The sequence below is a fragment of the Antechinus flavipes genome, chromosome 2 (assembly GCF_016432865.1).
Source record: "Antechinus flavipes isolate AdamAnt ecotype Samford, QLD, Australia chromosome 2, AdamAnt_v2, whole genome shotgun sequence".
Lineage (NCBI taxonomy): Eukaryota > Metazoa > Chordata > Mammalia > Dasyuromorphia > Dasyuridae > Antechinus > Antechinus flavipes.
The window spans coordinates 49,083,052-49,335,919 of NC_067399.1; the positions used below are offsets into that span (position 1 = coordinate 49,083,052).

Below are 252,868 nucleotides of genomic sequence, written 5' to 3' on the forward strand. Positions count from 1 at the left end.
AAACAGCTAACTAGAGAAGCTTCTCGAAGTTTGTTTGTTTGTTTTAAATGGAGGATGGGGACAAAGCAAACCCAAGAGAGTATCAAGTATTGAGGATCTCCATGACAGTAGTACAATCTGATTGACAGGGCCTAGAATCTGACATCCAGGTGACACATGAAAAAAAACAACAACACAAAGAATACCCTAAACTTTGTGTTTTGTAGTGTACTTTTTTATTTTATTTATTTTTTAATGCACTTTGTTTTATGAATTATGTTGGGAGAGCAAAATCAGAGCAAAAGGGGAAAACCATGGGAGAGATTTAAAAAAAAAAAAAAAACAGAAAAAAGAAGTGAACATAGCATGTATTGATTTATATTCAGTCTCCTTAGTTCTTTTTCTGGCTGCAGATAGCATTTTCTGTCCAAAGTTTATTGGGATTGCTTTAGATCACTGAACCACTGAGAAGAGCCAAGTCTCATAGTTGATCATTGCACATTCTTGCTGTTGTGTGCAATGTATTCCTGATTCTGCTTGTTTCACTCAGCATCAGTTCATGAAAAGCTTTCCAGGACTTTCTAAAACAGCTTGTTCATCATTTTTTTTAATAGAACAATAAGATTCCATTACCTTCATGTCCAACTTGTTCAGTTCCCCAATTGATGGACATCCACTCCTTTTCCAGTTCTTTGCTATGTGGTGTACTATATATTTTATTTACAAAACATATGCATGGGTAATTTTTCAGCATTGACCCTTGCAAAACTTCTGTTCCAATTTTTCCCCTCCTTCCTCCCACTCCCTTCCCCTAGATGGCAGGTAGTCCCATACATGTTAAATATGTTAAATACAATATATGCATACACAGTCATACAGTTATTTTGCTGCACAAGAACAATTAGGCTTAGAAATAAGGTAAAATTAACCTGAGAAGGAAATCAAAAATGCAATCGGACAAAACCAGAGGGATTGGAAACACTATGTTGTGGTTCACTGCGTGGTGTACTTTTAACCTTGAGAGCCTGATAAATGCCGAGATTGTAAAATCTGGACAGGATTTGAGAGATCATATAATCCACCTCCTTTATTTAACAGATGAAGAGGCTGAAATCCAGAACAGTCATGCTGTGTCCAGATAGTCTGGAGCAGAACTGGTTCTTAACCTTTCATCTCCTGACTCTTATTCCAGTACTCAGTGCTATACCCACATTGGAACCTTTGTTAACCTCAGAAAAAAAAAAATGAATGATTCCAAAGATCAATGGTGTGAGTGGCACAGAAAGTGGTAGATAAAACAGTTTAAGAATCTCTGCACCAGTTTTCCTCTAGCTTCCCCTTCTCTGAACTGATTTGAAAGAATAGATTATATTCAACATGTAAAGGACTGCTTGCCATCTGGGGGAGGGGGTGGAGGGAGGGAGGGGAAAAATCGGAACAGAAGTGAATGCAAGGGATAATGCTGTAAAAAATTACCCTGGCATGGATTCTGTCAATAAAAAGTTATTTAAAAAAAAAAAAAGAAAGAAAGAAGAAAGAGCTTCTCGCCAGGTAGTGGTGTTGTATAGAATCCTATCCTGACCATAAGTTTCTTGTGCACCTCAAATCTCCATCTGAAGCAATGATCGTGCTATTCTAAACATTCCAAAGCAAACTGACATCATCCCTATATTCCTCTCAATCGCATTCTAAAATAGAGAAAGGGACGGGGGAGGGGGCAGGTTTTGCCAGTAACATTCAGCACTCCCAAGTGAGATGACTTTGCAGCACTTACCTAAAATATCTTGCACTTTGTGCCATGTATCAGGGGAGGCTCAGCTGCCTCCAAAGCTCTGTAGGCTGCAAAGATCAGAAGACTTTTAGAGGGAACATTTAAAAAAACACATTAAACATCCAGCTTTCTACATGCCAGACTAGAAGCTAGAAACAATGTTTATTTAAACCCTAAACGGAGTAGGTATTTCTCCTCTCTCCTTGGCAGAGCAATTGCCAGAGAAAAACCTTCTACATTTTGGCAATTGGTAGCAAGGTCATCCACCTATAAAATGTTAGGGCTTGCATGATTTCAGAGAAGTCTGGAGAGACATGAACTGATGCTGAGTGAAATGAACAGGAGCAGGAGATCATTAGATCATTATACACAGCAACAAGATAACGTAATGATGACCTCTGACAGGCATGGCTCTTTCCAACAATGAGATGATTCAGGCCAGTTCCAATGGTCTTGTGATGGAGAGAGCCATCTGCACCCAGAGAGAGGACTGTGGGGACTGTGTGTGTGTGGATCATAGCATACTATTTTCACTCTTGTTATTTGCTTGCATTTTATTTTTTTCTCATTTTTTTCCTTTTTGATCTGATATTATGCAGCATAATTGTGGAAATATGTATAGAAGAATTGCACATGCTTAACTTATATTGGATTACTTGCCATTTTGGGGGAGGGGTGGAGAGGAGAGAAAAAAATTTGGAACACAAGGTTTTGCAAGGATCAGTGCTGAAAATTATCTATGCATATATTTTGAAAATAAAAAGTTTTAATAAAATAATAAAATTCTAGTGTTCCCCAGAGAGAGGACTGTGGGGACTGAATGTGGATAATGACATATTTTCACACTTTTTGTTGCTTGCATTTTATTTTTTTCTCATTTTTTTCCTTTTTGACCTGATATTTCTTATACAGAATAATTGTGGAAATGTGTACAGAAGAATTGCACGTGGTTAACAAATATTGGATTACTTGACATCTAGGAGAAGATGGGGGGAAGGGAGGGAGAAAAGAATTTGGAACACAAGATTTGACAAGAGTGAATGTTGAAAACTATCAATGTATAAGTTTTGAACATAAGATTTATAAAGAATTTCACTGAAAAAATAAAGTTATAGTCCTCCATTTCTATATCATTAATTTTTTTCTCCAAAGTGCTGTTATACATATCTTTTTTTTTAATTTTGGTTTTTCCTTAACCCAATCATTTTTTAAAAATTTTGTTTATGTGTATTTTTTATTTTTCCAGTTACATATACATTTTTTACATTTGTTTTTAAAACTTGAGCTCCAGATTCTCTCCCTCTGTCTGCCCCAAGAAACATGTGAAATTATGTAAAATATTCCATAAAAATCACATTTAATCCAATTCTTAATCCAAAATTCTGCCTAATTTTGGAGTCATGGATAATTTTTGGAAGGCCAGAGAGTATGACTAATGAACAATCTGTCAGTATTTATTAAATGCTTATTATATGCCAGATTTTGTGCTGAGCACCCAAGGATACCAAAGACAAAAGGATACCAAAAAACAAACAAAAAAAACAGTTCCTACCCTCAACATACTGTGCTACAAGAAGAAACACAATATGTAAAAAGATAAATATTGAGTAACCTCAAGGTAATCTGAGAGGAAGAGAAACACTAGAATCTGAAGGCAACGTGGAAAACCTTGTAAAAATTAAAAAGTGAGATTTAAATCGGTATTGAAGGAAGCTGAGAAACTGAGATGAAGAGGCAGAACATTCTAAGTATGGGGGTGTGCAGAAATATGTCTATAGGAGATGGAATATTGTTTTAGAAACTGCAAATTCAGTGTTAAATTTTAGACTTTGTAGAGAGCAGAGGGGAAAGCAAAGAAGCATTAAGTTCTTAATATGTGCCAGGTAATGTGCTAAGCATTTTGCAAATATCCTATTTCATCTTCACAACTCTGGCCTTAAGAGGTAGCTATTATTATGACACTATTTTTGACAATTGAGGGAACTGAGGACTAGAGAGATTAAGCTAAATCAAATTTGAATTTGGATCTTCCCAACTTCAGCCTAGCATTTTGTCGCCATGTGAGAGTGATCATGGATAATGTCATAGGTATTGGGGCAAGGATCTTTCAAGTCAAAAAATGTGATCATAGGTAGTATTCATAAGTATTGGGGCAGGGATCTTTCAAGTAAAAAATCTACTAGTGCAAACTGGTACTTTTTCTGAAACTATCTTTTTTTTTTAATTTTATTTAATAATAACTTTGTATTGACAGAATCCATGCCAGGGTAATTTTTTACAACATTATCCCTTGCAATCACTTATGTTTCGTTTTTTCCCCTCCCTACCTCCTCCCCCCCCCAAGATGGCAAGCAGTCCTATATATGTTAAATATGTTGCAGTATATCCTAGATACAATACATATTTGCAGAACCGAACAGTTCTCCCACTGCACAGGGAGAATTGGATCTGAAACTATCTTTAAGAAAACTGTCAAGAGGTTAAGTGACTTGCCCAAGATCACAAAGCATGTGGCTTTGGTATGACCAGAATTCAGCTCTTCCTGGCTCAGTCACAGGTATTGAACCCAGTCAATAATATCCTAGGGAAAGTTGAGAGCAGTCCTACTCCATGAAAGACATGCAGCAGCACAAACACCCAATTCACCATTTGGACTGGGTACTGAAACAAAGGGAAGCTGCATGGTTTTTCCAATAATCCCAGAATCCACCGCCCAAGAATAGAAACCATCATGAAGCAATTGGTGTGGCTTAAGTCAAATAAAACTTTATTACACAGAACAATTGTATATACAGAGGGGAAAACACCAACAGATCAGTCTTTACAGTACATTCCTTTTGCACTGCCCTGTGGCTTTAAGGATCCTGCTGGGGGTCTGGCACCCTCCCCACCCTGGGCACTGCATAGATCTTGATGTTCATATGTGACTATTTATGTGCTGGAGTCCCAGGGGGCAGAGGGAGAGGAGGCAGGAGGGATATTTCGGATAAACAGGCAGGTGATGGCCCAAGGAAAGAGAGATGAAAGCATCCCTTAATTTAAAATGTAGACTCTTCAGGCAGACATTAATAGAAAGTGGTATCTCAGTTCAGCTTCTCTTGATAAATCCCAAAGTCTGGAATTGTCTCTAGAATGTTTCCCTGGGAAACTCTTTAAGAATTCCCTTCATATTAGGGCTGAACTATATATAGGGCTAAATATGCAGAGACAAGCATCTGACTAAATCTTCCTGGGGTACCCTGATCAAACTCTGCATTCTTGGCAAGAAACTAACAGAAGCTGTAACTTGAGGGAGGGATACCCATTTCTTTGTCAAAAAGATAGAGGCACCAGATCTGGAAGAGAGCATGACCTTAGAGCACACTGCAGCTCTTCTGGATAACTAGGTCGCCAGATTGAAAGGGAAGAGGTCAAGAGGTACAGCGGCCACAGCCAAGAGATTCGCCCATCCCATCCCTTCTCCAGCAGCCGCTTCCCTAGCCATCCATTCTTTCCCACTGCAGTCGCTGCTGCTCCCAGAAGGACTTGTCCTGCATCGCTGTAGAAGGAGCTAGCTGGTCCTGCTGCCTCTGCTGTACACGTGCAGCCCCCATGACTCAGATGGAATCTCTCAATGCATTCCTCCTGCTATATGGCACTGAAGAGTAAGGGCGAGGGGAGAGGGAGGTTGGATTTGGGTGGCAATAAGGGACAGACAGATGGGAGGAAGGTGAGAGACATCTAAGAGCCTGAATGGAAGGGAAGCAAAATTAGAGTTGTGATAAATAAGGCTCTATTTTTTTTGAGCCACAAATATGTAGATATGTAGGAGACAAAGCAACTATTCTAATTTTAACACTGTGGATGATTGAATGTCCCAGCTTCCCATGAGCTTCTCATTTTGCTGCCTGGCCATCCTTCCCTACTAGAAGCAGGACAGGCAATAGGAAATGGATCAGGGAGAGAGCCTTCTTAAAGTTCTGGAAGCCTCCCGAACAGGAGAGGGGTTTATGAAAGAGAAGGCCCAGAAAGGGTGGGTTAGAACCAATCATGAACACTCTTCCCTCTACCTGTAATCCCTCAAACATCTCAAGGTAACACCCTCAAAAAATAGCCCTGAAAAAGTCAAGACCTGCTAGACTCCTGGGACCAGGGACTGCACATTTAGCTTCACCTAGGAAGGAATCTCAACGGGTCCTCTTAGACCCAGGGTCTAAGCCAAAATAAGTAGAGGTCAACAGGCTTAATATGCTCCAGGACAGAAGGAAGAAAGTTTCACAGCCCAGGACTTTCATCTAGGGAACAAAACATTTCCTCCCCTCCTTGTCCTCCTGCTTGGCGTGAGGAAACTGAAGAAATAGCAATGGCTCAAATCTTTGCCAAGAGCCACCTAATCAACTGCTAGGGTCCTTATCCAGTAACCAGAAATTGTAGCTCTGATTTTTTCTGCTCTTATCCCTGATTTATCCTCTCCTCCTAATCTGGACTCAGTTTCTTCCTCTATTCTCCAACTAATCTCTGCAGACTTTCCTACCCACTGCAGAGTTCCACATCCTCTCAGGGACCTTCAGAAGAGTTCCAGAGCCAGCTCTACCATGGAAATGCCTGGGAACCCCAAGTGCTTCTAGGTGAGCCCTGACCCCCAAAGCACTCGTAGGGTTCCAGGAAACAATGTATATAAATATATAGATTGTGACTATATTATATAAATGTATCTATATATGTATATATGTACATGCACAACTCAGAGGCAATTCTTTCGCCCGAGAGGTGGTGCTAAGTGGGGAGTTGTGCTGAGGGGAAAGGCTTTGGGCAGGATTTCTTGTGACTGGACTCCATTTCAGTTTGACCCAAGAGATGGACTTGGGCTCTAAAAAGTACCACAGAAAGCTCGGATGACTGTAACAGGGCTTGAGAAGTCTGTCTCTCGTCATCATCATTATCACCCAGCCCAGGGGAGCGCTTGAGGAGCTCAGGTCTGTTAGTCCCCAGGATGGAGAGCCTGAGTAAGGTGGGCTCTGGTAAGGTCCATCATTTGTCCCAGGCAGTCCTGGTGTTGGGGATATAGAGGGACTGAGTCTGGCGGCCCCTCCGGGGGGTCGTATTAAGGACATCCACACTCTTCCGGCTAGAACTGACCACATCCATCACAAAGCTGGTACAGTCACTGCAGACGTCCTTCAGGATGCAGCCGTGAGCATAGATGTGAGGGAATTCTTCTTCCACACTCCGCCATTTCGTCCCCTGCAGGGACCTGTGGAGTAAAAGAGTGAAAAAAATCAGAGAGTGAAAGAGTAAAAATCAGAAAAGCTTGAGGGTTTTTTTTTTTGAAGGGGGCAGGGAATCAGCTTAGGAGAGTTAGAACAATCTGCAACAAGAGAGATTTCTGCTTTGTATGATCCATCAACCATGATAGACTTAACTCTTCCCAGCAATACTGTGATCTAAGACAATTCCAATAAAACAAAACCGAAAATGTCATCCACTTCCAGAAAGAGAACTATGGAGACTGAATGTGGATCAAAGCACATGATTTTCACCTTTTTTCTCTTCTTTTATTTTTTTTTTCTTGTGGTTTTCCCCTTTTGTTTTTATTTTCCTTTCCCAACAGGACTCATATGGAAATATTAAAAAATGACAGCACTTGTATAATCTTTTTCAGATTGCTTGCTTTTTTTTGGATAGGGAGATGATAAGGGAAGAAAGGGATATCAATAATCTTTTCATTTACCCTCCCCTGAGGATAATTCCTATATTTCTATGCTAAGGGGATCAAGAGAAAGAACTCACTGGAAGACATCTCTTCTCCTAGTCAGCATGGCTTTGGCAGTCACAGCCTTTTGAGGGCTCTCAAAGCCCAAAGTGTAAACGGGAATGTGTGCAAACTTCTTAGAAGGCATCTTTATCTGTAACACAAATAAAAGTGAGATTAAGATTGGGGGCATTTCTAGATCTTGAGCAAAATCAATGACATGAAGACAGGCTGCCATAGCATTCTTCTCAAGACTTTTTCAATGGCTCAGGCTCCCCAGTGTCTGAAGGCTAAAATAAAAACTCAATTTGGCATTTAAATTCCTTTTCCAAGAGAGGAATTTATGACCAAAGAAGAACTAGAGAACATTATGAAAGGCAAAATGGACAACTGTGATTACATTAAATTAAAAGGGTTTTGCACAAACAAAACCAACAAAATCAAGTTTAAAAGAGAAATTACAAAGCTGGGGAAAAAATTCTGTTTCTGATAAAGGTCTCATTTCTAAAATATATCCTTATAAATTTGATAAGGGTTCTTTATATAAGTCATTCCTCAATTGATAAATGGTCAAAGGATATGAACAGAAAATTTTCAAATGAAGTCATTAAAGCCATTTATAATTATGAAAAAATGCTCTAAATTATTATTTTGATTTAGAGAAATGCAAATTAAAACAACTCTGAGGTACCACCTCACATTTCTCCAATTGGCTAGGATGACAGGAAAAGACAATAATAAATATTGGAGGGGATGTGTGAAAACTGGGACACTAATGCATTGTTGGTGGAATTGTAAAGTAATCCAGCCATTCTGGAGAACAATTTGGAATTATGCCCAAAGGGCTATAAAACTGTGTATACTCTTTGACCTAGCAGAGACACTACTGGGTCTGTATCCCAAGGAAATATTAAATGAGAGGAAACGACCCATATGTGCAAAAAGGGTTATAGCAGCTCTTTTTATGGTGGCAAAGAATTGGAAAATAAGTAGATGTCCCATCAATTGGGGAATGGCTGAACTAGTCATGGTATATGAAAATAATAAAATATTACTATTCTATTAAAAAAAAGAACAAATTGATTTAGAAAGGCCTGGAAAGATTTACATGAACTGATGCTGAGTAAAACAAGTAGAAGCAGGAATACATCGTATACAAAAACAGCAAGAATATGCAATGATCAACTATGAAAGGCTTGGTTCTTGGACAGAAAATGCCATCTGCATCTAGAAAAAGAATTAAGGAGATTGAATGTATATCAATATTCACTTCTTTTTTATGCCTTTAAAAAAATCTCTCTCATGGTTTTTCCCTTTGCTTTGATTTTTCTTTCTCAATATGATTTATAAAGTAATGTGTGTTAAAAATAAATAAATTTACTAGGAAAAAAAAATCCAGCCTTGTTTGGTAATATTTTGTTGAGTCCATAAGTGATTTCATGTAATAAATGATAGACCCTTTGTCCTGTGATAAAAAATAAAAATGAAAATAAATCCTTTCTCCATTGGACTCTAATTTCCTTTCTAAAATGATTACAAATTGCTTTGTAATCTAGGGATTATACCTATCTGGATATAATATTACTTGTTAAAAATTATTGCAATACATTTTTTATATCTTATTCTTACTTGTCTATGTATATGACATCTTACTGCCAAAGAAACCTATAGGGTAATGTGGAGATTGACATCCCCACCATCAACCCACACATGGTATATTCTACTGCAAAATGCCCCGTTGAAGATACTTTAGTAAGACAGACCATAGCATATTGCTTTGTCTTCCCCACCAGCATTTCAGACTCTCAAAAGATTTTCTTGGCACTGATGACCAACAGTGCTTTTAAAAAATTTGATATCTCTTCCTTTGATTATTTAGGCTTTGTTTTGCTTCAAAGCACTTTCAGGGATAAGGTGACTTCAATGTCCCTTTCAGCTTTCAGATTCTAAGCCTTCTCTGGAGGGCAGAACCATCCAAATGAAGGAAACCTGCCCCCATTGCCCCAATATTTAACCCCTCAGATCAGGTGAACTGACTGTGCCCATTACAAACAGGAAATGCCCCAGACATCTGGGAGCTCTGCTCAGCTTTCAAGTACACCACTCTCACCTTTATGCTACAGGAGGTGCAGACAGCTCTGAAACAAAAAGAAGGGAAGGATATTTTTAAGAAATACAGTACCACGACAAAGAAGTCAAATAAAGCCCCTTCTTCCCAATTCTCTTGCATCATTTCATCACCTTTCATAAACTACCCACCTGTTTTTAGCCTAGTCTTTATTGTTACTACTTTTATTTTCACTATGCTTTCTACAGGTTTCTGCTCTCCTACTTGTTTTCACTCCAAATACCCTTCAGTCCTTGTTATAACCTTATTCTACTTTCTCTGATGCTTTCCCTTTAACCTTTGTACCTTCCCCTAATTACTAATGCTTTTCAGTCTGGAAGAAATCCAAGTCTTAAGCTCTTAGCTCAGCTGGAGATAATTTCCTAAATGGTAAAACCCCAGATTCAGCAGGACGTAAAGTCCAAGCCTGTCAGAAGTCAGAGTCTGAGCATGAATTTTATGCTGAAAGAGACCTCAGGTGTCATTAATTCCACGCCCCTCATTTCACAGAAAAGGCAATTCAAGGTTCTGGGAAGAAAAAATCCTTTGCCAATGATTTTCAGGGTAGTAAAGAGCAGAAGTGAGGCTTGAAGCCAGGGCTACTGACTCCAAATACAGAACTTTTCCCACCACATTTGGCTGCTCTCTCAGTCTTTATGTCTCTCTCCTTTTGTTGCTCTCTCTTCAGATAAGAAAATTAAATGACTTTCCTAAGATATTAATGAAGCAGGGATTTCATATCCCCAAACAAGGGCAGTCCTTTCCAAAACCAGGTCTTGGAGATGGTGGAATGATCGATCATTCAGTCTGAAATCAGCAAACCTCGTTTGAAACTCAATTTATTATCCTTATAATATTATTAATATTATCCTTACTGGTGAAATCATTCAGCCTTATGGGCTTCCAATCTTTTCATGTATAAAATTCAGAAGTTGGAATAGATGACAATGTTGGTTACAACATTTATATATCATGTAAAGGCTTGCACCACCACAAGGCTGCATTGTGAAGCAGCGAAATGATCTCTGGTCCATTTCTGACTCTAAATCTATGGTCTTGTGTCATTCCCTCACACAAAACCTTTCCTGCTTACCTTTTACAAAAGAGACAGGTAGCTGGCCAGGAGAATAGGGGGAACTTGGTTCTACAGCAGCAACAGATCTGCAAACAAAAAGAAAGCAAAGGTTTCAGCCTGAATCCCAACCTGCTTTGAAGCCTGCTCAGCAGTTATCAGAAACATGGAAGCTTTGAGCATCGGGACCACATCTTACCTTCCCTTTCTTCAGGCTGTTATAAAGCTCTTTATTTTGCAAGAACTTCTCCATCTCAGCCTTTACCAGCACCCGGCGCACATTGATCACTTCCTCCACTGTCAGAGCCAGGCTCTCCACTGGGTGGCTGAATTCCTATGGAAGGGAAGGGAAAGGCGGCTTAAATAGATCAGTGCCTTTGGCATGAAAGTACAAGCTTTCCATCTTTCCAGGAAGACTAAACCAGGTCTCTTCTCTGATGGATCTATTTTGGACAGTGATGCTAGATTTCTTTCCAAATACCATTTTATCATGTCTTCTGCTAAGAACTTAAAATGACTCCCTATTATTAGAGAACTTAAGTTTTTATTTGTTTATTTTCCTGCTTTTGATCGAGGAGCCAGCCCAAATATCTGGGAATCAAATGAATTTGTCAGTTGTAAAAAAGAAGAAGAAGGGGGTGGGGAGGGGAGGGTGGTGGGGGATGAGTTCAGGATGGGACTTAATTAGGTTCAGAGAAGATGAAGAAAGTTCTGAAAAGGCTCTGCTGTAGAGGAGGTGAGTGAGCGTAGTTGGTTTTAGAAGTTCCAGAGGAACATACAGAATAGGTGGGGTCCCCAAATAGCCATCCATCTATCTTGCCGCCTCATTCTTCCCTTTCTTCTCTTCAGGAGAACAAAGTGAAGAAACTCGTTCTCAGAAATCCCAGGAACACTCTCAAAGTGGGCTAAGAAACCTGAGGAAACTCAGGTAGGGGCCTAATGTTATATCCACCAAGAGGCAAGGTCTGGGGCTGTAGGATTCTGTCCCACCACAGAGTGTAGTACATAGCAAAATAAAGGTGTTTTGCTGAAGTAGAACAAAATGTGCTTTTGGAATGTGGAGTAAGATTTCACCCAAAATAGTAGATCCCACAGTGATCAGACACTTGGAATTTATTGATCCTTGATATATAGAGTCAATAGTTAAGCTCTCTGAGGTACCTGTTCTTATTAACTCTACCACACTCCTATGTGTACCCTTTATTCCAGCCTAGTTCATCTGCTCATTGTTCTTACTGCCCATCCTGTTTCCATCTCAGGTCCTATCTGCTTCATGAAATCTCCTTTAATAATACCAGCCTACACCAATTGACAATATTCCATTATTATTATTATTTGCTGAGGCAATTGGGGTTAAGTGACTTGCCCAGGGTCACACAGCAACTAGGAAGTGTTATGTGTCTGAGGACAGATCTGAACTCAGGGCCTCCTGACTTCAGGGCTGGTGCTCTATCCACTGCGCCACCTCGCTGCCCCAGCTTCCATTATTATTAATGAAAATTTACTGTCTACTATGTAGCTTACTTTCCATGGGTTTAATTGTCATTTCCATGCCATAGACCCAGCTGAGGGACAAAAAAAGTGTCTAGTATGCACTTTGATCCGGATACCCTGAATGCAGGCATCCCAAACGGAACATAGCCCAAATTGAATTCATGAGGTTCCCCCCAAACTCGCTCCTCTTTCAAATCTTCTTACTTCTGTCCAGGGCATTACAATCAATTCAGTCACCTAGGTGTAGGATCTGGGGATCATCGTCTCCGGGGACCATTTCTTCCTCATTCCACTTAGTTAATCAGTTACCAATGACGCAGGGGCTGGAGCTAGGACTCGGCCTTTTAAGGCTCGTTGGTTCTCCCCACTACAGATTACTTAGTTTATTGCTAGTCACGTATTTGACAAATAAACATGCGCCCGGATAGAAGATCCATGGGAAAGTGAATAGGAAGATCGTGGATTAGAACAAAATTCAGGTACCATAAAACCCATCCTAGCTCAGCACTGATATGCTATAACCTGATCTCACCAGCTCTATTCGGGTTTAACATGTTTAACAGCAATACCAAATCTTCCCAGAAGGTGACAGCAAAGGGCCTACCTATAGGATAAGGTGGACTGTGAGCCAAGTGCAGGATGAGGAATACCTTCTGGGTAACATGTTTTCCTGGACATTTATATTGCAGGACTATGAGATATACATTTACCCAGACCATCCCCCAATAGTACTCCACTACTGACATATTTGAAGATCTCGCTGATGGATTATACTCAGAGATAAAAGCAAATAACTTAGATGGTAATTATATTATTATAATTATATTATCAACTACAATAATCAATAAAAATAATTATTTATAATATATGGCCCAGTATATATGTCACTGAGGCAGAGAGGTTAAATGGTCAGAAATCCAGAATTTTGAGTTACCTAGCCGTCTCCAAGTAACAAATAAAGACTTTTGCCTTTGGTCCTGTAAGGGCCACTGGGCCATCAGAAGACAATCCATTACTCACCAGCCACAAGTGTTTAGAGTGACTGTCCAAAGCTGAACTGCCTTCTGGTCTTTCCTCTACAGAGCCAAGGGAGCTGTGGGCAGGGGAACTGGATTCCACAAGGGCCGGGTACTTTAGGGGAAATGAGCCTAGAAGAAAGGAATAGAGACTTGATAATCAGCACAAAAAGCAATGATCATCCCCATTTCTTGTCTGGTCTCAAATGATTAACAAGTCAGAACCCCTGCTACGTCAAGCTAGGAAAGGACTCTCCCAATCAATCAAATCAATCAATATTAAAGACCTTCTACTTGTCAGACACTGTGCAAAGCTCTGGGGGTATCAGTGTCATGAGGTCTTTCTTAAGCCCTCCCCTCAACTCCCACCTCAACTGAATTTGTCTTCTATAGTTGATTTTTAAAGTGCTTTTCAGTGCTGCTTTGTCCCAGGTGTCAGATCCTGGCTGTGGAGTAAGACCCATGGGGCTTTGAGAATAAACTAATAACAAGGGATACACCTTGACAGAATTCTGAGTTCTTACTATAGATGAGGTTCTTAACCTTTGCCTCTGTGAAACTGAGGAGTCCCTGGATGGAATATAGTTGTTTTTTTACCAATATTTAGTGAAAAACATCCCTCATTCTCTCCACATTCACAGATTCCCCTGAAATCTGTTCATGAGCCTTGCTCTAAAGGGAAGGAAATATTTCTCTAGTTTCTGAAGGTTTATAAAATGACTTCCTTAATATAGCTTTATGAGGTTGGTAGTAGCATTGCGATCCCCATTTAACAGATGAGAAAACTGAGGTCACAGATGTGAACTAACTTGCTCCTGACCACTCAGATTGGGATTCGATCCCATTCTCTAGGGGCCAAACCCCGGCTTCTTTTCACAACAATTAGCTGTCTTTGATTAAGGTTCAAGGGAGCCTGGGCAGGGACCCTTCCAGGGTTCTGGGGAGGAAGGGGATGAAGAGCTGGATGACACGGGAGGAGAGGGAGTGCTCACCGTGGTCTGTGCTGTCGGTCCGCCATGTATGCATGCTGCCCGAGCGGGGTCGAGATTCCAGCTCCTTCCCTCCCATGGGGCCAGTGTCCGGCTGGAGGCCCATGGCCATCTCGCTCTGGAGCTGGGCCAAGTCGTGTTCCGAGAAGGATCGGTCCCGCTTCAGGGGCAGCAGGGAGCTGCTCGTTCTCGCCATCTCTCCACTTGGAGACTCTTCCTCCTGGGAGGACACCGGGATTTACTGACCACCAGATGGACCGGCTAGCTGCCCTTCTACTTTTACAAGAAATCGCTTGGGCAGACAATGCCGTCCAGCTTGCTTAGTAATGTGGGACTTCTCAGGACAACGGTTTAAGATTTATTAAATCAAGAGTAGCTATCAAAACCTATTAGCTGGTTGGTCTCATTGCAGGCTTGAGCCTTGAAAACATATGGCAGCCTTAGGCTTGGGGCCATCTCGCTGCAAGGGTTGAGCTTAAAACCTCAAAGGGACAAAGGCCTTGCTTAGCAAACAGACCTTTCTTGCTACTTGAGGTTTTAGAAACTCCAAGGAAAAGCCTTGAGGGAAACTGAGTCAGAGTTAGCTTATTAGATTATAAATGCATTCAGAGCAAGGACTCAGTGAGTGCTGTTTGCATTTATATCTCTGGCCTACAGAACACAGGGCCTTGTACATAGCAGGTGACTTAATTTTTTTTAAAAACTGAATTTTAGAAATTGAGTCCTATAGTAAACAATCAGTTATAATTAATAATAAGAATAGCTAGCATTAACTAAGTATCTGGTATGTTCCAGATCCTATGCTAAGCTCTTTTAAAATACTATCTCCTTGCTTCCGATAAAAAACTATGGGAGTTAGGTGCTCTTATGTCCAATTTCAAGGCCTGTACTACACATTGCCACTTAACTACTTATAAACATATTCACCCCGTAAAAATAGTCAGAATTATTACTGTACCCATATTACAGATGAGGAAACCAAAGTTTAGGGAAGTCTAACCACAAGTGCCAGAATCATAATTATAATTGACCGCAAACCAAGTGATTTTTATCAAGGCCTAAAACAGAACAGGAAAAGATCCAGTCTGAATAAGTGGGGGGGGGAGTTGTTTTCTTAATAGAGGGACCCCCAAGATGTTGAAGAGTATCCTCCACAGGGTCCCTGCCTTTTCATTTTCTCTTTGCGCACAGAGCTAAATAAGAGGGGTGGGTTAGGTTCACAGGAGAAAGAGAGATAGGAGGGAATAGAGATTATTATATAATTCACCTCCATTGACTAGAGACTAGGTCACATAACCTATAACCAGAACTAGGATTCATGGTTCTGTCTCCATATTCAATTCTTTCTCCTTTACATCACACTCAATCTTTGACCAAAAACAAAGGTGATACAAATGCATTTATGTAGTGCATTAAGCACTGTAGGAGGTAGGTGCTGTTGTGCTCCATTGTACAGATGAGGAAACTGGAGGCAGAGGTCAAGTGAATTTGCTCAAGGTCACAGAGTTAATGCCCCCAAGCCAGATTTGAATTTAGGTCTTCCTGACTTTTTATCCACTGTGCAATCTAATGAGATTCCAGCATACAGTCAGCCCTGTTCTCTACCGCCACTGAAAGGCTCCCAACTCCACCCCAGAAAACGACTTCTCTTTCTCTGATCTCTCTCCAACAAAATACCGTTAGTTCTGACCTCAGAAATATTCATCTCTTCCATCTCCGCCAAGGTGGGAGCTTTAAGCAGAACCCGTGGCCGTGGTGGGCGCTGAGGGGTGCCCCCGGTGCCGGAGAGGGTCAGGTTTATACAGGAAGTAGACTTCACATCATTGGAACAGGCATTGAGGATGCAGGGCAGGGACCCAAAACCTTAAAGGGATAAAGTCAAGAAGTAGGCACAGGGAATAACTAATGCCCAGTACACTTACTGGACACGAGGAAGGTTAATCATAGAGGGCTTCAATGAACCTCTTCAACAAAGAAATTCAGAGTTGGTCTCCCAGCTTTGTACCCACTTGATCCCTGCCCCAGGGCAGAAGACCAAGGCTGGTGGATCTCCTGAGCCAGATAGTTCTGAGAAATAGGACTGATTGAGGATTTAAAATATCTAGCATATGGTGAGCCTTAAGAGCAAGACTGGCATATCAGATCAGCTCAGGAGGGATGAACAAGTATAAAATAGAACAATATTCCGGTATCCAACAATAGGACCAGATTAGTGAGTGGCAAGATGGGGGGGGGTATCCAATGCCCCTTTCTCACCTTCTGTCAAAGCAAAAAGAAGAGTTCAGATGCAGAAAACAGCCTTAGCTATCATAAGACTCCTGTTTAAGAGCCCAGGGGTCTTTTTATTCTGATCAATAAGCATTTATTATCAGATTATTATCTACCCTAAATTCTGAGGACAGAGAGACAAATATGAAGCAGTCTCAAGGAGCTCTCATTCTACTAGAGGAAAGGAAGAGACAAAATAGGGAGAGAAATAAATACAAAATATATAGAATTGTATTTGGGGGTGAGGGGAGGAATCAGAAAAGATCTGAGTAGGAAGTGACATCAAACTTGGGCTTTGAAGGATGCTAAGGATTCTATAATTAACATAAGGAGGCATGGAGGGCAGATACAAAACCATGGAGATGAGAAACTGAAAACATTCCCTAATTAAGATTCCACTGTAGCCTACTAGCCCTTTTTGGATGTGACTAGATATATTTATGCTATTATTCTAATATTTATGCATGTTTCTATTTAAGAACATGCTGTATCTCTTGGGTTCAACTCCTCCATTTATATTTCAAACCCTTTGAGGTCAAGGGCTATGTTTTGTTCCCCTCTGGTGACCATTTCTTCTCATTTATCCAGTACTTTACGTATTTTGATATAAATATCAATATATTGAAATGCTTTAGAGGACTTTATAAATTGGATGGGACCATTCCAGAGCACTTAACATCCATTATGTCGTTCGACAAGAGGTTAAGTAACTTGCTCAAGATCACATAGAGACCGAGAATTTGGCTTTAATTCCAATGGGCCATTGATTCCTTGTTTAGTGCTGGCTTTTAAAAATTATGTCCTATGGAGGCTGAAAAAAGTTGGAACTATTTGCACCTCTTCTTAGATCATCAATGCAGAGCTGCAAGGAGTATTAGAGGTTATCATAGACGTATAAAGGTATTATTAGACCTTTATTAGATCTTATTTTCAGATGAAGAAACAGATCTGCAGAAATGAAGAAATCTGCCCCCAAGGTCTCACAGATTAAAGACAGGATTTGAACCAGGCCAAAATCCAGAACACTTGCCCACTGCACTATGGTGCCAAATTTTAATTTATATTCTAGTTATTTGTGTAGATGGTATCACCTTCTACTGGACCATGAGAGGAAAGACAAGTGTTTAACAACTCTCTGAAATGTATAATACACTTTTAAAATACATTGCTAACTTTTCCCATCACTTTCTAAAGTCTAGACAATCAACAAAATAGTATACCAAGGTATGACTTGTATAGACAATTTTCAAAGTTGTATGTGTCTATATTGAAAATGAGCTCTTGTTCCAGCATACTCCTGATTTTGTTGAAATTTGCTCTCCCAAAGTTCAGCAGGGCTCTGCATCCTATAGTTGCTTAATAAACATTTGCTGAATTGAATTTAGAAGTGGAGGTATGGCTTATGTGTTACTTAAGATTTTAAGCGAGAAAGTCAGAAAGATTCAGACTAGTCATATGTCTACTAAACAGGAATATCATATATTACTAAAAATGATCTTCAGCTCATTTTACAGATAAGGAAATTGAGGCAAACAGGATCTTCTGAATCCAAATCAGTGCCTTCTTTTGTAGCTGTGCCATTGCTGATTTACTTTTAAAAAAAGTAAATTGTAGATTGTAGATGTTCCAATTGTGAAGTTTAAGGAGAAAAATTCAGAGGATTATGTTGTTACTAAAAACAAGAATATATTCTTTTTATCATATGTCTTACAATTTTACCATGTGCTCAGTCACTCTGCTCTCAAGCTCTCATTTTAGAGCTCAGCTAAATTCTTAAAACACATACATACACACACAGCTTCCACTTTCTCACTTCCCACTCACTTTTCATCTCTTTGCAATCTGGCTTCTATTTCCACTTCTCGATTTAAACTACTGTTTTGGGGGGATACCAATGACCTTGCTTTTGCCTTTTCTTAGTCCTTACCCTTCTTGAGTCCTCTGACTCCATTTGACCAATTGACCTTATTAATTAATTCATTCTAGAGATTAACACCATCAAGAAACCATCAGGTGGCATTTTGAACCATTATTAGAAAGAGCATTGAACTGAAGGATTTCCATCTTTAAGTCTTGGAAATTTATGTGTGTGTTTTTAAAAATTATATAATATATTCATCCACTTATTAAGGGCCTCTTACATGCCAAACACATAATAAGGATTCTATAAAGATAAAAAATGAGACAACCTCTGCCTTCTTCATTTGACTGAGGGAAATCACATGTATGCAGACAACTAAATAGATACTGAAACAAAGGAAGAGGGAACTAAGATGGCTGAGAAAAGCCAGAAGTTGACTGAGTTCTTCCTAGTTTCTCTCTGAAACAAAGTTAAATCAAGTTTCTAAAAGAATTCTGAGGTGACAGAATCTCCAAAAAGACAGAGCGAAACAATTTTCTAGCACAAGATAACATGGGTCTTCAGGAAAGGTCTGTCTCTCCTGGGTAAAAGGGAGTGCAGTCCAGCAGAGTGATGTCTAAGTAAGCCAGTGGGAGGTCACAGCATAAATCAGCAATCAAGATCTCACAGTTCTGGCTCAGCAGAAGCCTGGCCATAGAAAGTTACTATGGTTAAACACAAACATAGAACAGGACAACAATGTCAAAATACCTACATACAAAGCCTCCAACATGTCCGAAGCCCAAAAAGTCCTCTTGGAAGAGCTCAAAAGGGATTTGAAAAGTAGGAGAGGCAGAAGAAAAATTGGAAAAAGAGAGTTACGCAAGAGAATTATGAAAAAAAGCCAACAATTTGGAAAAGGAAGCACAAAAAAAAACAAAAAAACAAGAATTGAGGGGATGAGGGTAGAAAGGGGGAAATCTGCTGAAGAAAACAACTCCTTTAAAGTAGAATTGGCCAAATGGAAAAGGTACAAAAGCTCATTGAAGAAAATAAAATAAAAATCAGAATTGTCAAGTGGAAGCTAATAACTGAGACATGAAAAAAACATTCAAAAGAATAAAAAAACAGATATCAATTAAATACAGGATGAGTTGGGGAGAACTGATAATTGGGGGAATGAAGAAAGGCACTTTAGCTGAACCTTGTGGAGCTCAGAGGTGTAATAGCTTTGCCAAGAAAATTCCAAATGGGGTCATGAGTTGTCAGACTGAAAAGAAGCACCTATTATGTGCTTGGGGACACATAACTAGTGTCTGAGGCCAGATTCAAACTCAGGAAGACAAGTCTTTCCGATTCCAGGTCAGAAGGTATGTACACGGACACACGGACACACAAACACAGACAGACACAGACACACAGACACACAGACACACAGACACACAGACACACAGACACACACACACAGACACACACACACACACAGACACACACACACACACACACAGACACAGACACACACACACACAGACACACATACGGCACTGCTCTCAGGACATTATTCTTTCATGGCTCTCCTCCTCCCTGTCTGACCCACCTTTTTCAGTCCCTTTTGCTAAATCTTCCCCACCTGATGTATGTGGGTACACTCTGATCTCTCTTTTTTCTGTGATCTCTTGGTTACCCCCACAACTCCCATGAGTTTCATTAGCCTCTCTAGGCAAGTCATTCCCTAAAGCCTTATTTGCCTACTAAATATTCCCCCTGGACAGACTGCTGATATCGCAAACTACAATACCCAGAAAAGGATTCATTATCTTTCCCCTTCAATCTATTCCTCTTCTTAAAAGTATTTATTTCTGTTAATACTCTTCTAGTCAAACAGGCATCTAATGTAAAAATCAATTTAAACTCTTCTCTGTATGAGATATATATGAGTCTATAACAATAGCCTTTTTTCTTTACCCCAGCCTCTCCTCTCTGCTCCAGCCTCCACACAGCTGCCAGACTGCTCTTCCTACAGCAAAAGTTTGATCACGTCTCTGCTGCTCAAGAAGCCTCTGTTGCCTTTAGAATAAGATATAAAGCCCTTCGTAGTCTTTTGTTTTTAAACTGATTATGTTACTCCTCCTCAAATACTCCACGTTCTAGCCAAAGTGTCCTTATCACTCCCATCTCTGCCATCTCCCCACCCCCATGTCTTTGTATTAAGAATGAATTTTAAAAGGTTTAAGCCAATTAATTTAATTTAAATCTAATTAATTAATAAGTAATGAGTATGTGTGCAAAGCACAGTCTTGAGTTTTGGGAGAACACCCCAGTCTCAAGCTCACAGAGGGATACAGCATATACAGGAAGGTGCAGCTGCAGGGCTGGGAGAAAGGCTTGCTGCTCCTCAGGGTACAAAGGTAAGGCAGATGATGGGCCATTTTGCTGAGGCAATTGGGGTTAAGGGACTTGCCCAGGGTCACACAGCCAGGGAGTGTTAACTGAGGTCAGATTTGAACTCAGGTTCTCTTGACTTCAGGGCTGGTGCTCTATCCACTGCACTACCAAGCTGCCCCTCTGCTATCTCATGAAACCCTAAGCTCCAAAAGGCCTTTTCTCATTTCCCCAATTGTCAGTGCTCCTCAACCTGCCCTATATTTACTTGGCATCAGTTTTAATTTATTTATTTTCCCTCAGTCCACCATAAAAGACAGGAATTGTTTCATTTTTGTCTTTATAAAATCCCTATTACATACTTGGCGTATGAGGCCCTTAATCAATGGAGAATGAATTATATAATTTTAAAAATTCAAAGTTTCTATGACTTAAACAGAAACCTACTTCCCCACCCCAGTCTCATGTTCTTTCCTCTATGCTAGTGGTTCAGTACCACTTGATTTCTTGATGGTGATAATTTCTGCAGAGAGTAGAGGGACAAAGAATTGGGATTCGTGTGTGTGTGTGTGTGTGTGTGTGTGTGTGTTTGTGTGTGTGTGTGCAAGGGGGAAGGATATCACACCTTTAGCGTTCCAGTGTGGGCCCTGCACGGGGCGGAGCTTCCTCTCTTGTTTAATCTCCTCCAGGATCTTCTCGTGGAGGGTTCGTTGCTTCTGAGGCAGGGGCCGAAGTCTTCTCTCCGATACCTGCAGAGAGCAAACACTCAGGGGTCACGACCTAGAATTCTGAGAGGTTTTAAGCAGAATGTGCCGAGAGTATAGGAGAGAGAATTGGGAGATCGTGGCAGCCGCATTAGGGACTGGGTAAAGCACTTGTGACCCTGTAAAGTGCCCTATAAATGTTTGTAACTATATTGCAGTGCCCTTTGCTCCCCTATTATCTTTGCAATGTCAGGGGGAAGCTCCCAGAACATTGCATGGACCCCCCTCTGAAGAACAGATGGATGGATGAGTCTGCTTTCCAACTACCTAGTTTTTCCCCGGAGGCAATTGGGGTTAAGTGACTTGCCCAGGGTCACACAGCCAGGACGCGTTAAGTGTCCAAGGTCATATTTGAACTCGGGTCCTCCTGACTTCTGGGCTGGTGCTCTAGCTACTGCGCCCCCTAGCTGCCCCAAGTCTGAATTCTTAAACAGGAGAAACAGCAGTAGCAGTGGATCCATGGATCCATTTGAGCTTTCAGGGGAATAATAGAATGTCCTTAAGGACATGCTGTGGGTGAAGTAATTTTCCCGAGCTCCACCTTGGGTGTATCCAGGAAAAGAGCTAATAATAATGCCTATTTACATAGAACATTAAGGTTTTCCCCCAAACAATCCTGTATTGTGGGTATTGCAGGTATCAGCCCTATTTCCGCTTTGAGGCAAACAAGATTCAGTTGAGTCAGCCCAGTCACCTGGATAGGAAGTCTCATTAAATTCAAACCAAGGCCTCTCAATTAGGAATTCATTCCTCTTTCTACTTACACCACACTTAGGAGGATGATGACATGATGAAGATGACAATAATAGCTAGTATTTAAATAAGTTCCAAAAGCACTTCAGCAAATATCTCATTTCATCTTCAACAGCTTCAGCAAGTAGGTGTTATTATTATCCCCATTTTTGGAAACTGAGGCAGACAGAAGGGACTTGCTCAATGTCACACAGATGGGGTTTGAGGCCAGATTTGAGTTCTCATCTTCCCGACTCCAGACCCGGTCTTGTACCCACTGAACCACTGAGGAAGCTATACTCTCCACAGCCCCAGATGCCTGCAGATTCCCAAAATATTTTCAGCAGCGGCCAGTTGAGGCTGGTCCCCAATCTAGAGGGATAGCAATAGGTTCCACTATGGAAGAGGTCTCAGAATAACATTATTTCCCTTTCCCTCCAATCCAAGGCAGAGTAGAGGGTGACCAATTGGCTTATTTCATCCCAGAATAGAAAACAAAAGTAAAGCAGCTTCCCATATTAGCACTGGGGAGAAAAGCAAGCCTCAGGGTCTGTCACTACCCTTGGAAATAAATTCCAGGGTTTTTAGGTTGGACCAGACACAAGGTCCTCACCTAGTAGAACAGTAAAAGTTCCTATGGCCAGGTCAAAGTCCCACGGACAGGAAACACTGAAATGAAGAAATCTCAACACTGGACATAGCCAAATACAATAGGATCCTCAAGGCAAAATGGTTACCTGCTTTAGTGGGGGCCTGGAACGGATAAAATCCAGAATGAGTTCATGGGCATCTTTCTTCACCCTGGGTGGGATGTCGCCATCAACCTGGACAGAGAAAGTAGCAGAGCACATGGGAAATGAATGGTATTGAAGATTTCATGTCCTGGTATTAGGAATACTGGTGAAATGGGGGGCATTCTTGATCTATCCCCATTTTACAGATGGGGAAACAGGTGCCAAAGCAAAATGGGAATGACCACAACATTCCCATTTCAGAGAATTAACTTCTCTCACCTTACCTTCCTGAGAGTGACATGGCTCAGAAGAGCCCAAGAGGGACCCTTCTCTTTCCCTGGCCTAGCCACTAGCAGGCCCAGAGTCGCAGGGACTCACCATGACCTTTCGTAGTTTGTAGTTGCGTGCTCGGATATCCTGCATCAACATCTCAAAGGGGGTCAGCTGGTACTCGGTGGGCAGGGGGTTGAACTGCTTCTCTTGGACCTTCTTGAGTTTCACACCATGACGCAACTCCCGCATCAGCTGCACCCAGAGCCGGGCCTGGAACCCATAGAGAGAACAAAAGAGCGTTCCCGCTCAAGTGGCCACTGGTCATTCTAATCATACCATGGGATGGGGCATCGGTCCAACTCCTACCTAAGGAGAGCTGTGTCTGCGTGGCCCTCCAACTCTGGCCCGAGGTCCCCCAGTGAGGGGGAAGCCCCTGCTGAGTCTGAGAACGGCTCTTCTGCTCAGAACAGTCTTGGCTGTTGGGGAGATTGTCCTATCCTGGATAAATTTGCCTCCTCATACTTTTTAGCTTTACTCTCTGAGAGCAAGAGGAAAGGATCATCCCTCCTTCCAGCGGGCACTCTTTCCTATCCTCCCCCTAAGCCTTCTTTAGTTAAGATCCCTGGTCTCTTCAGCTCATTCTTATACCTAGGAACATGAGGCCTGGGACCACTCTGCTCATTTTCATTAACAACTCACATTTACTTGTGCTTTGAGGTTTGCAAAGTGTTTTCTTCACAGTATCCTTGTAAGGCAGTTAATACAAAGGAAATCATCTTCATCTCTCAAAATGAAAACCGAGGCTATGAAAAGACTTGCCCAAATTTACAGACAAGGATTTGAGGCAGGATTCTAGCATAGGTCTTCAGAGGGGAAGTCACTTCGCCATTTGATACTTTACTTGAAAGGAATTCCAGGTTTGAGATTTATAATTATTATAAAATTATAAAATAATAAAATAAAATGCTAGAAATTAGGAGAGAAAGCCAGGTGGCAGAAAGCTAAAATTGGAATTAGAACCCTATCACAGATCTTGTGGGATCTTGGAGTAACCCACTTACCCTCTCTCTGCTTTAACTTTCTCATTGATAAAATGAGAAAGTAATAGTACCTTCACACATACATATCAAGATCCTGCAAACCTTTAAGCACTACTAAATGTTAGCTGTAATTATCATTCCAAGTAAAGAAAGAACAATGTGACCATTGAACCAGAGTTTCCTGTGCTCTGAGCAAGGGTGTTGGAGAGAGAAAATAGCCCTTCCTTACCCAGTCTTTGTGCCGAAGGTTGTCAAGGTCAGCTTGTGGCTTCTCTGCCTGGGACTCAACCTCCCGAAGTTTGAGCAGCATCTGCAATCACATACAATCATAGAGCAAGGCCTTATAAAACTAGGGCCGGTAGGAAGGAAAAGGGAGACTAAAGGGCCTTATTCTTGTTCTAGACAGAGGAAAGAGACACGGAGGAAATTAAACAGGAATGCATTCAATTAGTGGCAGAGCATGGACTGCCTTTCCTTATTCTCAGTTGCAAGCCCTTATTAGATACATTTTCTGACCACTGGCTTTCCAACAGTTCCACGATATGCTGATAAAAGGGACAAGTGGCCATTTTACCCCAAGACCAGCAACATTGGGGTTGGGGAAGATACCTGAGGAAAAAGGAGATCATCACAGCCTCCCCCACTCCCCCTTTTTCTCCCTTGGACCTCCTCTATCTAAGAGAAAGGTGATCACTCATAGTGGGGAAAATAGTAATAGGGTTGACCCACATGGAAACTCAGAGGGTTATAAGAGCTTCTATTCAATGTTCTGCTTAGGAGCAGGGACACACACTGGCTAGTAGTATCAGGCCAGGAAAAGGTACTAAAAGTGGGGCATCAGTCTGGGTACTACACAGGACAAGGCTCACCATGGCAACCTGGAGTTTTAAGTTTCTCTAGATCCCATTATAATAAGCCTGATCCTTAGAGGTGAAGACCACTGGGATTTTAAAAATCCCACTGTTTATAATTAAAAAAAAAAAGTAAGTAATCAATCTATAGTTCTCTATTTGGGTATCATCTTTCAACAGACCCTCAAGAACTTAAGAGTTTCCTTTACTAATGAATAATTACCTAAGGGACCTAGGGTGTTATCTAACAAATAAGACCCGAGATGCCAAGAACACATTAACAGCAGATTCTGGGAATAGAAGAACCCAGACTGGTGGTGAGGGCATTGGGAAACACTAACAGTATTGTGGGGAGAATCTGAGGTGTGCTATTACCTTCCCAACTGAGAAGCTTTGTTGCAGCAGCATCAAGCTGGAAATGTGGAAATGTGGACTGAGTTAATCACTACCCAACTCCCTATTGCATAAATGTTAGAAGAGCCATTTCATGGGATCTTCCCTTACTCTTCCCCTAGCCTGTGAAAAGTGTTGTCTCTATCCCTTAGCTTTGCAGAACCTTTTAACCATCAAGTTCTTTACCCCTGATCCCCAGGAAGAAAACAAGTTGCTCTGTTTACCAAATCTCTTAGTCCTTGAGCCAATTCAAGAAGCTTTGATATCTGCTATCATCTTCCCAAGCAATAAGAGTATATTGGCTTCTTTAAATTTTAATTATTTTTAAACCTGTTATATCACCCTCATTTTCCAACATATCCCCCAAAAAGTCAATAAAAATTTAAGTACCTACAAAGCACTAGGCTAAATGCTAGGAATAAAAATATGAAAAGAAAAATAATATATGTCCCCCCCATCCTCATTCAGAGAGCTATTTCTAATAACAAAAACTAAAAAAGGGGAAAATTCAAGTAAGCAAAACTAATCAATCCATCAATCAAGTCTGTTATCCACACCCATAGTTCCCTATCGCTATAAAAATAGAGGAAGTATATTCTCCTATTTCTTTAATGGAGCGTGATCATTAGAATTAGGAATGTACAATTTTGATTTTTGCTAGTAGTGGTATAGTGTGGGCTTTTAATAATCATTTTTACATAGAATTTGGTTGGAACACTCTAGACCAAGAGCATATAAGATGATCAGTACCTCTGCCACTTCTTTCCATCTCTTTCTAGCTAGAGAATTAAACCTGTAAAGGGTGTCAGTCCTGGAGGTGACTCTCCCGTGTGGAGGAGACTCAGAGGTCTATGGGAAGCTTAGTAGAGATCAACTACTTCAGAGACACAAAGCTACTTGTGAGCTTTAGGTCATTTACTAAACCAGTTAAATTGAATGAGGGAATCTTAATTCAAAAGATGTTGGGATAGAGTTGGAAGTACTAATTCCCACATTTTATAGAGGGGGAAAAAAATAGATCCATAAGGATCATAAGGAAAAAGGAAAAAGAGGCTCCTTGAAGGTCACACAGATAATTAGTGGCAGAGCTAGTATCTGAACCATCACAGATCTCTTATAAAGCACCTATGAAGTACTATGTTCAGTGCTAGGAATAGAAAAATTAAATAAGATTAGGACCCTGCCCGAGGAATCTATAATATAATGGAGATAGGGTCAGTGTGCAGATGGCATATAAACCAGTACAATACATGGTATAATGTTATGTGTAACATGAAATTTGAGGATAAATGGCTTACTTTTACTTTGAGGAAAGAAAAGGATATCAGGAAAGATTTCATGGAGGGGTAGGCCTTAATTTGGATGGAGAGGCAAAGAATATATTTTGATAAATTCAAATGTGAAGGGAGTATGTTCCAGGCATAGAATGGGAAGATCTTAAAGTGTGAATGTTCCAAAATAGCAGTTGAGATTATTTGAACGGGCCAAAGGTCTAGAGCAGTGATACCAGAATCAAACAGAAAGGGCATTGTTAATCTGTATGTAATGATCCCTGTAGATCACATGTTTATGTCATCTATGTTCTATTAGATTTTTGTTATTTTATTGGATATTTCCTTATGATGTTATTTCAGCCTGGTTTGAGTGTCTTATGTAGTATTGGTGGCCTGTGGGCTAGTGTGCGACACCTTGGGCTAGAGCATAGCTTAGGTGAAAGGGAAGAGTGTGGAATTGATAGGGGTGAACTCTGAAAACTGTGTCTCCTTTAATCTGTAAAAATTGTGTTCTCTTTGATCTGTAAAAGGAGGGAGATTGGAGATTTTAGGGTCTCCCAAATTCCAGAGAGTCTAGGAGAAGGCATATTTTCCAGACAAAACTTTTCCTAAGGTAAGCAGCATCATTCAACTGGAGATCTCGGGCAAATCATCCCCCACTGATCTTTTGGGTAGCCCAGATCTTCAGGAATAATGAAATTCAATTGGAGATCTGGGGCCTGATATTGAGTGGCTTGAAACTCCAAGTATGTAGGCCTGAGGGCACTGGCTCACTTTTCAACTGGGAACCTTAACCTCAGACTGTTATAAAGAACAATTTTAAACTTATAAGATATTCTCTTCTCAGTGCTAACCTTTGTCTCCCTAACAGGACTTTGCCACTCAGAAGCCTGCCTTCCTAGCAAAGCTGACTTCTCAGCGCCAATAAACTTCTCTGTTGCCATTCAAACTTTTCGGGTTTGTGAATTCTTTTCACATTGGACCTACGCCTCTGACCAAAGAGGGGATTCTCACATCAATTCTCTACCACTAGAACAGCATCAGAATTATGACTTGAAAGGTAGGTTAGAGCCTCAAATGCCAATTTACTCTTAAGTATATATCACTGGGAATGGGAGTGGTAAAGGAGGAGAAGAGAGATTCTGATTATCCTCTAATCATAGGAAGGATCTGAAATGTATTTCTTCTGGAACCAAGTGCCAAGAAGCTGAGGAAATCTGGGAATTAGCCAGATGGGCGGCACATTACATAAAAGACAGTGGGCAGAATTATAAATTCCCTATCTCATCAGCCAAAGGGTATCCAATCTTGTAGATCACTCCTCAGAGGAGATAAGAGATTCTGGCCTGGACTCCCTTTAATTCATTACTTGGGACCTTCTGATTTAAAACTGGAAGACTTTAGTCTAGTCCATCCCAGTTTCATAGAGCAGGAAACAGACCCAGGAGGGGAATCAACTTGCCCAGAGGTCACAAAAGAAGTTACACTTCAACAATACTGTATGAGGATGTATTCTGATGGAATTGGATCTCTTTGACAATGAGAAGATCCAATTCAATTCCAATTAATCAATGATGGACAGAATCATCTATACCCAGAGAAAGAACATTGGGAAATGAATGAAGACTACTTGCATTTTTGTTTTTCTTCCCAGGTTATTTATCTTCTGAATCAGATTTTTCTTGTTCAACAAGAGAACTGTACAAATATGTACACATATATTATATTTAAGATGTACTTTAACATGTTTAACATGTAGGAGACTGCCTGCCAGCTAGAGGAAGAGGTAGAGGGAGGGAAGGGAAAAGTTGGAACAGAAGTGAGTGCAAGGGACAATGTTGAAAAGTCATCCGTGCATGTTCTGTTAATAAAAAGGTGTAATTAAAAAAAAAAAAAAAAGTCACACAGAGTCCTTAACAGCTGTATTGCTGTTTTTCACGTATGGACCTAATCCAAATCTGGTGAGGGTGGGTGAGATGGCTGGTAGGCTTTCCACAGCTTTTAGCTCTGACAGCTCTTAAATGGCCCACTGCTCCTTTCCCACTAACCTACAAAGCAAGTGAAATAGGATTCTGACTAGGAGGAAGGTTCCTGCAAACAGGTTGGTTGTTTTGACTTCCCAAAAGCTGATCACATGTAATGGGGTTGAATTTTGGATGCGAATTTTCATTTGTTTGTTTTGTTTTCCCTAATAAACCTCAGTGCTTTAACACAGCTCTTGCCACAGAGGGGACAGAAATCAAACATTAGTTTATCTTTATTTACTGATAAAGTGAGAGGTTCACAATAAAGACTCAATTCTCAATTAAAAAAAAAATTAATGATTAAGTCAGAATTCGAACTTGGATCTCTAGATTCCAAATCTATTGTTCTTTCCAATTCAATTCAATTCAATATATAGCTGTTAAGCACCTTATGTGTCAGGCACTATGCTAACCACTGGAAACACAAAAAGAGACAAAAGATAGCACCTGCCCTGACTGAGCTTAATCTAATGATTTCTGCTATGAAAATATCCAGATGTACTAGCCACAAAAGAACCAAGATAATGACAGAAACAGCAAAATCAAATTCCCGTTTCAAACACTTCAAATTCATGCTTAAAGCTCCTCTACCTCATTTGGCTCATCTGTGTAATGCGGGTTAATCATGAGACAAGGACATTTTCAATTTCATTAGCACTCCTCTTAAAAAAAGAAACAAAAAAACAAAGCAAAAACCACATATGGGAGAGTTTTGAAAGAAGCCTGTCTGTGTGCTTAGTACCTACTAGGCACTTTCATTCTTTCTTTGAATCTATACCTTTGCCTCCCAAACTAAACACAGACCACAGCCTCTATTCCCTCGCAGTAAGTGTCAGTTGAATGAATGAGAATATTCCACTCTTCTATCCAGCCTACCTCCTTGGCCTCCCGGATCTTGGTGAGAAAGGCCCTCAGCTCCAACGTCTCCACATAGAGGGCCCGGCACACGGCCTGATAGTGAGTTTGGACCTCTTTGTAGTCTGTCAGGCGGGCGGCACACAGCTTCATGACGTGGGAAATCGTGCGGACACGTGGAGGGCCCTCGCAGGGTTCTTCTTCTTCGTCTTGCCCACCGTAGCCCTCATCCGCAGCTCCACAGCCGTTGTCTTCAGAATCACTATTGGCCATGAGATCGATGAGCTGTTCTAACTGAGGACTGAGCTCCCGCTCTTCGTTCTCATCCAGTCCCCAATCCAGAGCCCGATATATGGCAAAACCCAGAGACTGGACGATCTGGAAGGAGAAGAAGGTATTTATAGTGGGAGATGTCATCATCAAAGTCGGTTAGCACCTACCCACCCTTCCAACAAGTACTTAGACACAGAGATACTATGGAGAATGCAAAAGTAAAGTACTGACCTTGCCCTCAAGGAGTTAAGTATTTAGGAAGACAGGATTAATTCGAGACATTTGGAGAACACTAGTGTGTTTGGTTGTCCTACTCAAAGACCAAAATGGCATCACTATGTTAGACTCAAGTTACAATGCATCCAACTGTGGCTGATCAGATCAATATAAGTTTGAAAGGTTAAACACAAATAGTCCCTATCAACATTTGGGTGGATTCTCTAACTTTGATAGGAATTCAGAGAAAGGGAGAAAAGGCGGCTATTTGGGAGAGATGGAATAGGATAAAATTATAGATTAAGAGGGAGGGGTAGATTTTATTTTAAAAGTTTTAGTGATATTCATTGTTTTTAAAAATCACAGTCATTTTTGGATATTTATTTTTCTCTTTCCAAATTCCCCAGTTAGAAAAAAAAATTAATCTAGTAAAAGGGTATTCTATATCCCAGACTAATAGTCTCACTCTAATCCAACAAAATCATGGAAACACATTTTCACCACTTCTTGGGGGAAGGAGAATCCTTTTAATTACAAAGTTCCAAATAATTTTATTTTTTTTAATTTACATTTTTATGGGGCACCTAGATAGAAAGACTTCTTATTGCAGATAGCACTTGATAAATCAAGTTTTTAAGAGCTTCAGAGAGTTTAAAAGATAGAGAAGAGAGGATATTTTTCAGAGCAGTTCAACTTGTACAAAGGGCTTGGGGGTAGGAATTAGAATGTTGTTACTAAGGTCAGCAAGTAGTTGAGAATGGTTGGATCACAGATCAAGTTAGGGGAGGCCAGACCACATGGGAGTCCATTGAGCAAATGAGGCAATCAGAAGTTAGGTAATTTGAACTCTTACAAAACTAATAACCTCAACCCAAGGTCTCCGATTTTGGATCCCAAGAGTTCAGCTAGACTCTAGTACCAAAAATATCCCGTCTCCTTTTCCTGGAGCAGTGAGAGTGACTCAGTGAGCACAAGCTTAGAGAGCAGATCATCTTAATGGTCCAATTAGAATGTCTTTAGCATGTTCACCATGTTAGACCTTCCTTTGGAAAATATCTACTATTTACATCTTATATCTTATTTGTTTGCTTGCTGTTTCCCTCTTTAGAATGTGAGGGCAAGAGGTTTTTGGTTTGGGTTTTTGTTGTTATTTTTGCCTTTCTTAGTATTTTTACAACTTAACATGGTATCTAGCATCACAGTAAGAGCTTGGGGACTAAATGACAAAATCATTTGATCAGGATGCTATGGAAATGAAAAATCCAGGGATAAAGATAGGGCAGGAAGGCCAGCTACGGGTCTGTCATAGGAAACAGCCACATTAAGACAGAAGAGAAAGGTCCTGTGCAGTAAAGTGACCCCATTCATATTCAATTTGTGCTGATACAGAATGCACCACTTGGCAAGCAAAGAAAAAAAAAAAAAAAAAAAGATGCACCAATCACATTTTCTTCTGCCTAGTCTTGGTCAGTGGGTTGGGACAGAGAGAAGAATCTTTGCTGACTGTTCTCTTTTCCCTCCCTGAGGACCAAGAGTCTTGGTTTCCTATATCTTCATTACAGAGTAAGCTGATGGGAAATATGAGCCTTGTGGGGAGAGAAGAGAACAGACTTTAAAAGCCTGTACTGTGCAGGAAATGAGCCAACAGACGGCTAAAGTATTCACTGCCCTTCAGAGGGTGCTTACACAAAGGATGCAGTTGAGGGGGGTCCAAAGACAGCAGGGAGAAGGGGAAGTTGGCCATCTGTGAAACAAGGTCCTGATCTCAGACACCAAAAAGGAGTCCTCCGTCTGGGTAAAGAGCTCCCCTATAGTAAGTAGGTACAACTAGGTGGCACCTCAGTTTTCTCATCTGTAAAATGAGCTGGAAAACTATCTTTGCCAAGAAAAGCCCATTTGGGGTCTTAGAGAGCAGGACTTTACTGAAAAAAGAAGACCCAACAACAACATAGCAAATAAGGACAGTGTCAACCTGTAAAGAATCAGCCTATTTATATCATTTCTTTTCTGATAAGGCAGGTTCAGGTCACATACACTAGATATGGAATGGAGGGTCAGATGACATAATCACCAAGCATGCCCAACAAATAAAAATAAATCCCATCCTCAGGGATCTAGCATGGGACTTTTTCTAGAGGGACTAAGGATCTCTATGGGGTTTGTGCATAGATTTCAAAAGGTCCATGAGCAAAGATGTGTGGGTGTGTGTGGTTATTTTTCTAATCCCTAGCTGAAATCTAGCATTTTCTTCAATTGTGAATTTTTAATGGAGGTAAAGAAGGAAATAAATATTTATTAAGAGTCTATTATGTGGGACAGTTAGACGCCACAGTGGATAAGAGCACTGGCCCTGAAGTCAGGAGACCCTGAGTTCAAATACAGCTTTAGACACTTGATACTTACTAGCTGTGTGACTCTGGCTAAGTCACTTAACCCCAATTGTCTCCCCTTTTTCTACTCCCCTCCAAAAGAATCATTATATGTTAGGCACTTTACTAAACACCTTACAAAAATTTTCTTGTTTTTTTTTCTTATTTTTTATTTTTTTAAATAACTTTTTATTGATAGAACCCATGCCAGGGTAATTTTTTACAGCATTATCCCTTGCATTCACTTCTGTTCCGATTTTTCCCCTTCCTCCCTGCATCCCCTCCCCTAGATGGCAAGCAGTCCTTTACATGTTGAATAGGTTACAGTATATCATGGATACAATATATGTGTGCAGAACTGAACAGTTTTCTTGTTACACAGGGAGAATTGAATTCAGAAGGTAGAAATAACCCGGGAAGAAAAACAAAAATGCAAGCAGTTTATATTCATTTCCCAGTGTTCTTTCTTTGGTGTAGCTGCTTCTGTCCATCTTTGATCTGAATTAACTCTCTTTATCGAAGAGATCCACTTCCATCAGAATATATCCTCAAACAGTATCGTTGTTGAGATATATAATGGTCTCCTGGTTCTGCTCGTCTCACTTAGCATCAGTTCATATAAGTCTCGCTAGTCCTATCTGTATTCATTCTGCTGGTCATTTCTTACAGAACAATAATATTCCATAACATTCATATACCACAATTTACTCAACCATTCTCCAATTGATGGGCATCCTTTCATTTTCCAGCTTCTAGCCACTACAAACAGGGCTGCCACAAACAAAAAATTCTCTTGTTTAAAAGAAATCTGAAGGATAAATTCAGGGACACTAATGCATTGGTGGTGGAATTATGGAAAACAATTTGGAACTATGCTCAAAGGGCTAGTAAACTGTGCATATGGTCCAGTAGTGTCTCTACTGGGTCTATATATTTCTCAAAGAGATCATAAAAAAGGGGAAAGGACCTACATGTACAAAAATGTTTGTAGCAGCCCATTTTGCATTGGCAAGTAACTGGAAATTGATTGGATGGCCATCAATTGTGAAATGGCTGAATAAGTTATGGTATATGAATGGAATGGGATATTATTGTTCTATAAGAAATGGTGAGCAGGATGATTTCAGAAAAGCCTGGGAAGACTTACAAGAACTGGTGCTAACTGAAGTGAGCAGAACCAAGAAAACACTATACACAGTAACAGCAAGATTGTGTGATGATCAACTGTGAAGGACTTGGCTCTTCTCAGCTATGCAATGATTCAAGGCAATTCCAATAAACTTGGGATGGAAAATGCCATCCACTGACAGAGAGAGAACTAAGGAGACTGAATGTGGATTGAAATATAGTATTTTCATCTTTTTGGTTTGTTTACTTTTTCTTTCTCACAGTTTTTCTCTTTTTGGCCTGATCTTTCTTAAAACATGACAAATCTGGGAATGTGTTTAATAGGATTTGCACATATTAAAAAAAAGAAAGAAAGAAATCTGAGAAGGGATCTATAAGTTTCTTCAAAATGTCAAAGGTTTAAAGCCATCAAAAGGGTTTAGTACCTCTGATCTAGAAGAATATTCCATAGGTAGATCAAGTTAATGAAAGATATCCTTATAGGATTGTGGTTTTCTAATGAATATATTTCAATGTCTATGAATGGTCCATGCAAGGATACTGTGAAGGATTTTGCTATTAGGGAATAGCTTACTGGAGATTTTCTTTAGGATGCTGGAGATTTATTTGTTATGGAAAAAAAATTGGAAAGTTGATCAGTCAAATTGACTAGAAGATTAAAAAAGTATCTGACTTATAAGAATCCAGGTTTTAATACAAAGTATTATCCAAAAATTTTTTTTATTTAAACAATAACTGATGGAAAAATTGATAATGATTTTGCAGAAAACAGATTTGGACCAGCATGTGTTAACAGACAAATAGCTGGATGGTTACAGTATTGGTCTTTGAATTAGGAAAACTGGAGTTTCAGTCCTAGCTCAAATGCTGACTACTAGTTGTCTGACTGGGCAAATGATTTCCCCTTTTTCAAGCTCAATTTTCTTTTTTCTTTTTTTTTCTTTTTTTATTTAATTTTATTTAATAATAACTTTGTATTGACAGAATCCATGCCAGGATAATTTTTACACCACATTATCCCTTGCAATCACTTATGTTTCGTTTTTTCCCCTCCCTCCTTCCTCCCCCCCCCCCAAAGATGGCAAGCAGTCCTATATATGTTAAATATGTTGCAGTATATCCTAGATACAATACATATTTGCAGAACCGAACAGTTCTCCCGCTGCACAGGGAGAATTGGATTCAGAAGGTAAAAATAACTCAGGAAGAAAATAAAAAATCAAATAGTTCACATTCATTTCCCAGTATTCCTTCTTTGGGTGTAGCTGTTTCTGTCCATCATTTATCCACAAGCTCAATTTTCTTGTTCATAAAATAGAAATAATAATAGCACCTACCTTACAGGGTTGTAGTGAAGATCCAATGAGATAATATACATAAAGAACTTTGAAACCATTAAAGCACTATTTTTTGTTGCATAGTCATATCTTACTCTCCTTGATTCCATTTGGGGTTTTCTTGGCAAAGATATTGGAGTAATTTGCCATTTCCTTATCCAAGTCATTTTATATATAAGGAAACTGAGGGAAATAGGGTTAAGTGTTGGAAACTAGATTTGAATTTAGGATTACCTGATCACAAGGCCTGAGTTTTATCCATTGTGTCATCTCACCACCCAAATGCTATATACATCTTAACTGTTATCAGTTTGATTCTTAAAGCCCTTCACAATCACCATCTAGCTGCTCTATTATACTTATTGTTATTAGCCTTTATAACACAATAAATTCCAAATGTACGAGAGAGCAAAATATAAGAATGGTACACCATTATATTATTGTTCTGTAAGAAATGCCAAGCAAGATGAATACAGAGAGGCTTGGAAAGACCTACATGAACTGATGCTGAGTGAAATGAGCAGGACCAGGAGATCATTATACACTTCAACAACAATACAATATTATATGAGGATGCACTCTGATGGAAGTGAAGATCTTTGACAAAGAGAAGGACAGAAGCAGCTACACCCAGAGAAGGAACACTGGGAAATGAGTGTAAACTGCTTGCATTTTTGTTTTTCTTCCCAGGTTATTCTGAACCCAATTCTTCCTGTGCAACAAAAGAACTGTTTGGTTCTGCACACATATATTGTATCTAGGATAGACTATAATATATTTAACATGTATAAGACTGCTTGCCCTCTAGGGGAGGGATGGAGGGAAGGAAGGGTAAAGTCGGAGCAAAAGTGAGTGCAAGGGATAATATAAAAAATTACCCAGGCATATGTTCTGTCAATTAAAAGTTATTTTAAAAAAAGAAAATATATTAAAAAACAAAACAAAAAAAGAATGCTACACCATTAAAAAGTTAGAGGAGAATAGAAGGTTATAGATCTCATTGTGGCTAGGGAAAGAAAGCAGGGAATACAGATTCATTGCTGGTAAAACAGTCCAACTTGTTTTGGAAAATAATTCATAATTATGCAAGAGAAATTACTAAATTTTTTAGAGCCAGTGACCCAAAGATCCCCATTTATTGAGTTTATGATCCAATGAACTTATCAGCAAAAGGAAAATACCTATCTGTATTATTCATAGCACAACTAGTAGTAGCAAAAAAAAAAAAAAAAAGTAGAAATAGCTTGTGTAGGGAATGACTGACAAATTGTGGTATATGGATGTAATGGAATATTATTACTGTGCCAAAAAGAAGGTTGCATATAAAGGATTCAGAAAAAGATAGTAAAAACTGTTATAAGTGATACCAAGTAAATAGAAAGACTGCTTCCCCTAACCACCACCTTAAAAAAACCAATATATACTGGTGCTATCACAATAGAAAGCAACTTTAAATAGCAACAAAACTAAGCTCAAAGTTACAATGTGAATGCTAACTTCCACAGCCCATGATTGGCTTTTCTTTTAACAAATGGAAACTTACTTAAGTAGAAGGTTACAAGGACTTTCAATGTCATTTTAACTATTCTGGATTGTTGGATACTGGGAGAGACTAACTGTGATATCCTATGATTTTGTATGAACAAAAATTGAAAAAAAAATTTTTTTAATTAAAAAACTTTTTTTTAAAGGAAATTGGAAACTGCAAAAGCAAGTAAGACCAACTTCGTTTTTTTTTCCCTGTAAGTTGTTGTTAAGTCATTTTTCAGTCATGTCTAACTCACTTGACCCCATTGGGGATTTTCTTGACAGAGGCACTGGAGTGGTTGGCCATTTCCTTTTCCAGTTCATTTTACAGATGGAGAAACTGAGGCCAATAGGATTAAGTGAGTTGCCCAGAGTCACACAGCTAGTAAGTGTCTGAGACTAGATTTGAATTCAGAAAGATGAGTCTTCCTGCCTCCAGGCAGGGAACTCTATGTACTTCACCACCTAGCTGTCCCCCTTCCTTAAGGATCAATGACATTACAGATGACATCTTGACTTCCTGTGAATTGGAATTAAGTTAGGCAGCGTTGCACAAAGTAGTCAGATTCACTTTCGGCCAGAGTCATCAAAGTTCAACAGTAAGACAACTAGTGATGGCCCAGGACACAGTGGATGATCTTGGCTCTGTTGATATTTGACTAATCTCTTAAGTATTTAACAGAACCTGCTTTAGTCGCCTTGATGGCCATTGGAGCAAATTATTCTCATCTTCTCTTTTCAGGGTTGGGGGAAGTCTTCATGTGTTTGGGGTAGACATCCCCTAACTCACCAATGAGTCTGAGGTCTGTCGGTTACCCTTAGCCTGGTTGAGGATGCTTAATAAAATGCTACTGAAAAATGAGTTAATCTCCCCGTCCTCTTCAGCACTAGACTTGTGCTCTATTTTGGTGTTAAAAGGGTTAACTAATTTCCAAACCTCGTCTTATCTGATGAAGGCTTGTGGATTAGTGATTTCCTACCTCCCCAACTTCCCTCTCTCCACAGGAAAAAAATCTGGGATCTATGCCAAATAGAGTTGTCCAGTTTCCAGAAGAATGTCAGCCAGCTCCCCACACCCACGCCACCCCCAAACCAAGCTCCCAACCAGAGAATTCTCATTCTCAGTTTTGATACTTAATCAAGATGTCTTCTGATGAGAGCCAAGAAACTTTTGTGGATCAGCACAAGGAGCCAAAATGAATGAGGGGAAAACCCCAAACAAGAAACTTCTATAGCTTAGGGGTCTATAAATACTTTTGATTCCAATTTACACCCTTAGTGTCAAACCCATTTTGGAAACCACTGTCCTAGACTGGATGGAAAAGGCACTCATCTCAAAAGTCCTGGATTAAAATCTACCTCTGAAGCTGGCTGCCTGTGTGACTTTGGGCTGGTCATTTAACATCTCTGGACTTCAGGTTTTTCAGCTATAAAAGGAGGGGGTTGAATTTAGGGGGACTCTGAGTTCCTTTTCAGCTAGATCTATAATCCCTTGAAATTAGATTCATGTTGCAGCAGAATTTATATTAATTCTAGGAATCCATTTCCTGAGGCTTTGGGAATATTGCCTACAGACAGTATTGTAAATTAAAGTCTATACAAGATTTCAGATGGGACTTCCTTACCCTTAATTAGATTTATGACATGCAATCAATAAGTATTTATTATGTGCCCACTATATGTCAGGCAACATGGCTTATTGGATGGAGAATTAGTTATACGTTCACGTCTTAGCTCTGACATTTTACAGTGACTACTGATTATTTACACCTCAGAGCCCTAGGAAATTTAAGATTCTAAACTACAAAGAACGCCTATAATATTTGTTCCTAGGAGAGGCTGAAACTGAAAAACTGAAAAGATCTCTGCAGTTCCAAAGTTCTGAACTGCAGTGGCTTAGGCAAATGCACATTTTGAACAAGTGTAGTCCTACTATGGAGAGTTACCAAGAGAAGGGAGTGATTAGACTGTCTAAAAAGGGAAAAATTGTCCCATTTAGAAATGGAGCAGGTCCAAATTTCTGTCTAATTTATAGTGGCCACTATACTTTCACACTGGTTAAATAGGGAGATTTAATCCCCTCCCCCCCCCAAAAAAGAAAAAAAAACAATAAATAAAGTATTGGTTTGGGGGCAGTAGTAGTTAGAGCACCATACTTGAAGTCAGGAGGACCTGAGTTCAAATTTGACTTAAAATACTTCCTAGCTGTGTGACCCTAGGCAAGTCACTTAACTACAATTGCCTCAGAAGAAAGTGAGAGAGAAGAAGGAGGAGAAGGAGAAGGAGAAGGAGAAGGAGGAGGAGAAGGAGGAGAAAGAAGGAACAGAGAAAGAGAGAAAGAAAGAATTGGTTTTCATTGGTGAGGAAGTTCCAATGATTGACAAAATCTTGATTTGGACTGTCTAACTCCTCCAAAAAGCATCAAACACACTGATAAACACCGAAGATATACCTGTCTTCCAGGATTGTTAGGAGGATAAAAAGAAATAATTATTGTAAAGCTCTTAGCACAGGGCCTGGCACATAGTAAATGCTATATAAATTTTTATTATTCTGGTTATTATTACAAAGACATTTGGGAAGTTTACTTGCTTATATTCCATTAAGGGAGACAACATATATACATACAAATATATAGAAAATAAACAAAAGGTAATTTGGGGTGGAGGGGAAAAAACTTATAAAGGTAGTGAGCATTTGTGCTGACCCTTGAAGAAAGTTGGGAATGCTAAGAAGCAGAATAAAGAGGGAGTTTATTGGCAGAAGGAAGAGCCCATTTGGTGGCAAAAAATTGGGGAGAAGGTGTATTGAAGGCTAGTTTTTTTGGACAATAAAGTGGGTATAAAGGAGGATAATATGGAAGTATCTTGGAATTGCCCCATCTCCTTCTACAATTTAAGGTCTTGTTGGATAATGTTCACCCCAATTCTACAAGATACAGATGACATCCAATTATTGTTTAGGAGAAGTCCTGCTAGGAGGTAGGAATTATCTTTATGAGCCACCAAGAACACTACAGTTCTCTGGTTTTGTATTTTTTGAGTGATGAAGTACATACCTGGGCCTCTGTGTTGACTGGTGGGGCCACCATGGTTGAAGAGACTGCAAGGAGAAAAAGAAATTAAGTTAAGTCTCTGCTAAGTAGCTCAAAGGTTTCTACTTTTAAATGCAGGTTTTAACCCTTCAAATACTCCTGCTTCTTTTATGGGATACTGAAACATCACTTACAACATCTTGAATAGGTAAAGGAAGAACTAATGTGCCTCCCTCATAGGAGTCTAGGACAATTTTACTGTAATCCTTGAAGTATCTGTGATTTTTGTCCATGAGGGTAGAGTCTCTATACTGATGCAGACTGCAACCCCTCCAACTCTACTTAGTAGATTACCTTTGAAAGTTGCTGTGACCAAAATCAATTCATTAGCCAATAGCTGATCTGGTTTGATCATGACAATGGGAGGCTCCAAGAGAGACAGTGATGTGCCAAAGGATACAAGGACAGTAGCTGAGCTGGGATTCAACAATTTAGGACCTCCAATGCTAAATCTAGTATGACTTCTCTCTGAATCTAGCCAGATTAGGCTTCAAATGAGAGACATACAGAGTACATCACGGGTCTATCCTCAAAGGCCTGCCCAAACTCATGCTTTGCTGGTATAGCTTGTAAGAATTCCAAATCACCTCCTTGTCTTGATAAAACATTAGAATGAGGCTTTATGGAGATTCAATCTGTTAAATAATTGATCCATTCATCAATCTAATTAGTAAGAATTTATTGGGCTCCTATTCTAGCCAGACATTGTGCTAAGTGATGTGTACATAAAGACAAAAATCAAAAGAAACTTATTATCAATGAGTTTATGTCCTACTAGGAGAGACAACTGTGCACATTCATAACTGCCAATGACCCAAGTCTTTTTAGCATAAAAAGAATGATTGGCCGACATATTTCCCATTTTGTAGTTTGTGTAGATATTTTAAAAATTTATCCTAGTCTGCTAGACACTGAATAAGAGAAGCCTTTTGATTGGCCACAACTTGAGGTACATTTAGAAGGTAGTAGTTGACCAGAACCTCTTCCCTCTCTTGGTTTGATTTCTTCCTGTCTGGCAGAATTCATGTAAGAGAAGAGAGACAAAATCAGTTGGAGAATGGCTGAATAAGTTATGGTATTATAATATTATGGAATATTATTGTTCTATAAGAAATGTTCAGGAAGATTATTTTAAAGAGGCCTGGAGAGACTTATATGAACTGATGCTAAGTGAAATAAGCAGAACCAGGAGATCATTATATATGGCAACAGCAGGACTATACGATGAACAATTCTGATGGACGCGGCTCTTAATGAAATGATTCAGGCTAATTCCAATGGTCTTGTGATACAGAGAGCCATCTACACCCAGAGAGGTTACTGTGGGAACTGACTGTAGATTCACATCATAGGATTTTCACTCTTTTTATTGTTGTTTGCTTGCTTCTTTTTTCTTTCTTATTTTTTTCCTTTTTGATCTATTTTTTCTTGTGCAGCATGATATTTGTGGAAATATGTATAAAAGAATTGCACATCAAGAGAACTGTACAGATCTGCACACATATATTGTATCTAAGATATACTTTAACATGCTTAACATGTATAAGACTGCCTGCCATCTAGGGGAGGGAATGGAGGGAGGGAAAGGAAAAGTCGAAATAGAAGTGAGTGCAAGGACAATGTTGAAAAATTACCCATGCATATGTTCTGCTAATAAAAAGCTATAATTAAAAAAAAAGAATTGCACATGTTTAACATATATTGGATTACTTGCCCTCTAGGGAAGAGGATGGAGGAAAGGGAGGGAAAAATTTAAAACACAAAATTTTGTAAGGGTAAATGTCGAAAATTATAGATACATATATTTTGAAAATAAAAATTTTAGTTAAAAAAAGAGAGAGAGAAGAGAGAGAGGCAAGATCTAAGGAAAAAGGGAGTTTTAAAATTCTCTCTAAATATCTTGTCTGACTGATGGCCCAAGTAATTAAGAATTTGGAATTCAACACATCAGTCAGTTGAGTAGTATTTATTAATATCTACCATTATGTCCCAGGCACTATAGTAAGAACTGGAGATACAAAAAAGGCCAAAAAACCCAAACAGAGAAGAGTTCCTGCTCTCAAGGAACTCATAATCTAATGAAGGAGATAGCATGCTAACGACTATGTACAAATAAGATAAATAGATAGACATTGAGAGAGGGGGGCAAGGTGATAAGAATAAGGACTAGAAAAGGTCTCTTGAAGAAGATAGGACTAGGACTCAAGACAAAAGAGATGTCCCATTTGGATGTGAACTTTGTAGGACCAATCCTATTTGAAAACTGAGCTAACCACTTTTTGCAGAGACCAAAGTAGTATAGAGAAGAATTTATCCCTCTGGTTGTTGGGGGAAATGTCTGTACTTCTGTCCTTGTAATATCTTCAAAACAAATATTCTTTTGTAAAAGTGAAGCAATGTTCATTGACTACTTGGAATTAAGGACATAAGCACTAAAAGGTAGTTGGAGGAACATGCCAGAATGGGGGCCTGAACTTGATAGCAATAGAAAAATTCTGGTCTCTCAAGGGACTCTTAGAACTTAGAGGGGGTGATGTAACCAGCCTTGTTCTTGGAAAGTAAGGCTAGAATACTTGCTATATAGAAAACACATGCAAGGTAACCTTGGAAGTAGAGGACCCCCCCAAAAAAAAATCAGGGGCTGGACATATAGCTATGGGAGCCATCTACAAAGAGATGATAATTAAATCATGGGAGCTGATTGAATGACCAAATGAGAGAAAGTAAAGAAGAGAAGAGAAGAGAGATCCAGGGCAGAATCTTGGGGGACATGATTGGAGGGCATGAGGTAAATGAAGCCTCAATGCACAGATCAATTCCTTTAATGGTATCACTGCAGAAGATCTAGTAACCATACATCCTCAACATCAAGACTGACTTCAAAGTCTGTTTACAAAGTGACCTCAAGAAGTTTGACTTTAGTTTCCCCATTTTACAGACAAAGAAATAGAAATACAAAGAACTGGGGGTCAGTCCCAAAGAGTCTATACTACTGTCAGGATCAGAATACATATTTTCGCACAGTAGGATTTCAAGCCTAGTACAGACTTTATACCTCAGCTAAGAAAACAATAGACTAGTTCTGGGTGACCAAATTTTCTTGGTGTTAAAACTAGCAAAAGTTGTATTTGTTCATTTCTGCTTTGTTCCTATAATATCTTAGTAGCTAATTTTCCTGAGATACAAAGTAAGACTTATGCCAGATTCATTATTGCCAAGTGAACCTGCTAATTTATAAAGGTTTATAAAATATTATGAATCAAAAGTGTTCTTAAGGATAAAAATCAACATTGTACTGATATACTGAGTATTAGAAGATGATGACCAAAAACCATCATATTATTTGACTTAAAACTCATGATTTGAAAGGCAAAACAACAACAACAACAAAAAAAAAAAAAAAACATGGTAAATTATAGACTTTTAGAAAAAAGTATTTAAAGGACAAAAAAATTATCAATTGGTAACTGGTGTTGGCAAAATCAATAATATCCCAAGAAAAGTTCCTGGTAGAGAAGAGGGAAGGAAAGGGAGCTTAAATGTTTGTTTTATTGAAAATGATTCCTAACAAAGTTCAGTAGTAAAATATAGGTGTGGCTTTCTTTATACAATAGATGCATTCCTGGAAAGGAATAGTGTGTATGAATAACATTTTGTTAAGTAAATATTTTAAATGTGTAAAAGGGTATTGCTATTTAAAGGTACCTTGAGGAGAATTATTTTTTAAAATTAAATAATTACTCTAAGTTATCTTTTCTGCTGTTAGGGGATTTTCACAGACCTAGTTTCCTTCTAGAAGTGGATGCTGGATTCAGGAGAGAAATAGCTGTCCCAGCAAGCCCTTGCCTACTGGAACATTAAAGTACATACACATCCAAGATAATCTATCTACTTCTGATGGTCACTTTTTCAGATAGGGAGAAGCTCCCAAGAGTAATTGAATGATGAAGGTTATTTCATTTAGATTTAAAATGAAAAAAAAAGTTATTAGCAATGAAAGACAGTCAAAGTTGAAGTTCTGGGAGTTAGGGAGGCTCAACTCTGGGCATTAGCTGGATAATTTTGGATAGGTCATTTTTAACTTCTCTGTATTTCTGGCTCATTAATTGTTAAAGAGCAAAAAAAAAAAAAAAAAAAAAAGAAATACCTACCCTGTTTACTTTAAAAGCTTAGCTAGTTAGTGGCAAAATCAGATCTAAAATCATCAGAGCTTTTGGCATTTTGTCCAGAGCTCTGGACTACCTTCAGACTTATGGATTGGATCAGAGTCTTCATTCATCTGAGCAGGGAACTCCTGATATAGGAACTCCCGGTGTATGTCCACTGATGTCAAATGACAACTCGGTGATTCATGTCTTGGCTAGTTGCCTGGGGCACCGAGAGGTTAAATAACTTGCCTTCGTCATACAGTTAGTATGTGGAAGAAAGAGCACCTCAACCTACTTCTTTCTGACTACAAGCGCAATCCCCTATCTACTACACCATGCTTCCTCTCACTGTAGCATACCTTTAATACCAGACTAATTACATAAGTGCTTCCCATACCGAAAGAACAGGGACTTTTAAAGACTCCCAAAGTACTCTGTCACTGATCTAATGTAATGTAAATACTGTATAATGCAGGTTATCTGTATTGGTATATTATCACCCTATAGACTTGTAAGTTTGCCGAGGGGAGGTATTTTGTGTTACCTAAACTTTGCAGTTCTCTTAATGGTCAACACAGAGCTCTGAGTCCTGTAGGCACCTAATCAATATTTATTACAATATGTAAATCATCTTTTATTTACTCATAAGCTCTCTCTGGAGGGAGATCAGAGTTTATGTAGTAGGAGGTTGAAAAAGACAGATGGCAAGAGACTTTATCATGGTCTATTAATGCAATGAGGAAGCAAGGAAAATTCATTTTCCTATCCACCGGCACTTTCCCATCAAGCTAACCTGCCCATTATTTTATTAGTAGAGGCCTTTTACTAAAGTAAGATATATTACAATTAAAAGAAAATGAAAGAGTAAAAAACCAAATATATGGGAATTTACCTCCCTAGAAATATATGTGAACAAGTATAGACCAGAATAACTGGAGGAACATTCATGAGCTAGTTAGATTAAGGTAGTAAAAATGACAATACTCCCTAAATTAATTTATGCAATTAGTACAGAACCAATCAAAATAGCATAAGGTTTCTTTATAGAACTGGATAAAAGCATAATGAAAGTAATATGGAGAAACAAATGGGCAGGAATATTAAGAGGCATAATAAAACAAGGCTTTAAAACACATTACAAAGGAATTATACTTGAAGGTATTTGGTATTAGGCCAAAAAAAGGGAGAAAATTAGATAAGAAAAATAGAATAGAAAAGGCAGACCACTAAGTATATTATAAACATTTCAATTTCTCCTTCATCCTTAAAAATCCTTTACTTGATATAATCATCCCTACTAGTGATTGTCCAGTCAGTCTTCTTCCCTGTGTCTAAATTTCTTAAGAAAGTCATCTACATTACATGTTCTTACTTCCTTTCCTTTTACTTAACTCTCTAGAGTTGGCTTTGGATATCATAATTCTATGGAAATTATCTTCAAAATTATCAATGATTTCTTAGTTGCTAAATCTTTTCTTGAGCCTCAGCTTTTTTGACATCTCTGAGAACTTTGACACTGCTAATCATCCTCGTCTCTTTGATTTTGTTTTCTCTCCAGATTTTGCTAATACCTCTCTCTCTTGGTTCTCTTCCTACTTATCTAATGGCTCCCTCTTAGTCTCCTTTGCAAACCTTCATCCAAGTCATGCCTGATAATTTTGGGTATCAAAGAAGGCTCTGTTCTGGATCCTTTTCTCTCTTTATATATTTATTCTATATTCTATACAATATTATATATTCTCTCTATATAGAAACATAGGTATTTTACATATTAAATATATATATTGCATAGAAGATTTATATATTATAACAAATATTGATATATATTGATTTCTTTATGTAAGTATACAGATGATTTCACTTTGTTTTTCTATTTTTCAAAATACGTGCAAAGATAGTTTTCCATATTCACTCTTGCAAAACCTTGTATTCTATATTTTTCTCCCTCCCTCCTCACTTCCATTTTCTAGATAGCAAGTAATCCAACATAAGCTAAACATGCAATTCTTCTAAATATATTTCCACATTTATCATGCTACATGAAAAAAAAACAATTCAAAAAGGAGGAAAAAAAATGAGAAAAAACAAGCAAGCAAACAACAACAAAGATGATTTTCTATGTTATGAGGCCTGGAAAGACTTATATGAACTGATGCTAAGTGAAATGAGCAGAACCAGGTGGATCTCAACATAGCATTTTCACTCTTTTTGTTGCAATTTGCTTGAATTTTATTTTCTTTCTCTCTCTCTCTCTCTTTTTAAACTTTTTGATCTGATTTTTCTTGTTCAGCAAGATAATTGTTAATCATATAAATATGTAAGCCTATTTTGCATTTAATGTATTTTTTTTACTGTGTTTAATATATATAAACATGCCATCTAGGAGAAGGGGTGGAGGAAGGGAGGAAATGAGAAGACAAGATTTTTCAAGGGTCAATATTGAAAAATTATCCTCGCATGTGTTGTGAAGATAAAAAACTTCAATTAAAAAAGCGTCAAGTCCATCACAGTTGATCATTGTATAATGTTGTTGTGACTGTGTACAATGTTCTTTTGGTTCTACTCATTTCACTTAGCCTCAGTTCATATAAATCTCTATGGGAATTTCTGAAATCAGTCTGCTGATCATTTCATATAAAACAATAATATTCCATTACCTTCATACACCATAACTTATTTAGCCATTCCTCCATGATGGATATCCACTGAGTTTCCTGTTCCTTACCACTGCAAAAAGGGCTGCCATAAACATTTTTGCACATACAGGTCCCTTTCCCTTCTTTAAGATTTCTTTGGAATATAAACCCAGTAGAGACACTACTGGGTCAAAGGTTATACATAGTTTGATAGCCCTTTGGGCATAGTTCCAAACTGCTCTCCAGAATGGTTGGCTCAGTTCACAACTCCACCAACAATGTATTAGTGGGACAATTTTCCCACATCCCTGCCAGCATTTATCATTATCTTTTCCTGTCATCTTTGCCAATCTGAGAGGTGTGAAGTGGTATCTCAGGGTGGTCTTAATTTGCATTTCTCTAATCAATAGGGATTTAGAGCATTTTTTCATATGACTAGAAATGGTTTTAATTTTTTCATCTGAGAACTGTCCATATTTTTGACTATTTATCAATTGGAGAATGACTTGTATTCTTACCAATTTGAGTCAATTCTCTAAATATTTTAGAAATAAGGCCTTTATCAAAAGCTTTGGGTGTAAAATTTTCCTCTAGTTTGTGATTCCCTTCTAATCTTGTCTGCATTGGTTTTGTTTGTACAAAATCTTTTTAAATTAATATAATCAAAACTATCCATTTTGCATTCCATAATGTTCTCTAGTTCTTCTTTGGCCATAAATTCTTTTCTTCTCCACAGATCTGATAGGTTGACTATCCTTTGTTGTCCTATTTTGCTTATAGTATCATCCTTTATATCTTAATCATGAATCCATTTTCATCTTATACTGGCATAGGGTATTAGGTGTTGGTCAATTCTAGTTTCTGCCATACTATTTTCCATATAATTTCACTTTCAAATTAGCTCCTATATACTCAATTATCCTTTCCATGAAGATGATTTTCCTGATCTCTAGTCTCCCATCTCCAACTGTCTTTTGGACATCTCAGCAAGTTCAAAATTATTCCATTTTATTCCCCCCCACCCCCCAAAATGCTTCCCTCTTCCAAACTTCACTCACCCGTGTTCACAACTTAGGGATATTTATAAATAGTCAAAAATGACTTATTCATGCAAACTTGTTCTTAAAACAATATTGCTGTTACTGTATATAATGTTCTCTTGGCACTGTTCATTTTGCTCTTTATTATTTTGCATAGTTCTTTCCCTGTTTTTCTAAGATAATTGAGCTCATCATTTCTTATATTACTACATTATTCCATCACATTCATATACTACACAATTTGTTCAGTCATTCCTCAATTAATGGGAATCCCTGAAATTTCTAGTTCTTTGCCACCACAAAGAACGGCTGTAAATATTTTAGAACATTTAGATTAATTTCCTTTCCTCCTACTTATCTTTTTTCCCCTATATGTTCATAGTTGTTTGCAACTTTCTCTACCCTATTCCTTTGAGAACAGTTATTGTTTTTACCTTTCATTGTATTCCCATTGTTTAACACAATGTTTAAGTGCTTAATTAATACTTGTTAACTGACTATTCAGTGTTTGAAAAACCTATAGAAAATTAAAAATGGGGGGAAATTATTTTACAAATGTACTTCGAATGAGCACAGTAATATAATGTTTGATAAACTCAAAGATCTCAACTTTTGGGGCAAGAACTCACTATGTGACTAAAATAGTTGGGAAAATTGGAAAGTAGTCTGATAGAAACTAGCCATATCATACTATATATACCAAAATAGGGTCAAAATGGATATATGTTTTAAACATAAAGGGTTGTCATATGCAAATTAGAAGAGCATGAAAGACATTACTTGTTCCATCTGTGAATAGGGGAAGAGTACATGACCAAATAAAAGATAGAAAAGTTCATACATAAGAAATCAAAATTGTTTTGCACAAACTAAACTAATGCAGCCAAAATTAGAAGAAAAGCAGGGAGAAGGGAGGAAAATATATATAAGAAGTTTATCTGATAAAGGTCTCATTTTATATGAGTGCATTTTTGTTTTTGTGTGTATATATATATATATAAAGAGAGATACTTTTATATATGTGTATGTGTGTGTGTTTATAGAATGGAGCCAAATTTATAAGAATAAGAGCCATTATCAAACTGATAAATGGTCAAAGGAAATAGTCACATGAAAATCAATAGTCATGTGAAAAATGCTCTAAGTTATTAATAATTAGAGAAATGCAAATTAAAACAACTTTGAAATATCACCTCATATTTATCAGATTGGGTAAGATGACAGAAAAAGAAAATAACAAATGCTGCAGGAGATGTAGAAAAATAGTATTATTGTACTATTGGCAGAGTTGTGACAAGTATTTTTGGTTTTGGTAAATAGTATTTTATTTTTTTAGAGTAAAAATAATTTTCAATATTATTTTTCTATAAGATCTTGAGTTTCAAACTTTTTATCCCTCTCTCCCTTCCATCCTTCCTTCCCAAGATGGCAACAATCTGATGTAAATTATATATGTGCAATCGTGTGAACATATTTCCACATTAGTCATGTTGTAAAAAAAAAAAAAAAAAAAGATACAGAACAAAAGGAAAAAGCCACAAAAACAAAGTGAAAATACTATGCTTCAATTTATAATTAGATTCCATTGTTCTTTCTCTGGATGTAGACAGCATTTTCCATCATGAGTCTTTTGAAATTGTCTTGGGAAATTGCTGAGAAGAGCTAAGTTTATCATATTTGATCAGTGTTCTTCCAGTTCTGCTCACTTCACTCAGGATCAGTTCAGTATATCTTTCCAGATTTGTTTGTAAGTTTTTTTTTTTTTTTTTTTAAACCTTCCTAGGTCATCATTTCTTTTACCACAATAGTATTCCATTACGTGAATATGCCATGATTTGTTCAACCATTCTCCAATTAATGGGTATTCCCTCAATTTCCAATTCTTTGCCAACACAAAAAGAGCCACTATAAATATTTTTGTACATGTAGGTCCTTTTCCCTTTTTTTATGATCTCTTTGAGATATAGTTGTAGTGGTAGTGTTGCAGAGTTTGATTGCCCTTTGGGCATAGTTCCAAATTGCTCTCCAGAATGGTTGAATCAGTTGTGATAAACATTCTTAAAAGCAATTTGGAACTATGCCGCCAATGCTATAAAGCTGTATATACCCTTTGACCCAGTAATATCACTAGTAGGTTTATACTGCAAAGAGATAAAAGGAAAAAGACCCATATGTACAAAATTATTTTGTTCTTTCATGGCAAAAAAATCAAAAACTGAAATATCCTCATCAATTGGGGAATGGCTGAGTAAGTTAAGGTATGTTGAATGCATTGAAATACTATTATGCTATTAGAACTGGTAAAAGGGATAGTTTCAAAAAACCTCAGAAAACTTGAATGAACTGATACAAAATGAAGTGAGCAGAACCAGAAGAGTTTACATAGTGACAAAAAAAAAATACAGAAATAAACTGTGACTCAGTAACTTTGATCAATATAAATATAATTTTACAAGACTCATGATGAAAAAAGGCTGTTTTACCTCCAGATGAAAGAAGTGATGGACTCAGAGTGCAAACTGAAATATATATGTTTCTCTTTTTTTCTTTTAACTTTTTTTTTTTTTTTTTTAGCTTTTTTGGGGGGAGGGATATGTTTTTCATGACTTCATAATGTAATGGGTATTGTATTTTTTGCCTTCACAATAGATGTAGGCAGGGAATAAAGGAGTCAGAGAATTTAAAACAAAAAACAAAACAAAATTGAATTTTTAGAGACCTGAATGTGCTTAGGGAAATTAGTTGGCAGTTTGATGAGAAATTACGTCAGATCCACATTTCATACCGTAGACCTAAGTGAATTTCAACTGGATGACAAATGAGTTGACAGACCAGCCCAAGCAACTAATAAGGTTTAGAAGTATATGAAAAGTACTGCCACATTAACTTTTAAATTAATTTATTTTAATGCATAATGTTATAAAGGAGGTATAACTGTATTGATGTTCAAAACTAAGTCTATAGTGAGGGATAAGGAGACCAGTAATTTCCTTGGTGTGGGGAATTCCTAAGTAAGGAAGTATCTTTTATCAATGTAGATCAGCTCCTTCTTTGAAGCAGAGTCTTCAGAGCTGCCTGGAACCTTGAGAATGTGAGTTTCCCTGAGAGATAAAATGTGTGTATTAAGAGACAAGGATTGAACCCAGGTCTTCCAGGATTTGAGGTCATCTCTCTATTGACTAAGCCAAAAAAAGAAAAAGAAGAAAACCCAAAGCACTTTCTGCTCTGTTCGCTAAGCAGGGGCTGGGATGTTTAAAACAATCCTATGTCATTGTAGTTAAAGATAAAAGCCTTTCACTTTCAAGAGAAAAATACTTGGAGGGACTTCTTTCAAGGCTGGGATTCCCAGAGCAGCTTAGAGACAAAGCATCTCCTCTGAATAACAAATAAAGTACTGAGTGTGGATAAAGGGAAAACTAACTCAGCCAGCAGAAATAGCTTCTGCCCAGGATATACAGTTGCCAAGATGGAAAGACAACACAGATCACTTCAAAAGACTGGACAGGAATGCCTAATTAGGCATTGTGGTAGAGAAGAAAAAGCCCTGGACCAGAACCAGACGATCTGGCCACAACCTTGGCCAAATCACCTATTTTCTCCAAGCCTCAGTTTTTTCACCTGTAAAATGGAGATATCTAGTCTGTCTTACAGAGTTGTTAAAATCAAATAGAGTAATGGATATGAAGATATTTCATAAAGGAGAGTATAACATACCAGAGTAAGGTATCATTAAGTAGTATAGTGGTACCTAGTATTCTCAAAGATTTTCAAAGGATTTAGAGTTAAAAGACTTTAGGATTAGTTTGACTTACTCAACTGCAAGGTTTTATGCTAGATATTTTCCCTTTCCCTCTAAAAAATAAAAAAGAAGAATACACTCTCTCCTCAAGCTGCTACTTTCTACTGAAAGAAGCCACATCAAATACAAATAAGTAAAAACAAAATTGTTGTTGTTTGTTCTTTGAAGAGGACTATGAAATCAGGGAGGTGTGTTATAACATGTAAATAAGGTGGTTTTAAGTGAGGGTGTACTATACAACATCACCAGCCTCACTTTTTCCTCTGGAGCCTTCTGGGTCCAGTGGCAAGATATAGATCAGGATGATGAGAGATGGCCCTGCATGCAAGGGGAAACTTTGACCTATTTAAGCTAAGGTCTTTAACAGGTCTCACTTTGACTGAGGTTAACCATCCTTTCAGTGATTTAGGCTAGGTAAGAACTGAGGCAAAGAATGGCCTCTTTTATGTAGTCCCCCGCCAAAAAAAATCTAGTCTGGTGAGAGCCAGAGTTATTTGGATTTAAGGCATCTTCTTAAAGAAAGAAATCTAGCTAATAAATCCCAATTGGAAGGTTTCAGAGATTAAAAAAAAAAAAGTATACACCTTTGAGCAGAGCACCCACGGGTAACGGTATGTATCTTTGCTTTCCCTCCCCTGCAAGACTTTACATTTGGCTGAAGCAATTAGTTAGAAAGACTTCTAATCCTATCTGTTACAAATTGAAATTAATCAGAATTGTAAGTTCCTTGAGGGTAAGGAAAGGTTTCTTTCTTTTTTGTTAATTTAATTTCTACAGTAGCTTTTTACTTTTCAAAATACATGCAAAAATAGTTTTCAATATTCACTCTCACAAAACCTTGCATTTCAAATTTTTCTCCCTCCTTCTCCCCCGCTTCCCTTCTCTCTCCCAAGTATTATGCTACACACAAAAAAATCATATCAAAAGGGGAAAAAATAAGAAAGAACAAGCACTACTCTATTTCTTAGTCAGTCAGATTTCATTTTTGTTTTGGGGTCTCAGGGCCTACCATTGGGATTGAAATCTAATAGGTGCTTAATAAATGCTAGCTGATTGATTGATGCTTAATCCCATCTATCTCACTCCAGAATTCTCAATTTCATCTTCTTGAGTTCTGTGAGTGTTTTTTAAGGTTCCTAAAATTGATTGAATAGTTACAGAGTCCTGCTTCAGCCTCACAGACTGTGTGTTGTGTTCTTGGGCAAGGCGATGTTCAATTATGGAGTAAGAGAGCATGAAATGATTGAGGCAATGGGGAAGTCTTCATGGAGAAGGTGGCATCTGCGCATGGTCAGCAGTGTGATGTAGCAGTCAGAAAGCAAGGTAGGATGGTGAGTGGGAAGAATTCTAGACTTCAAAGGAAAGGACCGGACTTCAAATCCAATTCTTCTGCTGACTGTATGTGTGAGCTTGGACAACCCCCCTTTACACGTTTGAACCTCAATTTTCTCAGCTGTAAGATGATGGGGTTGCATTGGATTGTCTATAACATCCCTTCCAGCTCCAAATCTATTACTTCACAAGTGGAAAAAGTTAATGAGAAATTGTAGTGTACAGGATCAGGAGAGGTGAAAGTGTTGCCCTACTTCACCCTTCTCAGACCATTAATAGAGCACTTTATCCAGTTCTTGGGAGATAAGTTAGAAAAGACATTGATAAGCTAGAGGGCATACGCTGGAGGAGAAAAAGGTATCTGAAATATGAAGGGTCTTGGTTCATATATTATGAAGATCAGATGTTGAAGGACCTGGGGATGTTTTAGTTGGGAGAAGAGAAGTTTGGGGTAGACTGTATCCAAAAATTTGAAAGGCCTTGTGTGAAAGAGGGATTAAACTTGTTTTCTTTGCCTAAAGGACAGAAGAATGAGTAGAAATCACAGAGAGGGAAATTTAAGACTTGATTTACAGTAAAGTCTCCTAACATTTAGCATTATCTAGAAATGGAATGGGCTTCCTCATGAGATCAAATGGTCCCTTCTTTGGAATTCTTTAAGTAAAGACTGTAAACATTTGTCAAGAAGTTCTAGAAGGATTCATATTCAAATCTAAGTGGTGCTAGATGATCACTGAAGTCTCTTCCATCTATGAACTTCAATATTGCCCAGGAAAGGGAAAAAACTTATCCAAGGTCACTCAAGTTATAAACTACAAAACAGATTCAAAGCCATTTCATTTGACCTCAAATGTCCTTAGTGGCTTTGTTCCTGCTAGTCTATAGCAAAGCTTTTAAAACTGTGGATTGTGCAGTGTTACTACTGGGCTTATATCCCAAAGAGATCTTAAAGGAGGGAAAGGGACCCACATGTGCAAGAATGTTTGTGGCAGCCCTTTTGTGGTGGTAAGAAAGTGGAAACTGAGTGGATGCCCATCAATTGGAGAATAGCTGAATAAGTGATGATATAGAAATGTTATGGAATATTATTGTTTTCGGAGAGGCCTTACTCTTGGAGTAAGTACTCTTCAGAGGGACTTACATGAACTGATGCTAAGTGAAGTGAGCAGAACCAGGAGATCACTGTACACAGCAACAACTAGATTATATGATGATCAATTCTGATGGACGTGGCTCTCTTCAACAATGAGATAATTCAAACCAGTTCCAATTATTCAGTATGAAGAAAGTCATCTACACATAGAAAAAGAACTATGGCAAATGAATGTGGACCACAACATAGCACTTCCACTCCTTCTGTTATTGTTTGCTTGCATTTTTGTTTTCCTTCTCAGGTTTTTTTCTTCTTTCTAGATCTGATTTTTTTTGTACAGCAAGATAACTGTATAAATATATATACAAATAAATGGATTTAACATATACTTTAACATATTTAACATATATTAGACTACCTGAAACCTAGGGGAGGGGATTGAGGGAAGCAGGGGAAAATTTGGAAGAGAAGCTTTTGCAAGGGTTAATGTTGAAAAATTACCCATGTATATGTTCTGTAAATAAAAAACTGCAAATAATAATAAAAAAGTGCAAAAAATAAATAAAATTGTGGATTGTGATCCCACATGGAGTCTCATAATTGAATACAGGGATCTCAAAATTATGAATTATAATCAGTGTTTCATTTGCATACCTATTTTATATACCTACATATCCAGAGTCATGTAAAAATTTCTTGGGCAAAAAGAGGTCACGAGTAAAAAAAAGTTTAAGAAGCCCTGCCTATGGGACATCCTTGACAGTGACCTCTCTATACTACACGGTTTGAAGAAACTCAGAGAAGTAAACAGGTGTGCAGTCTTATGTGCTATCTGTACTGTGAGAGAAATGCTTTCCATCTACCCTTGCCTAAAGGCACCATTCCACATCTTTAGCAGCAGTAGGTCACAGCTGCTTGGTGAGTCTCCTTGTGGGAGATTTTTCTCATAATCTCAGCCCATTGAGAGATGGCAAAAACTAAAGGGCAGGGCTCCTTCGCAGTGTGAACTCATCACAAGGACAATGAATGATTCTTCAGGATGGGTGACTTAGGGGGAATGATATGGGAGCAGAGAAGGAAGTGTAAGTCCTACAATGAGCTCAGCCTGTTTCCAGCAAAAGGGATGCATTCCTTCTCAATAATAGGAATGGCTATCATTTGTATTTGGCTCATACAGAAAAAATGTTTTATTCCTCCTAAGCCTTACACTATTTCTTTAATAGTATTTTACTTTTTCCAATTGCATGTAAAGACAATTTTCAACATTCATTTTTTAAAAAGATCTCGAGTTTCAAATTGTTCTGCCTTCCTCCCTCCCCAAGATGGCAAGCAATCTGATAAAGGTTATACATAACCACACACTATTTCTGTCTTCCTGAAATGAGTACAGTACACAGATAGACAAAGTCAGCAATAGTAAAAAATTCATGCAATTTGAAGACCACTCCAGGATCAAATAGGAAGTCCTCTGTTTGACATTGAAAGCTCTCCAGAACCTAGCTCCCTCCTGCCTTCCTAATCCCCCTCCACATGTGATCATCCATTTCTGCCTTTTTAGTGGCTGATCCTTTTGCCTGAAATGCTCGGTCTCCTCACTTCTTTTATTTGACTTTCCTAGTTTCCAGCAAACCTCAGTTCAAATCCAAGCTTGTACAAGATGTCTTTCTCAGTGCTCTCTACTACAAGGACTTTCTGTCTACAAAATTGTGTTCTACCCATTTAAACAATATTACCTATCTCTATACAGTTTTAGACATGTCTTCCTCATTCAAACTCTAGCTCCCTGAAATCAGGGATAATATTTCCCCCTTTCTTTGTATCCTTAATGCTTAGCATAGTATCTGGTAACTTAATACTTACTGACAGAGTGATTGAAAAGAAGTTGAGTCTACATTTGCACTTATATACTAGATATTTAATAAATATTTATTGAATATTTTTTAAAAGATAGAAAAGAACAGGAGTTACTTTTATTAGAAGAAGGGTCTCTAAATCCCCAAAGCAAGGAATCCAGAGTCAGAATCCCTGTGTATTTCAAAAATAACTTTCGCAGTAGCAATAGCATAAAGTGTATTTGTATCTGAATCACTAAGGCAAATGGCTTTTCCTTTCTGAAACTCAATTTCATCATTTGTAAAATAAGTAAGTTGAATTAGATAAGACCTTCTAGCTTTAAATCCTGTGGTATAATGGAACACAGTTACTCCATTCCTAAATTCTCTTCCCATACAAGATTCCAAACTCTCATTCCTTTAGGTACATTGTCCTTGGTCAGAATGTTAATGCCCCTAGCCACTATTAGGTATTAGCATGATCGATGGATTAGTTCCCCATTAGTTTACCATAAATTTTGTTTTGGATGTGTTGAGTTTAAGATATGGCAGTTATCTATAGCAACTGAGAGCAGAATTGTATGAATGGGGCACAGGACAAGTAAGATTTTCTAGGGGGAAAGATGAAAAAAAAAAAAAAGATCCAGTATCAAGAATACAAAAGTAGTCCCTGAGCAGTCAACAACTTGAGGAACTTGGTATTTGAGTGAGAGAACTCTCCTCTATCCCCCCCTTTTCTACCCCCATTCCTCCTACCTCTCACTCCCCACCCCTATTCCCTGCCCCCCCCAAAAAAAAGATGTGTCAGTAAAAATTAAAGGTAGACGGCACTTCAGATAAACTTTGCCTCTTTACTGGCCTGCCTATGATCAGCCCAGAATAGAATAATTTAGGAAAAGTTTCTACAAGTCTAAAATAGTATCAAGGATATTATATAGTTCTATGGAGACTGAATAAAAGCAAATTGGATTGACCTGAACAGAACAGACACTATGACCTTATCTGACAAGGATCATTCAAGCCAACTTTGTAGGGAAGTTCAAAAGCGTCTTTGAACTTATTTAAGTCTTACTACACCATAAAATTTTTAATGCTCTCACCCACATTTAACCTATTCCACCCTTTCCTCTTTAAGCCAATGTCACTAGATTTTAGAGAGCACAAGCATGTGTCTACAATCCATTTCAACCAGGGGGTAGCCTTGTGAATGCTTCCTGGAAGATAGGAATACTCAGGTTTGAATCCCACCCTCTAGAACTAATTAGTTACTTAACTATGGGCCAAGCCACTTAATCTCTCAACCCTTAGTCTTATCATCTGTTAAAAGGGGATAATAATATTTCCAGTACCTACCTCAAGGGGTGGTTGTGAATCCCAAATGAGATAATGAATATAAAGTACTTTACAAACCTGAAAGTTTGATGAATTCACTAATTGAATGTCTTTTCATTATTATTGTCGTTAAGCTTATTATCATTGTTCTATGGAAACAAAGACCACTAAAAAACACAAAGTGGACAAAAGCCAAAACAGACCTTGCCTATTAAAATATGTTAAACACACAGCCTAACTTCCTTTCTGTCCAGCCTGATTTTATCTAGATTTTAGGCACGAGTTAATTCACATGGCTAATAATTAATTCACATGGCTAATTAAAGTGATGGCATTCTCCATCACCATTCCTTCTTGTAGAAGGCCTCAACTTTGCCTGAAGGTTAAATCAGCTCTGAAGAGTCATAATGAGTTAATGATCAGAGACAGAAGCTCTAATGTTTTCATGCTTTCGATACCAAGTCAACTCTCTGTGCCTCATAACAGCATATTTGCTTTAATGGGGCATGTCCCAGGACAGGACCGACCAGTTCTGAGAGTTTGTAGGAAGTATTTCCACTTGTGGCTTATTGTGGGAGAGATGACTTCCACCACCCCAAATACTCCCTGGCATCCTCATCCTTCCCTGATAGTGAGTTGATTTTGATATCTGCTTGCTCATAGCCAGAGTAAGAGAATGAAGAGGAGTAGGTGGGAATTCATTAATTCATTCTGATAATGGATAAATCTCTCTAGCCCATGGGCAACTGTTCAAAAGCAATATATTTATGGTACATTTTCTCTAGAAAATAACAACTACAACTGGTTCTTGGGTTCTAGGAATACCATATTTCTTAAAAATGATCTCTGCATAGGCTAAAAACCCTGATGGCTTGAGAATGCTAGGGAAGGATAGAATTAGCTCCAGTGGAAGGATTCCCATTTCTCTACAATTCCAGGTTATGCAAAACCCATGGGAACCAGGTAGTCACCAGGGTCCCCTACATTAAGATTTAGGGAAAATAAACAGTCTCTATCAAAACATAACTAAATATACTTTAAATTCTCTGTGCCTCAATTTCCTCACATATAAAATGAAAGAGATGAATTAGATGACCTCTGAAATCCTTTCTGGGTCTAAATCTAAGATCCTGTAACACATTTGTCTAGTAGACAAAGTAAAGAACTTGGGGATGGTGCAGTAGAAAAATCCCCGAATCTGCAGTTAAAGAACTTAGATTTGAACCTTGTCTCTGCTTGAACGTGGGGCAAATTATTTTTCTTTTTCATTTTCTCTTCTGTAACATGAAGGGTTGGACTAGTTAACCTCAAAGGTCCCTAAATCTATGACCCTTATAAAACGATGCTGTCAGACTAGGTTGATAAGCTCAGGATTTGAGGTGATCACTATTTTAAAGACTCCTCATGCCAAACTTGGTATTCTGAGAAGAACAAGAAGCTCACAAATGTTTACTTGCAAAAAATGTGTTTGTTGAGTTGACTGATCACCAAGGGACACAGTCCCTGCTCAGAGGAGGGAATAAACCTGAATACTATCAGTTTTCATATGTACACACCCACAGAATATACAAACACACCTCTATTCACATGAGTAGCTAACCCACAACACCAACACTTACCCACATACTTATTATCCAGGGTCCACCCAACATGGACTCATAGATAGATAGATAGATAGAAACACAGGGAGAGGTGGGGAAAGGGAACGAGAGAGAAGGAGAGAGAGGGAGGGAGAGGGAAAGAAGGAAACAGAGGGAGAGGGAGAAGAATAGAGAGGGGGAGAGAAAGAAGGGAAGGGGGAAAAGGGAGGGAAGGGAGGGAAGGAGGGAAAGAAAGAGGAAAGGAGGGAGGGAGGGAGGAAGGAAGGAAAAGAAAGAAAAAATTCACATGGATAGACAAAGAATTGACTTAAATAGAAAAAATCAACATGGATAGAGAGATAGGTAGATACACATACTTCTACCCTCAACTCATCATATAATCCACTTGCCCTCAAGTCCTTAGGAAACAGTTTTCTGAATAGAAATATTCAATGTTGGATAACCTTCCTAATTTTTAGAAACACATATAGTAAAATACTTAATGACTAGCTTTCAAGCTATATTTCTTTTGTGGTACTTGCTATATTCTCTCCTCAAAACTTCCTCCCACTGATCCAGATGACAATTTTTGTTCAAATAGCATTTTTACAAGCAAAGCTTACTCAATTTCCCAATGATTTTCTTGGGTTTATTTAGGTCTGTTTAGTGAAAGTCAGAATTGTAAATCACTTAACTTCTCTGGAACTCAGTTTCTTCATTTTTAAAATAAAAGGTCTGAATGAGATGATTTCTAAGGTCTTAGCCTAATGTTCTAAAATTATGCTCATTTCACTTGATTTCCTGGGTCTAGTCAAATTTGGGGTCTTACATGCAAATTCAAAAGGGTTAAGAAAATCAGAAAATAAAACTGGGCACTGGCATTAATTCCCTGACTTGCCCCAAACCAACTTTGGACTTCATTCAAGGCTTTCACTGTTGCTTGGTGCAATCTACATCACAGCCTGTACCTCATAATTGGGTTGAGTTGATTTTTTTCTGTCTTTGGGATTGGTCATGGATCTTTCTGAGAATCTTCTACTGTCCTGTTTTGTGGCTCTCACCACTGAGCCACATAGTTAGGGGAATTATTAAATTAAATTAACTGACATTTCACTTAACAAACTAGGCATTTAAACCATGCCCCCAGTGAAGATTTCTCAGAGGGATGTGTCCCAATGATGTCTTCCCTATTAGACTCTGGTTTCTGGAGAGTAGAGACTGGTGTGTGTGTGTATGTGTATGTGTGTGTGTGTGTATGTGTGCAGTAATTAGCACATCTGGCACACAGTGGCAAAGTAGAGTGGTGGGCTTGGGAAAGAGTTGGGGAAGACTCTTCTTCCTGAGTTGAAATCTACTCTTAGAAACTTACTAGCTGAATGATCCTAGGCAAGTCACTTAACTCCATTGATCTCAATTTCCTCATTGGATAAAATGAGCTGAAGAAGGAAATGGCAACTAAATGGGGTCATGAAGAGTTGGACACAACTGAACAACACCTGGCACACAGTAGGTGCTTAATAAATGATTTTGATTGAATGAGGGCCAGTTTTTTGCTCTTTCATTATATTTGCTTTTTTCCCATCCCTTTCTGGCATGTCTATGTAGTGCTGATAGGATGCAACAATAGCAAATAGCTCACAGCTATTAAGGAGATCCATGTGAGAAGGCAGCTGGTATAGGAGGAGACAGAGCATCTCCCTAGGGCACTTCTGCTTTGGCAGGAAGTTAGGAAGCTGCCACAAGAGCACACCACCTGAAGGCAGGGACTCTGTCAGAAGCATATGCTCAGAACAAAAGTGTTCTAGTTGCCAAAGGGAATTTGCAGTGGGGGGAAAATATCTTTTTTGTGTAATGGAAGAAATGGTTTCCCAACATGTTATTTCCTCTCCTTAGAATGCCTGTGAATATCACAATCACCCCATACTTTCACCTGAAATAAAATGCCATAAAAAGCAAGCTAAGTAGACACAGTCTATCCTTTTCAGTATGGACTGCCAAACAACACAGTAAATATAGTGGGAGGCCACTAGTGTACAGCATGAGGGTCATGTTCATTCTCTAGGCCCCTCTGAAAAATCTACAGGACTTGGAAGGCAGGCTCTAAGAGGTCCCAGGAAGGGTCCTTGGGGCTCCAGCCTCTGTTCCGATTTCTGGATTAGGGATCTTGATGCTGAAGTGTTGGTAATGTAAGGAACTAGGTGAGATTGCTTATGTCACAATTTGGTGGTTCCATGACCCAAAACAGAATTACAAACCATCTCTTAGTGACCCTTAATAATTATAAAGGACAATTATTATTATATAGACACTGTGGATCTAGTAAAAAAAAAAAAAAGAATGAGTTACTAAACATATAGTTACTTATAGAAATGCAAAGATATATGGAATGTATATGAGCGTTACAGCAAAAGTTGGCAAATTAGAGATAGAAGACAGCAGGAGAGCCATTACCTGTTTTTATACATTCCCTTGAGCTACATTTTATCAAGTTGCCGGGGACACCAAAAGATTGACTTACCAATGGTCACCCAAACAATGTAGGTCATAGACAAGATTTGAACCCAAATTTTTTCTGATTTGTGGGTCTATTCTCTAATCTCTATGATATTCTCTTTGTGTTTACTATGATTTCATATACTCACAAAATGCAACATTTCTTCAAAATCCTATTGGCTTCCAGCCTTCCATAGTTACAATGGCCAGAAAAATTGACCCTGCCAAGACTAAGGTGTTGATGAACCTTTATCAAGTTAGCTAGGATGACCCACAGACAACAAGATCACATAGTCCATTGCCAGGGCAATGATGAGAAAGAAGAGGGCGTGTGGGGGAAGACAGGCAGCACTATGGCTTAAAGGAAGTTAATAAATCAAATTTTTTACATTGGATAGGCTTTAATTTTTATAACATTTAGGTTGTAAAATGTAGATGAATCACTTTGTATAAATGGATGGGGTGTGGAAAATCACTACTTTCCTATTAGGAAAAGCATATGAGGAAAAAATGGAATTAGAGAAATTAGGGGTTTTTTGCCTACTGGTAATTAAAGGGTATATAGGCAGAAGAAGTATAATAAGAGGAAAGGTTTAGAGTTGTGTGGCAAAACATTAGAAAAAGAAATTATAGTTAGATTAGTATGAACAAAATAGAAAAGAGAAAAGCAGAGAATGAAAAGAGATGAGAAATAGCCAGAAAACAGTATAATATATCTGACATGAGGATTGAATAGTCCAATGTCATCCGTCAGTATTCAAAGTTGGCCTACCTAAGAGGGTTTTCCAGTGCCCAGGGAACACAATCCAGAAACCTCATAATGAATAATGCAGGACCGAAATACTGCAAGTCTCAGTGATCTTTTTTTTTTTTTTTTCTCAGCAGAGAATGAGCCAAAACATTATCCATTGGGAGCTGAATTTTCTGGAAACCTTAAGATGGCCCAAGATAACATAAAAATTCAGTCCTGTGTTAATTGACCAGCTGGCATTTAAATAAAAAGCTAACTTTATCTCTGCATTATAGCTGGGAAGATTGCTAGATTTAACCCAATAATCAGCCAATTTAGAGATTACAGAATATTTTCAAAGGACACCTGTAAACTTTGATTGTCTCTGTGTTGATTTTGCTTAAAAAAAAAAAAACAACCCACCATCCCTTAACATAGGGTTATTGTACAGGAACTCCAAACATACTCAAGATGTTAGCATTGGTTCAATTTTCCCATCTTAACAGCAGATTTGATTGAAATTTTAAGGGAAAGTCTTAAATAAAGGATATTTTTTATTCTATTAATATTACCACTAGTAGGATGTGGGGTTATTTATCTCTTGAGTTTACTTTAACTACTTTTTTGTTAACAAAAATTACACTATACTTTTTAAACCCAGACTGGAAATTTCTTTCTAAGTAAAAAGTACATGCACATTTAACAACTTAAAAAAAAAAATCAAGATCCAGAGGGAAAAAAGATATCACTAAAGTAAAAAAATAAGAATTATAAGAAATGAATGTAATTGAATATTATTGCAACATAAGATATTATAAAAGGAATGATCATAGAGAAACCTAGGAAGATTGAGGAACTGATCTAGAGTAAAGTAAGCAGAACCAGAAGAATAATTTACTTAATAATAACAACAATATAAAGGCAGACAACTTTCAAAGTTTTAAAAACTCTGATGGCCAAATAACCAAGCATGATTCTCAAGCACAGATGATGATATTTGCTTCCTATTTGATACCTACTTCCATAAAGAAGATGGAGTTAAGATTCAGAATGAAACATACTTTTTTGATATGAACAATGTAGGAATTTGTTTTGCTTAATTATGCCTATTTGCTACAAGAGTTTTATTTTTTTAATAGTAAAGTTGGACAGAGAAAAAATGAATACCAGTTATTTGAAAACTAAAATAAAATTTTAAAAAAAGGATGAATCACTATGGGTGAAGTATGGAATATATTTAGGGATGAAGTTGATATAAAAACAAAAGATAAGATTTTTAAAATAAAAAAATAAATCATTGTTCTAAGGTTTCAGCCGATTCAAAGTTTTCAAAGCAAAAAAAGAAAAAGTTCAGAGTTTTAAAAAAAGGTTTTATGCTATTTATATACAAAATATATGAGTGATCAGATAGAAAGTGAATTTGTCTTCCTTGAGCTGGGAGGGGCTCATAGTCACTTCCCACAAAGTTCAAAGTTCAGATTCCCTTTTATTACATTTGGGTCTTGAATTCCAACCTATATTTCAAAATCCTTATATACATGAATCCAACCTTTGGTGCTTTGCTTTCAATGTTTTGAACTACCTGTTTTTTTTTTTTTTAAACAGATGCAAAGAGGGGACCAATAAATTTCTAAAGGAGAATAATGAGCTGAATTGAAATATTACCAGTTCTTATTGTAATATAGTAGTTTTTTTAAAGGATACTGATGACATATACTTAACTTACAGCACCAACAACTTAAACATATCTGAGGAACAATTTTTATTCTGTTTATATGTGGTCCATAATTAAATAGCTGAGGGAAAGGGAAAGAATCCATTTCTCCCCATGGTCAGATTTGTTTTGCATGGAAGTCATAACAGCTTCTGACAAAAGGCAGATATTACTATTTAGTCTCTTATCTGAATTTTCTGGCCACTATAGATCCTTAAAATTGTCTCATGCTATCTGCATAATATCAGATGTTACCTAGGTCACTTGTACCTACTAATAATATATTGGACTTTGTTTAAAATTTCATTAGAGAAGACCTATCATCATAACAGTAATAGGACTGTAAGATAATTGATCTATCTTTAGTATACACATATATACACATAGATCATCAGTGGTTTACCCTGAAATGAGCAGGACACACTCTTGTATGGACCATGAATAGAACAAAGATCTCTACACTCCCAAGCCACAAAGCCAAGCCATTGTGTATTGCTTTAGTTTGGCATTGCCCCTGTCCCACCTTCCTGGGAGTTTGTCTCTGTTGATTTCTGTAAACCCACAGGTTTCAGTGCTGGAGATATTCCAGCTATCCTCTCTGAAATGCACAGAACTACCTTTGTGTTCCCCAAACATGAGATCAACTTTTGGGGTCATATCAACATGTACTTTGTAGTAAGTAGCATTCAAGTTCTCAAGGGCTAAAACCAACTCATTTTGGAAAGAACAAAAGATTAAGATCACAATCCCCCAATCTTGAACAAACTTTAAAGGGGGAGGAAGAAAGAAAGAAAGAGGAGGGAGGGATGGAAGGAAGGAGGCAAGGAAGGAGGCAGGGAGGAAGGGAGAGGGAAGGGAAGGGAGAGAGAGAGGGAGAGAGAGAGAGAATTTACAATTACAGTTACTTAGAATGAAAGATGAAAGACACCAAAGTTGTGCAGTGACTCTAATAAAAATTATCATTATTATTATGTGTCATAAGATACACTGCCTTCTGGGAGTGCCAGGTCTCAGATACTATACTTCTCTGGTGTTGCAGCATGCATAGAATGTATTGTGATGGAGTTACCTTAGCTTCTCAGTCATCTGAGGACTGCAGACCTTAATAGGCCAAAGGGCTACCACAGGTGGAAGGGAAAAGATAAGAAGCGGGAGGCAGGACTGAGGTAACTCTGACACTGCTGCAAGTAGTCAATAATCAAGAAGCAAGAACTTTGATCAATTTCCCCTTTTTACTCTTACCACCTTAAAAATCCACAACAAAACACTTAAGCACAATCATCGGGCTCTGATGTTGGGTTTCTTAGGGAAAAAAGAAATGGAGCAGTTTCAAGAGCTTCTGCTGACCAACGGCGGGGGTGGAGGGGAGGATGTGTGTCAGAGTCAGGCAAAAGACTGCTAAGGGGCTAGAAAAGGTTATTCTCCTCCACGCTCTAGAAATCGGAACTGGATCCAGATTCACATCCTGCTCTGTTTCTCCTTCTCTTTGACCTCCTCCCTTCCTTAAGTCTGCAGTAAAGAAGCCCCGAGCCTGTGCCCAATCCGAACTGAGTCTGACGGGAGACACACCTGAAGCAGCAGCAGGAGCAGGAAGATGATGGAGTAAGGGAGAAGTGGATTCACAGGGCAGGGAGCGGGACTGCAGCTGCTATTCCTCTCCTTCCCGATCCCCCCTCCTCCCAAGCTCTAAGGAAATGCCCATCCTCACCAGCTGAACCTGGCTCCAGCTGTACGCTGACCGTCCCATCCTTGTGAAGGAGGATGTCGGCTGTGTCCCGGATCCTGCCTCCTCCGGGCTCTGCCCCAAGGAGCCCACGACAGCACTGGTAACACACGGCCCATGCCTGTTCCTCGTTAATCGGCTGTTCATAAGACTTCAGCACCTCCTCCAAGGACAGCTCCCAGGGGTCCAGACGGTCCGAGCCCCCTGCCCGCTCTGGTGGGGCTGAGGTGCCGCCGCCGCCGCCGCCACCACCGCCACCGCTGCTGCTGGCCCTGGCCATGGCTGCTCCATTATCGCCTTTTGCGAGCCAGGCTGGTTTCCATAACAGCCGCTCTGGGCAGTAGACGCAGCCCAGGAGGAGGCAGCGGAGGAGGCGGAGGCGGAGGTGGTTCCAGGGGTAGCTCCTCTTTGCTTTGTCATCCTTCAGCCTTGCCCCGCCCTAAAAAGAGCCAGTACAAACCAGCGCAGCCGACACAGCAGCCTATTGCTGGAGCTTCAGGTAGGGAGGGGGCGTGAATATATGGGGGTGGGGGGCGAGAAAAAGGAGAAAGGAAGAAGGGAAAAGAGGGAGAAAAGGAGAGAGGGAGGGAGAAAGAAAAGGAGAGGGGAAGAGAGAGAGAGGGAGGGAGAGGAAGAAGAAAAGGGAGGGGGAAAGGAAGAGAGAGGAAAAGGGAGGGGGAGAGGAAGAGAGAGGAAAAAGGAAGGGGGAGAGAGAGGGAGGGAGAGAGAGAAGGAAGAAGAGGAAAAGGGAGAGGGGGGAGAGAGAGATGGGGAAAGAAAGAGGAGAGAGAAAAGGAGAGAAGGGGAGAGAGAGAAAAGGAAAGAAGGGGAGAGAGAGAAAAGGAAAGAAGGGGAGAGAGAGAAAAGGAGAGAAGGGGAGAGAGAAAAGGAGAGAAGGGGAGAGAGAGAAAAGGAGAGAAGGGGAGAGGAAAAAAAAGGAGAGAAGGGAGAGAGGGAGAGAGAGGGAGAGAGAGAAAAGGAAAGAAAAGAAGAGAAGGGAGAGAGAGAAAAGGAAAAAGAAGAGACGGGAGAGAGGGGGAGAGAGAGAAAAGGAGAGACACATAGACTCTCACAATCACTCATAGAGCTGGCCAACACAGCAGCTACACATCCACCCATACATGGACTCACACATACACACAGAAGCTCAGACATATTCACTGGCAGACTTGCACGCCCACATTCATATTCAGGAGGGCACCCAAGCTTTCCGCAGATCTACACTGTACTAAAACCTTAGAGACTTTGTTAAAGAATCGAGGAATAGGGAAAGGAGAGTTTAGCAGGGATGGAACCCCTTTTACCTCCATCAGTATTCTCTGAGAGAGCACTAGAGCTGGAGTTACAGGATTTAGCTTGGAACCTACTCAATATCTCTGTGGCCTTAGGCAAGCATTTCATTTCTCTGACTTTGTTTCCACCGGCTGTAAAATTAGGGAACTGGGTAGATGATCTCTAAGGTCTTTTCCAGCTCTTAGTGGTTCACATGTAGTACTAGATACCTCTGTAGGGAAAGTTTGCCTAGAAAGGTGACTTCAAAGAAGTTTGCAAAAATATAATAAAAACTGCGAAAGAGTCACAGACTGTGCCAAATTCAGAGTTATTGATTAAGGATCTATTAAAATGATCTAGTAAGAATTTATTTTTTTAAAAGAGTAAATGAGCCTACATTAAACTTGTTCTATGACCCAAATGGAAAATTAAAATAAGTACAAAGTTTTGCAAGCTACAGAGTACTCCCTTAGCTACACTTCCTTCAGAAGATTATACCACTAGGGAGAGTGGAAGAGTTATATTCACTGTGCACAAATAGGAAAATACCTAAAACAGTAAAACCTTTCATTGACATTAGGGCTTTTCCACCAACTAAGGCCATAAATGCTACTTGGAAATATGAGCCATTAAATATTCTCAAAGCTGCATTTTTACTTCAACTCTTAAAAGAAAAGGTGCCAGTGAACTTGGGGATAGGGCTGCCAGAACTGGTTGTCTGGTATTTTATAATCTCATATAGATCATTACTCTTTGAACTAGAATTTTTTTTTAAATCCCTACCTAGCATTTGTATATGGCTTTAAAGTCTGCTGAGTACTTTACATACTTTCCTTTCTTTGAACCTTAAATCAAGACATGGGAGATAGGTACTACAGGCATTATTTCCATTTTGCAGATGAGAAAACTAAAGATCAGAAAATGTTTTGACTTTCCTAGGGTTATAGTTAAAGAGCATTAATCTGACAACTCTTCCTGACTATAATATTACATTGTGTTTTAGTCATTTTTTGATTCTGTCTGATTTATTTGGGGTTTTCTTGGCAAAGATACTGGACTGTTTTGCCATTTCCTTCTCCACTTCATTTTACAGATGAGGAAACAGGGTTAAGTGACTTGTCCAGGATGACACAATTAGTATCTGAAGCTGGATTTGAACTCAAGATGAATCTTCCTGATTTGAAGTCCAATACTTTATCCACTGTGCCACCAACCTGTCCATAAAATCACTTTGTCTTCCCTCACAAAGGGGTTAAGCACACATTGGAAGAGAACAATTTTTTATTTGTGCCTAACATGATCATTACCAATATACAGCTTTCTTTAAATTACCAATCTCTCTGTACTAGGCACCTGATAAAGTAAGAGTTTCATTACCACTTTCTGTGAAGGAAATCTGGAAAAAAGAGGTGGTATAATGATGCCCTTCTCATGAGGCTGAACTAGAAAATGGAGAAAATAAATGAGAACCACAGTTAAATCTCCTTTCACAAACAATAACCCACATGTTGCCAACAAGGATCATAGAATTCTATAAATTTGGGTTAATCACCTTTATTATTTAAATAAACATAAGCTCCTGGAGGAGGGGAATTATTCAATTTTGGCTTTGCAACTTCTGCACCTAGCACAATGACTAGTGCATAGATGGTTCTAATTAAGGATAATAGTTGTTGGTTGATTCATTTGGCTGAAGAAACTGTTTTCATAATATCATAGATTTAAAGCTGGGAGGTATATTAAAAAGCCACATAATTTAACCTTTTCTTCATTTGGTAAAAAAGGATTTCTTATTTAGGAAAGTTTAAGAATCTACTAATGATTACAAATCACTGAAAACAGAACGATATAAAGTGACTTCAACTGTCATTGAAAAGATTCCCCTAAAAAGAAGCTAAGTTTTTAATAATGGTCCAGGAGAATAGATATTTTTCTTTCTATGGTAGAGAAGTAGGGGACCACTAGGGCAAAATATTATATGTATTATCGGACACTATTACTGTATCAGATGCTTTTGCTTAATTATTTTTGTTTTTTCTTTCTGGAAGGGTGAGGAGTGGTGGACATTTCCAGAAATGACTTATGCAGCAAAAACAAAAAGCATCAACAAAACTTGATTTTTAAAAATACTTTCATCCAAAAACACTTGGATGTGAATTTGTCAAGCTTTTTTTTTTTTTTTGGTACCATCCAGAATAATGTTTATCATAGTTTAGGCTTGCAGATGGAGAGACTGCTGCCTTTTAGATACAGTTGCAATAATGACTTCCACTTACTGTACATCTTTCATTCAAGAATATCCCCTGACTAAATCTGCAAACAGCCAGACACATGACTCACTCCTCCCACCACGGATTACCTTAGACATGCAAACACTCCTTAGGTGGAGAGAGCAACTGTGTGGGAGACAATGCAACTGTTTAAGAATAGGAAATGAAAAAGGTGGCTGTAGCCACTGAATACTTCGGGGGAATTTGAGGAGGGAGAATGTAATTACCCTAATTGGAATCTAACTTGGTTTTAGCAAGGAATACCTCTCCTCTTTTCAAAAGAGCCTTGGGTTTCCTTATTGGCTAAATTAAGGATTTTAAGATCTCATTTGATATGTGTAATGGCACAAAATCTCTAGGAGCCTGCTGAGACTTTTGGTTTAAGACCTACTCAAAAGACCTGCTGATGAATCACACTGCCTGCTATCTCTGGATAGTCCTTAGAGATCATTTGTCCAAGGAAAAGATTCTTTTTCAGGCTTTGTATAACTCCTTTTAGCCAGAAATTTGGTAAACTCCAGGCATTATTAAGTACCCTTAGGATACAAGGGTTTAAATGTTGTTGTTGTTGTTGTTTTTTAAAAGGTGTTAGGGTTGTAGCTCTCTAATCTGTGGTCCTAAATTATATCTATGGTCAAGAATTAAAAGAACAAACCAAATGGTTTAAGCAGTTTCATCCATTTTCCCTAGCATGAGTGGTATATTCCAAGATTAATTTTCCCTAAACAGGGACATTAATACATTGTTGGTGGAATTGTGAATACATCCAACCATTCTGGAGAGCAATTTGGAACTATGCTCAAAAAGTTATCAAACTGCTCATACCCTTTGATCCAGCAGTGTTACTACTGGGCTTATACCCCAAAGAGATCTTAAAGAAGGGAAAGGGACCTATATGTGCAAAAATGTTTGTAGCAGCCCTCTTTGTAGTAGCCAGAAACTGGAAACTGAATAGATGCCTATCAATTGGAGAATGGCTGAATAAATTGTGGTATATGAATATTATGGAATATTATTGTTTGGTAAGAAATGACCAACAGGATGATTTATTTCAGAAAGGCCTGGAGAGACTTACATGAACTGATGCAGAGTGAAATGAGCAGGACCAGGAGATCATTATTTACTTCAACAACAATACTATATGATGATCAATTCTGATGGATCTGGCCATCTTCAGCAATGACATGAACCAAATCAGTTCCAATAGAGCAGTAATGAACTGAACCAGCTATGCCCAGGGAAAGAACTCTGGGAAATGACTAAGAACCATTATATTGAATTCCCAATCCCTCTATTTTTGTCCGCCCGCATTTTTTTATTTCCTTCAGAGGCTAATTGTACAATATTTCAGAGTCCAATTCTTTTTGTACAACAAAATAACTGTTTGGAAATGTATACTTATTTTGTATTTAATTTATACTTTAATATATTTAACATATATTGGTCAACCTGTCATCTAGGGGAGGGAGTGGGGGAAGGAGGGGAAAAATTGGAACAAAAGGTTGGCAGTTGTCAATGCTGTAAAATTACCCATGCATATAACTTGTAAATAAAAAGCTATTAAAAATTTTTAAAAAAAGATTAATTTCCCCTGTAAACTTTAAAGAACCAACTTTAACCAAGAAAGGAATCAAAGATAAAGCCAATTACTCTTAACCTGATCTAACTTTTAGCAGGTGATAACAGGGCAAATAGTATTATTATTCCCAGTTTATTGGGGGGGGGGGGGAAGAAGGAAGAGAATGTTTTAACAGTTACACAATGACACCATGAAAGAAGTGGTAGAAATAAAAACTTCTAAAGCTTGGTTCTAATTTAGTTAGTGGGAGCAGTCAGCTCAATCTAGGTTTAGGAATAATTAGTCACACTAAAGTCAAGGCCAAATTAAACCCTTTCCTTTCCACACCCAGCTACAAAAAAACCAAACAGCTTATGTAGGGCACATTGGAGATTTCAATCAGCATGAAACAATCAGTAGTTGATTATTTATTAAGTGTTCACTATATACTGACACTAATCCCAAATCATTTATGGCATTAAATGGATACTGATCAGCACTGTACTATACAAAGCACAAAGCCAATAGCCAAATAAATATTTTGCTGATAAGAAAATGATATAATTCATGCTAAGAAGCCAGTTGAGTTAACATAAGTCTGCTTATCCTAATTAGAAATAGTTCAGGCATGGATGAAAAAAAGAAAGCTTATTTTTGTAACATTTTAAACATTTTACATTCTGTGTTCCAGCCAAACTGACTTAGCTACTTGTTTTCTTCTTCTAACCTTGGCATTCTATCATCACGTTTGTGGCTTTGTATTTCCCATACCTAAATGGCATTTCTTCCTCATCTCTGACTTAGAATGTCTTGAGAACATTAACTCAGCATCTATAATAAAGAATATGATGATAAATAATGTTATAGAACTTATATTTCACACCTATATCCATTATAATGGCTGACATTTACTTGGCATTTTAAGGTTGGCAAAGTCTCCTACATGTTATTGCAGTTCTCACAACAATAGATAGTATAATTATTCCTATTTTGCAGAGGAGGAAATCAAAGCTGAGACAGGACAAGTGACTGGCCTTGGGTCATTCAGCTGGAAATATCTGAAGCTGGATTTGAAGTCTTCCTGATTCCAAGTCCAAGTCTCTAGGCACTGTGCCATAAATGTCATATACTATGGGAAGCTTAATTGTTAGAGCTACCTCTCTCTCTCCTTGAAGAATAACATTGGTTTGTGTATGTATATATATATATATATATATACACACACACACACACACACACATGTATATATACCCTACCAATAAAATATAAGCTCCTTTAGGGTAGATACTTCCTCCCTTCCCCCCCAAGCAGGACTTTGCACATAGTGAATACACCATAGGCTTACTAAACTGGATTCTGTTTCTGAGAAAAACAACTATTAGTCTTTCTGCAACTTTGCCCTACGTTGTTGTTAGATTTAAGCAATAAAAAAATTGCTATGTTCCCTACAAAGCGGAAAGAGAAATGAATCTAAATCAATAATTAACTTATTGTGAAGTGCTTTGAGTCAAGGTCATTTTTGCAGTGACATGAATCCTTCTTTAAGCTTCAACTATAGTTGTAATTACCCCACACCATCTTTCTTCTAAAAATTACAGAATACCAGAATTTTGAGAGTGATGTTGAGCAAAAGATACTAGAGATATATAGGACTGCAGGTCATCTGCTGTTGTTTAAAACTGGGAAAGTCTTCTCTCTTCCCCCATCCCACCCCCCTAATACAACTAGCAATATTCAAACCAAATCCTCCATTCTTAGTAGTGCTATTTACTCCAAGAGATAACTCAGGCTTTGCTCTTCCCAGGTTTGATATTTATTTTGAGACATCAGAATCTTTTCAGCTTATAAATTTTAAAGATAGAAATCATTAGTGAATGATTAATGATTGAAAATGATCCAAGATTTAAAAGCCACGGTGTCTTAAGATATTAAGCACCCAGATGGATCCACAGGCAGGTCAGGCAAAATTATTCCTTTTCCTAACTGGAAGTTTGCAAAGTAATTGTGAGGTCAGTTCATAGGTTGGATATGTGGGAGCCAAGGGATACTATAGTTACAAAGAATAACCTGGGGTCACTATCTTAGACACAAGAAGGATGTTTAAAGGTTGAAGAATATAGAACTCCTGCATCTAAATCTAACCTGAGAACTTAGAATAGCTAAATATGAAGCCAGTCCAATGTAATAAGGATAGGAAGCCATTTTGTAACTGGATATGGGTGGCAGCACAGGCCTGTAATCCCTGCTCCTTTGGGAATCAGGAGTTGATGAATCATCTGAGCACGAAATTCTGAGCTGCCATGGGGTTAAAACTGGTCTGATAGCCGAATTAAATCTGACAAAGATGAAGGCCCTCAGGAGAGGAAGGCCAGTAGGTTGTTTAAAGAGGAGTGAACTGATACAAATAGGAAATTGAGCAGGTTAAGGTTCTCATACCAATCAGCACTGGGTTTGAGCTTGTGAATAGCTGCTGTATTTCTCAGCTGGGTGAGACAGGGAGACCAAGGTTCCAAAAAAAAGAAAAAAGAAAAAAAAAGCCAGAGAGTGAATTGTGTGGTATATTGTATTTAAGAGCAAAGAGCAAATTAAGGGAGAACACTGAGCAATTTATATACATGCAAAAATACATCAACTTGTAGTTAATGAAACACATTGTTTTTCTTTACTTCTGCTCATATTTTAGAAAGTCCACATCAAACTTAAAAACAGGTCGGGTTTTCCCAAGGGAATCTATGTGCAATGGGGAGTTTGGGCCTTCTGTTACCATGTTAGAGAGGCCCTGAATGCTCCCTTTGTTACCTCTGTGCCAACAAGGGAGCAGTACTCTCAGGAGCGAGGCAGGGTCAGAGGTTAAGGGTCTGAAAGTAAAAGCTAGCTCCGACCTGCAGGAAATTTAGAGGTTGTGCTTTTTGTTTTCTCAGTTTATTTTGGGATAGTGATAAACACAATTAGTCCCAGGGGACAGTGCCTGGGCTCTAAGAGAACACCCAGGATGATTCTGAGAGGAAAAAGAAGTTGGGGGCTATGTGTCAGGCTAGAGGATCTTGTGAGTGGATGTCTAAGCCAAGTAGTGAAAACAAAACAGGCAGGCAGGAAGATGAGAGGACAGAGCCGTTGTCACAACAAGGGCACCCAAACGGTCAGGCAGAAGTGGATGCTGCAAAGAGAAGCCCAAGAAACGAGAGGAAGCTTCAGAGGAAGAAAGCAAAGTTTGGGAGGAAAAATAGGGTGAGTTAAGTTAATGGCTTTCAAGTAGAACAAATAAAGGAGACTGGGAAATGAATTTCGATTACCTAGTACAGTTCATTGTTACTATGGGAAAGAATGGAAAAGGAAGGTTAGGGTATGTATGTGTCTGAAATTATGGGGTGTGTGTGTGTGTCACTATCTCGGGGGTTCCCCTCAAACTCATAATCACAGGTTGAGTCCCCATGGGGAAAACTACTCTTGGGTAGGGGCCCAGACTCCTAAAACTATGGCTAATAAGCCCCAACTAGTGTGCTTGCCTTTAATAACCAGCCAGCAGATACAATTAGCTCAAAGCAAAGGCATTTACTGAGATGATATCATAACAACAACAGCAATAAAATATTCTTTCCATAATCCTGGGGCACATTCTCTCATAACTACACGTAGCATTAGTGGAAAGACTAGGCACATAGACAGAATACAGGGGCATACACATAGGGAGCATACATCACAGCTTTTTCCTTTCTCAAGGCTACGTGGACTAGCCAAGTTACTCAGCTGGGCTCTGTGGGCTAATACTTCTACATAGCTCAGTTTCTGATAGCCAGGGCTAACTCTTGTCTTGATTCACAGAGCTCCCATTCCTCAGAGCTGTATCTTGCCTCAACTGATCAAGCCTGCTCCCTCCTAGGTGTAATCTCTCTTACTGAGTAGCTCCATTATGGCTAGTAGTGGGGATAAGAGAAGACAAATAAGAGAAGAATTCTTCCTCTCCTTCCCCAAAGGAACCAGTTTCTCTAAAGAACTAAGAAATTCTTTCACAGCTGGCTCTCTTCTCTGCTTTTAAAGGTCACAATCCTTAGAGCAATCTCCTACTTCACCGGGCTGGTAGGAATATGGCCTATTTTTGACCAGTCAATGCCCTAATCCCATCAATGCTGATCAGAAAACTTTTTCGTACCCTCCAAAGAGATATCTATACCATAATCCAGACAAAACCAATACATAAGCTTGCATGGACCTAAACACAAGATCTGGGTGTAGGAACGCTGTAGAGGGCTGTTTTCTAAACATGTGTCCCATTTCAGCTGAAACACTAGTTTAGCCCTTAACAAAGTTTCCTTCTTGTCTATTTTTGTACTCACTCTAATTTCTGGGTCACAGAGACTTTTTCACTGAACTCAGGATCGTGTCAGTCTGGACTTCTGAGTATAAATACTCAGTCCCACATTTGGATGCCAAAATGTATTGTTCTGGTTGGTTTTCTGGAGGTCTTTGGGCCAGACTTTGTTTCAGCAGAGTAATCACCACTGTCTCCTTGCCTCAGGACTTGGCTAGCTTTCTAGAGGTCCTCCAGAATGTGTCTTGGTTTCTGTGGGGGAAGCAGGAGGACCACCATGATGATCTCTGTCTTGAAGTCTCCCTGAGTCCAGGAGCTTGTGCTCCAACCTCCAGTCCTCTGTTTTCCCCAACTCTGCTCCAGTCCTTTTGGTCCCTCTCTAGGTCTGACTCTGACCTTTTTAAATACTCTATTACAATTAAATCCATCATACTGAGTATAAGCAAGTCGTTATATTACTAGGGAATCATTATTTGTTGTAAGATTAATTAATACTGAACTAGAGAACTATTAATCACCATGCTAAACTAGATAACCATTGTCTTATCAATTCTACTGAGTTAACACTTTGTTTAAATCAATCATACAGAGTTTCAGCCCTCTACAGGATCCTAACAAGAATGCTTTTTTTTTTTTTTGGAGGCAATTGGGGTTAAATGGCTAAATTTGAACTCAGGTCCTCCTGACTTCAGGGCTGGTGTTTTATCAACTGGGCCACTTAGCTGCCCCAAACAAGAATGCTTTAAGTGGATCCAAGACCTAGGGAAACCCAACATTCCTTGTAGCCATCTTTAGCATTTCTAGAGAATTACTGGGGTTAGGTGACATCCTAAATATATACAATGATATAAGTTTGGATTTATACAATATATTTGTTTTCCCAAACAATAAAATAAATCATCTCCCTCACAGGTTATGAGTATATTTTATAGTAAGATTACTACTTGTGAATGCTTTAAAAATTGTTTAAGTACTTCACATTTTTTCTATCCTAATACCTGTGAGGTAGGCAGATGAAGGGAATCAAAGCACAGAATACCTAATGCCACATGATTAGTTAGTAGCAGAGTTAAGAGTAGACCTAGATCTACAGAATTCCACACTATTAGTAAATATAATGGGACTTTGGATGAACAGATGACTATAGTATATAGCTTAGTATATAATATAGGTAGTAATAAATGTTTATTCCCCACCCACCATAGTATTTGATGAATAAAAGAAATTATATTCCCAGGTACAACCAAGAAAATATTTAAATCTACTGGATTAAAAAGATTTGGAATCATGAAATAGTAAAGTTGGAAACACTTTATAATAGTAATTCATTTAAATAAACAATTATTAAGTATGCATGCAAGACAGAGAAACATGGTATGATAATAGGAAGAGTGCTATACTTGGATCAGGAAGACTTGGTTTCAAATTCTACCTCTGAAACTTTCTGTGTGTCAAAAATACCAGTCACTTAATGTCTCCAAGACTCAGGCAACTCTAACCAATTTACTAAATTACAGATTGTTTGTGATCAGCTAGTTGGAGGAAGTTTTTATGAGGTATAATATCCTGTATTCTGGAAATGTATAGTCATCTCTCCCCCCTTGTGCCCTAACACCACCAGTCTTCTTACATGGGTATTAAGAATAGTAAGGGAGGTGAGAGGATAGATTTAATTTCTGTATAAACCATTAAGTAGCACTGTGAGATCAAAATTATTAGGTCTCAAAACCTCACATATGCATGGATAGACTGCCTGCCTGTCCCTGAAGAAGTGGTAAAAGACTGACCTGGACTCCCAACTACTTCATGATTGAGTGAAATCAGTTCATATTCAATTCTTTCTTGTTTAATCTAGAGTGGAAAATCTGAAGAACAACAATGTACACAATTGTTGTAATAGATCAAGCCCCCACCCCTTCCAGATTCTAATCACCTCTCCAAACTGGTGTGATGTAAAAGACTTTTAACTTCTTTTAATAGGTACATTAGGATACATTTATTGAATGGAATAAAAAAAATAAAACTTTCAACATTAAAACTCCTGAATGGTGAGCAACCTGCTACTTCTAGCAGTGTTTGAAATCTCAACTTTCCCTGCAGTCAGATCTCTCCCATTAAGAATTGAGTTTTTTACTTTTGCTTAAGGAACAAATGTTTCCAGGAATTATTTATAAGGGGGAGATCATCAAACTGCCCTTTTCCATTTTAGTTTTTAAAAAGGGGTGGGGTAAGGGAGAAGATGGAATCACCTCATCATGAGGTGGATGGTACAGTATTATCTTTCTGGATAATCACCATGGTTACTAGTGGTGTTTCTAACATCTCCAACATTACCCTGAACATCACTCCATTAACTCATATACTACCATCTCACTCTTCATGCTACATTGTCTTGAGTGTTTTCCTACAAGAAGGCAAGTGTAGCCTCACAGCTATTCTAATGCTGTCACTTTAGATGTGATGATGGGAAGGGAGAGGAACAGGAAAAGAGGAGGAGAGGGAAAGGGAAATAAAGGGAGGGAGAAAAAGAAGAGTTGCAAAATGCTCTATTATCCCCTTTTAAATTCCTGCTAGAGCTTTGTGACCTATTGCAACTCTATAACTTGATATTATCTGTGTGCATGTATAGTAGAAATCTAAGTTCTTTGAGGACATGATTGGAATGTTTTGAATTTTTTTTTTTTAACATTTTTCAATAGTTGTCTTTTACTGGTCAAAGGATATGAACAGACACTTTTGGATGAAGAAATTAAAACCATTTCTAGTCATGTGAAAAAATGCTCTAAAGCATTGTTAATCAGAGAAATGCAAATTAAGATAATGCTAAGGTACCACTATATACCTCTCAGATTGGCTAAGATGACAAAAAAAGATAATGACAAATGTTAGATGGAATGTGGGAAAACTGGGACACTAATACATTGTTAGTGGAGTTGTGAACTGATCCAACCATTCTAGAGAGTAATTTGGAACTATGCCCAAAGGGCTATCAAAGTGTGCATACCCTTTGATCCAGCAGTGTTTCTACTGGGCTTACTTATATCCCAAAGAGATCATAAAAAAGAGTAGAGAATCCACACATGTAAAAATGTTTGTAGCAACCCTTTTTTGTGTAGTGACAAGGAACTGGAAACTGAGGGAATGCCCATCAATTGAAGAATAGCTGAATAAGTTATGGAATATGAATGTAATGGAATATGATTATTCTATAAGAAATCACCAGCCTGGAGAGACTTACATGAATTAAATGAAGTGAATAGAACCAGGAGAACATTGTAGACAGCAACAGTAAGATTATACAATGATCAATTCTGATGGATGTGACTCCTTTCAACAATGATGTGATTCAGGCCAATTCCAATGATCTTGTGATGAAGAGAGCCATGTGGAGCCAGAAATAGGACTGTGGGGACTGTGTGTGGATCACAACATAGTATTTTCACTTTTTTTATGATTGCATTTTATTTCTTTCCATTTTTTTCCTTTTTGATCTGATTTTTCTTGTGCAAGCGTAATAATTGTGGAAATGCATATAGAAGAATTGAATATGTTTAACATATATTAGATTATTTGCCATCTAGAGGAGGGGGTAAGAGGAAGGAAGGGAAAAAATATGCAACACAAGATTTTACAAGGGTGAATGCTGAAATTTTTTTATGTATATGTTTTGAAAATAAAAAGATTTAATTTAAAAAAGTTGTCTTTTACAACAATTGATTCTTCTTCCTTATCCCACTTTTCTTCCTTTAGTGCCTAAGTAAAATGAAGGGGGAGGGAAACGCCTTACTACAACTAAGTGTTTGAAATATGTGCAATATACTCTTCTAGCTACTGAGAATGCAAAGACAAAAGCAAAAAAAAAAAAAAGTGCCCTCAGGAAGCTTGCATTTTACCACAGATATATAACATGCATACAGATAGCAATAACAAGTTAATTTGAGGAAATAGAGGAGTATTAATAATCATGTAGATCAGGAAATGCCTTGTGTAACAGGGTAACATCTGAGTCATACTTGAATGAAACTAAAGATTCTAAGAGTCACAAGTAAAGATGAGGGAAAGAAAGGGAATAAGCTTTTATTAAGTAATTCATATGTACTGGGCACTATGCCAAATGCTTTAAAAATATCTCATTTAATCCTCAAAACTATCTTGTGGGGTAGATGTCATAATGTCCCACATTTTACAGTTGAATAAACTGAGGCAGAGAGAGAGATTTAAGTGACTTGCCCAGGGTCACATTTCGTTCCATATATATAGAATAGCTGATGGGGATGCATGATGATGGGAGATCCAATACATTTGGTGAATAGCTAGTAGATCAATTTAACTGCAGTTTAGAGTAGTTTGTGAATATGACTAATGTGAAATCAGTCTGAAAAGGCACCAGAATCAGGGAATTTTAGTTAGAAGGACTCTGTAATGTTATTTAGTCTAAATAGTTGGACAAGAATTCTCTATACAACATATCCAAAAAGTGATTTAAAAAAAAATAATAGCCTTTTATTTTCAAAATATATGCAAAGATAGTTTTCAACATTCACCCTTAAAAAACCTTATATTCCAAATTTTTCTCCCTCCTTTCCCCCTTCTCTCTCCCCGAGAGAGAATGTATATTAAACATATACAATTCTTCTATACATATTTCCACATTTATCATTCTGCACAAGAAAAATCAGATCAAAAAAAAAAAAGAAAAAAGAAAAAAAAAGTAAGCAAACAACAACAAAAGAGGTGAAAATACTATGTTGTGATCTACATTCAGTCCCACAGATCTCTTTCCAGATGCTGATGGTTCTCTCCTTCTCAAGTTTTTTGGAAATTGGTCTTATTCACCTCATTGTTGAAAAGAGCCATGTCTATCATATAATCTTGTTATTGCTATGTGTAATGTTCAAGAAGTGGTCTTTTTCTTGAAGCCTTTGATTGACGACCTACAGTGTGGGAAAAACCAATGGCTCCTGATAAATTCCATTTGGGGAAAATTCTAAGTGTTTTTCCTAGATTCCTACATCTGCTTCTCTATGATTCACAGCTGTTAGTCATAGTTCTGACCTTTGGGTTGTCCCCAAACAAGTTTACAAAACAGTCCTTCTTATATTTGAAGGAAACTATGAAGTCCTTATAAATTTTCTTTTCTCTGGGCTAAATACCCCCAATTTTTCCAGCCAATAATCATTTGTCTGATCTTTAAAACACTTTATTATTCTGGTTTAATTCTCTATATTTTTACCCTATTAATGTCCCTCTTAAAATATGGTGCTTAGAACTGGATGCAGTACTTCAGGTGTGGTATGACTGGGACAGGATATAAGAGATTTATCACTTTCAAAGTCACGGACATCATGTCTCTCTTAAGAAATACTAAAACTGCTATGCTCAAAAAGTTATCAAAGGGTTTTTTTCCAGCAGTGTTACTACTGGGCTTATATCCCAAAGAGATTGTAAAGGAGGGAAAGGGACCTATATGTGCAAAAATGTTTGTGGCAGCCCTCGTTGTAGTAGCTATAAACTGGAACCTGAATGGATGCCCATCAATTGGAGAATGGCTGAATAAATTGTGGTATATGAATATTATGGAATATTATTGTTCTGTAAGAAATGACCAACAAGATGATTTCAGAAAGACCTGGAGAGACTTACACGAACTGATGCTGAGTGAAATGAGCAGGACCAGGACATCATTATATACTTCAATAACAATACTGTATGATGATCAATTCTTATGGATGTGGCCCTCTTCAACAATGAGATGAACCAAATCAGTTCCAATAGAGCAGTAACGAACTGAACTAGCTACACCCAGCAAGAGAACTCTGGGAGATGACTAAGAACCATTACATAGAATTCCCAATCCCTCTATTTTTGTCCGCCTGCATTTTTGATTTCCTTCACAGGCTAATTATACACTATTTCAAAGTCCGATTATTTTTGTACAGTAAAATAATTATGGATATGTATACATATATTATGTTTAACATATACTTTAACATAAAAAAAAGAAATCCTATAATTGCATCAATCTTCTTGGCCAACATCAAACTATTGATTCATATTGAGTTTGCAGCCTGCTAAAACCTTTTCAGGTCCTCCTTCTTCCTCCCCCGCCCCCTCCGTCCCAGCTCTGAGGACCTGTTATCTGGCCATACCTCCCCATCTTATTCTAGCCAACTTGATTTTTTTTTTCATTCTCAAAATGACTTTTACTATTGTTCTTGTTATGCAGCAAGCACAGTTTAAATAAAAGCTTGTTTATGATTAGAACAAAAGATGCTGAAATTATAATAATTCAGTAGTAAAAATACATAATCCTTTTCTGATTGTTAAAGAAGCTGAACTTTTCTCTTTTTAGGCCAACTGGAAGATTGGGATACCAGCAAGGAACTATTCACTAAAAACTATACACATTTCAGAAAGGACTTCTTTAGAAAATTTAAACAACTTCAACAGAGGTTGAAACTTCTAAAAAAGAAAACAAATAGATGAATAAATGTTGTCAGTAATAGCTGTATAATAAAGGGTACCAATGCAATTGAAATGGCCCCCTTCCTTCAACCACCTTTCACTGAGCTAGATCCTATGTACCTTACTAAAATGAGTTCATCTCTTTTATGACCTTTTTAAAATCATTCTCTTATTGGTTTCCACTCAGAATAGACACACCTCTAGATCAGGAGTCAGTGAAAAACTATCAGCAGTTCAAATCCAGCCCATCAGCCTATTTTTCTATGACCTGGGAGCTAAGAATGAGTGTTACATTTTAAAACAAAATTTTATTATATTTTAAAATGTAACACCTATTTTTAGCTTCCAAACCACACACAAAAAGGATCTGGGTGATTTGGGGGCTCCAGATTAGTTTGGCCACTCCTGTTTCTCTCTAAGACATATTTGAACTCTAAATCCAACTTTACTTCTATTTACCTGCTAAATTGTGAAAAACTGTGAGATTCATTCCAAAATGGATAAAATTTTTAAAATGGCATTTAACATGGCTATCTTTGGCAGAACCACATTATTTATCTTTTTGCATTGCCAAATGAAGAAGAGATGATTACTGGAAATCACTTATCTAATTTATTCTTCATTTTCTAAACATCTTTTTTTTAAAATAACTTTTTATTGACAGAACCCATGCCAGGATAATTTTTTACAGCATTATCCCTTGCACTCACTTCTGTTCTGATTTTTCCCCTCCCTCCCTCCACCCCCTCCTCCAGATTAGCCAACTTGATTTTAAAACATATTGAAGTTCTACCATCACTAGACCTTTTTGAACCCTGATTCATCATGCAGCTTGTTCACCATCTCTCCATGCCTTGGGTCATCTGCAGAGTTTTACAAGTATGTCATTTATATCTTTATTAAATCATTAATGGAAATATCAAACAGTACCAGGACAACCCCAGATCTCTGAAGGTTTCTACTATAAGTCTTACTTTCAAGCTGGCAACCATTTAACTCTTCTGTTGCCTAGCCTCCATCTTTCTACCTCTTCCACAAGAGGAACATAAGCAACTTTATCTAATGCTTTGCTAAAATCTAAGTAAACTGTGCCTGCAGCACTTCCTTGATCTGCCAGTTTAGTAGCCTTGTTGAAAAAGGAAATGAAGGTAGACTGGCAAGACCTGTTCTTGATGGAGCTATTGATGCTCTGTGATAGTTTCTTTTTTTAGTTGTTGATTAGCCATCCCTTTAATAATATATTGTAGAATTTTGCCAGGAATCAAAGTTAAGATCATAAGGGTTTAGTTTGCAGATAATGTTTTTTTCTTTATTTAAAAGCTAAGACATCTGCCTTTTCTCTAGTCCTACATTACCTTTTATTCTTTATAATCTTTCAAAGCTCACTGAGAGTTCACCAATAATCACATCTGTTATTTGTTAATTTATTTTCCCCCCAGTACCCTAAAATGTAGTTCATTTGGGCTTGGTCAATTGAACTCATTCAGGGCAACTAGGTACTCTCTTACTATCTTCTTATCTTGGGTATCATCTACCTATCAGCCTTTTTTGATCTGTTCTTTCTAGTCCAAAGATCATTCAAGGTGGGAATCAAATTGTGAAGAGCTTTTAGTTTTAGGCTGAGGAGCTTGCATTTTATTTTAAAAATATTAGAAAGTCACTGAATTTCTTAAAATGTTTTATTGTTGCCTTTATTTCTTTTATCAATGTCATTACTTGATATTTCCTCTCCCTTAGAAATGAACACGGCTCATGTAACAAAGAAAAATGACTTTAGCAGAAACAAACCAAAAAACAAAGTCTCTCTTCCCCCAAAAAAGACACCTAATAGTGACCACATCTGGCAGTATATATTATGTTTTACTACTATGGTACTCTCCTTCTCTGACAAGAATAGTAACCTATAATTACTAATGCATTCACTGGGACTATGTTACTCAGAATTCAGTTTCCATTAAATGTCCTTGCCATTTATATTATTGAATTCATGCATATTGTTTTTATCAATCCTCATTTCAGACTGTATTTGTTCATACAAATCTTACTACATTTCTCACAATTACACAGAAATTCATCATTTCTTACTTCATAAGAGTTTGCCATTGCATTAATATATCAGTTGGTTGAACTATTCCCTTTCTATTCAATTTACACATACAAAAAGTTCTCTTTATTATTACAAAAGAATATGTATGTGTTTGTATGTATGTGTTAATATGTGGGTACTGAAACTTTCTGTCTTTGACCTCCTTGGAATATATCTCTACTAGTTGGATCTATAAGATAGAGGATAGGAACACTTTAATTTTATCACATAATTCCAAATTGTTTCCAATTCAAGCTCTACCAGCAGGACATCAGTGTATATTATATATTATTCCATGTTCCCCCAATAGCAACTCTTTCTAATTTTTTTTTTATCTTTGCCAATTCCCTGGAAGTGAGTCAAAACATCAGAATTTTTTAAAATTTGCATTTCTCTTATGATTATGATTATGCAACATGTTATCATATGGCTGTTGATAGTTTTTAATTTTTATTTAGAAAACTGTGTCTATCCTTTGACAATCTTTGGGAATCACTCTCGATCTTATGTATTTGTGTCTGTTCCTTATAACCACTGAAGATTTTTTTGAGGAAGAAAATGATATTGTCTGATAAATGATCAAAGGATACGAACAATTTTCAGATGAAGAAACTGAAAATATTTGTAATCATATGAAAAGATGCTCCAAATTACTATTGATCAGAGAAATGCAAATTAAGACAACTCTGTGATACCACTACACACCTTTCACATTGGCTAGAATGACAGGGAAAGATAATGACGAATGTCGGAGGGGATGTGGGAAAACTGGGACACTGAACTGTGAATGGATCCAACCATTCTGGAGAGCAATCTGTTAACTATGCTCAAAAAGTTATCAAGCTGTGCATACGCTTTGATCCAGCAGTGTTTCTACTGGGATTATATCCCAAAGAGATATTAAAGAAGGGAAAGGTACCCACATGTACAAGAATGTTTGTGGCAGCCCTTTTTGTAGTGGCCAGAAACTAGAAACTGAGTGGATGCCCATCAATTGGAGAATGGCTGAATAAGTTATGGTATATGAATGTTATGGAATATTATTGTTTTATAAGAAATGACCAGCAGGATGATTTCAGAAAGGCCTGGAGAGACTTACATGAACTGATGCTGAGTGAAATGAGCAGGACCAGGAGATCATGATATACTTCAACAACAATACTATATGATGATCAATTCTGATGGACGTGGTTCTCTTCAACAATGAGATGATTCAAACTAGTTCCAATTGTTCAGTGATGAAGAGAGCCATCTACACCTAAAGAGAGAACTGTGGAAGCTGAGTGTGGACCACAACATAGCAATCTCACTCTTTCTGTTGTTGTTTGCTTGCATTCTGTTTTCTTTCTCAGTTTTTTTCCTTATTGATCTGATTTTTCTTGTGCAAGATAACTATAGAAATATGTATACATATATATAAATATGTACACAAATTTAATATATTTTCTAACACATTTAACATGTATTTGGACTACCTGCAACCTAGGGAAGGGTGAGGGGAAGGAGAGGATAATTTGGAACAGAAGGCTTTGCAAGGGTCAATGTTGAAAGATTACCCATGCATACGTTTTATAAATAAAAAGCTTTAATTAAAAAAAAAAAGAAAATGATATTGTCAGGCCTGTGCTTTTGGGAGATTATTTTTGGAAACTCTGTAGAAAATGAACTGGAAAAGAGAAAAAACAGAAGCAAAGCGCTTCAGTAGTTGATTTTTATTTTTTATTTATTTATTAAAAATTTTTATTGACAAAACCCATGCCAGGGTAATTTTTTACAGCATTATCCCTTACACTCACTTCTGTTCTGATTTTTCCTCTCCCTCCCTCTACCCCCTCCCCCAGATGGCAAGGAGTCCTTTATATGTTAAATAGGTTACAGTATATCCTAGATACAATATATGTGTGCAGAATCAAACAGTTCTCTTGGCGCTTCAGTAGTTTAGATGAGAGGTTCTGAATTAATGCAGTGGTCAGTCATATCAGTCAAAACATGACAGATATTATGGAAATAGAATCAACAAAACTGGAGGGAAGAGGGATGAATCAAGAATGACCTTGAGATTGTAAAAGTGAGTGCTTTGGAAGATAATAAAACCCTCAGCAGAAACAGAAAAATTTGGAAGAAAAATACGTTTAGCCAGGGAACCTGAGTTTCATTTTATACAGGTTGAATTCAAGATGCTGATGGGACATATAGAAATTTAAATTAAAAAAAAATTCTAAGCAGTCATATAGAAAATAGAACATATGTCTATATAAAGAGGCAGTGTCACTGAAGCAGATAGAGCAATATGTTTGAAATCAGGATGTCATCAGTTCAGTTCAGATGTTGCCTCACATTATATATATATGCCACTGAACTACCATTTCTTTATTTGCAAAGTTAGGATATTGAATTAACCTCTAAACTCTCTTCCCACTCCAAATGTATGAAGCTATGAGAGAGAATATTAGAAGAGACAAGTTCTGGAAGGAGACTGAAAATTGATTGTTCTTGTCTTGAAGAGGTCTACCTCTTCCTTAGGCACTGGAATAATAATTAACATTTACATAGCTTTATGGTTTGCAGAACACTTCACAATATTATCTCATTTGATCCCTGCAACCAGCTGGTGGGATGGGGGCTGCTGTGATCCCCATTTTGCAGATGAGAAAACTGGGACCAGAAAGACTGAATGATTTGACCAACACTCTATCCATTACACCATCCAGCTGCTTCAGGAGGCTCAGAGACAGTAATCTGACCTAACTTTTACATGGAAATAATAGTTTAACTTCAAATTCCAAATTCTTAAGCCATAGTCCTACTAGAAAAGTCCTTCTAGGGATTGCTATGTTGTTAGGCGACAATAGATTTAGTAGTAGAGATTTAAGTGCATGGATGAGCTAGGCAATCTTATGGCTGGCCTGTGAAAGGAGTCAAGTGAGACCAGAGTAGGAATAATGGCTGAAGAAAGCTTGAAGTTTGCCAGTTATATAATGATGGAAGATCCAGTTTGATTAGGGCTCCTACTGCCTGGGTCTTATGACAGTGGAAGGTAATATCAGTCTATTTTTTTCTATACATGTTAAGAAAAGGTAATAAACTAGATCCAAGCACCTACATCAATATATACTCATTAGTTGGTTTCCAGGAATCTGACTGAATTTGAACTCAGGGTCATTTCCATTGCCTTTTCCCAAAGTGGTGGTGGTAGTGGGGGTGATGTGTGTTTAGATTAGAAGATACTCTGCTTGCAGATAATGAATTTGGCTCCTGCTTAGACTTGTTGTCCAAGGCCTGAATCCTAATGGGGTTCTGGGAGCCTGGTATGTGGGTGTTTGATGTTTACAGAAGACTGAGGTGGTGGTTCTTTTCCTGTAGCAATTCAGTAAAGTGGGCTTAGTGTTTCTTCCCATGAGCGTTGGCTCAAAAACAACAAGGAGGCTTTCAGATTCAACTCCTGAGGGTGACGAGCCTTCTGACTCTAGGGATGATGAGGGCAAGGGCAGATCCTTGGGGGAACAGAAGAGATCTGACAGAGGGATGCAGTTCTTCCCTACCCCATTCCAACTCCATCTGTCCTCTGACCTATCACGTCTGTACCTTTCAATCCCGTACCGACCTGTCTCGTGTGATGTGACTGCCTCCAGTCTTTTGCCCACTAGCTATGGGCTGCAACTCCTGGGTCCAGTTGTCAAAGTAGGTGCTCCTCTCCTGGCCTATCTTCCTCTACCATATTTCTTCATCTGAGGTTTAAGAGAGTAAAGGATTGTTGTTCATGTTGTGGAGGTAGGAAATAAAATATCTGGGGGATGTCATTCCCACTTTCATTGTCTATACCTAGAACAAGCTATCTTGTGTTACTTTTTCTTTCCCTGCCCCTAAATTTGTCATGCAAGAATTCTTTGTTTTTATTCAGCATTCAGTGTCCGTTCAGTGTTAAGGGAAAGCTGAGGCTTTGATTACTTCTTTTAAAACACAGGACTGCAATAATTTCCAGAGAAAGGAAGACTAAACCCAGCCCCTGAGAAAGACTGAGTGGAGTAAGAGAATCTCAGTCTGGTTTTCAGCTACCAGACAACAAAACAGCTATATCCTGCTCCAGGATGAAAAAACCAAGCCTCAAAATGTAACCCAGAAATATTGGCGATTGATGTGACTCAGGGATATTCCCATTTCTATTCTATAATAAAACGTAGGTTGGTTCATGGACAAAGAATTAATCCTTAGACTTACCTAGTCTGACCCTTTCATTTTATAGATAAGGAAACTGAGATTAAGAAAGGATTGATGACTTGCTGTATTACACAGGAAGTAAGTGGTAGAGTTAGGTTTGATTTTTTGTTCTTGGATTGCAAATTAATGATAGTTAAGGAATAAAATTTATTTCTTTTCTTTTTTTCTTCTCAATTATATGTAAAATTTGTTTTAAAAACTCATTTTTTAAAAATTCCAATTTTTTCTCCCTTCTTTCCCCTCCCCTTTCCTGTGAAGACAAGGATTTTGGTATATTTTATACATGTGAAGTCAATCAAAATGTATTTCCATATTAGCCATGTTGCAAAAGAAAACACAGACTGAAAAAAAAAAAGAAAAGTTAGACCAAAAAAGTACGTTTTGATTTTCATTCAGAGTCCATCAGTTCTTTGGAAGTAGATATCATTTTTCATCTTAAGTTCTTTGGAATTGTTTTATGTCACTGTATTGCTCAGAATAGTTAATTCATTCACAATTGATCATGGTACATTGCTGGGTAAAATTTCATAATATCTATTTCTCTACTTGTATTAGCTAGAGACTCAGTATCTCCTTTCTAAATTCTGAGAGGGCGAAATAAATCTGTGTTACTGAACATATCAGTAGAATCAGAGATAGCCAGATAACAGGAAAACTGAACTCAAATCTGGCTTTAGATATTAATTTCGTGGCCTTGGGCAAAACACCTAAACACTGTCTACTTCAGTTTCCTTCTCTGTAAAATGGGACTTATCTCCCAAAGTCTTATGAGGATATGAAATAATATTTTAAGCATGTTTGCAAACTTTAAAGTATTAGTCTATTTATTATTATTCTTTTCATTGGCTGCTTGTCCCCCTGCTTGGAATTCTCATTTCATGGTTTCTGTGGCTTCCTTCAAGTCTTCAGCCAAAGTCTCATTTTCTACAAGGAGCCTTTTCTAGTCTTTCTGAATCTTAAAGATTCTTCACTCTGAGCCTATCTTGGAGATTATCAGTCTTCTCTACACCTTGCTTGAAGGTGTCTCCTTCATTAACCTGTGACCTCTTTGAGAGCAGGGTCTTTTTACATCGATGTATTCATTGTATATATTGTTATATTACTTCCCTCTGCCTCATTTCAGATGTATTAAATTATCCTTTCTTATAGTATGGTAATATTCAATTATATCTATGTAAAAACCTTTTAAGTCATTCCCCCTATTGATGGGCACTCAATCCCCAACTAATGAGCTGCTATGGATATTTTGCTATAAAAATAGGGCTTTTTGCCTCCTTGTGGTCACATATCTAGCAGGAATATCTCTAGGTCAAAGAATGTGGATGTTCTTGTCATTATTTCCACAATTTCAAATTGCTTTTCAGAATGGTTGGACCAATTTACAGCTTCACCATATATTGAGGGTTTTCCAAGCATTCATCCCTTACTTTGCTGCTATAGAGATTTAATCCTGCTTTTTTCATTCTACACAAAATAATTTCCTTACTGTTAATTCTTTCCTGTTTTGTTTCTGCATTCAAGTTGTTTTTTGCTTGTGCCACATGTATATTCACTCACAGAGGGGGCGGCCATTTTCTTCATTCTATCTATTGTTCTATGTTTAACTTAATCCTTTCTTTTGGAGAAAGAGAACCTAGCTTCTGCTTGTCATTCTTAACTGCTCAAGCTTATTGAGCCTGAGGGAAGGCAGAATTTTGTCCTTACTGAATTATAAATGCTATCATTCTTCTTTTCTGCTTTCTCCTACCCTTCTCCCTCTTGCCTTTTCAGTTGGATTATGAGGAGAGAGAGAGACAGAGAGAGACAGAGACAGAGAGAGAGAGACAGAGAGACAGAGACAAAGAGAGAGACAGAGACAGAGAGACAGAGAGAGAGAGACAGAGACAGAGAGAGAGAGACAGAGACAGAGACAAAGAGAGAGACAGAGAGACAGAGAGAGACAGAGACTGGGAGTTTAACTTAAATAGCCTTTTTTGTGATCTGAGCCTTGTGATTCAATTATGATAGCTGTGACCGGTGAAAGACTTTGCTTTTAAAAAGGGTTTCCCCCCTCACTCTAACACCTCTTTTCCTCTTCCAATCTATATCTCCATTGCATTTTTTTAAACAGACTGCTGCACCTACTTAGCCTTATTCTAAAATTCAAAGCACCTTGTAAATGTAATTTTGAAGAAAGGATCCACCCACTTTTTTTCTCACAGAATCAGATTTTTTTCAAAGGAGTGCTACATCATTCGCTTAGGAAATGTGCAGAGAAGTACAGGTTTTGGCAGCATAAGGTTTTTCTTTTTTTTTTTTTACAGATTGCTTTGTGACAATGGGAATAGCTGGCAGAGGAAGCACTTACTCAGTAGTAGCACTCTCCTAGATGATACCCAGCTGGAATATTTGGTGTGGGAGTTTCTGCTTGCATACATTTCTCTTTGTTGACTTGAGACTACCTTTTGGCTCTGGGTCAGTTTCTAAATGTTTAGACTTGGCATGGAGTGCAGTCCTTTGTACTTTCATGGACTAACTTCAAAGCTTTATGAAAAAAACCACCTAAACTTCACAACCTCCATGGGAAAGTGCTGAGCACCAGCAGCACTATTTTAGAGATGGGAAAACCAAGGCACAGAGAGGTTCATTCTTTGGTTTGTATCATGGAGCAATTTTGGAACTTAGTAATGGAAGGACCCCAGGAATTCCCCTCTCTCCCTCCACTTTGATGCCCTAACTTCACTGAGGGAAAGAATCTTCTAGAACAAAGGTGCCCTCTGCCTATTTAATTACAACTTTTCCTTGAATTCAAAGAGAGACAAGCAAAAACAGGCATGTTTGGAATCGAGATGTTCCAAAAAGGAGGGGGGAGGGAAAAGGCTTTATGGTTTGTTCAGATTTATTTTTGATGTTGATAAACATCAATTAAGCACCTACTGTGTGTAAGGTACTATGCCAAAAGCTGGAGATACAAATGTATGCATGGGCCATACATACTAAAAGAACTTTAAAAATCTAACTGGGGAAGCCAATAAGGAAGCTGAATAAGAGAGTAAGGAGGGAAGATACCTAAACCAGGGAGGGTATATAGAATGATGGAAAAATCCAGAATACAACCAGATAGAAAATAAAGAGATGGCCTGGGCACTGTACTTAAATGGAGGTTTTGAAAAGAGCTTCCTCCTCTGCCCTCCAATCAGTAGAAAGCAACTGTTAACACCTTATAGCTTGTTGTGTTGTTTTATTTTCCAAGAAGGAGATTTATTTATACTTTTGGTTTTTAGTTATCTCGATACAATTATTTAGTGCTTTCTGGGACATATGCAAGGTTAATATAGGACACACAAATGCTGAGTGGGATATATATTTATAGAAACTCTTGCTGTATTAAGGATTTCAGGGTCTATTCCATGGAGCATATGTGGGATGGGCTGAATTCTAACCCCTCCCAATGGAGTAAATGTACTCTGGTCCTTTGCTAACGGGCCCAAGGACAGGTCAGAGACAAGTCAGGCCTAATGGAAAGGGCCAGGGCTCAGGCCCATTCCACACATGCTCCATGGGATGGGTCCTATGCCCTTAATATAATTAATGAGTTTCTAAAAATATAATTCAATACATTCAACATTTGTGTACCCTATTATGGCAATTACATGAAATGTAAATGATGCCAAAAGAAATTCCTACTCATTGAAAATAAAACAACACAATTATTAAGTAGCTTTTTTTTTTAATAGTCTGATTCTAGTGGATTTTAAGGCAATGGAATTTTGCAGTTTTTAACTGGTGTGTTTCAGTGGAAGCTGGTCAAAGAATCACAGAGTTGGAACAAGCTTCCAAAATTCCCCAACTTGTGCCTTAGACAGGCCAACCAACCTCTGAAACCAGTGTATCATTTCTGCATTTAGGTGCTGTTTGTTTTTATAATAGGTGTTTGCTCTTGGTTTTGAAATATGTATTTGGATACTTCTAAGAATTTGGATCTGTTGTGTCTGCCCTTCAGAACTGGGCAAGTGGAATTGATTAATGCTTGAGATGAGCCTGAGTGTGTGATTTTTATTACTCATCAAAAGAAATTTAGACTTGTCTGCTCTAATCTTCAATTCATTGCAAGCATTTAGAGGATGACATAACTGAGGAACAGCTCCCCAAAGCTTAGTAAACTTTTCAAAAATTAATGTGAGAGGGGGCAGCTAGGATCTAGGGGGTCCTCAAACTACAGCCGGCAGGCCAGATGAAGCAGCTGAGGATGATTATCCCCCTCACCCAGGGTTATGAAATTTCTTTATTTAAAGGCCCACAAAACAAAGTTTTTGTTTTTACTATAGTCCAGTCCTCCAATAGTCTGAGGGACAGTGAACTGGCCGCCTATTTAAAAAGTTTGAGGACCCCTGAGTGGTCCAGTAGATAGAGCACCAATCAGTCTGGGAGTCAGGAAAATCTACAATTCAAATCTGATATTTACTAGCTGTGTGATTCTGGTGAAATCACTTAACCCTGATTTCCTTCAAAAACAAACAAACAAACAAAACCAAATTAATTTAAGACATAATGTGGCACAGTGGAAATGGCATTGACTGTGGAGTCAAAGACCTGATTGAAATCTTATGATTATTATAATCTTACTCAGTTTCATCATTTGTAAATTGAGAGGACTGAAGTAGATGAACTCTATAGGGTAACTCTATATCTATGATTCTATAAATGTTAAGGTTTCTAGCTCTATGAAAATAAAATCTATGATACTGGCTTGGTTTGTGGTGATAGGCAAAGGCTTAGAACTTGACTAGAATAAAATAACACTCAAGATCACTTTGAGGATTCCTCTCTGCTTATAATTGAGAATGGAGGCTTCTCTCTTTATCTTTCTATCTATCCTCTCTAATTTGCATCTGTTCTGAGTGCAAAAAATAATTTTGAACACAAACTATGCTCAAATATGTGAATGGGAAAAGATCAGTTTCAACCCTCTTCAGAGTCGAGATGTCTTCTCTAAATATTTCCCCAATCTTTTGTTTTCTGTCTATTCTTACAATAGTTCCTGCTCCACTTCCTACCTCTCAGCTCTTTTGGACACGGAGAACACTAATTGTGATAGTAGTGAATCAATAAATCTTCCTGACTGCCCTTCCAATCATGAAAACCAGAAAATCTATAATGGGGCAGGCAGTTCAAGAGGGACATCATTTCAACTGAAAGACAAAAAAGGGAGTATAAATTACAAGATGGTTATGGTTATCTGCTAAGTGCTAAACAGGTTTGGAAATTTTCTGAAGCGTCTTTACGAGGGAATTGAGGTTAGAAATGCTCAAACCACTGGGAATTCTCAAAGGCCATTAGAGATCATCAGTTTTCCTTGAGGCAGTTATTCTTATTGATTCTCATGATACGAATTTCAACCTTTTCCTACTTTGAAGGGCATGAGTGTATGTATGCTCAATATTTATTCCAGAGATTTGTCCCTGTCATATCTAAATATCTAAAATGGGACAATGTCAAAGTGAAATTCCATCTGAATTAGTTTTCTTTCCCTCCTTCTTGACCATTTCCATATAAAAATTGTCATATCGCTTTGATAAAGAGAGTTAATTCAGTTTCAATTGATCAAGGATGGACAGAAGCAGCTACACCCAAAGAAAGAACACTAGGAAATGAATATAAACTGCTTGCATTTTTGTTTTTCTTCCCGGGTTATTTTTACCTTCTGAATCCAATTCTCCCTGTGCAACAAGAGAACTGTTCGATTCTGCACACATATATTGTATCTAGGATATACTGTAACCTATTTAACATGTAAAAGACTGCTTGCCATTTGGGGGAGGGGATGGAGGGAGGGAGGGGAAAAGTCGGAACAGAAGTGAATGCAAGGGATAATGCTGTAAAAAATTACCCTGGCATGGGTTCTGTCCATAAAAAGTTATTTTAAAAAATTGTCATATAGGACAGAGTACCTATTTGGTTCCAGAGCCAGGAATAAAGAAAGTACATGGAAAGACTCAGTAAACTGGGCAGATGGAGGACTGGAGGTAAAGGTAGGAATTTGGGGAAAAGAATCAGAAGAAACAGTGATAGAGAAGTGGGGAACTTTCTTGCTGCTTAAGATTGTAGTAACACTGACAAAGAGGAAATTGAGGCAAAGAGGGTTAAATGAGCAGCCACAACTCAGGACCAGATTTGAACTCCTTTGCTTGTTGTTTTATTCTTTTCTTGAAATAGATGGGATGTTATATGTGGGGAAATGTGAAGAGGTCACTTTGGTTGGACAAAAGAATCTATAAAGGAGAAAAATATATATGTCTAGAAAGGCTAATTGGAGCCATGTTGAGAAGATCTGTATATAATACAGAAAAAAGTTTGTATAACATCTTAGAGGAGTTCAGAGTAGGGTGTGACATCACTGGACTTGTGCTTTAGGAAAATGAATTTGGCATCTCTATGGAAGATAAATTAGAGAGGGTAGAGACTTAGGCAGGGAAATCAAGTAGGAGATCATTGCAATGGTTAAGGAGCAGAGAACCTGGGCTAAAGTGATGGTCATGTGCACAGAGAGACCAGAATACATACAGAAGATATAATTGGGGCAGAATCAACAAGATTCTGTTGGCAACCGGTTGGATTTGTGAAGAGTGAGGATAACCCCAAGGTTGTAAAGCCTGACTGTATAGAAGGATGATGGCAACCTTGAAGTAAGTGGCAAACCACTCTCCAATCTTTGCCAAGAAAACCCCAAACGGGATCATGAAGAATTGGACATGACTGAAAACTACTGAACATCAACAAATGTTGGGAAAGATAATGAGCTCTGTTTTGAATATGTTGAATTTGAGATTTCTATAGGACGCCTAGTTAAAATGTCCAATAGGCTGTTAGTGATGTGTAATAGGAGATCAGGAGGGAGACTTGGGAGTCATCTGCATAGAGATGCTAATTGAACCTATAGTAACTAATGAGATCACCACAAGTAGTAAGTAGCAAAACCTGGGATTTAAACTCAAGTCTTCCGACATCATATCCAAGGCTCTTTCCAACATCCCTGTGTTTGCCTCCTACACTAATTGGTCCAAGCTTCTGGCTCCATCCATTTAGAAAGAATCTAGAGATTCTTCTCAAATTGCTACCGTCTGCTCTCCTTTGTTACCTCCAAAATATGTCGCTGCCCTCTTCTGTTTTTCCCGCCTTCCTCTTTGTTCTACCCCTTGACCTCATGTCCTCAATCCTGCTGTCCTTCCCTTTTTGTTCTTTATATATAGCGTCCGTCCTTTCCGCCCACATACTTGCTTTTTTGCCCTCTCTTTATGCTCTCCATTTTCCATTTATCTCATTTTCAGTGCATTCCTGAATTTTCAGCCTTCCTCAGCCTGAATTTCTTGCATCTCATTTTCTTTACTTCTCAGCGTTGGTCCGTCAGCTCCCGGGAACAAGGCCTGTTTTCCCTAAGGAGAGCCTTAGCCTGCTCTCCACACTGGGGGATTCAGAGTCTCCCACTTGAAGGTCACAAGACTGAATGGCCATGCTACCCGCCAAGGCTCCTCTGCAAACAAGGCTCGATAAGTAGTAACGATGCTGTGTCCTTTCAGAGCGTTTAAAGAACAACCTCGAAGCGAAAGCACTTTTCAGATCTGGTCTTTTCATCACGTTCTCGGCGGGAGGTAGATCGCAAGCCCAACTCCCCTCCTACAAACGGGCCAAGTTTGGAGTCAGAAGGCGACGGACCTTTTCCCAAAACATCCAGGTCGCTGAATTCCCGAGTCCTGACCAAGGATGCAGCTCCGTCTTTCTTGGAAGAGAAGATGAGGGTTCTCTTCCTGATAGAGCGGCTTTGGAGTAGGAGGCCTCGGGCCTCTGATTCCACCCCGCCATTTTAGGTGATGTCGGACAGTCACTTAACACCTCTTCCTTCCCTTCCCCACTCCCGCCGCCGCATTTTCCTCATTTGTACTGGACAGGTGGCCTAGTTCTAAATCTAAAATCTCTGCTCAGATGAGGTTAAAGAGAAGAAAACATACACGCATGCGCTTCCATCCCCTGCCTTCATTCTTTGCCACTACAAAGATGGCCGCCCCAAAGGGCTTCCAATCGCCACTACCAAGATGGCTTCTAGAGGAGGGCAGGTAATTTTTTCTTTAGCCACAGGGAGGCGGGGCCTCGGAGCCAGCATCCAGTGACTTCCCAGACTTCGTCGTGGCCAATGAGCAAGCAGGGCGAACGCGGGAGTGAGGGGAAGCGCGCGCTAGAGCGGCGGGGTTGAATGTGGAGCCCTCGCTATGTCTGCGGGGCCGGCGGACTCGCCCCTAGTACCGGCAACTAGCCGGCGCAGGAGGCCCTTGTCCGAGCTGCTGGGTATGTGGCAGCGGGAAAAGAGGCGGGAGGGTGAGACCAGGCCGCCCTGTCACGGGAGAGGCCGGCGGAGACGGACACTTTGGCCGGCTGGCCAGAGGTGGCCTTTCCTCCTGCCCCCGGCCCCGCCCCCCTTTTCAGGGAAAGACGTTATACCCCTCTCTCTCCTTTTCGTGTTCCGGTCCCTTCCTCTCTCCCTCTCCCAAAATCCTTCCCTCCCAGTGTCCCCTCCTTTCCTCCCCCTTCTTGTGTCCATTCCTCCTCTGACCTCTCTTCCCCTCCCGTCATCCCCTCCTGAAAGTTGGGCCCGCGGGAGCTCCGATCCTTCCTGTCTATATTGCCTTCCTCTCCCACTCCGTTTTCTCGGACCAGCCAGTTGGCTTCTGGTCTGCCTCCGTTTCCTCAACTGTAAAATGGGACTAACAATAGCACGTGATTATCAGGACGACAACAGCACTTTATTAAGTGCTGAGCGCAAGGGAAGCACTACACAAATGTTAGCGATTATTTTTCTTTTTCTCTTCTCCATCACCTAGCTTCTTGAACTGTGGGCACATAACTGAATGTATGTGTGGAGGGTGTCACCAAATTATAATTTACTATCAGGAAATGTTTGATTTGTGTACCATTTTATATACCTCTATACTCTGGTCTCTATATTCTTAGGCATAAAGACTCACAAGTGAAAAAAGTTTAAAAAGGGCTGCCCTACTATCCTAACCAGTGACGACAAATTGATTAATGAAAAACATGTGTTTAAAAAGAATTGGAGACCAAAGGTTGGGAGGATTAAGTAATACCTGGGAAGTGTGGGATATATAAATACAAAGATAAATCTCAGGGAACAACGACAACAAAATCCATCCCTCAATTCATATTGTTTAATTTTGTTGAATTCATTCACATTATTTTCACCTTTAATTTCTTTGTTGAAGAAACAGACTAACTGCTAAACTGCTTTTTGATTCCATGAAGAGTAAGCAGGGATTACAATTTATTTGCGGTGACAGACTTGAAAGTCTCAGTTTTTTGGTTTTCTTTTAGAGAAAACTAGCTGAGCAGGTGGGTTAATAGACTGGGTCAAACAATTTGTAGTTCAGATTCTAATGATTTCACGTGTACCCGTTATGTTGGACAGCCGTAGTTGATCGATATTTTGCCTGGTGCCCCTGGCTTGGGAAGGAGACCCAGAAGGTATGGATAAAAGTGACAGAAATGGAAAGTGAGGACTGCTCTCAGGCGGCTAGCCAAGCCTGGCCACACAAGTACAGGGTGGACCAGGTGGCTTCCGACATGTGGTCTCTGGAGATCTGGGAACCGCTTAGCAGAAGGGGAGTTTGGGTAGCAGATGGCATTGGGGTTGTCTGCTACTATTACCACTGACCTTTTTTAAGAAGAGAAATTTTATATTCATAGGGCAAATAGATGTTGTGCATTAGTGAATCTCTTGTGGAAACATGAGATGTGGATCATGGTTTTTTTAATGGATTTTTTTTTTTTTTGGAAGCTGGAAGAGTTAACAAACAAAAATATAAACCTGAAAGGGAACAGAAACTACAGGAAGCAGCTGTGTATCTCCTGAAACGCCATCAGAACTTGAATGACTTATTTCTTGAGGTAAGAGGGCTAATTGGTTTGTACTTAACAACTGAAGCATCACCTTCATAAAGATCTTTGGGAACATCAGTGAACATCCAGCAATATAGACTCAATAAATTTTGTTAACTGGGTGAAAAGAAACTAGTGGAAGAATTTTTATGTTTAGAAGTAAGATAAAGTTATTTTAAAATAAATTTAGTAGCTCTCATAAGTCTTCAACCTTTTTCACTTTTTTGTTTTATCTTAAAATATTTGAATGTTTTAGTTTTGCTTAGAGTCAAGCATTATGTACTGCCAGTTTATTTTTATATAAACACAGCTTGTAGATTCTTTTCTTTGTGTTTTTGATTCCAGGTAGGTGGTATACAATGTAAAAAGACATTGTGTTTTACCAGCTTAATTGACCATGAAATCTCTGGAGTGCCAGGAACTCATTCTAAATCATTTATAGGTGAGTTTTTATACAAACAGATTTTTAAAATGTGGATGGAGGAAGGGGATATTGAGGGAAAGGATGAAAAATAGGGAGTTCTTCCTCTTCCTTCCTCCCTCTCCACCCTCTCCCCACCCCCCACCCCCCCAAGTCTTCACATTCCTTTGAATAACTAGAAAATAAACACTGGCCAGTATTTACTTCAGGGAAGAAATGTTCATTGAATTTTGCCCAAGTTTGTGATTCTAAATTTATTTTTTATTTACTTAATAGGTCTTGGGTCTCCTTTGCATTTTTTTATACTAAAATGGCAGGATTATTAAAAAGTTAGAATATTGTGGTGCTTTGAGTACAGAGGTAAATTTTAAGGTATATAATTAATGGCCTTTAGTATTTGAAAATATGTCTTCAAAATTTCCATAAGTATTTTTCAGTTTCCTAAATTTAACTTTTTCATTGCAATGAGCTAGGTTCAGTTGATGCTTTAATATGCTTTTCTAAAAGCATAAAATCTTATTTTTAGAAGCAGATAATTGCTGTATTTCTGATATGCAGGTGATAAGTTTACAAAGGCTTTACTTTCATTTACTCAATAAAATAGAATGTAAATAAACTTTAATTTGTGAATTTTCAACTTTTCTGCTAGAAGCTTTGTCTGAGTTGAGTATATACAGGCTAGAATTAATTTCTAATTGTAAAGTCAGTGTTTGAATAGCTCTCTTTTCCCCAAACATGATTTCTCAAAAAGAGAAACATACTTCTCTTTTTGAAAGTAATTTACCAGAATAGATGGAAAAACTACATTCTTTGTAAGGACCTGCTAATTCTGTGGACTTATACATTTTGTGTCAGATTTGTACAAGGTGCTGTTCCTTTTATAATTTGCTAGTCATCAGAAACAGTGATTGTTTTGCTAATTTTACTTCCAGATGCCATTCCCCAAAAACCTCCTTCCCATTTTCTCAACACTTTTGAAAAAAGCTTCAAACTTGTAAGTAAAATGTAGGTTATAATTCTGTATCCCAAGGATAGAATTGTTTAGGCTCTTTTCACTAAAATAATACTATGTCTTTACCACAAGATTTCTAGAGAAATATAAAAAACAACCTCAGGTTTAGTGCTGCTGGTTTTGTATTGCTTTTCAGTCTCCACTGTACAAGAGCAAGCATCAAAGTTAGGTGTCCCAGTGGGAATCCTGTCAGCTCGGACAGCTGCCTCCAGCCTGGAGCAGCTATGTCAGGCTCCAGAGGGATCCAGGCAAGCTGCTTTGCTGAACTCAGAACAGAGGGTGAGAGTCTACAGTTTCTGAGCTTTCTGGAAGATTATTATTTCCATTGTACTGATTAAGTGCTTTCTTTCTCATTTTCAGAAGAAATTATCCTCCCTCTTAGATATTGCCCAAGATTTATTGGAACATGGTCTCTTTTGTCGTGTCTCCTTCTGTCAAGAACTTTGGAAGGTGCAGGTAAACTGCCTCCTTGGTAGCACCTGAGTAGAACAGTATTATGATGACTCAGTGGAAGCTCAGTCCAGTATTTTAAGGTGCTCTTAGATCCTTGTTGACATTTCAATAGTATTAGATCAAATGAGCTCACTGGGACCTCTGAGAGCCAGAAGCTAAAACCTGATACAGTTCTTTTAGCCTATAAATTATCATGACTTAGCATTATTAATATCTCATAGTTTTTTAAATGCTATATTGCTAAGATATTTACCTTTTGGCTTTGTTTCAGTCATTTTTCAATTAAAATACATTCCAAAATTTTTCTTCTATGTTACATCGTGTGGCATGATTATTTTTTCATGTCTTTTTGGCTTCTGTATTTACCAGTCTCTTTTGGGCTGATAAAATTTATGTCTAAAGTATTCCTTGTTAGTATGCCATCATCTACCTAATACTTAAATTTATGTTAGTAATTTTTAACAACCTTATGCTTATATAAAAGTATGTACTTTGAATGGGTAGCTTTGTATAATGGAAAGACACTGAATTTGGGATCAGAGGATCAGGATTTTGAAACTGGACTTCACCTGATTACTTGTGTGACCCTAGGCAAATCCTTTCATTTTGAGCTCTCATATCCTCTCCATAATCTTATGGACACACACATGTATGTATGTATATATGTATATAATTACACATACATATATTCATGCTTTATGTGAACCTATTTGTAGAGGTCCCCAAACTAACTTCTTTTGACTATTAATTTTTTAGAAAGGAATGAGGAAAACATCTAAATGTTGTTTCTTCTATCTAAAAACATTAAACATTGTTTTCTGGAGAAAAATCTCTGAGGATTGTATAGGAAGCTTAGGAAACTTCATTGATTTTAAAAATTATTACCCATTATACTTTTGAAGAATTTGAAAACTCAACAGATTTTGTTTTTTTCAGAGATAGCTACTATAATTGTGCAGAATAGCAAATATTTAGGTGGAAAGCTGGAGGAAGAAGGGAAATCTATAAAAACCTAAACTTTTGAAAATGGAAGAGAATAGAGTAACAAAATTTAAAAGAGATGCTTATTATTTTTAAATTTTTTTTTGTATATGCTAGACATATTTGTGAGGAAAACATTTCTTTAAATTTGCATGAAAACAAAAAAAATGTGATTTGAAGAAATAAAGAAAATTGAAAATCTTTAGTTTTATTTTACAAATATTTTAAGAAAACAGCAAGTAAAAATAGTATCTATTGGTGTCATATATCAGAAAATAAATTTTTTTTATCTTAAGTCATCAATCATTTAATAAATACTATTTGCCAGATACTATGTAAGGATTGGGAGTAGAGATAGAAACAAAAAGAAAGATAGTTCCTGCCCTCACTGAGCTTTCATTCTACTGGGGGAAGATGACCCGCAAAAGGAAGTTGAAGATGGAGCTGAGATGGGAAGAAAGTACTCACAGAAAGATTCCATCGAGTTAGGAGTGAGGCCTGGAGAGGAATGACAGCATTGACACCGGGATTTTTTATCTACCTGGGTTTAAGCAGCTTTGAATATTTGATTGGAATATGAAAGCTCTCAGGAGGCTGATACTACTATTATTATTTTTCTATAGCATTCTCTGGTACTTGAAGCTGTCTGGCAACTTCACTCAAAAAGTGTTATTGGCTTAGAAGAGCTGATAGAGAGGTAAAACTTGTAATGAATAATTACAATTATAGTTGCTTTTAATATAACCTAATTAGTTTCTTGCAGCCCAATTCAATCTAGGATTCATTATTTGTATTAGGCAAACCAGAGACCTTCTGGAAAAACAGTTTTTTGCTTTTAAAAGATAAAAAATAGTTTAAAAAGCCAAAACGCCAAGACTATCAAACCATAATGAAGGTGACTAAGAAAATACCACCTTTAGAAAACAAATCATTTGCAAGTGACTGTAAAAGCTTTGTAAATTACTCATTTAAATAGTGATTTGGCATAATTCATTTAATTTGTATAAATAAAATATTCACATCACAGGAATTTTAACCATTTCGTAAGCACATTGCAGGAAGAAGACATATATTTATTCCTGTGAACTTAGGGAAATTGTGCTGACTTTAATTGTTCATAATTAGAAAATGAACAAGCTATTTCATAACTGCATAGTCAGGTTTCAGGCAGGTGTGACAATTTAAAGAGGGGAAAAAAAAGAAAAGGTCAAAATTGGGCAAAAGAATGAAAGGAAGATCAGACAGTAAATTCTGAGTTGGAAAGCTTCAGTAAAGAAATGAGTAAAGGTGAGAAATGCTCTTTGAATATGTTATTCAATGTGAACTCTTATTTAATCTTGTTTTAAAGTTCATACCTTGCTTTGTATGGGTATAAATCAATACCCAATACAATTAATGTATTGTTTTGTTCTATTGATTTTGATTTATTGTATGATTGATTTATATTAATGTAGAAATTGTATTGATTTATATTAATATATAATATATATTATATTCTAGGTTCTGAAACATAGAAGTCAAAAAGATAGTAGAAAGATGGATTAGTTGTATAAGTTGGAATACTCTTATCCCATAGTCTTCTATTCTAACTGATATCTATGTTTATCTTGCTTTGAGTTCTCCTTTTGACCTTTTTATATCCCATTTGAATATATAAGGTAATGGTATGCCACTGGTAGGCCACAGGTTTCTAATAATCACTACTTTTACTTAGTATTTCTGCCTTAGGGTTTATCATGTTTCTTGCATAAAGGTTTCATGGGCGGTACCTTAAAAATGAATCCATAATTATGCAATCTGATTTATATTTCTTTATTATCATGACTAAACTTTTCCTTCAGCAATTAACCATAAAAAAAAAAAAAGCTAAAATTGATGTATTTGCTGCTGCTAGGAGGACCTGAACAGACCCTTTTGTCCTAATATCCCACACATTTTCATACATATTGTTCTGATTTGAGAGCTTTTTTGGGCAATATTGTTAGGCAATAATAGGAAGCACTTAGTGTTTTTACTACCAGTTAGTTCATGTTTCCTAATGAATGAGTGTTGGAGAAAATAAAAGAGTTGTACATAGACAAAAACAAGCTAAATGCCTATGAATATGTATGTTCTCAGCCATTCAGACTCCCAGACTGTGGTGGATTGGGTATTTAATAACTTGTTCCTCGTGTGTGAACAAATAGAAAATGCCATCAAAGAAGTGGACATTGCTGAGCATATACTTTCTGGTAAGTTGGAGGTAGAACGAGGTTGGTTTCAATTTAGGATCAGAATTTGAAAATTTATCAGAAATAAAACTTTGTATATTTCTTGGGCATAGAAATCTAATCTGGAATGAGCCTGGTGCTCCCTGATCATGGGCAATTTACTCTTTTCTAATAAAATAGAAAAAAAAAATTAGAAGCGATACAAGGACACTCTCAAGATTTCTCAAGAGCTTTAGAATTGATTGCATGACATGGGAGACACTAGCACAGGACGGTCCAGCATGGCGTGCCCTCATCAGAGAAGGTGCTGTGCTCTATGAGCAAAGCAGAATTGAATTAGCCCAGAAGAAATGCGAGATGCAAAGTTAGAGAATCTGCCTCAAATGTTCACAGGGACTATTTGTGTCTGACCTGTGACAAAGCATTCTGAGCTCATGATCATCTGATCAGCCACAGTCAGACACACTGGATTCGACACTAAAATAGTGATGTCATTTTAGTCCTCTTTAAGAATGAAGGACAACCAAACATCCAACCAAGTGAAATAGGAAAAACAAAAAACCCAAAGTGCAGTGATTTGGTAAATGCCTCTAGGTCCCTCTGCCCATTCCTCTCTTTTCTTATTCTTTCTGAGGCCAGTGGCCTCTTAAAGCAGGCATTGATTAAGGTCAAATCCTAAATAAACATAATTTAGCTGGAAGATGAAGCTTGTTTTTGTGAGCATATTGACATTTCCTTTTTTAAAAATCTCAGAAGACTTAAAATATTTCTAAAACTTTCTTGGTACATAAAGTCATTTCTTGTCACTTAACTCCTCTAATTATGGTCTAAAATACTTAATAAAGATGTACCATTTTTAAATTTTAGCTTAATGAAATAGGCTTGACTCTTTAAGAGACACTTGAGTTTTTTTGAGCAGAAGGCTCTCACATAGTAAAACATTGATTATGCTTGCAGAATTGGGTTTTTTCAATAATTGAATTTTCTTATTAACTAAAAATTAAACTTTTAAAAAACAAAACATTTGGGGGTCAGTTTTTATTGGAAATCTTTAAAATATATTTGTTTCTGTTTTAGTGCCTAAAAGTATTTGAATCTTTGAGTGCTTATAGTGCTCAATTCATTAATGTAATTTTTCCCCCCCTGAGGCAATTGGAGTTAAGTGACTTGTTCAAAGTCACTCAGATAGGAAGTGTTAAGTGTCTGAATCCAGATTTGAACTCAGGTCTTCCTGACTTCAGAGCTGTTGTTCTATCCATTGCACCACTTAGCTGCCCCATAAATATTCTTTTAAAAGAAGTATTGTTACTTTTACTAAGAAAATATAAAAACTGTGCTAAATGGTAGATTCTTCAAAATATTCTATTTAAGTTAAAAAAAATCCCCAATAGATGGTTGATTTTAATTATAATTTTCTCTCCAAATTTATACTACTTAAAATTTATTTTTGAGGGATTTGGTTAGTTGAGTTCTGTTTAATGGAGATTTTTTTTTTTTTTAGTGTATATACTATAGTACTTACCCAAAAAAATGTCTTTCTGATAATAAACAAAAAGCTTCTTGAAGACAGAAACTGTTTAATTAATTTTGTTTTTATATTTCCATCACCTAGTTTGATATCTGGCATATAAAAATAGGCACTTAATTTAAAATTTGAATTTAATGCTTCAAAAAGTGAGGTATAAACAGGGGCATGTTTTTGTAATTGCATGTGTGATTCCAGATGTAATTTTCATCTTTCTACATTTATTTCAACAGTCTATAACTCTTAGGTACTATGATAGTCTATACCCTCAAATCATAACCTTAGTTAATGCTCTAGCCTTTGTTGCTTGCCTTCCCCCTGTTCCTCTGGATATGTAAATTTTCATTGATTCCCTGAAAGTTGGATTGAATTTTGTGACTCAAAATTGAGGTGAAAGGAAGTCATTATTATTTTGTATTTATGGTTTTCAGATTTCATGAGAATTTTTATTCAGAGGGGATTTCAGAAAGTACCAGATTTGAGAAGAAATGTAGAGCTTGAGAAGATGCCCCAGGTAGGAAGAAAAATTAAATTCATTTTTGGGTACGGGAGTGGAACTTGTTCATAATCATCTACTTAATTTTACTGAATAAAAAAGAGGAGATAACTTAAAGAATCTCATAATGCCATTCCCCTGCCTCAACGTTCTCCTCCATCCCCACTTTTTTATATTTGAGGAAAATATCTGGGTTTAGGAATTGCTTGGATTAGTATTCAGTAATAATAATAATAGCTAATATTTACATAATGTTTTACATATGTTGTATCATTTACTCCTCCTAGTAACCTTTGAGGTAGATAATATTATTCCAATTTTGTAGATGAGGCGACTGAGGTTTACAGGTTAAGTTACTTATCCATGGCCAACTAGTAACTATCTGAGATAAGATTCCAACTCAGGTCTTATGACTTGAAGCTCAGCTATGTTATGTAGGTGCCCCAAGTATTGAAATGGTTCAGTGAACTCATTGATTTAGGAATTTAGTATTGTAGAAAGTTGCACATCCCTATGCAACATCTCTAAACATTTTCCCCTCCCCCAAAATGGGTAATTTTAAATGGAATTTTTCCTAGAATATTTGGTAGAATTTACTTGCAAAATCCATCTAGTCTTGGAGATCTTTTTTCTTAGGGAGTTTGTTGATGGTTTGTTCAATTTCTTTTTCTAAAATGGAGTTAAATCTGTACAATTTACATATATGTTAATATTCATCCAGTTCATTTAGATTGTCAGACTTATTATTATTAGCATATAGTTGGGCAAAAAAGTTTAAAATTATTGTTTTAATTTCCTCTTCATTGATGGTGAATTCATTCTTTTCATTTTTGATTTTGGTTATTTGGGTTTTGTCTCTTTGTTTTTTAATAAATTAACCAAAGATTTATCTATTTTAAAAAAATAAAACCAGTTCTTAGTTTTATTTATTAATTCAACAGTTTTCTCTTTTTCAATTTTATTAATCTCTCTTTTGATTTTCAGAATTTATAATTTGGTATTTACTTGGGGATTTTTAATTTAATTATTTTTATTTTTTCATTTTTATTGTTTCATTTTTTTCTGGTTATACATGGATATTAACTTTTTTGATACACATTTTTTAATGAGTCAGGTTGGGAGAGAAAAATCAGCATAAAAAGGAAAACCCACAAGAGAAAAAAAAAGAAGTGAACATAACATGTGTTGATTTACATTCAGTTCCCATAGTTCTCTTTCCAAATGAATTTATTTTTCTAACTTTTTAAATTATATGCCCAAATCATTGATTTCATTCATGTAAGCATTTGGAGATACAATATTTCCCCTAAGTACTGCTTTGACTGTATCCCACAAAATTTGGAATGTTGCCTCACTAGTGTCATTCTCTTGGATGAAATTATTGTTTTTGTGATTTTTTTTTACTCTTTCTTTAGGATTAGATTATTTAGTTTCTAATTAATTTTTAATCTACCTTTCTGTTACTGAAAGGCTGCATTTAATATTTCTGCTTTATTTAATCTGGACATTTTTATGTCCTAATACATGGTCAATTTTTTGTGTAGGTACAAAGCGTATTCTGTATTCTTTTCTATTGCTATTTAGTTTTCTTCAGTAGTCTACCATATCTTATTTCTTTCGAAATTCTGTTCATCTCCTTAACTTCTTTCTTGTTTATTTTGTGGTTAGACTTATCTAGCTCTGCGAGGGGGAGCTTGAAGTCTCCCACTTAGTAAAGTTTTGCTTTCTATATCTTTCTTTAATTCACTTAATTTTTCCTCTAAGAATCTGGCTTCTGTACCACTTGGTAAAAACACACACACACACACACACACACACACATTTAGTATTGCTTGCTCTTCATTATTTGTGATACCTTTTATTTTTTCTCAACAGTATTTTATTTTTCCAAATAATGAAAGTAGTTTTCAACATTCATTTTTGTAAGACTTTGTGTTCCAAATTTTTCTCCCTCCTTTCTCCATTTGCTCCCTTCTCCAAGATAGTAGGCAATTTGATATATATTAAATATGTGCAAACCTTTGAAACATTACCATATTTGTCATCTTGTGTAAGAAAATCAGATCAAAAAGGAAACAGCTACAAGAAAGAAAAAACAAACAAAACAAAAAGGTAAAAATACTGTGATTGAATCCACATTCAGTGTCCTTAGTTCTCTCTTTGGATACAGATCACATTTTCTATCCCTAGTCTGTTGGAACTGCCTTGAATCACCACATTGCTGAGAACAGCAAAGTCCATCACAGTTGATCGTCGAATAATCTTCTTGTTGTCATGTTCTGGGTTCTGCTCATCTCACTTAGCATCAGTTCATGCCTCTCTAAAATCATCCTCCTGATCATTTCTTATAGAACAATAATATTTTATAACATTTATATACTATAACATATATATATAAAACAATATATACTATAACTGATGAGCATCCACTCAGTTTCCAGTTTCTTGCCACTACAAAAAGGGCTGCCACAAACATTTTTGCACACGTGGGTCCCTTTCTCTTCTTTATGATCTCTTTAGAATACAGACCCAGCTGGATCAAAGGGTATGCTCAGTTTGATAGCCTTTTGGGCATAGTTCCAAATTGCTCTTTAGAATGGTTGGATCAGTTTACAACTCTACCAGCAATGATTAGTGTCACAGTTTTCCCACATCCCCTCCAATATTTATCATTATTTTTTCCTACCATCTTAGCTTATCTGAGAGGTCTGAAGTAATATATGGTACTTTTTAGCAAGACGTGGTTTCCTTTCTTTTGTCTTTTTTTTTCTTTTTCTGAGATCAGAGTCATTATCCCTGCTTTTTTTTTTTTTTTTAAACTTTAGCTGAAGCATAATATTCTTTCAGCTTTTTCCTTTTACTCTGTTCATTTTTTGTCTATCTCAGATATACTGTTGGGTAAACTCTATACAAATCTAGACCATAAATCTTTACTCACTTAGTCTTTCGTTTGTGAACAAACTAATTACTTTGAGTTATTATGTATTTTTCCCATTTGGCTCTGGGCTTTGATGCAATTAAGACAATGTCATCTACAAAGAGAAGCATCTTGAGGACCTTACTATCTACAAAGATGTTCAACCTGGACTGCTAGATCTCTTCTAGTGGCAAAATCTTTAGTAAACCTTATTTTAAGCCTCACTTGAAGTTTATTATCAGAGGCTCTTTGAACAAGATTTTATTTGTTACGTTTTCCAAAAAGTCCTGAATGATCTTGATATAGATACATGGGAGACATTTTGCTTTAAAGAGACAATAAGGGCTAAACAGAATTAAAAAAAAAATTTATAATCAACAAACAATAAGCACATTGGGATCTTATGTGATGGTTGAGATTATGGTCTACTTTTAAATATTACTTGAACAAGTCATTGTTGAAGACCCCTTTAATTTGTGTATATAAGGACTCAAAGATTTTGTATAACTAAAAGTAGGCATGTATAGATTGCAAATTATTTTAAAAAATTTTTACTAATAACTTTTTGTTTTCAAAATAAATGCAAAAATAGTTTTCAACATTCATCCTTATAAAACCTTATGTTCCAAATTTTTCTCCCTTCATTCCCCCTACTCTCCTCCCCAAGACAGCAAGTAATCCACTTTAGATTAAACATTTACATTAAATTAAATAAACATTTAAAAATTTACACATTTATCATGCTGCACACACACACACACACACACACACACACACATAAAAAAATTAGATCAAAAAGGAAAAAAATATTAAAAAGAAAAAAGCAAACAACAAAAAAGGTGAAAATACTATGTTGTGATCACACTTATTTCCTACAGTTCTCTCTCTGGGTGCAGATGGCTCTGTCCATCACATCTATTGGAAGTGGCTTAAATCATCTCATTGTTGAAAAGAGCCATGTCCTCCAGAATTGATCATCACATAATCTTGTTGTTGCCATGGAAATGATCTCCTGGTTCTGCTGACTTTACACAGCATCTGTTGATATAAGTCTCTCCAGGCTTCTCTGAAATCATCCTGCTGATCGTTTCTTATAGAACAATAATATTCCAATATATTCATACAACAAAACTCAGTCAGCCATTCTTCAACTGATGGACATCCACTCAGTTCCTTGCCACTATAAAAAGAGTTGCTATAAACATTTTTGCACATGTGGATACTTTGACCTTTTTTATGATCTCTTTGGGATAAAGGCCCAGAAGAGACACTGCTGAATCAAAGGATATGCACACTTTGATAGTCCTTTGGAGATAGTTCCATATTGCTTCCCAGAATGGTTGGATCAGTTCACAACTCTACCAGCAATATATTAATGTCCCAGTTTTCTCACACACCTCCAATATTTATCATTTTCTTTTCCTCTCATTTTAGCCAATCTGAGAGGTGAATAGCAGCACCTCAGAGTTGTTTAATTTGTATTCTTCTGACCAATAATCACTATTAGAGCATTTTTTCACATGACTAGAAATTATTTTAATTTCATCATCTGAGAATTGATTGTTCATATTTTTGATCATTTATCAATTGGAGAATGACTTGTATTCTTATAAATTTGAGTCAGTTCTATTTTAGAAATAAGGCCTTTCGCCTCATTTCCAAAATATATAGAGAACTGACTCAAATTTATAAGAAATCAAGCCATTCTCCAATTGATAAATGGTCAAAGGATATGAACAGACAATTTTCAGATGATGAAATTTGAAACTATTACCACTCATATGAAAGAGTGTTCCAAATCACTATTGATCAGAGAAATGCAAATTAAGACAACTCTGAGATACCACTACACACCTGTCAGATTGGCTAAGATGACAGGAAAAAATAATGATGAATGTTGGAGGGGATGCGGGAAAACTGGGACACTGATACATTGTTGGTGGAGTTGTGAACGAATCCAACCATTCTGGAGAGCAAACTGGAATTATGCCCAAAAAGTTATCAAACTGTGCATACCCTTTGATCCAGCAGTGCTACTACTGGGCTTATATCCCAAAGAAATACTAAAGAAGGGAAAGGGACCTGTATGTGCCAAAATGTTTGTGGCAGCTCTGTTTGTAGTGGCTAGAAACTGGAAATTGAATGGATGCCCATCAATTGGAGAATGGCTGGGTAGATTGTGGTATATGAATGTTATGGAATATTATTGTTCTGTAAGAAATGACAGCAGGATGAATACAGAGAGGCTTGGAGAGACTTACATGAACTGATGCTAAGTGAAATGAGCAGAACCAGGAGATCATTATACACTTCAACAACGATACTGTATGAGGATGTATTCTGATGGAAGTGGATTTCTTTGACAAAGAGACCTAACTCAGTTTCAATTGATAAATGATGGACAGAAGCAGCTACTATCCAAAGAAAGAACACTGGGAAATGAATGTGAACTATTTGCATTTTTGTTTTTCTTCCCGGGTTATTTTTCCCTTCCGAATCCAATTCGCCCTGTGCAACAAGAGAACTCTTCGGTTCTGCAAATATATATTGTATCTAGGATATATACTGCAACATATGTAACATATATAGGACTGCTTGCCATCTAGGGGAGGAGGTGGAGGGAGGGAGGGAGGGGAAAAATCAGAACAGAAGCAAGTGCAAGGGATAATGTTATAAAAAAATTACCCTGGCATGGATTCTGTCAATAAAAAGTTATTATAAAATAAAATAAAATTTAAATTAAAAAAAAAAGAAATAAGGCCTTTATCAGAAGCATTGGATATATAAAAATTCCCCCCCCCCCAGTTTCCCTTCTAATCTTATCTGAATTGGTTTTGTTTGTACAAAACCTTTTTAACTTAATATAATCAAAATTATCCATTTTGCATTCCATAATGTACTCTTAATTCTTCTTTGGCCAAAACTCCTTCCTTCTTCACAGATATGAGGATAGACTATCCTTTGTTCTCCTAATTTGCTTATAGTATCACTCTTTGTGCTAAATCCTAAATCCCTTTTGACCTTATGTTGGTATAGGGTATTAGTTGTTGGTCAATGCCTCATTTCTGCCATACTCTTTTCCTATTTTCCCAGCAATTTTTGTCAAAATAGTGAGTTCTTATTCCAGAAAATGGAGTTTTGGAGTTTATCAAACACTAGATTACTATAGTCATTGACTGTTGTGTCACTACTAATGTTCTTTTGATCTCCTTCTTTTGGTTTTAATAAGATTTTTTTCCATGCCTTTGGTATCTTTCCCTTCTTTTACATCAAGAATATATTTTGTCCAAAGCAACCCCGATAGATTTTTGGACAGAAAATGCTATCTACATCCAGAAAAAGAACTAAGGAGACTGAATATAAATCAATATATATTATGTTCACTTCTTTTTTCTGGATTTTTTTTTTTATTTCTCCCATGATTTTTCCCTTTTGCTGATTTTTGTCTTCTAACATGATTCATAAAACAATGTGTATTAAGAATAAATAAATTTGTTTTAAAAAAAATCAAATGAGAGACATTGAGGAAAAACTAAAAAAAAAAAAAAAACCACCCAAGAAAAACAATATTATGAAAAAAAGTTAACCAACTAGAAAAGGAGGTAAAGTCTCAAAGATGAAAATAATTCTTTGAAAATTAGAATTGAGCAACAGAAAGCCAGTAACACTATGAGAGCCCAAGAAATAACAAAATAGATTAGGAAGAACAAGAAAATAAAATAGAATGTAAAACAAGAAAAATGACACATCTGGAGAACAGATCAAGAAGAGAAAATAGATGAACAATTGGACTGCCAGAAAGTTGTGACCAAAAAGTGAACCTTAACACAATAAGTAAGGTAGGAAGTAATCTAAGAAAATTGTCATGGAGTGATACAACATGAAGGGAAAGTAGAAATAGAAAAATCCACCATTCAACACCTCAAAGAAATTCTTTGTGGAAAATCCATGGGAACATTACTGCCAAATTTCAAAACCCCCATATCAAAGAGAAAATTTTACAAGAAATAAGAAAAAAACAATTCAAATATGCTGGAGCTACAATCAGAATTGTACAAGATTTAGCAACAGCCACAATAAAAGACCACGAGTCCTGGAGTCATATCTACGGACCATCAAAAGAACTAGGCCTGTGGCTAAAAATAACATATCCAGTAAAATTAATTTTGAATGAGAAAAAATGGACATTCAAATAACTTGCAGATTTTCTGGACTTTTCAATCAACTAAACCTGAACCTAACAGAAAAGTTAACATATTAAGAGCCAATATCAAAGACCAGTTTTAAGGAACTTAACATGTTCAAACTGTTTAAACATGGACAAATTGTTTATGTTTTCATTTTTGTTTTTTTACAAGGGAAATGTATACTATATGTTTATGATTCATATCAACAATAGAGTATCTCAGAAGAAAGATTGGCAGAGTTAAGTAAAAATAACAATCATGTTATACAAATAAGATGCAAAAGAAGAATAGACAAAGGCATTAAATGGGGGAAGAAATTCTGAAAACCCACTCTTATTGGGAATGTGTTCAATAACCAACACTTACATATACACTGTGAAGAGGATAGCACCCTGCAAAATCTATAAAGGAAAAAGGGGAGAGGAATGAGTGGATGGGGAAGCAAATGGTGAGGGAAGAAGACGAGGAAGGGATCCATGGGTGGGAGAAGGTCAAATGATAGCAAGGTGTATTATGGCGAAAAATTTAAGCATAGTGTCAGCAGGGACAGAAGAGGCATGTGTATATATGTGGGGTATGTGTGTGTGTCTACATATGTATAACTAACTCGCTTGGGGCAGTGGTGGGAATGAAAGAGGGGAAAAAGAATAAAGTAAATAGGTGCACAGCAGAAAACTAAAGAACAATTTATAAGGAAGTAAAGAAAAAAATGGACATTCATAAATATAATTTCTTATACACACACACATTATATATATATATGTATATATTTATAAAACTTTCTTGATCTGTATTTTGTTATATATTTTGAATCCTCCCTGAAGTTCTGCTGGACATATGATAAATGTTCTCTTTTGTTTTGCTTTATTATTTTTTTGTTCTTTTCTGTTTTTCTTTTTTCTTATCCCATTTTTTCAAATAAAATAAATTATTAAAAAGACAAAGAAAGAAATATATCAGTTGCTTTATGCCCCTTTAATTTTATCAATGGAAGAATAAGCCTCCTTCTTAAATATTTAGTGCCTCTTATTATTTTTCCCTTGTTCTCTTTAGAGCTATCTCTACCTTTTCTAGTAGCAACTTAGGGACTATAATATTAGGGTTTAAGTGCAGTGGTTCCACTTACTTGATCCAGAAAATGGTTTGTTAAGATGAGTTAATTTTGCAAATCTTGTCCATTTCTTTTTCCAATTTGTGGTCAGTTTCCACTTTTGAATAAATACTCTGAGGTAGTTAATTGGATGTCTTGCCACTTGTGAGATGATACTGCTTATAATCATCCATCATCTTTCTTTGTAACATTGTATAGATGATATTTTCTTAGTGTTTCTTTTTAGTTCTTTCTCTGGTTGGCAATTAAGTCAAATGTTTGCTGATTAAGCTTCTTCCTGGATGCTTGTTCTTCTTATAGCAGTAAATTTACATTGGTTAGATTTTTATGGTGGTGATAAAATATAATCTGTAACATTTTCTATGAGTTATTCTTTTGTATTTTAGAACCTACAAGTTATTTTTACTTTTTAAGAAAATGTTTATGATTTAGAGTGAAGCTTCTTTGTCGTCTACAAGTCTTTTGATCTATCATTTATTTTTCCTGAATCATGCATTTGCATATGTTTCTTATCTTGATTTTTCCCACTTTTATATTTAAAGTCAACAAATGTATTTAGCTTTTTTTTTTTAATTATAGCTTTTTATTTACAAGATATATGCATGGGTAATTTTTTAGCATTGACCCTTGCAAAACCCTCTTTTTCAACTTTTTCCCTCCTTCCCCCCATCCCATCCCCTAGATGGCAGGCAGACCCATATATGTTAAATATATTAAAGTATATGTTAAATACAATATATGTAAAATGTATTTCCTTTTGAAGGATGTTTTCAGATTCATAAAATTCCTTTACCATTATTTCCTTAACTACTAATATTGATGTTTAAGCTACAGTTATTTTTCATGGTCTTCCCCCTTCCCCCCTACCACATACTCATCATTGATAGAGCAATTTGTGAGTTTAAATGTCCCATAAAGTAATGTTTCTTATTTCCTCTGGGTATACCTTAAAATTCCTTTCTTTTTCTTCCCTAGGAATAATTGAACCATTTATTCATCTTTTGATTTAACTATAATTTATTTTTCTGATTCCACTTAAAGTAAGAATATTAAGATTGCTATGTTTCACATGCTCAAGCACTATGATGCTGAAACACTATATTCACTTGCTGGATCATCTTTTTAGAATGCCAGCAAACTGAAGTATGTTGAAGGTACAAAAACTTTTTTTCATGATTGTAGAGCCATTAACACAGTACCTGGAACATAGAAAGTTCTGTATAAAGTTAGCTACTGTTATTTTTATTTCATAAAAACTTAACTTCTTCTATTTGGTTAAATGATATTGAGGAGATAATTTTCTAAAGGATGTTGGTCAAAGAATAAATCATAGAAACAATAGAAAATTTCCACAATATATCTGTTATTAGGGGACACATCAACAAAAGAGAAAACAGATTAATGATTTGGGTAGGGAAAAATAATATAGTAACAAATAACTCACTCCCCTTTTAAATCACAAAAATAGAACTTTTCAAAATTTGCAGACGGGATAAGCAAAATTGAAAATTAAAGAACATTATGTAGTTAAATGTTTTTATTAGGAATGGAGGCTGTATTTTGTCAAATGTGTTTTCCTGCATCTGTTGAGATAATCCTATGATTTCTGTTAGTTTTTTAATTGATATGATCAGCAGTGCTGATAGTTTTTTGATATTGAACCAGCCTGCATTCCTGTTTATAAATCTCATTTGATGATCATGTATTACCCTGGTCATAAGTTGTAATTTTTTTGCTAATATTTTAAGATTTTTGCATCAATATTAATTAGGGAAATTGATCTGTTACAGCATATAACAGCATATATCACAACAACTCTTCACCCCCCAATAGATACATGAATCTGTACTTAATAGATCTTAACATAAAAAAAGTTAGATGAAAAGGGAAATTAAATAAGAAGGTAAAAGAGATACTTTTTTCCCTCTTGTATAATTTTTTTTCTACTAAGAACAATTCAAATTGAGGAGTATGCAAAAACAAAATGGTTAACAACATCCAAGATGACTTGGCACATAATTAATCCAGATAGATATTAAAATATACCCCAAAAGTGATAAATACCATTGCTGAGTTATTATTGGTTACCAAAAAATTTTGAAGACTAAAACAACAGCCAAAGATCTTTGTGGACAAGTCACATATCAACTTTCTTTCTTGTTTTGATTTTTTTTTTAATTATAGCTTTTTATTGACAGAACATGCATAGGTAATTTTTCAACATTGTCCCTTGCGATCACTTCTGTTCCAACTTTTCCCTTCTTCCCTCCACCCCCTTCCCTAGATGGCAGGCAATCTCATGCATACTAAACATGTTAAAATATATCTCAAATAACAGTATATGTGTACATATTTGTACAGTTCTCTTGTTGCACAAGAAAAATCAGATTCAGTAAAAATAACTCGGGAAGAAAAACAAAAATGCAAATAGTCCACATTAATTTCCCAGTGTTACTTCTCTGGATGTAGCTGGTTCTGTTCATTGATCACTTGGAACTAATTGGATCTTCTCATTGCCGAAGATATCCACTTCCATCAGAATATATCCTCATATAGTATTATTGTTGAAATATATAATGATCTGGTTCTGCTCATTTCACTTGGCTTCAGTTCATGTAAGTCTCTCCAAGCCTCTCTGTATTCATCCTGCTGGTCATTTCTTATAGAACAATAATATTCCGTAACATTGATATACCACAATTTACCCAGCTATTCTCCAATTGATGGGCATTCCTTCAATTTCTAGTTTTTAGCCACTACAGAAAAAACTGCCACAAACATTTGGGGCACATACAGGTCCCTTTCCCCTCTTTAATATCTCTTTAGGATATAACCCCAGTACTAACACTGCTGGATCAAAGGGTATGCACAGTTTGATAAGTTTTTGAGCATAATTCCAAATTCCTTTCCAGAATGGTTGAATCTGTTCACAACTCCACCAGCAATGCATCAGTGTCCCAGTTTTCCTGCATCCTCTCCAACATTTGTCATTATTTTTTCCTGTCATCTTAGCCAGTCTGATAGGTGTGTAGTGGTATCTCAGAGTTGTCTTAATTTGTATTTCTCTGATCAATAGTTATTTGGAACACCCTTTCATATGAGTAGAAATAGTTTCAATTTCATCATCTGAAAATTGTCTGTTCATATCGTTTGCCCATTTATCAATTGGAGAATGGCTTGATTTCTTATAAATTTGAGTCCATTCTCTAAATATTTTGGAAATGAGACCTTTATCAGAACCTTTTACTATAAAAATGTTTTCCCAGTTTATTGCTTTCCTTTTAATTTTTGTTTGCATTAGTTTTGTTTGTGCAAAAGCTTTTTAACTTGGTATAATCAAAATTTTCTATTTTATGATCAATAATGATCTCTAGTTCTTCTTTGGTCCCAAATTCCTTCCTCCCCCACAAATCTGAGAGGTAAACTATCCTATGTTCTTCTAATTTATTTATAATCTCATTCTTTATACCTAAATCATGGACTCAGTTTTTTTTTTAATTCTTTAAATAACTTTTTATTGACAGAACCCATGCCAGGGTAATTTTTTACAACATCCCTTGTACTCACTTCTGTTCCGATTTTTCCCCTCCCTCCCTTCACTCCCTCCCCTAGATGGCAAGCAGTCCTTTACATGTTGAATAGGTTACAGTATATCCTAGATACAATATATGTGTGCAGAACCGAACAGTTTTCTTGTTGCACAGGGAGAATTGGATTCAGTGTTCTTTCTATGGACCCATTTTGATCTTATCTTGGTGTATGGTGTTAAGTGTGGGTCCATGCCTAGTTTCTGCCATACTAATTTCCAGCAGTTTTTGTCAAATAGTGAGTTCTTATCTCAAAAGTTGGGATTTTGGAGTTTGTCAAATACTAGATTGTTACAGTTATTGACTATTTTGTCCTGTGAACCTAACCTATTCCACTGATCAACTTGTCTATTTCTTAGCCAATACCAAATGGTTTTGGTTTACTGTTGCTTTATAATATAGTTTTAGATCAGGTACAGCTAGGCCACCTTCATTTGATTTTTTTTTTTATTAGTTCCCTTGAAATTCTTGACCTTTTGTTCTTTCATATGAATTTTGTTGTTACTTTTTCTAGGTCATTAAAATAGTTTCTTGGGAGTCTGATTGCTATAGCACTGAATAAATAGATTAGTTAGGTAGTATTGTCATCTTTATTCTATTCACTCAGCCTATTAAAGAGCACTTAATATTTTTCCAATTGTTTAGATCTGACTTTATTTGTATGGAAAGTGTTTTGTTGTTTTGCACATATAGTTCCTGACTTTCCTTTGGCAGATAGATCCCCAAATATTTTATACCGTCATTATTTTAAATGGAATTGCTCTTTGCATCTTGCTGTTGGATTTTGTTGGTGATGGATAAAAATGCTGAGAATTTATGTTGATTCATTTTGCATCCTGCAACTTTGCTAAAGTTGTAGATTATTTCTAATAACTTTTTAGTAGAATCTCTGGGGTTCTTTAAGCATACCATCATATCATCTGCAAAGAATGATAATTTGGTTTCCTCATTATCTACTCTAATTCTTTTAATCTCTTTTTCAACTCTTATTGCCAAAGCTAGCGTTTCTAATACAGTATTAAATAGTAACAGTAATAGTGGGCAACCTTGTTTCATTCCTGCTCTTATTAGGAATGGTTCCGGTTTATCCCCATTACATATAATGCTTACTGATGGTTTTAAATATATGCTTCTGACTATTTTAAGGAAAAGTCCATTTATTCCTATATTCTCAAATGTTTTTAGTAGGAATGGATTTGGATTTTATCAAATGCTTTTTCTGCATCTATTGAGATGATCATATGGTTTTTGTTAATTTGGTTATTGATATAGACAATTATGCTAATAGTTTTCCTAATATTGAACCAGCCCTGCATTCCTGTTATAAATTCTACTTGATCATGGTATATTATCCTGAGGATGATTTTCTGTAATCTTTTTGCTAATATTTTATTTAACAAAGTTTTTGCATCAATATTCATTAGGGAGATTGGTCTATAATTTTCTTTCTCTGTTTTCAACCTACCTGGTTTAGGTATCAGTACCATGTCTGTACCATAAAAGGAATTTGGTAGGACTCCTCCAATCCTTGTTTTTTCAAATACTTTACATAGCATTGGAGTAAATTGTTCTTTAAATGTTTGGTAGAATTCACATGTAAATCTATCTGGTCTTGGGAATTTTTTCTTAGGGAGTTGATTAATAGCTTGTTCTATTTCTTTTTCTAAAAGGGGACTGTTTAACCAATTTACTTCTTCCTCTGTTAATGTGGGCAAGCTATATTTTTAAAGGTATTCATCCATTTCATTAAAATTATTGAATTTATTGGCATAAAGTTGGACAAAGTAACTCCTAATTATTGTTCTAATTTTCTCTTCATTCGTGGCAAGCTCTCCCTTTTCATTTTTAAGACTAACAATTTGATTTTCTTCTTTCCTTTTTCTAATCAGATTTACCAAGGTTTATCTATTTTATTGTTTTTTTCATAGAACCAACTTTTAGTTTTATTTATTAATTCAATATTTTTATTACACAAAATTGAGAAAATTTTCCACAAACCAAATATATTTAGAATTTGAAAAGAAAGTTAACTGAGAAAACAATATGTAGCAAATTTTTCTGGCAAAGATCTGATATCCAAGATAAATAGAAAGAATCATACATTTTATGTTAAAGGATATGAATTAACACTGTTCAAGTGCTTTAATAGTATGAAAAATTATTCCAAATCATTAATAATAAGAGAAAGTGAAATTAAAAGAATTCTGAGGCTCCACCTTATGCCTATCAGATTGACAAAAATGTCTTTTAATAAATGGAAAAGAATTCAAATGTACAAAAGCATTTTTGGCAGTACTTTTTGTATTAGCAAAGAACTAGAAACAAACTTGCTGTCCATAAATTGAAGAATTCTTAAATTATAATATAAAGATATAAATTTTAGATATAGTACAATATTGTGCTTTTTAAAAATCTCTTACCCTGACCTTTCCTTCTAAGTTGTCTTCAGCTGGAAAATTGTTTCAATCTGTCCTTTTATGGGTTTTTTTGCTGCTTCAGAATTTATTTTGAGGCATTATTTAAAGTTTTTTGGAAGAGTTTGAGGAAGAATTTAGGTGAGTTCCTTCCTTTTCTTTGCCACCTTGGCTTTGGTCCCATTTTCCATTAGAATTAATTGTGTCACCTGGTCAACCTTATGTTTTTATAGGAAGATCCCTTTGGCAGCTAGGTTGAGAATGAACTGGAGTGAAGAAAGACATGAGGCAGGTAGATCAAATAGACTTTTACAGTAGTCTGGATGTGAGATGATGGAAGCCTTTACCAGGGTGGTAGAAGCATCAGGAATGAAAATATGTACAGGAGAAGTTGTGAAGGTAGGGATGATAAGATCTGGCAACAGACTGGATATGAAGTCAGTGAGAATAAGGACTTGAGAATGAGCCTGTGTTACTCGGAAAGGATGGTACTGATCTCAGTAATAATATGAATGTTTGGAAGGGAGGAGGATTTTGAGGAAAAGATGATCAGTTCAATTTTGGATATATGAGTTTTAGATTTCTTTGGGACATCTGGTTTGAGATGTCCAGTAGGAAATTGAACATATGGGACTAGAGGTCAGGAAAGAGATTATGCTGGAGAAACAGATCTGAAAAACATCTGCATAGAGATGATAATTGACTATATGGGAACTGATGAGGTTATCAAGAGAAATAGGATTAGGGGAAAAGAGAAGAGACCTCAGAGCAGATTATGAGGACACTCAGGTTAGCAAGCATGACCTGGATGAAGATCCAGTGAAGATTATGTTTATCATGGATATGAAGTTAAAACACTTGTGGGTGATGACAGGATCAAGGATAAGATCAGCTTAGTATGGAGGTAAGGCAGAGTGCAAGAGTAGGGTATTGCAAAAGATACATTGAAGAAATGGGAACTTGGGTTCCCATACCATGTGGGTATGTTTGTTCCTTAGTATGGGAGGATATAAGAAATGATGTCATCATTTACAAAGGGTCGTCGAATACAAAGAAATCTGGGCAGACATATATGAGTGGATGTAGAGTAAAATGAAGAGAACCAGGAGAAAAATTTATGCTGGGATTATAATTATGACAATTTTGAAAACTTAAACATTCAGATCATTGGAGTGATCAGTAAGGACTCCAGAAGGATAATGGTGAATCGGGCTTCCCACCCTTTATTAGAGGGTAGGCTAGGTGGAGGTGCAGATTGAGGCATATATGTGACTGATACGGGAATTTTTTTTTTTTTTGACTACTTATTATAGAGGAGTACTTTTAGTTTGGGGGCAGCAGTTGTGATGGGGAATGGATATGCAGTGATACTGATATTTTAAAAAATGGATGTCAGTAAAATATTTTAAAAATGCAATGAAGAGCTGAATGAAGTTTAGAAGAAAACACAGAGTAGTATTGTTACTTCATGTTAAATTTAATGTATATTTTTAGAAACCAAGCTGTGTATGGAATAGAGATTTTGAGTTTTATGTATAATTCCCTATTTCTCTTTTTATGTATATGGAAATCTTTATATTTATGAAATTCATAATTGAATTTTTTAAATGCCTGTGGTGGGGGAGGAGTGATTCTTTTAAATTACTGAATGATGGCAATTTGTTATATTTTAACAGATCTGTATTGCTGTACTACAGAAAATACTGACATGTAAGTAAATTCTTTGAAGCCCTAGATTATGAAAAATTTATTTTGCTATTTAGTAGTTCTGCATAGAGTTTTCTGCAATTCTGTTTGATATATTTCCTCTTTTCCCCATATTTTGTCATCTAATCATAGACTCAGTCCTAATAATAGGCCTCTTTCCTTAAGTAGTTATGAATTTTCTCTTCATGTTTTATATATCATTTTTAGTTCTCATTGTTTTTCAGAGACTAAGGAATATAGATGCTAATTTGTGCTAAATTGTCACTAATTTTTATGGGTCATTAATATTTTGAAACATTTTTAAAGGCTCAATATATGGTATAATTTATTCTTAATTATACTTGATAAATGTAAGAATTGGTATCACATAAGAGAGAAGTAATTTTTTAAGTTTAAAGAATGTTTTTGAATTTTTTCGATTGTTTCTTACTTGCACAATAAAAGGAGATGTGAGGACTTTTTAAAAGAAAATATAGGAATTCACCAGAATCAGTACTTTGCAATTTGCCATGTTACTTGGGAGGAATGTAATACTGCTTCCTGAGCTATTAATGCTTTGTTCTTTTTTAATTTTATCAGTCAATCTTTGCTGTTACTGATTCTTTGCTGGTCAAGTCTTTTAGTTTTAGAATTGTACTTTATATTATGTGTGTTACGTATTTTTTCTGTGTGGTAGATAATCTTAAAATGACACTTTTAATGCTACAATATAATTCATGTGAATTCATTGATACAACTAGTGGTTCTTGACCAGTGAACCATGAATTGCATGGAATATATATTTACAATCACATGCACAGTTGCCAATTTAAATATTCAGTGTGCCCCAGTTCTTTTTAGCAAAAAGTAATATTGTGCTATGAGCAAAAAGAATTTGAAAAATATAGACCCACAATGAACTCTCTCTTCTTTAGTTGTTTTATTGGCCCAATGTAGAAATAACTTAAAATTTATGGTGCTCAGGGCAGCTAGCTGATGCAGTGAATAGAGCACCAGCCCTTAAGTCATGAGGATCTGAGTTCAAATCTGGCCTCTGATACTTCCTAGTTGTGTGACTCTGGGCAAGTCACTTAACCCCAATTGCCGCAGAAAGAAAAAAAATTGATGGTGCTCATATTTATGTTGGAAGATTAGCCTGTTGACACTGTAAAAGTAAAGTCTTAGCCCTAGTCCTAGGAGATTATGGGAAGGGGAGAGGCAGAATAGGAAGGAATATCCCTTAGAAGGTATCACTATTTCCTTTTTTTACTGATTGTGGGAGTGTTTCTCCATTCCTTCACATATCTCTTTCTTTCCTTTATTTAAAAAAGTCTGAATTTGATGCAGAGCATATGATAAAATTATTTTTCTTCATTTCAAACTAATACTGTTCTCTATTAATATCCTCTGCTCCAGCTGTTACATCTGCTCTCTCTCTAATTTTCAGTCTTTCCTTGTTTATTGCTTAGTGAATGTTTCTTGATTGATTTAAAAGGACTTTATATTTGATCCTGTAGGTAATAAGGAAACAATTTAAATTAGGAAGTAACTTACACTCATACTTTAGTAAAATTATTTTGGCAGCTATGTGGAATTTAGACGGGAGTGGGAAGATACTTCAGGCAGAGAGAACAATTAGCTATTTCAGTAGGAGGTAATAAGGAACTGAACTAGTTTTGAGTAGAGAGATGTACATGAAATTCTTTGGGAAGGTAGAAATATTAACATTGGGTATTGGATTGAAAGGAGTCAAAAATGACACCAAGATTGAGAATCTTGTTAACAGAGAATGGTGATGCCCTTAACAATAATAAGTTCAGAAGATTTAGGTTTGGGAGGAAAAATTAATTCTATTTTGGACATATTGAGTTTGAGATGTCTACAGATATCTATAAATTGAGTTTTGAGATGCATAATTTGAAATGTCCAATAGATACTTGTATTATATGGAACTTGTGCTCAGGAAAAACAGATCAGGGGTAAATATACAAAACTGAGAATCATCTGTATAAAGATGATTACTGAACTTATGGGAGTTAATGAAATCCACAAGTGAGTGAATGGAAAGAGGAAAGAGGACCCACAATTAGGAGTTGTGACATAACATCTAGCAAGTAAGACTAAGGACAAGTAGGAAGAGAACCAAAACACAGCAGTGTCCCAAACATCCTCAGAGGAGAGTGGATCTAGGAGGTGAAAATCCAGTTTTCAGTGCTGCAGAGAGGTTAAAAAGGTGGAAGACTGAGAAAAAGCCATGAGATTGGTGATTCTGAAGAGAAAACATTTACAGGGGACTACAGTGAGAAGAGAAGGGATAGTAGAGTCAAGTGAGTTTTTTATAAGGATGAGGGATGGAGTCACTTATAATTTCTTCCTAAAATCCATTTTCAACAGAGAAAAGCATGGTTAGGAAGAGAGAACATCTTTTTCTATATCAACTATTTTGTTGTATTTGATCCTGCATGAACTGTCACACTAGTTTCAGCAGCAGATTTCTTTCAGTGTCTTCTTTCCTTTTCTAATTGGCACAAAAACACTTAATTGGTAAAGAAAGATTTCAGTCTTGGGAATATCCTTCTCTCTTAATTAGCCTGACAATTGATGTAGTGAAACTAGCCATAATTCCTTTTCTATCTTCTAAAGTAAATGATATAAATTTTCCTTAAATATCATACTATATCTTTTTCTTTGTATGACCACCTGTGTCTTAATGAGCAGTTACTTTTTTTCCTTTTGTTTCATATAATGTATAAATACGAAATATAAATATTTCATATAATGCATAAATTATTGAAGACAGGGACTTCCTCCCTTTTCTTATATCCCAAGAATTTTCCATAGTACCCAGCTCATAATTAAGTGCTTAATAAATATTTATTGACTTATTGATTTCACATCAAAATAGATACTGGACATTTTCCTAGGTGATTTTGCTTTTTTAATGTGCTTTAAAAGATAATGGAACTCAAAAAAAAAATTGGAAGATTCCTTCTATTGCATTTCTTATATATTCCTATTGTCTTTTTTATTTACCTGGTATTATATGTCATTGTGGATTCTGTTAACTGTGGCATGTCATTGCCCCCCCTTTTTTTTAATAACTTTTTATTGATAGAACCCATGCCAGGGTAATTTTTTACAGCATTATCCCTTGCATTTACTTCTGTTCCGATTTTTCCCCTCCCTCCCGCCACTCCCTCCCCTAGATGGCAAGCAGTCCTTTACATGTTGAATAGGTTACAGTATATCCTAGATACAATATATGTGTGCAGAACCGAATAGTTTTCTTGTTGCACAGGGAGAATTGGATTCAGAAGGTATAAATAACCTGGGAAGAAAAACAAAAATGAAAGAAGTTTATATTCATTTCCCAGTGTTCTTTCTTTGGGCGTAGCTGCTTCTGTCCATCTTTGATCAATTAAAGCTCTCTTTATTGAAGAGATCCACTTCCATCAGAATACGTCCTCAAACAGTATCATTGTTGAGGTATATAATGATCTCCTGGTTCTGCTCATTTCCCTTAGCATCAGTTCATGTAAGTCTCGCCAGTCCTCTCTGTATTCATCCTGCTGGTCATTCCTTACAGAACAATAATATTCCATAACATTCATATACCACAATTTACTCAACCATTCTCCAACTGATGGGCATCCATTCATTTTCCAGCCATTGCCCTTGACTATTACTACCATTACTACCAAAGTGTTAGTCTTAAAGTGAGTGTCATATAGTGAATATGGCAATGTCAAATGTTGAATTTTGTCATTTTATCGAGTGATTCAAAGTAAAACATGCTAAAAGTCCTACTTTGATTTGGATCAAAGAGGTTTGTTTTCACTTGTAACAGTTATACAGTAATTGAAATTCGAAAGGGTCCATAAATTTTTTAAACCACATTGTTGTCAGAGCTAATAGTCTTCATGTCTTTTCCACTAGGAGTTTCCAATAAGTAACAAACCTTCAACATTAAGTTCTGCTGTCTAGTTCCCTAATAGGATCATCTATTTGATTATAATTATAGAGACTTAGAATTAATTTCTTCTTGATAGTACTAATATAATTCTATTTTGGTTTAGTGCAGTACTCAATTATAGTTTCATTTATTCTGATGTTTGTTTTGTTATCAGATATACTTAGTGCTCTTGCTACTGAAATACAAGAAGAGTCGTCTACATTCAAGACAGTGAAGTGCTGGTATGTATATATTTATGTATTAGTGAATTTATTCACTGTATTACAGTATTAGTATTTTCTCTAGGTTTAAGCTCAATTTCTTCATGTATTCAATAGACACACTAAAAGTCCTACTTTGATTATTCTACTTGTTATGTATAGAGGTAATTCTGTTTTCACAAAGGCCATGTCAGCAGAAGAAGCCCTGTAGAACTTGCACTGTTAAGCAGTAAATCCCAAAACTAAGTTCTTTGTCTGTTTTCTCATGACAAGTCTGCCTGAGAGCAGAGAACCTTATCACCAGAGAGATTTTTTTTGTTCCCAGCAGTTGAGTAAACCACCTATGAAGGTATGGAGAAAGTATTACTTGCACTGGTAGAAGGTGTGCGCCTATTATTAAAACTGAAATTAGTCAATAAACATTTATTAAGCACCTATTACATGCCAGGGGCTATGCTAACTCTGGGGAAAGGCAAGAGACAGTTCCTTGTCTCATAAAGCCTGTTTAATGGGCCCCCAAAAACCATGTAAACTTTATACAAACCATCCATGTATAGGATAAATTGAGATACTCATCAGATGAAAGGTACTAAAATTAAAGGGGTAAGAGGAAAAGCTTCTTGTCGAAAGTGACTGAAATCAGGAAGGATAGCCTTCTAGGAGTGAAAGAGATAGAGGGAAAATCAAGAACCATTACTGGAGTTGGAAAATGGAGTTTTTTGTGCAAGAATTTCAAGAAGGCCAGTCACTGGATCACATAGTACATGAGGGACGTAAGGTTAAAGAAGAATAGGAAGGTAGAGGGCCACCTGATTGTTCATGGCTTTGAATGCCAAACAGAAGATTTTGGAAGATTTGGAAGGGATAGAGAGACACTTGAGTTTAAATAAAGGTATGACAAAATGCTTTAAGAAAATCCCTTTGGTGACTGAATAGAGGATGGATTGAATGGGGAGAAACTTAAGACAAGCAGACATGTTCAGCAGTCTAGTCTGTTGGAATAGTCTAAGTGTGAGGTAAAGAAGACTTTTACCAGGGTGGTTGGTATTGTTAAAAGAAAATAAGGGTCATATTTAAGAGATGTTGCAAAGGTCTTGACAACAGATTGATTCCTCTCACCATCACCAAGGATGAATTATGAAGTATATTCATATATCCAGTCAATCAAGTAGTTATTATATGCCAGCTACTGAGCTGAGCACTGTGAATAGCTATAAAATCAGAAAGAAAGATAATACCTGCTCTCAAGGAACTTATATTTTAATGGGAGAAGATAATACATAAAAGGGAGTTGAAAATCTAGGGGTAAAGGGTTGAGTAGAAAAATACCAGGTGGGAACATAGTAGAGAAAGTCCTTTAGGGATGAATTAGCAATGCACCCTAGTTCTTCTGGGCTGCTTATTGCCTGTTTTCTATTGACAGTGTGTATTAGTGGAGAGTTCAGATTAGGATACTTGTTTTATTTAATTTTTAATAATACATGCAAAGATAGCTTTCAATATTCACCTTTGAAAAAGCTTGTGTTCCATATTGTATTTAACATATACTATAACATATTTAACATGTATTGTACTACCTGCCAAATAGGGGAGGGGGTGAGGGGAAGGAAGGGAAAAGTTGGAACAGAAGGTTTTGCAGGATCAATGTTGAAAAATTACCCATGCGCATATGGTTTGTAAATTAAAATCTATAATAAAAAAAATAAATTTTAATAAATTCTTTAATAAATTCTTTCTTATGACTTCATCCATCACTTCTATGCTTATGACTTTTATCCAAGTTTCTTTTGCAAGTTGTTACTTATTAGTCCCTCTGAATCTTAATATACTTTTTTCTTCCCATCAGGGCTCTTATTCCCTTACTGTCTTATCAGTTATATCTTAGACCCATAAAGTATTCTTTATGTCATGGAACACATTGGCAATATGGTAATACCTATGAATCCTGCCCTAGAGCAATGTTTTTAAGGTATAAAACACAAAATTATAGAGACCAATTATATCAAAATGTAATTACCAAAATATTTCTTTTTTTTTAATATTTTATTTTATTTTATAATAACTTTATATTGACAGAATCCATGCCAGGGTAATTTTTTTTTACAACATTATCCCTTGCACTCGTTTCTGTTCCGATTTTTCCCCTCCCTCCCTCCACTCCTTCCCCTAGATGGCAAGCAGTCCTATGTATGTTAAATATGTTGCAGTATATCCTAGATACAATATATGTGTGCAGAACCGAGCAGTTCTCTTGTTGCACCGTGAGAATTGGATTCAGAAGGTAAAAAACAACTCGGAAAGAAAAACAAAAATGCAAATAGTTCACATTTGTTTCCCAGTGTTCTTTCTTTGGGTGTAACTGCTTCTGTCCATCATTTATCAATTGAAATTGAGTCTTTGTCAAAAAAATCCACTTCCATCAGAATACATCCTCCTACAATATTGTTATCGAAGTGTAAAGTGATCTCCTGGTTCTGCTCATTTCACTTAGCATCAGTTCATGTAAGTCTCTCCAAGCCTCTCTGTATTCATCCTGTTGGTCATTTCTTACAGAACAATAATATTCCATAACATTCATATACCACAATTTACCCAGCCATTCTCCATTTGATGGGCATCCATTCAATTTCCAGTTTCTAGCCACTACAAATAGGGCTGCCCAAAATATTTCTTAAAAATTTTATCTACTCTGTATTCTGATGGAAGTGGATTTCTATGACAAAGAGACCTGAGTTTCAATGGATAAATGATGGACAGAAACAGCTACACCCAAAGAAGGAACACTGGGAAACGAATGTGAGCTATTTGCATTTTTGATTTTCTTCCCGAGTTATTTTTACTTTCTGAATCCAATTCTCCCTGTGCAACAGGAGAACTGTTCAGTTCTGCAAATATGTATTGTATCTAGGATATACTGCAACATATTTAACATATATAGGACTGCTTGCCATCTTGGGGAGGGGGGTGGGGTGGAGGGAAGGAGGGGAAAAAACGAAACATAAGCGAGTGCAAGGGATAATGTTGTAAAAAATTACCCTGGCATGGATTCTGTCAATACAAAGTTATTATTAAATAAAATAAAATTTAAATTAAAAAAAAATTTCATCTACTCCAAGTTAAGAACTCTTGTCCTGTCCTCTCATTGCTATGGCCAGCTCCTAGATATCTGTCAGTGCTTCTATTTCTATCTTCTTGATTGACCATTACTTTCTTCCCCCCACAATTTCTCAAAAGTGGTAGTCTTCAGTAGTTAGTAAGCAAGCATTTGTTAAGTGCTTACTATGTGCCTGCATTATGTTAAATGCTAGGGATGGAAAAAGAAAGGCAAGAAACAATTTCTGCCTTCAAAGTGCATACTTTCTGATGGAAGGGATAATATATGAGTAACTGGGTACATAATAATAACTAAATAAAAAAAATAGATGAAGATAGTATAAAAGGGGAGCACATTAGCAGCTTGTAGGAGAACTCTTCCCATAGAAGATAGAATTTGAAATGAGCCTTGAAGAAAGCTAGGAAGTGGAGGAGGCAATGTAGTCTGGTAATAGAGGACAAGTTCAAAGGCATGAAGTTGGAAAATGGAGAACTGCAGCAGGACCGAAGTAGGTGGATTATAGGGTGTATGGAGGGGAAGAAAGAATAAAAAGACTAAATGTACAGGAAGGAGATCCAGGAAGCAACAAGAAGCTAGTAGAACTTATTGAGTAACAACTATGCTTTAGAATAGGGCTTCTTAAAGTTTTTCCATCCACAATCCTTTTTTGGCTCAGAAATCAAACATCTACTGATTATAAATCATAATTTCATGACCATCCATATTCAGTTACATGACACCCATATGCAACCCACAGGTTAAGAAGCTTTGCTTTAGAATATGGGTTCTTCCCCAGAGATTCTACTAAAAAATTATTAGAAACAATCCACACCTTTAGCAAAGTTGCAGGATACAAAATAAACCCACATAAGTCATCAGCATTCTTATAGATCAGTAACAAAACCCAACAATTAGAGTTACAAAGAGAAATTCCATTTAAAGTAACTACTGATTGTATAAAATATTTAGGAATCTATCTGCCAAGGGAAAATCAGAAACTTTATGAGCAAAACTACAAAACACTTTCCACACAAATTAAGTCTGATCTAACCAACTGGAAAAATATTAAATGCTCTTGGATTGGATAAGCAAATATAATAAAGATGACAATACTACCTAAACTAATCTATTTATTTAGCTCTATACCAATCAGACTCCCAAAAAACTATTTTGATGAATTAGAAAAAATAACAACCAAGTTCATATGGAAAAACAAAAGGTCAAGAATTTCAAGGGAATTAATAAAAAAAAAAATCAAATGAAGGTGGCCTAGCTGTACCAGATCTAAAATTATATTATAAAGCAGTGGTTAATAAAACCATCTGGTATTGGCTAATCAATGGAATAGGTTAGGTTCAAAGGACAAAACATCCAATAACTTTAATAATCTAGTGTTTGACAAACCCAAAGACCCCAGTTTCTGGGATAAGAATGCATTATTTGACAAAAATTGCTGGGAAAATTGGAGATTAGCATGGCAGAAACTAGGCATTGACCCATACTTAACACCTTACACCAAGATAAGGTCAAAATGGGTTCATGACCTAGGCATAAAGAATGAGATTATAAATAAATTGGAAGAGCATAGGATAGTTTACCTCTCAGACCTGTGGAAGAGGAAGGAATTTATGACCAAAGAAGAACTAGAGATCACTATTGACCACAAAATAGAAAATTTTGATTATATCAAATTGAAAAGTTTTTGTACAAACAAAACTAATGCAGACAAGATTAGAAAGGAAACAATAAACTGGGAAAACATTTTTACAGCCAAAGGTTCTGATAAAGGCCTCATTTCCAAAATATAGAGAGAATTGACTCAAATTTATAAGAAATCAAGCCATTCTCCAATTGATAAATGGTCAAAGGATATGAACAGACAATTCTCAGATGAAGAAATTAAAACTATTTATAGCCATATGAAAATATGCTCCAAATCATTATTAATCAGAGAAATGCAAATTAAGACAACTCTGAGATACCACTATAGACCTGTCAGATTGGCTAGAATGACAGGGAAAGATAATGGGGAATGTTGGAGGGGATGCAGGAAAACAAAGACACTGATACATTGTTGGTGGAATTGTGAACACATCCAGGCATTCTGGAGAGCAATTTGGAACTATGCTCAAAAAGTTATCAAACTGTGCATACCCTTTGATCCAGCAGTATTTCTACTGGGCTTGTTTCCCAAAGAGATACTAAAGAAGGGAAAGGGACCTGTATGTGGCAAAATGTTTGTGGCAGCCCTGTTTGTAGTGGCTAGAAGCTGGAACATGAATGGATGCCCATCGATTGGAGAATGGTTAAGTAAATTGTAGTATATGAATGTTATGGAATATTATTGTTCTGTAAGAAATGACCAGTAGGATGAATACAGAGAGGACTGGCGAGACTTACATGAACTGATGCTAAGTGAAATGTGCAGAACCAGGAGATCATTATATACCTCAACAATGATACTGTTTGAGGATATATTCTGATGGAAGTGGATCTCTTCGATAAAGAGATCTAACTCAGTCAATTGATCAAGGATGGACAGAAGCAGCTACACCCAAAGAAAGAACACTGGAAAATGAATGTAAACTGCTTGCATTTTTGTTTTTCTTCCCGGGTTATTTATACCTTCTGAATCCAATTATCCCTGTGCAACAAGAGAGCTATTCAGTTCTGCACACATATATTGTATCTAGGATATACTGTGGCATATTTAACATGTAAAGGACTGCTTACCATCTGGGGAAAGGGGTGGAGGGAGGGAGGGGAAAAATCGGAACAGAAGTGAGTGCAAGGGATAATGTTGTAAAAAATTACCCTGGCATGGGTTCTGTCAATAAAAAGTTATTTAAAAAAATAGAATATGGGTTCTTCACCAGGAGTCCATTAGACCCCCACCTACCCATGGAATTCATGGATAGATTTCATGGAGTTTATAACCTTGAATAGGGGGAAAATGCATCTTAATTTTCATTAACTTCTAACTTAAATTTAGTATCGCCTTGATTTATTTTAAAATGTAATTTAAAGGGATTCATCGATTGCCAAAAGGGACATATATAACACAAAAAGTAAAGAAGTGTTGCTTTAGAAAAATTACATTGGCAGCTGAATTGAGGATAGATTGAAGTGGGGAGAAACTTGAGGAAGGAAAGTCTGTTAAAAAGCTATACTATGAACAATTAAGATTACAGACTACAGATAATGAAGCATGTTATTCACCTCCTTGCTTTACTTTGTTTCCTTAGCACCATGAATGCCTGCAACATAGAGGTTGGTGGTTGACTGACTCAGGGTACAGAATCATACATATATTTTTGGACTTAGTTAATGCAAAAATGTGTTTATTTGACTGTGTATTTCTTACGAGGGTTTTCTTTTTCTTTTTGTCAATGGGGAACAGAGAGAAAATAGGTTTTTGTTAATTAGGAGAAAATTAGGCAAAAATAAAAGACCCAAAAAGGCTATTGCGTTAGATAATGGAAGCCTAAATGAGCATTGTGAGTATATAAGGGAAGAAAAGAGAGATTTCTGTGTGTCTGTGTGTGTGTATATACCACCCAGCTTAGAGGGCAAAATGTGAAGGAAAAATCTGCAAAGTAGCCTGAGAAGCTGGACTTTGGTCAGATGAAGGAACTGGAGAGGCAGTGTCTAAAAACTGAGAGGGCTATCTCAGGCTTCAGGGAACTCATGGAATATTAGAATCGCAAGAAGGCCATTGGTTTGTCAATTAGTGGGGTGAAAGGGATAGTGTTCAGGGTTTCAGAAGATCAGTTGGATAGTTGAGTAGAAGTTAGATTGGAGAGGGTCTTGAGACAGGTTCACCCAGTAGCAGGGTCAACAGCAGGTTATTACAGTGATTCAGGAGTATGGTGATGAGAACCTGTACTGGGGTGGTGTGGCTGTCAGAAGAGAGAAGGGGACACACTGGGGAGACTATATTAAGGTAAAGTCAGGAGGACTTTTTGGCAACACTTTGGTCCTGAGTTATTAAAGATGGATGATACCTGAATGGTTGATAGACATTCTCTTTATGAAAACTTTTTTTTATTCTTTTGGCAGGTTAAATATATTCAAATGCTCTGTTTATGGAAGTATGGTTTCACCCGATTCTCTGCAAAAGTTTTTTTCTTACACCTTGACTCAGATACTTATTTATAATCCTGTACTAAAAGGTAAGCCTCAAATGAGGATTTAGTATTTACTATGAGTTTTAGTATACTAAGCCCTCCCCCATAAATGGTCTAAGTTTAGGTAATAAAATCAAGATGACCAAATATGCATAAAATCAATTGGCCATATTTAATGTTGGGAAAAGAGAATTGCTAGTTTTGCTAGGTAGATATACAAACTAAAACTTTGTAGATGTCTTGTCTTCTTTCATATCTGAATGTTTAGAAATATAGTTTAATCTTTGGATCTTTAAGAGTGCTAGGAAAAATACCAGTAAGTGCTATCTTCAGGCACAGATAGAATCATAATGTACAAACATGTGAATTTATTCTTTTCATTGGTATCTTATTCATACTATAAAGGACCTCTTAAATATTAATTGTGCTGTGATATTATTTTGACTTTACAACTAAATCATGAGAGGATAAGCTTTAAGATATTTTGACTTAATATATTGGTTCTGGATTAATGCTGAACAATAATAATTTTCACGTTGACATACAAACTAATAACATCTACTTCCATTGAGAGCTTTTCTGTCTTTTTCTGGAAGTGTGTGATGCTGTTCAAAGGCAGAAGGATTGGAGCTTTGCAAGAACTTGTCCTTTGCTCACTACCTTATATCGAAGAGTAAGTTGATTTCATTGTGATATTAAGTCTTCAACTTTCTTTTCAATTCTAAATCTTTTCATCCATGGATTAGTTTATCTCAGCAGATTAAGTCTACACTAATGTCTTAATACAGTTAAAATTACTTGGGGGGCAGCAGCTAGATGGTGAAATGGATAGAGTACCAGACCGAAAGTCAGGAGGACCTGAGTTCAAATGTGACCTCAGACACTTAAAACTTACTAAGTGTGTGACCCTAAACAAGTCACCTAACCCCAATTGCCTCACAAAACAAAAAAAAAACAACAAAAAACCGACTTTGGGTACCTTACATCACTATTTGTATAGCATTCAGTAAAGTGGAAACTGGTTGCTAAAACCCATAGAATAATCTCATAGGCTGTCTATTGGGAAATCCATTGATTTAATATAGTTTAGTCATTGAACTGCTAGCCGAAAACCTTTCCTAAGTGTCTAGCTCCACAGAGTAACTTTTGAGAACCCAGTGAAGTTTCCACAAAGAAGTTACAGTGAAAGTTATTGTTGACAAATGATTAAGAAATGTTGTTAATCAATTATCATTTGTAAAACTCTTTGAAAGATATAATTTATAGGATTATTCATTTTTAGAGAAATTTTTGCTTAGATCACATAATTATGGGTCAGGAACAAAACCCATAGTATACCATCAAAGTAAAGGTTTGGATTTTTGCCTTGTATTATAAATATGTATTTGGAATGAATAAATGATCAGGTATTTATTCTGGGAAATGAAATGAAAATTTCTAGTATCACAGATGACATATAATACCTACAAAAGAGTACAGCAAGAAGGAATTGTAGTATTTTTCTAATGATAGACTTGATTTGGGCATTTTGGAAAAGAAGAGACCTAGGGCAGTTAAATTGGTAGGTGGGCATTTATAAGAAGAATTATGGTAAACTTTTATTAACTATTATAAACTATTAGTTTAATAGATATTTGGGCTTTAAAATCAAAGGGATTTGGTACTCCTCTTTCTAGCTGTTTGTGATTTTCAACCCCAAAGTGCTGATTGAACATTTGCAAGAAGTCCTGGAAACACATGAGGTCAACTGGCAGCTTGTCTTGTCTTGTGTGTCTACCCTGGTCGTGTGCTTGGCCGAAGCACAACAACTTGTTAAAGGTATCAAGTCTGTAAGATTTTAACAGGACTGGTTTCTCTCCTAATAACCATGAGATATTAGGTACTTACTGTTGGTAAAAGTAACTAAGGAGACTTATTGGTTTTAATGAATAAATCAGGAATAGCAAACGTCCAGCCCAGGGGCCACATAAGGCCTATGACATCATTTGGTCTGGCTCTGGCAAGGCAATGGCAGCCAGTGATGAGCTGAAAGCTAGTTACAATTTCCCACTGCTTCAATTCTATAAGTTGATAATTTTGTATAATCTGCAAATGTTATAAATATCCAAATGGTCCTTGACAGTAAAAAGGTTTCCCCCCAACACCCTCCATGGTAAACTGACAAGTTTTTTTTTTTTAATACTTTAATAGTATTTTATTTTTCCAAATTTATGCAAAGATGGTTTTAAAAAAAAATATTTTTTAAATAACTTTTTATTGACAGAACCCATGCCAGGGTAATTTTTTACAACATTATCTCTTGCACTCACTTCTGTTCTGATTTTTCCCTTCCCTCCCTCCACCCCCTCCCCCAGATGGCAAGCAGTCCTTTACATGTTAAATATGCCACAGTATATCCTAGATACAATATACTTGTGCAGAACTGAATAGTTCTCTTGTTGCACAGGGAGAATTGGATTCAGAAGATAGAAATAACCCGGGAAGAAAAACAAAAATGCAAGCAATTTATGTTCATTTCCCAATGTTCTTTCTTTGGGTGTAGCTGCTTCTGTCCATCCTTGATCAATTGAAACTGAATTAGCTCTCTTTATCGAAGAGAACTACTTCCATCAGAATACATCCTCAAACAGTATCGTTGTTGAGGTATATAATGATCTCCGGTTCTGCTCATTTCACTTAGCATCTGTTCGTGTAACCGACAAGGTTTTTAAAGGAAGTTTGGAATTGTTGAAAAGTCATTGTACATATTTTTCACTTATGAATTGCAATGCTGAACTGGAAATCAGTTATTCTTGAAAACATGATTTTTAAAGTATTTGTAACATTAGTAAATTAAACTTGTCAGTTTGGGCATGGTAATAAAATGTCATCTTTACTGTATAGCCAAGAATCAAATTTTTTAATAGTAAATACTCTGTTATTTGTCATTTAAATTTTTTTTCAATAGTATTTTATTTTTCCAAATACATTTAAAGATAGTTTTCAGCATTCATTTTTGTAAGGCTTTGTGTTCTAAATTTTTCTCCTTTCCTCTTATTTCCCCCTCCCGAATTCAGCAAGTAATCTTATACAAGTTAAATATGTGCAATTCTTTTAAACATATTTCCATATTTTATTTGACATTATTTTAATCAGAACCTTCTATTAACCTTAATATCTATGATATAATAATTGGTGTATGTAATAATAAGTTTAAGATCCTGACCTTTTGATTTTGAATAATCAAAGAAAGATTATACTGTATGCATTATGGTTTTTGTTAAATGTTTTTTTTGATCTCTTTGAAAATTGGTAGTCTAGGGGGCAGCTAAGTGGTGCGGTGGATAGAGTACCAGCCCTGAAGTTAGGAGGACCTGAATTCAAATATGACCTCAGACAATTCCTAGCTGTGTGATCTTGGGCAAGTCACTTAATCCCAATTGCCTTACCTCCCCCCCAACAAAAAAAAAAAATTGGTAGTCTAGATGTGATATAGTAACTGCCGTATGTAGAGCAATTTTACTACCTTGTTCTTTTTTTTTTTTTTAAATAAAGCTCTTTATTTTCAAAACAGATTTTCTCCTTCCCCCCATCCCTCCCCTAGATGGCAAGCAATTCAGTATATGTTAAACATGTTAAAATATATGTTAAATTCAATATGTATTTATACAATTTTATATTTATATTTATTTATACAATTCTCTTGCTGCACAAGAGAAATCAGGTCAAAAAAAGAAAGTAAATGAGTAAGAAAACAAAATGCAAGCGAGCAGCAACAAAAAGAGTAAGAATACTAACCTTATGCTTTTACTATGCTGATTATACTGTAGGTTTCAAATTATAACCTATATTTTGATCTTTAGAGATTTTAGTTTAACTTTTTTCTCCTCTAGATTTGTTGGCCCATTTGATGATCAAAGCATTTGAGAGTTATGACTTAGAAAGCATGATCACTGCATTTCTGATAGCTCGTCAGGCTGCTCTGGAGGGACCTTCTGTATTCATTCCTTATGCAGAATGGTTTAAGGTAGGTTTAGTGCATAGTAGAGAAGTGTTAACTTAAAGTTTATACATTGAATGAGTGACATCATTTAAATCAGTCTTAGGAAAATTTTTAAAACTTTGTATTAATTCATTGTAGTTTGGTGTTTTTCCTTGCCTGTGTCAGTGTTCAACCTTTAAGAAAGTGGGAAAAGACTTCTCAGTGGGCAGCAGATACCTGCTTGTCTGGATGATATTCAAATTGTCCTAGACCTATATGTTTCTTGTCTTTTTTGTATGATTACTTTATTATTTTTAAGCAAGTTTATATATATACATATGTATGTATATGTAATGTATATATATAAATTTCCCCTGTGTTCCTTCCTTTGTCTCTTTTAGAGAGGCATCCCATAAAAGATATCTTTTTAAAGATTAAAAGAGAGGAAAAAATCAGAATAACTGATCAATAACATTGAAAAAGTTTGAAAATATGTGCATTGTACCACACTTGTGGACTTCCTACTTCTGCAGAGGAATGCAGTGGGGGGGTATGTACCCTTTCATATCTCTTCCTTTGAACCATACCTGTCTTTATAATTGTGAAATATTGACTTTTGATTTCTTTTTTGTCATGGTTCTTTTTGTTTACATTGTTATAGTTACTGTATGTAGTTTTTTTGTTGGCTCTCTTGATTGCACGATGCATCATTTTATGTAGATTTTTCCAGACTTCTCTAGCACAGTAATAATCCCTTATATTTATGTACTACAATTTGGTTAGCCATTTCCCATTTAATAAATAACTAGTTTCTTTCCAGTTCTTTGCTATTGCAAAAAATTGCTGCTATAATTTTTTGGGTTTATTTATGGACTTTTTATCACTGGTCTTTTTGTGTTAAATGCCAATTATCTTTGGGTTCAAGGGTATATATTTTTAGTTACTTTATTTTGCTTGGTTACTTTTAACAGGATAGAGAATATGGGGGAATCTAAGCAGCAACATGATTATTCATTGTAAGAATTATAGAATTGTTTGGCATGAGATCTACAGGCCATCTTGCCCAATCTAAAGCATGATAGTCTCTGCAGATAGTCACCCATGCAGTGTCTCTTTGAAGGCTTTCAGTAATAATGGTCTCACTATTCTCTCAGAAAGCCAAATCCATTTTTTGTTTGATAATCAATAAACATTTTTTTTATTTGAACTTCTGAGTTCCACATTCTGTCCCTTTCTTCTTCCCTTCTTTTGCCCTTCCCTGAGATGATAAGCAATCAGATTTAGGTTATATGTGTGTAAATATATAAAATATTTCAATATTAATAATTTATCACAAGAAGCATCAAAAGAAAAAAATGAAAGAAAGTAAAAAATAGTAAGCTTTAATCTAGTTTTAAAATATCATTTTTTTCTGTGGAGACAGAGAGTATGCTTCATTAGTCCTTTGGGATTGTCTTGGATCATTGTATTGATAAGAATAACCAGGTTGTTAACAGTTTTTCATTGAAAAAATATTGCCATTACTGTGTACACCATTCTTCTGGTTCTGTTTAGTTTACTGTTCATCAGTACGTGAGTCTTCCCAGATGTTTCTGAAACCATCCTGCCAGTACTTTTTTATAATACAATAATATTCCGTTATGATCATATACTACCATTTGTTTGACCATTTCCCAATTGATGGGCATCCCCTTTGATTTTCAAGTCTTAGCCACTACAAAGAGAGCTGCAGTATATATTTTTGGATACCTGTGATGGTTGGGAGTATGTTGAGTGCTCTTTCTCAGGAGAAAGGACTCCTTTCTCACAGTGAAAAGAGTAGGCTTAGGTCAGCTTTTCCTGTGAACCATCTATGGCTTTTTCATTCACAAATTTGTACCCAATTACAGTTACTATCACCCTGGCATAACGAATTCCCCTCTGTGGTATGTGTGTGTATGTGTGTGTGTGGAACTGGTTGACAAAAAGTTAACATTTTTAAAGTATCATTAGCCTAGATAGAATAATATAACTAATGTTGGTGCTGTGACATGAACTGACAGAACGTGTAGAGGGCAGGGAGTTCTTTTTGTAAAGTGTCTAGGGCAGCCACAAAGGCACCTAATGTTTCTGAATAATGAAAAAGAACTGTAACAGTATATGAATGTCATGTCCTGAGAGCTTAGAAATGCTTGAGAAGGTTGTCCTTATCAGTCAGGTCATCTTGAATGTTGGTAGGATTGTATTTCTTTTTGGATAGATTCTATTTTCAGTGCAATGCCTCATCTCACATTTAACTGAATTAACATTTTCCAAGAGCAAGAAATAGTTTCAGTGTAGATTTGGGGGAATGATAATAGTGAATGTTTTCTTTTATATTTTTAATTCCCAGTATTCTACCTCTATCTCACTATGTAGCCTCCCTATTATGTTTCCAGATTCTTCTACCAATTTAGCATTTGTTTAAATGTTTTTAAATTGAAGTATATCTGACATGTTGCCAACATTCATTCTTTGTGGATGGATTTTATTTATTCCTAAGGGGATATTAAGATAAAAGTTACATTCAATTTATAGTAGCAGCTTCTTAAATAACAAGACATATCTCAGATTGAAAAAGGATCTCATCTCCTACTTTTATAGGAATGCCCTCTCTGACAGTTTTATTCCAGCCCTCACTTACATTCCTGTAGTGAAGACAGTAAAAACTTTTTCTTTTTTCTTTTTTTTTGGAGGGAGTTAAATGACTTGCCCAGAGTCACACAGCTTATAAGTATTAAGTGTCTGAGGCCAGATTTGACTTCACGTCCTCTTGACTCCAGGGCCAGCTCTATCCACGAAATTTTTTCTTTACATTACAATATATCTTTGCTTAGCTATACTTTATGGTTCTGTCCTTGGTGATATGGCGTATACATCTAATCACTCTTCCATACAAGTCCTTCAAGTAATTGAAAACAGATACTGTTTTCTTCTAATGCTTTTTCTTCTCCAGACTAAATATTCCCATTTCTATAAGATCTATGTGTGTCATGTTTTCTAGGCTTCTTTACTATTTTGTTTGCCCTTTTGTGTTCAGTCTAAGCCCTATAATATATGTTCTTCTAAATATGTGATGCTTGGGACTGAAAACAGTATTCTAGATGTGATCTGTCTAGGAAAAAGCATAATGAGGGATTGCCACTTTTTTTGTTCTTGACTCTGATACTCTTAATGCAGTCAAAGATTATATCTCTTTTTTGATTACTATGTCTCACTATTGATTCATATATATACATATATATTATTGATTCATAGTGATTGTTGTTGATTCATAGTGCTGGCCACAAAAAACCCTAGATGTATTAGAGGAGAGACTCCTGCAGCTTTAGACTTAGCTTGGGGTGTGTGTGTGTGTGTGTGTGTGTGTGTGTGTGTGTCTGTGGGTGTGTATATTGGCAAGAATAATTGTGTTCTTTCCCAGATTCTCTAGTAGATTCTAGGTAAGTAATTGCACATGTCCAAAAGATAGAGAAGTTACTACTACAATTTTAGAAGGCCATATAGAGCCTTCAGCATTGTAGGTAACATCCCATTTATATGACTTGGTAAATAAAACCTAGGGGGTTACTTAGAAAAATATTGAGAGAAAATGACTTGCCCAGAGTCATACAGGAAATAGAAGATTTGCCAGACTATAAACTCGGTATTTTAGCCACTAAATCCTATTATCTTATATAATAAGCCTTTGACTTAGTTTAATAAGAAATTAACCAAAGACTCGAGATTCTAAATGAGATACACATTTTTAGACATGGCCAATATATGAATTTATCTTATGTGACTATGCATGTTTATTAGCAAGTCTTTATTTTTCTTTTTTTCAGATAGGGGGAGGGAGCTAAAATGAATACTTATTAATTGGAAAGTTATGTTAAAAATAAATGTTAAAACATTTGATTTCATCTTTATTTATGTCTATATAATGTTTTCCTCTTGTCATAAGAAAAACTCTTACTCCCTAAATTTTTTTTATTTTGAAAGTTTCAAGTCTCTCATTAATCCATGACTTGTCAGTATCAGTATTATATAATTTTAACCATATTTGGACATTTTCCAGTAGCAAGTTTTCTACATATGAAATGAAACATTTATAATTGTTAGAAACCTTTCTATTGAAATTTTTTTGCCAGAAGTGAGAGCAGATAAGATATTTATTCTGACAAGATCTTTTAAGACTTCAGATACCTTACATTTATTATTTTCTTTTCAGGTTTCCTTTGGAAATGTTAGTGGCTATCATGGCTGTAGTAAGAAAGCTTTAGTTTTCTTATTCAAGTTTTTATCAGACCTCGTACCCTTTGAAGCCCCACAGTACATGAAGGTGAGAAGACACATATAATTCTATTTACTAGGTTTCATTTTATCAATCTTGTCCATGAATTAGTAGAAATAGCCTAATAATTTTTAAAAAACTATTTTCAAGGATAGATGTGTTTGTTATTATTTAAATGCATCTTAAGATGCCCTGAGAATCAGAAGTGTTGCTTTGATAACTTTAGCACTAAGGATCCAAAGTTTTTTTGGGGGGGAATGGGGGACCACATCTGTTGTCTTTCCTTTTTTGCATTTGGGTTTTTAGATTATGTTAATTTTTGCTCAAGAGAAGCAGGTTTGGGGATAAAGTTGTAAAGGCTCAAAAAAGGAACTTTAAAAATACCTATCTTGATAGAGTAATTCAACTCTGCCCTTTTGCCTTCAGATACACATTCTTCATCCACCATTGGTACCAGTAAAATACCGGTCTTTGCTTATGGAATATATTACACTAGCCAAAACTCGATTGGCTGATCTCAAGGCAAGTTTAAGATGTCAATACCTCAATGTACTTCAATGTAACATTTTCAGATACTGTCTTTTTAATCTCTGAACATACAATATATTGTAACAATTCCAATTTTTTTCACCCTTCTGTCATCTCAAGGTTGCTATGGAAGATATGGGACTTTATGAGGATTTATCATCAACAAAAGAAGTTACAGAGGTACTGGAATAGATGTTGCAGTTCTAGCAGAATCTCTTTAATGTTTTGATTGAAGAAGTTTTTTTCATAATATTAATATTATGCATTTCCAGACTCATGGAAATCTCTTTCCTATAGCCAGTTATCACAAAAGTTATCATTTTATTCAGCAGATGCCTCTGCTATTGAGCTCTGGAAATGGCATTTTTCTTTGTGGTCCAGTCTGGATTATGATAACTTATTGAAGAGTTCATTTTCCAGTAGGGAAGTATATGCAGAGAAGAAGTATATGTAAAAAGTATTGTGATACAAAAACAAAAGACATCAGTTGTGATGACCGAGCTTAGCACCCTGGATACTTTAGAATCAGCTGGAGTCAGGATAAGCAAAAGTCCTTGATCTTTATTCTTTGTGGAAGTGAAAGGAATGGCCACACAAATCTGGCCAGGAGTCACTCTGGCTTGTTTTATGCCACCCTCTAATCCCTCCTCCCAATCTCTCTATATATCAAACAGATCTAGGCAGCACAGAATGGTGGGGCGGGCCATTTTCCAAGCAAATGCTAATAGTGTATTGTCTAATAAGTAATTAACTTTAAGTGCTGGGTTATTCAAGTGCATCTGCTCAGAGATTCAGCCCTTTACAACCAGCAAATTTTTAGTTTTGATACAATCAGGGTTAAATGACTTTCTTAGGGTTACATAGCTAGTAAATATCTGAGATTGGATTTGAATTCAGGTCCTTCTCTCCACTGCACCATCTAGTTATCCCATCACCAATAATTTTTTTAAGAAAAAAAAATGGTGCTTGGTTTGTTTCTATGTTTAACTTTTAGATACATGTTTTTAGAACACCAGGAAATAAAATTTTATTTATTGAAAAATAAAGTAGAGAAATAAAAGCTAGTAGAATATGGCTTTATATAACAGTATATTTGTTGTTAAGAAGCCCTAGATTTAAATGAGACATATATGGAGTGGTAGTCTGTAAAATAGAAAGGAACTGTAAAGTAGGAAGAAGAGATACATATTAACATGGAAATTCACTTTTTTTTATAATAGCTTTTGATTTTTCAAAATACATGCAAAGATAGTTTTCAACATTCACCTTTGCAAAACCTTGTGTTCCAAATTTTTCTACCTTCCATAGACAGCAAGTAATCCAATATAGGTTAAATATATTCAATTCCTCTAAAGATATTTCCACATTTACCCTGCTGTACAAGAAAAATCAGATCAAAAAAGAAAAAAAATAAGCAAACAACAACAACAACAGATAAAAATACTACATTGGATTCCACATTCAGTCCCCATAGTTCTCTCCCTGGATGCAGATGGCTCTCTCTATCACAAACAAGTCAATTGGAATTGACCTGGAACATCTCATTTTGAAAAGAGCCAAGTCCATATCACAGTTGATCATCACATAATCTTGATGTTGCTATGTACAATGTTCTCTTGATTCTACTCACTTCACTTAGCATCAGTTCATGTAAGTCTTTCCAGGCCTTTCTGAAATCCTTCTGCTGATTGTTTTTTATAGAACAATGATATTCCATAACATTTATATACCATAACTTACTTATTCAGCCATCCTCCAACTGATGGGTATCCACTCAGTTTCCAGTTCCTTGCCAGTACAAAAAATGCTGCTATAAACATTTTTGCTCATGTGCATTCCTTTTCTCTCCTTTATGATCTCTTTGGGATACAGGCCTAGACAGACACTGCTGGATCAAAGGATATGCACAGTTTTATAGTCCTTTGGGAATTTGGGAACCCAAATTGCTATCCAGAGTGGTTGGATCAGTTCACAATTACACCAACAATGTATTAGTGTCCCAGTTTTCCTACATTCCCTCTAACATTTATCTTTTATCTTTTCCTGTCATCTTAGCCAATCTGAGAGGTATGTGGTGGTACCTCAGAGTTTTTATTTGCATTTCTCTATAATTAATAGTGATTTAGAACATATGAAAGTTAACTTTACTGAGATCATACTGATTTAAAACTAGAGGGACCGGGACAGCAAGGTGGTGCAGTAGATAGAGCACCAGCCCTGAAGTCAAGAGGACTGAGTTCAAATCTGGTCTCAGACACTTAACAATTCCTAGCTGTATGACCCTGGGCAAGACACTTAACCCCAATTGCCTCAGCAAAAAACAAAAACAAAAAACTATAGGGACTTATAGCAGCAGTATGATTCATCCCCAATCTCCCTTCTGGTCCCCTCCCCCCAAAATAGCTTGTCTTTGTTTGGAATTTTTCACATTTTTCTAATATTATTGATTTATTTTTGACATCTCTTTTCCTCAATTTATCCTTTCCTCCTGGACAAGTTACTTAACCTCAATTGCCTCAGCAAAAAAACAACAACAAAAAAAACTATAGGGACTTAAGGCAGTATGGTTCATCCCCAATCTCCCTACTGGTCTCCTCCCCCCAAAATAACTTGTCTTTGTTTGGAATTTTTCACACTTTTCTAATATTATTGATTTATTTTTGACATCTCTTTTTCTCAATTTATCCTTTCCTCCTGGACAAGTCACTTAACCTCAATTGCCTCAGCAAAAAAACAAAAACAAAAACAACCAAAAAACCTATAGGGACTTAAGGCAGTATGGTCCCTCCGCAATCTCCCTACTGGCCCCCTCTCCCAAAAATAGCTTGTCTTTGTTTGGAATTTTTAACATTTTTCTAATATTATTGATACCTTTTATTTTTGACATCATCTCTATTTCTTAATTTATCCTTTCCTTAAAACATGCCAGGTAATCATATCTTATAATAGAGGGGGGAAAAGTAGTTCATCAAAATTAACCAACACATTGAAAAAGTTTAACATTTGAGATGATAACCTATGCCTAGTACTCTACTTTTGCCTAAAAGAGAGGGAAATGCTTTTGGGGCCAAATCTGGTTATTATGAATTCATAATATTCAGTTTCAGTAATTCTCGTTTCCATTTTCTTGTAGTTATTTTGCATATTATTTTCTTCTTTCTGCTTAAATTTTTTAATTGTTATTAACATTATCAAATTATTTGTAGCTGCCATCATATATAACTGTCTTCTCATGCTTTTCTGTATTTATTACATTCATTTTTCCCTCTATTGTTCAGATAGAAAGACTACAACAGTTTCCATTTCATTTTTTTTCTTTTTGCTGAGGCAGTTGGGATTAAGTGACTTGCCCAGGGTCACACAGCTAGAAAGTGTTAAGTGTCTGAGACCAGATTTGAACTCTTGACTTCAGGATTGGTGCTCTCTCCACTACACCCCCTAGCTGCCCCTTTCTATTTCATTTTCAAAAATCAACTTGGATTGGGGTAATTTTTTGGGAGGGAGTAATTAAAGGAAGGAGATTAAAAATGCTAAATTCAAAATCTTACAAAAATGCATGTTAAAAATACCTTTTGTAAATGGAAAAATAAAATACTATTGAATTCAAAATAAAAACAAAAAGCAACTCTTTCACTTATGCATCATACTTTACATTGCCTTATTTCTCTAAGAAAGTGTAGGAGACACTGAACAGCTCTTAAGTGGAATGAGAATGGCATTTGCAGAATGTTTTTTAAAGTTATATTTTTTTCCCTATTTGCATATGAATTTATATAATTGTTTACAATTGGCTAATCTCACCTTGAGAAATAATGTAATAAGAAGTAACAAGAGGTGTATGATGGATTATCATTGTTGAGCTTGGATGTTAGAAATATGTTAGGTCCTTCTCTTGTATCTGTATATAATACATTAGGAATATTCTGAGGTTGAACTTTTTAAGAGTACTTAGCACTCATACAGTGGCATTTCATACAGTAAATTTTACCATTATAGTTCATTGATCCTTAGGAAGGATTAAAATTTTAAAACCTAAGAAATGAATAAATTACTCATTTCTTCCATTCAACTACTTTTTAAAAAAATTGCACACTGATCTTTTATTCTATTCAACAATTTTAAAAAAAGGTAAATGGAGGTTAGTACAATTTTGCCCAGTTTGATAACGGGATTCAGGCAAGTCTGGGTTGTTAGATATGATGTGGAAAGACAATGGGACTCAATGAAACACATTTTGATGTGATCTCGAGGCATTCCACAGCAGAACAGAGCAAGGGGAATGTACTTGTCCATCTCTGATATGGCTACCATAGGGAACAGTTTAATTTCAAAAGCTCAAACAACCGATCTAGAAGAAGAATCTATTGTGGAAGTAAATGCAACAAGTAAACACTAAGGCATCATTCCAACCTCTGAGATCCATTTTTCTTGGACTAAGGAGGAAATATGATCCAAATAGGATTTTGATGATTCATTAAATTACTAATCAGATTATAGATTAGTTTCTATAATAACTCCCGGGAGTGCTGCCCCTGGCAAGACTGTTTCATAGTAATAACTGGAGCAGTTGCTTCTTTCAACTTCCCACATTGGTCATTTCTTACCATGACTCCCTCCCTAACCCCCAGCCAGGACCTTTATTGAGCCAAAACATCCTGGAGCTATTTATTTTTACTATATGGACTACATTAGCTATTACTTTCCAGCTATTTAAGGACAGAAAGGTCAAAACCTTAATGTTGTCAACATTAGCACCGTTTAAATGTTATTCTTTCTCTTTCATGTACATGAAAGCCCCACTGCCAGGCGCAACAAGATGTGGAAAAGGCCATTCAGGTGTTTGAACAGACAGGAAAAATCCCGGTAACTGTAATGGAAGCCAGGTAAGATGCTATTGCCCATGTAACACCTAGCCATACCACATCCAGAATAGGGGCCATTAAATGTTTGCTGATAATGGAATTAAGATCCTTTATATATGAATAATTATATATTTATATTATATATAACATACTTATATATAATATATAAAATATGTTTATAAATTATATATGAGTAAAATAAATTATAAATTTTGTATTGTTATTTATATACATATTCATTTATCATGAAGTCACATGAAGTAAGTATTCTGATTTTTTCGGAGTGAAAAACTAAATCATAGTAAAGTTTAGTGACTGGCTTAAGATTAAGTGATGGTAGAGTCTGGTTTAGAACTCAGACTTTCTATTTCTAAGGAAATGCTGTCAGTCCTAACAAAGAAAAGCATATGAGCAGTTCCATATTTAATCAGCAGTGTAGGGGAAAGATTCCTGGCTTTGAATCTTAAACTTTTGGGCACTTAATAGCTGTCAAGTTATCAGCAGGTCACCCAGCTTCTGTAAGACTTTGAAATATAAAGTGGGGGTCAGAATATTTGCCCATTGTATTCTCCAGAGCTGTGAAGAAAATAACTTTGTGAACTTCCAAATGCTCTGTAGATATAGAGGTGTTAGTATTACCTGTAACCTTTGGATATTGATTCATTCACATGGATTCTCCCTCCCATATAGATTACTACTTATTTATACCTTGAAATTTCTCTTAATTAATTTGGAAATCTATACAACTGCTAGTTGTATACCAATCAGAAAAGAAAAACAGGGCACATTGTAACAATAGTGAATGATCTTTTATTATTATAAAACTTGATTGCCAGTCATCCTCAAACCACTGCAATGAGCTAAATGACCTTTAAAGGCTGGAAGGACTATTGGTCTAGTTTGGATTGGACAGGATTGCCTCTGGCGCCCCTTCAAGCACTTGAATGCTGCACTTATGATCTCATTACCTACTGTATTATAATTATTATTCAACTTGCTCCTCTCTTACTTTGAAGAATCTTCATTGTGTTTTCATTTCTATGTTCTAGTATATTTAGGAAACCCTACTATGTGTCTCGTTTTCTCCCAGCTCTGCTCATACCTCGTGTGGTTAGTATTTTTTTTTCATATATTACAAGTTAAAGGAGGACAATACAAGTCACTTTTGGCCTCTCATTCTGACTCCTGTGCTTTTATTGTCCAGCTTCCTGGAACTCCTGATTCCCGGATGGTTTTTATAGATTCTCTCAGAAGGTAAGGGTGGGGAGAAGATGGGGAAAAAGTAGAGGGATGGGTTGGGAAGATTGATTAGTTGACATCTTCCTAGACCATTTACTAATAATGTCTTGAATTATAAAGCTATAGTATATTGGTATGGTAGATTTGGAAGTTATAGGAAATATTTCTTTATAAAGCAATAGTATGAATTGGTACTTTCCAGAATCAACAGTGTATTCCAAGATAAACCTGTAGAATGAATTATCTGGAAAGTTGAAAAGTTTTATAGGGTTTAAATATATATAAAATGTGTGTGTGTGTGTGTGTGTATGTATGTGTATGTGTGTAATCACCATGGTAAGAGAATTTAAACAAGGGAAGAAAATGGAAAACTTGTATCATGGGATATCTCTTCCTTACTTGGAAGTCTTAGTAATTGGTAGCAATTCATTTTCTCTTTTTCATACAAAGTAATAGAATATGGGACCAGATTAAGAAGAGAAAAGATGACTGTTATGGTTTCCTATTTGGAGACTGTCTCAGAGACCAACTTTATCTTTGCTTTTTTCATGCACAATGCTTACAACTCCACATTTTATGGTGAAAATCTTTTACTTTGATTTTAGAGACAGTCTTGTTGGCATCTGGCAGGTATTCTGCATTTTAGAAAACTTGAATGCATATGGTTGAGAATGTAGCATCTCATACAAATGGGCTGTGCTGTGATGATTTGTGTTTGCATGTCCACATAATCCCTTCTGTATTCTGACTTGGCTAACAAGGGTGACTGCAAACCAGACAATTAAATCTGCTATTCCAAGAAGCACCAGCATTAGCTTGTTTGTGTCTTTTGAAGTAGTTATAAAGCCTTCACTCTCAATATATCTATTTCCTACATTTGCAGCTTTATAAATTCTAAAAAACATGGACAACTCTGACAGATTCAGTTGTGAAAATTTGAGTCCTAAATGAATCAAATTCATTTTTGTTTCACTCTGATACAGAGCTGATAAACTTCCTCCAAATTTGTATTCCAACTACCTCCAAGCCTGTTCCACTGCAGAAGAAAGGCAACTAGAAGGTAAGATCACTTAGTTACTAATTTAGTGCATAGTAAATAATTAGATGCTATCCATTTCCATGATCAGAAATATTTTTTTCCATAACATATATTTGATTAGAAATGATGCTGATAAGTTCAACACTGTAGTTCTAACCCCATCTATTCCAAATAAACCCACAATGTGTCTCTAAGTTATCTATTTTGTTAAAAATATATTTATAATGGGGAGGGTTAGGGGAGAGTATGTTTAATAAAGATCTATAACAATTTTTGTTTTAAATAAATCCTGCCATTTGTCTTAGTTTTCAGTGTAAAAAATTATATATGATTTTACCTGTACAAATCTATGATTGTAACCTCATTCCTGCCTTTCTTCCTGTGTTCAATTCTTAGACACAAATTGCCTTTCATTTGCTTTAGTGGTGGAGGTATCCAGGATCTACAGCAAATAGTAGCTGTAGTCATTGTATCTCTTTTTTATTATGTTTAGTGACACCTAAATTTTAGTGTTCTTTTTTAAATTGTTGAGATTTTTCTTTGTAGCTTTTTCTCCTTTTAGTTGAAAGAGATCTCAATGAAATTTTTTTCAGAACAGATATCTTGTTTTTCTGTAATAGCTTTACTGAATATAGAAAGGTTTGGATGCAGCTATCTGATTATTCTTATCTACTCCACTCAACCTCAGTTCTGATGTGATTATATAAATAAACTAGCACTGTAGGGAAAGCATATATAAATTTTGTAGGATCACATTTTATATTATATAAACTTACATAGTTTATAGTAAGTTATATAGACTTTTAGTCTGCATGGCTTCTTAGCTTTTGTTCACTTTTTAAATTATTGTTCTTACTTTAATGTTAAAAGAAGCATCTTTGGGTCAGTTCAGTTAAAACTTTATGGACTAGTCTGATCTTTACAAATTAAATGATCTTTTATAAACTAAATATCGAATATTAGCGCAACTAATTAAATTTGTTTTGTGACAAATTATTTTTAATTAATTGAGATGAATAAAATATCATGACTTCAAATTCCTGCTAAGTCTCTATAAGGATCCTTTGCCCATTCTTATTTAGTTTTTCTTCTCAAATAGTTGCTATTAATCTTGTGCTCTATTTCTCTTAATCTGCTTTTTTGTACTTTGCGTTATGTCCTAACAATCTTTTCAGATAGCTTTATGTTCGTTATACTTGTTCTTGGAGGCAGTATATTTCAGAGGAAAGGACACTGGATTTTAGAGTTCCTTAGTCAAAATTCTGGCTTTATTAGCTACTACATATGTGACCATGGGCAACTCCTTTGGATCTTTATGTCTTCATCTATAGAATAATGGACTGAACTAAGTGTTCTCTAATATCCCTTCCTGTTCTAATCCAGTGACTGAGTCGAATGCTTTGTAGGATACAAAACCCAGTAATTGTCATCAATAATATTAACAGTTATTATAGTATTCTATTACATTAATGGGCCACAATTTATTAATCAATTTTCCATTTTTAGACATTTAAATAGTACCCAATTTTTTGTAATCATAGATGATATGACTTTCAGGTTGCTATTTTTTTTTTTTTTTTTTTTGCTGAGGCAATTAAGGTTAAGTGACTTGCCCAGGATCACACAGCCAGGAGTGTCTTAGGTCAGATTTGAACTCAAGTCCTGCTGACTTCAGAGTTGATGCTCTGCTTTTTTTGAATGAATTGAATAATCAGAGAGGTATATTATTTTCATGGCATTTACAGGGCACTGCTAGATCTTTATCCAGAAACTTGCACTTCCAAGAGATATGAATGACTATACATGTTTTTTCTGCAATTTCCAGTTAATATCTTCATTTTTTTTTCAAAAAAAGTCAGTATTAATTTTTTTATTCTAAACCTAAAAGTCTAAACTAAAACTCTAAGCACTAAGCACTAAGAAGGTTATACATGAAACTATTATTTACAACTTGTATTTTTAAGTATATAATAAATTCAATAATGATAAATTCAAAAAGTTACTTTCAAATCTGGCTTGTTGGTGATTCCTTCTTGTTTTCCCTCTATTCTTATCTGTACATTTCAAAAATCTATTTCAGTAAGTTTTGGGAGAATGGGCAATATTTTCTCTGATTTTCCTCTCCTTTCTTTCCCCACCTCCATCCCCCACCATGAGAAAAAAAAAAACTTTTGTAAAACTTTTGCCATCAAGCAAAAAGATTCCTATATTTTAGTAATCATAATCTGAGACAGTGCAACAGTAAAAATAGAGATAGAGTGGATCAGACAAATCAGAAACTCCCATAGGGTAACAAGAAATATGGAAATAAAATGAAAAGACTGAAAAAAAAAATGTATGGCATCTCCTCTACTAAAAACAGCTGATGTGGAAAAACAGGTCAAAAAAAGAACCAACGGGCAAAGTGAAAGTGTAAATAATCCACTAGTCACATCCTGAAAGATCCATAACATATGAAAATTCCCAGAAACATCACATCCAAAATCCAGAGATTCCAGTTCCAAGGAAAAACCTCTGCGGAGCCAGAAAGTTCAAGTATTGATGACCCATAATCAGTATCATGCATAACTACTTTTGATAGTTGGGCAGCATGGAATATGATATTCCCCAAAGTAAAAGACAAAGGTTGAACAAGAATAACTTATCCAAGAAAAATTGACCTTTTATGAAAGAGAGAATTTCCAAGCATTTCTAATGAATATAAACACAAAATATTTTTAAAATAATGCTTTTTATTTTCAAAACACATGCATAGTTTTCAGCATTCATTTGCAAAACATTGTGTTCCTAATTTTTTCCCTCCTTTCCCCCACTCTTCCCTTAGACAGCAAACAAACCAACACATATGTTAAACATGTGCAATTCTTTTATACATTTTTTAATCTGTAAATTTTTTTATTAAAGATTTTTATTTTTAAAACATGTGCACTGATAATTTTTCAACATTTGACCCTTGCAAAGTATTTTCCCCTCTTTCCCCTCACCTCCTCCCCTATATGGCAAACAATCCAATATATGTTATATATGTTAAAATATATGATAAATTCAATATATGTAAACATATTTATACAATTATCTTGTTGCACAAGAAAAATCAGATCACAAAGGAGAAAAATGAGAAAGAAAGAATGTAAGCAAACAATAACAAAAAGAGTAAAAATGCTATGGTGTGATCCATACTCAGTTCCCCCAGCCCCCTCTCTCTGGCTGTGGATGTCTTCATCACAAGATCATTGGAACTGACCTCAATCATCTCATTGTTGAAAAGAGCCTTGTCCATCAGAATTGATCATCATATAATCTTGTTGCTGTATGCAATGTTCTCCATATTCTGCTCATTTCACTCAGCATCAGCTCATGTAAACCTCTGTAGGCTTCTCTGAAATCATCCTGCTGATTTTTTCTTATAGAACAATAATATTCCATAACATTCATTTACTATAACTTATTCAGCCATTCTCCAACTGATGGGCATTTATTCAGTTTCCACTTTCTAGCCACTACAAAGAGGGCTGCCACAAACATTTTTGCACATATGGGTCCCTTTCCCTCCTTTAAAATCTATTTGGGATATAAGCCCAGTAGAAACGTTGCTGGATCAAAGGGTATGCAGAGTTTGATAACTTTTTGAGTATAGTTCCAAATTGCTCTCCAGAATGGCTGGATGTATTCACAATTCCACCAACAGTGTCCCAGTTTTCTCACATCCCCTCCGACATGTATCATTATCTTTTCCTGTCATCTTAGCCAATCTGAGAAGTGTGTAGAGGTACCTTAGAGTTGTCTTAATTTGCATTTTTCTGATCACTAGTGATTTAGAACATCTAGTCACGTGACTAGAAATGGTTTTAATTTCTTTATCTGAAAATTATTTATTCATATGCTTTGACCATTTATCAATTCTCCAATTATATTCTTGTATGTATGCTTGTATTCTTAGAAATTTGAGTCAGCTCTCTATATTTTAGAAATGAAGTTTTTATGTAAAATTTTTCCCCCAGTTTTCTGCTTCCCTTTTAATTTTGTCTGCATTGGTTTTGTTTGTACAAAAACTTTTAACTTAATCAAAATTAACCATTTTGCATTTCATAATGTACTTTAGTTCTTGTTTGGCCATAAATTCCTTCTTTCTCCACAGATCTGAGAGACAAACTCGCCTATGTTCTTCTAATTTGCTTATAGTATCATTCTTTGTGTCTAAATCATGAACCCATTTTAACTTTATCTTGGAATAGAATGTTAGGTGTTGGCTAATGCCTACTTTCTGCCATCCTAGTTTCCAGTTTTCCCAGCAATTTTTGTGAAATAGTTGACTTCTTATCCCAGAAGCTGAAGTCTTCGGGTTTGTCAAATACTAAATTACTAGACACTGACTATTGTATTTTGTGAATTTAACTAACCTATTCCACTGATCAAGTACTCTTATTTCTTAGCCAGTACCAAATAGATTAATAACCACTGTTTTTATAATATAGTTTTAGGTCTGGTATATTGAGGCCACTTTTATTTGCCTTTTTTTTTTTCATTAATTCCCTTGAAATTCTTGGGTTTTTGTTCTTCCTGATAAACTTTGCTACTATATTTTCTAGCTCTGTAAAGTAATTTCTTGGCAATTTGATTGTATGACATTGAATGAGTTGATTAATTTAGGTGGAATTGTCATTTTTATCATGTTAGCTTGGCCTACCCATGAGCACTTGATAATCTTCCAATTGTTTAAAACTGAATTTATTTGTGTTGAAAGTGTTTTGTAATTATGTTCATACAGTTCCTAACTTTGTCTTGGCAGGAAGACTCCCAAATATTTTATATTGTCAACGGTTATTTTAAATAGAATTTCTCTTTGTATCTCTTGGTGCTGGACTTTGTTGGTAAATATATAGAAATGTTGATGCTTTATGTGGATTTATTTTGTATCTTGCAATTTTCCTAAAGTTGTTAATTGTTTCTAGTAATGTTTTAGTTGATTCTCTAAGCATACCATCTTATCATCTGCAAAGTGATAATTTTGTTTCCTCATTACCTGATCGAATTCCTTCTATTTCTTTTTTCTTTTCTTATTGCTAAGTTAACCTTTCCAATACTATATAGAATAGTAATAATGATAATGGGCAGCCTTGTTTCACCCCTAATCTTATTGGGAATGCTTCTCCATATGATATTTGCTGATGGATTTAAATGGCTACTTATAATTTTAAGGAAAACTCTATTTATTCCTATGCTCTCTAATGTTTTTAATAGGAATGGATATTAGATTTTGTCAAATGCTTTTTCTGCATCTATTGAGATAATCTTATGATTTCTGTTAGTTTAGTTATTGATATAGTCAATTATGCTAATAGTTTTTCTAATTTTGAATCAGCCCTGCTGGAACCATATTATCCTGGTTCATTACTGTAATCCATTTGCTAATATTTTACTTAGGATCTTTGCATCAATATTCATAAGGGAAATTGGTCTATAATTTTTTTTCTCTGTTTTGGCACTACCTGATTTATGTATCATTATGTTCCATATTTTTGTCATAGAAGGCATTTGATATGACTCCTTCATCCCCTATTTTCCAAATAGTTTATATAGTATTGGAATTACTTGTTCTTTAAATATTTGGTAGAATTCACTTGTAAATTCCTCTGGCCCTTGAGACTTTTTCTTAGGAGCCGATTAATAGCTAATACAAAATATTTTTACAGAAATGAAGACAAATTGGAAAAATATTTCTTGGTTGTTGGTAGGCTGTGCTAATATAATAAAAATTACTGTGCTATCTAAATAAATTTACTTATGCAGTATATTAAGGAAATAATGAAAAAAAAAAGTAGGAAGCAAAAGGGCCTAACAGTAGTACCAATCTCCAACTTATATAGCCAGTATTTGCAACTGAACGAAACAGCCGTTTAGGGACAGATTGGGTATATAACTTATAAAGATTAATGAACATGGTCATCTAGTATTGGATAAACCTGTAATCACCAATTATTGAGGCAAAGTCACTATTTTACAAAAACTCAAAAACTGGAATGAAGAATTCTATAAATTAGGTTTAGAACAATATTTCATGATATACATATCAAGATAAATACTCCAAATGAAGACACTGTTGGTGGGATTGTGAATTGGGTTAGTCTCTAGCCGTTTGAGAAAGCCATTTGGAACATTACCCAGAAAGCCCTGAATTGTACTTGCCCTTCTGACTCCAGGATAGGTGCTCTATCTACTGTGCCATCTAGCTGCCCAGCATCAAAAATGAAAGGGGTAAACTCACCACCAATGAAAAAGAAATTAAAGCAATAATTAGGAGCTATTTTGCACAACTCTTATGTCAGCAAATCTGACAATCTAATTGAAATGGATGAATATTTTCAAAAATATAAATTGCTCAGGTTAACAGAAGAGGAGATAAAATACTCAAGTAATCCCATTTTAGAAAAAGAAATTGAACAAGTCTTTAATGAATTTTCTTTGTTTTTATTATATCTTTTTATTGACAGAACATATGCATGGGTAATTTTTCAACATTGACCCTTGCAGTCACTTCTGTTCCAACTTTTCCCTTCCTTCCCTCCACTCCCTCCTCTAGATGGCAGGCAGTCTCATACATATTAAACATGTTAAAGTATATTTTAAATAAAATAAATGTGTACATATTATGTAGTTCTTTTGTTGTACAAGAAAAATCGGATTTAGAAAAGTAAAAATAACCTAGGAAGAAAAAACAAAAATACAAGCAGTCCACATTCATTTCTCAGTGTTCTTTCTCGCAGTATAGCTGGTTCTGTTCATCATTGTTTAATTGGAATTGAATTGGATCCTCTCATTGCCAAGGATAGCCACTTCCATCAGATTGATCCTCATATAGTATTGTTGTTGAAGTGTACAATAATCTCCTAGTTCTGCTCACTTCCCTTAGTATCAGTTCATATAAATCTCTCCAGACCTTTCTGAAATCATCCTGCTGGTCATTTCTTACAGAACAAGATTCCATAACATTCATATACCACAATTTTAATGAACTTTATAAGAACAAATCTCTAGGACCAGATGAATTCATAAGTGAATTCCACAAAACATTTAAAGAACAATTAATTTCAATACTATGTAAACTATTTGCAAAAATAGGTAAAGAAGGAATACTGCCAAATTCCTTCTTTGACACAAATATGGCACTGATACCTAAACTAGGAAGGGCCAAAACAGAGAGAGAAAATTACAGACTAATCTCCCTAATGAATATTGATTCAAAAAATTTTAATAAAATATTAGCAAAAAGATTACAGCAACTTATCAGCAAGATAATACACTATGACCAAGTAAGATTTATACCAGGAATGCAGGGCTGCTTCAATCTCAGAAAAACTATTATCATAATTTACCATATTAATAACAAAACCAACAGAAATATATGATAATCTCAGTAGATGCAGAGAAAGCTTTTGACAAAATACAGCCATCATTCCTATTAAAAACATTAGAAAGCATAGGGATAAAGGGAGCTTTCCTTAAAATAATCAGCAGTATCTATCTAAAACCTACAGCAAGCATTATTTGTAATGGATTGAAGCTAGACAAAATCACAATAAGATCAGGGGTGAAACAAGGATGCCCATTATTACCACTATTTATTCAACATTGTACTTGAAATTCTGGCTTTAGCAATAAGAAAAGAAAAAGAAATTAAAGGAATTAGAATAGGCAATGAGAAAATAAAACTATCACTTTTTGCAGATGATATGATGATATGCTTAGAGAATCCTAGAAAATCATCCAAAAACCTACTGGAAACAATTCACAGCTTTAGCAAAGATGCAGGATATAAAATAAACCCAAACAAATAATCAGGATTTCCATATGATACTGACAAAACCCATGAGCAAGAGATAAAGAAATTCTGTTTAAAATTACTGTAGACAAAACAAAATACTTGGGGATCTACCTGCCAAGATAAATCCAAGAACTATATGAACACAATTACAAAGCACTTCTCACACAAATAAAGTCAGATCTAAACAAATGGAAAAATATCAATTGTTTATGGCTAGGAGAAGCTAATAAAAATGACAATTCTGTCTTTAAAAAACATAAAAGAAAAAAAATAAATTGTGCTTGCCATTTGACACCATGATACTACTTCTTAAAAGACAAAAAGAGAAAAAGATCAGGTATGAACAGAAATATTTGGAACGGATCTTTTTTGAAGTGGCAGAAAACTGGAAATTACCCATCAAGTGTTGAATATATGGAAAGAGGTAAAAACAACTTAAATTCTACTGCCAAACACAGGACTTTTATTCTCAAAGTGTTGGTATTTTATTATTCATTAAATAGTAAGGTCTTAGGATCAGAGCTGTACTTTAGGAAAATCTTTTGGTAGGATTGGAGTGGAGGATGGACAGTAATAGGAAGAGAGTAGAGGCAAGAACACCAGTTGAAATTGGACGAGTGCAGGGAGTCCAGGTAAGAGGGCTCAATTAGTGTGAATACCTTGTGAATAGAGCAAAGGAAAAGGATGTGCAAGGTATTTGGAAGGCAACCTGTCTTAGCACATATTGGATTAGTTGAGTGAGATGTCGAGGTGATATGAAAGGTGTTGGAAAAAATGGTAGGGCCCATGATAGTAATAAGCAAATTAAGAAGTGAAGTGGGTTTTTGGGGAAAGATAATGAATTTGCGATGTCTGTAAGACATTAAGATGGAAATGTCCAATAAGCAGTGAGTGATTTATGATGGGGGCTCAATTGAGATACTTGAGCTAGCTAGCTATATAAGTTGATCTGCTTAGAAATTATCACTGACCCCATAAATGCTAATGTGATCATTATGTTTTGGATGTTAATATTATCTAGCTAATTTTCACAGAATCTGAAAGTTTGAAGGACTCTTAGAGGGTATTTCAGTCTAAGAGTCTTATTTGTGGTTTACTTAAGAAGTAATTCAGCCTTTGTTTGTTATAGGATAAAGTTATGGGCTTGTGTCAGACATCCTGGATGTGAATTCTGCTTTATAGTGCTTGTCAGTTGTGTTATCCAGGACAAATTTCCTCAGTTCTGTGCACCCTAGTTTTCTCATCGTGTCAGAGTTGTTAGCCTGTGAAGACCCTCAAATCCTAAATCTGTGGTCCTATAACTTCACTTGAGAAGGGAACCTGTGGATTCCTGGAGTGATGCACCACCTTTGGATACTTCTGATTGTTGGAAGCTTTTCCTTACATCCCTTCTAAATTCATTTCTTTGCAGCATCCACTCCTGGCTCCTAGTTCTGTGCTTTGAAGCCAAGCAACACAAGCTTCTTCTGTGTGAGGGCTCTTCAAGTACTTGGACACAGAAGCCATATTTTCTTTCTAAGTATCATCATTTCCAAGTTAAATATTTCTGATTACTTTAACAGCACCTTCCTCTGGTTACTCTCCAGCTTATCTTTACCTTTAAAAAACTGATCCCAGAACTGAATGAGTGTTCCAGATTGGATCTCAAAGGCAAATTTGGACTTCCTTTGTTCGGTTGTTTCAGTCATATCCAACCTTTCTTGATCCCATTTGTTTTTGTTTTTGTTTTTGTTTTTGTTTTTTTTTTGACAAAGACACTGGAGTGTTGGCTTGCCATTTCCTTCTTCAGATTACGTGACTTGTCTAGGCTCACACAGCTAGGAAGTATTTGAGGTAGGATTTGAACTCAGGCCTTGGTGACTCCAGGCTTGGTGTCAGCTCTCTCCTGTTCCAGTTTTCTTTTGTTCTTTGCTGTGTACTTTTTTGCTTTATTTCCCACCCTCACCCCCAAGACTAGAATTAAGTGGAGACATATTAACATATACACATATAGACTTTTATATAGATAGGTATGAACATACATGTTCATTCATACCTCATGCAAATATATGTAAGACCATATTATGCTTATTTTCTCCCATAATCTGTTTCTCTTAGGATGGGTAACATCTTCCTTCATAGATCTAAATCTTTCCACATTTTTCTTAATCAAACATTGTATCATTTCCTATTTCATACCAGTATTGCAATCTAATCACATCTTATCTGAGAGATTGTCCATGAAAATTTTCCCGTATTTTTCTGCACTCCTTCTATTCTTGGCTACATATGTTTTATATACATGAAATTTTTAATTTAAAATAATCAAAATTATCCTTTTTATTCTTCAGAAGTGCTCTCTTTTATAATTTAGTTTAAGGTCTGATACTGCTGAATCTATTTCTTTTATATGTTTTTTCCTGGTTTCTTTGAAGTTCCTTACTTTTTTGCTTTTCCAAATGAACTTTGTTGTTGTTATTTCTAACTAAGTAAAATAATTTTTAGTAATTTAATTGAGATGATGTTGAATAACTAGTTTAGGGAAAATTGTCACTTTAAAATTATATTGGCTTTATCTACCCACGAGCAATAAATATTACTTCAGTTATTTAGATCTAAATTTATTTGCATAAAAAGTGTTTTTATGTTTATCTTCATATAGTTCCTCAATCTGTTTGCTCAGATATCTTATACTATCCAAGTATTTTAAGTGGTGTAACGCTATATTGAATAATATTGTTGACAATAGCATAATTTCTCCATTTTTTACTTTTGATTAAATCTGTTTTAACTTTAACTTTAAGATCATGGCTCTTTTTTTTACGTGATAAATTATGCTTTTGCCCTTTATTGTATCTTTGTGTATATCTCTCATTTTTGTAATGTTTCCTGAAAGTAACATATTGTTAAATTCAATTTTTAAAAAATTTATGAATCATATAATTTATTTCTATAGAATAGTTTATTTGTTCCTTAAAAAGGAAACCTCTTTGCCTATATTAACAATTTTTTTCCTAAATACATATAACTGAGAATGTAATTTGATGACATCTCTGATGTTAGATACTGTATTAAAGCTTTTTAAATATAAATTAATAGTTTTTTAAACTCATAATTATCCTTGGAGAAAAAAATTATTTCTGTAACATTAAAGTAGGAACTCTACAAATATTATCTAAGGTCTTAATGTTTCTAGCCTATAGAGGAACTTGCCTGGAAGTTCACTTAAACATTATTTCCATGCAGATTTTCCCAAAATGCTGGTCTGACCTCATCATCCTCCATTTGGTAAATTCCAGTGGCTCCCTTTCATTTACAGTATCAAATATAAAATCCTTACTTTGACATTCAATACCTTCATAGCTTGGTACCTCCCCCCCACTCTTTAAAAAAAAAAGTCTTACTGCTTTTTTTTTCTGGTTATACATGTACATTAATTTTTTAAAATACACATTTTTTATGAATCATGTTGGGAGAGGAAAAATCAGAACAAAAGGGAAAAACCACAAAAAAAGAAGAAAAAAGGCAAAAAGAAGTGAACTGAATTCAAATTTTAATCTTATTTCCATTTTGTGGGTAAATTCATCCTACCCACCTATCTTCTAAGCTACAATTATGTATATATTTTCCTTGTTTTTATTTTTCGGCACCATTTGCCATATTTCTTTTTTTCCTCTGCCTTGTCTCTTCTATCTTGCCCTCCTATTCCTTAAACTGGGTAGCCTTTAGAAGGATAGCCTTCTAAAAGTTCCTCTCTTAACTGGGCTCCCCTTCCAACCTATTGCTCTCTTTATTTTTTTCTGAATTTAGAAAACTTTTTTACCCTTCTAAACATATGTGTGTATGTATTTTCCTCTTTAACCCATTCCTGATGAAAGTAAGGTTTCAGCACTACCCGCCCTCCTCCATACTAACTTCTGTATCAATTTTTTTCTTTTATGCATCATTTGTGTGAGATTACTTCTTTTTATCTCTCCCAACAGTTGTATTTTTACACTTACCCCATCATACTCAGCTCAGCCTAAGTTTCTTTTTCAAACTACCCTATATATGGGTATACTACTATAAATGACAGCCATAAAAGAACTGGTATTATATTTACTAAATCTTTTTCAAATAGCCTGAGATCACATTATCTTTTTTGACATTAACTTAAGTTTCTATAGTTCCATGTCAACTTCTATCTTGCCCCCCCCGCCCTCATCTTATACTTATTAAATTATTTTGAACCCAAATGTAAAACTTTTTACATTTATCCATACATTTTATTTTGCCAGATTTAGCTCACTATTTTTGTTTATTATGCTGGTTTTGGATTCTAGTTATGTTATATGACAAGTTAACTGTTCCTCCTAGTTTTTTTTTTCCCCATCTGCCAATTTGATAAGCAGGACATTCATACCTTTTGTAAGTCTTTGGAAAATGTTAAATTGCACAATACTAAGCACAGATCCCTGGGGCTCTCTTGTAAAAATCTCCACTCAAGATGATATTGAACACTTCATTTTTGGATCTTGCCTTTCAAAAAGTTACATATCTTCCTAACTGTACTATTAAACACATGGATCCTACTGATTAAAATGTAAATGGGAAACATTTAACAAAACAAACAAAAATATAATAAAGCAAAGATAATATTAGATTTTAAAACTGGCTATTGAAGCCCACAGATATCCATATGTATAGAGTAGCCCCCATTTCTATTTGAATTTGATAACATTGATCTAGCTCTTAATTCCAAATTTTCCAAAAGAATTACCTGAGAGACTTTGTAAAATGCTTTATTAAAATATAAACAAGCTCCTCTTGTGAATTCCCATGATTCATCTGTCTAGTAACCTGTCAAAACAGAAATGAAATTATCCTGAAACAGTTTGCTCTCATTGAAACCTTGCTGGCTCAATAATTGGTGTATACAGAGAATTGTAGGAGGGGGTAGGGGGTGCAGTAAGACTAGCCAGAGTCACTTTTGAAGGTAGAGGAAGAGAAGAGAGGTCGTGGAGATCCTGTGTACATTCCCTTCACTTCTACCCCTAAAAACCATGAATAAAGACCAAGGACTTTTGCTTATCCTGACTCCGGCTGATTCTAAGGTATCTGGGGGTGCTAACTTGGTCTTCATAGAAACTGAGGCTTAGAATTAGTGACTTGTGAAAGTCACATAGCTAGTGGCAAAATTGAACACATCTTCCTGACTTCTAAGCCCGTGACTCTATCCATCAAGTTTGTAAGGCACTTTTTTTTTTTTTTTTTTTTTTTTTTTTTTTTTTTGGTGAGGCTATTGGGGTTAAGTTACTTGCCCAGGGTCACACAGCTAAGATGTTTTAAAGTATCCGAGGCTAGATTTGAATTCAAATCCTCCTGATATCAGAGCTGGTGCCACTGTACCATGTAGCTGCCTCTGTTTGTAAGGCATCTTAAGTGAAACCTCCCAGTCCTCCAGAAAATTAGATCATTCTTTACTAGCTTATTAATTGCTGAAAAAACATTTCTGATTTATATTGCAAATTTCTCTTGAGGTAAGGAAAAGACAACTACCTTAAGCCCATCATGTCCACATTCATCTTTTCAGTCTTCTTTTTCTGGAGTTTTTGTTGAGTATTTTTTCTAAGTTAAGCCTTTTGTAATTCCCTACCAATCTCATTACCATTTCTTAAGTTTGAATGCTAAATGGTCCATTTCATTGAAGTATATGAATATCAAGCGTCTTAAGTTAATAAGAGATCCCTTTTAGTTATTTTACACCTTTTTTACACTGTAGGTTAAGGTCATTCAAACAGCCATCAATGTAAATGATCCTTTTTTTTTTTTTTTTTTAACATTTGTCTCTTTGCAGGCAAGGCTGTTGGCCATCACTGTTCGTGAAGATGATCTGTGGACATAGGCACCACCTTCCTGTATTGTTTGCCAGATTCTACCAACTTATTTACCACCAGGTTAGATTTTCTGACATAATATCAGGCTTACATTGCCCCACATCCTACAAAATAACTCTTGAGCCCCAGATTCCTTGAGATGCACACTGAAAAACAGGTCCTAGCTACGAGCCTGGAGAATTGACATTCACTGAGGGACTATACTTTTGCAATGGGAAATGACTAACAAAGGGCAGGTACTTCACCATCCCCAAGACCTACCTTTGTCTCAGCTTTTTTCTCCAAAAAGAAAGTGTCTTTATCCCTTTCATGAAAAACTTCTTTTCTACTTCACAGAATTAATTCACAGCTAATTAAAATTCATCCTGTTCACAACCTTCATCATTATATCAAGGATGATAAAATATAAAGGTTACATATGCTTTGAATGCAATGCCCTAAGTTAGGGTATAGATCCAAGGACAGTGGGAAAGAGAGTGAGTTTCCATTCCCACTCATATTCCTTTTTGATTGTGACTTAGTCACATTTAATAAGTGTCTCCTGTGAACCAGCACTGTGCTAGGTCAGTGAAGAAAAAGCACACAAATTCCTATCCTCAAGGAGTTTTCAATGATGAGACTAAAAGACAGGCTGAGACCAGTTTATTAAGGCCCTTAACACTCAAAAGAGGAGTTTTTATTTTCTCCTAGAGGCAGTAGTGAGCCAGTGGAATTTAGAGAGTAGAGGATATATGTTTGGATGTGTCCTTAAAGAAAATCAGTTTAGCAGTCATGTAGATTGGATAGGGAGATTAAGAGGCCATTGCCGTAGTTGGAAATTACATGAAAGTTGATGAATACCTGAATTAGGAGGTGGTTCTGTTAGTCAAGAGAGGGATTCAGATGAGAAAGATATAGAAGTGGAAATGTGGAGTGAGAGGGAATGAAGAAGGGAGGATGATGATAAAATTATGAACTGAGAAACAATCACAGGTCTGTTGCCTTTGGCAGAGATAGGGGAGTTTGCCAGGGAAAAGGAGGTGGGGGTAAAGATGAAAAATTTGACTTGGATACTGTGAATGTGTGTGATGTCTCTGAGCCATCAGTTTGAAATGCCCTATAGACAGTAATGTGATATTGAGGTTCAGGAGAGATATTAGGGATGGGTTTTTATATATAGATTTATATGTATATATATAAATTTATATGTAAATTATATAGAGAGATTTGGGAGTCATCTATCAAATCATCTATGATTATTAAATTAATGGGAGCTGCTGGGGACCAAGAGTGAAAAAGAAGAGATGACCCAGGAGAGAACTTTGGGAAATACCCACAATTAGGAAGTTTGACATAAATGATGAACTAGATAAGGAGACTGAGAAAGAAGAATCAAGAGAGTAAAGAAAAGGTGAGAGAGAATGCTGTCACATCAGTAGTGTCACCTGCAGTGGGGTTAGAAGAGAGAAAAGACCAGAAAAGGTCAGGATGGGCAGTGAAAGAACTCATGGCTTCTCTAGTTATTCTGTCAAAGTGCCTAGGTTTGTGGCCTCAGGTAACTGGAAAAATAGATGAAAATCAGGCTTTCTGGGAATATGCCCTTACCAGATTACAGTCAGGATAGCTGGTTTTTTTGTAGGGTTAACATTTTCCTGAAATAGCTGTAGAATGTCAAAGACACTAGTTTGGAGAAAGTGATTGAAAGCACATTTCTTCTTTTTTGGTTTTGTTGTTAATCCTCTAGAAGCATTAGCAGATTCTAGTCTCCAGGGCAATCTCCTGTGGTTTGAGTTCAGGTGGAATTGTATTGGGATAAATACCATATTTTTGGATGGCATTTTAAATTATTTTTCTGTCCTTTTTATGATTTTTCTGTTTTGATTTTAGGGCGAATGCCTGTCTGACATTCATGTTTTAGGCCTAGCTGCCCTGGCAGTTCACCTAAATGAATCTAAGTCCTTGGTTCCAGAATTGGTTCTTGGAACTTCTGTCCATGCAAAGACTCACTTAGTCACAGAATTCTGGGAAAACCTTCTGTCATGTAGATCCCAGAAATCCTTTTCCATTTGCATAAGGTAAGATCTTTCCTTCCTTCCTGCTTCATAATAACTGATAGCCAGCATTTATATAGCATTTTAAGCTATATAAAAATATAAGCTATTTCCAAAGCTCTTTACATTTATAACTTCGTTTGATCCTCACAATGACATCCCTGTGAGGTTAGTGCTCTTTTATTTCTGTTTTACAGAAGAGGACTCTCAGGCTGAGTAATGTGAAGGGTATCATGAAGCTAGTGAGTGTCTGAGGCTGGATTCAGACTCAGGCCTTCCTCATTTTCTGGCTCCCTTGATGCCTAACTTATTTACTTGACTGGTTCAAAAGAATTGGTTAAATTTATTGTACTTAAAATGAAACTCCCTCTTACATTTCATAAAGTTGTTAGTCAAAAAATATTTGTAGTTCTTGGTTTTAAACCATTCTTCTAAAATTTTTGGATGACAGATCTGTTTATACAACCTTGAAACTGCCCGTGTATTTATAAGATGGCCCAAAGTTAGTCTAGGAAACGTAATCACTACCAAGAGGTTTCTAAAGCAATTGCTGATCTCATTCTATCCATTCCCAAGCATATGTTACTTTCTTCCTCTTTTTCCCTTCCCACTTCTCCTACTCTATTTTTTGTTCCTTCCTTTTGATTCTTTCTCCTACAGTAGAGTCCTGTTAGAGGCAGGCCTGACACTAGCATCTTTTTGTTCAGGTTTGATTTGGGAACAAAAGGATAAACTCATAATTTACAAACGGAGGTTTACTTAGCCCTAGAGCCCCAAGGATCCAGAGGCACTTAGCTTGTAGAAATTGGTGACTCCTGTGGTCTTCCAATAACTACCAAAACGGAGAGGCACCAAACTCCATGTTGGAGGGAATTTGTGTGCCCCTAGGTGTCTAGGTGACTAGGAAGCTGCATTAGGGACAGGGGACAATCAAGTCCTGGGACAGCTTTGTTGCCTTTTAGGAAAACTCATTCCTTTTAGGAAAAGTCATGGGGACTGGGGATAGGGGCAGGATTCTGGTAGATGTTAGTCCTATCACATCCCAATAGTTATTGTCTGGCCTTGCTTGAAATCCTTAAAGCAAAAGAGGTTGTTCTACCCTCTTCTCTAGATATACCTCTCAGCCTGGTACGTTCACCTCTTCTCCTACTCCATACCTTTTATTGGAGCTTAGGGAAGCTGAATGAAGGGAAGTTGTACATTTGACATAATGCTTCCTCTGAAGGTTCATATTTGAATCTTGAGAGACAAATGAGTAATAACAGAGAAGGAAGATGAGGAGGCAGGAGAAAAGGAGGGGGAAAAGTAGACTCACCATCAAAGTGACATTCTACTCTATTCAATCTCTCTAGTGAAGAGAGAGATACATTTTCTCATCTCTTTAGGACTGACTTTGATTGTTTTAACAAGTTAGATTTCAGTTTTGCATTGTGTTGTAAACTATTTTCCTAGTTTTACTCACTTAATTATTTTTCATATTATTTTATTATATAGCAGTAATATCTCATGACTTTCATGTTTTAAAATTTGGCTATTTTTTGGTTAATGGGCAAGGTGCCCTTTTAAATATTGATGTCCTTTTGTGCACATATGAAATTATTTATGTCAACCAAATCATTTCTTCCTGACTCTGTACTGTAGTTCTAGAAAGGGGCTGTACTGTCTAGTACTGTTTGCTAATAACAGCTAAAAATGAGTTTAAGTATCTTTTTTCTAGTTAATCTTTTTATATTTTATTTTTAGTGATTTCTAAAATGTTTTAATTCATATTGATACACATTAATTTACATTGTTATTGGTCCATTTGTGTAAAAACTAAAAAATTATCATGTCATCTGCATGTTAACAAAGCTTTATGTGGGAAGAAGATGACAATAATAGCATTTGTCATGGCTCTATCTTCTTGCTCAGGTAGTCTTTTCAGACGAAAACCAGAAGATGTTTGTCTGATCTGAAAGTTTTCCCATTCTATTGCACTCAGTATTTTAATTTGTTATTTCATCAATTTAGTGGGAGGTATTGATCCAAATAGGCGTTCTTTCTTATACTGTGGGAACAAGTAGTCTGCCTGGATACATTGAAGCTCCAGGGACTGTGAGAAATCCTTTCTCCCCTTATAAACCATAAAGATTATGTTTGAATGAAAATCTATGTGGGTATATATAGCAAGAGCATCTGCCCCTTCCCAGATTAGAGTAGGTATAAGTATTTTTTCTGTAAGTACCTTTTTAAAATCTAGATTAAAATATAGGTCTAAACTTGTCATCTCTCTAATTTTGCCTCCCTTCCTTTCTCCTTCCTTTCCTTCCTTCCTTCCTAGCTTTCTTTCTCCCAGTTATATGTAAAACAATTTTTTAACATTTGTTTTTAAAACTTTGTGTTCCAAATTCTTTTCCTTCCTCCCTCCATTGAGAAGGCACATGTGAAATTATGCAAAACAGTTCCATAAAAGTCTTGCTGTGAAAGAAAACATAGATCTCTCCCCCAACAAAACAAAAACAAAAACCCTCAAGAAAAAAAAAAGTATGCTTCAATCTGTATTCATACATAGTTCTTTCTTTGGGTGTAGATAGCATTTTTCATCATTAAGTCCTTCAAAGTAGTTCTAGAACTGTATTGCTGAGAATGGCAGTGTCATCCCACAACATCAGCAGATTACTTTTTAAAAAATTATTATTAAAACTTTTTATTTTCAAAACACATGCATGGATAATTTTTTGACATTGACTCTTACATAGCTTTGTGTTCCAAATTTTCCACTCCTTCCCCCCACTCCCTCCCTTAGATGGCAAGTAATTCAATAAATGTTAAACATGTTAAAAAATATATGTTAAATCAAATATATGATTACATATTTATCCAATTATCTTGTTGCACAAGAAAAATCAGATCAAAAAGGAAAAAAATGAGAAAGAAAGAACACAAGCAAACAATAATAAAAGAATAAAAATGCTATGGTGTGATCCACACTCAGTTTCCACAGTCCTCTCTCTGGATGTAGATGGCTCTCCTCATCACAAGATCATTGGAACTGGCCTCAGTCATCTCATTGTTAAAAAGAGCCATAGCCATCAGAATTGATTATCTTATAATCTTGTTGCTATGTACAATGATCTCCTGGTTCTGCTCATTTCATTTAGCATCAGTTCATATAAGTCTCTCCAGGCCTCTCTAAAATCATCCTGCTGATCATTTCTTATACAACAATAATATTCCATAACATTCATATACCATAACATATTCAGCCATTCTCTAACTGATGGGCATCCACTCATTTTTCAGTTTCTTGTCACTACAAAAAGGGCTATTATAAACATTTTCAGCAGATTACTCTTAAACTACTATCTTGAGCTACTTTTCCTTTCTTTTCATCCTAAAACAATTCACTTAATGTTTTCTTTATTCAGTCTCTCCACTTCCACCAATAAACCTCTACTTTGCCTGTGTCTGTGTTGCCCTCTCTTACTGAAACAACTCTTATAATTCTTGATAATTGGAACAGAGAAGACAATTCCTCTTCAATTCCAATCCCATCTAAAAATAACTTCTTTTCACAAATACTACCCATAAGAATGCACCCCAGTCTTGCACTATATATATATATACACATAGTATATTTTCTGTGTTTATTTATAAGTCTTTAGGACATTATTATTTTGTATAACTAATAGTACCTAATTTAGGTACTTACCAGTTATATCTGATAATTATGGTGGTGAGTCCTATAGTGTTATTGGTATTCTGGGTCTTCTTTCCTTGGATTATGCCTTACAAAAGAATGTAAAATAATAATAAGAATAGCAACATCATAATAGTAAGAGCAATAATAATAATTTCTGGCATTTATGTTGAGCTTTAAAATTTGCAAAGAACATTATCTCATTTGATCCTCACAAAATCCTGGGAGGTAGGAAATATTATCCCCATTTTGCCAGTGAGGATACTGAGACTAATAGAGATTGATTGATTTTCTCCAGGTCATATTGATAGTATCTGAAGCAGTCTTTCCTTGACTGCCCAACAAACATTTATATAGTTCTAGAGATGGAAAGAGAGGTAAAAAACAACTCATGAAAGCTCACATTCTAATGAGGGAGACAATACATAAATAGCTATGTGCAAATTATAAATAGGATAGATTGGCTGCCAGTATTGGTTATCTTATTCTTTATAAAACGTAATATAATTTTGGATCATCTTCATAGAAATGACATTTTTGGATCCAGTTAATGAATTTACTTGGCTGACCAATTATATATAAACTTCTGTAATATCCTTTCTGTTTTTTTCATTTCAGGTTTTGTGTTGCGGCAATTTCTTATGCTTTGTGCAAATTTTCCTCCCATTCATATGATGTTTTGTGTGACTGTTTACCTGCAGGCCTCGTTAAAAAGGTAGATATATATTTCTTCCTATTTTACTTAACATTGTACTCTAATTGCTTAACTTTAGTGTGTATTTCTAGCCTAGAGGCAAAAGGTCCCTTGTTGACTTCAGCTTTTTTAGCTAATGTATGACACATATTACATTATTTATCAGAGTTTTTTCATCAAAGCTGTTGCAGCTGTCTGCCCAGGTGGACACAAAGGAAGCAGTGTGAGGTAATCATTGTGGTATTTTCCATCTTCTCTAATTGTATAAGTATATAAATGGCGGATGGTCATATTCCTCATGTGTACTATTTTAAGAAAACCAGCAACATTTACAAAATAGATATATTAATGAATGATTGTCATGTCAGAAAAAGAGCCTTACCTTTACAAAAAAGATTTCAGATTGAGGGGAGCCATGATGGTGAATTAGAAGCAACCCAGCTGAACTCCCTCAACATTACCCTGCAAACCATTTTAAAATAACACCTCAAACCAAATTTTATAAAGCCAACAAAATGTCAGAGTAAGATATTTTTCCAGCCCAAAAAACTTAAGAAATTGGTAGGAGAAGTTTGTGGCACAGAGATGGAGACCCGTCTTGACCCCACACACATGGCAGCAGCAGTAGCAACTTCAGGAACTCCAGTACAGAGAGGGTAAGAGGGCATTACAGGGAATCGTTTGCTGGCTTTAGATATAGTTGGCATTGCAGCTCTATTGCCCATATACAATTGTGGGTTGGCAGTTCCAAGGAGAAAAATTTCTTTGGAGGTTGTTCTCAAAAACAGGGCACTGGTTTCAGATCCAAGGCAAACAGAAGCATTAGGGGTTTTGGCTGCTGGGGCCTATAGGCTTTTCTGGATAAAAAGTGCAGATCAGGAGAGTAGGGATCACACTTCTCTTTTGATCACATCATCTTGAAAGCAATGAAAACTTGCAGTTTTCCAGAACTACCTCTGAAAATAGCACCATGAAAAAAGTGTAAGAATAGTACCTTCTTGTCACTAGGTGAACATAAAAGTTCAAAGTCCAGAAATAGGCTAGAAAAATGAGCAAACATCAAAAAAAGGTGACCATAACAAGCCATGAAAATGGCAGAGAAGACCAAGACAAACTCAGAATAAAAGTTTTTAAACAGCTACAAAGAAAGCCTTAAAGAAAAGTGTTAATTGGACCCAAGCCCAATAAAATTTCCTGGAAGAGTTAAAGAAAGAGATAAGAGTGATAGAGGAAAAATTAGAAAAAGAAAAGAGGGATGCAAGAAAATTATGAAAATAGAATTCAGCTTGGTTAAAAAGATACCAAAAATACTGAAGGAAATGAGATTTTAAAAAACAGAACTGGCCTAATGGTAAAAGGAACATAAAAATCCACTGAATAAAAAAATTCCTTAAAAACTTGTATAGGCCCCATGGGAAAAGAGATACAAAATCTCATTGAAGAAAATAATTCCATAAAAATTAGAATTGGGCAACATTAAAAAACAATAAAATCAAAAGAATAAAAAAAAATGGAAGGAAACATTAAATATCTCATCAGAAAAACAGTTGTCCTAGAAAATAGACCAAGGTGAGAGATAATTTTAGAATTATTGGACCACCTGAAAGTCATGATCAAAGAAAGAACCTCTAAGTTATATTTCAAGTAATTATCAAGGAAAACTTCCCTGATAGTCTTGAATCAGAAATTAAAATAGAAATTGGAAAAAAATCAACAAATCACTTCCTGAAAGAGATAGAAAAATGAAAACTCACAAGAATATAATAGCCAAATTCCAGAGTTCGAAGACAGAAAATACTTCATGCAGCTAGAAAGAAACAATTCATATATTATGGAGCCACAATCATAATCACACAAGACTTAATGGCTTCTATGTTAAAGGAATAGAGGACTTTATTCCAGTATTCTAGAAAGCAAAGGAGCTGGGATTACAATCAAGAGTAACTTTTCCAGCAAAAAAGTATAATTCTTGAAGAGAAAGTAGATCTTTAATACTTTAATGAAATCTTTAATGAAATATACAACTTAAAAGCATTCCTGATGAAAAGGCCAGAGTTGACTAGAATATCTAATGTCCAAACATAAGACTAAATAAAGTTATAAAAAAACTTTATAAGGGCCTCAATAAAGTTAAGCTGTTTCATTCCTGTATGGGAAGATGTAATGTATAACTCCTAAAAACTTTGTCATTATTAGAGTACTAAGAAGAAGTCTATATGGAAAAGAGAGCATGGATAAGAGTTGATCATATTGGAATAACATTCCTTCCTTACCCCCCAAAAAAAGGGTGGAGAAAAAGGGATGCATTAGGAGAAGAGAGAAGGAGAGGTAGAAAGAGGAAAGTTTTTTCTCACGTAAAAGATGTAAGGAAGAGCTTTTATAGTAAAAGGGGAAAATGGGGATGTGGCAGGTAATTCTTGAGCTTCATCAGAATTGGTTCAAAGAGGAAAATATATATATATTATACACATACACAAACACACACACACACACACACACACACACACACACACAGTTGGATATAGAAATGTAACTTACCTAATAAGGAAATGGTAGAGCAAGGGGATCAGAGAGAGTGATTAAAAAGGGTAGAATGGAACAGCTAGTTGGTACAGTGGATAGAGCACCAGCCCTATTCAAATCTGGCCTCAGAAACTTAACATTTCCTGGTTGTGTGACCCTAGGCAAGTCACTTAGCCCCAATTATCTCAGCAAAAAAAAATAATAATAAAGGAGGGGGCAAATTAAGAGAGGTGTTAGTTTTGGAAACAAAACAAATTTTGAGAAGGAAGGGATAAAAGAGAGCAGCAGCAGAAGAAAAAATAATCATAACTATGGATGTGAATAGTATGGGCTCACTCATAAAATGGAAACAGGAGAATGGATTAGAAACCAGAGTCCAACTATGTGTTGTTTACAAGAGACACTCTTGGGAAAAAGACACACACAGAGTCTAATGTGCTTTGACTTAAACAAAAAAAAAAAAGAGATAATTATGATGCCAGATAAAGCAAAAGCAAAAGTAAACCTAATTAAAAGGGATAATGAGATAAATTTTTCTAAAACGTATCATAATCAATGAAATAATATCAAAAATTTTTACTAAAAGTTTCTCTAATAAAGGCTTCACTTCTCAAGTATATATTGAATATAGAATTGAGTCAAATTTATAAAAATAAGCCATTCCCCAATTAATAAATGGTGAAAGGATATAAATAGGCAATTTTCAGAAAAAGAAATCAAAGCTACTATAGTTATATGAAAAAATACTCTGAATCATTAAATTAGAGAAAGGCAAAATACCTCACTCCTATCAGAAATGGCAACTACTAGAGGGGATGAGAGAAAAATATGTACACTAATAAACAACACTGGAAATAGTAAATAGTAAACTAGTTTTGGAGAATAGTATGGAACCTAAGCCTAAAGAGCTACAGAAGTTTGTTGAGGTTTATATCCCAAAGAAATTGAAGGAAAAAAAGGCCTATATATACAAAAATATTCATATCAACTCTCTTTGTGGTGATAAAGAATTTGAAATAGAGAGGATACTCATCGGGAATGACTGAACAAATTGTGGTATATGATTGTGATAGAGTGTTATTTAGTATTGTGAGAAATGATGAAGGGAATGGTTTCAAAAAAACAAGACAAGACCAATATATGAACTGATGCTGAGTGAACTGAGAAGAACTGGAAGATGATTGTGTGTAGTAGCATCATTGTTATAATGATAATCCATTGTGGAAAAACCTGAGACTTAAGATAATATATGCTATCCATCTCCAAAGAGAAAACCGATGAATTTTGCACATTGAAGTAAAATTTTCTCTATTTACTTTTCTAAATATGATTAATAAGATAATGTTTGGCATGATTTCACACGCATAATTGATATGTTTTTTGCCTTCTCTATGTTTTGAAGGGTATCAAAGGTAGAAAATTGGGAACTCAGACTTAAAAATAAAATAAATAATAAAATAGTTATTTTGGGGAAATAGTAAATGACTTTTTAAAAAATTTAATGCCACTTTCAAAAGGGAGTTATAGTACATTTATTTTTGAGAATCAGCAAAAGGGCACATAAACTTAAAGCTCTTGGAAGTCTTAAAAATCACTCAGAAATTGCATTAGGTAACTTTGAAACTATAATATAAATTAATGAGTAAATAATTCACTTTACAAAATTGGTCTACTGGTCATAATAGATTTGCAAATTCCATATTTCCTATTTTCCATGTTATAATCCTAGGTTTTAACAGTTTAGTGCCTGCTGACACAAAAAGAACTGAAAGGAAGGACCCAGAATGGGAATCCCTTGCAAAATGTAACTATTCTTCAGTGTTTGTTTGGCACAATATAACTCTTATTTAATAATATATAACTCTTATTTAACTTGGTAAGAAATATCATATGGTTAGCAAAGTCTGATTGCTTTGACATCTTTTATTAAAAATATCTTTTTTTTATATATTCTTGGTTGGTAAAGACCAGCCCTTGCAAATGGAGGTGAAGTACATAAAACTTATTTTCCTCTTTAACACAAAATATAATTGGTTTTATTTGAGAATGTTTTATATTACTTTTCAAGAAGTTTAAAAAGAAGCTCTATTTGATAGTCATAAGGTTAATGTAGATTGTTTCAATTTGATCTTCTATCCAGAGCCACAAATTCAATCATTGGTGAATGGATGATTAGAAAATAAATTTCTCCCATTCAATTTACTTATCAACCTTTGAAAAAACTGACTCGATCCCTCTGAATTTGCTCATGCCCAGTTTCAAATTGATATTTAAAAGCCAAATAAAGAAATTGAAAAAGCATTTATTAAATGTTTACCATGTGTTGGTTCTTTGCTAAGCATTGAGCACACAAACAGAAGAGAGGAGCTTGCCCCAAGGAACTTACATTCCAATGGAAGGAGCTAGTTCACTAGTGGTCTGGGAAATTAGAGGAATGGTGAATGGGGCCATAGGACCATCAAACTTTTATAATTCAATTTCTGAATTCTAAAATTTGTTTACTGAAATAATTTACATTTATTTCAGGTGCAATTTTTTGTGCTTCGAATGTACTTGGAAGCTCGAGGAACTATTTGTCAAGAAGATGTAGTGGATCTACCTTGGAAGAACTTGTCTTCTCCCTCTGTAGATTGGAAAAAAGCTGCCCTCTGTTTGTGGAAACAAAAGAAATTCCAAAAACTTTTGAAGGAGAAACAATTTCAAGTAAGTCTTATAACTGTACCTTTTGTTCTCCCAAACTTAATGTTTATTTATAAAGGATATATTAACTTGGTAGAACCTCATTAGAAATATATTACATGTATTTGAGTTCCTGCTAGTAATAATGTCTTAATGTCTTTAAAAGACTAATCCTATGGAATCTATAAGATGAGCATTAGTCCCATTCCCCCTGTCCTACTAATTTGAAAGAGGTTTCCTTGAATCTTTTTTTGTTGAGGTTACACAATTGGCATATATAGGAGGCTTAAAGGAAATGAAGCTGTTGGTCTATTTAAGAGACATCAATAAATTTTGCCTTTTTAAAAGTTTCCATGAGAAAATTGTTATAGACAGAGTTTGAGGATATATACTATAGACAGACATTTGGAGAGATTTGACTTGAACAGACTTAGAGAAGATTGAAGGCAAAAGGAGAAGGGAATAGCAGAGGATGTGATGGATTGATAGTATCATGGGGAAAAGGAACATGAACCTAGACTTGGAGAGACTGTGGAAGATAAAAGGTCATGCCATGTACATGGGATCCTAAAGAGTCAGACAGAATTGAACATCAAAAATAAAAAAATAGACATTGTTCATGTGAAAGATGGCTAACTGCTGAATGAAATCTTCCTAGTCAGCTATGGATTGTTATAGGACTCTTATGTAAGATGTAGCATGGGAATTATAGAGAAGCAAGAGAAAAGGACTGAAATCAAATTAACAAGCAATTATTAAGTGCCTGCATATGCCAGGCACTTTGAAAAACACTGACTATTCCTTAAAGGAGCTCATGTCATACTATATAGGAGGCAATATGTATAGAAATGTGTTCAAAAAAAGATATGTAGATATATAGATAAAATTGGAGTGATTTCAGATTGAGGGGGGACTGGGATTGACTAAAATCTGAGAGATTTTAGCTGAGAGTTGAAGACAGGATGCAAAGATGAGAATGAGGCCTCAGACGTGGAGGACAGCTAGAGAAAATTCATAGAATTAGCCAGGTATGGTGACACTCACTTCTAAACCCTGCTACTAAGAAGTAAATTGGATTTGAATGAGGGAAAGCTATGCAGGATCACCAGCCTCACTTTTACCTCTAGAGCCTTCTGGATCCAGTGGCCAGATCATGATGGCTGGAAATGGATGTAGTTGGGAGATCTTGGTCTTTTTAGGCTGAGGTCTTCAACAGGCCTCAATCTGACTGAGGCAGCTGCCCATTCAGTGAGTAAAGCAGAGGAAAGAAATGAGGCAAAGGATGACCTTTTTTCACTGAGTCAAAAAAAAATTTGATTTGCATGTTACCATATCACCTCCATGATGTCATAGTTTCTTTGGGAATCAAGGACAAACAATTTCTGTGAATAGGAGCTTCCCCACTGAGGACCACGTAACAGAAAACCTTCCTCCTTCTGTATCTTGGGGTTTACAAGCTAGATTTCTTTTTTTTTTTTTAATTTAATTTTATTTAATAATAACTTTGTATTGACAGAATCCATGCCAGGGTAATTTTTTACAACATTATCCCTTGCACTTGCTTATGTTTTGTTTTTTCCTCTCCCTCCCTCCACCCCCCCCCAAGATGGCAAGCAGTCCTATATATGTTAAATATGTTGCAGTATATCCTAGATATAATACATATTTGCAGAACCAAACAGTTCTCCTGTTGCACAGGGAGATTTGGATTCAGAAGGTAAAAATAACTCGGGAAGAAAATCAAAGATGCAAATAGTTCACATTCGTTTCCCAGTGTTCCTTCTTTGGGTGTAGCTGTTTTTGTCCAACATTTACCCATTGGAACTCAGTTAGGTCTCTTTGTCATAGAAATCCACTTCCATCAGAATACATCCTCATACAATATCGTTGTCGAAGTGTATAATGATCTCCTGGTTCTGCTCATTTCACTTAGCATCAGTTCATGTAAGTCTCTCCAAGCCTCTCTGTATTCATCCTGTTGGTCATTTCTTACAGAACAATAATATTCCATAACATTCATATACCACAATTTACCCAGCTATTCTCCAATTGATGGGCATCACAAGCTAGATTTCTTAAGGACCATGTTTTAAACCCAATCATGTTGGCTTTCACCGATTGGCCAATAAAAGGCCAATCCCACTTAGTCTTTGTTTTGATTCTAACTCAAAGTGAACATAATAAATAGCAATTATTGCTGTTTTAGTGAGAAACCCTGAAGGTCTTTCCCTCCCAAATTGATCAAATTGATTCCTTTTTTTTTTTTTTTTTTTTTTTTTTTTGATTCAGTACACACTCATAACTAACAAGGAAGGCTTAGGATGTTGGACCATTTAGACTGGAATTTTGAGGGAAAGATATTTAGTTCTGTTTTGTTCATGTTGAGTTTGAGATGTCCATGAGCTATCCAGTTTGAGATGCCTAATAAGTGTCCACACTAAGTTCATCACCAGTCTGGAAAACCACTAGGAGAAAAGGTACCTACAAGGTGGCATAAGAAGGGATAAATTGCCCTTTTCAGAAACAGAGCAGGTCCAAACTACTATATTATCAGCCTAGGGCCTAAACTTCTAGCCAAGAGCCAGAAGGAGGGAAAGAGAAAGAATGAGATGGGAAGGGAGGAAGTGAGAAAGAGAAGGAAGAAGAGAGATAATGTGACAGGAAGGAGATGGAATAAAAGAGGGAGTAGAGGGAATGCATAGATTATAGAGGTGAAGTGTTTTTGTTTGAGGAACAGCTGGTTCCATACAATACTGGATCATAGATTACATGGAAGGGAGTGAAGACTATAAGAAAGGCAAGAAGGGGCCAAGTTATAAAAAGTTTTAAAAACCAAACAAAAAAAAATATATTTGTTCTTGGAGGTGTTAAGGAGCCATTGGAGTTGGGAAAGAGGTGGGGCTTGGTAAGGCAGAACCTTGGGTGACACCTTGGTCATCCTGTCAAGGCTGGGTAAAGATCCCTCAAAGTTGACTGAGAAAAATTTAATCAGACAAGTAGGAAAAGACTCAAAAGAGCAGCAGCTCTTTTGTTTGTTTGTAAGGCAACAGGGAGACAACAAATATATATAGAGAGAGATTGAAGGATTATTAATGAGGGAGTAAAAGTGATAAAAGGTCATCTAGGTGGCACAGTAGATAGAGAGCCAGCCCTGAAGTCAGGAGAACCTGAGTTCAAATGTGGTCTTAGTCACTTAACACTTCTTAGCTGTGTGACCCTGGGCAAGGTACTTAACCCCAATTGCCTCAGTAAAGGGAAAAACAAGTGATAAAGATGGCAAAGTGCTTACAGCAATATTATTCATTGTTTTGACCTTTTAATTTAAACTTTTTTTTTTCCCGTTCAGTTAACTTACAGAGATTGGCTGCTATTTGAGATGGAAGTAAAACCTGACAATGATATTCTTTCAGATGCAGAAAGGTAAATAAATGTATTATTGTCCTGGGAATAGAGAGTTAAAGGCTGTGACATAAAAATTCATTCACAGTTTTCTGTTGGGGATACCCAAATTGTGGCAAATTCTTTGATTATTCCCTTAATTAAATTCTCTTAATTCTAACTTGTTTTCATTAAAGACAATTTGATCCAATATTAAGAAGAGCTGTCTCTTCATCTCTTAAAAAATATCAGAGGATAGAGACTTAACTTTCATTAGTCTAAGTACAAGATTATTTGTGTTATGCTTCAATTCTCTCTAGCAGAGCCAGTCATAGAAATGATTCAGAATGTATCTATGGATGAATAAATTCTTATTGTGTCTGTAAGAAATTTAACTATTGTGTATGTCAGTGTCCCAACTAAAATAGTTTTCTTTTTCATACTTGCCAGGCTTATTGTCTCGCATATAACTTTAGGTTATGAAAAGAAACCACTTTTTGCATTTTGATGTTGCAGACAATATTTTCATCAGTGGGCTTTGTATCAGCAGTACCTTCCAGAATCTTCTGTGACTGGGGGCTGTGATGGAGATTTGGAAAAAGGATGTTCAATTCTTGTTGAGACAATGGTGGATTTCTGCCTAAGGTAATTTAATGATTTGGGAGGAAACACTTGTACCAGAGAAGGGGTTTTTAAGCTTTTTTTTTGTCTCACACCCTTTTTAGAGTGTTTGGTGAAACCTTTGAATCTCTTCTTAGAATAATGATTTTAAATTAATAAAATAAAATACATAAAATTACAAAGTAAATTTATTATAGTTTTTTTCCCCATCTGAGGTCACAACCCCCCAGAAATCTATCTACTAGCTTTCCCAGTTTAAGAACCATTGTACTAGAAGAATATTTTTATTTTGTTTTTAATTGTAATAGTGCTAGAACTGAAGTTAGATTATTTCTAGTCAAAGAAAATTGATAGATTCATAAACCAAAAACCATATGTTGGTACACAGTTAAACCAAGTCTGATTGAAGACTTACCTTACTATTTAATTTTTTGAACGTTATTTCTGAAGGTTAGTACTTTTTCTTTTTCTGTTCTATTTTAGTACTACTTAGTAGTAAAGTAAAATACTTTAGTACTACTTAGAATATGTGAATGTGTCATATGTATTTGCTGAAATGACTTAGGTAGTAATTTAAACTGCTGGCATTATTAACTTTTCCCTTCAATATTTTGATGGATCTTTGATCTCAGTGATATGGATACCCCTATATCCTACCTTTTTTTATTATAGCTTTTTATTTACAAGATATATGCATGGGTAATTTTTCAGCATTGATAATTGCAAAACCTTTTGTTCCAATTTTTCCCTCCTTCCCTCTACCCCCTCCCCCAGATGGCAGGTTGACCAATACATGTTAAGTATGTTAAAAGTCTTAAGTTAATACAATATATGTATACACGTCCATACAGTTATTTTGCTGTACAAAAGGAATCGGACTTTGAAATAGTGTACAATTAACCTGTGAAGGAAATCAAAAATGTAGATGGACAAAAATAGAAGGATTGGGAATTCTATATAGTAGTTCATATTCATTTCCCAGTGTTCTTTCACTGGGTGTAGCTAGTTCAATTCATTATTGCTGTATTGGAGCTGATTTGGTTCATTTCATCGTTGAAGAGGGCCACATCCATCAGAATTGATCATCATATAGTATTGTTGTTGAAGTATATAATAATCTCCTGGTCCTGCTCATTTTACTCAGCATCAGTTCATGTAAGTCTCTCCAGGCCTTTCTGAAATCATCCTGCTGATGATACAGAACAATACTATTCCATAATATTCATATACCACAATTTATTCAGCCATTCTCCAATTGATGGGCATCCACTCAGTTTCCAGTTTCTAGCCACTACAAAAAGGGCTGCCACAAACATTCATGCACATACAGATCCCTTTCCCTTCTTTATGATCTCTTTGGGATATAAGCCCAGTAGTAACACTGCTAGATCAAAGGTATGCCCAGTTTGATAACTTTTTGAGCATAATTCCAGATTGTTCTCCAGAATGACTGGATGTATTCACAATTCCACCAACAATGTATCAGTGTCCCAGTTTTCCCACATCTCCAACATTCTGCATTATCTTTCTCTGTCATTCTGGACAGTCTGACAGGTGTGTAGTGGTATCTCAGAGTTGTCTTAATTTGCATTTCTCTGATTAATAATGACTTGGAGCATCTTTTCATGTAGCTAGAAATAGTTTCAATTTCTTCGTCTGAGAATTGTCTGTTTATATTCTTTGACCATTTATCAATTGTAGAATGGCTTGCCTGTATCTTGCTTTGGAAAGGATTAGATCACATCATATTCCTATTATCTCACTTTGCATGATTTTTGTTTGTGGCCTTGGATAAATCATCCATGAGACACTTAATGCTGAAGGCTTTCCTCTAGATTTCTTCACAAAGTCTAGCTACTTATAGATTACCCAAACTAGCTATCAGTTTTTCTTTCTTCTCCCACCTAATTTTCCAGTTGGTTGTTGTTTAATCATTTTCAATTGTGTCCAACTTTAGGGTTTTCTTGGCAAAGATATTGGAGTGGTTTGCCATGTCCTTCTCCGGTTCATTTTATAGATGAAGAAACTGAAGCAAACGGAGTTAAGTGGCTTGCTCAGACTAAGTGTCTGAGACTGGATTTGAACTCAGGTTTTCCTGACTCCAGGCCCTGGTCTCTATTCACTGTACTTAGCTGAGTCCACTTTATTATCCTTATACATTCTTTTACCAAACTATAATTACTGATGGATCAGTCCTATAAATTGTTGGTCCGATTACGTGTCATAGACATGTCATGAACAACAAGCACTTGGTTTTTCTATATAGTTAGTTGATCAAGATTTTTGAGTGATTGTGAATTTCATTGAAGAAATCTTGTGATTTTTTTCAGTGCTGAGTGTGATAGCACAGTATCATCTGCAGACTGAAGCATCTATTTGGGATCTCTTCCAGATGGATTCTGTGTTAGACATCCTTTGTGACAATGGTAGCTAACCTTTGGCAAGTGTAGGTCTTTCTATTTTATGCCTTGCATTGCTTCTCGGCCTTTTGACTAAGATCAAACCTATTTTATGCCTTGCTCAGTACTTAAAATTATAGGGTTTTTGAACAAAATTCTCTTTGTTGTTTTATTTATCTTTGTTTTCTTTTTAACACATACAGGTAGATATCCTGTTGGAGAAGATCTTTTTAAATGCTCTTTAAATATCTAAGCCAATAAACACAGGGGCATCTTTCATTCTTTGTATCTTTTATTCAGAGATATGACCACAAATATATGATCTGCATTAGAATATAGTTTATGAAAACCTACTATCTTCCCATTTCATAACTTTTTTCAGGATGATCTTGATTAATCTGTAAGATATTCTTATAAATATTTGTAGCGATGGTAGAATAAGCAAGTAGATTATTAATTTTTCTGGCAATTTTTTTTTCTTTCCTTTTTCTAATCAAATTAGCCAAAGGTTTATCTATTTTGTTAGTTTTTTCATAAAACCAACTCTTAGTTTTATTAATTAGTTCAGTAGTTTTCTTACTTTCAATTTTATTACTCCTATGATTTTTAGAATTTCTAATTAGGAGTTTTTTGTTTCTTTTATAGCTTTTTGAGTTGCATGCTTAATTCATTGATTTCCTTTTTTTCTATTTCATTCTTGAAACTACTTAGAGATATGAAATTTCCCCTAAAAATTGCTTTGGCTGCATCCCATAGGTTTTGCCTTTTTTTTTTTTTTTTTTTGGATGAGGCAAGTCACTTAACCCCACTTGCCTAGGGTCAGATAGCTTGTAAGTTTTATCTGAGGCTGAATTTGAACTCTGGTCCTTCTGACTTCAGGGCTGGTGTTTTATCCACTGTGCTATCTAGCTGCTCCCAACCCATAGGTCTTAGTATGTTGTTTCATTGTTGTCATTCTCTTGGATGAAATTATTGATTGTTTCTATGATTTCTTGTTTGCCCCACTCATTCTTTAGAATTAGATTATTTAATTTTCAATTGGTTTTTAGTCTATCTTTCCCTGGCCCTTTATTGAATGTAAATTTTGTTGCATTATTATTTGAGAAGAAAACATTTACTATTCCTGCCATTTTACATTTGATTGTAAGGTTTTTATGCCCCTAATACATGGTCAATTTTTGTGTCAGTGCCATATACTGCTAAGAAAAAGGTACATTTCTTTGTATCCCTGTTCACTAGATGTTACTGTGATATTTAAGTTTTCTAAGATTTTATTAACTTTCCTAATTTTTTTTTCTTGCTTATTTTCTGGTTAGCATTATCAAATTCTGAAAGGGGGAGCTTGAGGTTCCCCACTAGTATAGTTTTGCCTTCTCTTTCTTACTCTGATTGGCTTAACTTCTTAAGAATCTGGATGCTGTACCACTTGGTACATATACATTTAGTATCAATATTACTTCATTAACTGTAATTGTAAAATAACCTTTAACAACATGTAGTTTCCTTCCTTACCTCTTTTAATTATATCTACTTTTGCTTTTGCTTTATCTGAGATCAGAATTGCTATCCCTGCTTTTTTTGCTTTAGCTAAAACATAATAAATTCTGCTCCACCATTTTACCCTTACTTTGTATGTATCTGTCTGTTTCAAATATGTTTCATGTAAACAACATATTGTAGGATTCTGGTTTTTAATTTACTCAGCTATCCGCTTCCATTTTATGGGAGAGTTCATCGCATTCACATTCACAGTTATGTCTATCAGCTTTTTATTTCCCTTCATGCTATTTTTTCTCCCTTGTATATACTTTTGTTCTCTCTTTCCATCTTGTCAGTCCTTAATAGTGTTTTGTTTCTGACCCATTTTGCCCTTAATCTACCCTTCTTTCTACCACCTCTTCTCTCTCCTCTTGCCCCTTTCTCCTAGTATTTCTGCCCTCCCTTCTGTTTAGCCCCTCCCTTTTCTTTCCCCTTTCTCCTCCTACTTCCTTATAGAATAAGACAAATTTCTATACCCAACTAAATAATTTATTCCCTCTTTGAGCCAAAACTGATGAGATTAAGCTTCAGACAATGCTCATCCTCTCCCTTCTTTCCCTCTACTGTAATATGTCTTTTGAGCCTCTTTTTGAGGCACATTTATCCCATTTTGCCTCCCCATTCCTCTTCTCCCAGAACAATACTTTTTCTACCCCTTTATGTCTTTGTCTTTGATATCATATCAGAGTTCATTGACTGACACACCTTCCATCCATGTGATACCCCCTCTAACCGCCCTAATAAAAGATACACTTCTCAAGAATTACAAGTTTCATTTTTCTATCTAGGGATGTAAACAGTTTAACTTTAATATGTTATTTTTTTCTTTTTTGTTTACCTTTTTGTACTTCTCTTGAGTCCTGTGTTTGAAGAGCAATTTTTCTTTTTACTTCTGGTCTTTTCAATAGAAATGATTAAAAGTCCTTTACTTTGTTGAAGCTCCAAATCCTCCCCTGAAAAATGATGCTCAGTCTCACTGGGTAGTAATTCTTCTTGTAACTCCAGGTCCTTTGTCTTCTGAAATATGGTATTCTAGGCCCTCCAATCCTTTATTGTAGATGCTGCCGGAACCTGGGTAATCCTGACTGGTTCCTCGAGACTTGAGTTGTTTTTTTCTTGAAGCTTACAGTATTTTTTTCTTGATTATAATTCTAGAGTTTTATGACAATGTTTCTTGGGGTTTTCCTTGTGGGATCTCTAGATGATGAAGGCTGAAATTAGAGTGATGACTATGTGAAGTGCGAAATAAGGAGGTATGATTTAAAAGACTTGGTAAGGAGTAGTAAAAGAGAATAAGGTGTTTGTGATGACCCTGAGATTTTAAAGATGGATTCAGACATCAGACAGGATCACAAGGGAATCCCTGTAGAAACAGGGAAGTTAAAAAGAGAATGAGTTCTTATTAAACACTAAGAAAATGTTCACTTATTTAAGCCTACTTGGAAAAACCTCAAAGTTAATATTGTGGACATCCTCATTTAAAATGCAGTGCCTAGCATTTTCCCTAACTACTCCTGTGAGGGATGTAGAAGACCCTTACCCAAAATGACTACTCAGAGATCCCTCAGTAGAAGGCAGAAAAGTTGTTTATTGAAAAACCTCCGGAGGATGAGCCGTCCCATCGCAAGATAAGCTTGCGGTAGGAGGGCTAAAGGAGTAGTAAAGATACATAGCTTTTATACAAGAAATTACATCACAAGTAAGAGAGCATTGAGAAGGGAAGGGGGAGGCATCTAATTGGTTGTTGCTAGTTGGGGAGATTGGAATGGAAGGTTTCTGTTTCCCTGAAATCTCCTGATTTCTGGGAAACAAAGTCAGGCCTTCAGGCTTAATCAAGCAGACAGTGGTCCAGCTAATGGACTAAATATTGATAAATGTCAAATACCAAAAAATGTCATCAGTTCAGGTTAAGTAAATATGTTTCTAGCTGGCCAAGGCTCAAGTAGATATGAGCCTGCACATATTATACAGGTCATAGGGGAGACACAGAAATAATAAAATACAGAAAAAGAATTCATACATCCCTGTAAGTTCTTCACCTTATCTATTCCCCACAGCTCCCCCCTTCTAATATGTAAATGATTTTTATCATATTTCTATGAAGAACTTACACACTTTTCAAAATCAGTTAATATATCTATACATTGTTTATCAAGTTCACAATCAAGATCATCCCTCTTTAATACATTCCAGTCTTTTCTCTGAAGAATTATCATTTTAATAGCATTTTCTGTATGCAATATTTTGATAGGGACCACTGAACTATTCTGGTTACTAATGTAATTATACAGGGTAGACATAGCAGCAACAGGATAATACCATTGATTGCAATAAGTTCATACCATAAAAATTGCTTCCACCAACTATCTTAGAAACAGTTATCATAGAACAGATTGGCATTTGGCAAACATAAAAATAAAAAGACAGATAAAGATGACAATCTAGGGAAACTGAGGCACAACATTACACACTCTTCTTCTGAATATTTGAATTATTGAATTACCTCCCTAAGATACCTGGGAGGTCTCAGCACCATAATTTTGACCAACCCAATATGAGGCAAATAAATCAAAATGAAACTAGAAAATGCAAGGACTTATGGCAAGGGCAAGTCTCTTCCTGACAACCCCAGAGTTATCAGCAGTACAAAGGCCCTCATCTCAGCCAGAAAATCCAGTTTGAGATGGACAGTTCACTGTGTTAGGTGGTCTGCAGTCATTTGTGCACTTAACTCAGCTTCTGCTTATAAAGGAAGTAGCAGGGCTCGAGACACTCTTGCTGCCCATTCAGAGGGGCAACCCACTCTAGGGGAGAAGGGTGAGGCTTAGAGTAGCTCCACCTGTCCCCACCCAGGGGAACAGACAAGGCTGCTACTAGAATACAGATTTCTGAGCAGAGCTATCAGAGCATGCACAGTTAGAACATGAAGGCAGGCAAACCCCATACTTTAGAGGCTTGATCTCAAAAGGGCAATGTTATTAAAAATGCTGAGGTACCAGTTAAGAAACTGGGGTTACAGGGCTGGTGATTGCCAGTCCCAAGACAAGTGTCTTTATCTTAGAGATTTCTTTAAAACAGAATAGTTCCCAAAACTGAGTCTGCCAGGGCAATTCCACAGAATAAGGGGTTTCAAAGCTAAAACATAGTAAAAACAAAAAGGATTGTTTAAGGACTTCCAATTCAATCTGAACTGGTGGTATAGGGGGTGGGGCAGAAGTACATAAGGCAAAAGTGAAAGAAAACTAAGGGTTCCCACTCTTTTAGGTATTTTGAGAAAAATCCACCAGTTTCTCTAGTTCCCTATCTCTTCCTCTCCCTTTTTTTTCCTCATGGAAAGGAATCATCCAAAAAAAAAATAATAATAATAAATAGTCAAATAACCATCCACATATAAATCCCAAGAGTGAATTAAAGTTCCTACATACATAACAGTCTAGTACAGGAGGAGTTTCCTAAAATCAATCAAATCAAATCAAATACCTTAAACAATTACATATTCTGAAGTGAACATAGATATTATAAACATATTATAGCTTCCTTAACAGCAACCAATTTTAATAATTTCCATCCCAAATCTTAAACACACAGTAATGTTTGCATTTTTTTTTCTAACTCTAGTAATAGAGTTGTAATTTTAACAATAATTCATCAACCACTTTCCCACTTCCCCCATATCAGTCCAAATTACATCAGGAGCACTGGCGATGGTCTCGATCTTAGCTGCTTCAGGCTGAGAAATGGGCGAAGGTGCTCAATCCATGCAGGGGTGTGGGTGTGGTATCAATCTAAGCTTCAGATGGGCCAATCAATGTCTCAGAAGAGATTCAATAATCTGTAATTTGACCAAAATCTAGAACAACAAAAAACCAAATCTAACAAAGTTAGAATAGTCTGGACCTGCAACAACATGTGGGGAGCCAGTATAGATTGGCCAGCAGTTCCTGTGTGAAGGAATAAGCTTGCTTCACAGGACAGGCAGACAGCTATAGTTCCAATAAATAGCAGTTAGGTTTCACAGACCATTGTAAATTGTCCTCTTATCATTAAAAAAAAAAAAAACATTTTAAAAATAAAACACAAATATCCAGTAACAGACAGATGACCAGGCTAAATACTTATTTGCCTAAGTATTTAGGATATAATGATTACATATAACCAGATTGGAAACAGCAACGTATGACATATTTGAATTACATTAACAGTTCTTATTAACTATTGTTCTGATCATAGAAATCAGTCACAGGAGGAAAAAATGCAAGAACATAACTATAACATAATATAAGCAGTTAAAACTCAATCTTCAGCACATCAAAGAGTGGAGCTTTAAAACTTCCAAATAGCATTAATTACAAGCCCAAAGAATTTCGTCTCCAAAGTTTCAAATAAATCTCAGTTATTTACCATGACCTTATATCAATAACAGTAAGAAATTTATCCCAGAAAATTCACACAATTCTTATATACCCAAGTAGATGTTGCATCTTGAATAAATTTAATATGCCAATCATTTTGCTTTTAAAATACCCAATATACAGAAAAATCCCAAACTACATATGGTTCACAACAAAAACATTTTCAAAAGGAAGAAGGCAAAAACTATTATCCTTAAAGTCCCATTTCAGATAATTGGCATCAATACAGTTAATTAAAACTTCCTATTTTCACATAAAAAGAATCTGAAAAGTTCTTGAAAACATCAATTAAACTTTTTGAAATAACCCTTTCAAACTATATACCACATTTCTGATCATATTCTTTAATATTCATAACCATTATGTATCTAAAGAAACAAATATTCAATCAATTAACATCTTGTAAGAGCAATTTGTCTCTTTAAATAACCATTTATTTTCTTCAGCCAAAGGAACCAAGCGGCTGCCGCTTTCCACTGCTGCTCACTTTCTCTCCTCCCACATCCCTTCTCACAGCCATCTCTCTGTGACTACTACCCTTTCCAACAAGTTCCTTCTTTTTCCCACTGACGACTTCTTGAAATCATTTGTTTCTACTAATCAATCCTTCTTAAATTACCTTCATTCTCCTATCCCATCTCTCTGTCTCTCTCTCTTCCCAATGCTTACTTGCTCAAAATTTATTACATACTTTAACACTCCTAAACCAAAAATCCTTCTGACTAGATGCTCTATTTAAACTATTAATTGCTTTTGTAAATCAATCTCTTTTCCCTTGTCTTTAAATCATCTTTTTTTAAACTTTAAACTTCAAGATTCACAATTAATTTTGAATTTCATAAAACTTATAATATAGTTTACAAATTACTCAATACTTTTAAAAAGCAATATACCATTTAAGTAGGGAGATACAAACACAAGCCCCCCCTAAGGTAAGCTACTGGCATTTTGTTTAATAACCTATATTTCAATTTGAAGTTCAACCAAATAATAAAAAAAAAGAAAAGTTTTTCTCTTCAGTTGTAAAGGCCACAATATTCGAAAAATTCTTATGATTTTATACTCAGAATAAATCTAACATGTGTAAGGCAACAGTAAATTATTTCCCCCAATTTTAATTTTATTTCAATTTCAAAATTATAGTACCTCTTTAAAATATAGTAAATTCCCAAAACTCTTAATCAAATATTGCAAACAATTACCCAGTTTAGTCTTCTTAAACTTTCTGTTCTCTAATTCCATGAAGGCAAATTTACTAATAATGATTTTTCTTTCTTTTCTTGCAAATTTTTTTTTCTTTAGAAGTATGCCTAGTTTTCCCACAGGTCCAACAGGTCAGAACGCCCCTGTGTTCAACTATTTACCTCTCTTACTCTATATTTATTCCTCCCTTCCAATATCTGCAGTCTCTTATTTCCGATCTTAAATTTTCCAATCTTAACACACACACCAATTTAAAGTTATTTTACTTCAGTTTGTGAAATTTCCTAAAATTTACCTAGATACTTTATTCCCATGTCTTTTCTTTAGTAACCAGGAAAGAGTTAAGCACCAATCCTTGCTTTACCTTGAGAATTCTTTTCTCTGGCTGAGTCCTGATAACAGGCTCTTTGTTTACAGGAGCGATAGCCACTGTTCTTCTATTTTTCTCAAAACTTTCCAAACTTTCAATCTATGTTTTTATTTTTCCCCCTTCTTTCCCTCTTCCCGCAAAGCCACTGCCAGAGACAGAGGGAGAGAGAGAAAAATGATTTTCTTTTCTTGAGAAGCCCAAAACTAGTTCCCAAATTCTAAGACCAATACATTCTGAGCCACTCTGAAAGAATTACTACTCTGAATGAATTCCAGTTCCCACAATTCAGCCTGTAACACAGAGCTGAATTCTTATCTTTTATGAGCTTTCTAACTTTTAACACAGAACAAAGGCAATGCAAAGCAGACATACACACAGACATTCACAAAACTCTATTTTCACCTTTTACATACAGATTTAACTCTGATATACCCAAATAATCCTGGGATATACATCCTCCCAGTTTTCTTCCCTTGTATATCTGGAAGTTCATTCCAGTCTTGAATTTCCTAGCTAACGTCCTGATACAAATTTTTGGACTGCTTCTATACCACCCTGGACCCGATCCAGGTGTTGGCGGAGGCCCTATGTTACCCTCACGCCCCCACAGCCACCCGAGAGCCTCCTTGGGAAAAGTCCTTTATTGTTGGGGTTAACAGCAGTCCACACCAAAAATAAATTTAAGAGGGCTAATCCCTCAGGGTCTCCCTCGACCCAGCCAATAAACCCCCAGACTTCCCAAGAGCTTTACCTCGAGAACATATGTTTCTTTTCAGGCTGCAAATGCCGGCCATCAGGACTCTACTTCTTTCAATCTTCAATTCTGTGTTCCACTGAGTATCCCTGCTTCGGGTTGTTGTCTAAGAGGGGAGGGAGGCTGCTCACCCAGATCCAGAGACCATGGAGAAAACTACTCCGTGGGCGCCTGTCCCTGTTCGGGGTGCACATAGCCGTCTCCCCCAAAGACCCCATCCCGGACGAGCCCCCATCTGTGAGGGATGTAGAAGACCCTTACCCAAAATGACTACTCAGAGATCCCTCAGTAGAAGGCAGAAAAGTTGTTTATTGAAAAACCTCCGGAGGATGAGCCATCCCATCGCAAGATAAGCTTGCGGTAGGAGGGCTAAAGGAGTAGTAAAGATACATAGCTTTTATACAAGAAATTACATCACAAGTAAGAGAGCATTGAGAAGGGAAGGGGGAGGCATCTAATTGGTTGTTGCTAGTTGGGGAGATTGGAATGGAAGGTTTCTGTTTCCCTGAAATCTCCTGATTTCTGGGAAACAAAGTCAGGCCTTCATCATTAATCAAGCAGACAGTGGTCCAGCTAATAGACTAAATATTGATAAATGTCAAATACCAAAAAATGTCATCAGTTCAGGTTAAGTAAATATGTTTCTAGCTGGCCAAGGCTCAAGTAGATATGAGCCTGCACATATTATACAGGTCATAGGGGAGACACAGAAATAATAAAATACAGAAAAAGAATTCATACATCCCTGTAAGTTCTTCACCTTATCTATTCCCCACACTCCTTTATGCAGATGATCAGATGTTCCTGATGGCTATGCCTCAAGCTCAAACTGGAAGGTTTGATGAGTCTGATGATAGACTGCATTCCTGTCTTCTGAGAATCAATCTAAGCTTGTTTCAGAAATATTCTTCACGAGGTTGGCTTTAGAGTGATAAATTTTCCAGCCATAGAAACTCAGGAAGTCCAATGGCTAAAACAAGCAAAATTGCAGTTTAAGTTTGGCATTATCATCTGCTGTATTGACATAACCTAAGGATCCTAGGACTTTATAGTCTGACCCTATGCTGTACCCTTAGAAGTTCCATCATTTTCTATTTACTCTGCAGCTGAATTTTTGTCTCCCCTAATTAAAGTTCTTTGAGAAGAGATAGCTAAATTCCTCTTTTGAAAATCTATTTTCTCTTGCTTTTATCTCCCCCTAGTGGAAAAAAATTTGAAAAACAAACCTCAAAATCAAGCAAAACAAATTTACATGTTAACCTTATCCAGAAATATATGTCTTATACTGTACTCCAAGTCCATTACTTCTAGATAGACTTCATCATTTTTTCTGCTTCCCTAAAATAATCTTTTCATAATTTGATTGTGCATGGCACTGAATAAGTACGCTAATTTAAATAGTATTGCCACTTTTATTATATTAACTTAACCCATGAATGATTAATATGTCTCCAGTTATTAAGTATGTCTTTGTCTGAAAGAGTAGTTTGTGGTTTTATTCATTTAGTTCCTGAATGTGTATAGAATTGATATGTAGACTTCTATACTTATTTGCCTTCTACATTTATTTTAAATGGAATTTTGTTTGTAATATACAATATGCTAATGATATTTGTAGATTTATTTTATATCCTGAAATTTTGCTGAAATTATTTTGCTGGGGTTCTCTAAAACATGTCATTTTTAAGAAATGGTTATTTTGTTTTCTCTTTGAAAACAGGGAGGAGGGTCATGCATTATTATAGATTTGATGAAAGAGTGGGTAGATGAAGAATGATGTCAAGGGGTTTTGAGATGAATCCTCAAGAAGCCTATAATGTAGGTGGATATCCAAGACATAAACCCATGAAGCAACGCTAGATAATGAAATAACGCATAGGAGATGTGTGACCAGCATGAGTAGAGAATGCTTCTTGCAAGAAATGGGACTTGAGCTGGGCCTGGAAAAAGAGAGATTTGAATAAATAAGGAAGGGTGGGCAGGTCCAAGAAAAGGGAACTACACTAGCAAAATAGAACTAAGTAGAACAAAGTAAAGCAAAAGTTGTTATTCAAATGTACACAAAGTTGAGCTTGGTCCATTTTTATTTTCTTCCTCTCTGAATCTGGAATTGTCCCATTTTCCTCTTTGATACTTATCATAGGTGACACAATCACATATATGAAAAGCAACATGACAGAATAGAAGGGGGATTAGATTTTAAGAGTGAGAAATCTACCCAATTCTGAATCCTAGTCCTGCTTGTGAACATGAGTGTGTGTGCATGTGAACGTGTGTGTGCATGCATGAGTATATAGTGCATGTGTTATATTTAATGCTCATTGGCATTAGGCACTTACCGAACTTTGACAAATCTTAGTTTGCTCATGTCTGAAATAGGGATTGGGAATCCTGAGAAGCCATCTAGTCCAACACCCTCATTTTTACCAATGAAGAAATCTGAATACAAAAGAAAAACTTTACAAGAATAAGATCAGAACAGAAAGATTGGTTATATAGTATTTGTTCTGAAAAAATCTGGGGTTTTCAGTGGACTGCAGGAATCAGCAAGGAGGTGTAGCAGCTATAAAAGCTAATGGATTAAAGGGGATGGACCATCTTGAAATAGGGAGATGGTAATTCCACTATGCTGTCTCACCTCATTGGACTAGGGGTCCTGCTCTTCTGAGATGGATTTAGGGCCTTGACTCCTGCTCATATTAAGGGATGGTTGAGGGAACTGAGTCTAGAAAAGAAAAGACCTTAGTGGCTCATATCTGTCGTCTTGTCTTGTCAACAGGGATTAGGTTTAGTTAGTCTGACCTCAGAAGGCAGAGCCAGAAACAGTGGTCCAAGGTCCAAAGATGTTTATCTGTTCAGATTTGATGTCAGGAAAAATGTTCTAACAATTGGAATCCTCCAGAACTGAAATGAGTTTCCTCCAAGGATGGTAGTTCCCTTGCCTTGAAAGTCTTCTAGTTGAGGCTGTACAACCATGTGAGAGGTTATGATGGCCGTTTTTGTTCAGGGAAGGGTTGGACTAGGTGGTTATTTGGGTCCCTTCCAATTCCCAGACTCTGTGATCCTATAAAATTGAGATCCTGAGGAGTTATAAACTTGCCCAAAAATCAAATAGATAGGAAGTGGTACAGCAGAGATCTGACCCAGCTCTTCTATCTTCAGTCTATTTGTTTCCTGCCTGTCCCACCCTGATATTTATACTATCTGTTTCAAGAGTCTTGTAAGGAACTTGATAACTTTAAGGCACTATATAAATAATTTCCCTTCTTATTACAGAGTCATACACATTCCCTTTAAAAATTACCTGTCTCCATCTTTTTCCTACCCATCACAGCTCAAGTTCTGCTACCTAATCTGTCTCTCTTAGTCCTTCCATGATTGTGGTGAATGTCATATACAATATCTCTTCATTACTTCCAGAAGAAACCAGTGAAGAAGATAGAACCTTTTATCACCTGGTGGGAAGACTGGCAAATAAACTCGATAAATCTCTAGCCCTGTCTCATTTATTTTCAAAATATTAGCCTTGTCAACAAGTCAGCAAATATTTATTAAATCCTTGGCACATGTCAGGCACTATGCCAAGCACTGGCGATTACAGAAAGAATAAAAATGGTCCCTTAAATTCATTTCTCATGATCTACTTTTTTATCCTATCTTGGGTAAAACAGTTCTATAATTGTTCTTGCTTTCACTTATAAAAGGCTTTTAAAAATCAGATTAAAAAAAAAATCTGGAAACCGATGATATCACCAAATGAAATAGAAGAGAAGAGGACCCAGTCCAACTTTTGGGAACACCCATCTAATAAGCAAGGCCTGGAAGAAGAGCCAGCAAAGGGGACTGAGGAAAAACCAGACAGGTGGGAGGAGAACCTGAAAGAGCAGAGCTACAAAAATTCCAGAAAAGAAAGTTTTAGGAGAAGAGGCTCCGACAGCTCCACAAGCTGCAGAGAGAAAGAGCAAACCAGAGACCACAAGTCACTCCGGAGAGAGCATTGGCAGGGGAATGGGGATGGAAGGAGAATGTCCTAGAGTTTATCAGAATCTTGAAATAGTGGCAATATGGATCAAGGTTCCTCAAGAGGAGAGGTTACTCCATTACATTGAATTTCCAATCCCTCTATTTTTGCCTGCATTTTTGATTTCCTACACAGGCTAATTACAATATTTCAGATTCCGATTCTTTTTGTACAGCAAAATAACGGTTTGATCATGTATACTTATTTTGTATTTAATGTATACTTTAATATATTTAACATGTATTAGTCATCCTACTATCTAGGGGAGGAGATGGTGGGAAGGAGGGAAAAAATTGGAACAAAAGGTTTGGCAATTGTCAATGCTGTAAAATTACCCATGCATATAACTTGTAAATAAAAAGCTATTTAAAAAAAAAAAAAAAAGAGGAGAGGTTACTGAGCAGGGAGCTAGGAGCATCCAAGTACCCCACCATAACCAAAGCATTTCAAAGAAAGTGTCTTATCTGGGTCAGGATAACTGCAGGACTGTAATTGTATATGGTCACTTTTTATAATTTTATAACATGCATAGAATCAAAAAGGACAAAAGCTGTTGTGCAGCTCTAAGGTTCAGAATGTTGGGATAATTCATACCCAGAGAAAGAATTATGGAGACTGAATGTCAATTAAAGCATATTATTTTCACTTTTTTTCTCAATTTTTTCCACAACATGAATATGAAATATATTTAAAATGATTCTTTAAAAAAAAAAAAAAAAAAAGAATGTTGGGCACTTTAAAAAATGTTAGGGTGGTTTTAGGCTCCATTGGGTACATAGTTCTGTAGTGGGAAATATATCAAATAAGTTAATACAGAATTACCATTCACTCATTCTTTTCCTTACTTGTTTCCAAGGAAACTTCATCTTAAGGATCATATAGATGGATAAACAATATGCATTGGTTGGCTTTGCAAATTAATTGGGACCTAAAAATCATGTAACAAAACAAGGTCTGTCCAGAAGCTAAGAGAAATGCAACCTAATAAGAAAAATATTAAAATGTGGGTAGTTTTCTACTAATTGATTTGCTATCAATTTGTGATAGAGTGGAGCTTTCTTGTAATGCGGAACAAAATTGAAATGCGCCTGAAGGATAAGATGACCTTCCCCCTTTTAGTGGACAATACATTAGATAGTCAGTATACTACTGTACCAGATGCTAAAATACAAGAGCCAACATAGTGCTTGTAAGTTTCTTAATTGTTAAGCAATTAAAATTATTTTTATCTGTTTTAATTTCAGATCCAGTAGTTGTCCTCCCTTAGAAAATTCAGAATCATCCATTTGTGGCAATATAGTTAATCGTGACATTCTCTCCAGATTACAGGTGGGTTTCTTTAGATTTATGTATGTATATGTGTATCTAGTATGTAAAAACATTTGTACATGTAAGGATATAGAATATTCAGAAGAGCAGTCTCAAGATGACATTTCCCCCCATCTTCAGTGCCAGTGATCAGTTGTCCATTATTGAGTTTTATTTACCCTAAAAATACCCAAATGTCCAAATCTATTTGCATGTTTATCAAAGTACAATAGAATTAGACTTATTGAAAGGACTATTAACAAACTTTTAAGACTCAGGAATTCTGGAAAAATAGCTTATAACAGTAGATTTTAATAATAAAAATGAAGTTATTTTCATTTGGATTTTAACAGTAGATTTTAATAATAAAAATGAAGTTATTTTCATTTGGATTTCCCTGTTGAGAGAAAAATGGGATATTATCTTATCTTGCTGGGATAAGGCATCTAATGATTTAAAATCCCAAGGTAAGTTTTCTTTTTAAAGAGGGTATTAAAGATTTTTAAAAACAAATAAAAAACATTTACAGTGTTGCAGCTTTCTCCATTATGTTTATTGAATGTTTAACATGAGTGTTAAAGGAAGAGTGAATAGAGAAGAAAAAAGGAGGAAAAGATTTATTTAAAAACTGTGACATTATAATTGATTTATTGATTAATTTTTTTCATATTTTTAATGGTCCTTTATAAGTTCACTGTTGATCTGTCTCCTCCTATTTGATTTTAATTGTGTATAATAGAGATGGGATTTTAAAGTCTTTCTTTAGAAAATTTATCAGATTACACATGTATAATGATAATCTGTATTAGATTATTTATTAGATTATTTATCTTTTCAGGGAAGAAGGAAGAAAGAATAGAATTTGGACCTTAAATTTTTTTTAAGGGACAAAATATTTTTTTAAAAATCTACATGTAATTGGGGGGAAAGTATTAATTTTTTTTAAAAAGAAAGAAAAACATCAGCGTTTATATATACAGATGACTAAAATCCTTGATAACAATAACCCAGAGAACTATATGAACATTTTAACAATAGTATTTAGAACAATTTTTAAACTTTCTGAGAATTGCTGTCAGAGCTAGTTTGCTGGAGATATACAAATCATTCTGATTATTATATATTCATGCCTTATATAATTTTTAGCAAATCCCATGCCTATAGGATTCCCTAGATTGGGATATTACTAACAAATCCCAGAGTGTGGTCAGAGAAGGCAACAATTGTTTCTTTTAAAAGACTGATTTGGAAGCAAATTATTAAGGATAAATAAACATAGGCTTTATAAGGAGAAATGTTAGGTCACCTAATAGTGTTCTTCTCACAGGAAATGGTACTTGAACTGGAGCTGGAAAGATGGAGGGGCCCAAGCTTTGGCCCATCAGATGATGGTGGACATTTCATGTTCAGAATTTTTCAAAAAAGGTTACAGTCTATTGAAAATGGTTCAACAATTGGGGAGAGACTTTTGAAGCAGCAGGAGCTACTTGTGTACAAAAGGTAACATTCAGCTATAAGGAGTTCCTCATTGAGCCGTTAACTGATTTCTGAAAGAAAATTTAGGCAAGAATGTAAAGTAATGATTTATTGCAGATTCAGTTATACTGAGTCTTTCTTCAAGATTTCTCAAAGTATATTTGACCACTTCCTTTAATGACAACCCTACCATTTGATGGTTTGAGCTCTTTGAATGCTTTTTTTTTTCAGGGACAAAAAAAAAAAATTCTTTTTAAAAAGAATTCTGAATGTTCAGTTAGCAAATCTCATTTTGTTTCTGAAATGTACATAATTGGGATTTTAAGAATTATAATCTGTAAATCATCATCAACTAGAGATTAATTAGAAACTATGTCCATTATAATGGTGTTCAACTCTTCATGACCCCCATATGGGTAGTCTTGGCAAAGATACTGGAGTGGTTTGCTATTTCCTTCTCCAGTTTAGGCAAACTTAGGGTAAGTGACATACCCAAGGTCATACACCTAGCAAGTATTTAAGACTGGATTATAATTCAGGTCTTTCTGACTCCAGGCCCAGTGTTCTATCCATTGAGCCATCTTGCTGTCTCTTTTTTAGAAATTAAACAAAATCCATATTCTGATGTATTTCACATATCTGTGTGAAAGTTTTATAATTTGCAACCTAGGATGCCAGATTAGGAGAGAAAAAAATTGACTACTCCAAGTAAATTAGTATGTGATAGTGAGTTAGATATTTAATATATTTATGCCATATAAAATCAAGATAATCAATACCTGCCTTTCAGAAATATGAAGACACAGGACAGAAGGTATAGTACCATCTAGTATACAGTCATTGGATTTAGAGTAACTTTCAGTTGTCAGGATACTTAGCAGTTAAGTGACTTGCCCAAGTCTACCTCGTGTTGGGTGGCATAAGCAATTGAACATGCACTTTAAATAGTCATTGGTCATGGGAGGATCATATAAATGATCATTACAGCCTTTCAGCACTAAACTTCATTTCAATATGAAGCACTGAAGATTTTTGAAAAAAACAAAACACAAATATATTTATTTTGTAGCTCTACTATTGATCACCTTTTAAATCTTTCTTTCAAGTATTCTCATGGGTCTTCCTCCATCGGTTCTCATCAGTACCCACGTGTCAGGATGGCAAAGGTCTTTGCATTGTGAAGATTTCTTTCACTTTGTTAATAATGAATTGGTATGTATGACATTCTTGAACAAATTCAGAATATAAAGTTTTTCTACTCAGTGCAAACAGTGAATGGTGGCTAAGATGCCCAAACATTTAACTTCTTAGTGTTTTGAAATCGGACAACTTTTATTTAATGTGACACCTTCAAATCGATTTGCTGGTGGCTGCTGGTTTTCTTCATTGTCAGATGAGTTTTTGATAACCTCATTGAGGTCCCTTAGTCTGCAGTGGGCTTCTAAAAAACTCTGAGCATTCTCCAAAGCCAGTGCTATTATGTTTGACATATTTTATCTCCATTTGGACACATGAGGATGATCAGCAAGATTCTCACTGATTGGCCAAGGGTAGCCAATTCATTTCTGACAATAGATCACTTCTCTTATTTGATCTTGAATTATTTCTTTGTGTGCTTATAAAGAAATGCATTGTCATTTGCCCCTCTTGGCTGAGCAAAGCCCCACATTTTATCAGCCTTTTCTTGCCAAAGGTAATACTGACAACTTGGCACCTACTGCCTCAGCTTCCTGCTACCTGAAGGCCTCAAAGAGAGTGACCCCTGAATGTATTACCATCTTGATTTTGCACTACTTTCCTATGGATTTAGACTAAGGCTGTAACCCCAAGAAAGGAGGCTAGTGTCTGATTTGTAATAATAATCAGGTGCCTTCTATCAGAACAAAAAGTGATGTTCATACTGGTGACCTGGAGAGATCTATATATAGATCTGTGAGATCTATAAGTTCCTTTCCAGGCTTTAAAGAATAACTCACTTACCTGTTTAGTGAAGTTATAGTATTTTAAAAGAACATTATAATGCAGCTTGATTATTTGAAGAATTAGAAATTCATAGATACTAAGACTCAATTAAACTCTATAGCCAGTTAACCCTCATAGCCTATTTCTTTACCATGCTGTATATTTTAAATAAACTATATATTAAGTAGATTCATATTATCATATGAGTACCTTTTTCCAAAGATTATAGCACTTGATAACTTTTTTTTTTTTTTTTTTTGCTGAGGCAACTGGGGTTAAGTGACTTGTCCAGGGTCACACAGCTAGGAAGTGTTAAGTGTCTGAGATCATATTTGAACTCAGGTCTTCCTGACTTCAGTACTGGTGCTCTATCCACTGCACCACCTAGCTTCGGAATAAATTATCTTGACCCCATAGAATGCAGCAACCATCTTTATCCTATAAAGGGATTTTTTTCCTTCAGATTGTTCTAAATTTCCAACTTTTAAAAAATATGACTAATAAGGTATTATATTTGAATAGTATATATCTCAACAGAAAGGGAAATAAAGAAATTGTCCTTATTTTTTTGAGTTTAGATATAGCCTTAAAAGAATTGTAAACAAATGTTTTTGCAAATGAGAGCCTTAGACTTTTTTTTTATTATTATTATTATCTGGATTTCAAAGTCCAAAATAGATAGAGAGCACTACTAAGAGGAAGAGATAACATAAGAGGGGGGAAAAAAAAGAAGGAAGGTTAGTTTGATTTGGAGTCTGTAGAGAGAATTCTTCGCCAAAGCTGGAGCAACCTTATATTCTGGGGCAATATAAAAATCTTGTGATCCAGACTTTTGTATTGATTATTGAGGTTGCTAGACCCACACTGTAGTTTCTGGGTGCTATTTCTGTAGATTTAGCAGCAGTTAATGGGATAGATCAAGGACTTCAACAAAGGGAGAAAGATAATAGTACATTGAGGAGAAAAGATGTCCATATTTATGAACCGACTCAATTGTTTAAGGTTCAAGGGATAAGCTAGCACTTGTTCCTTGAAAATCACTTATTTTTCAGACTTGTATTCTAGCCTTTCAGATTAGTGGTTAGATTAACAATCTTTACAAATTCTGTATTTTCTTATGTGACAAATTTCAAGTATTTAAGAATGCAAAATGTTACATGTTTTATCCTTTTAGTATTTCCTTCTCCTAACTTCTTTTGTTTACCTTAACTTGTTGGTGATTTATTGTTGACCTGGTATTTTATTATGTTGCAGAAAAACATCTCTCCTAGAGAATGTGCCCTGGCCCATGACATCATCATCCACTTCTTCAGGGTAATCTCTCTGTTTCCCAGAATGCTCCCTTTCAGTTCAGTTTTTATTAAGCACCTGCAATGTTCACTTTGCTGGGTTAGATGTTAAGAAGACAGAAATAGAAAAAAAGACAATCCTCACTGACCAAGAGACTTACTGGGTGGTAGAGACAAATAGTGATTTAGAGTAAGATGAAAGGTCTTATAATGTGGAATGAGGGATTGAAGGAAAGATTGTGTGTAAGTGGGAGGTCCAGGAGAGCCAAGTGAAAGAGGACTTGGGGGAGGCCAAAGTGGATGGGAATTCTGCACTAGAACTCCACAAGCTTATTCAGTATCAGCCGCTGTGCTGAGGAGTGAGGACACCAATAGAAACCAAAGCACAGATCTTTCCCTCAAGGGCTTTACAGGGAGGCAGCTGGACAATACACAGCCATGGGAACAGAGAGTGTGCGCAAGAGAGAAGGTGAGGTCAAGTTGTTCTTTTTCCCCCTTGAAAAGCAGGCAGAGAGATGCATCCATGTCTCTGCAAGGATTTCTAAATCACATCATCTTCATTAAGGGGGACAGTTTCAGCTACATAGAAGGGAGAAGAATGGAAAGGTTTGATTTTTTTAAGTGGACACTAAATTCTGATTAAGGGAATAACAAGCTGTGTCTCTTTAGATTGGCACAAGTGCTTTATTCTTGATAGCAAAGAGAACTATAAAAAAGTCTGCAATATGTAAAAATAACATCTCCTTTTCAGGGTCTCCTGAGTGCCTGTTTGAATTGCAAAGAACCATCCAAAGAGGTTAACTTGATCCTGACTGCTTGTCAAACCCACTGTCCAATAATCCTGTCCTCTGCGGTGGTAAGAAAATAACTTTTGAATTTCTTAATGCTAAAAAAGAAGCTCTTCTTAGCTCCCTTATACATGTGTGTACACACACACACGAAAAATAGCCAATATCTGCAACCATAATTAAATTTAACAGAGACTTTTTTCCTATGGGTCTAAGCCAAAAGTATCTGTTCTTTTACATTATGAACAGTAAGTTCTTGTGGATGAGTGAAAACTACTGCATCGGCAGGGCATCTTCAAACCTTCACTTATATTGAGGTTTCCCATTTCCCCAAGATTGTTTTAATGTCACTCACAGAGGCCTTTCCTCATAGCACAAAAGTTGGCAAGAAATAACAGACCATTCACCCCAGCTAAGACAGGGCCCCTCAGCAGTGCAGTGAATAAAACACCGGGCCTGGAGTCAGGAAGACGTGAGTTCAAATCCTGCCTCAGACACTTCCTATCTATGTCACTCTGGGCAAGCCACTTCATTCTGTTTGCCTCAGTTTCCTTATCTGGCAAATGAGCTGGAGAAGGAAGTGGCCGACCCCTCTATTATCTTAGCCAAGAAAACCCTAAATGGGGTCACAGAGAATCGAACACAACTGAAATGACTGAACAACCAGCACCACATAATTAAGGAAACTGCTGAAGGTCTCTGCCCAACTTCCACAAGCTTCTCCAAACTAAGCTGCTCTCTTTTTGGGTTTTTCTTCACCTTCAGTAAAGCCATGCCCTGCACCTCGCTATGCCTCACATATGTACCTGTCCACCCCAACTAGCAACAGAAGCCACATGCTCTCTGAAACCTGTTAGCAGCAGGAGAAAAGAGAATCTGTCTCCTTCTATAGCCTTGGTTTCTTCTTTCCCTTGCCTCTCTATCCAGTCTTGTCACTTCTTTGAGGACAATGAACTGCAGGTCTCTGGATGGTGTGACTTGCAAGTGGCAGAGCCAGGATTTGAACCCCAGATCCTCTGGCTCCAGATTCCTTGTTCTGCTGCACCATTATGTACCCATCATGCCTCTCATATCTTTCTTTTCATTTTCCTAGGCATCATTCTCAATAATAATAATAATAGTTCCTCTTTGTGTCATTTACTATGTTCTGGGCTCTGTGCTAAGCACTTTCCAGTTATTATCAAGTTGATCCTCACAGTAACCCATTTTACAGCTAAAAGCAACTGAGACAGAATAAGTGACTTAACCAGGCTCACATAGCTAGTAAGAATTTGAGTTCAGATTTGAACTCAGGACTCTTCCTCCAGACCTGGTGCTTTGTGTACTGTGATACCCCTTTGTCTCTGAAGGTATAGTGTAGTTTCTTTTATACATAATGTCTCACACTCTTGCTTTAAAGATCAAGAAAAAGACTTTTAAAAAAACATTTGGTACCTATTAAGCTTAAGTGAGCCAAGTGGGCTCATACCTGTAAAACAAGTAGCCAGCAAAAGACTACAACTGACATGGAAGAGGTTCCAAGAGGCTGACCTGGAAGGCCTCCCTTGGGCCTCCTTCCTCTTCCATTTCACATCTAACACCTGCTCAGCAACTTGATTTGGCTTCTTGTTGGCTTCTTGGCTTGACATTCAAGGCTCTCCATCCTCTGCTTTCCGCTACCTTCTGTAACTTCCCCCCACTATTTCTTTGAGCAGAATACCCCAAACAAACCAGTCTAACCATTGTCTGCCCCCTTCCTTCCCGCATGTCTTTGGCCCACCTTTGCTCAATTCCTTCATTGAGCAATAGTCTCTCCTCATAGCCTCTGCTGTAGGCCTCAAGGCCTAACCCCACGTCCTCCCTTCAGGAAGGCCATTTCTGCTTGCACCATATTTTATCAGTCATTCACTCCTCTGAACTCCTGGAACACTAGTCTCCATCATGCATTTGACATTTATTGTATTTTTATTCTGGGAAGACTGTCTTTTTCCTCGTTGTATCCAAAATCAAGCTCTTTGGGCACTATAGGCTTTCATTAAATGATAAGTCTGTCACACTTGCAAGCAGATCCTCACATTTCTTCTATAAGGAGGAGTTGGAGAGGGCTGATGGTGCAGGACCTTCTTGGTTAATGGCTCCAGGACATTTGCATGCTTCCTCTTCCAGCTCCCTGTGATTGTGCTTTTTGTCCTAGTTATGGTGGCCACGACTAGAGCCAGTTCTTCAGTGTCAGTGGAAGCGACACTTCAAGACTGTGCTGCCCCAGGAGATAGCACACTTAGCCACTTGCCAACAGTTTGCCAGGAGGTAAGAACAAGCAGAAATAAAAGAATAAATGAGAGGTGCCCTTGTTAAAGCTAATGGTTTCAATGGCTGTCATCTGCATTCATGGGAGGGAAAAAACATTCTTGTGGCAAAATAGCCCAAGGGAATTCGACTAATGCCAGCTTTGTAATTCTCTGGCTGTTGTGAGGTTCTCTTGCTATGTGCTGGGTTGGTGCTTCCTCCAACTCTCTCTTTTTCCTATCTACGTAACTCTTCACAGATTGCTAGACCCAGTTAGTTTCACTTGGTGATAATCCTGATTTTTTAGAGTAGGGAAAAGCAAGGTACTCTGACATATCTGACCCCACAGGACCGACAGAGGTGACCATCAGTGGCACCTCCAGTGAGCTGAGTCAGCTCCTGAGTGTGACTAGTGTCAGCAACCTCAGAAAGGCTGGAGAGCCTAGAGACTCAAGAGGTCTCAGTGACCACTAGGAAACCCCAGTGGTAGAACTGGGCCCTCTCCCACTAAGGTTCTGCTACTCCCACAAAGGATAATTCCAGAATATGCCCAACATTGTAAGACATTGCACTCATGTACAGTCTACTTGGGCCAACCTTGCAGCTGGAGTGGGTACCGTTGTGTGACAGAAAAGTTGGCTCCCTCATGGTCAAGCCACCAGGGCAGGCTCCAGGCAAAATCATGAATCGGAGAGGTTCTGATATGACCCCAGTTCATTTTATAGTTGAGAAAATACTCGCTTATAAATGGATGGTGGTGATAAAATGCTCTCATGTAATATTTCAATTCTCACACCAGCCCTTTGAGACAGGGAGTGGGTATTTGTCCCCATTTTATGAGAGACACAGACATGATGTGGCTTGTCACAGATGGTGAAGCAAGGAGTCTTCAGTCCTGGACTATGGACCCTCTTGGGTGGTGTCCCAAATCCCTGAGTTTGGTGGCAGAGTACCAGCTCCCGGGTTAATCCCGGGTACAGTGGCCCCTGTGCCTTCACTGCTTCTCTCCCCAGACTCATTATGCTCTCAAGCTGTCCCTTCTTTTCTCATGCACTTCATAACAGTACAGTGTAAGGATTACCATCTCTGTGGGCCTCTGAAGCCAATGTAGAATATTCCATTTGGATAAGACCACAGGCATTTGGCTTGGAGGTCGTCAGAGAAGCAAGCTTGTGTTGTCACCGGATCTTTGTGAGCCTCAGTTTTCTTCTCTGTATGTAATGGGCTGAGGCTTGAGTTGATGCACTGAGGTCCCAAGCACATGAGGCTAAATAGTAATTGGACCATACTCTATTAATAGATAAGCTTGGAGAGAGAATGGCCCCCACCCACTCTTTGTGTAAGTCCTGATGTGTTGTATAGGAAATGACGATTTTGGTGGGTGGAGGCAGGGGAGTGGAAAAGGAAGGGGAGGAGAGACTTTTGGGATTGCCATTGCCACAGTTGGCTCAGCTCACATCTCTCTCTGTTAGCTGATTTGTTTCTCTTCTTCTTTTTGCTTTTGCTGCTTTCGACAACTTTTTCTGTTTGTTAAGTGTCTGAGGCTGGATTTGAACTCAGGTCCTCTTGACTTCAAGGCTGGTGCTCTATCCACTGAGCCATCTCCTCCCCTTGCTTGATGTGTTATAACAAACATGAATTATACACCCAAGTAACGGTATAACAAACAATATAAATCAACAGTATGATGTAAAAGATAGCCAGAAGTCCTAGAAGGAGAGTATGTAAAAAAAAGCAAAAAGAAGAAGAGAAACAAATCAGCTAACAGAGAGAGATGTGAGCTGAGCCAACCGTGGCAATGGCAATCCCAAAAGTCTCTCCTCCCCTTCCTTTTCCACTCCCCTGCCTCCACCCACCAAAATCGTCATTTCCTATACAACACATCAGGACTTACACAAAGAGTGGGTGGGGGCCATTCTCTCTCCAAGCTTATCTATTAATAGAGTATGGTCCAATTACTATTTAGCCTCATGTGCTTGGGACCTCAGTGCATCAACTCAAGCCTCAGCCCATTACATCTCCCGCTTTCTTTTGTTTTAGAACACAGGTGATCATGCCATCCCTGACTCTTCAGGGAGGTCAGAGCCCCCAAGGGGAGGTGATCACACCCTCCCTGATTTCTCAGGAAAGGAGGTGAAAGCACCGAAAAGGAAGTGATCACAACCCCCCTGACTTCTCAGGAAGGGAGGTGAAAGCACTAAAAAGGAGATAATCACGCCCTCCCTGACATCTCAGGAAGGGAGATGAAAAGCACCAAAGGGAAGTGGGGGTTGCTAGCAGGTTTCTGGGCTCAAGGGTCTTATTATGCACAAACCCATCAGCATGGGGACACATAGCACATAGCAACAACGCAGAGACTATTAGTGATGACTCTCCCCACAGTCCGTGCAGGCTTGATGTGTTATAACAAACATGAATTATACACCCAAGTAACGGTATAACAAACAATATAAATCAACAGTATGATGTAAAAGATAGCCAGAAGTCCTAGAAGGAGAGTATGTAAACAGCACCTGTAGAATGAGAGAATTGACTGGATGATCCCTAAATTCTATGACATCTTAGGACTTATTAAAAGGGACCATACAAGGTCAGAGGGATGAGGCTGACATTACAGCCTTGGTCTTGTGTTCCCACAGTAGGTGTTATGTTAGTTCCTCTATTGTAGATTCCCAGAAGAAAAGAAACCTTCATTCTCAAGGGACGAGAAGAGGGTTGTCACTGCTCACAAAGGTTCATGAGAGCCTTTCTTGGACTTTGAACGTTCGGCTGTGCCGCCCAGTGTGCAGGGACATTGTAGAGCTTTTGATTCCCAAGGCTTCCATAGGTTTCTCTGCAATCTTTTCCAGCTTCCTGCCCTCCGAGGCAGCGCTTTCTTTCAAGCCCTGCACTCCTTGGATTGCTGCTGCTTCTGTGCATTTTGCAGTTCATCAACAAGGAGACCTGGAAACCACCAAAAAAGCCCTGAAGAAGTTGGGATGTGAAGGAGAGGAGGTGAGAAAGGAAGTTCTTTTTATCTCAACTTTCTTTCCCTTCAGCTCATCCCTTCTAAACAGAATGTCCCCAAAAACCTGGGGTCCTAATTGCTTCATTATCCATTACTCAAGGAGTGTCCAGGTCTCATGTCATTTTCTTCCTGAGTCACCCTGAGCTTACTAATAATTTAATTTGTTTAGCACAGTCACTTTCATTGTTTCATCTTGTAACTGGATTTTTCAATTAACTCAGTCAGTGAAAGAAAAATAAAACCTTGATTTGAGAACTCTGGAAACAAGAAAGGGAAGTGCTTGGTTCTCTTTAGCTGGACAGTAGATCCTAGTACATCCCAGTAGGTCCCAGACCATGGCTACTTAGATGCCCATAGAATTCCTGCCCTCCCACCTGCAAACCTTTGCTTCCACAGGCACCAGTAAGGATTTCTCTATATAATTTCTTCCCCTCCCCTTTCATACAACTTCAGAGGGGACAAGTGGGCATAGCCTTCCATCAGCCTTCCATCTAGAAACTGCAACTGCAGCATTGTGGTTTACTTTTGAAAGTCAGGTGAAAAATGGTTCAAAAAACTCTTCAGAAACAGAGCAGATAACGAGACCTAACTTTTAAGAAATTTACCCTGAAGGAGAACCCTCATCTTATTTGATTGAAAATGGGTTGTGTGTGCAAATTTCCCTCTGGGAAGGAGTCCTATAGTGAAGCTAGAACAGGAAACTTGGATAGAAAAATTTCATACTGGGCAGGGATATGTGAACTTTTAATGTGACATGTAAATGTTTTGATTTACAGCTCTTGGTCTCTCTTTTCTTCTTTTCCCTCATGGGTCTTCTCTCCTCGTATTTGGCACCAAATGTAAGTTAATTCTTCTCAGTCTGAACTTGTTCTGAAAAAGTAGTATGTGAGTATGGGAGGAGGGCTCCAGTGGGCAGCCACATGAGTCTTAATAGTATTCCTGCTGTAGGCAAGGCCACAAGTGAACATCTTCAAGGGATGGGAAATCTTCAATTTCACTTGAGGAAGGTCTTGGGAAGAGTCCGGAAGGGTGGCTTAGGCTTTATTCTTTGAGGTAACAGCAGGATTAGAGTAAAAGTAAGAAGACTGGACTTCCATTCTCTGACCTGGTAGGCCAAAATATATTATCCAGGGTTTTATTCCTTCTGTCACCCAAAAAGGATCGGGATGTCCACACAGAGTCTTCTCTAGGATCCCAGCCTTGAGTTAAGAGTCAAGTAGAAATGGAAAAAAAAAGTGCAGAATACTTCCCAGTTTGGTTATTTCAATTGCCTTTGCCTCACATGCCATGGAAAGGCTAAACATGCTTCATCCAAGTGAGAAATCCCAACATTAAGTGGAGCACACGATTAACATTTTACACCTGCCATTTTAGGAATTTTTAATCCTTTGTATATATCCAAGTGAGCCAGCATAGTAAAGAAATATCCCCAGGTTTTGGAGCTGGAGGGACCTAGATGCAGATCCTGTCACAGGGACTTAAGCAGTATGACCTAGGCCAGGTCACTTAATATGGCAGCTCCTTAGTTTCCTCTTCTGTAAAGTGAGGTGTTTGAACTTGATGGCCTTTAAGGGACCCTTTCTACTTGAAATCTGCAGTAGCTCAGCTCCCCAGCATCCATAGAAGACAGTATTTCATGGCACTACAATTCATCTTGTTTTGAATATGAGGAAACTAAAGCAAGAAGGGATTGATAAAATCCGAGAGAAGCAGTGATAGACTAGGGGGCCACAACGTAGCTACTCTGGTGTACGGTTAACAGTGTTACTTTTTTATCAAAAAACAAAGCAGGAAGGAATGAATTCCCAGAAATCTTTAGATATCTGTGCAGAGGTCCTTGGATGTTTGGAGAAAAGAAAATTATCCTGGTTGCTTCTCTTTCAGTTGACTAAAAAAGGTGAGTAAAAAAGAGAAAACACGTGTGACTTAACACTGAGAGCCACCTAGTGATGGGATCCCGGTCTTCCAAATCCTCCTAGCCTATAATTCTGTCCTAATGACTTTGCTGTTACTTCCTGTAACAATATTCCATCTAAGCCACTAACTTCCATCCTGCAATAACTTAGAGTTACTTATCAAATGGTCCCGTTATTATGCTATTTTGGTAAGACTATTTCAGCCCCTGGGCACACATTAGGCTTTTTTTTCTTGACATTACAGAAAATGCATCAAATGGAAGGTATCAGATTCTTCTGCATTTGGCCTCGGACCAGTACCTGAGGTTGTTGCCTTTCGCCTTCTACAGGTAACAATTCAGAATGGACCCTAGAGAAGGGTTTAAATGCTGAGAACTACTCCCCCCCTTTAAAGCTTGGAACTGTAGTGCTGCCATGTTCTGTGGAAAGAGGAACAAGAAGATTCAGAACAGCTCTTACTTATGAGAAATAGTAACCTGCCAGCATCTTTATGATGCTTTATCAGATATGATTTGGTCACACATTTTGATCTAAGTAGAGAATTTTATACTTGTGCTAGAAAAGCATTTACCTAGGGATTTGTTCTTAATAGATAAATGACTTCGTCCCTGTACTTCACCTTCTACTTTGTGATATATCATTTCTTCTGTTATCTCCCATCCTACCTTGTATCTTTCCCCCCATTAGCCTCGTTGCCTACTTTGATGACGATCTCTTCAATAGAGAGCAAGCCTTTCCTTATGTTGCTGTTGACATGTACCTGAAGTTAGTCCAGCTTTTTGTAGCAGGAGAGACCAGTGTGATTTCAGCCAAAGCTCATTTAAGCCCAGAACATGGCAAACAGGTAAGTGATGGCTGAATATCAGGGGTCTGTTTCCCTCTCAGTGATATCTTTCTTATATCCATGCAGGCCACTGTTCAAAATATGTGCTCCCCTATCACACCTACTGGTTTGTAAAAACTAATTAGATGACCCTCTTGTCTGAAGAGTGTTATTTAGCACTAATAAATTGGCTGGAAGAAAAGTTGACTCTCAGCTCATTTTCAAATAAGGTACTTGAGGTTATAAATTAACATCTATACACAAAATGAAGTTAGTTATGACTTAAATGTTTCATTTTTTTAAAATAAAACCTACAGCAAGTTCACCCTCTTCCCTTCTGTCTGACACATCCCTAGGTGGATCCTTTAGGACTGATAACAAAAGCTCGAATGTTTCTGCTTCACTCATTACCACAGTGTCCAAGAAGAAGCTTTTCAAGCTTAATGGAGGTAATGTCAAGATTTTCGCTTGGGGTTTTTATCCAAATTTAAACATAAAAGATGTTTATTTAGGTTTAAGTCTTAGAAATTAGCTGCATTCTTTGTTGAACTTGATCCTATGAAGGGATTAGTTATCATACAAGGAAAATAAAGGGCCTTGGGAATCTTTGCTCCAAACAGTGCTACTTTTGTCACTTGATAAGTATTCAAGGTCAGCAGTAATCTGCAAATGCAGTTAGATTGGAGACCAAGCTGTTGATAGCCTTGGGTTCAGTTGCTTGGATTTGATAGATAATGCAAAATGTTTTAAGTCTACTCTTATTGTGAAGCCTGTGCCCTTGGGGTTAGGGGAAAAAAGTATTATAGGATAGGCTGGCAGCAGCTACAGCCAAAAATGTATGTTTTTTCACAGCTGTTGGCCACCTGTGAAAAGTTTGACCCCGAGGTGAAAGCTGCCCTCCTGAGTAGCCAGCAGTCCCCTGAAGATGGTGACTTATATAGTGAACCTCTTCTCTTCTGAATGATGTCTGTGCTGGAAGGACCTTGTCCCAAGGAAGACTTTTGTTGGTATAATAATTTGGCTATTGTTCCTGAGGAATAGAAAAATCACTTTCTTATTGGACAGAGGCAGCAGAATACTACTGTGCATCAGCCCAGGCTACTTCGTAAATAATTTATTACAGGCATAACCATGGAGGTCTTGTTACACTAAAAAGTGGATTACAAATACCTTCAATTGCTTTGAGGCAGGGGTAATCAATTATTTAAAATCTGAGGCTGGTTCCAAATCATTCACTTTCCCAGGGGAAGTGAACCTTTTGCCCTGCAGAAGAAGAGCTACAGTACAGACCTGAGGGGCTGTTTTATGACAGAGAATGTGGGACTGCCCTACTTCTACCGATCCACAGAAAAAAGGAGACGTGTCCATATCTGTCCATACTCTTCAAGTGATTCCATTCCATTTAAACACTGCTGCAATTGGACATAATTGGGCAGGCAAAAAAAAAAAAAAAAAAGAAAGAAAGAAAGAAATTAAAGCATGGTTATCTTTGTGTTGGAGCAAGCTGAAACTATTGCCATTGAGTCCACTTGAGTTGGAGAAACTATTAAAATTCGTGTTAAAAACTCTATTTGATCATTTGATTTGTACAAGGATGAATGACTATCCACACTGCTAGTGTGGCTTTCAGGTGGGTTCCTGTTGTGCAACCAGTTCAGGTTTGACAGCCTGACTTTCCATCGTCCCTGAGGGGTTCATTAACTCAGTTGGCTGCTCACTCTGCAGTGGTTTGGCTTTGTCCTGGTTCTGGGTCAGTGGATGCACCATGGACATATGGACATTCAGGTTGTGAGCCTTCTCAAACCGTCGCCCACACTGGTCGCAGGCAAACTCCAACTCCGTCTCAGCTTTGTGTTTGGTCATGTGGTACTTCAGAGATGCTCGCTGCCTGCACTGGAACCCACAGATTTCACATCTGAGTGAGAGAGGGAGGGAGGGAGAGAGAGAAAAGAGTGAGTAAAGGACAGACCTGATGTGGATTCTGAGCTGCTGTTTACACACTATTCAGACTCATCAGCTCTCAAAGAACATGAAAACAAATTCAACTTAGCTAGAAACGTCTTTTAAAAACTACCATTAAATTAGCATTTGCAAGTGATGAAGTGATGGAAGTAAATGCATGAGAGAAAAACTTCTAAAGTTACCTCATATTTGCCATGTGGTCTTACTGCAGGAAGGGGAAATAAAAGGCAAGACCTATCCTTTTTCCCACTTAACTAAAAATAACATCTGTCAAATCTTTAATTAGATGTCCTATCTATACTTACTGAAGGGGCTTTGCTCCTGAGTGACGCATCTGGTGAACTGAAAGGTGCTTCCGCTGTTTGAACGTCTGTCCACATTCATCACAGATATAATTCCGTACCTCTGCAATGCCACCCAAAAGCAAGACTCAAATTCAATTCCTCTTTTACAGTTTGTAAATATAATGAAGGAGGGAAGGGAAAACTGATCTAGATTGTCTATTTTCACCCTAATTTCTACTACCAAGAAAGATGGCCAGGAGAAGGAGGAAAAAAAAAAAACCTGCTTCAAAATCACCAAACAGTTTCAATGGTTAGAAATTTATGCCTGGGACGTATCCTAGGTAAATAAAAAAACTTTTGCCTAAATAGGAAAGTGTGTTGGGTAGAAAAGAAGGGATATAGTTTGAATTATTAATTATACATTATAGAAGTGAACATCAAAAAAAAAAAAAAATCAAGCTAAGTTAAAAGGAATGTTACCAAATAAAGGTTGCCAGTTCCTTTTGGAGGATTTAATAACATTATCTGTTAATCATGCTTGTTTTGAAGAGTTGTTTAAAAGTGATTTCTCTTTAGGTAAACATTCCCTTTCCTATCAAGTTTATCCTAGTTGTTTACCCAGCCTGTTTTTGATAAAGTAAAGGAAAACTCAGTAGCAGCCTTTGACAATTGTGTCTGTTACCTGAGAGCCTTCTTGGCTCCTCCAAGAGGCTCATCTGCAGGTTGGTCACAGCTAGTGGAGCAACTCTCTAAGATGATAATAGGAATAGCAAAAAGCATTTACATCTCACTTCAAGGTTTTCATTTTATGATCATACCAGTCCACCTCTGGGGAGGAAGGTACTATTGTTCCTGTTTTATAGATGAGGAAACTGAATCAGATAGTTACTACCAAATTATGCAGAGTTTATGCTTTGTATAAGTGGAGGGAGTATTCACACTGAAATTTTTCAAATTGTATATTCTAGAATATTAAAATAAGGATAAATTTTAGCTATGTCCAAATTAGTGGGACTATATGAATGAGGCTAGATTTTTTTTTGTAGTTTATATAATTAACAATTGCCATTTTCTGAAGTGATGAATCTTTGCTCCAATCCTCAGAAAAAACTTTCCTTTATATGTCTCATAATTGTTAAGATCAAGAATATTCTTAGTCATGTATGGATTAAATTATAGGGCCTGAGAAGTTCTTTCCAATAGAGACTATCTCTGATAGCTTGGGAAACATTCCATGATATATGGAAGTGAACAAAGGAGAAACTTTTATTTAGCAAGAATAAACAATGTAGCTATAGTGCTCATCTTAATCATGAGCCTTAAAATTTTGATTCATAAAATACCAGGACCAGGCCAGAAAAAGATTAACAAACCTGTCTTCCAGGTACATGAACATACCCAGATTCTGATCAGAGGCCTGACCGGCCAATGTCTTAAGCCCCAAATGTACAAAACCAGGAGGGAACATGAGGACCTAGGGCAGAGCCAGCCTACCTGTATGAATGAGCTTGACATGGCGCTGCAGATAGCGGTCAATCATGAACACCTTGTTACAGCCAGGGTGGGGACAAGGCCTCTCTCGTACTTCCTCATGATGCTCCTTTATATGTTTCTACAAGTAAGAAAAAGACACCCTTGAAATAGAACATCCTGATAAGCCTTGTGAATAGAAGAGACAAAGCCTGTTCTAGCAATCATTCTAGATAGTGAGAGAGCAAAGTGATGCTGAACGAATTTTGGACCAGGGGCTTTATTAATTCTCTGAAAATATGGCAAAGACTTTCTCTGAAAGTCACTAAGCCAGACATATCCTTTGAGGGGAAAACAACATTTGACATAGAATCAGGAAGATATGGATTCCCATCTTGGCTTTAGCCTTTAACTAGCTGTGGGACTAGGTAAATCTCTCTTCTGAGCTTCTGTTTCTTCTTCTATAAAATAAAGGTAACTATTTCTTAAACAGAGGTATATGAGTGTGTGTTGTATGGCTGACATACACCTCTGTTCATTTGGCAATTAAACCCTTTTTGAAATTTTGACTTGACGCCCCAGTATTTTAAACATGTCCCTCGAGTCATCTGTAACATTTCAAAAGAATCTTATGGAATGAATAATATCCCTCTTTTCTATGACCCAAATATGGGTGTAGAATTCTAGAACAGTAGAGAATTAACAGGCAAATGGTCAAGGAATTAGCTGAGAAACCCAATATTTCATAAATTAATTTCTGACCAGAAAAAAAAAAAGTTTTTGGTTGCGACCATTCTATCATTTCTGACACCAATAGCTAACAAGGTAAATAATTGCTATTCCATCCCTATTTAGAACACTGGAGAAACCTAATTTTGTGGGTGTCATAAGTGTCTTTAAAGCCTGAAAAATCTTTATTCAATGAAGAGACCTTTCTACCAAGGAAGCATAGCTTTCATTTCAGTTGTACAATAAAGTATAAAATTTGAGCCTAAATGTTGAATTTGACTATTTTGAGCTGAGTTTGTACTCCCACTGGGGAAGATAAGCATTTTTCTCTTCAGAGATACTGGGCTTCTGCATCTCTTACATCATCCTGTAATCTATTCACATCTACTACTCAAGAAAAACCTATGGACTATGGCAAAAGCTTCCTGACTCACGATTCTGCTTCTTTCTCCTCTAATCTGCCCTTCAAACAGCTGCCAAACTGATATTCTTAAAACAGACCAATGATGTCACTCCCCTCAGAAAACCTTCACTCCCTAATACAACTGGGATCAAATGAAAAATTCTTAACCTGTTACTTAAAACTCTCTACAATATGGGTCCCTCTCACCTATTTTTTCAGACTGGTTTCCAACAGTTCTCCCTCACATATTCTCCATTCTAGTCAGTGTCTGTCTGTCTGTCTGTCTGTCTCTCTCTCTCCCCACCTCTTCTCAAATTTAGGACCTTAAATCTAAGAATATTGGGAATAATTGTGTTTCTAGTCCAGACCCACTTTCAACCTCATCAGCACACCAACTACCACTTGGGAGTCACCTACCCTACAGACCCCGAGTATGGCAGGTCTTCTCTACAACTGGTCCTACTTCTGGCTCCACCCTCACATCCCAAAAAATCCCCAGAAGTAACTCTGGGGGACATTCAGGATGACAGCTTCTCCAGATGCTCTAGGCACAGATACCTGAAGACTCAAAAAAGATCATTCTCCCCAGAACCTTTGGTGCTCTATCATTGGGTCCAGAATCAGGAAATGATGGGATTCTGGCATTATAACCTTTGGTTTGCCACTTCATCCTAAGGATTATGGAACCTGCACCTGAAAGTGCCTGTGTGGGGTTATGTCCTACACTAGAAACATCCTATTCTCCTTTTCTATTGATGTTTCCAGCATTTAATATTGAGCTTTACACATAAGTCCTTAATAAAAGCTGCTTCAGTCATTATTACTTAAACCAAGTAATTGTAAGTATCTTAAGATAGAAAAGCCCTTATATATACTAAATATTCACAACTTTTTGTGATAGCAAATAAATGGAAACAAGTAAGTGCTCATTAATTTGGAAATGACTGAGGTTAGAAATGAGATAATAAATAAATGAAATACCACCATGCCGTAAGAGATTAATAAATACAAAGAATTCAAGACTGCTTTGTCATAATGAGATTTCTTTTAACATCTACTTTATTTTTCATTTGGATTTAATATTTGTTCAGTAGCTCTGTTCATATCTAGATATGCTGATGCTGACAGATAACACGTCCTTCATCCTTCACATTAATGCTGCTTTCATTGTGACAATAATACTACCAACTTTGTCAACTTTTGTGACAACAGATACTACCTCCTATGAAATGCTTAGGATCAAACTTCAATATAAACCCAAAAGGCTGATTCTTGCCTTACCTTCATCCCATCTGCCCCTCTGTACACAGCTGTGCAGCCCTGGTAAGGACACTTATAAATGGTAGGCAGCTCTTCCCTGTAATTAAAAGCACTATATGAGTCAGAATTCTAACCTGAAATTGATAATAACAGGATCAGTATATGCTCTCCCTACTGACCTTTCACATTTTATCTTCTTTTTCCAACCTGGTTTGGGTCCTGGTTTCTTTCTAATTTTGGGTTCATCTGACTTCTTGGCTTTGCTGTCGCTCATCTTGCCAGAGATCCTGAATCAAAATGAAAAGATACTATTATTTTAATGTGTTATTTTTGTGACCAACACATTGCATGTATGACATGTGTTCTTAGCATGCAAAAGGCATTGAAATTTTTTTTGAGCCATCACAGTTAAATTATGTATTACAAGCACAGCTTCCAATCTTCCCGGTATCTTAGCCTCCCAGAATCTCCAAATTTCATTTTGAAGCCCTAGAATTCTTCATTCACCAAAAGAAAGTTTGGTTCTCTCTAGGAATGTAAATATGTATTACGACCCCTTTCTCCCCATCCATCTTGTATTAGGATAAAGGAGTAAAAAGGGAAAAGAGTGATATAATAAAACATTGTCTCTTTTTCTAGCTAACTTTATACATTTAAGTGCCAAGACACTTTCTTTAATAATTGTTGGTGGAAATATTTCTAAAATATTCTCTGCCATTAAAAAATAGAATGCTGAACTTAAATTAACTGCTGTCTAATGACTTGGCATTATTATCATAAAAGGCAGTTACAATGTCCACACACACCCTTCCCTCCTCCTTCACCTCATTATTATGCTTTGAAGGTTCTTGAATTTATTTTTCCATGATTTATTTTTTCTTGGCATTAGCTATTCCTCTTTGCTGCTGTCCACTGGCCTACCTACAGCAACACCATTTTAAATTTTCTGTTACAAATTTGCTGTAATCTGGGAAAGCAGTTAATGAGATAATATGCTTGTCAGAATTGTATTTAGACTAAATAAACTCTGAAGGGCTCTTCTTTATAGGTAAAGTGCATAACTTTTAATACTTGAACTTTGAACTATCTGCTTTTGTTCAAGAGACTTTTTTGGGGGGGGGCTTGCTTTCTAGTTCTCATTTATATTCTGTATAATAGAGAATGCCATATAAGCAAAAGTATTGCTTTTTAAAGGAAGGGAAATCCTCAAAAGGGACATGTGAGGAAACAGTTTATAACACTTGTAGAAATGAGGTCTATTCTAGCCAAAAGACATTTTTAAAAACTCACAAATTACTCCCAATACCTATCATTTGAGGAATTTCTCAGCCTACTGTATTCTTTCCAATGCATCTCCGTGTGAATACCTGTGAATAGCTAGAGAATAGGGACATGTTAACCAAACTTTAAGTGCTCATGAAGAGCCTTTGGGTTATATATTCCCCAGGTTCAATGAACCCTTTCTTAATAGTAGTCCTAAAGCAATTTGTTGGAATATGAAAAGATAATTGAAGTGGTTCTAGATGAATAGGGCTCTACCCTTTAAATGCCTACTCTGCATTTCCATGGACTTCCAATCATCCTTTAGTAATAATTGGTAGATAATCTAATCTCAGAATCTAGTTCAGATAATGATAGGGCATTAGTTGACTCATTCCTCTTAAGAGTTCTTAACTGCCCCAAGCCACAGACTACATAGCAACTCCCTGCATATATCTTGAAGCCACATTGCCACTTTGTACCATTTCTCTATTCTTTTATCCCCCTTTATCCAAGTCAAATTCCTGGAAAGAGGGACTGCTAAGTGGTACAACAGACAGAGCACCAGCCATGAAGGCAGGAGGACCAGAGTTCAAATCAAGTGTCTCAGACACTTAACACTGCCTAGCTATGTGACTTCTGGGCAAGTCACTTAACCCCAATTGCCTCAGTCAAAAAAAAAAAAAAAAAATCCTGGAAAGATCAGGTTAACTGTTCTTTGACTATTCACTTTCCTAATCCAAAACACTCCTTCCTAGTCCTATTATTATTTTTAAAATTTCTTATCTCCCCTCATTAGAATATAAGCTCCTTGAAGGAAGGGACTGTATTTTTATATTTGTATTTCCAGTATCTGGCACATAATAAGCACATAATTTTTCTTTCATTCAATAATTTATCTGTGCTATAACAGAAAGTGTAGGGACTTTCTTCACAGACCCACACTGTTCAAATAGATCTTAGGGCTCATTCTCAGCAAATCGAATTTTAAGAGGTTTTAAGGGATCATACCAGATAAAGGGCCCAAGCATTTTCTGGAAGAAGACACATGCAAAAAATATTTTTCTGTCGCTTTCTACACCACACTCAAGCCAGGATACTAGTCCCTAGAATTACCCACTTAATACCATTCAGTATCCAGAAATTTACTTGTAGACAAGAATATAAGGCTCTTACTTTTTTTCTGGATAAGGCTCAAAGGATTCATCAGATGATTGTGTGTTTCTCCTCTTGTCATTTTCGTCATCACTCAAGAAGTCTCTGAAAAAGAAGCAAGGCCTTTTAACAAAGCACTGACTGAGCAGTGTAAGGCTTCAGCAGTATTACCAGTTCCTATCTGCAGGCCCTGGCCCTCACCCCTATTGCCTTCTCTCATCTCTTTACCAAAATATCTTAAAAATTGAGAATACCAAGACCTCCAAATATTCCCTATCAAAGTGAAAGAACAAACTATCACTAAGCTGAGGAGAACTCTTAAGGATAACAATATTCTTTAAGTATATGGATTAGTAGTTTGCTTTTTCTCCTTTTCATAGGCCTTTAGATAACCAAGGTCTCATCTGCAAGAGTTTTATTATTTTAACACCTTAAAGTCACAATGAAACTATTCATATGGTAAAAATAAATCTCAGACCTTCACTCTAAAATATTTGTTCCTACTAAGTCTATTCATTAGCAAATTTTGTCTCCATTAGGTTTTTAATGAGGAAGGCAAACTGGAGGGCAGTGTAAAGGAAATTGTCACAGCATCTCCCTCCCTGCCCTGAGTCCCACTCCACTCAAGAGACCCTTGTATCATCGACTAAAAAAAATCCATTTTCTGTTTCCTTCTACCACTTAAGCACTAAAGCTACTCAAAAATAACTATGATGTCCCACCCCAGGGACCAAAACTTCTTTCTAGTTCATGTTATATTAACATTTGGGAGTTAGTATCTGTAAGGGAAGACCTGAGAGATAACAATTGATAAACAGGAATCTGAAGACAGAGATATTTTAACAACTCTTCAACATTCCCCAAGTCAAAAAAATTATTCAACTGAAAAAAGATTTTTTTCTTTCACTACCACTAGAACTTTTGCCACTGATCCATATCCATAAAAAATATAGTATATTAGGATAAATATTAGATCTGGACCTGAGTTTGAGTCCTGGTTCTACTTCCTTTATGACTTGAAATAAGTCATGGGTAAGAGTGGGACCCAATGAATTCTATCAGTCTTTATTTCCAGAACTTAACCCAGCAATGCAGGGGTTCCTGAGCACAACTCTGGACATTACAAGTCTACGATGACAAAGTTTGGTTTGGGAAGAAGAAATTTTAAGCTATTTAAACCCACTCTTCTCTCACCCCTCAGAAAGGTCACTGAACTCGTCTTTTACCCGATCATCCAAGGCTGAAGATGAAACCTGCTTCACACTCAATTGCCCTGAGAAATAAAGAAAAAGGTTTGTGTTAGGTACCAACACAGAATGGAATTGTAAGACCCAGCTCTGGAGTACTCTACAGCATGATTTGGTCAATATTTTTTAATTGCCACTTAAGAGGGAGGACCAGTGTGTGAAATCACCAATTACTGCCATGTGCCTAAGAAGATCCACTTGAATACAGTAGCTATTTCAGGCATAATTGAGGACTATTTAGTACTAGTTCCTATAGGGCTTGCATTTTTCTATAATTCAAAGCCTGCTAGCCATCTTCCCCCCCAAGACCCTTTTGCTAGGTAGACAGCCTCTTCCTTGTACATGACATCTTGTAGTTTGTATCTATGTATCCCTACATGTCATATAGGTCAAAGCTTTTTATTAAAGGTAGCCCAAAAATACTATTAGATCTGGTTTCCCTCATAACTGATCTATTTTAATTTCTTTAGCTAGAAGAAAAAAGCCAAGTGTGACTTATCCCAATGGAGCAGCCCTGAGGCATACTGGAGGAAGATCAGGCCATGCTACAGCATCCTCAGTGAGCCCCCACATTCCATGGATAAATAACTAATTTTTCTTTTTCTTCACAATCAAGTTGTTCTACAAAACAGGTCTGTATTTTCTGTCTGCAACATGAATGGAAGGCCAGAGCTGAAGTGAATCTTAAAAGGAAACCTGCTGAAAAAGGGTCCTGTCAACTGATCAAGGAAAGAGAGCAGGCAGGAGGGAGGTAGCCTGTTTTCTCTTCAGGAAAGAATAGTAGTTTAAGTCAAGGGGAAAGTATCTGACAGTCATAATTCATTCCTCTGTGGAGGAGGGAGGGTCCCAAACTGCTCCATCCAGAATGTCAGTTTGGCCACCTATGGAGTTGTCTATTGTAGGCATGAGGAGTTCAAGGACATTGTCAGCAACTTAGAGTGACCAGTGGCTGAGAGAGGACATAAACACAGGCCTACAAGAATGACCAGAATTGGTGGAACTGCCTTTAGCCAGCAAAGGACCTAGGCAGCCTTGAGTCACCTGCCTGAAGGGGAGCCCTGGCAGGAGACTTCTTACCTTGGACCCCACTCGGGGGCTCACTAGGCTCTGGTGGTGAATTTGGCTCAGGCCCCACAGGGTTGTCGTCTGAAGGGGGCTGCACTTCATTTGTGCTGGGCAGCGACTGGCTCTCGGTGCCAGCTGGTACCATGGTCCCTTTGCTTCTAGGACTCTGCAGAACGGCTGCAGGAGGGTTGGTTCCACTGGGGATGGAGAGCCGAGGGGCTGCCTCTCTATCCCATTCCCATTTGACAGCCAGTGTGCTATCAAGCAGCAGGGCACTGCAGTTTGAGTCTGTGTCCATGATGTAATCATGGCCCTGGTCACAGCCCCACACTGCTTGGATGATGCCGCAGTACTCAGAAGAGAGCATGTTTTGGAGGCTGGGCACTGCCCCGCAGCTCACTGCGTGCCCATGGGCCCACCCCACCAGTCGGTGCAGGCACTGGGGACTGGAGGTGATCAGGTCCACTGTACAAAGTTAAAGACAGAGGTGGTTAGCTTCCAACAGCAGCCATCACATCTCTATCACAGGACGCCAAAGATCCCAAGAAGCCGGGCGACATACTCACCCAGACAGGTTCCCTCCTCTGTCTCAGCCTGGGACCCATCATCAGGGCTGCCCCTGCAAATGGAAGCAGCACCAGTCAGATACCACACGGGGATGGAGGGTGAGGAGAAAGTTGCCATAAGCCAGAGGGCCCGGGCCTCTTGTCTGAACACAAGAGACCATGCCCATCTGCAGTAGCAGCTGAAACTAAAGAGCCCTGTCACCTCCTGAGCTGGGTACGGCCCAGGCACCCAGCACGAGATGTGGTTCAGCGGCTCCAACTGCTGACTCGACAGTTGAGTCCTGTTCTTGCTGCCATCAGCAAGTGGCTGTGTGACTTAGGGCAACCTCACAACATCACCACTCAGCCCAACTTAACATCTTGGTAAAACAACAACCTACTTTCCTCGGGGCTTCCGGTGGCCCGTGGGGGAGGTATTGACCCTCTGCAGGAAGGACTTGAGAATGCTGTGGCACTTGTAGAACTGGGAGTGGCAGTTCTTACAGACAAACTGGGGGAGGGTAGGATCCTGGTGAATAGGCACCCCCAGCAGGCGTTTGAAGTCCATGAAGAAGACCTGCTCCATCCGGCGCGGCTTCTCGCAACTCTCACCTGGCACCTGACCAAAGATGTGGCGGAGACTCCGTGAGGAAAACTTCCCGTGACAGAGGCGACAATAGCCCATGCTAAGAGGGCGGCCTGTCCCTGTGAAGAGTAATGAGAGAAGGTAAATATGACACTGACTGGGCCATTGTCTTTTTTTTTTTCCAAAACAGACAAGGCTAAGACATGAGTCAGAGACTCATGTCTTCCTAGAGGATGGGCTTTGGAAGAAAGATTCTCAGCACCTTTATATCCCAAATGCTGCTGAATCTAAAGGCTGGCCATGCTTGAAAAGGAGGAAATATGGCACTGTTTATACACACCACTCCATCAAACTCAGAGCACTCCTGCCAAGCATGAAGGCATTCCCTAGGATCTTCACATAAAAGCAATCTTTAAACACTGACTAATGTGTCTGGATAATAGTCAAAGCCCTGGCATTTGGCTCTGAGCTGGGATTTCCAGACTTGAAATGGAGACTTTTGGTGACTGATGGTAGCATTAATATATTACATTAAATATTAGCACTAAAAGGGCCCTTAGAGATAAATTCATAATACGATCATTTTATGAAGAAGAAAACTGAGAGCCAGGCAGAAATGACTTGTCCAAATTTCCATGGGGAATAATCTGCAGACTTGGGACTCAGATCCATGTCTGACCCATGTTGCCAAATGCAACATTTTTTTTCCCACCATGCTACATTGCCACTTCATAAACAGTCATACTCAGACTCAAACCCAGGTCTAACTCTTAGTCTAATGCTGTTTTTGCTTTACGGTGTATTTCTAGAGCACTTATTGAAGAATTCCTGGTATTCTCCCATCAATCATTTCATTTCTTCTCAGAGCATCCAAACAAAGACAGGCCCAAAGATGAGGGCCCAGATATGTATCTGCCACTGTCTATCTGGACAGCTTAAAGCAGATAGCCTCCATATGCCTCATGTTCCCCATCTATCAAATAGGGATGTCACAGGATTCTCATGAGGCTTAAATGAGAAGATGAATTGTGAAAACTCTTTTTGAAAAGAAATGGCAAATATTAGGCCTATGATGATTATTATTCCTTCTTTTACAAATGGGGAAATTGAGACAGAATAGTCAGAAGTCGTCCTATGACTGTCACAAAAGAGGGAACTACTACCAATGGTTCTCAAACTTTTGTTCTCAGTACCTTTATGTTGTTAAAAAAAAAAAAAACTATCGAAGATCTGTTCAAAGAGTTTTTGTTCACAAGGGTTATATTTATAGCTATTTACTATATTAGAAATAAAAAATAATTTTGAATTTGTAGACCCTCTGAAAGGGTTTTAGAGACCCCAACAATTCTTTAAACTACACTTTGAGGACCACTGTTTAGTAGTTTAGTAACTAAACCTCCCATCTAATGCAAACCTTTCCATATCAATATCCATGGCCCACAGTAGCTAAGGTACATAGAACAAAACATTTCCGTTTAGTTGTTACTGAATGCCCAGTGATATCAGTCAGTTGATCAGCATTCATTATGTTCTTACTACATGTGAACCATTGTACTAAGTACTCTGGATAGAAAAACAAGAGAACATTCATATTCTTCATTCAAGTGTGGTCTTAGAGCCTAAAGCGTTCTCTTCTCACTGGAAAGAGCCTGGCCTGCCACAGTGGTTTTCAACCCTGCTCAGAAAAATATCTAAATCACAGTATACATAAAAAATGCTGTGCCCTTAGAACATGGCACAGATTTCCTCAACAAGGCAATATTCTCAGCATCACTAAAAGTCCCTCATTTTATAGAGGAGAAAAATAAGGCTATTGTTCCTACCAGTTAGCAGTGGAGCTGGGACCAGAGCCCTGGAACATCACTTCTAACTCCTAGAACTGTGCTCCTCATAATATAATATGTATTTTTTTGAACAGCTTCCATACAATTGGAGGGTATTTCACAAATGCCCTCCTTCCCTGAATACCATTCCCAGTTGATGATTACTGCTACTACTAGGAAGAGTAACCCCTATAATGAGGCACAATTTGAGGCAGAAGAACTGGACTATCTGGGACAGTAAGGGCAGAATAGGAAGGGGAACAAAATTCATATCCAGGGACCAAATTAAAGCCTTTAGACTACCTCAGAAAGCACTTGGGAAGAATTCTCAAAAGTCTCAAATATTTTTCCCTTTCCTCCAACCTCAACAGAGGCAGTCTTAATTCTGCTGCTTTTAATGGATATCTCCCCTCAGACCTGGTCAGCAGAGGTGGATTATTATGTGGTGGCCTTCCTCCCATCCCTCCCTACTTCTAAAATCATACTTTCTCTTCTCCAGCTAGTTCTAAGTCACTGTGGAGTTTTCCCCCCTGGAGACTTGGGGACCCACGCACCAATCTGGTAGCTGGGGGTAGAGGGGAGATACAGCACTTGCTCCCAAGATCAATGAGACTTTAGTCTCCACCAGCTCCACCAACGTTCGGTTCAGGCCAGTACAAAGGGTTTGAGGCTTAAGAAGCAAGCAGAGAGTGAGGCTTCCCCCATTTCTGAGTGGCTGGCTATCAGGGGAAGGGACTCATCTGGCATTTTGGTAAGGGTCTTCCAAAGAATTGCGTTGTCAGCCCATCTTCTCTCAGTACTCTCAATCAGCTTGTGATTTTAGTGCCCATTCCACAACTAGGTAAGTCCTAGTGATTTTTACTTTTCACAACAGGCCAATCTTGGGCCTCCCATCAAACATTGTCACTAATGAGAAAAGAAACAAACTAAATAAATACTACATAAACTAAAAGGCACTTTGGTAGCCAACAAAGGAGGGTTGGGTGGGCCTTTAAGTGACCAAAGAATGGGAACAAGGCTAGAAAAACAAAGTTCTGAGGCTATCACAGGGACTAACAGAACCTTCCCAAACCCCCCAAAAATGGGAAGAAAAAGGTACCAGGAAATGGACAGTGTAGTACGTGGGGAGAGCAAGCTGGGCTCTTCTCCTCCCAGGGCCAGTGCCCTCCAAGCAGCTGGGGCTTTCTGCACTTGTGAAACAAACCGAGCTGTGACCACACTGATAACTTCCCCCCCAGCCCTCCAGTTACACCGTGGCCAGATACAGGAAAGAAACACATCTCAAATGCTTCTCTAACAGTGGGATTTTACAAGACCAGTTTTCGAATACTATACATTCTTCCCTAAAGGGAAAACAAACTGGTTCTTGGTCTCCTTATGTAGGCACTAAGCAGGAAAACTTCAAGCCAGATTTGTTAATGCTGTTCAGACTTTTTCAGTGTGTCCGACCCTTCCTTTTCTTGGCAAAGATACTGGTTTGTCATTTCCTTCTTCAGCCCATTTTACAGATGGGGAAACTGAGGCAAACGGGGTGAAGGGACTTGCCCAGGATCACATAGTAAGTGTCTGAGGCAGGAGTTGAATTCAGGGAGTGGAGGCTTCCTGACTCCCAGCTAATGGAGCAGAGCTGCATGGCTGTGGGCCTGACCATGGAGCCTGGAGTAAATTTGACCAACATTCCAGCCCCGATTGCACCAGTTCAAGGATGGCTAATTGTCTGATAAGTACTGGGTGGGGAGGGGGAGGGTGTGCACGTACTAAAAGAAAAACCAGACTTGGATGACTGAAATGCTTTGGGGAAGCTGGGACAGGGGTCACTCCAAGAGCCGTGGGGAAGGGAAGAGAGAAGCTGCTCATATGGCTGGGTGTTCCTAGACCAGTCACTTCACTTACAGGGGTTTGGGGACAGGACACTAAAGCTGGGAGCCCCGAAGTCTGGCTGAAGATGAGGCCGCTCTCCAGGGTCCCTGGGGATGCAAGGACAGCGCCCGCACCAACCCCCGACCCCGTGACTTTATTAGCTGCGATGAGACAGTCAGAGCTCCGCTACCCAGGCCAGCGGGGGCAATCCCTGAGGTGTCTCCCTTGATGGGGTCTGGTGAGAAAAAACTGGGAGACTGGCTAGGTGACCTTGGGCAAGCCAGGGCCCTCTCCGGGCCTCAGTTTACTCGTCTGATAATTGAGCAACAATAATGACGATAACGTACTGGGGGAGGGGAGTGATCACTGGGGAGTTGTGTGCCCATTTCACAGGTGAGGAAACGGGCTGCGAGGTTCCGGGAGCCCAGAAATTGAGAGGGCGGTCCCTGCCCTGTGGGGACTGAAAAGGGGCTGAACACCTAGCCCAGGGAGCCAGAGGCCGGAGAGGAGATCCGAGGGCTCGGGGCAGGACTTGAATCCCGGACAGCACCCACCTGCCTCCTCGGGGCCGTCCTCTGTCACAGTCACGGTCACAGTTTCGTCGTCGTCCTCATCGTCCCCGCAGGCTCTGGGCGGCCCCGTGCCCCAGCTGCCCCTGGGCCGCGGCGGGGCCTCAGCAGCCCCTTCGCCGTCCTCCTCAGGCCCAGAGTCGCCGCCGCCCGCCCGCGGGGCCCGGGCCCGACTGCCGGGGCCGCTCGTGACGGCAGCCGCGAGCCCGCGCTTGCCGACCGCCCCCGGAGACAGGAAGCGGCCCAGGCGGTCCCGCTTCATGGCGGCCGCTGGGCTGCGGCTAGAGGCCGGCCGCGTTCATGGCCCGCCGCCACCCCCGCCGCCGCCGCCGCCGCCGCCGCCGCGCCCCTCTCCGGGGCCGGGGGAGGAGCCAGGCCGGGCCGGCGTGAGAGCGAGGCGGCCGGAAAGGAGGCACGAGGGGCCCCGGCGGCGGCGGCGGAGGAGACGGCGGCAGCGCTCTCTGCCGGCCCGGGGGGGCCCCGGCCCCGAGCGGCGCGGCGCGGGCCAGGGCTGCGGCTGTAGTCACCACCCCGGCAGCGGCCCCGTCCGGAGGTCACCCGCGAGCCTGCGGAACCTCGTCTTAGCCTCCCGCAGTCGGTTCTGCTGGGCCTCCAAGACCTGCGCCGGGCGTCGTTTCCCAAAGCAGCGGGGGGGAGGGGGGGAGCAGGGGGTTCCGTCACCCGAGCGGTGGAGTGCTCGGGGAAACTGTCCTGTCCGGAATTCAAGACCCTTAAGGAAAGGCCCAGCTGAGGACTGAGACACACCTGCATGCTTTATCTGCACCCCTGACATCCAGCTGTGCGAGACACACCTGTATGTTTTATCAGCTTCCCTGACATCCAGCTGTGCGAGACATACCTGTATACTTTATCTGCACCCTGACATCCAGTCAGCAAAACTCTGACTTGTAGCTTGAGCCCATTTTTGAAGTGTAAACATTAACATCGATAACCTGCCAGAGCTAGCTCCTCTTGCCCATCCCGGACTCGACGTTTGCCAACTTCTTTTATTAATCTCCTTTATGCAATCCATGACCCCACGGGGCTTTCTGGACTCCCTGCCTTAACTGAGGTATTCAGATCAAGAATTTCTATCCTGAACTTCAGACGTTTTCAGATTTACTAGAACTGGCCGAGGTGCTGAAGACTAAAACCAAGGCTCAATTAAAACTAACTACAATAATAGCTAGCATCTATACAGTGCTTTAAAGTTTAAAAAGTGCTTCACCCATGTTAATTTATTTGATGCTCACAACCTGTTTCCCATCTTTGACTGAACTGGCCAGCATTTTGATTCCTTAGACTAAAGCGATAAGAAAAAATTAAAATTTTGATTTGTCCAGATACACCGGTGGAACTTTCTCCCAAGTTTCTCCTTTCTTCTCAACCTCTCCAAACCCTTCCACTCTTTGTTTAGGTGAAGTACAAAGTACTGATCATTCTTTTCCCTCCTGAACTAACGAAATCCAAATTTACAATTCTTCATATTTTAAAACCTAAAAGTCAAGTATTTGAGAGGAAAAGTCAGTTAGTCCGGAACAATGTGGTAGAAAAACAAGTAGGACTTTAGAGGGTTAGATTCTAGTCCCAGCTCTGCCACTGGGTAACTTGGGGCAACTCCCATCCGTTTTCCGAATCTGAGTTTCCTCATCTGTAAAAGGAGTGAGTTAGTAAAGAGAAGTTTTATGACCCCTTCTTAAAGAGAAAACGGTGAGGAAAGAGTGAGGGGTCAGGGGAAGGAGACAATTTGGAACTATAAATTAAATTTTTAAAAATCAAAAAAGGAAACTTTCAGATCTCACCAATATTAGAACTAGACGTTGAGGCTCATCCTTTATTGTGCAATTAAATAGGATTTAACAATCTGCCCCAGAGGATCACCGATCGAGTACTGGAAGGGTCTTCACTTAAAACTGGCTTAAGCAGCAGCAGCTGGGGCCAGGAAAGGGCGGGGGAAAAGGGTGATTTGCGCATGCGCGGTAAATCTCAAAAGTAGCAAGAGAACGCTATCCCTCTGGTTGCAGAGCCTGAAGCTTGACACTTGAGATCGGGCCTCCCTGGGCTCAGGACCCCGACTGACCGCTACGACTTGTAGGGGCTTAGAGCCCCAGCAAACGGTAAAATAATCAGTTGCAGAGCGGGTGGAGCTCTGCATAGGTGAAAGGAGTTTCTGAGACGTTTCCAGATCTGTACAGGAATCGCGGCCCCCAGTCTCACAGCCACCCGAGCGTGTTCTAAAACTTCGGACTTCCCTGGGTTCGGATCTTCTGAGTGACACTTTGGTGACCCCTAGCAAGGAAATGCGTTTCTCTGTATCTTTCCCGCTCTGTAAAATGAAGAATCGCTATGGCCCCTTCCATTTATATTTATATAACATATTTACTCTACTTAGTTGGGAATTTTGCCCTCAGCCGTTGCCATGACAGGTCGCCTCTCTGGACCGCGCGCAGCCACTGAGCCTTGAGGTACTCTGCCTAGGAATCCTGAGAGCCAGAAGTGGGCGGAGCCTGGGGTGGCTGGGCGGAGCCTGGAGCGGCTGCGCGGACTCGTCAATCATCAGCCGAGGGTTGGGGGCGGGGAGAACTCTGCTGGGCATGCGCCAGCATCGGGCAGTGAGCCTGGTCCACCCACAAGGAAATCGAGCTAAATAGACGCCTTTCCGGAACTTCCTGTCAGTCCTTACGCTAACGCTGTCCGGGTGCTGCTGGGGAGGAGGAAGTGCATCAACCTTGTGCACTGCTGAGTCCTCGTTCCCTTAACTCAAGGTTCCGGTCCATCGCAGGCCCCCTGCCCAGCCCCGCCCGTCGCCGCCGCCGCCGCCTCCTCCCCGCAGCCGGGCGGGCGCCATGGCGGCTACTGCGGCGGCGGCGGCGACGACCGCGGGGGACTGCGCGATGAAGCCGCTGCAGAGCGCCATGAAGCTGGCCCACGGAGCCATCGAACTAGATGCTGGCAATCAGCCCTTGGTGAGCGGAGGTGGGGGAGGGGAACCCGAAGGGGAGGAGCAGCACCTGAAGGGAGGGGGAGGGGGAAGAGAGGGAAGCTCCTGTGGGGAGGGGGAGCCCCGTAGAGAAGGGAAAGGGGGAGGGGGAGAAGAAGGAAGCCCCTAAGAGGAGGGGGAGACCCTGTGAAAAGAAGGGGGAGGGGGAGAAGAGGGAAGCCCCTTTGGGGAGGGGGAGCCCCGATGAGAAAAGAAAGGGGGAGGGGCAGGGGCGGTCTCGAGAGGGAGGGGGAAGGAGAGGGAAGCCCTTTGAGGACGGGGAAGTCCCTGAGAGAAAGGAAAGGGGAGCCCCTTTGAGAAAGGGGAGTCCTTGTGAAGAAGGGTCCCCATGAGTACAGGAAAAGGGATACAGACCCCTCTTGTGCAGACCCTTGTCTCTCACCTGCACACTCGAGCTCGCTGCCCCGGCTGAAGGGCTGACTGAGGGGGGCGGGGCTGTCATGCTTTGGGAGACTTTCGGGCTCCAACTTGAATGGTCTCCCGGCTTGCAGTCATTGTATGCAGCTCTTCACTTTCCGGGGCCTTTTCTATGCGAGTATTTTTTAAATGCCTATTGGGTGCCCGGGGCAGGGGAGGGGGAATATAAGAAAGCCTGGCGCGGTCTGTGACCCCGAGGATTTCACCCCGCCGCGTGTTCTTGAGTGGGAGGGCACCAGGAGGAGCGTGGACAGCCCGGGAAAGGCGGGGAGCTTCCCCCAAAGTGGCGCTATCCAGTCTTTGCTCAGGTCTCCGCCTGGTGCTTCTGTCTATCCAGTGATCAGCCGGGTTTGTGGGTTTGTTTTTTTATCAGTGAAGATAAGAGAACTAGCTTCGCGGGGAGTTGGCTTGACAAAGTAGCCTGCCTGCAGCTGGGAGCCTGCAGGAATAATGGACATGATCTAAGACCTTCCTTTGAGGAGACTTATGGCTCTTGTTAATAAGAAGGAGCCAACTCAGAAGCTGGAGAACAGGTAGAGAAGCAGGTTGAGCCACTAGCCCGGCAGGGAAGGAGGAAGGTGCTAAATGCCGTGGGCACTATGAAAGCCAAATTCCTGGATCTCGTTCTTTTTCTCTTACTTATTTTCTTGGGAAACAGGTTTCCCTTGATGCAGGACTTCTACAAGAATTCTTATTGGCTTCATGATAATTATTGAAGGTCATCAAGTTACCTTAATTGCTAGAGCCCCACTGAGATTCCACAGCCCTAGACTGACAGACAGATCTGTCCCTCCAGTATTAACTATAGAAAACTTTCCAGGGAATGTTCTAGGGTTGCAAAGGAAGAAGGTCCCCCATTTTTGACTAGAACTCTTAAAGCATCTCATAATCCCAGGGGACTGAATCATATTCGTTATGCCTTAGGACAAAGATTAACATGGATACAGTCTCAATGCATGAAACCATAAATCTAATGTATGTTTTTAGATTCCTATATATCCAACAGGGGGATGGAAAAAACTGTAAAGTAAGAGGTGACTCAAGGATCTTTCTGAACTTACTGATTTATTTTAAAAATTTTAAATCCTTGAAATAGAAAGTTTTAAAAGCTACAGGTTCACTTCATGATCAAGAGTGTGAAATGTTAGCTTATAGCTACTAATATCCTTAAGTAAAAATTTCATTTCTTTCTTATATTTAAGAAGTCAGAAAGAAATTGTCCAGTTGATTTCCAGTCATTCACTGCTTAATATTTATGTAGTTTAAGCTTTATAGATATCAATAGCACTAATTAGCCCTTTAGGAGAGAAAAAATAGAATCAACCAATATTGGGTGCAATAGAAAGTCTTCATTCCTTGAGAAATGGGAGAGTTTTACCTGTTGTTTGAGATGATTGCGTTCTCTAGACCTGAACCAGGTGGAGTCCTTACTTGACTTTGCCTTTGCTGACCTTGCCTTCTCTTTCCCTCTGGAAAATAGGAGGCTTACCTGGAATACCTGAAGAGCATCCACTACATTTCCCAGGTGCTGCTGGAAGAAGCAGGGACTACAAAAGGTACCAAGGGACTTGGAAATGTTGGTTCTTCCTTTGATAAGAGCAGATGCACTGCCTTCTCATTACTTGGCAGGTCCTATATGTCACTTTTTCTTTTTTTCTTTTTTTTTTTTTTTTTTTACCCCAAACTTCTCAGAATAGAAGAGATTCAGCACTTGAAAGTTGGTCATAGCCAATCTCAGTTGTTTCCAGAGAAAAATTCCAAGGTCCTCAAAATTTATTCTCTGAAGTCTCTTTAGAGGACATGGTCCACAAACTTTCTTCCTAAGTAGGAAGACTAAGGAGAGCCCTCTGTTTATAGGTGGATTCTGTTTTGTCTCATTGTTGGCTATATGTGAAGATGAGGGGGAAGGATCTATACTCATTGGTCTATTCAATAGAGTACTGATCTGAGGATCAGAAGACCTAGTACTCATTCCTGATGGTCTTAGAAAAGTTTGATACTCCCTTCTCATTCTTAACTCTGACATTGGGAGTCAAGTCAGTTCTTCTCCTTGGACTACTTGCTCCAAATGTGTAAAACAGAAGCAGTAATTCTAGTGCTTTTTTTCCTTCCACCAAAAAGCTCAGAATATAGATGAGGAAGGAGGAAAAGAAAAAAGAGAACACTATAAGATTAGAATGTGTTCCTCAGGGAACACTGAGAATGGGATAATTTTTGCTCACTTTACCCTTTATCTTGCCCTAGCTTGGGGAGAATCTTATTTGGAGATCCAATTGAACCCAAATTATTGTCTTATTTCTCCATCAGACGGGGGTGACACTGTGACTTCAGATACTCCAAAGATGCTGAAGCTGGCTGAGCAGTGTTTGGAAAGGGCCAAGTCAACAGCTGCCAAACTGGGTGAGTGTATGCTTAGCAGAAGAAAGAGCTCGCTGGGATTTCTTTCTCTCCTTCAGCTTTTAAATGCAATATGATCTAGTTTCTTCTGACCCTTGGCTTTGTGTATCATGCAGGGACAACCCAACTGAAACCAACCATCCCAATGGCTCTTCCAGGCCACAACCCAGCTAGCCGACATCGCAGGGTATATTCAGATGAGGGAGGAAAGCTGTGTCCCTTTCTACCCCCTGAAATCTTCCAGAAGCTGCAGGTGGTTGAGGCACAAAGTTCTAAGAAGTAAGAGAGAACAAAAAAACCAAAAACAACAACAACAGCCCAACATGTCATAGCCTTGCCAAAGAGGGGAGTGGGGCAGGACAGAGGGAGTGTTTCTGGGGCTTGTGGGACAGTCAGATGTGGTAGAACTCTGAAGTCCAACTCAAGAGGCTTACTCTTATTTCTCCTGACTTCCTGATTTCTCCTGGGGGAGGAATGCCTTCCATTGCCCTGTCTAAGCAGTAAGACAGCCAGCTGATCCTTGGATAGGTCTAGTTTGCTTTTCATCCTCTCCAAGGACTTCTCCTCCTCCTCCTGATTAACATCTCCCATAATCTTCAGAATCCCTAAATGTAATAGAAGAGTACAAGGAAGTCCCATGTTAGGTGGGTTTAAAGTGTCCTCTCAGTCACCTTCACTCTATAGATCCATGTCTTCTTTTCATGTAAGCTATAGGACAAATAGGAGAGGTGGGGCTTTTGGCTAGATTATAGGGATTCATGGATTGGTAGTCATTTAGCTCTTGGCTTTATCAGTGGGACTTTGTGTGTGTGCTGCTCTCATGTGAGCTAAGGAGTGCCCATGGGGCCAGCCAGCCCAACCTCCCCTTGCACAATTTGAAGCCAGGAGCTCTGAGAGGGGCCACTTGTTGCCTTGCTGTCCAAAGCACTTTGGGGACTCCAAGGCAGTGTGTCGATTTATGGACATTTTGCAGGGAACTGACCCCTCTGGAAGAGGCTTCATTACAGAATCAGAAGCTGAAGGCCTCCTATGAGGCCCGGATGGCCCGGCTGAATCCCAGCCAGGCAGTACAGAAGACATCTTTGGTGAGTGAGGTCTCTGCTCCGTTACTACTCTCCACAGTGGAGAGTCTCCTGACCAAGGTGTGAAGAAGAGTCTCTAGTTAAAATGGGAGCTGAGGTTTTGAGATTTGGGGGGTGGGGGAGGAATCAGCAGCAGGGTAAGGGGCCAGAACCTCTTAAGGCAATGGGAATGGTCTGGGGAAGCAGGCTGCCTGTGATAGAGGGAACCTCCCTCTTCTCTTCCATGTCACAGACTCTGTCCCTGCAGCGGCAAATGATGGAGAATTTGGTGATTGCCAAAGCCCGGGAGGAGACAGTATCCTTTTGTACATAGAAGTGTCAAACTTATAGCTCCATTGAGAAAGTGGAAGGATTAAGAGCAGTTTGAGCCCAGGGAGGCCTTGGGGAGATGGGCTTAACTTTGCCTGGTCCTGGAAAGAAGTTATCTCCCAAGAAGCTTTGGAGCCTGGTATCCCAACTCTTAGCCACAGTGACTGGTCCTTCCAACTCAGGCACATGTCTCCTTGACTTGACTGTTGCAGCTACAAAGAAAGATGGAGGAGCGCAGGCTGCGGCTGCAGGAAGCTGCTAACAGGTGAAACTTCCCATCTTTCGGAGAGTTTGGAAATTGGGGAGCCTGGGATCCCTGAGTCACTGCCCCCATGCTCTCTCCATAGGAGGTTCTGTAGCCGTGTAACCCTGACTCCGGAAGAGCAGGAGCAGCGGGCCCTCTATGCTGCCATCTTGGAGTATGAGCAAGACCACGTGAGTCTTGTGAGGGAGGGCCAGCCTCTGGCCAGGGAGGCCTGGGGGTGAGGGGGCCGACCTCACAGTGAGGAAGCCTTGGAAAGAGCTGCTCCCAGATCGCGGCCTGGGGAGGCCGTGGCACCTCCTGTGCCCATTGGTGACCGCCGCCTCTCTTCTGGCAGGATTGGCCGAAGCACTGGAAAGCCAAACTGAAGAGAAACCCCAACGACCTCTCCCTGGTGACCAGCCTGGTCTGCCACCTCCTCAGGTAGCTGGCCCCACCCTTCTCACCCAGCTAGCTGCCTAATGGGGATGGTAATTGCTGCAGCTGATCTGATGGCTCTTCCTGGTTGGCAAAGGAAGCCTCATTTATTCCCTCAGCTGAGCCCTATACATGAAGAAGTCTCCTTGACACGATGACAGAGCGGAGGTTCAGGAGGCTGTGGCTTGTCCGAGCTCTCTCAGACTATGCCCAGCTCTTCCTGCCTCCCAGTCCAGGGTCAGCTGCCCAGGGAGCCGGCCCTCGGGTCCTCATCTGGCAGCGCCCGGCGGGGTTAGAGTTAGCGCGCCCTCGGCTGCTTCTGCTCGTTTTCTAGCCCATCTTACAGATGAGGAACTGAGGCAGACAGGGGAAGTGACTGGCCCCGGGTCCTCCAGCTGGGAAGTGTTTGAGCCTGGATCAGGATTGGGGAAGACGTGTCTCCCCGACCCCAGGCCCAAGTGTTCTGTGCACTGCGGTACCCCCAGCAGCTAGGACACAAAGCCCTGGCCCCTTGGGGAAGTCACCTCTGCCCCTACAGGAATATACCCCCAGATTGGGGGGAGGGAAGCGATGGCACTGGCCGCTGAGTAGAATCAGGAGAGGGTTCATGTACAAGGTAGAGCCTCTACTGAGGAAATAAGGGATTCTTAAGAGGTGGGGGGAGCCTGGAGTGAGCTCTTGGCCCAGGACAGAGGTCTGCAGGTGAGGGAACGGGAATAAAGGGGAGCCCAGCCAGAAATAGGCAGCCCCCTGGGGATGCCAAGGAGGGGGAGGGGCTCTGCTCCTCAATGTAATAAGAGCCACAAGAGTGTCTTGGGCAGGACAGTAGCTCAGTCAGACCTGTATTTAAGGAAATTCATTTGGTTCATGGTCGAAGGAGAGATCGGATACCAGAAGATCAGTTAGGAGATTTGCAGTTCTCTAGGTAAAAAAGTGAGGAAGGCCTGAAAATGGCACACAGTGACTGAGTGAGAGTCGAAGGCCAGGTTGGCAATGCACTAGTTGTGAGTTGCGTCTGAGAGAAGGCAGGGCTAATACTAAAGTATTACAGCAGAAATAGTGAAATTCAAGGGGAGATGAGTTCTGATTTGGACCGATAAAGAGATGAGTGGTTGGAAAGGGTTGAGGAATAAAAAGAGAGGAAGTGGAGGCAACAAGTGTACACAGTTCTTTCTTCCCTGTTAAAGTAATTAATATTTTTGGTTTTATCAGTGAACATTAATTTTCTTTTGCTCTCGTCTTTCCCTTCCTGCCCCACATTTGGGGGGAAAAACGTTTAGACAGTCTTTTTAACTGAGTTTAACTGAGGAGAGATTTGGGACAATCTCTTGAGGGAATCGTGGAGTATTTTGGGTGTATTTTAATGATGAAGAGATTTGAGCATGTCTGCAAGCAGCAAAGAAGGAAGAAGTAGAGAAGGAAATGGGGATTCTTGTGGGGAGGATGTGGTGAAGGCAGGATACACAGAGCAGTACTCACCTTGGTGAAGAGAAGGTCACCTGTCCATCAGAGGAAGGTGAGATGTAGAGAAGGGAGCTCCTAGCAAGCAGCCTCTTTGGGAAAGGCGGTAAATGAGAGACTGGACAGGGAGGGCAGAGGGGGCAGCTGGGAGCAGGGAGAGGCCCAAGGCAATCACTGAGCTTGAGGTCAGGCTGGAAACGGGAAATCCAGCGTCCCAAGGCCTTTGTGTCCGGCTACTTTGACTGTCCATCCTGAGCCTGTGCCCAATGCCAGAGCTCTCCTTGAGGGCACCTCCTTAGAGCGCCTGCCTTTGCCCTGGCCACGCAGTGACCTCAGCAGCCGCCCGGGCTCAGGAGCCGGCTCCCTGACTGCCGCCCTTCCCTGGGATCGGGGCTGACCCGACACTTCACTGCTTTTTTAACCAGCTGCTTTCCCTTGGCTTCCAGTTTCCCCGATCACCCGGTCTCCCAGCTGCTGAAGAAGCTACAGTGTGCTGTGTACAACAGGCTGTACCCCATTATCAGCAAGCATGCTGCCGACTCTAAGACCAGCCTGGGCTGCGCTTCCCTTTCCCTGGACACTGAGGGGCTGCTGGCCCCCGGCAGTCGGAGGCTTCGCGCTTCCCAGAGCCTCTACTGCATGTTCACCCACCCTGAGCCCGTCAGGCTGAACCAGGAAAACTCCCCAGCTGCCCTCCCCGCCCCCCTGCCGCCTCCTGGCCCCCCGGACAGAGAGACGGAAGGCAGCTCCGCCGGCTCCCCTTCGCCCGGTCTGCTGGACAAGGACAGCTCCTTTGAGGACCTGGAGCATCTCTTAGCAGCTCCGGACACTTGGGCTCGAGGGCCCGGGGGGCTCACGGGGTCACAGACCCCCGGCAAGAAGCCGCCGACGTTGCCAGAGCAGCTGAAGAGCATTGTAAAGGATGTGCACAATGCTGTCGGTGAGGGTGGGCTGCTGGCCTGGGAGGGGGGAGAAAAGGGAAGGCCGAGTCCCACTCCCCCACCCCAATGTCCTGCTCTGATGCTCCTCGGCCACAGGAGGGAGCCAAGCCCCATTCACCTTTGGCCTGGGCCCCTTGAGACAGTTAGCCTTGCTCTCCTGAGCAGAGTGCTCGTTCCTGACCACAGCGCCCTCTCCCGGAGCCCGCGGGGGCCAGCAGCCTGACGGGGGCCGGCCCGAGGTGGCCTGAGGGACGGGGATGCAGGAGAGGGGGAGGGGAGCCCATCGCCTGAGGGCCTGCTGAATTCTCACAGGGAGAGAGGGGCTGCGGCACAGCCCTCCTCCTCCTCCCAGCAGTCTGCAGCTCTGCTCTACGCTTCTCTTGTGGGCCTAACCCTGCAGCTTGGACCTCTGTGCTTATTGGTCCCTGGAGGAGTGCAGAGGACTCCGAGGCTCCTATTATTCACAAATCATAGCCATTAAGATAGACAGTGTCATTTGTCCAATGGGCCGCCCACAGATACAGCAGCTATGAAAATAGGAAGCCTGCCGAAGCATGAGGCATGAGACTTGTAGGGATTACATAGCAGGAGGAGAGTGCATTACAGCAGCCAGTGTGGCCTGTTCCAGAGCTTTATTAATAAGTCAAGGCCATTGGTGCCTGGGGCTCCTTAGCACTTCCTGTGGCTTCTCACAAATGTCCTTAATTCTGCTCCCGGCAGACAGATTGCTTTCCCTTACCCTCCTGGCATTTGAAGGCTTAAACACAGCTGCCTCCAAGGATCGATGTCTGGCCTGCATTGAGGAGCCTTTCTTCTCCCCGCTGTGGGCACCTCTGCTGGCTCTCTACAGGTATGGCACTTAGGGCTTGCCAGTTACTTTAGTACCTATTCTTCCCCATGAGCCTTTCCCCTTAACCAGACCGGGGTCCTCGCTGTCTGAGACAGATCTGGCCAGGAAGGAATGGACGCCTTTGGGAATGGCAGTGCCTCCACATCGGAGGTTGGGGGACAACTTGTCCTACTTGTTATAGTCAGGATTCCTTTTCAGTGTTGGTTAAATGGCCCCTGAGGTCCCCTCCATCTCTGTGGGAGACGAGACTCATGCTTTCTCTTCTGTTCCCTTTGCTTCTCAAAGATCTTTGAAGCCACTTCTGTCCTTGTGAATCTCTTCCTCCTCCAAATATGTTCTTTGTTACTCACTTTGTCACTCCTGTGCATAGGAGATCACTGAGAGGCTGAATTGTAAGCTCTCAGACAATGTCTCATTATCTTTGAAGCCTTTCTGTGACTCTAACCCAAAATCACATTTACATTTCTTTTACCTACTTGAATTTACCTCTTACTGTACATAATGCCGTCTGGCTCTCTTATAGCTTTTCCTTCTTCAGACACTTACTAGTTGTATAATGTTGGACAAGTCAAACAGTTTCAACCTCGGTGTCCTTATCTGTAAAATAGGGGTAATGATTGTAGCACCTAACTCACAAAACTGTTGTGAGGATCAGCCAAGATAACCTATTTAAAGCACTTTACTATAGCTGTAAAGACTATTTATATATGCTAGCTAGTATTATAAATGGTAGCTAGTACCAGCACTCAGAGCCTCTTATATCTTGGGTTATTTATTTTTTCTGATAAGATGTTTATTCTTCCTTGGTTTTAAATGAAACCTTTGGGGGGACAGGGAACCAATTTCCCTAATTAGACTATCTAAAAGATTTTTTTTTTAATTTTCTTTTTTTAAACCATTTTAAGAATCAGTGCTATTCACTAAGCTGCTAGCTTTATACCTCTTTGTGGGGGAAGAGGGGAGGGGAACCAATTCCCCTAATGAGGCTATTAAAATTTTTTTTAAACATTTTTTTATTAAAGCTTTTTATTTGCAAAACATATGCATGGATAATTTTTCAAAACTGACCCTTGAAAAACTTTCTGTTCCTAATTTTTCTCTCCTTCCCCCTACTCTCCCCTAGATGGCATGTAGTCCAATACATGTTAAATATGTCAAAATATATGTTAAATCCAATATTGTATACATATTTATAGTTATCTTACTGTATAAGAAAAATCATATCTAGAAAGAAAAAGAACCTGAGAAGGAAAACAAAATGCAAGCAAATATCAACAAAAAGCGTGAAAATATTATGTTGTAGTCCACACTCAGTTCCCACAGTCCTCTCCCTGGGTGTAGATGGCTTTCTTCATCACTGAACAATTGGAACTGGTTTGAATCCTCTCATTGTTGAAGAGCGTCACGTCCATCAGAATTGATCATCGTATAATCTTATTGTTGCCATGTATAATGATCTCCTGGTTCTGCTCATTTCACTGAGCATCCTTTCATGTAAGTGTCCCCAGGCTTCTTTGAAATCATCCTGCTAATAGTTTCTTACAGAACAATAATATTCCATAATTTACCCAGCCATTCTCCAATTGATGGGCATCTACTCAGTTTCCAGTTTCTAGCCACTACAAGAAGGGCTGCTATAACCATTTTTGCTTATATGGGTCCCTTTCCCTCTTTTAAGATTTCTTTGGGATATAAACCCAGTAGAAACACTACTGGGTCAAAGGGTATGCACAGTTTGATAATTTTTTGAGCAGTAGTCATCAAAACCATTCGATACTGGCTAAGAAACAATATAGTTGATCAGTGGAATAGGTTAGGTTCACAGGACAATGACTATAGTAATCTAGTGTTTGACAAACCCAAAGACCCCAGCTTTTGGAATAAGAACTTGCTATTTGACAAAAACTAGTGAGAAAATTAGAAACTAGTATGACAGAAACTAGGCATTGACCCACACATATTACCATATCCCAAGATAAAAGTCAAAATGGGTTCATGATTTAACCATAAAGAATGAGGTTATAAACAAATTAGAAGAACATAGGATAGTTTATCTCTTAGATCTGTGGAAGAGGAAGGAATTTGTTGTGACAGAAGAAGAACTGGCGATCATTATTGATCACAAAATAGATAATTTTTTATTATATTAAGTTAAAAAGGTTTTGTGCAAACAAAATTAATGCAGACAAGATTAGTAGGGAAGCAGTAAACTGGGAAAAATTTTTACATTCAAAGGTTCTGATAATGCCCTCATTTCTAAAATATATAGAGCATTACCTCAAATCTATAGGAATTCAAACCATTCTCCAAATTGATAAATGGTCAAAATGGTTAAAAATTTTCAGATGAAGAAATTGAAACTATTTCTAGTCATATAAAAAGGTGCTCCAAATCACTATTAATCAGAGAAATGCAAATTAAGACAACTCTGAGATACCACTACACACCTCTCAGATTGGCTAAGATGACAGGAAAAGATAATGACAAATGTTGGAGGGGATATGGGAAAGCTGGGATACTCTTGCACTGTTGGTGGAATTGTGAGCAGATTCAACCATTCTGGAGAGCAATTTGGAACTAAATTTTCTTTTTTTTTTTTAAACCACTTTAAGTATCAGTGCTGTTCCCTAACATGGTAGCTTTATAGCTTTACACCTTACTAGTTGCTTTCCTCAATATTCATTACCTGGTTACCTAATGAACTTTGCTTATAAAGACTAAAATTCAAATAAGGATCTAGAAGCTTTGTTTTTTCCAAAAAACAAAGATTTTTTTGTTTTGTTTTTCCATTTTCCTTCTCACAGCTAACAAAGGGCATCTTTTGTCTTGTGTTCCTCTTATTTATTTAGAAGATTTTCCAACTTAATTTCTAGTACTAATTGTAATTCATTCTGGGGACAGGGATTTGATTCTTACTGTTTTGTAAGCATCATTAGGAACCTGTCTCATTTTGGGCATAGGGGTGTTCCCCTGGCATTTCAGGTCTTTAGATGGTTCTTTGTTTATCCTCTCATCTCATCTTTCATCACAGGCTTGGGGATCATCTTTGTGTGTCCCCTTAGTATGAACCATCCAACTTGATTTTTCTTGGATCTGACAAGAAATTCCCAACCCTCATTCCCACCCATGCACACCTGAGACTAATATGAAGGATGATCCCACAGTCCTTTGGTGGGCAGGGATGAGGTACATATAACCCCTACACTCGCTCATCCACAAAAGTGGATAAGAAGTGTTTTAGGAACCTCCATCCCATGAGTCACCCAGAATCTCCAAGACCCCTGGGATGAAGAAATAGACCTTCCCCATGACATTATTCCTTCAAGCCCAGTCCAAGCCTCATCTCTTTTCCACCAGGATTGTCTATCAAGCCCGAGAAACGGCCCTCAGAAGGAGTATGGAGCTCTGTGGAAATATGCCTCCCTCTGCCCTGGGCATTGCCTCCAAGCTCTTCCCCCAGGAGTCAGGGCTCCGAGGGTCGGCTTCCTACCCTTACCGTACCGCAGTCCAAGAGCTGGGGCTGATGGTTCTGGAGAGCTGTCCTCAGAAGAAGCTGGAGTGCATTGGTAATAGGAGGGGCGGTCGGGAACTGGAGTGGGAGGCCCAGGGGTCGGCCTGCTCACCAGAGCCTCCTCTTCACCCCGCAGTTCGAGCTCTTCGCACAATCTGTGAGTGCGCCGAGGAATACTGCGGGGCCAGGGAGTCGCGCCTGCAGCCCAGCACCATGGCCATGTGAGTATCACGCCGTGCGGCCTAAGACCCTGCTCTCTGCGGCCTTCCCGCTGGTGTGCCAGGCTGGGAGCAGGACCGTGCCCCGAGAATCGCGGGCTCAGTCCCGCCCTGGGCAGCAGCTCCGGGAGCCGGGGCTCACTTCTGAAAGGCACAAGCCGCGGGGAGGAGTCTGCTGCAGAAGCCACACTTGGGGCCTGGCTGCTACAGAGACGTCTTCAGAACCCAGGCGGTCACCCCGAAAAGTTGGTGTGGGTGCAGCTTCTGCACCTGCCGCAGGGGAATGGCCCCGTGGGTGTTGGGCTGGGTTTCTCCTGTGAAAGCATTCTGGGACCGCTGCTTTCCGCGTTTCAGTGCTGCACCTCCGTCCTGTCTGGAGGAGAGCCTGGGTTCCTTTATTCTCCCTACTCCTCATCCCACCATCTGACCCCAACAGCTGGGAGCTACCCAGCCGCCCTTCACTATTTTTTGCCCTGTGTTTATTACATCCACTTTCTCTCTTGCCGGTCACTCTCCACATTGGGATCTTAGTCTTCCAGACCTGAAGTAGCCTTCTCCTGAGCTAGGCCCAGAGGGAAAGGGCCTGAGGTCAAGAACAGGATGACCCAGTTCTGGGGAGGAAATCTGCTCCAAGCTGGGGATTAGGCAGGTCCAGCCACGTGTAGCAATAGCAGCCATAGTCAGTGGATAACAATGGATAACCAGGGGCTCCAAGAGTCATGGAGTCCCACTTATGACTGCAAGTGTGCTCCATTCAGGAGTCCCTGATTCAAATCCTGCTTGAGACGTATGCAGAGACTTTTCACAGGCTAGTTTCTGAACATGTCTGTACTTTAGTCATTTATAAAAGGGAGAGGGTTCAGTGAAGAGCAAATGCGATACAGTGTGTAAAGGCATTTTGAGACCTTAAGAAGCTATATAAATGTGATCCCTTGCTATTAATGCCTTGGGCCAACTTAGGAGAAGATATACACCGTATACAGTTCAGTCCTTCTATGCTCAGGAGGTCTGGACTGCCGCTGCTTTCCCCCATCCTTAGGGTTGGATGTGGTGTGAGTGGGGCTTGTGTTAGTTATGATCTCTCTGCTGATGGGTCTCAGATCTCTGTCTGCAGCCCTCACCTCTCCTGAGCTGTGTGTCACTAACTGCCTCTGGGACATCTCAAACTTTTAGCCCATCTAAAACACAACTCCTTACTTTTCCCCCCAAACCCTCCTCTCTTTGCCTGTTATTGTCAAAGGCGCCCACCCTCCCGGGCACCCTGTCTCTGTGGCAGCCTCAGTTCCTCACTGGAACTTGTACATATATAACTTGTGACCAAGCTTTCTTGGATCTGCCCCCACCCTAGCGCAGGCCCTTAAAGCCCCAGCCACTCTCCACACCAGTCCTTGCTTCCCTCGGCCACTTTGCTAAAACGAATCTGCCCGCGTCACCCCCACCCCAGCCACCAAGCTCCAGAAGCAGATATAAACTGCCGTCACACTCGCCTCCCCCCATGTTTCTCTGAAATCATCCCCTCATTCTCTCCCGGGTACAGCTGCACTCCCTCACATTCACACTCCGTCCCTGGTTCCAACGTTGCCAGACTGGGCACCCCTGGGGCTCTGCCTCTGCGACATCTCGAAAGGAGCCACTGGCCGTAGTTTGGTCACATAGGCCCTTTCTCCTTCCTTGGACTTTTTTTGAGGAATAGTCCAAGTAGTGGAATGGACCAAAGGGTATGTACAAGTGAGTAACTGGGGGCACAGCTGCACCCTGCCTCCCAGAATGGTTCTTTTCCAGCCTTCTTAAATATTCTCCCCTCTACACAGTCCCACAGTCCAGTTCTGCTGACCTTCTTGTTCCTTTTTCTGACTGCTCCCCTCCCTCCTGGCTGTGATCTGGGCTTGGGATGCTCTCCCTCCTTACTTCCATTTCCCAGTTTCCCTGGATCCTTTTAAGACTGCTCAAATTACACTCCATCACCACCTTTTTTTTTTTTTTTAAACAAGGCAATTAGGGTTAAGTGACTTGTTCAGGATCACACAGCTAATAAGTGCTAAGTGTCTGAGGCCAGATTTAACTACAGGGCCCCACACTCTCCCCACTGCACCACCCAGCCACCCCAAACCTCTCCTTGAAGAGCTTTTCCAGGTCTCTCCTCACTATACTGTCTTTTCTCAGAGATTGCCTTCCATTTCCACTGCATACATCTTCTTTGTGCAATATTTTGTAGATTGTCTCCCCCATTAGAATGTAAAGTCCTTGAGGGCAAGGGCCATACTTCTACCTCTATATCCCCAGAACTTGTTCTGGCACTTAGTAAAGTAGATACTTGGCTCTTTTCAGCAATTGAGTGACCCGAGCCAATTCGGATCAACTTGGGATGGAAAATACCATCTGCATCAAAGAAACCAAATTCTTGTTTTCTACTGCAAAAGAGACTCATAAAGAGGAGACAGGAAAGGGGGGAGGGATGGCAGTAAGCAAGAGGCAAAACTATTGACTGACAACTCTGTGTTGGGCACTTGGCCAAGGGCTGGGTAAGTGAAGGCAAAAAAAATCCTTTCCCTCAAGCAGCGCACATTCTATTGGGAGATATACACACAAGAGTAAATATAATTATATATGTGTGTGTGTGTCATATATAATTATATGTACACATACAGTAACTGTATATATGTTACATAGAAACACACATACACAAAAAATACATAAGTATAATTTTGGTTGGGAGAATACTGTTTGCAGAATATCAGAAAAAGCTTCATGTGAAAGGTGATGCTTGACCTGAGCTGTGAAAAAACTGGGGCTTCCAAGAGCTGGAGTTGAAAAGAGTCATTCCAGGCCCTGGGCACAGCCTGTTCAAAGGAGTGGGTGATGAGAGCGTCACATTGGAGAACAAGAAAGCTTTCTGGGGGAACATAGAAAGCAAAGAACACATAGATCAGGAGAAAGTGAAGGGGTTGGTCATCTGTAGAATGAAGTGCAGAATGATGGGTTCAAGAGAACTTGTGGAGGGGTTGGTAAACTAGAAAACAGCTGGGTGGAGATCCTCCCCTAGTAGGGCCTGGGTACTGCCCCCTCCTCTCTACACCAGAGCTGAATTCACCTGGAAATCTTGCAAATGGACAGACTCAGGGGCCAGTTGTGACTGGCTACAAGTTAAGCACACAATCCAGTGGGAAAAAGGGAGGTGCTAGAGAGGCTTCCTTTAAGGTCGATTCTGCTTGTGCTAAGGGTCATGCTAGTCCAGAGGGCACTTGGGCATCTGCCAAGTTTTCCCTCCTGTGTGCAGCGGGTCCACCTTAGCCACAGAGGAGGGAGGCATCCGCTTCTATTTTTCTTTCCATTAATGTGCCATCTTGCAGGGATCTCAGTTTCAGAGCACCCTAAATTTTGCATTTTAATTGATTTATTGATAGAACCTAATAAATGTCAACACAACCAACTTGTTTTGTAACCATTTCTATTTAAATGAAGTTTAATGCATGAAGTTTCATCTTCACAACCTTTATCCTTTTCATTCACTTTTCCTTTTATGTATTCAGGTTGGTGTGGACTTTATTCTGTACTGATTGCAATTCCTAAAGATATCCCCTTGTTTATATTCCTCATATGTGTTATATGCTAATATTCTATTGTGGATATGCCACAGTTTGTATAAACATTTCCTATTTTGGGATATGTATTCTCACTTTTTTGCAATTACAAATAAGGCTAATAGGAAAACTTTTAACAAATTCCTTCTTTTTTTGTTTTTTATAACATCTTTAGAGTATATGCCCAATAATGGGATTATTGGGTCAAAGAACATGATTGTTATTGTACTTGTACAAAGAGAGATTATTCTACAAAAGGATTCAATTATCTTTCCACAAAAAAAAAAAAATATTGTTTCTCTTTGGACCAATCTGATGGGTAGGAGGTGGTACCTTAAAGTTGTCTAGCTTGCTTATCTATAGGTATTAGTGAAGAACATTTTTCCAAGTAGTAATTAACTATTTCTATTACCTCTTTTGAAAAACTAGTCATATCCTTTGGGTGTTTATCCATTGTGGCTCATTAGTTACCTTTGTTATATTTTACCTGTTCCTTATGCATTTTAAATGTTTTTTTTTCTATTATATATATCACAAATATTTTCCCCAAATGTTCTACTTTTATTACATACTTTTTTATTTTATGCAAATGCCATCTATTTTTCATTAATAAGTTTAATATTTTTATCTTTTTAATTTTAAAAGAAACCTGCTTCCCTCTCTAATTCAAGTACATAATTATTCCATGTAGAAAACAAAAATATAATTCATTAATTTTAATATTTGAAATAAGCATGAAAGAATGATAGATTTATTTCCGTCTAGATGACATGAAGAACAACCAGAAGAAAATATTAAGAGATAAATCAAATTTATTACCTAGGCTACACTGTAAAGTGATCTCATATGTAGCTACCATATGTGCTTTTCCTTTACTGGATTTCTGCTAGTCTATTCCCACTAAGCTACTGTTTGGTGAGGAGAGCATTGCACTCTTCCCTCTTTGATTTCCTAAGCTTTGGTTCCTTTATTTGACTGGAGTTCCTGAGTGGTTATCCTTAGACCAGAGTCCACTAACTGATGTAAGACAGATGGGTTCATTGAGCCTCAGATACTCACTTGCTGAGTAACTGGGCAAGTCACTTAATCTCCACCCGTCTCAGTTAAATTGTAATATAATAATAGCGCCTACCTCCTAGAGTAATTGTGAGGCCCAAATGAGAGAATGTATGTGAAGAGCTAGCAGTGTCTGACACACAATAGCTGCTTAGTTAATCATTTTTCGGTTTCTCTGCAGTGGTGCTGATGATCTGTTACCCATCCTGTCTTATGTGGTGTTGAAGAGTAACCTCCCCCAGCTGGTGTCTGAGTGTGCAGCCCTGGAGGAATTCATCCACGAGGGGTAGGGGTGAGATCAATGCTGAAAGGGCCGGGGAGGCTGGAAAAGATAAGGGGGGCTCCTGTGCGTCTTCCAGGAAGGGCTTGCTCTTCTTTGAATTGAAATTTGAGTGCTGGAAGGAGATTTGGAGAAAGGGCTAAAATTGGTCCCCAGAGGTCCGGGAAATCTTGGCTGGGTCACTGATCGGGCCAGTCAGTATCCTGGGTCGTGATTCAGAAATACTCTATTGCAGTCATTGCACATGGAATGGGTGCTTTCCTTACCATGGCCCTATTTATCTTAAGATTGTTTTGTCTCTTTCTCTTTCCCACACATACCCTACTGACTTTGACCTGGAGCCTCTCCTTAAAACCTCTCCTCTTTCTAGGAAGTTAATAAGAGTGTGTGACTCCTTAGGCCTTTTTTTTTTTAAGCTGAAGTCATTAGAAGACAAACAGAAAAGAAAGATATAGTTATGTCATCCCCACTCTCCCTTCCATTGTGTCTTCCTTTTGCCCTCATTACCTTGGATGTGGGAAGAGGAGGCAGGAAGTCACCCCTCTCTGGGGTCAGAGCCATTTGCTCACTAGCTGACAGTTTTGCTTATGAAACTGGACATCTCGGCAGCCTCCCTGGGGTATGACTTGGGAAGCAAGCTGAACCACTGGACCTTGGAGTCATCCGAACCTTAATGTGATGGGACAGAAAGGGAGGGAGACCGAAGGTAAAGATGGGGCTTGAATGTTATGGAAAGCACTATCTCTGGGAGCGTAGGCGCCTGCCAGAGAAACCTCAGAGCTGTGACGGGCCCCCAGCATCTTTGTTTGGCCCCTGCCCTCCAGGTCACTTAGCCATTTCTTGGGGCTGTCTTCCTCAGCCTTTTGGGGTATATACAGGCAGAAAATAGCTCCTCTCATTCTCAGCAAAGCCACATTTTTATTTACAAGGGCAAAAGTTGCTAAGATCCATAACCTTTGGCCCACCAAGTGTCCTCCAGGTTGGATAAAAAATGCAGTGTCCGTTTGTAGAGTTGAGTATATCTCTAACTTCATCAGGAGCTCCCTATTCCATTGGAGCCTTTGGGTCCCCAGGGTTCAGTAAGTGCTCGGTAAATGCTTGTTGAGGTTCCTTCCGGCTCCTCGGTCTGCTGCGGGCAGAAGCAAATGTAGCAGCTGCATGTGCCCGACAGTGGAGGGACCTCGGCCCTGGCATGACGCAGAGACCGATGGCGCGGGGTCGTGTCCCCACCCTGACAGTGGCCTCTGTCTGACTTTTGTGCCAGGTATCTGATTGGAGAAGAAGGCTACTGTCTGACCTCCCTGCAGAGTGCCCTGAGCTATGTGGAGCTGCTGCCACGGGGGGCTTTGGTGAAATAGCGGGAAGGAAGGAGGCGCTACCTTAGTCCCGCCGGTCCATGGAGGAGGATGGATCAGCCATCCCTGGGAGATCCCTGAAGACCTGCAGCCATCCACTCCTCCCCCCCACTTCTTCCTGGAGGGAGCCCAGCCACCCCTAGAGACAGAGCTGAGAGACCTCCACCTCCAAGGCCGAGCTTGCCCGTGGCAGGCAGCTGGAGAGCGCTCTCCTAGCTTTATTTATCTTCGAGTTCTCCTAACCTCTGTGTACCAGAAGCAGCAGAACATTTGGGAAATGGGCACAAACCTTTAAAAATGTGATTTCTGCCCTTCCTCTCTTAGGCTTTTTAGCTCCTCCTCGAATCTGCCCGCACCAGAGGCAACTAGTGACAAGATTGGTGTCCCCAAACCAGCTTTCCCCAGAGCCCTGGGCATCTGCTTTCCCTTCTACAAGACTAGGGATGGGGAGGGGGCCTTCAACAGTCGGGGTACTCCTGAACCTCCCGAGATGAGCCCCTGGCTGCTTGCACTTGCTTCTGTGAATGCAGCTGTAGGCATTAAGTGAGGCAGCTAGAAAGTCTTCCTGTCGGTCCCCGGGCTGCCCCGGTGGCTGGTTCCCTTAGTCATTGCTGTGACCCTCTCCCCTACGTCAAGGCTGCCTCCCTAGCTCCCCGCTGTCCGGCTTGTCCTGAAAGAGCGGCTCTGTTTTTAATTGCTAACGTGGAGGCCAAAGGCCTTGAGGTTGGCGTGGCAAGCTCCATGCCCGTCCCCTCTGAGCGGGGCCCTGGGGGACATTTCGCCCACCCCCAAGGTGGCTCCATCAGAGCCTAAGAGGTCGTGTGTCCTCAAGGAGGGCAGAGCTGGGGAGAACAAATGCTGAACAGGAGCACCCCCGAGCAGAGGAAAGGGTGAGGGGCCTATCTAAGAAAACTGAAGGAAGAAATGAGTCAGCAAGCTAGAGGGAAGGCCATACCCAACACCCAGCCGGGAGGGGCTCTCGACCCCCTGGACCAGGGTGAGCTCGGTGCGGAGGATGGGCTCCAAAGCAAGCAGTGGAGCTGGCACTGGCAAAGGGGCTGCCTTGCCTGCAGCCTGTGCCCATATCCATCTTGCCAACAGCTCTAAGCCCTGGATGCCCGACTAGAGCAGTGGTGGCCCTCCAAACTCAGGCTGTGAGGTGGTTTTCCAACCCCTTCCCAAGAGAAGAATCGCGAGGTCCTGGCCTGGGAAGTCCCAGCCTGAGCTGCTTTAGAGAGTGCTCTCAGAAAAGAGCAGGCCCAGAATCAAATGTCTGATTATAGTCAGTGGACAGGAAGCTGCCACGTTCCTTAGAATCATCTCCTGCCCCTCTCCTCCACAGAGCCCGAATGCAAAGGGAAGGGAGTTCTTTGCAGACCCCCAAGCTTTGGTGCTAGGCAGGGCGCACCCTGCTATGGGGAAGGGGGGCAGGCTTGGGAACATAGGGGGCTGCGCTTTCCAGGCTGAGCACAGCAGGACCGCTGTTGGGGTTTAACATTCACTGAGGACTCCTCGGTGAGATCTCTGGTGAGGGGCTGCGGCCCTCCTTGGAGATGGATTTCTTCTAAGAAACCAAGGAGCAGAGGGATGTAGGCTTCTGGGCTTTGGTTTTTTCCTCCCCTTGTGACTGGTTATACTAACACTGTATTGTAGTTCTTTATGGGGCCAGACTGTCCTAGAGCTCCTCCTAGAAAGGTCCGCGATTTTTAAGCTATTTTGAGATAGAAACAATTGTACTATATTTATTTATTTATTTGTTCAGTGTGCCTTGCTATCCCCTAGAATTCATCTGGGAGAGCCTGGGATGATTGCTCTCCGTGTCTTAGGGATGCTGAGGCTTATCTTAGGCTGCTCTCTCCCTTCCCCAGCCTCCCTCCCCTTCACAAAGGAAGCTCTCCAGGACCTCATGTTTCTCAGAGAGCCCCTGCTCGCACTCGTGGCCTGGGCCTTGCCAGTGGCGGAGCTGGTCTGGTTCTCTCCTGAGCCAGGACTCTCTCCTGGACCCAGGCTTTTCACTTCAAATTAGGGTCCCCCCCCTTGACTTTCCTTGTGTTCACTCCTAGGTCAATGTGAATCCTTTGATGTCCTATGGGCAAAAGCTAATTCCCTCCCATTCTCTTTGGAAAGGGCCCTGAAGGGGCCCTGGGTGGGACAGACTCCACCTTGACTTTGACCCCGTGTACCTGGACTGTGATAATGTGTCAGAAAGACAGGCCCGGAGGCTTGGGAAATAAACAGGTCACTACTAGCCTTGTTCCTGCCTGGCTCTTTGCTTTCCCACGTTGGTAGCCTTAGGGGTTTGTGTTTCTCCCAAAGTAACTCCTGCCACCCTGCTTCCTTTGCATGTAGATATGGTAATAGGCCTCGGAGTGGGGCTCTGGAGGAGGATGGGAAGAAGAGAATGCTTCATGTTGTACCTGTTCTCACTGGGAAACCCCAAGAAAATGTCCACGACTACCTGAACAAATTTTGAGGGCCCTTAAGGAACAGGGAGAGAGGCCACTTTGAAGGGATGGATACCACCTACCCTAGATCAATCCAGGAAGAGAGATTTAAGATTAGAGGTAGATAAGCAATCTCGTGTTGGGAAATGGGTTATAAGTCTGGAGGTTCTTAGTCTAGAGTCTGTGGAGAGATTTCAGGGATTTTGTGAATTTGGAGGGGAAAAAAATTGCATCTTTATTTTCATTAATATTTGGTTTGCTTTATAATGTTATATACTTTATTCATTTGATGGCATTCTTTTGAGAAATGGTATATAGGCTTCACATAGGCTTTGTGGAGCCAAAGACGTCCACAACAATAAAAAAAGAATTAGGAACCTTGAAAAGCTGAGGTAGAAGGCATCATGAACACATGAAGAGGGAGGAGACAGGAGAAAACCTGGTTCGTCACTCCAGAGGGAGAGAAATGTGCCTTTCAAGGACCCCAGCAACATCAAAAACTATTGGGATTTGGGAATAAAGTTTTTTCCTCTCGAGTCCCTTCCCCCAGGCCAGCTGCGGAGGGGCTCCTGCCTCTCTTTATAAGGGTAACAACTCTTGCTTTCTTGAATGACAGCTGGGAAAGGGCCAGTCCTTATTCTCCAAGCCAAAATCAGACCCTGGTCTATCCTCCAAGCTGTTCCCTACAGATCCAGCCCTTGGGGGTCTGCATACCTTCATTTATAGGAACCAGCCTCAGAGCAGACATGCTGGGGGTGCTGCTGAAGTGTTATGTTAGGGGGCCTTTGAGCCCTTTGTGTGAGGTACAAGGAGAAAAAAGTGTTCAGGGTTGGACTGCGGGGCTAGGATCTCAGCAGCTGTCTTAAGTCACATCCTCAGCCAACCACGTGGTCTGGGCCACCTGAGCTACACCTGAATCTCCGGAGGCCCCTAAGAATGGGGAGCCCACTCTGGTGTGGAGGAGGAGGAAAGAGTGAGTCTGGGGTTGCAAAGTGTGATAGACTTTGGAGGGTTGGGGAGAAGCCATGGAGCCCACAAATAAGGCAGCACGATGCCTGGGCTTGTTCTTAAAAACTTCATGGGATCACAAATTCGCTGTGGTCAGGCTTCTGAGAGTATCAGGCCATACGACAGTTAATCAGAAATCATGGAAAGCATAAGCAGCATCTCATAAAAGGAGAAATGGGCCATATCCAGGTCATCGCCCCCTAAGGCCTAGGGCTCCCGTCTAGAGTCAAGAAGGCCCGTCTCCTCCTGAGACTAGCTCTTTCTCCCCAGCAGCTGCTGTCAGCCCGCAGGGGTCAAGAGTCCTAGATTTGAGAGCTTGAGTCTGGCAGTTAAAAAATATATATATCTCCAGATGTCCCCTTAAACCTTAGGGCCTTCCCTAAGGAGGAAAGACACATGTCAAGCCGTATCAGCCATACCCCACTGCACCCCAGCTTCCCCACTGAGCCAAGTACAACAGGGAATTAGGAAGAAAGAGACCTGATTTCCAGCCTACTTGCACTCCCAGAGCTGGGGGAAGGGGGAGTGGGGCAGCAAAAAACAGCCAGGCGCTTTGAGATTGGAAGAAAGAGCCCTGAAAATGTGTCCCAGAAAGAGAGGGGGGAAGTGGGCAGTTTGAAATTTCCCACTAGAGAAGGGGTCAGGTTTGCACAGTGACTTTTGCCACCAAGAAGACTGTCCTGCTCCACCAGAATGAGGTGAGTGCCAAAAGGTAGAAAGATGGTCCCTGGGGAACCAAGGGGAGGCGGGTGAGCAGCAAAGCTCTGGATCCCGAAGTCGAGCTTCCTGCCTGACCTCCCTGGGAAGAGTCCTTTCTGTCACCAGCCCTGACCCAGGTCAGAAAGGGTGAGTCTTCGGCTCCCAAATCATAGAGTGACAGCTAGAAAAGATCTTGGAGGTTATATCTGATTGACTCTTACAAGTAAGGAAACAAGCACAAAGAAAAGACATTATTTGCCCAAAGTCATGCAGCAAATTATTGGAACTTGTATCCAATTCTCCTGAAATCTTTGTTCTTTCCACTGTGCTATAATGCTTCCAAGGGTCCCATCAGAGACATGTGAGCACATAAGAAGGGGAAAATCCTTCATCCCCAGTTCCTTTCTTGTGATATTCTACCGGTGCATTTTCTATTCTGCACTAAAAAAGGCTGCAAAGTGTCTGTTGGGCCAAGCAAATCTCCATGAGATAAAACCAGGCTCCAGGTTTCTGAAGGGCTCGACTTCCCCTCGCCTCAACAGTCGTATTTCACTGTGTTATATAATGACTAATCTTGGCCCCAGACAAGGGATGGAGACCCACTTGTGTCATTCACGGGAGAGGTGAAGGACTAGTGTGAAAGGTTGCATTTGCTGTCACCGGGCGAATCAACAAGTGTTTACCAGGTGCTTACGGTGTGCCAGGGACTGGCACATCCAGAAATGGTGGGGATGTAGAAATAAAAGGCACCCACAAAACTTCCAAAGGAAAGGAAGTAGAGATCCCCCTGGAAAGTCACTGGGCAAATGCCCTAACTGCCCCTCCCTCCCTCCCCTACGGGATGCTTTGAATTAGGACACAGCCGAGGAAAAGGTAAGTGAACTTTTAATGTCTGGAGGAGTCAAGAGTCATAGGTCCCTGATTGAACCCAATTGTCTTTTCCATCCTAGAGTGTGGAGTAAGCAAGTCTTCCTGGCAAGGGCCCATGGGTTGGGCCCAGAGTTCTGCCACTTGAGTCACTGCCCCATCATCTCCAGGCTGAGGCTTGGTCTGATGATCTAACCTGGCCCTTTGTGGCACTGCCAAGTTCCTGTAGCTCCACCAGACCTGGAGGGCCATCAAGAGGCGGGGAAACCGCCGGAGAACAATGGCTTTTGTTCCCATTTCCCTCTCCTCCCACAACTAGCTGGACACTCCAGTGGGGAGGGTAAATTCAGTGTGTGGAATCTGTATGGAGGGAAAGTGAAAAAGGAGCAGTCTAAGGAGGAAATAGGACCAAAATATTCCTCCAATACATGAGCTGGCAACTAGGAAAATCAAATCAAGGCTGGTGCGGTAGCAAACACTTGTAGTCCCTACCGTTGGGGCTAGTGGATTGCTTGAGCACTGGAGTTCTGAGCTCCAGTGTAGTGGGTCGATGGGGTGTCCACACTAAATTACACATTAATGCGGCGAGCTCCGGGAAACGGGGTGTTCCCAGGCTGTCTAAGGAAGGTTGGGGGAATAGAACCAAGATGGGATTGAGCAGGTTGAGGCAATTCTACCAGTCGGAAAGGGGAAGCCAGTGGACAAGAGCTCCTGCACTTCCAGCCTGAGCAAGAGAGGGAGGCTCAGCCTTAAGAATAAAATAAAATAAATCGGTAAGTAGGGGCGGTTCAGTACGGGCCAAGTTTCTGTAGGCTCGACTTCTTCCCTTCCCCACAATAGTCCATCGGTATTTCACTGTATTATTATATAGTGACTAATCGTGGTCCCAGACAAGCGATGGAGACCCACACTTGCCTCATTTCACTAGAGGGGTGAAGGACTAGTGCACTGGCCCTGAAGTCAAAAGGACCCGAGTTCTAAATCTGGCCTCAGACACTTAACACTTCCTGGCTGTGTGACCTGGGCAAGTCACTTAATCCCAGTTGCCTCAGCCAAAAATAATAAATAATAAAAAAATATTTATTGAATATCTACTACATGCGGGCACGTGGGGGAGGAATATTAAAGGAATGATAATAATATACTATTGATGTTTCCAAAACCCTTTTTTTATCGCAACCCTTTGCAGTAAGTAACCTAAGTACTATTATTTCCACTTCATAGATCAGATAATTGAGGCCCAATGAGTCAAGTTGTCAAGAAGCATTTATTATATATTCATTTATTATTATTAAGCCAAGAATTATGCCTACTGTGTGCCAGACACTGAGCATTATGTCCTAGGAATCCAAAGAAAGGCAAATAAAACAAAAGCAGTCATTATCCCGAAGAAGCTCACGGCTAATGGGGGAGATGATAGGTAAATGGCTATATACAATGAAGAGTCATATAAAATAGACTGGGGATAATCTTGAAGGGAATTCCAGTCTGTGGCTCTGTGTAGAGCTCTGATGTGGTTACTTAGATTAGACTTCAGGCCTTCTCACTCAAGCCTGATTAGATGTCTTTTATCTCAAACTTGGCATTTCCCAACTTTATTCCCAGCTGTCCACACTCATTTCACATGCTTTCTCTCACTTGGCAACCTTTTGTAGTCTAGTTTTCAGCTAAAACTGCTCTGGATTAAAGCCAGTGGACTCCTGTAAGTTATTCTTCTTGACCTCAGCAGCATTTAGGTAATTAACCCATGCCCGTTTAATTCTGTTTTCCAAAATATTCCTTATTATTGTTCTATAAGAAACGACCAGCAGGATGATTTCAGAGACGCCTGATGCTGAGTGAAATGAGCAGAACCAGGAGATCATTATACACGGCAACAACAAGACTATACGATGATCAATTCTGATGGACGTGGCTCTCTTCAACAATGAGATGATTCAGAGCAGTTCTAACTGTTTGGTGATGAAGAGAGTCATCTACACCCAGAGAAAGGACTGTGGGAACAGAGTGTGGACCACAACAAAGCATTCTCACTCGTTTTATTGTTTTTGGCTTGCATTTTGTTTTCTTTCTCTCTTTTCTTCCTTTTTGATCTGATTTTTCTTGTGCAGCATGATGATTGTGGAAATATGTATAGAAGAATTATATATGCTTAACATAAATTGGATTACTTGCTGTCTGGTGGAGGAAATGGAGGGAAGGGAGGGAGAAAAAAATTGGAACACAAGATTTTGCAAGGGTAAATATTGAAATATTGAAAACATGTGTTTTTAAGTATTCCTGGGTTTTCCTGACTGCTTTTCTGGTCTTTTTCCTACTTGTCCAACCATTCTTTCTTAGTCATCTCTGCTGGATCACCCACCACCCAAGTTTGTATTTGTCCTTGACCCTCTTCTTTTCTGCTTCTGCACACTCTGTGATCTTATTGGTTTTCATGGGCTCCATTGTCATCTCCATGCAGAAGATTTCTAGATCTTTTACAGTCCAGCCCTAATTAGTCTCCTGAAATTCAGTCCCATGTGACTAATAGGCTGATGGACACTTTCACTTGGTCCCAAGAGACATCTCAAACTCAACATATCAAAAATGGAACTCATTACTTTCTTCCTAAATCTGCCATTTCTGCACTTCCTATTTTTATCGAGGAGACAGACCTCCAGGTTCACAGCCTAGAAATTATTCTTCACTTCCATTTTCACTTTTATATTCATTCATTTACTAAGGTTTTTTTTCTTTCAATTCTGCCTTTCTAGTGTCTGTTTGATCAATCCACAGTCATTTATTAAATGCCTGCTATTTAACAGTAGACCTTGGAGATACAAATTGCAAAGAATGAAACGATCCCCACTCAATAAGCTTATCTAGTCACTGGTTCTCAAGCCTTAATCACCTCTTCTCTGGACTATATTACATCAGCCTCCTTATTGAGATCCTGGCATCTGATCTCTCCCTCTTCCAATCCACCATTCCCACAGCTGACAAAATAATCTTCCTACTTCACTGATCATGTCACTGGAAAGTTTCAGGAACTTCCAATGACTCCCTAGTGTCTCCCAGATAAAATACAGACTTCCTAATTTGGCACTGAAAGCATTTCACAATCTGACTCCAGCCAACTTTTCTAGACGTTACATTTCCTGCACTCTATGGCCCAGTCAAGTTGGCCTATCAGCTGTTCTCTCATTTCAGCAATCCTAGCTCTATTTCTGGAATGCCCTCCTTACTTACTTTCCCTCTTACAATTCTGAGTTTCCTTTAAAGCCCAGCTCACATATTATCTCCTACAAGAAATCTTTCCTATCCCCCAAAATTGTTAAAGGGCTCTCGCCATCCTCAAATTATCTATTACATATGTCAATATACCTATAGATATACCGATATGTTGATATGCTTCGCTCCTTGATTAGAATATATTATTATACCCATTTTGTGGATGAGAAGCTGACAGTCATGAGCATAAGTGGAACTTGAGCTAAGTACTTTTGACTCTACTAAGACCAATGCTAGCTCTTTTTAAAATTAAATTTTAGTTTTGAAAACAACAAAAATCCATTTTTGCTCCCTCCCATATCCCTTGCTACAACTGAAAAAAAAAGAAAAAGACAAAGAAAACCCTTGTAACAAATATCTCTTGCAAAGCAAAACAAATTACTGTATTGGCCATGTCCAAAAAGTCTGTCTCAGTCAGCATCAAATGCAGATTGCAGACTCTGTCTCTGTCAGGAATGGGGTCTCATGTTTCATCATGTAGCCTTCTAGAATCATCATCATTGAAGACGAAGACAGAGAGTCCAACAAAAAAGATCACTGATGACTTTAGAGAAGGCAATTTCAGTTGAGTGACAAGGAACTTGGCAGAGAGATATCGGACAATGTCACGAGGGGATGGGAGAGCCCAGTGATGACTTCTAAGGATGGGGAGACGTGAGTGCATGTTGGCAGCAGAGACTGCTAGGTCAGAGAGAAATGATTGTTCAGGTAACTACTGGAAAGGAAAAGAAAGGATGAGATACAGAATGTATGTAAATGAGTCAGTGTTGGATTTCTTCATCAGAAGCTGGAGTAAGAGGGGAGAAATGGAAGAGGGGTGATGTCCCGCGATTATTCCATATAGAAAAGGGAAGAAGAAGCTCAAAGCAAAGGGCTTTTATTTTCTCAACAAAGCAAGAGGCCAAGTGTTCAGTTGTGAGTATTAGAAGGAAGAAAAGAGAAGGTATGGGATGGTTACTATAGGAGACAATCAGGGAGAAGTAGAATGTAGCCTTGCTGTAGCTGAG

At 38.1% G+C, this 252,868-nt stretch overlaps 4 protein-coding genes and 1 long non-coding RNA gene across 5 annotated transcripts; 3 read left to right on the forward strand and 2 right to left on the reverse strand.

Annotated features, from left to right (window-relative positions):
- Positions 1-4,494: 4,494 nt before the first annotated feature.
- Positions 4,495-65,447, reverse strand: SPIRE2 (spire type actin nucleation factor 2). Its single transcript, XM_051974747.1, has 15 exons — positions 64,971-65,447; positions 39,498-39,541; positions 29,611-29,967; positions 24,422-24,502; positions 23,258-23,422; positions 22,883-22,969; positions 21,275-21,398; positions 15,850-16,022; positions 14,163-14,379; positions 13,175-13,302; positions 10,860-10,994; positions 10,682-10,749; positions 9,592-9,619; positions 7,520-7,635; positions 4,495-6,983 (listed from the first exon to the last, which is right to left on the reverse strand). The coding sequence occupies exons 1-15, from the start codon at positions 65,263-65,265 to the stop codon at positions 6,761-6,763; spliced, it is 2,241 nt and encodes a 746-aa protein (XP_051830707.1). The 5' UTR covers positions 65,266-65,447; the 3' UTR covers positions 4,495-6,760.
- Positions 65,393-70,106, forward strand: LOC127547763 (uncharacterized). Its single transcript, XR_007950260.1, has 2 exons — positions 65,393-65,484; positions 69,583-70,106. It is a non-coding gene; the product is annotated as an uncharacterized LOC127547763 (long non-coding RNA).
- A 25,300-nt stretch (positions 70,107-95,406) lies between these two features.
- On the forward strand, positions 95,407-207,787 carry FANCA (FA complementation group A). The gene is made up of 41 exons (XM_051973534.1): positions 95,407-95,482; positions 96,987-97,096; positions 97,433-97,529; positions 98,657-98,799; positions 98,881-98,976; positions 100,578-100,651; positions 102,073-102,185; positions 104,121-104,203; positions 120,078-120,111; positions 124,215-124,281; positions 131,414-131,526; positions 132,078-132,154; positions 133,158-133,299; positions 135,354-135,487; positions 139,674-139,784; positions 140,163-140,258; positions 140,385-140,444; positions 145,059-145,147; positions 146,176-146,236; positions 146,331-146,380; positions 147,349-147,425; positions 148,025-148,043; positions 161,042-161,141; positions 162,948-163,135; positions 167,409-167,505; positions 172,534-172,710; positions 176,033-176,106; positions 176,581-176,709; positions 192,628-192,712; positions 194,019-194,191; positions 195,274-195,379; positions 197,384-197,443; positions 198,170-198,274; positions 200,380-200,492; positions 203,321-203,465; positions 204,255-204,317; positions 205,270-205,375; positions 205,639-205,723; positions 206,082-206,238; positions 206,574-206,666; positions 207,070-207,787. The coding sequence occupies exons 1-41, from the start codon at positions 95,407-95,409 to the stop codon at positions 207,175-207,177; spliced, it is 4,086 nt and encodes a 1,361-aa protein (XP_051829494.1). The 3' UTR covers positions 207,178-207,787.
- Positions 207,317-222,721, reverse strand: ZNF276 (zinc finger protein 276). Its single transcript, XM_051974749.1, has 11 exons — positions 222,421-222,721; positions 217,999-218,302; positions 217,619-217,671; positions 217,065-217,517; positions 215,935-216,013; positions 214,762-214,845; positions 212,505-212,612; positions 212,347-212,422; positions 209,958-210,075; positions 208,485-208,584; positions 207,317-208,132 (listed from the first exon to the last, which is right to left on the reverse strand). Exons 1-11 carry the CDS (start codon positions 222,695-222,697, stop codon positions 207,844-207,846), a joined length of 1,941 nt encoding a protein of 646 aa, XP_051830709.1. The 5' UTR covers positions 222,698-222,721; the 3' UTR covers positions 207,317-207,843.
- A 2,412-nt stretch (positions 222,722-225,133) lies between these two features.
- On the forward strand, positions 225,134-245,821 carry VPS9D1 (VPS9 domain containing 1). The gene is made up of 15 exons (XM_051974748.1): positions 225,134-225,401; positions 227,334-227,409; positions 228,161-228,253; positions 228,367-228,529; positions 229,224-229,335; positions 229,565-229,627; positions 229,854-229,906; positions 229,989-230,076; positions 230,241-230,326; positions 232,228-232,721; positions 233,443-233,572; positions 236,930-237,138; positions 237,220-237,304; positions 242,120-242,224; positions 243,483-245,821. Exons 1-15 carry the CDS (start codon positions 225,282-225,284, stop codon positions 243,574-243,576), a joined length of 1,971 nt encoding a protein of 656 aa, XP_051830708.1. The 5' UTR covers positions 225,134-225,281; the 3' UTR covers positions 243,577-245,821.
- The last annotated feature ends 7,047 nt before the right edge of the window (positions 245,822-252,868 follow it).

Bases quoted from the DNA above. Each gene is read 5' to 3' on its own strand.
- SPIRE2 (XM_051974747.1), bottom strand. From the start codon at position 65,265: ATGGCCAGGGCCAGCAGCAGCGGTGGCGGTGGTGGCGGCGGCGGCGGC. The intron at 21,399-22,882 runs GTAACCATTTTG...TGCTCTCTGCAG, and splicing joins CCAGGCCCCCACTAAAGCAG to GTATCGGAGAGAAGACTTCG. The intron at 6,984-7,519 runs GTGAGTTCTTTC...TTTACTCCACAG, and splicing joins AGGAGAAGAGATGTCTTCCA to GTCCCTGCAGGGGACGAAAT.
- FANCA (XM_051973534.1), top strand. From the start codon at position 95,407: ATGTCTGCGGGGCCGGCGGACTCGCCCCTAGTACCGGCAACTAGCCGG. The intron at 102,186-104,120 runs GTAAGTTGGAGG...TATGGTTTTCAG, and splicing joins TGCTGAGCATATACTTTCTG to ATTTCATGAGAATTTTTATT. The intron at 124,282-131,413 runs GTATGTATATAT...TTCTTTTGGCAG, and splicing joins TTCAAGACAGTGAAGTGCTG to GTTAAATATATTCAAATGCT.
- VPS9D1 (XM_051974748.1), top strand. From the start codon at position 225,282: ATGGCGGCTACTGCGGCGGCGGCGGCGACGACCGCGGGGGACTGCGCG. The intron at 228,254-228,366 runs GTGAGTGTATGC...TGTATCATGCAG, and splicing joins GTCAACAGCTGCCAAACTGG to GGACAACCCAACTGAAACCA. The intron at 229,907-229,988 runs GTGAAACTTCCC...CTCTCTCCATAG, and splicing joins CTGCAGGAAGCTGCTAACAG to GAGGTTCTGTAGCCGTGTAA.
- ZNF276 (XM_051974749.1), bottom strand. From the start codon at position 222,697: ATGAAGCGGGACCGCCTGGGCCGCTTCCTGTCTCCGGGGGCGGTCGGC. The intron at 216,014-217,064 runs GTAAGAAGTCTC...TTTATTTCTCAG, and splicing joins GCCCCCGAGTGGGGTCCAAG to GGCAATTGAGTGTGAAGCAG. The intron at 212,613-214,761 runs GTAAGAGCCTTA...ATTTTGATTCAG, and splicing joins GAGCCTTATCCAGAAAAAAA to GATCTCTGGCAAGATGAGCG.